The 279,465-nt window shown below is 35.6% G+C and overlaps 3 protein-coding genes and 1 non-coding gene across 13 annotated transcripts; 2 read left to right on the forward strand and 2 right to left on the reverse strand.

The window, feature by feature from the left end:
- The first annotated feature begins 23,353 nt into the window (after window positions 1–23,353).
- Window positions 23,354–184,764, forward strand: LOC145684198 (dynein assembly factor with WD repeat domains 1-like). 7 transcript variants are annotated; one of them, XM_081756239.1, is made up of 11 exons: window positions 23,354–23,437; window positions 151,043–151,272; window positions 155,719–155,760; window positions 160,954–161,026; window positions 165,478–165,681; window positions 168,610–168,732; window positions 169,456–169,640; window positions 170,338–170,467; window positions 172,200–172,359; window positions 178,225–178,359; window positions 184,322–184,764. In XM_081756239.1, exons 3-11 carry the CDS (start codon window positions 155,721–155,723, stop codon window positions 184,517–184,519), a joined length of 1,248 nt encoding a protein of 415 aa, XP_081612365.1. In that variant the 5' UTR covers window positions 23,354–23,437; window positions 151,043–151,272; window positions 155,719–155,720; the 3' UTR covers window positions 184,520–184,764. The 7 variants fall into 7 exon arrangements, with proteins under 7 accessions (XP_081612365.1, XP_081612367.1, XP_081612363.1 ...); XM_081756237.1 differs by lacking the exon at window positions 23,354–23,437 and adding an exon at window positions 140,730–141,077; XM_081756238.1 differs by lacking the exon at window positions 23,354–23,437 and adding an exon at window positions 144,573–144,697.
- Window positions 106,810–144,557, reverse strand: PIG-Z (phosphatidylinositol glycan anchor biosynthesis class Z). 4 transcript variants are annotated; one of them, XM_081756234.1, is made up of 3 exons: window positions 144,464–144,557; window positions 120,082–120,299; window positions 106,810–112,723 (listed from the first exon to the last, which is right to left on the reverse strand). In XM_081756234.1, exons 2-3 carry the CDS (start codon window positions 120,269–120,271, stop codon window positions 111,000–111,002), a joined length of 1,914 nt encoding a protein of 637 aa, XP_081612360.1. In that variant the 5' UTR covers window positions 120,272–120,299; window positions 144,464–144,557; the 3' UTR covers window positions 106,810–110,999. The 4 variants fall into 4 exon arrangements, with proteins under 4 accessions (XP_081612360.1, XP_081612358.1, XP_081612359.1 ...); XM_081756232.1 differs by lacking the exon at window positions 144,464–144,557 and adding an exon at window positions 140,368–140,518; XM_081756233.1 differs by lacking the exon at window positions 144,464–144,557 and adding an exon at window positions 140,262–140,388.
- LOC145683175 (uncharacterized) lies at window positions 130,989–131,603 on the forward strand. Its single transcript, XM_081754539.1, has one exon. It carries the CDS (start codon window positions 130,989–130,991, stop codon window positions 131,601–131,603), a length of 615 nt encoding a protein of 204 aa, XP_081610665.1.
- Window positions 184,765–194,322: 9,558 nt separating the features above from the next.
- LOC145684495 (small nucleolar RNA U3) lies at window positions 194,323–194,527 on the reverse strand. The gene has a single exon (XR_014131319.1). It is a non-coding gene; the product is annotated as a small nucleolar RNA U3 (small nucleolar RNA).
- Between the last annotated feature and the right edge of the window lie 84,938 nt (window positions 194,528–279,465).

Raw genomic sequence — 279,465 nt, forward strand, 5'->3', positions numbered from 1 at the left:
CGTTTGCAAAGCTTCGTATTGTGAATTCTGTAAAAAGAACGAGGAAAAAGTTGATTAGTATAGAAATAGATGATGATAAAACAAATACATTTGCAATGATAAATATGATAAAATTACCTGGAAGGTATATTGCAACAGTCTACGATCATTAACCGTGGGTACTGTTGTGAACAAATATTGAATTTCACGCAGAGATTTTCCTTGGGCTTTACAGCACAAATAAAAATAAGCATAATAGCCACATACGGATGAACCAAGACTTTGCATTTGGCTATTATTATATTTATAGTATATACAATGAAGTTTTAAGAATGCAACATGTTGTGGTACATAAGGAGGAAGGCCATAGCTGTCAAAATATTCTCCAACACCGCGATGATCAATATAAATTGCAATCCAATGACTTCCTAGTTTTGTGGATGGATCTGTATTTACAATGATTGCCAGAGGAAGAGAAATCCGTGAGGGCAACTCATCGCTTGCAAATACCCCGGTAAAATGATTTCTGAACAATGGACTACCGTGTAAAGCACTAGCTAATTGTAATGTATTCAACATCGTGAATGGAAATGATACATAACGTATACGTACCTTGTAATTTAAAAGTCCAGGATAATGTTGCGCTGGTGGTCTATCTCTAGGAGTGAGGAAAACTCTCCATACACAATACAGTTTGCAGGTGCTGCTAATTTCTCTTGGAAATGAACTTCCAATCGGATGGCTCCATGTCGTTGTAAATTCCAATAGTGACAATCTCCAGCAGAAGAATCGGGAGTTAGGTCAAATACAAACAGTGTATATCCATTCTTGTAGTCGGCTCTTGAAATTGTATTTCCAGTATTGGTAAAATGTATGCCAGAGCCTGAGAACAATGTGTGGTACGATGAAATGTAGAGATTTTCTTCAAAGTTGGGTTGCAATGGTTTTGAAGGTACAGCTTTTCCATCCACGTACAATGTAAAGAAATTAATGTTTAGATGTTGAAATTCAAATGGATTGGTGGTAATAGTTCCACTGGATGCTTCATTCGATGTAAATCCTACAATAATACGATTTGGCAATGTTCCCATAAACAGGTTATCAATAGTTTTGGATTGTATATCCTTCGGGATGGTAAATGATTTCATTTGAACCCTTGTCAGAGGATACTTTGCCGGTGTAGATTGTAAAATTTTATTGTGTGCCAATTTGACACTAGGGCTGATGCTGACTTTTTTCACCTGCAACGATGCATCTAGAATATTGATTTTTGCATTGACACCACTTTCACCGGCCATGAGACAAAAGTTTGGCTTTGCAGGAATAAGTTTCACACGTAATTCCACTCCATGAATTAAAAATTTATCTTGATTAAAAATGTCACAATGAAGATGTCCAATCATATCGAATTTCATACTTTGTTTTGTCAGTTCATAGCGTTGTTGAAATCCTTTGTTCTCACTTGTGGTTGCGTTCATATGACCAGCCGTATCTTGAAACCACATTGCTGTTTGTAAATGTGTATTTTTAGCTCCATCACTATAATTGAGTAGTTTTTCCATGTACGAACGATATGGATGATTATGTGACGGAAATGAAATCAGTTTATTGTTCAAGTAGATTTGTACTTCACTAAACATAGCATTTAGAAAATCATTGACAGGTGCAATTGCTTTATCCGTATTGATGAAGGAGGAACCATCTGGTTTCACAATTTGTGCTTGGATGTATAATAAGGTTTGTGGTAAATCAATGTATTCATCACTGCTACCACTCACTACAAATTCTATTGGTGAATTTTCAGCTATTGAACTAATTGGTTTGTAGCCTATAATACGATTGTCCAGAACACTGGTTTGCGTGGGCAACGTTGAAAAAATGTCCAATTCACTTTTTACACATTCACAGGATTGATGATGTAAGAAAGCCATCGTTGAATTAATCAAAAATATCTGGTGACGATGCCAATGATCTCTTCTTCTTCTTATGTGATAATTTACGTCTCTTTGTAGGATTGATGGTGTTGTTGATCGTTGGAAGGTCAACCTCAAACTGAGAGCAGTCATCCCATTTTCGTTTATGATATCCACTTCCCAGCATAGTTTTCAACTTATTTTTAGCTTTTTCTTGTAAATTCGATTTTGCCTCTTGCATACGTTGATGAAACGATTCTTCCAGCGGTTGATTCGAGATCACAACATCATTAATCATATTGGCACCTGATTTTAATAATTCTTTTCCCACAGTTTTAGCGCCTTGCTTCACAAGTGGTAACACTGAACGAAATAAGCCACCAAGGAAACTTCCAATGCCATGTCCTGCTTGATAGGGACTTCCCACATAGACGTTGCCGATACCGGATAACGCTTGTTTTTGGTAGTATTGCAAATACGGATCAGTCATGACGACGACGACGGAAATGTAGTTTTGTACACACCGTTCCAAAGGTGAATGGCATAGGATGACCTGTGCTATCCCTTATATCGATTTGTATTTGCTCAAAATTCATTTTTTCCACCGGAACATAATGTGCAGGATTAAAGATTTGTACTGCATGACTTCCAAAAGTATGATTCACAGGATCCATGTTGACAATTCGTAGCAAGGGTACCATTGTATCTCCAACAATGACAGATTCAATAATGTCACAATAGACGTACATTTGTGATGGTAAGCCTAATCGTACATCCGGTGTATATTGTCCCTTTTCCATATCTTTTAAATCACTTTTCGGGTCAAATCCAAGCATTAAACTAACACTTGGTGACATTTGTACAGAAGTATGGATTTCCTTTTTGGGATGTCTTATGAGGCATATATTATTAGTTGCGTCATGAGATATAAATAAATTGGTTTCTTTATGATGTATATTAATTGCATGAATAAGATCCCGTATATTGTTATAATAGCGTACAGGGATCGTTACAACCTTCCACGGTTCCTGATCATTACTACTTGATGATTTGTAATATATTTTATTGTTTTTACTGTTAATGTTCAGCAAAGAATGTGGATAATGAATCTCTACAATTGCCACATCCCATTTCTGGCGAAACTCTACACGTCGTTGTAATTTCGTAATATATGAAGTCAATGTATTTTCTGGAAAATAATCCATGGAACTATTACTGGGAAGTGTAACGTAAAAATCTTGATCAGGTTCCATTCTTCTTCTTCTTCTTCAATGAAGTTGCAGGGATCCACGAATTGAATGAGGAAGGATATCCTTTCCACTGGACGAGATACTCCTTTCTGCGACCTTTTGTTCTTGTACGTAATATTTTATCGATGAGGAACGTCGAAGGGAGCGGTACTGGTTGTAATTCTTCTCTGTAGAAAACACCATCGATAAGTTGATGATTTAAATCCTCTAGTCGATACACTGGTGGGTTTCTTGGTACAATGGCTTTTACTCTGAATATTTCCCAAGTCCAGTTCTCGAGGTAACCCTTGTCAAAGATACGTTTTGTTTTACTTATACGAACAGTATCACCAACAGATAAATCCGTATCTTGTTTTGAACGTTGTAGCTTTTTGTCGTATAAGTTATGCCACACCTCCAGTAAATTGTCCTGAGAAACGTTTGCAGGTGCCATTTTAATACTGGAATGCCGACTTTCATTGTATGCTTTTACAAGTAAAGGCAATACTTTGATGTAATTGTATGTTTGATATTTGGTAAAGTATTTCCACATACGATGTTTCAATGTCTGATTAAATCTTTCTGCGATGCTGGCTTTAATATCTGGATCCTTTGTTGTAACATGTTGCACGTTGTGTTTTCTGAGAAACTTTTGTACTGTCTTGTTGGTAAATTCAGTTCCTTGATCACTACGTAGTACAATTGGTTTCCTCTCCTGGAAAATCATTTCAAATGCATTCACTATATCCTCGGCACTTTTTGATTTTAGTGGTACAGCCCACCCGTACCGACTAAACACATCAATCACTGTAAGAATATAGCGGTAATTGTCATTATAGTTTTGAAGGGATTGTAAATCATTTAAATCACATTCCCATTGATCATCAATATTGTTGACAAGATAAAAATCTCTACGGAAACGACGACGTACAGGACGATGTAACGTGTAGGTAGGTTGTTTGTTTAACCAAAGTTTTATTTTGGTTAGAGGTATAGATTTTCCTGTGGCTTGCCATAATTTCTTTGCAGTAGAAAACGATGCAGGATGTGCTGAATTGTAATAAATGGATTTCAACTTTTTGTTCATGGTTTGTACGTTGACCATTGTGGAATGATACGTTTTCTTTTTGGTCGGACTTCTAAAACATCATCATCGTCTTCTTCTTCTTCTTCTTCTCCGGAAGAAAATAATTCAGGTGCCGGTTTTGGTGGTGCAGATCCTTCAGATGCTGTTGTACTATTATGCTTGACAATATAGTTTAATCTTCGTGGATTACCAATCAATTCTTGAGGTGTGTTTGACGATGCAAGGTAGTTGCAAAACAATTCCCAGCCTTGAGGATTAGAATGTTTCCTCGGTCGAGTCACATCGCACATTAAATCTACAATATTGGATCCATGTAGTTTATTATCGTTGATGTACACTGTTCCTTTATGATCCCACGTAATTGCGTCATCTTGTTTTAAACGACGGAATAGTAGTTCGGCTTTCTTACGATACATTTGTGGTATTGCGGCTAAAATTTCTTGTTTCGTGCTATCGTCAACATTCGGGACGTCACCATTAGGTTTCATTGATGTAATTGTAAGTGGTATTGGTTCTTCTTGTTTACGTATCACATAAAGATATTTCTGTAATATTCTATTGTACTGATTCCATTTTTCTTCATCACTTGGATACGATGTATTCAATATAGATTGCATTTCACGATCGAGATTAGATTCTCGATTTTCACTCGCACGGGATGATGATGCATGCATTCGTTGAAGCATTTCTGGTGGCACTAAAACCATCTTCTTGCTATGTTCCATGAAGTTTATTGTTTAAACAAAATACTGGATAACACACTTCCTACAATAGGTGCAAGTAATGCAGGTAAGAATCCTCCTTGTTGTACGGCTAAATGTTTCTTCTTTTTATCCAATGATTTTGTATTGTCTACGAGATAGCGGAGCGTGTTCTTGTAACGCTTTAATCTTGACTTCTGCGCACTTGTCAGTGGAACATTGCCTTTTAAGACATTATAACAACATTCACAAATACTATGAATTAATGAAGCGTCTGCATTGGCAATAATAGCTTTACGCAATCTTGGTTTAGCTTTGTGCAGAGCACGTAGCAGATCAGCGTGTTTCACTGTAGGAGACATCGTGACAGACTAAGTCATTCTTTTCACATGCACAATAATTTAAACATGTTTTGTTGGTACGTAAACATAATGATGCAAATCGTCGGGAAAAATATTTGTACGAAATCGCATTTCATCGGGTGTATCTTGTTTAAGATCCATCAGTAAATAACCATGTGGATTTCTTGTTGCGTCTGCATAACTTTCTTGTAGAAACAGTGGATGCTCAGGCATGATTTGATAACTCATATGCTTGATTTGTGACTTGTCACGTGGATTTTTAAACAACACCAAATACGAACAATTTAAACTCATATTTCTATTTGCTTTACTTTGATGAAATACATTTTGTGTTATAAAAATCACACTAATATTTCGATGATGTGATCCTTTTGTGAACATATCAACAATATCACTATTCACTTCTCGCATATGGTCATCAATAATAATCAAATGTGGTCCATCTTGAGGCTGAAAATCTTTCATTCGTGGAAGTCCTTCGTGAAATTCTACTGGAACCGGCATTGTTGCATACACGTCTTGCCATTCTGCATAATACCAGTATATCTTACGAAATTTTGCATTGATCATGGTTGGGAGATGTGACAGTAATCGCTTCACAAAATACGTTTTTCCACACCCACTAGGCCCTGCGAGAATACAGGTAAATGGATGTTTCCACTGTGTATCCATGATGAACACTAACACCTTGTTTCAAAAATGATGCGTATTTAAAGCGAGTACAAAAATTCTTGCACTCACTGGTGTGAAAAGGAAAGAAACAGTTCATCTGTTTATCGAATAGTTGAAAACCGTTTATTTGTTAATCGAATAATTGAAAACCGTTTATTTGTTAATCGAATAGTTAAAAACCGGATAAAGTTTAACGGTTAACCGTGAAAGCTGATCACTGTTTGATTTAAATTCTAATTGAAAATTTTTCGTTTGAAATTTGTTTTGAAAATTATTTCAAAAATTTTTGTTTGAAAATTTTTTGTTTCAAATTTTTTCGTTTGAAATTTTTTTTGTTTGTAAATTTGTTTCAAAATTTTTTGTTTGAAAATTTTTCGTTTCAAATTTTTTGTTGAAAATTTTTCGTTTCAAAATTTTGTTTCAAATGTTTTCGTTTCAAAAATTTTTTCGTTTCAAATTTTTGTTTTGAAATTTTTTTTAGTTTCAAGATTTTTGTTTAAAAGTTCTCGTTTTCAATTTTTTTGTTTTGATTTTTTTTAGTTTGAAAAGTTTTCGTTTTCAATTTTTTGTTTTCATTTTTTTTTTAGTTTGAAAAGTTGAAAAAAAAGTTTTAAATGCCAAGAATCTTGTTCAAAGTTTCCACCTAATTCCTAGAGAACATTGACCAGGGACCTCGTCGCGCATTAAAACCAAATCATTGATCACGTGACTGTACTACACCCGAAGGGTCCTACCAAATTGAAAGGGGATACCCATCCATACCTTATAACCTTAATTGAGTCAGTAACCGAACACGTGGTTGTACTAAACAAATTTGGTAATAGGACCACCGAAACATATTGAGGTCCTGTACTATGCTTCAATTGGACAATTTCAGTGGACCCCCATTGCTAAAATTTAAGAAGGGTGCCCATGTCTTATGATAGGAAATAGATCCCTGTAATCATAGAATCTCATCCAAGGGGATAAAATGGACCAAAAACAAACACGTGGTACAACGTTTATATTTTGGCAATTTTTGTACCCCTAAAAGGGAACGAGGTGGACCATCCAAATTTATCATGATACATATTGAGGTCCTGTACTATAATACCAAATGTTGAAATTGGGCAATTTCCAAAATTTAAGGGGTGGGCCAAGGTACCCCTCCCGGGGTGCACCAATGTACCCATGTCTTATAATAGATAATGGACCCCTATACATGACCATATAATCATATAAGGTAATAGGACCTCATCCAAGGGAATAAAATGAGCCAAAAAACCAAACATGTGGTTGTACTAAAATTTGGCAATTTTGTACCCCTAAAAGGGAACGAGGTGCACCATCCAAATTTATCATGATACATATTGAGGTCCTGTACTATAATACCAAATGTTGAAATTGGGCAATTTCCAAAATTTAAGGGGTGGGCCAAGGTACCCCTCCCGGGGTGCACCAATGTACCCATGTCTTATAATAGATAATGGACCCCTATACATGACCATATAATCATATAAGGTAATAGGACCTCATCCAAGGGAATAAAATGAGCCAAAAAACCAAACATGTGGTTGTACTAAAATTTGGCAATTTTGTACCCCTAAAAGGGAACGAGGTGGACCACCCAAATTTAGCATAATACATGTTAGGGTCCAATACTATAATACCCAATGTTGAAATTGGGCAATTTTCAAAATTTAAGGGGTGGGCCATGGTACCCCTCCCGGGGTGCATTAATATACCCATGTCTTATGAAAGGTAATGGACCCCTATACATGACCATATAACCATATAAGGTAATAACATCTCATCAAAGGGGATAAATTGAGCCAAAAACCAAACACGTGGTACAACGTATTGCTTACGTTTATATTTTGGCAATTTGGTACCCCTAAAAGGAAACGAGGTGGACCATCCAAATTTATCATAATACATATTAGGGTCCTATACTATAATACCAAATGTTGAAATTGGGCAATTTCCAAAATTGAAGGGGTGGGCCAAGGTACCCCTCCCAAATTTTTCAATGGGTGCATTAATATACCCATGTCTTATGAAAGGTAATGGACCCCTATACATGACCATATAACCGTATAAGGTAATAACATCTCATCCAAGGGGATAAATTGAGCCAAAAAACCAAACACGTGGTACAACGTATTGCTTACGTTTATATTTTGGCAATTTGGTACCCCTAAAAGGGAACGAGGTGGACCACCCAAATTTATCATAATACATATTAGGGTCCGGTACTATAATACCAAATGTTGAAATTGGGCAATTTCCAAAATTGAAGGGGTGGGCCAAGGTACCCCTCCCAAATTTCTCAATGGGTGCATTAATATACCCATGTCTTATGAAAGGGAATGGACCCCTGTATACGTCCATATAACCATATAAGGTAATAACACCTCATCAAAGGGGATAAATTAGGTCAAAAACCTCCGAAATTTGAATTTTTGGCAATTTTTTACCCATGAAAGGGAACGACATAGACACCCAATACTAATAGAGGTACATACTATGGTCCTAGGCTACCATACCAAATTTTTAGATTTGGCAATTTCCAAAATTTAAGGGGGGTGGTCCTATGTACCCCTGCCAAAATTTAGGGGGTGGGCCATGGTACCCCTGCCAAAATTTAGAGGGGGTGGTCCTAAGTACCCCTAGGTCATTGACCCGGGCCCTGGTCGTAAAAGAGAGTGAGGATGAGTCATTCGCGCATACGGGGGCCACTACTACTTCAATCATCAGTGGGTATATCATATCTGGGATAAAATTCCAATAGTAACCCACATTTCACTTTCAGCAAAAGACTTTCTTATATGGCCTCAGTACTGCCTATACAATTAAACTCTATTAAATTAACTTCAGTACTATACAGTAGTTTATTTCCATTGAGATAATATATAGACCTAGAGGTGCCCTTCCCTATGTCGCAGTGTTGATTCGAGCGAACTCTCGATTGTAGCGTTCGATTCGAGATATCCCTTCCCAAGATGGCGTATTCCGCAATTTACAGTCAGCTGATATATGTAAACAAAGAAAACGAACATATCGAACTCTATTTGTATACAATGTACAAGGATTAGATAGGTCAAGGTATCGACCAACTTTAAGCCTTCCTTGAGTTTATAGTTATTCGTTTTCTGGCATGGATTTTGTTGAATGTGGAAGAACAATATTAAAAAAAATATATTACTTTGCGATGACTAATGATGCGTCAAGACATACGAGGCACATGGAAAACGATAAGTCCACTGGAACTGTATAACGATAATCAATTCTTTGAGAGATACAGGTAAGTCAACTATGCGTCTTGATTTTAACTTTTATGCTAATTTAATAACAGTAACATAGTGACAAAAATAACAAATATTCATTCTACAGACTAAGTATGAGTAGTTTCATTCATTTCCCTTTACTTTTCTGGCAATTTTTACAGTTGTATTCTCTATGGATCGTAGAACTTATTCTCGTACTTCTCTCTTTGGACTTTTCGTTTTAACTTTTTCGTCACAGTTTTTGAACCAAGAGACGTTCCCTTCATGGCGTTGTATACTATATTTAAATTGCTCTAATCATAATTTTCATTTAGCCTATGTGTAAAAAAAATCCCAAGTATAATTTATAGTTTCAAGTTTACAGCAAACTTCTTAACACAATAACTACATATTATTTTAAAAATTAACTGCAGTAACAAAATAGGTCAGGGTGGTTTAGGTTAGGATAACTTAATTTTCACAGCAGTCCCTTGTAATACATCTAGTGCAAGATACAATAACATAAGAAACATACTTATGGGTGCTGCATAAGGTTAAGTCAGAAAATCATTCAACTCAGGAACATGAAAAGAAAGGGAAGTAGGACCTTATATATAGTCTATTACCAAAATTCATTACTTGTGTAAACAATCTTATACTTGATACTGGTATGTGTTTGTGTAAAATTAAATTGGCAGAAGGAAATTATTTACGTGCTCAACTTCTATCCCAATATATCGGCACGTTCGTATCATTAGATTAAGAAGGTAGTGTTTTGTTGCCTTTAGCCAAAAAGTATAATGCAATTCGGAAGCAGACACTAATTACATAAAATGTAAAATGTTTACGATTTGCTACCGAAGTAGACACAAGATTAGGTTAGGCAGGCACTAATTGTACACAATGTAAAATTTTCACAATTTGGTACTATTCCAGATTAAGTATAAATGTTTGAATTCATTAATTATGACTTCTTTTGGTCCGGAAATGGATCTTGTAAATTGTTTCGGCCTATGTTTAGCAGAACGGGTCCAGCTCTTTTCTCTAAAAAATGTTACAATTTTTGTAATTTCTGTTCACATTCAGTTAGTATAGGATAGGTTAGTTTAGTTTAGTTTGTGTTATATTAGTGTAGAGGTCCTGTAAAATTTTCCAAAAAATGATAGAATTTCGCTTATTTCTACTAATATTAGGTAAGTTTATGTTAGGTTAGGTTTGGTTACGTTATGTTACATCTGAGTACTTGCATCATTCATTTCTCCTGTAAATTTTGTGTCTTTACGTGCTTCTGGACCCCTTGTACTAAACATACTCTATTGTTTCTTATGGAGAGAATTACATTCATATGTATAGATTAACTTTTGGGAGACTTAAAAATTATGTGACATATCTTGTGCAGACATGCCGTAAAAACGACAGTTCAAAAATCAGAAATCAATTTGTGTTAGATAGCCTTTAAAAAGCACCGCTCTGTAGCACGGGGCTACGTCGGAAGGGAGCAGGCGCGTCAGTGACGGTTGGTAGTTTTTGACGCCTTGCTTTGCTCCATTCTCTTGTATGTCACATATACGCTGCTCGTCTTGAGTGTCATTTACCATTGTGATATTCCTAGTTTTTCATGAAATTTTCAGCAGAGATACACGGACCTTCACAGAATACACCTGTGTAGGAGTAATGTTCCGGAAATTATATGGGACGGACATAAAGGCCTATTCGGTTGTCCATATCTTCGCACCTGGTTATTTCCGCAGCATGTCTCCTGCACATGTGTATTGTACAAAGGTTCATGTACTCAAAAACCGATCTCGCTTCCATTGTTCATATGATTCGCCCTGGTCATTTCTGTAGCATGACTTCTACGCAGAAGTAGAATTTCATTTTGAAGTATGAAATAAAACGACAGTAACCTAACCTAACTACTTACATCACACTTATTTTCCTTCTCCAAACTGGTCATGGCCTTTCTTCCACCTTTAAAATCCGCTAACACGCTCATTTGATTTTCAAGTATTAACTAGAAATGTTTAGGTTAGGTTTTATTTCTGTTGTTAATAAGTTTATTACACAAAGTGTGTCGATTTTGGTTTTAGTTTCAAACTATTCTTTTCTCGTTTCAGGTTTTCGAAAGTAATATTTCTGAGACAAATTTTTCCATTACTGGGAGACGATTTAGAAAATATTATTTTGCGGAAACGTTCACTACCAGCAATTCTGAAAGTACTCACGATTTTAAGATTCTATGTGAATGGGAACTATCAGGTAGGCGCTATTTTCTGTGAAGCACATAATATATGGATTTAAAAATGTAGTTTGCCATTTTCACTATGTTTTCAATATTGAGTAATATTTTATTGCTCAATATTACCAGTAGTAAAATCATGTTTCTCTTTCATTATTTTCAGACCATATTATTATACAGGGTGTATAAAAAAGATTCATCCAATTTGGCAAGTCTGTATTTCTGAAACTAATAAACGTAAACAAATAGTTTTTATTTTGCATAACAGTGAAACTCAAAAAGTTTTTATTGCACCTGTTCATAGGTGTTCAATGTGCCCCCATGAGATGCACGGCATATGAACATGCAGTATTCAAATTCGTCCCAAACTGCAGCTAGCATGTCTTCAGTTACAGCTTCCACAGCTGCCGTTATGCGATGTCGCAGTTCATTCAATGTGCTTGATAACGGAGGCACATAAACGGAGTCTTTTATAAACCCCCACAAGAAATAATCACATCCAGTAAGGTCAGGTGACCTTGGAGGCCAGTAATGTAACGCTGCATCATTTGGTCCAGTGCGACCGATCCATCGTTGTGGAATCGTTCGTTTCAAAAATCCCCGCACTTTCCCATGCCAGTATGGCGGTGCCCCATCCTGTTGGTAGATGAAATCATCCGAATAAGTCTCAAACTGTGGCAAAAGATAGTACTCAAGCATACAAATGCAGGTTATCCCCGTCACAGTGTTCTCGGCAAAGAAAAATGGACCGTACACCTTTTTGTCGGGAAACTGCACAAAACACAGTAACTTTTGGCGAGTCCCTCTCATGTTTTACAACTTCATGTGGGTGTTCCATTCCCTATATTCGCACATTATGGCGGTCCATATTTCCATTCAAATGGCATGTTGCCTCGTCACTAAACACTAAGCGTTGAACAAAACTGTCGTCTTCTGCAATCTTGCCAAGAATGAAATTACAAAACTCCATACGTCGTTCTTTTGTCACCTTTACAAAAAGCTTGCAGTAGCTGAATTCTGTATGGTTTCATGTGTAAACGACGACAACGAGCACACGCCAGACGGGTGTTGAAGGCATGTTGAGCTGTCCTGCTTCACGACGAACGGAGTTCTGCGGACTGCGTGTAAAACATTGACGGACGCGCTCCACGTCTGTGTCGGACACTCGAGGACTTCCGATGATTTTCGCTTACACAAACAACCTGTTGTTCGGAATTGTTCATGCCATCATCTAATGCTCTGTGCAGTAGGACGATCCACACCATAATTAGCACGAAAGTCACGCTGAACAGTTTATCACTGACTTGCACTCCGCAAAACGTAGTACACAAAACGCTTTCTGTTGTCCAGATGCCATTTTAACCAGAACCGTAGTGAGCGTTCACTCAAGCACACTGCTACTACCTAGCGGAAACCATATACAACTAGTGATGTTCCTCTTTCCAACCAGTACGTTGTTCACTCACATCTCTGAAAAGACAGAATATATATTATTGTTTAAAACCGGATGATTCTTTTTGATACACGCTGTATACTGGGTTACACTTCGTATAATAGAAAATATAAAGCTTTGTAGTCCCCAATAAAATGTTACACCACCAAACACACGATGCAATTTCGATTATTTAATGGTGTTGAACATTTCACAGCAAAATTTTGTCACATAAACAGTAGGTACCAGCGATTATGTGATTATATTTTAATGGCGAATTATACAAAAAGGGTTTATGTTGTTATCTTTGTCTTATCTTTTCTAATAATCAATATTTTAATCTTTTCCACAATTGCTCTTTTCCTTTCTTTAAAGTTTTGCAGCTGGAAACCACGATTCAGTGATAGATATCAAAGTTTATCTCTGATGAATCAACCGCAAATAATTCGCAATACTGTTTGTTAATATGAAAGTCACTTTCGTCATTAATTTATATCATACTTTTAGAACATAGCTCAGAATAAAAATAACAAATTAAATCAATTTATTCAGGGTTCAATGATTTTCAACAAGATAAAGAACTATACAAGTTGTTAAACAAAAGAATATACAGGTAGGTATTTCTTCCTACTCTCCCATTGTATTTTCATAATTGATAATTGATAAAATTATGTAGGTGAGTCTTAGCTACAGCATTTGATGCAAAATAACAATCTAAGAAACTTAGTTATAATTTTCATTTTCTGATTAATTTAATTTATTTTACAGATAATAAACAAAAAACTGTAAATTAGAGTTGTTAAACTTAACGGCAATGAGGCTACTCCAAAAGGGATTTTATTATAAATTTCTTTTACCATTTTCCATCTATTCGTCCCTACAATCCCTAATTATAGGTAGCGTTGTTTCTCATGGGAAAGGTGCATCTGAATCATCTTCAGTTTTATCATCTGAATAAATTTTGAAGTTGCTAAATTAGCAAAGAAGATTCCAAAAAGAATATTCTTGAATTTTTTTTAATATAACGTATTTCTGTGCTTGTTTTACAGATACACATTGAAGATAACCAATTTCATGAGCCACCCAACAATTTGCCAGCTTGTGAGGAAAGTATCATCAGTCTTTGCTCGTCGCCTGATGTATGTGATTGATTCCCTATTCCTGATTGTTTGAGGACAGTTCATGATCAATTTCATCAAATGGCTAGTTTTCCTAGAGTTGTAGGATATGTTGACTGTACCTATATTCCAAAAAGAAATCCTCGCAGGAAAAGCAGTGAAACATTTAGAATCAGGAAATGCATCTTTAGTGTTAATGTACAAGTGGTGAGTGGCCCAAATAAAATGGACAACAGAAAATATTACTTAAGAAATATTGGAAATGGTTAGCTGTTCTTGCACAGAGACCAACACGTTTAGAACAGAGGAGTGTCCATGTGTATGTGTCACACAAAGGCTTCAATATATTGATGCTTGTGCGTGCGTATTATGTGAAAAGCAGGAACGTTCTCTGTCACCGGATCCACCTCGTGACAATGATTGTTCTAATGACTGATCAGTTTGTATTGCTAATTTGACTGTAGTCTTTATTCCAACTTTATCCCTGTGCATTCATACTATGATAACTATTTTGAAAGTAAGCATAGCGCAAATATTTGTGATATTGCAGCGCCAAATATTCTAACAAACAATGTGAAGTTTTAATATCGGTTATTGATTACTATATTCTTAAGAAATTTACCACATCAAATAAACTTCTTTCAGTACATTTGTAACTATTTGTTGTTCGAAATTTTATAACTTCACGCAGAGCAAACATTATCGTACAAATCATTGCTACTCACAATGTCCATGTTTGGCTATTCGGCGTCCATATCGTTTTTTTTTTTTTTTAGTGATTGTCAGACGTTTTCATAGGACGGTAATATATATGTTCAATACCTTTTCAATATTGTTTTCACTGCAATCAATTGTAAAATCTATTCTTTTAAAAAAATGCAAAGTAGGCTTCATTGTAACTAAACGTCACAAACTTTAACATCTTGTTCTACTGTATGCGGCAAAACAAACAGTACTGAAATCTCATCGTTGAAATTTATTTATTTATTGTACAACATAATGAAACATAAGAAAGGTTGGCAAATGGATGTCAACTAAAGGTTACTCAATACATATTGTAAATTTACAAGGAATCGTTCCTGTATATCATGTGTTCAAAATTTTGGACATTATGTCGGACATTTTCTTCATAGAGGTCCTGTAGATCGATGAACATGTTAGTGAACACGGTTTGCTAGAATGACAAAAAAAAAAAAAAAAAAAAAAAGACGAATCTTTTCTCTTAACTCAGGTATAGTGGTAGGAAGTTATCTGTTAGGAAAATTGCTTCCTTCAGCATGCCCGTATGTAGGCATCTCGAGTCATGAGGTGAGGGGAGTGGGAAGGATATGGAAAATCAGTTCCACAGGAAATCAAGCGATGTCCAAACTCTTTGTGAGCAGAAGGGTAAGTGACTCACTTGCAGTGTGAACCTTCCTTTAAATCTAAGAAACTAAATAAGGCAGGAGTGTCTCGGTGCAGTAATTCCTCTCCTAAGTAGTTCATACCAAAAAAAAAAAAAAAAAAAAGGAACATCTCGGATAGGGGGTATATTATTGCATGTTTCTGCATTTAATGCTCAAAACTTTCCTTTTCTTTTCAAAGCAAATTCACAGCGTTTAATATTGTGTACAGTAGCTCCTTAATGTGTTTTTAATTCAGTCCTCTGATTTTGTGTTCGAATCGTTAATTTATGAAACAAAAACTACAGAGACAAGGCGTTTTCAAGAGAGAAAAATAATTTTACAAATAATTTTAAAAAGAATCATTTTTTTTTTTTTTTTACCAGGATAATGATCTGAAACTCATAACTAACTTTCTGACAAAAATGTAGTTACGTTCTTTCATAAATAAAAGATAGGTTTCTATATGAACGTGCCTAAATATTCTCCCGAAGACGGTTAATTCCATTTAATGGAAAAATCACCTAAATGTGGTCTCTAAAGTTAACGTTGTTCCATAAATAAACGATTCAAATGCTGAATTAATAAAACATTTCACGTAGAGGGCTATTGTACACCACATTAAACGCTATAAAATCTGCCCTAATACGTAGTAAATTTTGAACATTAAATGCATAACAGCCAGTAATATGCGCCCCCATGCTAAATATTGAAAGTTTTGAGGACTGAATCCATGGACTACTTACTGGAAGAATTACTGTACCGACAGGCGCGTAATATGGTAAGGCCATCTCACTTCAAACAGAGAAAATCATGGACATTCGGATTCAGTGCGAAAAAAAGAAATAGAGTATCCTGAGTCTGTATGCGAAGCGAGCAAAGGTCGTTATTTTCCGATCCGGGATATATATAAAAACTAAGAAATGAGAAATAATCGCACTTTTACATCCGTCGCAGGTACCCTTTATCTGAATTCGTTGCTATTTTAAGAATTTCGTAGGCAAAAGTCATACTATCGCTATGAGGTAATACCCTCCTTCCTTTATTGAAATTTCCTACTTTGTATTAGATTGTCATAGAACAGGAACTCACGGAGACAACTTCAGCCTTTTTAACTTTATAAACACTACGAAGCCCAATCCCAACATAATGACGTAATAATTAAGTGAAGACAGGAATTAGGTCCCTAGTAACCATGAGGATTACTCTTAGAAAACTGAATGTTTCTTTCACATATTTGAATAACGAACCCAGGATTTACCCGTTGGCAATCAATGCTTATTTTCACACACAATGCAGTAATCTGAATTGAGTACCATACATGATTCTGCAATATCTGTATACTATTACAATACGTTATGCATTCCATAGCATTTTCATGAGCGGCGCAGATTTTTCGTTCATTTCAGTTACTACACTCACTACTGACTAAATACTGTCATAGCAATTCATTCATTGTAATTACATTTTTTTTGTTTCTATCAAAGCGACTAGAATGAAGCCAAATTGGCAAATGTATTTCCATGAACTTGGTTCATAGAAGTAATTCATATGCGTCAATAAACGAATACATCATTTACTTTTCATAATAGTTATATTCATTATTAAGTTATTCATTTAGGTTTGAGTACATTTATATATACAATGCTTCAAAAATACAAGAAATACAGAAATGTCGTCGCTCTGAGAGCAGAATATAATGTCTTATACTTGTCATATATTCTCCACATTAAATGAGGAGATTGGCCTTTTTCGCCTATTAAAGTCATTATTAATGAGCGTTCATGAAAGCAAGCAAATGTCATAAATGCGAAAGAAAGTCACAGAAAGAACCCCACAAATAAAGCATTTTTACATTCTTTCGTCAATTTAGACGTTTTCTAATGCTTTACACCAATTCTTGTATGAAGCGTTCAATAAACCATCTACATCTAAACATATAAAAGCGAAATACAGATTCACAGATTCGTTCACACATTCACTCAATGATCAACCCCCAGCAAAAAGCACTTAAGCTAGAATCATGAAATGTAAACAGTATGTTCATTTTATAATGTAGAGGCGTACTGAAAATGGATTTTGCAAAAATCGAACTCTTAGGAGGTAAATAAGGAGGGGTGGACAGAATTTACACACTGATCAACAAGCAGAGAAAACCACTGATGCTAGAACCATGAAATTTGGGCATTAGGTTCCTTTCATAATGTACAGACGTATTAAGAACAGATTTTACAAAGCCTCAAAGGGTACCTGGGGGATTTACGCACTGATCAACGAGCAGCGAAAACCACCGTAGCTAGAATCATTACGTTTGGTCAGTAGGTACATTTTGTGATGCAGATGCGTACTATGAACAGATTTTACAAAATTCGAGCCTTAAGAAGTTACATAGGTTCACCCTTTAATACTCGAACTTTGAATTTATACGACATATTTGCTTCCATGAACACTTTCGGTTTTCATGACAGTCAATAGGCTTTAAAAATCTTTACCCACTTCCTTTCTATGAGATTTGATTTTTTGTTTTTACATAAGATTGACCTACACTTCATAAGATCTATCAATTTAAAGAAAAAAAAACCTGAAAATAGCTTAATAATAAGTATACAAATAGTTAGTCCTTGTAATATTAACAATCCAGAATAAATTCTTGATTAACCTTTCTTGAATTCTACATGTCAAGGTCACCAGTTAATGAAAAATTTACACTAGCAATATCATTTCGAAAAGCATAAGAAATTGAATCAGATCATTCAATAAACAATGCATTCTTATATCAGCAAAAAATAAGGAATATACAATGCATAGCTATCATCATTGGTATATATGCTGGTACCAGCACTTCTATTAGTATATACGTGAAGGAAAAGCTCTTGTTTCTGTTATTTCGTGAGTACCACAAACATCCTATAATATATTATATCAACAAGAAAATAAAGGACTTACAATGCATAGCTATCGTTACTTCTATCAGTACATACATGAGAAGGATAAACAGCTAGTGCTTCATTACTTTCATGAACACCACTGAAATTTGATGAAGCTCCATAAAATGTTAATGCTTGAACTTCAACTTCTATTTCATACAATCTGTTGACGCATTTACGCGTAATATTTGCACGTTCACTTTTATTCAAAGAATCTATGAAGTAATATGCACAAGGAATTTTCCACGAATCGTTCAAAGCCACAACCATATAGACCGCAGCGTTCTTTCTTCTGGCAATCTACGTAACCCAACGATTCTTCTCCAGTAAATTCGACATGTTGTTTTATTGCCATATCATCTACAACCAGTGGCGTATTTACGATTTTGTTTCGGGAGGGGCTTTGCTAACTTTCGGGGGGTGCTTTGCCTGGAAATGTGAAAATTCTGCAAGATATTTATTTTACTATACTAAGTAAGATTTCGGGGGGGGGGCTTAAGCCCGGAAGCCACCCCCCTAAATACGCCACTGTCTACAACTAATGACACTTGAATGCATTTGTTCTGTTGTTTCGCTATTTGCACCTTTTCTTTCATTGCATTGAAGGCATTCATTGCATTGCATCACATAATCCAGGATTTCCACTCACTGAAGAGTACCATTTTTTAAAAGTCCGTGGATGCGGTAACACACAGTTAAATGTTTTACGAACATATGCATATGAAGCTGGAGAATAGAAATCAAGTGTTAACGCAAAACTTCGGAGAGCCGGATCAAATTTTTTGCTACCCGACGGACGCATGAGCGACTTCACCACTGCATTACCTTCAACACTGAGGGGTACTGGTTTTAACAACATTTCTAAACTACCTTCTGTTATCATACACTTCTCTCTAAGATTTTGCACAATATCCTGAATACTTGCACATTTTTCTCTAAGACGTTTCTTCTTCAAGTACAATGCTTTCATCTTTCTGGATTCCATACATTTGGTTTCTGTTTCAAACAACTTCCTTTTCAAAAGTTTTTTTCGTGGTGTTAACTCCGTTCCACTGCAAGAGGATCAAGTGACTGCGTATCAACATTAGAAACACCATGGGAAGGCTGCTTTAAGGTAGGTAAAGTTGTGTTACACGACTCCAACACCATATTACGATTGTCGACTTGTCTGGGAATTAACTTGCTTGATTGAATAATCTCACGCTGAATGCTCTAATATTTAAAATCTACACATCGGACGTTTGGAGATTTCCACTTTTTTGTTGCCTGAAACAATGTAACAAAAATCAATGAGTGTTGATATTTTTAAAAAAACAATAAATCAATACATAAAAATTATAATTACGTCTATATAGGTGCCATGAGATTTTGCGAAATTTCCAAATTAAATTTATGTTTCGTAAAATAAATGGTTTTATTGTTGGCTGAAAGTTCACTTCCGATACTTTATGCGTTTAATTAGAATATTTTACGAGCATTTTTTTTTTCGAAAATGCAGCTTTATTTACTCATGTATTTCTCCAAAATCTAGTAAAAATTACTTTCAATGAGATCAGCTTAGTTGTATTAATAATATACTAACCAAAATATCAAAAATCCAGGTGGGTTTTAAGGAGTCCAACCCGGAAAAGCCTGGTGTTTTTTTTCTGAGGATGTGAATGAGAATGATGAAAGAATTGGTGAAATGAGAATGTGGGAGGAAACTGGAGAACCCGAGGAAAGCTAAGAGCACGTTGTTGTTCACTAAAAGCTCAAGTTTGAATTGGACGTGGTTTGAACTTTGGACCCTACCTTTAAGAGTACTCTACCACTGAGCTACGATGCCCTACTGTTTCGCTTTATAGCCAGTAGTGGCGTTAAGATCGACTAGTGTTGCCAGTGTTCTTCAAGAAAAAATATTCCAACACAGTTTAAAAACTGCTACATTATTATGATTTACACTGTCAACTCTGTCGAAGTGTGAAGGACCTCAAATGTCTTATAAGCGTGTAGTGGGTGAGAGTAGTCGGAGTAAGACGTGTTTAAGAGCGTGTTTAACCCCCACTATTGTTTATGCGTATAAATAATGCTGCGGACCCTCCAGTTGGGAGCTCTCTAATTTGTAATACCAAACCATAGGTAATGCTATATGTGAGAAGTGCGTTAACTTCACAACAACCCTGCGAAACTTGCCAATAAGTAACATTTTGGTCCTTTACCTTTTAGAAAATACTACACTTACTAATGGTACACATATGAAGGGATAGTTATCTACGCCTCTGCCATATACTGTATTACTTGTCATATTTTTTTTCAGCGCTCTGCTCTTGAGGTATTTAACTCAGTTTAATCCCTCAAATGGTGCAGATGAAAGAAAAGTGGTTCATATCAAGAAAATCTGTGGAAGGGAAACTTGGAAAAATTGCCTAAAAATTACCGTAATTTTGAACAATACTAAATGCAACAACCCTTTACGTTATCCGTTCTACGCTTTACAACACTAAATCAGAAATTATTATTTTTGAAGGTAATCGTAACGCCTGTGATTTTTAACTAACAAATACCACCAATACAAATATATATATAATACTGTACATGAAATATAAAGGGTTTATTCAAGCAGACGGTTCTACCAAATAGAAAATTGAGAGGTGAAACCTTTTTCGTGAGGGAATGAAAGTGTAAATATAAGTAATTACTAGCAGTGCACAGCATATTGAAATGAATTTTTAGTTATAGTGAAAGTATTGTATGTGTAAGTGTCCTCTTCCATTGTCTTCGTTTATGCGTATACCCTCTGTCGCTGACGCGCCTGCATCCTACGGAAGCTGCCTCTCGGGCCCCCTTGCTGCGCTCCTACTCAGACTCGGTTGCATAGCGGCAAGGTTCTATAATACAGGTCCCCCTTCCATTTAGCTGTAATAAAGACAGAAAACAACGTGCCGGGCGGGGTTCTAGCCCGCTGGCCCTCGCTCGGCAACACTCTGTGAATTAAAATTTAAACTTTGGTACAGAAAGGAACCAACCTAGGTAAGTTTACTAATTTTTATGGGGGAACCTGTGTTCTAGAACATTTCCTAAAAACTGCAGTGCATAAAACACGAACCTGGGTAAATGTTTAGTATTGGGGGGGGGGGGCATAATAACAAAATACAACAGACCTCTATAATTTACAGGAGACATGAGTTGATAGTGGTGTTCAAGTAGTCAAGACAGTATCGTATAGAATTTTATGTAGGCAGTATGGGACCTGTTCCAACTATAAAGGTAAGTGGTAGTGATTGCCCATTTCATATCGAGAACAGATCCTAACGAACCCCTGCGGGCCGTCTCACCTTTTACTACTACTACTACATATGCTATGGATCCTAATTTAAGGTATGAAACCATACAACGACCGGAATGAAACCGAATCGGAATAAAATATCGCAAAATAGTTGGTGAAAAAGCTGCTCCGCCCAAGTCTAAACAATAGCCCTAACTTGTGCTAGGTGGCGATTAAAAGGCACAAATGCTATGCAAGGAAGGGTTATAGAACACAGGTCCCCATATAGGTTAGTAGCAAGGTTGATTCCTTTCTGTACCACTCTAAATTTTAATTCACAGAGTATTCCTGAGCGAGCGCCAGAGAGTGGAGGCGGGTTAGAGCCCCGCAGAGCACGTTGATTTGTCTTTATTACAGCTAAATGAGAGGGGGACCTGTATTCTACAACCTTGCCCAGTTTTTATGCCATACGTCCACACTGTACTTATACAGAGCCCTCTTGAAGTCAATCTACAATTAGTAATGGAGCTCCTAATTCAGTGCATGCTCCGCTAAAAGAAATACAAAGCTCTAATCTACCCTCAAAATGTAAGAAATGTGCAAAAATTTGGTAGAACCGTCTGCTAAAGTGAACGTGATCCCATTTACAAATAACTTTTTTGGTAATAGTATACATGAGACCGCCCTTGTTTCCGGTGCTCCAGGATACTTCTTACTCTTGCATTACGTAGGGAAATGATGTTATTTCATGTGCAAGTGGTAACAGAACACATAGGAAGCCCAGATCATCTTGTATTCCCACTCCAATATAAAGTGTGAATACACCCTGATCTGCGTTTCTTCTGTGTTCTATTACCACTTCCACATGAAATACCATTTCCCTACGTAATGCAAGAGTAAGAAGTATCCTGCAGCACACGACATGCGATATGCGTGAAATCCCCCCCCCCCACACTCATATATAAAGTACAAGGGCACTACACATGCACATATAAAGTACAAGGGCAATAATGTGAGGAATAAAAGTAAAAGGAAAATAAGGAGCAGAAGGAGCGCAAAGCATGCGATATGCGTTAAATCCCCCCCCCCCACACGCTCATACATAAAGTACAAGGGCACTTCACATGCACATATCAAGTGAAGGGCAAATGTGAGGAATGAAAGTAAAAAGACATAAGGAGCAGAAAGCATCATATCGAATCAATCAAATACTAGGAGGATATATTCGAGCTACTTCCAAGAGAAAGTTATGAAACCGCGTTTGTAGGGGATACTTTTTCTTCAAAAGAAAGAAGGCCACATGTCCTCCAAAATTCTCTTTTATTCCCAAAAACCGCATCCCTAGCACATACATAACACTTACACGTCCAAAAAGAACTATTCACTATTTTTTTAATTTTCTACTTACTTTTAATAGATCATTGAACTAAAAGAAAGATTTTTAAAACAAGAAAATTACATACCTTTTTTCCCTCATCGTCTTCTGTCTTGTTCTACCGGAAACACCTACCGTCAATGTGTGCAGACCCAAAACCAGGAAAACTAGGAACTAGAACCCAGACGGAAACACCTATATTTAGAGTTCCAAGATGTAATACGATCACCGAGGAATTTTACTCAATTTATGCACGTAATTCTAAGCATTATACTTTGTAGATTACCAAAAACAAAGTAAACATGAAAAAGCAAAATTCGCGTTGCATTCCTTTCACGAAAACCTCTACACAATGACGCAAACCTGTACGGAATAAACCCCACCTTCCGTACGGAATAAACTCCACCTTCCGTTCTTTGCACAAAAACCACCAAAGCAATCACGCTAGACCTGCTACTACTGCATACATCTCTCAAACATTTGCACATCACTGAACGCCTGATGTAAATATAGGCAGAAGAACAACAAACAGGTACGTTCTTTTTTATTTTCGTATCACTCGCGAAGTAAATGTAAGTGGGTTTGTTACCCCCTTTTTAAGTTCGTAGATACTCAATAAATAATCCCTGAAAGTATGAGCGTCCAGCTCCTTCTGGAACTACTGCGGACGCACGTCACCTATTTCCACTTTTTTTTGTACAGAATATCGATAAATAACCTGAGACTTGTATAAGAGATATTGCTGCTTTTAACACTGAGTGACGATTATTTTATCCAGTAATTGACATCATTAGCAATTTTTAACAGACAAAGTAGACCCACTCCCTCTACAACCATACAATTTCCTTGCCAAGGTGTCACAGAACACTTGTAGGTTCTATAATTTGGCAAAATTACCAACAACTCATAAACATACAATTTAATAAGTAAGCAAACTTAATATCAGTTATGACAATTCTCTAGGTAGTACTCTTTACGAGCTTTTTGACAGTCTAAATGCAATGCATATGCCTATTCACCCAATATACCACCCACAAGTACCTACACAATCACTTTTTATTATTTATTTAAACCTTAAAGGAAAGAAAATAACTTACCTTTGAAATATTATGAAATTCCAAAGAAAGTTTATTCATTCTTCATAAATTTCTCTTCATAACACAGATAATCAACACATAATACAAACATAACTTATCATTATCTATTTTTCCCTGCACAATATGGCGGATCGATTCGATTTTTGCGAGTTCGATACCATCAAAGATCTCGCATTAAGGCACCTCTAGGTCTATATATTATCTCAATGTTTATTTCCTTCCTTAGAATAAGAATTGTTCAATACATTCTAACGGATAACGCAACACAGCAGCATGAATGTATTTAATCGTACCGAAATTGAAATTTTACAATTTCTCATTTATTATCCAATACATTCTGTTTTGGCTGTCATTTTAAAAACATATATAAAACATTTATAACGTTCATTATCTGAACAAATAGGGTAAATTATTACTACAATATATTTTGTTTAAAATTGATCAAATGCTTTATTACCGTTTCACATCTACGTGTGTAATTGACACCTTATAACACGAAATTCCTGAACTTTGTGGTGGGAGCTACGGCACTCATCTTTGTTATGTGTGGCCTCGGGTTGCATCACGAAACAAGTTAGATTCAAAGTCAGATGTTTCGCATAGTTCGCGTCTAAATTTAAGTACATTCTGTTTCTTATACAAGTTCCTAAAGTTGTAATGCATTACATACGCGTACGTATATCCACTGCCGTAACATAGATTAAGCTTATTCCTGAGCTCTTAGCGGTGCATGTGATCTTTATTCGAGAAAACCAATCCAGCGTTCATTACGTTGAAATTTTATATTGATTGAAAATTACTTGCGAAACATGAACATTCATATTATATAAATATATAGGTAATTCGAGCTAGCTGTATCTATTTTCTCTCTCTCGCCAAAACAAGTGATTCTTAACATTCTAGTTTTCTTTTGTATTCATTTTCGTAGTTTTGCAGCAACATGAAGTATTAAATAGTCAAAAATATATTTTTTTTCGCTGTATGACTTTCGTTAAATTTTGGATTCAATTTTACCCTAACTTACCTAGTAAATTTATACAGTATATATATACATATATAAACATTAGTGGTAGACTATGTTAAGTCACTTTTTGATCAAATTGAGTTAGAATACTTTTTTTAATAGACTATGTTCTTTCTAGTGGTGTAATAATGTAAGTCTAAAGCCATCTTACTACTTTGTAACTACTTAGTATAGTTTGAAAAACAGTATTATAGATCTTAGTTAAGGAACCGGTTTTTCGCTTCTCCTGTAAAATTACGAAATTATGACGGTTTAGTTTACCTCTGAGATCTCGATATAAAATTATTACCATCATCATAATCAAGTATTATCAATCCACTGCTGGATGAAGTCTTCCCAAGTTTTCTCTACAACTATCTATCTTGGGTAATTCTTTTCCAGGTTACTCCCCAGTGGTTTCTGATTTTGTCACAATTTCTTGTATGCGGACATTTCCTAGGCTGTTTTTGTCACGTGGTATCCAATCTAAAATTGTTTTCGTCTATCGATCATAATTTTGTCTTGTGATATGTCCATCACATTTTTCGGTCTATTTTAAACATTATTTCATTAGTACCAGTCATTAGTTGCCAAACAGTGACGACGCCAGAGGGGGGGCAAGGGGGCGAGCGCCCCCCTAATAGCTACATCTGCCCCCCTGACTGCCACCTAGACTGCCCCCCCAGACTCCTACAATCTTTAAACATTCTATATGTAGTATTTTATATCAGTATCATAACCAATATCATTGTCAAATTGTAGTCTACTTTCCATGCATTTACTATGTGGCAGATTAGTCCGCAAGCTTTCTTTTTTGAGCGTCTGGGTATGCACGCATATTTCTGTTTTCTAAATTAGCGCCTTTTGAGGTAAAATTTTAGTTATACTTCTTTCTTATGATTTTTAATTATTGTGCCTAGCGAACAATAGTAGATTTGGTCGACTTGTTTTCCCATTGGATCAACTCCGATTGGAAACAAAAGAGAGGTAAAACCAGTTATGTAACTTGTTTGTGTTTATCCAGGTTTGAAGTTTTCAGTTTCATATTTTGTTTTATTTAAAGGTTCTATACTTCTTTTTTCTGAAACATTATTCTCGGCTTTCAATATTCAGACGATGTGCTTATAACAGCTTAGTTTGCAACTACCAGGGCTTAATTTTTTGAATGGAATAAAAAGAGTTGTGTTTTACCTTCCTGCAAATGATAATAAATTTATGGAATTAAATTGATTCCCAATAAAACGTATTGTCAGAGTGCTAATCTTTAGTTAGTAATTGGTATACACTAGTGCTCCCTTACTTATTTTGTTTCAAAGTACTGACGTGACGTCTACCGTATTGACTAGGAACTGCTGAAAAAATTCGTAGCCCACCCCAGAAAGGGTGCACGTGAAATGGTGAAGTTTTACGTCTTCTACACTTCCCCCGAGAGTCAATATAGTACCTTGTACACTGCTCCAGTTTTTGCAGAAAAGTTAAAAAATTGAAGATTTCCTCGGACCACTGTTCGTAGTACTACCCCTATCAGATCTAAAATGGCGTTCTTTCAAGTGTTATTTAAGTTTGAGAAATAAGTACACGTAGTAGTTACACGGAGCTAAATCTGCGGAATAAGAATGATTATCTAGATATTGCAATCCTAGATTATGCAATATCAGTTGTGTTCGCAGAGGCTCTATGGACAGGTGTATTCTCCTGAAGGAACATAATTACTTTCTTTTCATTTTCCGCAGCGATGAACTTTGAATTTTTCTTTCAGTTTTGTAAGTAATGTAGAGATTCTGGATTAAATATCTGATAGATTGCGGAGGTAGTCTATGAGTACCACTCCATACTTATCCCAGAAGAATGTTGCAAAAAGTTTCTCAACCTTCTTCTGTGTTTTGAACTTCTTGGGGCGATGGAGAAATGAGTGCTACTACTCCGTTGACTTTTGTTTCGACGCTTCGACTCAGGATCACAGTAGTACAACCATATTTAATCTATGGTTACTATTCGTGAGCGAAATTGATCAGCATTATGGTGAAATTGGAAGATTTCTCTTAATGCCGTCACTCTTTTATTCTCCTGACAGATTTTTTGGGAACCCATTATGTCGAGAACTTGAGCATACCCAAGTCATTCTGAACTGTGCTACCGACGAGTTACAAAGAAATTCTCAGAATCTCTGACACAAGTTTTGCTGAGAAGGTAAAAACTGAGAAAGCGGGGTGCAGCCAGACCTCAGACTATAATAAGTATATCGTGAGTTTATTATACACTTTAAAAACTATATAAATAATAGCTTAAATTATTTTTGTCACTCAAAAACTGGGGTGGCCTAGGCCCTCCGGCCCCGGGCTATATCCACCACTGGCTGAAATACTGAAATTTTCAAGAATGTCACAAATTGCATCTATGATTTCGGGAAGAATCATTGCTTTTAATCATCCTGGATGTAAAGCATAATTTGTTGAGAAATCGCCATGTTTATACTAAGCCACTTCCTTCTCCACCACTGTATGTAACGGAGGAGAGTCCCGTGGTGTTTCACTGATTTCCTAATTAATTTACTTTGGTGACTTTCCTTGGTGGAACAAAAATGTTACAACAGTTAGGATCTGGATGTTCGTGAAATTATCTGTTTGGGCACACATAATTACTTCAGAGACCTGATAAACAATAAGAATTTCATTATTAATATGAAAATTTGTATTTGTACATACAGAGATATGTTTTTTCTAAACTACGGTTTCATTTTTCTACCTAGTACCTACACTCCTTCTGAATTGGACTGCGACATTTTCAGCAGCTCCTCGTAAATTCTCTCTCTCTCTCTCTCGCTACATATATATATATATATATATATATATATATATATATATATATATATATATATATATATATAGAGAGAGAGAGAGAGAGAGAGAGATGTAGTATATAGTTACTAGACGAATGTGTTACTTATAGTATACGCGAAAGTAATTCAATTTATGTTTAGGCTTCAAAAGTTTCATTGAAAAATATTTCATGTGCAGACGTTACTTATTTGTTAGTTACAAATTTTACTTGAAATAAGTTTAATTTATAATCATATAGGTCTAATATGAAAACAGCAACGAAATGCACAATGTAATGTAAAATAAGTCAAACGTAATAAATATGTCATTTTTGGTATCGCAAATAGCCGCCCCCCTGAAAATGTATCTGCCCCTCCTTTGCCCCCCTAAGAACTTAAAGCTGGCGTCGTCACTGTTGCCAAATAATTCATTTCTATATATTTGGGCAACAAATAGTTCATATCCTCTACTTTTGGAGCACAGACCCGCTACTTTTTGATCTTCGGATCTGGCAACACTGACTCAATTATTTAAATCAACACAATGTAAGAACCCCCATTTGCTGTAATGGCTAGTAAGCTTGATTTTGGTTCGCATGGTCCCGAGTTCGATTCCCGGTGGCGGTAATGTTCAACGACCGAAGTTTGTCGGATTCCACTATGATTAGTCACACCACGTCTCCTTTAGCCGCCTTAGCATAATCGTGAGACGTTAAACTAAAACAAAACAAACCAGAAATCAACACAATGTGTATTACTAACTGTAAGTCTTTGAATAATTGCATATGGCTATATGGTATGGATCGAGTTTGAGGTGGTCGGTGGTCAAACTATAACAAATGAAATGCAGTTAGGGTGTAATTAAAATTTTAATAAAGCAGTGTTATAATCTAAAAAATACACCAGGCCTAAGGCTTAGGAAGAACAACTAGTGCTACTGAAAAGTTATCAATTGCATTTAATTTCAAATACAATTTGCTTTTACATGTATTGCTGGAACGAAAACTTTGACATTAACATTATAAGTAGCCCAAAGACTATGAAAAACATCGTATTTTGAAAACATTCTTGCACCATAAAACAAATTACGAGTAATTTTAAAACATTTTGCACTTTAGCTACGTTATTTGCACTATATTTATAATAATATTTAGCAATTTATTTAAGTTCGCAACACTGCTTAAAATAATGTAACTGAGACTTGTTGTAATTAAAACTACTGAACACTAATGTTATAATGTTCCTGCCATTTGAGTTATTAGAGATCTCCAAAATGTTGATGTTAGTGATATGTATTGTACTTTGTTAGACTGAATAATGTATGTGGTATTATGGTTTTATTTAATAAATTAGAAATATGTAGAGCTCTTTCGTGGCTAAGCAGTTAGCCTATGGCGTGAGAGATCCGGTTTAGATTCCCGGCGGGAGCTCATGTGGTTTAGATTCAACGTTAATCAGTAGGTTCAGTCTCATATAACCTCGCTGCTGAATGAGGCGTTAAACTCAATTAAAAAATGAAATGAAATTTTTGAGTTTTACGTCCCACGGTTATGCCGCTTAGGCTAAAGGAGACTGTGATGATGAGAGATGAATGAAATGGTGGAATGAAGAAAGTGGGAGGAAACGGGAGAATCCCGAGAAAGCCCACGCACTAAACTAAATTAACTGAACAGAAATATGTAATATCAAACGTAGTTCAATTTGAGAAATTATAACTTTATGTTGCGTTGGCAACATTGCTTGTTTATCTAGTGGTGTTGCAGAGTATCTAAAAGAATTTCCCCTTCCATATTTCACACAGCATGTTAAAAAAGAATCAGCATTTTTAATATATATGACTATTATATATAACTTGATGAAATACCCATTTTTCGCATGGGACCAGTATTTGGAAGTCAAGGCCTGCGGGAGTATCACTATCTCAGCAACCGCGAAAACTATGTATTTGACACTAATATCGGTCATTTTGTATTATTTTTACATGAATCAGTACCCTCTCCCCAGCAGGTGAACCCCAGCCCGCATGCACTGGCAACTGAATTTGAAAGTCATCGCTAATGGAAGTGACACCATTGATCTCAGCGACCGCAAAAACTATACATAATAGAGTCTATAGGCCATTTTGGATTACTTTTACATGTCTCGGTATCCCTCCTGTGAACTCCGGCCCGCAGCTGAATGGGGGTGAATTTGGAGGTTAATGCGATCGGAGTTTCACCATTGATCTCAGAAAACGCGAAAACTGTTTGACACTAATATCGGTCATTTTGTATTATTTTTACGTCTCGGTACTCCCCTCCCCCGCAAATGAACCACGGCCCGCACGCACTGGTAGCTGACTTTGAAAGTCATCGCTAATGGAAGTATCATCACTGATCTCAGCGACTGCGAAAACTATGTATTCGACACTAATATCAGTCATTTTCTACTACTTTTACATGTCCCGGTAAACGCCCCTCCTGATTCAAAATTTAAAAAAACGCTTCTTCTTGGTCTGAGGCCTGGGACATGATACTTGTCACCCAAATTCCGTAACTCTTGGACTCTCGTCTGGTCCCTAGGCCGCACACAGGCAATCAGAAAGACAGGCACGCAGACAATATATATATATATATATATATATATATATATATATATATCTTGAGAGAGGGAGAGAGAGACAGAGATGACTATACACATCAGCAGTAGATTTTGTTTCGGGAGAGGCTTGAGAACGAGTAAGAAATATTTGTGTTGTACGTACAATGCGAAAAAATGATCACAAATCTATTTCGGGAGGGGCTTCAGTCCGATAGCCATTCCCTAAATACGCCACTGAACATTAGTCAACTGTTCCCATATTACCTAATACAGCAACGAAAGAAATTCTGAGTAAAGGTTAATCTTAATAGTTGTCTATATCAACATTCGAGACGAGACCGAGACTTTCGAGACTGACCTAAGCCTCGTCTCCGTCTCGTCTCGATTTATAGAGCTCCGTCTCGGTCTCGTCTCGGTAAATAAAAGGCCGTCTCGGTCTTGGTCTCGTCTCGGTATATAAAAGGCCGTCTCGAGTAGTATAGCACGTAGATCTCACGAACTTGTTCCGAATTTCTCACGAAAATGGCCCTAAAATCCGCAATTTGGTACCAAAATTTACCCATGTTCCCAAAATCTCACGAAAATGGCCCTAAAATCCGCCATTTTCTACCAAAATTTATCCATGTTCCCAAAATCTCACGAAAATGAGGCTAAAATCCGCCATTTTGTACCAAAAATTTACCCATGTTCCCAAAATCTCACGAAAATGAATGCAAATTTCCTCTTGAATGTTTTATTATATATTTTAATACAATTTTATGTTAATTTATACAATTTATGCTGATTACTTACCGTTTTCCCCAAGCCTTTAAGAAACTTGTTTCTTGCTTCCTTACTCCTCGCTCAAGAGGTGTAAAATAACCAAAGGAGCTTCAGAACATGTCCACACAAGTTTTTTGTTAATCTTGAACGCAGTTGGTCTTGGTATTCAAGAAACTAATTCTAAAGAAAGAAGACACCTATAATAAAATAATGGCATGTTGTAAGGTGATGTAACTAAAGGAGAAAGGCGGAAAACAAAGGATAAAAAAGTAGTCGTATTGCTATATGTAAACATTCCTAAGCTGCGTGATACCTTTGTTTAATGAATAGGAAGCTTTTGTAAACGTAAGAGATGCTTCTTATGGAGCTGTCACGTAATTTCATCATTCTGTCAATTAAAGAAAGAAGAAAATTGTCACTTAAACTTGACATATAGATGTTGGACAATACTTTAACTGTTGGAAGCCAGAAAAGAGTGTTTTAAACTTGTCAAATAATTTAGTTTAATGTATTTAGAAAACATGGGAAAATCTCGATAAAGAACAAATGTTAAAAGACATTGAATGTTAGGTAAGGATGGCGCGGGAGGGAGAAAACCCTTTGATGGAGAAGAGTAAAGAAAGAAACATAGACACCTGCTTGTATATGTGTGTGTGTTTCAGGGTTATGGATGGGCGAAGTGTACTGTCCTTTGGAGTAAAAGACATTGACTGTTTAAGATGAATGTTGGGAGGGAGAGAGCCCTTTGATGGGGAAGAGTAACGAAAGAAACATAGACACCTGTTTGTATGTGTGTGTGTTCCAGGGTGATGGAAGGGGGACGAAGTGTGCTGTCCATGAAGTAAAAGACCTTGTTTAAATCGTGCTGTGACTTCTACCGCATGCAGACTGAAAATATGTGAAAAAAGAAATAACACTCATTATACTGAAGGACAGAAATTTTAAGAAAGAGATAGTTAAATGTGACATGTTAGTAGTAGGGGTCCCGTTATGCGCGAATGACTCATCCTTACTCTCTTTTATGACCGGGATTTTTGAAATTCGTTCCCTTTTACGGCTAAGATGAGTGCTTTGGTACCTCGATTCTGATTGGCTGATAGAGGTCACGTGACTTTAGGCCCCGCCCACGCGGGAAATTCAAATTTCCAGGTCACGTGGTATGACGTCATGAGTTACCCCGCGGGGAAATCCCTCATTCTCTTTTACGACCAAGATTTTTGAAATTTGTTCCCTTTTACGGGTAAGATGAGTGTTTATGATTGGTTGACAGCTGTCACGTGATCTTAGACCCTGGGATATTTGAAAATTCGTTCCCTTTTACGGGTAAGATGAATGCTTTGGTACCACAATGTTGATTGGTTGATAGAGGTCACATGATCTTAAGCCCTGGGACTTTTGAAATTTGTTCCCTTTTTACGGGTAAGATGAGTGCTTTGGTACCTCGATTCTGATTGGCTGATAGAGGTCACGTGATCTTAGGTCCTAGGATTTTTGAAAATCGTTCCCTTTTACGGATATTTTCTTTGATGAGTACTTTGGTACTATGATATTGATTGGAGGATAGAAGTCACATGATTTTAGACCCACCACACGGTGAACAGATTACATGGAAATCCCTCACTCATTTGTTTCCGTTTACAGGTAAGATCAATGTTTTGGTACCTCGATTTTGATTGGAGGATAGAAGTCACATGATCTTAGCCACAGCTTATGCGAGAAATTCAGAGTGCTATGACGGCGATCCATCCTAGACCAGGATTTTAGAATTTTGTTCCCTTTTTTGGTATCTTAAAGTTCCCATGGAGGATTCAACCCCCTCCTTAAATAACTTTTTTTTTGTATCATGATATTGTACTGAAGTTTACATTAAATATTATCGTTCTCTTTGATAGATAAGATGATTACCAGCTTTCTTACTTTTTTAAACAATGGTGAAAGAGGGGTCCATCCTTGTCGCTTGTAGATTTCTTATAACACATTGTTGTGAGTTTAAGCGATTTTTTAAACGCTCAGTAAGCGATTCATTAATGGAAACAGTGTTGCCAGATTTTTCTTACCTAAACTGCTCCGATTCTTTTCGAAACGGTTCCGCAGAGTGCAAGAAATTTTAAACTAAAATTTTTTCGAACTAAAAAAATTGTAACTAAAAAATTTTAAACAAAAATTTTCAAACAAAAAATTTTCGAACTAAAAATTTTGAAACAAAAATTTCAAAAAAATTTCGAACTAAAAAATTGAAACAAAAATTTTTCTAACAAAAAAAATTTAAACTAAAAACTTTCGAACTAAATTTTCAAATCAAAAATTTTCGAACTAAAAAAATTTAAAAATTTTCGAACCCCAAAAAATTTTGAACTAAAAAAAATTAAAAATTTTTCGAATGAAAAAAATAATTTAAACTAAAAACTTTCGAACTAAATTTTCAAATCAAAATTTTTCGAACAAAAAATTTGAAAAAAAATTTTCGAACCCCCCCCCAAAAAATTTTTAAAAACAAGTTTCGAACTAAAGCTGTAAACCACATCTAAAAATTTTCAAATCAATTTTTTTTCGAACTAAATTAAAAATCAAATTTTGGACACTAAAAATTCTTTAATTTTTCGAACAAAATCATGTAAACCAAATTTTGGATATATTTTCCACCTTAAATTTTCAAGATTACCATGATTTGAAAACAGGTGTTCAAGGTTTCAAGAAATAATAAAACATATTTTTTTCAACTTGTTGTATTTTAACGAAAGGTATGTGCTCTTCTCATACAAGTTGATTAACATAATAAATACAGAATCTAGTTAATGAATATTTTGGACGTATCATCATCTTCGAATCCTGTAGACGTATCCTGTAAAGAAAAAGAAGAAACGACGGATTACTTTATGAATTTCTTTTTTTCTGAAACAATAAAAACGAGTCAATATTGATAAGAGAGAAATAAAACTTACTCGTAAATGATGGATGTGTTTTGTTCCATCTTCCTCCTCGGGTACAAGATGACACCATTTCATCCACTGATGGTGGTTTATGAACTCTTCTGGGTACTGCATTTTTCTTGGTGTTGCTGCTTTATGGTCAAGGTTCCCCCTTGGATACGAGATGACTACATTTCTTCCACAGATGGAGGTGTTGGTGGTTTATGAACTCTTCTGGGTACTTCATTATTATTTCTTGGTGTTGCTGCTTTGTGGGCAAGAAGGGAAAAAAGGAAAAAAGAAATGGCGGCCTCATTGGGTGTTTACAGTTTTTTCTTCATCTTCTTCTTTTTCCAGTTCCAACTTCTGTTTTTTAACGTCCCGTACGGAACCGTATCATAGGAATTGAGTTCTTTAAATCGGCGTTTTGTGTACTGGATGCTGTACATTTTTTCTTCTTTGCGTGTGACGATGGTATGGTCTTTGGTCCTGCATATTTTATGGGGGATGGTAATAGTGACTTGTCCACGGCATTGATTTGTTATCATTTCTTTTAGAGTGTTGAAATTTAATTGCTGTCCTGCATTGTAGTTTAATGTAAATCCTCTAATTTTACATATGTAGCTGGTGACGTTGGTATCTGGATTGTATATTTCTAAGCTGTAATTTTTCGGTCCTCCACTAACAAATGTCTTCATGTACGCTCTTTGTCCATAAGACTCCATCTCATCCGATAAGCATCCCAAGTACGTAGAAGGTTCAATGGTTGGCTCTCCGGGCTTTTCTGTAAAAATCACAGAATCCGTGTCGAAATATAAAACACGTTCCTGCAACATTTCCAGGTACTTGTACAGTTCCAGACGTGCCTGACTTGTTGTAAATGCACCTAACACGACATTGGTGTTTCGGTTTTGAACAGGCACATGTTCATTGTACTCCCAGAACGCATATAACATCGTATCATTGATGGGTACAATTTGATGGAGTTTAATGTCGGGGAAAGTGAGTTTTTCATAAAATTCTTCCGGCCGATCAATAATTGTGGTCTGGCTAAAGTTTGTACGCTGGCAAAGCTTTCCCCATAGAGAATTAACACAAAGCTTAGATAAACTTCTTCGTGCAGGATTATTTTCAATTTTGGTCGGATCCAATGCAATACCTTCACGCTCCAGGACGGTTTGTATAAATTTTGTTTTGTCTTCTTCGGTCACACAGGAACTGGGCCAGCCAGAAGCTTCCATTTTCGATTTCAAAAGCGTATTGATGTATTCCGTGAACAAGCCACCTGTTTTCGTGATGGGATCATATTGTTCAATGTCATAATCCCAAATTTCAAAGATTTCCACCGGTTGATATCCTAATTCTATTGCCTTCTGTATTTCATATGATACCCATGTTCCAGTGAGGCACCGCTCCTGATCGTTGTGCGTACACGTTCATTTCTTCGGCACACGCAGCACACAGTGGAAACAGTAGTTTCTTGTTGCATCGGTAAGGCAGGAGACCATGATAAAGATGTTGACTTGGTAATATCGTCATTTTGATCAGACCATTGACTTTATTTATTGGTGGTATATTTTCATCACCCTGTAGATAAATTCTAGGATGGCCTACAGGGTATTTAGCACACTTATTTATGTAAGGATAAAGCGAAACAATATCGAAATATTTTATTCAGGGTGCGAATTACCAGGGGGATGAGGGGGATTTTCCCCCTCAATCACATTTTGTTCCCCCCCAAAGAAGTCAGCTGAAGTATCCCCACCGGGGATGCTCGCTTTTCCCCTCAAACTATGCTTAGTATAACTCCAAATTTCACTGATTTTTGTTATTTCTTGTAAATTTAATCTTCTAGCTGTATTTCGAAATGATCGATGTAAACTGTTCAGTTTTGGTCATTTCTACTTACCACCTAATTACCCACTATTTTCAACGTTGTTTAGTAGAACTATATTATTATGACTACCGTTGTTACTTGCAACTGTACTTTCGTACCCTTCAGTTCGTCATCGTTTGTGAATTTGAATGTACTAATTGCGTATAACAAAGCCACATATAGATTTATAAATGTTCTTAGCGGTTGGCCAAGAAGAAGTAAACAAATAGCTTCTACTACCATACTTGGTGAAGTTCGGATATGTCATATTCATCTTCTATATTTGTATCGATTATCATCTTATTTTAATTTTTGTTATAACATGTTATTTCATTTTCCAGTGTACTCTTTGTTAGCACATGGTCTTCATTCCCTAGTAGGTTGTGTGTATGCAACTCAAAAGTTGCATTTAATTTGTGATAATTAGCATAGTAATCACTGCTTTTACAGTTTACGGAAATGAACTTTTGAAACTGTACTCAAAATCTGAGATATAGGTATTCTCTCATAAGTATATGTTAAAGTACACGCTGGGGGATACGCTCCTAGTGAGCAGACTTGTTAATGAAGGTGATTTTTAGGTGAATAAGCGAATAATTCAAGATTTGTTTCAGCATTTGTTAATACGACTGGTTCTCCGTGTCTGTATAAGCACTTCAACTGGAGCGGGTTTTTTTAAAGTTAACCCTTCATTTTTCCATCTTTTCGATGTACAGTTTGCTGTCCACGCAATTAATGTTGTCTGAAGAACTTCAGTGTAATGTTTTACTTTATTTAAATAACGTAGCCCATAGTGAATCAACTCATCTTCAACCTAACAGTAAAGTAATTTTTAAGTGTTGACTTTCTGTGCACATCACGGAATCGATATTTGTAGAAAAAAAGTCGTGATGAGCACAGCTTTAGCGCGAAGTAGAAGCACAAGCTCGAAATTTGAATTGAGAGATTTTAAATATTTGGCCTTCGATTTGACCTTGATGTGAGAAATCGGGACTAGCAACAATCCATTTCTTATTTGATAGGCTAATATCTAGATTTTCTTTATATATATATATATATATATATATATTTGGTATAGGAATTAATTCGTGCGGTTGGTACGCACACATTGAAGCTGTAGTACAAACACAAAATACATAAATACCTTAAGAAAAATATTGTCCATCGCTAGCCACCACTTTCGCCCATCTGTCAGGCAATGTACGGATTCCGTGGCGAAAGAAGTCCTCATCCTTGGAAGCGATCCAGTCAGAGACCCATGTTTCGATATCTTCTGAAGAAGTAAACTGCTATCCAATCAAATCGTTGTTCATGTAATCGAACAAGTAGTAGTCCGAAGGAGCAACGTCTGGTGAATACGGCGGGTGGGGTAAAACTTCCCATCCGACATTTTCTAAATAGGTTTTGACCGGTTTTGCGACATGTGGGCGAGCGTTATCATGTTGAACAATCAGTTTATCATGTCTGTTCTCCCATTCTGGTCGTGTTCTGCCCAGAGCTTGCTTCAAACTCATTAATTGTCGTCGATAACGTTCTCCATTCATAGTTTCACCCGGTTGCGGCAGCTCATAGTACACCACACCTTTCATATCCCACCATATGCACAGCATAACCTTTGCACAGTGAATATCTCGTTTTGGTTGTGATGGACCTGGTTCACCTGGTTTCACCCAGGCCTTTTTTCGTTTAGGGTTCTCGTAATGGATCCACTTCTCATCACCCGTAATAATTCGATGCAGAAACCCCTTTCTGCTCTGTCGTTGAAGCAGCAATTCGCAAATGGTTTTTCGTCTTTCAACGTCTCTGTCTTTCAATTCATGTGGAACCCAATGTGACATCTTTTGAATCATTCCCATGGCTTTCAAGCGTTTGGAGACTGTTGTTTGATCAACGCCTAATGCTGCTGCAAGTTGTTCCTGCGTTTGACACGAATCCTGCTCGAGCAATGCTGTCAATTCTTCGTCTTGAAATTTTTTTGGTTGTCCAGCTCGCTCTTGGTCTGCCAAGCCGAAATCACCACTTCTAAACCGTGCAAACCACTTCTGACACGTTCGCTCAGCTAGAGCATGGTCACCATACACTTCCACCAAAATACGATGACTTTCAGTCGCACTTTTCTGCATGTTAAAGTAATGCAGCAGGACACCCCGCAAAAACACTTTATCAGGCACAAATTGCGCCATGTTCACTTAACTACAAACTGGTGTTGTTGACGCTTTAATCCACTGCCCTATACTACGAACGATACGCGATGACAGGGGTTTGCAACACATGTGTGGATACACGGAACTGTGGGACGCTCCGTTCGTTGCGCCATCTCTTGTCCACCCGCACGAATTAATTCCTAGACCAAACATATATATAAAAGATATGTCCGGTTTAACTGATAATTTTAGTGGTTTTCACAAGACTGAAGTAGGTTTCTTTTCGCAACCTGTATGTATTAATGCAAAGTGGAAGCTTTCAATATGAGTGGAAAAATTAACATATGCTTGTGATCATGGCTATCGCTCGGGCCGAATTATTAACTAAATAAACCTTAGAGAGCTACGGGGACAAGAGTGAGTACAACATTAAAACACGTTCAGAAAGGTTTAGTGGGGTGTGTGTATATATCGCATATATGTGTATAGTTATTGTCGGTAGATTTATTAAATTAATAAATCTCTTATTTATTACAGATGTCACACACACACACACACACACACATATATATATATATATATATATATATATATATATATATATATATATATATATATATATATGGGGGTAAGGCATTTATTGTCTCATTTTGAAATTTGAACCTTCAGACTATGTCCTTTGGTCTAATTTTATCCCCCCCAATATAGATTATATAATTCGCACACTGATTTTATTACTTCTCCTGCTTTTTCGTCGACTTGGTGGTACAATTTCACGCAATTCGTCCTTCCTCCAAAAAAGCTATCTCTTGGATTTAAGGGTCTACGGTTCATGTACGGGTGATTTTTCAGATACGTCGCCATTGTTGGATTTTGTTTTAAGAACTGTTTAAATTCGCACTCCCACATTTCATGTACAATGTACCCCAATTCACGCAGTCTTGCATTTTTGCGTTGCGTTCGTTCATAACGGAATTCCATGGCGTCTTCTGGATTGCCATAGATGGGCTGATTACGGCCTGTAGTAATACATACTTTACACCCGTGATAAAAGCAGCCGGCATGCTCGTAGATGTGCTCCTCTAACGTCTCAGGATCTTGGTAGTAGCCATCAACATGGAATCCCGCAATAAACACTTCTTTTTGTCGGGCCGCATGTAAGATTTGTTTTCCTTCGCTTTTTTCAATGTAGGCCAGCCATTGCATTGCAGCGATCGATTGCGTACTTCTCCATCGATAGCCATGTGCCGGTAGAATTCCAATGGTGTTGGGTTTGAGGAAATTCCGGCGGAATACTAAATTGGAAGCACTGGCAATCGTGATCGTCTCCAAGAAGGGATTTACTTTGGTTTCTGCTTCAAATGACGTCATAAACGAAACGCATGCTTGTCGCAGTACATTGACATCTTGAATACAATACTTGAGAATTTCCTTCTGGAAATCAAACGTGTCATTACGATGATCGGTGTACCACTGCATGAACTTGTTCCTGTCTTCGACGGCCATTTCATTTGCACCATAATACTTCGTTTCTGGAAGTGGTCCAATATATGATTGATTTTCTTTGGTGTTGAAGAAATGCGGGAAGTAGCCTTTGGTTGCGGGTAAATTGAACGCTTTTGACAATTTGCTTAATGCCATAGGCAGGAAGTTCAAAGAGTCAATGAACGTCAGATTATTCAACGTTAAACTCAATATCTTGGTCCCATTTAATATGACGTCAGGTCTCCATTGGCATTGTTCTACCATGGTCTTTAGAATAAAATGTCCATCGTAGCCCTTCGAGTTGTGAGCGAGACAGAAAATCCTATTTATATTGGGACGACGTTCCCGCAAGTATTGAAGGAAATCATAAACTGGATCCTCTCCTTGGAAAATATGCTGGCGCTGACCACACGTACTGCAAGACTGCTGGATATTATTGTTTTCAATACACGCATAACAAACTTGTTGTGCAACCAATAAATTTGGAACGTGTACATACATATTATCATCAATATTCTTGTCCTGCATAGATTCTATATCGTAGAATATCAATATGGCTTTCTTTGCGTGCATGAGTGAAGCAACACCAGGTTTAAAGCATTGTCGATCGGGAAGCATAAAACATTGATGGGATCCTGGAACAATCTTCTTACAAACATTGCAAAAGATCTCATTACAATCATGAATGCGTTGTCCACTTCGTACAAAAGAATATACTCTGTAGCATTTAGTACATTGCTTCACCATTTTGCATACAGGTTCCCCTTGATGATATATTGCATTCCGATGATTGTTAAAACATTCTTCGCCGTAAAATTGACGATTGCAGTCGTTGCACAGAACCAGCGTTTGATTCTTGTCGCATAGAGGTCTCTGTAAGCATTTGGAGCATGTTACAGGACAATTTTTCACGTGTCTGTTACGTTCACTGTATTTTTTATGGCACGCTTCACAGTAGAACTTGGTTGCAAAACAAGCCGTTAAAGATTGGATGATGTGAAAGTGTCCAGCCAAACAAATCAAATTTATGGGAGTGCGATTTTCGTAGTTGGGCCCCTCGTACATGATATCATGACCTGTGAAACTAGTATACACTGTAATTTTATATTCTTTGAGGTATGACTGGAATTGCCGAATTTCATTTACACTGGCACCATGATCCAAATTCACTCCTGCATTTGCACATAGCGCATCGACTTCTTGGTCCACAACATATTTCGATTGACGTTGATATTGCCAATATCGTTGCACATCTACATTCTTGTATGCCTTCAGGCCAATAGCAATAACAAGGGCGTACGCCAAACACCTTGAATCTTGATTTCTTACACGTACAATCCCTCGCTTGCTTCGTAACAATTCTTCGTTTTGTAGTATTCCTTGGGCTAAACGATCTCCATATCCGTATCCTCTTGGAATATCCACACGATGGAAATGAACGGTGAATGGCTCGTGCAGGAGAAATGAATTGTTACTTTGTAAAACTCTTTCGAACGAGGCCCACATTGTTTCCAGTGTCAGGTTTCGTGCTTGGCGAAAACTCACCCAAAATGGTTTATTGGTATTGCGTGGTGATATTACCGATAAACCAACCATCGCCTCATCGTCGACATTGGCTAGTAAATGGTCCAGCATTGCTTGGAAACTATTATGCACATATTGGATAATATCGGTTCCTACGGGTGGTGCGTTGAATTGAATTTCGAGCATTCTGCCCTCAATGTTAAATCGTCTATAATGACGAGTGATTTCATTGCGAACAGTAAAACCCGATTCGGCCATGGTTAAAATGAAAACAAACAAACAGGTACGGTAAAACAAATATGTAATGGGAAAAAAGGAATTGAGCAGCGTGAATTTACTACAAAAGAAAAGAAGAAAAAAAATCTTAATCACTTGATAAACAGGAAATCATAACATTCATGATAAATTCTTAACTAAGCAATTCATGTAAAGGTCCTGAGTTTGATTCCTGGCGGTGACGTTCAGAATCTCATTATGAAAACACGTGTACTAGAAATTAAAGTTTTTAAAAATAATTATGTTACTGAAATGTGTGTTTTATTGCTATCATACTGGAAACCAAACTCGAGACCATTGCATCAGCATGTAACTGACCTACCATTCTATAGTGATAAAAAGAATGCATGAAATGAATGAATGTTTCAACAGTACTGAGATGTGATAAAGCACGCGTAAGCATTTTTTCTACTCACAACGACCTTTAAATGATGTGTTTGCAAGTTGAAGAGATTCACCAACCACATTACACATACGTAATTGTCAAAACAAAATCTGTATAGCGTAAATCTTTTAACCACATATTCATGCACTCTTTTTTATTTAAGCGGTTAGCGTACATGCTTCTAACGTGGAAGGCCCTGCTTCAATCCTCGGTGGGGTTTGCTTTTCACATCGGATCGCTGTCAAGCCTTTTCTGAAATGTAATATTCTCCCGCGTTATCATACATTCTTTTCAAAACTAAGCTAAGTAGTTGACGTACACACCTCTGGCCCAGTACGGAATCCCGGGTGGTTGTTCGAATATCACGTTAAGCTGAAGGAACGCTAAACTAAAACAATGGTTTCAAAGGGTATGGAACAATATTATTCTCAGGCATAGGTTTTAAAATTTTGTAATGCATTCTTTTCAAAACTAAGCGCACACATCTTTGACCATGGTTCAATTCCCGACGGGAGTTCACATTCAACATTAAGCTGAAGGGACGCTAAACCAAAATAAACAAACCATATCATTTATCGTGCTTAGTTTTAATGTGTGGGGGTTCGATCCCGTGAGTTTATTCGGATACTCCCACTTTCCCATTCCACTAATTCCTTCATAGTCTAAATATTTCGTACTAAAAGTAAAACAGTGTATTAGTGATCCGCCCACAAATATGAAATAAAAATGATTTTCGAATCTTGTGTGAAAATAAAATCTCACTGAACTTACCTCAAATTCAATGAATAAAAAGTAGGTGCCGTAAAGCTTAAATGAAGACACTTTTAAAAGCAGATCTTCTTCACTTCACAGTTGAGAGCGGTGTAGGATTTGAAAAATGAAATTTAGATTTTATTTAGGTCGCTGCGAAAATGTCGTCATCATCAACCAATCAGAAACGAGGAAATTCATAAAATGATGTCACAACGAACCAATCAAAACGCTGCTTTTGTCCTGAATCACGAACCAAAACGATGTGTAACAATCGATCGTGACGTCATTCAAGTTTCTCAATAGTTACAACATCTAGTATCGCAGTTCTGATCATGACATCATCCCAAAATGCTTTCTGTCAGGATCATGTCACTACCTGTCGTAAATTGTGACGACATTTCATTTTCCTCATATTCCATACGAGAATGTCAATGTTTGCTTTTATTATGAATCATGCTGACACGTTCGTAGTAAAACTAAAGTAATACGATACAACATCCGCTGACGTTTGCATTTTCAATCATATGTGCTTCTATGTCAACACACAAAGAAGTCTATCAGCATTTTATTTTAATCCACGAACGGAAGCATTACATGGCCAGATTTATTATCTTAAAGTATAAGTGTATCATTTTCAAGAACCATGGTTCGAAACCCACCAAGCACGATTAAAACCGAATTCATTCATAGCTAAGCGGTTAGGATACACGTCTTTGGTTTGAAAGACCTGAGTTTGATTCCTGGAACAACATTTCTTAGGATTTTTCTTTTTAGTTTTCTAAAACTTGGTTTAAATTTCTAGTTCGAAAATTTTAAAAGTTTAGTTCGAAAATTTTAAAAGTTTAGTTCGATAAAAAGTTTGATTTGAAAATTTTTAGATGTGATTTACATCTTTAGTTCGAAACTTTTGTTTTTAAAAAATGTTTTAGTTCGACAAAAATTTTGCTTCAATCTTTTTAGTTCGAAATTTTTTTTGAAATTTTTTAGTTTCAAATTTTTAGTTCGAAATTTTTTTGAAATTTTTGTTTCAAAATTTTTAGTTCGAAAATTTTTTGTTTGAAACTTTTTGTTTAAAATTTTTTAGTTACAATTTTTTTTAGTTCGAAAAAATTTTAGTTTAAAATTTCTTGCACTCTGCGGAACCGTTTCGAAAAGAATCGGAGCAGTTTAGGTAAGAAAAATCTGGCAACACTGTTTCCATTAATGAAGCGCTTACTGAGCGTTTAAAAAAGAAATCGCTTAAACTCACAACAATGTGTTATAAGGAATCTACAAGCGACCAGGATGGACCCCTCTTTCACCACTGTTCCTTTCAGAGACATAGGCTACTAATTCAAGGACATGATTTCCACCAACACTGTTTCCATTAATGAAGCGCTTTCTGAGCGTTTAAAAAAAACCGCTTAAACTCACAACAATGTGTTATAAGAAATCTACAAACGACAAGGATGGACCCCTCTTTCATCATTGTTACTTTCAGAGACATAGGCTACTAATTCAAGGACAGGATCTCCATACGCAAACATATAAGTCTCTTCATCAAGGTAAGAAAGCTGGTAATCATCTTATCTATCAAAGAGAACGATAATATTTAATGTAAACTTCAGTACAATTTCATGATACAAAAAAAAGTTATTTAAGGAGGGGGTTGAATCCTCCATGGGAACTTTAAGATACCAAAAAAGGGAACAAAATTCTAAAATCCTGGTCTAGGATGGATCGCCATCATAGCACTCTGAATTTCTTTCATAAGCTGTGGCTAAGATCATGTGACTTCTATCCTCCAATCAAAATCGAGGTACCAAAACATTGATCTTACCTGTAAACGGAAACAAATGAGTGAGGGATTTCCATGTAATCTGTTCACCGTGTGGTGGGTCTAAAATCATGTGACTTCTATCCTCCAATCAATATCATAGTACCAAAGTACTCATCAAAGAAAATATCCGTAAAAGGGAACGATTTTCAAAAATCCTAGGACCTAAGATCACGTGACCTCTATCAGCCAATCAGAATCGAGGTACCAAAGCACTCATCTTACCCGTAAAAAGGGAACAAATTTCAAAAGTCCCAGGGCTTAAGATCATGTGACCTCTATCAACCAATCAACATTGTGGTACCAAAGCATTCATCTTACCCGTAAAAGGGAACGAATTTTCAAATATCCCAGGGTCTAAGATCACGTGACAGCTGTCAACCAATCATAAACACTCATCCTACCCGTAAAAGGGAACAAATTTCAAAAATCTTGGTCGTAAAAGAGAATGAGGGATTTCCCCGCGGGGTAACTCATGACGTCATACCACGTGACCTGGAAATTTGAATTTCCCGCGTGGGCGGGGGCTAAAGTCACGTGACCTCTATCAGCCAATCAGAATCGAGGTACCAAAGCACTCATCTTAGCCGTAAAAGGGAACGAATTTCAAAAATCCCGGTCATAAAAGAGAGTAAGGATGAGTCATTCGCGCATAACGGGACCCCTACTACTATGTTACTTTTAAAAGTTAATGTATTGCTCCCCATACTGAGAGACCGCACGTAGGATTGCATGAGGGAACTGTGTTGTTATTTTGAGCAAAGGACCAGTTTAAATTAGCGTTGAACTTGTTACGCATTTTGTTAAGACCTTGCCACATACGTAGAGGGGAGAGAAAGAGTGGCCCTTCCTACCTGAGTTCCAAAGAGGAAAAAGACTGAATGAATTGTGTACGTAAGGGAACTTTCACTTTTGTGCTTTTTGGAAGAAGTCTTCAAACAAGATTTCTTTAAGGTATTTCCGCATAAATGATTTTATCCTTTTAAAAACTAGGTTATTGAATTAATTATTTATGAATATTAATGAAATGATAATGAATATTAATGAGATGGTAATGAATATTAATGAGGGGGGTATTTTATGTATTGATATTGTATTTTCAGTAGCTGAAATGTGATTTTAACATAGAATATCATCTTTTGGATACTGTATGTGTCTAATGGTGTACGAAGCTTAGACGAATAAGAAATTGCATGTATATATGATTAGTTTGTAAGTGGGTACATGTATGTGTAGCTGATATGTGATTTTAACATAGAATATCATCTTTTGGATACTGTATGGGTCTAATGGTGTACGAAGCTTAGACGAATAAGAAATTGCATGTATATATGAATAGTTTGTAAGTGGGTATATGTATGTGTAGCTGATATGAAATTTTAGCATAGAATATCATCTTTTGGATACTGTATGGGTCTAATGGTGTACGAAGCTTAGACGAATGACAAATTGCATGTATATGTGATTAGTTTGTAAGTGGGTACATGTATGTATGTATGTATATTGGTTTTGATATCGGGATAGGAATATATGTATCATATTGTAGACATATTATCTTTCGTTTTCATGTAAGTGTTTTAAACATGTGTTGTTGGTTGCGTAGCTTTAGGGGCTATACTATGAGGGGGATGCAAACACGTGAACTGTTTCTATTGTATTAATATTGGATTGTAGCCTTATTTTATTGTATTGTAGAGTTGTATATCTTGTTTTGGTGATATGCTAGATGAATGCAGATGCCTGAACTAATTGTATTATATTAATATTGGATTATAATGTAGGCTTATATTCTGATTCCTTATGTATATAAGTGTTTTAGATTACCTTGAATACCATGTTAGGATGTATATATTGTGATTTTTACGTACGTAGATGCTTTTTAGACATGACCTAGTGGTATTTTAACCACAAAGGATATCACTGTGCCATAACCCATTTACTTATAGATATCTTTTCACTACAGTATTCTAATGTCTTATATTGATACCTTTACGTACTTCTAAGATGTTTGTTCACCTTGTAGAAGACATTATGCCATCATTATGGTTTCCAACTTGGGATAATTTATTGTAGGAACATAAAATATGATATATACGTATAAATAACCTTATATGAAGCATACGTATTCTTCCTTTATCTTATATAGAATACAGATACTTCGTATTATATGAATATTTGTTTGGAGGAATAAAACATAATATCGTAAATTGTAACGCTTTATTGTATTTATATAGTCTACAATATTGTATTTTCCAATATTGGCATATTAATATACATATATAGATATATTTAGATAAGATATTTACTATACTTAGAATATTCTTAATAACTTATTGACATATTTACATTATATATACGTAGAAGTACCAACTGATAGGTCTTGTGAAAAAACTTATGGACATATTTGATGATATTATGACTATGTTATGACAGCTTGATTCCTTTAGACAGTCTACTATTTACATATACACAGAATACCAATCACTTAACACACTTAATACTTTGATAACCATATGGCAATGTTCTATAGTCAGTAATACTGTTATGATTTAATCGTCGTCTTTTATTTTGAACTTTCTGATGTGTTTTAGTTTCAGACTTGGATACGATGGCAAACCCAGGCTTACGAACATTTCTTCCTGGATTGTGTAACTGTTTTTTGTCAGCTTTATCCCGAACTAGTTGATTAAAATGATCAAAGTTAATTTCTTGTCGTGTACGATGATTTAAAGTTATTCCTCTAATTTTAAATACATAATCTACTTTCCCTGTTTGAAATTCTTTCATTCTATAGGCATAATTTTTTGGTCCTAAGCCTATAAATGCATCAATTTCCCAGCCATCAGGAACTTCATTAGTTAACTGACCCAAATAGGAACCCAAACAAAGTGGAGCTTTTCATTACGTGGTTGTACAAACATAATACTATCAGTGTCACAGTACAATACACGATCAGGATCTATAGCTGTTACTAACTCGTAATGAGGCCAACAGGTAATGAAGCCTGCAAGGACAACATTGGAAAATTTCCATGGCATGTTTTTGTTTTCAATGTTTTTATATGATACAATGAGATGCTGCTCTCCAATAGGCAATACAGTTTGTACCTCATATTGTGGTGCCCATAGATAACTTAAATTTTTTTCTGGAGTATCTACAATTACAGATTGAGATAAATCTGTTCTTTGTCCCCATTTCCCATACAAGGAATTGAGAAATATTTTGGAAATATATCTTAGACCAGGATTTGATTCAATGTTATTTTCCGTTAACTGAATACATTCATGTTCATAATAGTCTGCAATATATTTTTCTTGATCTTGTTTAGTTTTGCACCAGCTAGGAAATCCTGAAGACTCCTGTTTCATTTTTAAGAAGGAATTGACATAATCTTTAAACAGATTATTTTCTGATTCGGATAATTTGAATTCCCAAATCTCGATAATTTGTAGAATTTTGTATCCGAGATCTAAAGCTACATGAAGTTCAGGAGTACAGTATGTACCAGTAAGGACACGCTCGGCATCATTATGGATGCAATTGTTGGCACTTTGTTCCATACACGTACGACATAACCCAAACAAAAGGCGATCATTACATGTATATGGTAAAATTGGAAAATATAAGTCTTTGGGAGGTAAGATACTACATTTAACTAATCCATGAATACTTTGCACTTGTGGAAAGTCAGGCCCCTTGTATATTATAGGTTTACCTATAGGCAATGGCTTACGTGCCATTATCCAGGGGTAAAGACTGGTAACATCATAATATGACACAAACTCTTCGCTGGTACATTCATACAAGGCATTAAAACATTATGTACGTCCCCCATGAAAACTATCTTTAGGTACCAGATGGTCGACAAGATCATGACACTGTGTTTGAATAAACTGTTGTAATTTTTTATCATTTTTTACCATGAGGTCCCATTCACATTCCCACATTTCAATGACATTAAGATTTAATTTTTTAAGAAATGCTATTTTTGTGGTGGTGTTTTCATACCGATCTTGTAGTGATGTACCTTGCTTAGAGGTAGAATCTAGGGACACATGTCGTAGTGTAGGATAACAGTTTAAACATCCGTGATAGTAACATCCATGAAATTCGTAAACTGTATTTGTTTTACTTTGAAATCCATCAACCTTATACCTCCCGAATCGTTTTTCCAAGCCATTTCCAGAATGAAGAATTTTATTGCCAGTAGTATGTTCTAAGTATCGTAGCCAATACATTGCCTTCAGACTTTGACGATCACGATGGTCAAACCCATAAGGTGGAATAATTGGAATAATTTCTTTGGGTAAATATAAGGTACGATATGTTAGTATTGCCAAACTAGCAATAGTTGGTGCAGCGATAAAACATTGGATACCATTTGTTTTGTCTTCAATTAAGTTTGAAAATTTAATGACAGCCTCTGCTAAAATTTTAACATCATTCCGACAATATTCAATCATTTCCTTTTGGAGATTATACTCCTCATTACTTGCAACACGTTCTTTGTGCCATATGATAAGTTGCTCTCGATCTTCAGTGCTCCTTGAATTAGGATCAAAATATTTTAGATCAGGAATTTTGCCTATGTAATTTTGGTTTTCTAATGTATTAAACAAGTACGGGAAATCTCCCTTTCGTAAATTTGCAGAAAGACCTAATGCCTTAGGTAATTTAGATAATTTAACTCCCATATACAAATATGTGTCACGAAAGTAAATCTTTTGTCCTAAACGCATTTCAATAATTTTTTGCCCTGACATTATTACTTCAGGTGTAAAATGATGGTTTATGATCAAAGTTTTAGCACAGAATTGCATATCATAATTACTGCCATTATGGGAAAGCACAATGATTTTTTTAAACATTGGTCGAGTTATTAATACATGAGTAACAAATTCTTCAATGTTGTTGAAATCAAACGAACGGATTCCATTTTTATCGCCGCATACAAAGCATGTATCATGAAGTTTCATGTCCTTACACTTGTAACAGGCATGAATACAATTTACAAAATTTACGTGATGTTCTTGTTCTCCTTGTTCATTTTTAGGAAGTAACATTGTTTCTACATCAAAGCTAATGTACAAAAAGGTATCTACATGCTGCATCGTAGCCGTTTGAACAAAACAAATATGGTCAACGCTTACATATGTATAACATGTTTTACAATAACGTTCACCACATTCATGTTGAGACCTGCGTGAACGCATGTCAATCATATCACCACATTGGACACAAATTTTCTTTGTTTCGCATAAACTTTTTCCGGGAACATTTATTGTTTTATGATTGTCAAAACATTCTTCTGAAGAAAACAGTCTATGACAATCAATGCATTCGAGTTTAATATTATTATCATTATTACAAACATTGTGATACTTTTCACACATTGGACATTTGAAGTTACACTTGTGATTTTCTGTACGATGATATCCTTCCAAACAATACTGACAATAATTTTTCTTGTTTAATAGTGTTGTAATACTAGTAATTAATTCATAGTGTCCCTCAGTATACAAAATTAAAATTTTCTTTGATGCATATATTCCAGGATAAATTACATTGTAGTTTCGAGTTAAACAATTTTTTTCGTAAACAACAATTTGATAATGAGGTGCTAGCTTATTTTGAAACTTTTTTACATCATCAATAGTACATCCATCATGGATTTCAATGTCAACTTTAGCACTGACACACAAATCCTTTGCTTGTTTCATCAATCGTTCAGAATGATTTTTCAATTCATATACGTAATTATAACGATGATCAGCCCTACCCATTCCAAGAATAATACTCTTGGGAAGACAATACACATCCTTTTGTACAGGAATAGTACATTGATGCATGTGTGTTACAAGATCAACATATTTTGCTGAACCCATAGTTCGTCCCCTACCTTTACGTGAATCAACAATATGAATTTTGAAATTTACTTTATCACCTAATAAATAATTTTCATTACTATTTAAAACATTTTCAATATGACGAAATAAAATGTCGGAGCTTAAATCCGACTTTTGACGCCACGAAATGTATATCTGTTTATTAATCGTAGAAGCAGAACTTTCTGTTGTTATACCAACATACATATCATCATCGGCATCATTTAACACATGATCTTTTACAAATTCAAATAATAACTGAATATATTTTTCAGGATCATCTATTCCACTAATTTGCATACGTTCAATTGTAACTTCCTTTCCTGTAAGGCCAAAATAAGTATATTGTTTGGTTGTACTATTAACAATACGAAAATATTCATTTGTTTTACCACTCCCATACATGCTAGGTTGTGATACAGTATTAGTATTAGGACTTGGAAAGTTTATAAAATTTTGCATGAACACGCTAAAGTCATCTGTAGTTAAACTATTAGCTTTTCCTTCAGACACAAGTTCCATAAACTTCTCACGAGCTAAATTCTTTATATTATCTTGACGAAAGAAGCCTACATGATATAAATTAATAATATCTTTTGCAGACTTACATTTTTTCAAAACAACATGAGGATTACAACCAAAATGCATAAACAACGCCTGCAATAACTTGAAATAAGCTTCATTGCTTACCCTTGCACCCGTAGCATGACATTGTGTTATCACTTCCCATGTAAATAATACTTCGTTTGGATTTTCATATCCACGTGCTTCTTGTGCTGATAACATGGTACAGATGACAGACTGTCCTTCCATTGTATTATTGACACACTAAATATGTAATTGCAATTTGAATTATTCTGTCTTATACAGTAAATATTTTATACAATGATGTACACATAACTTTGATATTTGTTTTCGCAGTTTTTTAAATGACAAGGTTTCGTAAGTAGACTTTTATGATATGATTCACAATGTGTTGACCAAAGATACACTTTTTAAGAATTTTTACACTTACCAGTAAATATAATAATAAAACTTTTCCCGAACTTAATTCAGTTCACAACAAATTTAGTTGCAAGTTTACCGACACTACACTTGAAAGCTTGTCGGGAATTGCACTAACACTTGTCGTTAACTACAATGATAAAACTTCACGTAACTTTTTTTTCAGTTTAGTATCGATGCACTACCACTTGCCACTCACTAACTATATTTTAGTTCACCGAAGATATACTTTTAAGTTTATCGGATAATCCTTTAGCACTTTCCGATAATTGTAATTTACAAATTGCCGTAATGAAATTGTTTTAGACTAATTACAGCACGCAGAGTACAAACAGGAAGTGTGTTTACTTTTTATTGATTCTTTATTATCAACACTAATAAATGGAAATTCCAAGAACTCCACACGAACATTCTCGAAGATTGCCGAAGTTTCCCGAAGTTTCACGAAGTTTTCCGAACATTGCCGAAGATGAACATAAGAGTTTATTCACATTTTCTGTACATGTTGGTTAATGTACTACACGAATGGTTCCGAAAATTGCCGAACTTAACCGAAGATGGACATAAGAATGTATCAACAATTTCTGTACACGTTTAGTAAATGTAACTTGTAAAAGTCTTGTAACTTTAAAGATCACCAAAGATATATTTCAAAGTTTATTATTAGATGTAACTTTGTAACAAAATTGGTATTTTAAAATAAATGATTTAACAACAGAAAGTATACCAATGATTGGCTTTACTTTAACAGTAGTAATTCTATAGTGCGCGGCGCGGCTTGCTGCGCTGGATTTATACTTTTAAAATTTAATCTTGTACCCAAACGCACTTAGTTTTGTAATCTCGTACCCCAAGCCATTTAGTTTTGTAATCTCGTACCCAAACGCATTTGGTTTTGTAATCTCGTACGCAGGTGCTTTAACATATTTAAATTAGTAGCAGTAATATTACATAATGTGATATAATTTGTAATTGTAGTATTAAAGTTTGTAACACTTCAAACAAATATAGCTACTTGTTTTTTGTATGCTGTTTTACTATGTTATCGGTTTAAAAAATTGCTTTTTAGTAATGCTAAAAATTTGTTTTGTTTGCCTTGCTACAGGTGTTTAAACTGGTTTAAACCGGTTTAAACTAGTTATTGTTTTTGTTATGCAATTATTCAGTTCTGCAAGAACTTCGTTGTTAAAATAGAGTGCGATCGTATTTAAATTCCTGTGCAAACTCCTTATTTATTTAGCCTTTCGTAATAAATTACTCGAACACTTTGTATGAGCATACCAAAGATAATTTGAAAATATTAAAAATGAAGTGAACTTACAATTAATTTTGATAGAAACTGAAAGTAACATAGTTACAATTATTTCATTTGTTCGCTTCATTAGAAGCTCAACTTATTTTTTGTTAACATTGTTTAATGTCATGATATTAAAATTGTTGTGAAGTTATAAATAATTTTTAACAGAACACTCATAGAGTGTGATCTATTTAAATTGTCGTGCAAACTTCTTATTTATTTAACCTTTTGTAATAAATTACTCGAACACTTTGTGTGAGCATACCAAAGATAATTTGAAAATATTAAAAATGATGTGAACTTACAATTAATTCCGATAGAAACACAAAGTAACATACTTACAATTATTTCATTCATTCGCTTCATTAGAAGCTCAGAGGAATTACATTCCGAAAATATTAAAATTAACAAAACAAACTTGAACATAAGAAAGTTATTTTTAACAACACACGTCGGTTAAACTTAAAATTTATTACATGAAACTCTTTGATTATTAAATGGAGAAGTAAAATTTAAGTCAGTGTTGCAATTGACTACACAAACTAACAGTAAAAGAACAAGTTCTGAAAAAAAGTGCAGAAACAAAACTTAAAACACAATGTTGCAATCTAAATTGGAAAGAAAATTAAAAAATACAACGTACAAACAAAATGTACAAACCGAAAATAAAATTGCAGAAGCAAAATTAATACTACAAGTTTAAAAAATTGAAACTGACATGAAAATACAGAAAACAAAATTAAACAACGCTACAATCTAAATTAAAAGTACAAGTTTCAAAAAGTAAAGTGCAGAAACAAAACTTAAAGCACAATGTTGCAATCCAAAATACATAAAGTAAAAAAAATAAAAGTACAAGTTTAAAAAATTGAAACATGCAAACTAAAAAATAAAAAATACAGAAAGAAAACTTAAAACACAATGTTGCAATCCAAATTGCAAAGGAAAATTAAAAGTACAACTTTAAAACACAATGTTACATTACAAATTCCGAAACAAAATAAAAATTACAACTGAAGAAATAAAAATGCAAAACTGAAAACAAAAATACAAAATAAGATTAAAACAATGTTGCAATCAAAAATACACAAAGGGAAATAAAAATACAAACATAAAACATATAAGAAACATGATGTAGTAGTATAGCGCGTTGTTATTTTAATAACATGAGTTTGCACCAACTTTGGTGAGATTTCCGGACAAAGTTGGTGAGATCTACGTGCTATACTACTACATCATGTTTCTTATATGTTTTATGTTTGTATTTTTATTTCCCTTTGTGTATTTTTGATTGCAACATTGTTTTAATCTTATTTTGTATTTTTGTTTTCAGTTTTGCATTTTTATTTCTTCAGTTGTAATTTTTATTTTGTTTCGGAATTTGTAATGTAACATTGTGTTTTAAAGTTGTACTTTTAATTTTCCTTTGCAATTTGGATTGCAACATTGTGTTTTAAGTTTTCTTTCTGTATTTTTTATTTTTTAGTTTGCATGTTTCAATTTTTTAAACTTGTACTTTTATTTTTTTTACTTTATGTATTTTGGATTGCAACATTGTGCTTTAAGTTTTGTTTCTGCACTTTACTTTTTGAAACTTGTACTTTTAATTTAGATTGTAGCGTTGTTTAATTTTGTTTTCTGTATTTTCATGTCAGTTTCAATTTTTTAAACTTGTAGTATTAATTTTGCTTCTGCAATTTTATTTTCGGTTTGTACATTTTGTTTGTACGTTGTATTTTTTAATTTTCTTTCCAATTTAGATTGCAACATTGTGTTTTAAGTTTTGTTTCTGCACTTTTTTTCAGAACTTGTTCTTTTACTGTTAGTTTGTGTAGTCAATTGCAACACTGACTTAAATTTTACTTCTCCATTTAATAATCAAAGAGTTTCATGTAATAAATTTTAAGTTTAACCGACGTGTGTTGTTAAAAATAACTTTCTTATGTTCAAGTTTGTTTTGTTAATTTTAATATTTTCGGAATGTAATTCCTCTGAGCTTCTAATGAAGCGAATGAATGAAATAATTGTAAGTATGTTACTTTGTGTTTCTATCGGAATTAATTGTAAGTTCACATCATTTTTAATATTTTCAAATTATCTTTGGTATGCTCACACAAAGTGTTCGAGTAATTTATTACAAAAGGTTAAATAAATAAGAAGTTTGCACGACAATTTAAATAGATCACACTCTATGAGTGTTCTGTTAAAAATTATTTATAACTTCACAACAATTTTAATATCATGACATTAAACAATGTTAACAAAAAATAAGTTGAGCTTCTAATGAAGCGAACAAATGAAATAATTGTAACTATGTTACTTTCAGTTTCTATCAAAATTAATTGTAAGTTCACTTCATTTTTAATATTTTCAAATTATCTTTGGTATGCTCATACAAAGTGTTCGAGTAATTTATTACGAAAGGCTAAATAAATAAGGAGTTTGCACAGGAATTTAAATACGATCGCACTCTATTTTAACAACGAAGTTCTTGCAGAACTGAATAATTGCATAACAAAAACAATAACTAGTTTAAACCGGTTTAAACCAGTTTAAACACCTTTAGCAAGGCAAACAAAACAAATTTTTAGCATTACTAAAAAGCAATTTTTTAAACCGATAACATAGTAAAACAGCATACAAAAAACAAGTAGCTATATTTGTTTGAAGTGTTACAAACTTTAATACTACAATTACAAATTATATCACATTATGTAATATTACTGCTACTAATTTAAATATGTTAAAGCACCTGCGTACGAGATTACAAAACCAAATGCGTTTGGGTACGAGATTACAAAACTAAATGGCTTGGGGTACGAGATTACAAAACTAAGTGCGTTTGGGTACAAGATTAAATTTTAAAAGTATAAATCCAGCGCAGCAAGCCGCGCCGCGCACTATAGAATTACTACTGTTAAAGTAAAGCCAATCATTGGTATACTTTCTGTTGTTAAATCATTTATTTTAAAATACCAATTTTGTTACAAAGTTACATCTAATAATAAACTTTGAAATATATCTTTGGTGATCTTTAAAGTTACAAGACTTTTACAAGTTACATTTACTAAACGTGTACAGAAATTGTTGATACATTCTTATGTCCATCTTCGGTTAAGTTCGGCAATTTTCGGAACCATTCGTGTAGTACATTAACCAACATGTACAGAAAATGTGAATAAACTCTTATGTTCATCTTCGGCAATGTTCGGAAAACTTCGTGAAACTTCGGGAAACTTCGGCAATCTTCGAGAATGTTCGTGTGGAGTTCTTGGAATTTCCATTTATTAGTGTTGTTAATAAACAATCAATAAGAAGTAAACACACTTCCTGTTTGTACTCTGCGTGCTGTAATTAGTCTAAAACAATTTCATTACGGCAATTTGTAAATTACAATTATCGGAAAGTGCTAAAGGATTATCCGATAAACTTAAAAGTATATCTTCGGTGAACTAAAATATAGTTAGTGAGTGGCAAGTGGTAGTGCATCGATACTAAACTGAAAAAAAGTTACGTGAAGTTTTATCATTGTAGTTAACGACAAGTGTTAGTGCAATTCCCGACAAGCTTTCAAGTGTAGTGTCGGTAAACTTGCAACTAAATTTGTTGTGAACTGAATTAAGTTCGGGAAAAGTTTTATTATTATATTTACTGGTAAGTGTAAAAATTCTTAAAAAGTGTATCTTTGGTCAACACATTGTGAATCATATCATAAAAGTCTACTTACGAAACCTTGTCATTTAAAAAACTGCGAAAACAAATATCAAAGTTATGTGTACATCATTGTATAAAATATTTACTGTATAAGACAGAATAATTCAAATTGCAATTACATATTTAGTGTGTCAATAATACAATGGAAGGACAGTCTGTCATCTGTACCATGTTATCAGCACAAGAAGCACGTGGATATGAAAATCCAAACGAAGTATTATTTACATGGGAAGTGATAACACAATGTCATGCTACGGGTGCAAGGGTAAGCAATGAAGCTTATTTCAAGTTATTGCAGGCGTTGTTTATGCATTTTGGTTGTAATCCTCATGTTGTTTTGAAAAAATGTAAGTCTGCAAAAGATATTATTAATTTATATCATGTAGGCTTCTTTCGTCAAGATAATATAAAGAATTTAGCTCGTGAGAAGTTTATGGAACTTGTGTCTGAAGGAAAAGCTAATAGTTTAACTACAGATGACTTTAGCGTGTTCATGCAAAATTTTATAAACTTTCCAAGTCCTAATACTAATACTGTATCACAACCTAGCATGTATGGGAGTGGTAAAACAAATGAATATTTTCGTATTGTTAATAGTACAACCAAACAATATACTTATTTTGGCCTTACAGGAAAGGAAGTTACAATTGAACGTATGCAAATTAGTGGAATAGATGATCCTGAAAAATATATTCAGTTATTATTTGAATTTGTAAAAGATCATGTGTTAAATGATGCCGATGATGATATGTATGTTGGTATAACAACAGAAAGTTCTGCTTCTACGATTAATAAACAGATATACATTTCGTGGCGTCAAAAGTCGGATTTAAGCTCCGACATTTTATTTCGTCATATTGAAAATGTTTTAAATAGTAATGAAAATTATTTATTAGGTGATAAAGTAAATTTCAAAATTCATATTGTTGATTCACGTAAAGGTAGGGGACGAACTATGGGTTCAGCAAAATATGTTGATCTTGTAACACACATGCATCAATGTACTATTCCTGTACAAAAGGATGTGTATTGTCTTCCCAAGAGTATTATTCTTGGAATGGGTAGGGCTGATCATCGTTATAATTACGTATATGAATTGAAAAATCATTCTGAACGATTGATGAAACAAGCAAAGGATTTGTGTGTCAGTGCTAAAGTTGACATTGAAATCCATGATGGATGTACTATTGATGATGTAAAAAAGTTTCAAAATAAGCTAGCACCTCATTATCAAATTGTTGTTTACGAAAAAAATTGTTTAACTCGAAACTACAATGTAATTTATCCTGGAATATATGCATCAAAGAAAATTTTAATTTTGTATACTGAGGGACACTATGAATTAATTACTAGTATTACAACACTATTAAACAAGAAAAATTATTGTCAGTATTGTTTGGAAGGATATCATCGTACAGAAAATCACAAGTGTAACTTCAAATGTCCAATGTGTGAAAAGTATCACAATGTTTGTAATAATGATAATAATATTAAACTCGAATGCATTGATTGTCATAGACTGTTTTCTTCAGAAGAATGTTTTGACAATCATAAAACAATAAATGTTCCCGGAAAAAGTTTATGCGAAACAAAGAAAATTTGTGTCCAACGTGGTGATATGATTGACATGCGTTCACGCAGGTCTCAACATGAATGTGGTGAACGTTATTGTAAAACATGTTATACATATGTAAGCGTTGACCATATTTGTTTTGTTCAAACGGCTACGATGCAGCATGTAGATACCTTTTTGTACATTAGCTTTGATGTAGAAACAATGTTACTTCCTAAAAATGAACAAGGAGAACAAGAACATCACGTAAATTTTGTAAATTGTATTCATGCCTGTTACAAGTGTAAGGACATGAAACTTCATGATACATGCTTTGTATGCGGCGATAAAAATGGAATCCGTTCGTTTGATTTCAACAACATTGAAGAATTTGTTAATCATGTACTAATAACTCGACCAATGTTTAAAAAATCATTGTGCTTTCCCATAATGGCAGTAATTATGATATGCAATTCTGTGCTAAAACTTTGATCATAAACCATCATTTTACACCTGAAGTAATAATGTCAGGGCAAAAAATTATTGAAATGCGTTTAGGACAAAAGATTTACTTTCGTGACACATATTTGTATATGGGAGTTAAAATATCTAAATTACCTAAGGCATTAGGTCTTTCTGCAAATTTACGAAAGGGAGATTTCCCGTACTTGTTTAATACATTAGAAAACCAAAATTACATAGGCAAAATTCCTGATCTAAAATATTTTGATCCTGATTCAAGGAGCACTGAACATCGAGAGCAACTTATCATATGGCACAAAGAACGTGTTGCAAGTAATGAGGAGTATAATCTCCAAAAGGAAATGATTGAATATTGTCGGAATGATGTTAAAATTTTAGCAGAGGCTGTCATTAAATTTTCAAACTTAATTGAAGACAAAACAAATGGTATCCAATGTTTTATCGCTGCACCAACTATTGCTAGTTTGGCAATACTAACATATCGTACCTTATATTTACCCAAAGAAATTATTCCAATTATTCCACCTTATGGGTTTGACCATCGTGATCGTCAAAGTCTGAAGGCAATGTATTGGCTACGATACTTAGAACATACTACTGGCAATAAAATTCTTCATTCTGGAAATGGCTTGGAAAAACGATTCGGGAGGTATAAGGTTGATGGATTTCAAAGTAAAACAAATACAGTTTACGAATTTCATGGATGTTACTATCACGGATGTTTAAACTGTTATCCTACACTACGACATGTGTCCCTAGATTCTACCTCTAAGCAAGGTACATCACTACAAGATCGGTATGAAAACACCACCACAAAAATAGCATTTCTTAAAAAATTAAATCTTAATGTCATTGAAATGTGGGAATGTGAATGGGACCTCATGGTAAAAAATGATAAAAAATTACAACAGTTTATTCAAACACAGTGTCATGATCTTGTCGACCATCTGGTACCTAAAGATAGTTTTCATGGGGGACGTACAGAATGTTTTAATGCCTTGTATGAATGTACCAGCGAAGAGTTTGTGTCATAGTATGATGTTACCAGTCTTTACCCCTGGATAATGGCACGTAAGCCATTGCCTATAGGTAAACCTATAATATACAAGGGGCCTGACTTTCCACAAGTGCAAAGTATTCATGGATTAGTTAAATGTAGTATCTTACCTCCCAAAGACTTATATTTTCCAATTTTACCATATACATGTAATGATCGCCTTTTGTTTGGGTTATGTCGTACGTGTATGGAACAAAGTGCCAACAATTGCATCCATAATGATGCCGAGCGTGTCCTTACTGGTACATACTGTACTCCTGAACTTCATGTAGCTTTAGATCTCGGATACAAAATTCTACAAATTATCGAGATTTGGGAATTCAAATTATCCGAATCAGAAAATAATCTGTTTAAAGATTATGTCAATTCCTTCTTAAAAATGAAACAGGAGTCTTCAGGATTTCCTAGCTGGTGCAAAACTAAACAAGATCAAGAAAAATATATTGCAGACTATTATGAACATGAATGTATTCAGTTAACGGAAAATAACATTGAATCAAATCCTGGTCTAAGATATATTTCCAAAATATTTCTCAATTCCTTGTATGGGAAATGGGGACAAAGAACAGATTTATCTCAATCTGTAATTGTAGATACTCCAGAAAAAAATTTAAGTTATCTATGGGCACCACAATATGAGGTACAAACTGTATTGCCTATTGGAGAGCAGCATCTCATTGTATCATATAAAAACATTGAAAACAAAAACATGCCTTGGAAATTTTCCAATGTTGTCCTTGCAGGCTTCATTACCTGTTGGCCTCATTACGAGTTAGTAACAGCTATAGATCCTGATCGTGTATTGTACTGTGACACTGATAGTATTATGTTTGTACAACCACGTAATGAAAAGCTCCATTTTCTTTGGGTTCCTATTTGGGTCAGTTAACTAATGAAGTTCCTGATGGCTGGGAAATTGATGCATTTATAGGCTTAGGACCAAAAAATTATGCCTATAGAATGAAAGAAGTTCAAACAGGGAAAGTAGATTATGTATTTAAAATTAGAGGAATAACTTTAAATCATCGTACACGACAAGAAATTAACTTTGATCATTTTTATCAACTAGTTCGGGATAAAGCTGACAAAAAACAGTTACACAATCCAGGAAGAAATGTTCGTAAGCCTGGGTTTGTCATCGTATCCAAGTCTGAAACTAAAACACATCAGAAAGTTCAAAATAAAAGACGACGATTAAATCATAACAGTATTACTGACTATAGAACATTGCCATATGGTTATCAAAGTATTAAGTGTGTTAAGTGATTGGTATTCTGTGTATATGTAAATAGTAGACTGTCTAAAGGTATCAAGCTGTCATAACATAGTCATAATATCATCAAATATGTCCATAAGTTTTTTCACAAGACCTATCAGTTGGTACTTCTACGTATATATAATGTAAATATGTCAATAAGTTATTAAGAATATTCTAAGTATAGTAAATATCTTATCTAAATATATCTATATATGTATATTAATATGCCAATATTGGAAAATACAATATTGTAGACTATATAAATACAATAAAGCGTTACAATTTACGATATTATGTTTTATTCCTCCAAACAAATATTCATATAATACGAAGTATCTGTATTCTATATAAGATAAAGGAAGAATACGTATGCTTCATATAAGGTTATTTATACGTATATATCATATTTTATGTTCCTACAATAAATTATCCCAAGTTGGAAACCATAATGATGGCATAATGTCTTCTACAAGGTGAACAAACATCTTAGAAGTACGTAAAGGTATCAATATAAGACATTAGAATACTGTAGTGAAAAGATATCTATAAGTAAATGGGTTATAGCACAGTGATATCCTTTGTGGTTAAAATACCACTAGGTCATGTCTAAAAAGCATCTACGTACGTAAAAATCACAATATATACATCCTAACATGGTATTCAAGGTAATCTAAAACACTTATATACATAAGGAATCAGAATATAAGCCTACATTATAATCCAATATTAATATAATACAATTAGTTCAGGCATCTGCATTCATCTAGCATATCACCAAAACAAGATATACAACTCTACAATACAATAAAATAAGGCTACAATCCAATATTAATACAATAGAAACACTTCACGTGTTTGCATCCCCCCTCATAGTATAGCCCCTAAAGCTACGCAACCAACAACACATGTTTAAAACACATGCAAACGAAAGATAATATGTCTACAACATGATACATATATTCCTATCCCGATATCAAAACCAATATACATACATACATACATGTACCCACTTACAAACTAATCACATATACATGCAATTTGTCATTCGTCTAAGCTTCGTACACCATTAGACCCATACAGTATCCAAAAGATGATATTCTATGCTAAAATTTCATATCAGCTACACATACATGTACCCACTTACAAACTATTCATATATACATGCAATTTCTTATTCGTCTAAGCTTCGTACACCATTAGACCCATACAGTATCCAAAAGATGATATTCTATGTTAAAATCAAATATCAGCTACACATACATGTACCCACTTACAAACTAATCATATATACATGCAATTTCTTATTCGTCTAAGCTTCGTACACCATTAGACACATACAGTATCCAAAAGATGATATTCTATGTTAAAATCACATTTCAGCTACTGAAAATACAATATCAATACATAAAATACCCCCCTCATTAATATTCATTACCATCTCATTAATATTCATTATCATTTCATTAATATTCATAAATAATTAATTCAATAACCTAGTTTTTAAAAGGATAAAATCATTTATGCGGAAATACCTTAAAGAAATCTTGTTTGAAGACTTCTTCCAAAAAGCACAAAAGTGAAAGTTCCCTTACGTACACAATTCATTCAGTCTTTTTCCTCTTTGGAACTCAGGTAGGAAGGGCCGCTCTTTCTCTCTCCTCTACGTATGTGGCAAGGTCTTAACAAAATGCGTAACAAGTTCAACGCTAATTTAAACTGGTCCTTTGCTCAAAATAACAACACAGTTCCCTCATGCAATCCTACGTGCGGTCTCTCAGTATGGGGAGCAATACATTAACTTTTAAAAGTAACATGTCACATTTAACTATCTCTTTCTTAAAATTTCTGTCCTTCAGTATAATGAGTGTTATTTCTTTTTTCACATATTTTCAGTCTGCATGCGGTAGAAGTCACAGCACGATTTAAACAAGGTCTTTTACTTCATGGACAGCACACTTCGTCCCCCTTCCATCACCCTGGAACACACACACATACAAACAGGTGTCTATGTTTCTTTCGTTACTCTTCCCCATCAAAGGGCTCTCTCCCTCCCAACATTCATCTTAAACAGTCAATGTCTTTTACTCCAAAGGACAGTACACTTCGCCCATCCATAACCCTGAAACACACACACATATACAAGCAGGTGTCTATGTTTCTTTCTTTACTCTTCTCCATCAAAGGGTTTTCTCCCTCCCGCGCCATCCTTACCTAACATTCAATGTCTTTTAACATTTGTTCTTTATCGAGATTTTCCCATGTTTTCTAAATACATTAAACTAAATTATTTGACAAGTTTAAAACACTCTTTTCTGGCTTCCAACAGTTAAAGTATTGTCCAACATCTATATGTCAAGTTTAAGTGACAATTTTCTTCTTTCTTTAATTGACAGAATGATGAAATTACGTGACAGCTCCATAAGAAGCATCTCTTACGTTTACAAAAGCTTCCTATTCATTAAACAAAGGTATCACGCAGCTTAGGAATGTTTACATATAGCAATACGACTACCTTTTTATCCTTTGCTTTCCGCCTTTCTCCTTTAGTTACATCACCTTACAACATGCCATTATTTTATTATAGGTGTCTTCTTTCTTTAGAATTAGTTTCTTGAATACCAAGACCAACTGCATTCAAGATTAACAAAAAACTTGTGTGGACATGTTCTGAAGCTCCTTTGGTTATTTTACACCTCTTGAGCGAGGAGTAAGAAAGCAAGAAACAAGTTTCTTAAAGGCTTGGGGAAAACGGTAAGTAATCAGCATAAATTGTATAAATTAACATAAAATTGTATTAAAATATATAATAATACATTCAAGAGGAAATTTGCATTCATTTTCGTGAGATTTTGGGAACATGGGTAAATTTTTGGTACAAAATGGCGGATTTTAGCCTCATTTTCGTGAGATTTTGGGAACATGGATAAATTTTGGTAGAAAATGGCGGATTTTAGGGCCATTTTCGTGAGATTTTGGGAACATGGGTAAATTTTGGTACAAAATGGCGGATTTTAGGGCCATTTTCGTGAGAAATTCGGAACAAGTTCGTGAGATCTACGTGCTATACTACTGTCTCGGTCTCGGTACCATCCCTACATGAACCACCTGCTCAGCTCAAGCTCCGGCTTGACTCGATTGGAATGAGCAATTGGCTCGGTTCGGGTCAGCTCAGGTGAGCTATTGGTTCGAGCCGGCTCGATTGTGATGAGCCATCAGCTCTGTTAGGCTCGGCTCAGGTAAACCGTAGGCTTGAGCCGGCTTGGTTGGTTAAGCTGTAGGTTCGGCTCACTCCTCGGTTCGGCTCAGTGGTGACTGAGCCGTGAGCTGAGCCGCAAGAGCGGTTGACAACACTATGTGAATAAACTCAAGTGCAAGCATCGACGAGTTGGACAAGTACACAGCATTTGGCCAAATCTTCAGAACCACACTTTGATTTTGTTACCCCTTGCCTTCTAATTGAGACGAATTCCAAATTTTTCATTTAGAGGAACCAATTATAGAATATTAGCCTACCAGTAGCTAGCTGATTATCTGTAAAAGCATAGTAAAAGTGAGTGTGAGTTTTTTTTTTATTTGTAGTCTTTTGTGGGCTTTTCTATATATAACTAAACGCGAAATTATTATTAAAGTACTGTAATATAAATGACATATCATTGTTTCTTACATATCATTTGAGGACGTAATAAGGGCCCATAACAGAAAACCATGTTTTGAGAAAATTGCGTGTAAGCATTTCAAACATAGATATATTTTTTTAATTTAACGTTTGTATATTCATGTGCATCCTACAAGAGAAAACTCGATTTATTGTTTTTCTTCTACAAAATACAAAGAAACCAACCGTTTGTTTCACTATAACATAATATGAGTGTTATTAAAAAAGTCTTGTATGCTGGTAAAATCTCCTCATGAAGATCATCCTCTGCATCCCCGATGTCTGCTTTGACGGAACACTTTCTCGTACTAAGCAACAGCACCTGGGTCCAGAAAACGAACAAACTCCGTACGTAGGACTAGCTCGGGAGAGTAATGCTCCCGGAAGTAGAAACGAGAAACACATTTCTGATTGGTTGGCGTTATCCACTTCTTGCCACGTTTGCAGTCAAATAGCAGACAACAAACGCTTACTGCCGTCGGCCTCACTGGCTGAGTGGGCTAGGGCTATATGCTAGTAATAAAATCCTCTTTTGGCGCGAGTTCAAACCCCGCCCGAGGAAAGTTCTTTTTTATTTTTACATTTTTATAACACTTATTAAATTAAAATAATATGAAAAGAATACTTAAAAAAGTGATTTATTTATTTTTATGCAGATAAGTAGTTGTAGTACTTATGCCCTTGTACTCCATGATATACGGTCGTTTTGTTCCCCTTGTACTTCATGATATAAATTTTGTGACCAACTTAAAACAATTGGCTAGGATAGCGCATAAAACAACTGTCTAGAGTAGCGCGCGGAAAAACGTACTTCCGGGAGTATTACTCTCCCGAGCGGGTCGTCCGTGCGTCTCGTTCTTGAGTTGGGTTCAGCTGTAGTGGTTGACTTACTAACAATGTATTTGCAAGAGTTACGTCACAGTCTGATCGAGCGAAGTAGTTAATCGGCATGTACGCACCAGTATATGCATCAGCATCTAGAATACTACTTGATGGTTTGAAAGAAAGTCCTACACAGGACTGAATCTTGAAAGAATGTCGAGCTGTTGATAGTTTACTTTTCATTATAGTTCTGAATCCAACCTTTCACTGTTTGGTAACACGTGTTCTATGTTTTACCATAAGAGGATAGGTGTGTTTTCGACTTGCTTCCAGCACTTCCACGTACTTGTCAAGGGTAAGCATTTTTCATCCTTGGTCACTTTCAGGCAGCACGAACCAACAACATTCCTATTGCACTGGTTGCAAGAATGATCTCTGACAAGAAATACATACGTGTTTCACTGTAACACCAAATTTCATGGTAATCCAGGAGTAAAATGTTACCATGTGCATATTTGACTGTCTCTTCTGTTTTTTGGGGGTTATACTCGAATTCGTGCTAGCACACTGCTACATGTTCAACGTAGTTCAAGAAACTACCTCACCAACATAACTGCAGCAGATACTTGCTTTCGTCTCACGACGACCTCTATTTCTTCACTGTACCAACATCAAGACTTACGATATCGGAATGAAATTTTGCAGATGTATAGAATTAATACTAAAGAATTTAAAAATGAAATCTCCCTAAAAAGGGCCTATGCCGGTATGGGGCCCCTATTATATAGAAATCCTTATTTATTCAATTACATTTTTACTTATATGTTTTTTTTTTTAGAGTAGATATACTATGAATTGAACTGAACATATACCTACTATTATATATACAGAGAGAATAATACGAAATTCCACGAATAATTTATAATTTTTAGCGACTTTTTACGCAAATTAAAGTTATTTCATCTCGCATTAGTGATTTTTAGGTCATGTTTTTAGCAACATTTCCACTTTGATTAAAGGGTGTATCCTAAAGAAGTATGGGGGTTCAAAGTTAATGTGGAAAGTAATCTGATAACTCTGTTGAAGTTAGGAAGATTAAACTCTGTATATAAACTCCACATTGCAAATAAGTGGAAAGGTTACCTAGTTCAGCAAAATCTAAGGTGTACCTTGCGTAGAGGTATGCTCAGTTTTTTTTTTTTTTTTTTTTTTTTTTTAACGGAATTTGAAAGATCTTAATCCATAGAATAGAAAACCGAATAATCCATAGAACAGAAGCTCGGTATATTTGGGCATTTTGATATACGAGCCCCTTTCAATATGGAGCCCTGCGCATTAATGGCTTCTTTTCTGGAGATACAAATTTGCTTCTTAAATCAGCAAGACCTTCAGTAATTACTTTAAAATTTTGCAGAGCAGAAAACCTTTCTCAAGAGAAATTTTGTGCTATAGAACAAACTTCGTGTTCACGTTGTTTAACAGTGGTGCCAACTCAAATTTATTACTAGTGTAAACATTTTTGTTCATAGAGATCGTCCACATATATCTAACGCGGCAAAGCGGGGAGAGGGTTCGGCTTTGCGTTATGAACTGTGACAAGCGGGAGGAGGGAGTTTACGTCTTCGTTACGTAACGCATGTTTTTGGCTGTATATTTTAAAATTAGATTTATATGCAATGTTTTAAACAAATAATTTTATTCAATTCTTTTCTTTTTTATAAACTAGTAGAATATCCGTTCTTCGGACGGGGAGAATACGTTTCATTTTGGACATAATGGGCACCAAAACTGTCACCAATCAACTTAGGGACCTCAGAAACTGTGAATTCGACACTTACATCGGTCAATTATTTTTACATGTTACCATCCCCTGTTAGGAATATTAATGGGGGGAGCTGAATTGGGATTTAAACGGCATCGAAAGTGCAATTGTTCATCTCAGCGACTCTAAGAATTATTGATACGACACTCTTATCAGTCATTTTCGACCATATATCTATATCTATCTATCTATATATATCTATATCTATATATATCTATATCTATATCTATCTATCTATATCTATATCTATCTATCTATCTATATATATATATATATATATATATATATATATATATATATATATATAGTGTTTCAAAACAACACCGAAAACGTTTGAGAGGTGATTCCTGACAACAAAATAAGACGAAAAGTATAGACCAACCTGGGTGCACAAATACTTCCTTTTGGAGTTATAGGCTGCCGAAAACATAAAAAAATGAACTTAAAAGATCCATAGCTTCAAAAGCATGGGACCTGCCGTAGTCGGTTCAAGACTTCAGTTAGGAACTAGTATGTGCCCTATCCAAATATCTATGTTTCAGAATTCTGCAATACCTCTACAACAATTTTTACAAAGGTAGTTGGTGAATACACAACGATATTGTATATCTGTGCATTATTTTCATGTGAATTACTTCCATTTTTAACAAATAAAACAGAGTTCTGACCAGAGCAGAATGAAATATATTAAAAACTATACTTACAATGTGTTACAGTTTCAAGGACCTAACGTCCTCTTCATCAGACACAAACACTGAGAAAAGACAGGTGACAGATCTTATATACATGAGAAAGTGAAAGGCCACGCCCCTTCTTCTCTCTCATTGGTCGGAGGGAACCAATGAGGATAGAGAAGCAAGGTGAGAAAGTGACTACTAGTTGGTATCAGAAACCGTGTTGGGCAGGTATTTATTGCCACTGGAGAAGTGATGTAGACAAAGCAACTAAGAAGAATTTCATTAGGAACATGGAAAGGAAGATAGAAAACATCAACAGCGAGGAAGAAGGAAAGAAAAAAGATTTGGAAAAATTCTACAAACAATTGAACAATAATGGATATAGAATAGAGCAGTTTAGGAGAAAGAGAAAAGAAGATAATATGGATAGGAAAGAAGAGGAAGAAAAGAAGTGGTATGGCATTCAGAGCATAGGCGAAAAGACCGAAGTGCTGAAGAAGTTATTAAGAAAAGGTGGTGTGAAGACTTATAGAAAAGGAGGAGAAACTTTGTTGAAGTGCATAAGGAAGAAAAGGAAACGGAAGGAAAATCATATAGAGGAGCAGGAAGAAGGAGTGATATATGAAGTGAAGTGTAGTGAGTGTGACATGAAATACATAGGGGAGACGGGGAAAAGGCTTATGGACAGATTAAAACAACATAAGGATGATGTTAGACTGAAAAGAGATAATAACGCTATATACAAACATGTGAAGGAAACGGGACATAAAATAGACTGGGAGGGAGCTAGGGGTTTAGAGAGAGAGAAGAGGAAGATTATTAGAAAGTGGAAAGAGGCTAGAAGAATAAAGAGAGAACAAGAGGAGAACCTAATGAATTGGACAAGCGGTATGAATATACACGAGCAATGGGAGAAATTGTTGGATGTGATAGAAAAGGAACAAGAAAAGTGCATATAGGCTATTAATATTTATTTATTTAAATTTATATATTTATATATATATATAGTTAATTTTTTTCTTATTTAATATTTTCTATTTGTTATTTACTTTCTTTGTATGTCATCTCATTAAAGAACTGTTAGAAAAGTGAAAGGGCTCATTATATTTTTCTGTTTGCGCAGAATTGACTTCATCCTCATTGGTTCCCTCCGACCAATGAGAGAGAAGAAGGGGCGTGGCCTTTCACTTTCTCATGTATATAAGATCTGCTGTCACCTGTCTTTTCTCAGTGTTTGTGTCTGATGAAGAGGACGTTAGGTCCTTGAAACTGTAACACATTGTAAGTATAGTTTTTAATATATTTCATTCTGCTCTGGTCAGAACTGTGTTTTATTTGTTACTCTACTTATCCAGAGCCATGGAGTTTGTTCATTACTTCCATTTTTCTCGTAGCTATTGAGGGCAAAGGTGTTTAGTAGTGCACAATCTGTTCTTAAGAAGAAGAAGAAGAAGAAGAAGAAGAATAGATAATATGTTGTTGATTTTACACACACACACACACACACACACACACACACACATATATATATATATATATATATATATATATATATATATATATATATATATATATATATATATATATATATATATATATATATATATAAATAATCATAGGAGCAATAATTACGAATAACTGTTTGTTTCGAGTTACTATGACAACTGAAAATAAATTAATGGAGATTTTGAAAAATAAAAAGGTAATTGTGATGTGATTGTGATGATTTTAATTTTATGTTTGTGCAATCACTACTTCTTAGTGGTGACTGATATCTAATATTCGAACTGTGGGCTGTAAATGAAACTAAAGAAGTACGTAAAAAGAAGTAAAACGTTACATAAGAAATTCGTTGCAAGTACTTCAAATTATATGCACGTAGCCAACAGCCTCTACAAAAATATATATCAGGTGTTCCAAAAATGGCCCGCACGGACTACAGAGAACTATTCTATAGGGCAAAATAAAGCGAAAATATTATATGATGGAATGCTCTTCGGGGCCTCCTTCAGCCGCTATGGAGAATCAAAATTTCACAGTGGCAACGTCGCAGATTAATTTGGAGCCATTAGCAGTACTCTAACAATACAAGAAGCAGTTGAAACGATTGCTATACTAAGAAGTGATGCTAGTGTCAATCAATATCAACTTTAGCTGCCATCTGGAAAGAATCGATATAACTATATGATAGATTGGTAGATCTAATCTATGGTTCTTTATTTGGGACGTTGTCACATAGTGCAATTTGTGCCTCCAGACGAGGACTCGAAAGGTTTATATATATATATATATATATATATATATATATATATATATATATATATATATATATGTAGGGTGTTATTGAACAATACCGACAAACTTTAAGAAGTAATTCCTCACATCAAAATAAGAGAAAAGGTTTATATGGACCTAAGGCGAAAAGTGCATAGTTTCAGAGCTAGAGCTGTCCAAAATCGCAAAAATGCCAACTTTCAAGAATCCCTATTTTGAATTCCAGAGACTGTGGATGGTAGTCCTTATCAGCGTAAAGGAAGTTACGCATACGCAATCGAAAAATGCATATTTCTTTGATGTTCAATAGGTGTACAGATTATCTCGCTAGCAACAACTCCGAGTATGGAGGCTATTGCACACTCATTTCTCGAGAAAAAGGAATTTTATACAAATCAGTAACAAAAGAAGTATATACAATACCCAGGTACAGTGTTATCTACAATGATGGAAGCCAAACGCCTTACAAACAACGCTGGTCAGGATTTTGTTGTTTTCATTGTAGATCAACAGTTGTATAAAGTAGCAGTTAACTTGTCATGGACTGATAAATCTATATATGATAGTTTGGTTGTACGCTTAGGGAGCATGCATATTTTAATGAATTTGAATTTTGTTGGTTTTATCGGAACTCTTACGGCTAATACTGGTCTAGAAGAAATTATGACATCTGCCTTCAGTGGAGTATCACATATGTTATCTGGCAAAAAGTTCCCCCAAAACGTTAGAGCCCTGAGAATTGTTGCAGAAACGGTGTTTGAAAGTATGCTACAAGACTCGAACGTTCTTAAGGTCGATTTGATGGAAATTTTGGAAGCATTTGCTGTAAAAAGTAAAACGTGTAAATGATGGTTGGATTGTTTAATAAAACTCGTTTTCATAATAATGATTTATATGAGAGCAGAGCGTGAAGGTGATTTCCCACTGCATTTGTGGGCTACCCAACAAATGTTGCCTTTTTTTTTTCCTACTAATCACTTTAACTACGCAAAATATTGTCTGCGCTATCTAAGATCCATGGAAAACTTCCAGTTCACATTATGGAGAAATTTCTGAAAGCAGAACATGTAATGTTACATATACTAGTAGAATGGAGTGGAATTTGGAGTGCCATGTACATAGAAAACATATTTATGTGATATGGTCATGGTTCAGAGAGTATAATCGGTCTTACTTTAAAACCTAATGCAATGAAGAAATGTGCATTCAGTCTACACATTTTCAACCAAATACAAAAGGACATAAGAGAGAACTGCGACTCACAAAAGATTGTAATGAATCACAAAGAGGAATTTGTAGTAAGAATTATTCTGGATAACACTGATTGAGAAAAAGTACGTCTTAAGCTTGCACAGTTCATAGATCCTCTACAACCAGAACAACATCCATCATAAATTATAAATACACCTATCTGAAGTAACCTCATCAAAAGACATTAACGTGAATAATGCTGTTGCAATTGGAGAAGCTCAGATAAAAAGTTTTGAGAGATCATGGCCAGAAGGTTTCCACAATAGAATAGAAAAGATAATAGTCACTATAGCTATAGAAAGGAGAGTAGTCACTATGGCTAAGTTGAAGAAAAATTATAAAAATTTCAAGTGAGTGTATAGTCGATTCTAATCTTGTGTACACCCGAGTACTCGGCATGTTGATAAATCGAAAGTTCGATGTCAGAAGATTATTTCAGCATAAGCTTTCACCTGTCTCAACCGGTTTATTTAAAGGCAATGGAAAAATGAGAAGTACCAGCAAGTCAAAGACGAAAGCCATTTTGGCTGTAGAAGATTCACAAAGGTTTTACTCTGCAGCGATTAAGTATTCCTTGATGGTTGTGCTATATTGTGGATAGTTGCATGGCCAGCAAATAAAACAGTTAGAGATTATGTTGTTAAATTTTCTGGGTATCTGGAGAAGCACCTTAGGCACTCAAGAGTTTGTCTCATATTTGATCGATATGTCGAAGGTAGCATTAAAAGTATGACGAAGTCCAAAAGAGTTTTAGAGAAAGGGTCCAAAAAGTATCGTCTCAATTGGTGGCTCAATTCCCATCACAACTTATGTTAATTCTCATCCCGATTTTGTTTGTTTTGTTTTAGAATTGAGTTGAGAAATTCCTCTTCTCGTCACGTTTCTGCTTGTAATGGTATGACCCGAGCGACAATAAGTTCCTAATTTTTAGTTTTCTACGAGATAATAGTAATTATTATCAATTTATTATTATTACTATTATTATTCCTGAAGATTTGATAGTTCAAGTATTGAAACATCCGAGTATTCAAATATCTGAACGTGTGTCATTGTCGATCAATCGCCATAAAAAATCCTAAAGTAAAAAAAACGATGTAAATTCGATCCAAGAACCTCCAGATTACTGGTCGAGCGCCTTGATCATCGAACCACGAGCACTGCGCAGTAAATTACTCATCTTTAGTCTGGTTACGTTAGGTTTCTTTCCTTCCGCTTGCAAAGTTGTATGTTATATTTCTTCGTTTCAAAACGTCTTTCGCATGGGCGGCGATTAGGGGGGGAAGGGGGTCAGTTGCCCCCTCACTTTTTTGAAATAACCCATTAATGTATATAGTTTCATTTGGAAATTTAGTTTTTGTATGTATTACTGGTTCATAGAAAAAAATGACGCCATATAATATTTGCCGTTGCGTGAGTACTTATTGATTATTTGTCTTCCATGGAGTTAATAAAGCTAGAGGAATTGCGTTTCAATTGCAATTTAAAGCAATTAATATTCCAATTGCATATTTTTTAAATGTCGTACCATATGCGAGACATTTCAGGGACGAGACATTTCACGAGACGTCCCGTCTCGTCTCGTGTCTCGTCTCGTTTTCGAGACGGGACAAGTAGTCTGTCCCGTCTCGTGTCTCGTCTAAAAAGGTTCCGTCTCGTCTCGTGTCTCGTCTCGTAGCAACACTACTCATAGTACACCACACCTTTCATATCCCACCATATGCACAGCATAACCTTTGCACAGTGAATATCTCGTTTTGGTTGTGATGGACCTGGTTCACCTGGTTTCACCCAGGCCTTTTTTCGTTTAGGGTTCTCGTAATGGATCCACTTCTCATCACCCGTAATAATTCGATGCAGAAACCCCTTTCTGCTCTGTCGTTGAAGCAGCAATTCGCAAATGGTTTTTCGTCTTTCAACGTCTCTGTCTTTCAATTCATGTGGAACCCAATGTGACATCTTTTGAATCATTCCCATGGCTTTCAAGCGTTTGGAGACTGTTGTTTGATCAACGCCTAATGCTGCTGCAAGTTGTTCCTGCGTTTGACACGAATCCTGCTCGAGCAATGCTGTCAATTCTTCGTCTTGAAATTTTTTTGGCTGTCCAGCTCGCTCTTGGTCTGCCAAGCCGAAATCACCACTTCTAAACCGTGCAAACCACTTCTGACACGTTCGCTCAGCTAGAGCATGGTCACCATACACTTCCACCAAAATACGATGACTTTCAGTCGCACTTTTCTGCATGTTAAAGTAATGCAGCAGGACACCCCGCAAAAACACTTTATTAGGCACAAATTGCGCCATGTTCACTTAACTACAAACTGGTGTTGTTGACGCTTTAATCCATTGCCCTATACTACGAACGATACGCGATGACAGGGGTTTGCAACACATGTGTGGATACACGGAACTGTGGGACGCTCCGTTCGTTGCGCCATCTCTTGTCCACCCGCACGAATTAATTCCTAGACCAAATAGCAACCGCAAATCCTTAAGTAATTCAGAAGGAGGTTCAAACTTTCTTCCATACTGTTTTCTGCTAAATTGAAGATCTCATAATAATGTTCCACTTTAGAGAGATCTGAGGAGCTTAATATACAACTATAAGACTGCCTTGCTCATCAGATGACTTTTCATCCGCCACTCTTTTCTTCTTCGATAGCCGACGAACAGGAAAATCTTCAATCTGAATATCAGTATAATATTCCTTTAATTGCAGATTCGGTGCTTTGCAAAAGTCTTTCGCTTTGTCCATATACTTTAGTAAATTCTTCATCTTACATGTTAGTGTTGAAGTTTCTCGCGTAAGTGTTCACGTAATTTTGCTACTAAATTCCAAGCATTAGTGTAATTCAGAGCTTGCGAATGTACATATTTTAAGACAGGTTGTTAACGCGAATAGGTCATCGTGTACAGCACACATCACAATGGTTTGGAATTCACACCATGTATCCAACAAGATCTGTTCTTGAAACTTTATTTTGCATCGAACTGTCTGCTGGTTGTAATGTCGTTCAGGCACAGTAGAAAAGCCAGAAATCGGTTGCTTTGGAAGCCTGTTGCATCTTGGTCTTTCCCTTGATAAATATAGGAATCAATGATCGCATTTACAGCTCTGTGTTTACTCTACAAACGAGTAGCTTCAATTTTTTGAAGCCTTCGAAGTTTGTCACTTCCAGTATAATTCTGCTATATTTGTTCCGTCCACACATCTGTGCACTTATGTGATTCAGACTAAAACATGCGCTCGTCTGAATGAAACCAAATAGATTTATGGCTGCTTCATCTTGCTCTGTGGAATCTACCTTACCAAATTAAGGACATGAGCCATATAATGTGTACACATTTTCAAGAGTGTCCGACTGACAAGGGCCCCCAGCAGGACTTTATAAAAGTCAGTCTCGTTTCGGCATTCATGGGACTCGAATACACATTTAGACAATATGAAGCTGGGGTTTCATTCTTCATATTGTTGAAATATATTCTTACTAGGTCACAACAGGACTTTATAACATTGTTAGTTTCATTCCAATTCCAAGTATATTCTATATATATATATATATATATATATATATATATATATATATATATATATATATATATATATATATATATATATATATATATATATATATATATATATATATATATTAGGGTGGTCTTTAATTTTCGATTTCCGAAGTTCTTTGCTCCCAACCCCTAAATTGGTTCCATGTCGGACCAAATTAAAATGAAAAAAATGGGCTCAATCGAAGAATATTTAACCGACCTCCAAGCGACCTAAACATCTGAATGCATTTCCAATGTATAGTATAAGGCAAAAGTTTGTAATGAACTCTTGTAACTTAAAAATGGCTGAGGGCAGGGACGGCGTTAAGGGTGGGCGGGGGTGGGCGACCGCCCACCCGATGGATGGCCTCGCCCACCATCCGCCCACTTCAACAGAAGTAGAATAACGAAGGTGACATCCTGTACTTCAAAAGCAATAGGTATTACTTTGGATTATAATCTAATAGGTTCTAGGACTCTGTTTAACTCTGCAATGAACAATGATTTTAAGACAGAAACTTGTAGTAATTAGGGTTGCCAGACGTCCGGCTTTTGGACATGAAAATTGATGTCCGGCTTTGTACCCAAGCCGGACGCGGTTTTGTCCTCCTTTTCGAGTTTGTAGACTAATTAATGAAACAGGTTTTCAAGATGCTTAAAATATTGCCAGAATGGAGAAAAGATAAATAAGTTGTAAGTACCATGACTTTATTAAATGCCACGACTTAAAGTATTGCTGCCTGCTAGTGAGTCATCATTTTGTAGTTGTACTTTTTGTATTAGTTTACTTTAATAATGTATTAATTTCTATAATATTTTTTTTCTTTTTCTTTAAAATATGCTGTTTGATATAATCTGGAAGCAAACTTAAGTTTCAATAAAAGCAATTTTTAAAGCTTTTTTTTCTTAAGTCCAAGTGTCCTTTTTGATTTTACAAATCTGGCAACCCTAGTAGTAATATAATGATGCCAAAAAGTCGTGATTAATGAATTAAAGTTTAACACACACACACAATCGTGCTATTGAAACGCCAGTGTTTGTATGTGCTTCACTGATAAAAAAAAAAAAAAAAAGAAAAGCACTGCTTTTTAAAAAGTCGACTAAATAATGGACAGGACTGGCCAGTATTGTCTGTTGCCTCATTTCAGAGAGAGAGGGAGGGGAGTAGTGCTTTGTGTCGGCGCGATAGCTTCTTAAAAAAGGGTTGCAACTTGCAATTGTTTACAGCAATGCAACACATGTTTACTCGTGTGGCATTAGACACATTTGTAAAGCCCTTATTGTAGCATTGTTGAGTTGATATCTGTTGCATTAGACAAGGGCGCCGGTCCTGGGGGGGGCGGGGGCCCGGGCCCCCCAAAGCTCATTTGGGCCCCCTATTGTATTTATGTGTATACAATATTTGGCATAATTTGTCTTAATATATATATATATATATACCAGAGTTGTCCAAATGGCGGCCCGCCAAACCATTTTCTGCAGCCCACAAAGCTCTCACAACATACGATTGTTATTACTGATAATATTTTCATTTATGTTCATTCTTTTAATGTTTCCACTCTTCTTTCGAAATAAGGCATCCATTTAGCGCTTCTGTACAACAAAAAGGCCTGGACATCCAAGGCAACACTGGAGTCAGTAATGTAGCTATAGGCAAGGCATCGTTGCTGAAAGAACGATTACTTCAATTAACCAAACCAAACCAACCATACCAATTCACCATGAAAATTGTGAAGAACCGCTTCAGAAGCTGCCTTGAAGATTCTTCTCTTTTACATCTTCTGCGGCTCGCAACAACAAGATTGGATGTAGATATCCCAGCCCTTGTAAACTCTCCTAGTCATCCTCATTTATCACATTGAATGTAATATTTCAAATACATTTTTATATTTTTCTTTTGTAGTATAATAATAATAATAATAATAATAATAATAATAATAATAATTATTATTATTATTATTATTATTATTATTATTATTATTATTATTATTATTAGCTGCGGCCCTTCACCTTGTTAGCAAAGACGGTTATGGCCCTCAGGCTCATTATAATTGGACACCACTGATATATACCTTTTCCATCTGAATGAGCTTCCCCCCCTCCAAATTTACAGAGAAATCGGCGCCCTTGCGTTCAGAAGTCTCGGCGGTCGGTGCTTGTTCAGCTAATATGTCGAAAAACTTCTCAGCGATTTCTTCTTAGGCTCAGTGTCTTCCTTTTGTTCAAAGAAGCGCGATTTTCAATCCGTTGACGTTCTGATAATTCTTCTTCAATAGGGAAAAAGAAAAAAAAATACATGTGACAACCAGGATTCGCAATTTGAAGTGTTCTATTTCGAGAGAGCGAAGATGACAGCATTGCTTCTGAAGATACTGATTTATATTTTTTGTCTCTTGCTTTCTTGTAACAAATCCTTCAAAGATAAAAATGTTTGCAGTAGCCTATTTTATCCTTGTTTTACTTTACCTACTTATTGTGTATTTTATGTTATTAACGAAAGGTAGAGTATTATCTGTTAGTCTGTATTGTTTGAACCTTCTTTTATTTCTATGCATTCATGTGCATTCTTGGAGGGAGAGGAGGTAAAGCTGTCTTGAACTTCATCGACTACACAGTACACACCGTTATTACTGTTAAAAAAAAAAAAAAAAAAATGGAAGTAGAGGTATTGTGTCTGCCACGCGGAATTCTGTAGGTCAAGCATATACGAACTTCTGCAGCCCATCGTAAGTCCTACATTTCTTCAGTCCTACCAGGCGAATGCCGGAATTGTACCTTCTATAAGGCCAAGACAGATGTTTTCCACATCCTTCCTCCCCTATTTCGGTCCGAGCCTTAGCTAACTAAAGAGTATAAAAATTTAAAAACTTAATTATTGTCAAAAAATGTGTACATTGCCCAGTTCTCATTTCCATTGTCCGTCCACCCAGCAATTAGGTCCGCCTCTTTCCGCCCACCCCATGAAGCGTTTCTGGCGCCGTTCCTGGCTGAGGGAAAGGAATCATGTCTTGGATAGAGGTTGTAGAAGTAGATCCATACCTGATACTGAGTAGTGACCGAGATGAGGATTATCTTTACGTCCACCATCTTGGATTCGGGCACAAAATTTTAAATAGAAATGATCTCGTATGATATATCATTTTGAGGTAGCGACGACAAACAGACGTCTGCCTTTATTTTCCACTTATCTCTGAACATGTAGTAATTATCAACTATGGAAAATAAAAGCTCCGAAGTAATAAAACTTACTATTGTGTGAGTTTATATCTCTGTACGGGCTGCAGATTTATAAGATTGTTGAATAGTTTCCCTTATTTGAATGAAACCATAAAGTAAAGAAAGAAATGCGCATTTGTTTCTCTGCAGTGCAAGAAAAAGTAAATAGTATATGATTCTTTCCTAATCAATAATTTAAACAATATGTTCCAATTTATCACTGAAAAAAAAATATTGAGAATGGTTATTTATCTCTTAGAAAGGGGACTAGTAAAATGCATACCTGGCAACACTGAAATGATAACAGCAATGCTCAGCTCAGTCAGTTTATTTGAAGGCTTCGAGAAAGTACTATGGTTTTCCTATGCGATTGTTTGTTTTAGTTTGAATTTGTAGTTTTTTTACGAAGTGTAAACAATTTATGCAATGCAATGGCATTATCCCCGAAGTCAGCTTTACGCTGTTTATGTGAAGACTACGAATGCGCCCTCATTGGACCTATTAGGAACCAAATTGTAGGAACAAAACTGCCTTCAAAACGACAAGTACTTAGTGTTTTATTTTTCAATGTGCGTGTAGTTGACCATAAAAGAAAGTGTGACTTTAATTGTGAAGGAAGTTCTTGTGTTTTGGGAAAAGGCACGAATTCCTTGATGTGGAAGAGACTAAAAGAGTGATATTTATTTCCCAACTAGATGACTTGTTTGATATTGCCCACGAGAATAGGTTAGATATGATCAAGAAGGAAGTGGATAAGCAATTTTTAGTAATGAAAGGACGACAAGGTTATATGGGTGGTTTGACCGCAAACTAATAAAACTGAAGAAAGAATAAAGGAACGTAGGAAAAAGGAAGAAGAAAAGGAACTTACGAAGGAATGGAACGAAAAGCCACAGTTTCGTCAGCAACATTGTCTGGCAGTGATAGTGAAGACACAGATTCCAATTCCCATGATTTCGATTCCACTCCACCTACCCAATCATGTTTAGGAGATCCAATGTTGGTGAGTGAACCAAGTACCTCGGGTACAAGAGGTACTCAGGATATTTTAACGCCACGTCTGTGCAAAGTGCTGGACAGATGCAAAATCAGTGACCGCAATGCAGTTCATCTTTTAGTGGCAGCAGCAGAAGCTTTTCATTGTAATATTGAAAGTTTAATTATTAATCGCTCTTCCATTCGACTTCGCAGGGAAGAAATGCGGGAGAAAAGGCAAGTAGAAATTAAAGGGAGATTTGATGTCACCGATTCTCATGCTTTGATGCTTCACTGGGATGACAAGCTAGTCCCAGCTACAAGTAATATAGAGAAAGTTGACAGACTTGCGATATTTGTAACTTTTAACGGCAAAGAACAATTATTAGGCATCCCAGAAATACCGTCATCTACAGGAGAAGCACAAGCCAAAAAGTAGTACAAAAAAGTATCCAGATGCTACAAGAATTGGCATAACGATGCAGTAGAATTTGGCTAGTTATCCAGAGCCTTCAGCTTTCCTTTATTATCATTTTAAACATTCATTATATTATTTATGTAATTTCATTTCATATAAATAATTTCAATATAGGCTGGTGTGTATTTCGACGGGATGTAATTATATAACAACATATATAATTATTTCCTTGTTACATGTATGTAATAGTTTATTAATATTTCAGTAACCTATAAAGAAAAAAAAAACAATATTGAAAGATAAACTATTTCAAAGCTAAAAAGAATTAAATGACCAGAGATAAGTTGAAAATATAGGAAGATATGTTTTTATAATGAAAGGTTGCCCAAAAACGATGTCACAAAACATCATTTCCATTTAAAATTTTGGGTCCGAATACAAAATTGCGGACTTCAAAATGGCCGCCATCATGCTATTTTTCAGGGTCAGATGTGGATTACTTCCAATCCCTGTATCCAAGATTTGGTCCCTTTCCCCTTCACCCGCTTTAAAGTAAGAAGGGTTTATTCCAGACTTTTCCTATATATTAACATATTGGATATGCATTCAGACTTTAGGTCACTTGGGGGTCGGTTAAATATTCTTCGATTCAGCCCATTTTTTTCATGGATAAATTGGGTCCGACATGGAACCAATTTAGGGGTTGGGAGCAAAGAAATTCGGGAAAAAATTTCGCCATGTAATTAAGGATCACCCTAATATAGATAGATAGATAGATAGATAGATATACAGAGAGAGAGAAAGAGGACCCCGGAAGGGATCCCTGCCCTCCTGTCCTGGCCAGTCCGAGCCTGGTTGCATTATTATTAATAAGTGAGTTTCGTTTCACAGTATAAAACTACGGTATACCTCCAAACTAAGCGAATTGAATACTCAAACTTGAAGTAGTAGATCTATAGCCCCTAACTACTTGAAAAGAGGAATACGATCAAAGATAAAACCTGCTCTTCGGTTACTGAGTCCATATCTAAAATCCATTACTCAAAATATCTTACTGTTTTTGCTCTGTGAAAATAAGTATTGAAACCGGAAGTACTAGTAAATTTCGACCACTTCCGGTTTCGGAAGATTTTGCAGCTGGTTGTTGTATGCTTTTTTGAGACGCTCAATCGATTAAAAAACGCTTCACTCTATCTATTGCTGTTTTTATTCTATGGCAACCAATATTGAAACCGAAAACGGTTGATTTCTACCACTTCCGGTTTGAATAGAGGGTTTTCGGAGTAAACGAAATCTATTTTTAGAACGATGAATCAATTATAAAAACTGTATCTCGATATCTTTTGTCGTTCTTGCTCTATGGAAATCAGTATTGAAACCGGAAGTGCTAGTAAATTTAACCCGTTTTCGGTTTTGGTAGAGCATTGCTCGTGGTAATGATGTGTTTTCTTGAGACACTGAATCGATTGCAGTAAAACGCTTTCTGGTTACTTGTTATCGCTTTTATTTATGGCGATAAATGTTAAAGAAACCGTTAATTTCTATCACTTCCGGTTTGAATTAAGGGGTAACAAAGAAAATGAAGTCTACTCTTAATATGCTGAATTGATTGCAAAAAAAAAAAAAAAAAACGCTTGTCGATATCTTCTACTATTTTTGCTCAATGGAAATCACTATTAAAATCGGAAGTAATAGTAAATTTGAACCACTTCCGGTTTCAGAAAAGTGTTGCAGGTATTCATGATATGTTGTCTTGATACGCTGAATCATTTGCAAAAAATCTTCTTTTCTCTAACTGTTACTGTTTGCGTTCGACAGTAAAATATATTGGAATCGGAAAAATTGATTTCTATCACTTTCAATTTGAATAGAAGGTTAACAGAGATTGAATCTATTCTTGGGACGCTGAATCGACTGCAAACAATAGCTTCTCGACATCTCTTACCATTTTTGCTCTGATACCTGTCAACAGACCGACGGACTAGCTATTCTAATAAGACTTCTGACACTTATGCATAGCTTAGTTTTGAAGATTGATGGTGTGCCTTTGTGCGTTTATTTTTTGGAAGTCAAAATTCAATACCGTACAAATCGCTAAATACTTCATAGAAGCGTTTCTTGAACAACTATTTTGTAGACGTTTTACCTACGCGTATGAAAATCACCATGATCTAATTATCCTATTTAAGAGACTTATATCATATGCAAGAGTACGATTATGATAAGGGAAGTCATGGTTTAAATTCAAAGTAAAACTGACTTATGTACAACGACATCTCAAAATTTATTGAAATTCAAACACTTAATCTTAGAAGAGTGGCGTACGAAAAGAGAAGTTACCACGTTTTAACTTCGTTGTTTCTACAAGATTGTGGGGAAATATAAATTTACTATATATGAATTTTTAAAAAATGAACATAACCATATGTGTTACGAATTTGGGTGCTTCAACCGACCTCTCGATAAAAATCTGTGTACGCCGTTAATTAGGAAATAATAATTGGTTCGTTTGAAGGAACTGTTTTAGAAGGATTTAGAGATAATGTAAGCAGTGGCAAAATAAAATTCTGTGAAGGATAGTAGAATAGAGGTCACTTCTCAGACCTGGTGACCAGGACAGACTGGGAACACCTGAAACATTAGAGCTCTACAGTGTTACTACAGAATTGTATAATGAATTAATGATGTTCACTACTCGAGAATAAATATTTATGTGCGTGATTCTCTGTGTGATAGCCTATTTCTTAATATTTAAATAGAATTGTATAGTTGATTAATAATGTCCACAACTCGAGCTTAAATATTCACGTGCTTGATTCTCGGTGTGATGTTCCTTAACATTTTAATAGAATTTTATAGTGGATTAATGATGTCCATAACTCGAGCTTAAATTTTCATGTGCTTGATTCTCGGTGTGATAGCCTATTTCTTAATGTTTTAATAGAATTTTATAGTATATTAATGATGTCCACAACTCGAGCTTAAATATTCACGTGCTTGATTCTCGGTGTGATAGCCTATTTCTTAATATTTTAATAGAATTTTATAGCATATTAATGATGTCCACGACCCGAGCTTAAATATTCCGTGCTTGATTCTCGGTGTGATGTTCCTTAACATTTTAATAGAATTTTATAGTGGATTAACGATGCCCACTTCTCGAACTCAGATATTTAAGTTTGATTCCCGGCAAGAAATTTTTTAACCAAGGTTACAGGCAGGGATGATTTCAGATTTCACAAGGGGTACCTTCAATACACGGAATTTAAAAGTGGTACTGCAAAAATTGCGCACATTGAAAATGATGGGAGATTTGCCTCAAAGAGGTAGAATTCCTTCCTGGGTCACTCCTGAAACTATCTCTGCTTACAGCTACATAGTATATCAAGGTACACCATGTCTTGACTATTTCAAACATTACTTTATTCATTTAGCCATACTGAAAAACTACACAAAATTTCGTAGACATCAGGCGAGAAACTTCCAAAACTTTTAGAACAATGAAACGCGATTTTTTGAAAGCTAAAATTAAGGAACTTAAAGATAATAGTAAAAAATAAAAACATTCGTGACATGTACAAGGGAATCACGAATTTAAGAAAGGCTATCAACCTCGTGCTTATATATTAAAGAAATCTGACGGAACAGTTCTCACTGGTACGAATAGCATCTTAAATAGATGCAAAGACTTCTTTGACGATTTTCTGAACATGCAGCCAAAAACTAATATGTGTGAAGAAAAGGAGATACACACCGCAGAACCGTATATTCCAGAACCCAACCGAATAGAAGTAGAAACAGCTATAAAGAAATTAAAGAAAGACAAATTTCCGGGTGTAGATGAAATTCCGGCTGAGTTAATTTCAGCTGGAGGCGAAAAATTGTGGAACAAGATACACAAACCCATTCTCCTTATCTGGAACAAGGAAGAATTGCCACAAGAGTGGAAAGAATCAATCATTGTTCCAATTCATAAGAAAAGCGACAAAGCGAATTGTAATAATTATCGAGCCATTTCTCATCTGTCAACATGCTATAAAATCCTTTCACACATTCTATTAGCAAGATTGACCTCATACGCAAATGAAATTATTGGAGATTATTAGTGCGGATTTAGACGAAATCGACCAAATATTTGCCATTCGCCAACTACTCGAAAAGAAGTGGGAATACAATACCCCGGTACATCAACTATTTATTGATTTTAGAAAGGCTTACGACTCGGTTAGGAGAGAAACACTATACAACGTTCTTACAAAACTTGGAATACCGAGAGAGCTAATTAGATTAATTAAAATGTTTAAATAAATCCCAAAGTAAAGTCCGGGTAGGCAAAATTTTTCATAGGCCATAGAGTTAGTTAGTAGTTAGTTAGCCGTACTGAAAAATAATGCAGTCGTTTTGAAGACACACTATACAGAAAGATTTCACAAAACACTGTTTGGCTTATGTCATGTCATATTTTACATGAGGCTCGCTCAAAATTTGACGATCCCTTACAAGGCATTTCTTTTTCGTAATTATTTCCCACGCGTGAATGCTCTGATAATCTTTTATAGTTATCTTTCAGTACAATATTTTGATACACAAATAAACTAGAAGAAAGAAAGAAATCTATAGATTTACTGAGGAGAGAGAAAGAGAGAGAGAACGTATTGCTAGAATTACATTACAAGCCTCATACATACATACGTATCACGATATTTTGCCGTCTCCGGGTCAGACCGGATCTTGGATCACTGATGAAGAAATGGATCAGTAACGTAGCCAGGGTGTGTGTTTTTTGGGCGGGGGGGGGGAAGTGCTGTTATAGGTACATATATAAAAATTACAAACACCAAAGTACATTGTCGGACCTCTTTAGGGGGCCGGCCCCTCTGCCCCCCTTCCCTACGCCACTGAAATGGATAGTGTCAATATTGTCTTCCGGAAGATCAATTTGTTCTGGACTCTAACCAGAGACTTCTCACACTAAAGTCGTTGTGGCTCCATCTCATAATGCTGAGGGAGACCCGGGTTCGATTCCCGGCGGGAGCTCATGTGGTTCGGATTCCACGTTATTCAGTAGGTCCACGTCTCATATAGCCTCGCTGCTGAACGAGACGCTAAACTAAAATCACCTCACCTCACCTCATAATGCTGAATCAGAACCGAAAATGTTGCACTCACATTACGAAATGAACTCAGGGCTATTGGAACCAGCATTTCAAATAAATATAATTAAAAATAATTTTAACTGCTTGAAATAAACAGTTGAATTCGTAAGTGGATATCCTGCCTTTGTTCTCATTATTTACAATATTAATTATTGATAACAAAGGAAGAAGATACACTACAGATAACACTAATGATTAAATATTAATTAACAAACAAGAACAAAAACAAAAACAATCTTGTTAGTCGGATTTACCTCAAGAGGATTACATTAATCAATACAGCTCTGACTGCCCGATTAAAATAAATTATGCAAACATACACGGAATAAAATCAATTCTATTGTTTTTTAATATATAAAAAACAGATCATTTTGATATTCAGAAAACGAGCAATTATGGTAATAATTAATGATCTTGAATGTAAAATACTATTTCACAAAGTACTACAGACATTTTCAACATCAAGGCCAAAGTTTAAGAAGTGTTTCTTAGCGAAGAACAAAAATACTGTACACATCATTGATAACGCAACTCATGACCTACGTGCAGAAAAGACAAAACAATGTTCATGTTATCGTACACCAACTTAAGATTATGATTTTGTATTATAAATAGTAGTTGTAAGTACTTGTCATTGTCGGGTTTTAATCTATATAAGATACAAGGAAGTAAATGTCCTGAAAGGAATGTCCCCTACAACTATTCCATTGCCCGGGAACTTATCCTCTGCTGTTATGAAAGACTGCATAACAAATATGTACTGTTTGTTGAATACAATCAGGTGTTCTTAGAAAAAAAAAAAAGTGCATATATCAGAGCTGTCCAAATGGCGGCCCGCCAAACCATTTTCTGCTTCCCACAAAGCTCTCACGACATACGATTGTTATTACTGATAATATTTTCATTTATGTTCATTTTTTTAATATTTCCACTCTTCTTTCGAAATAAGACATCCATTTAGCGCTTCTGTACAACAAAAAGGCCTGGACATTTCATTTAGCGCTTCTGTACAACAAAAAGGCATGGACATCCAAGGGCATCACTGAAGTCAGTAATGTAGCTATAGGCAAGTCATCGTTGCTGAAAGGAACGATTACTTCAATTAGCCAAACCAAACCAACCATACCAATTCACCTGGAAAATTGTGAAGAATCGCTTCAGAAGCTGTCTTGAAGGTTCTTCTCTTTTACATCTTCTGCGGCTCGCAACAGCAAGATTGGATGTAGATATCCCAGCCCTTGTAAACTCTCCTAATCACCCTCATTTATCACATTGAATGTAATATTTCAAATACGTTTTTATATTTTTCTTTTGTAGTATAATAATAATAATAATAATAATAATAATAATAATAATAATAATAATAATAATAATAATAATAATAATAATAATAATAAATTTCAACCATAATAATTTATTATTATTATTATTATTATTATTATTATTATTATTAGCTGCGGCCCTCCACCTTGCTAGCAAAGACGGTTATGGCCCTCAGGCTCATTATAATTGGACACCACTGGCATATATTTTGACCCTGCTCCCATAAGTCCTACAGAGCCGAAAATCGAGAGAAACGGCTTCGTACGCAATTAGAATGTTGGCTGAGTGGTAGAGGGCCTAGTTCTGCTGCTTGGGGTCACTGGTTCGATTCCAGGCCAAATAAATCTGTGGTGGATAACATCTCTTTTTTTTTCATTTTTACGACAAATTTTCAGCTGGTCATAGCGTTGAAATTAAGCATTTGTGCACCCAGATTGGTTTATACTGTCTTGTTTTACCTTGGTGTCACGAATCACCTCCTAAACGTGTATATATATATAATTGCCACAAATAACCGGAAAACTCATAGAAGATACATAGACTCGTTCAGACGTCACCGAACACATTGCGTGTGGTGATAGGAGGAAAGTACGGCGAGTAGTAGTTCGAAATGAGCGTACAGCGAGAGTTAAGTGCAGATGAAAGAAGAATGATCATTGGAGCCCATTCAATCGGTCATTCCATACACATACGAGCTTTTCACAAATTTCAGATATCAGGTATTAGGCCTATATGTAGAGGTGAAATGGGAACAAGAGGAGTGATAAAACCGCAATTTCAACCAAAGAAACCATGCAAGTTGCCCCATAGTGACAGGTCATGTTTCAGACGAGTAGTGAAAATACACGGAGAAAATTTTTGAAAGTCTTACCAGTAGCCACAGGATTCTGGTCAGCATCTGAGAGTGTTGACAGTGTATAGGCTATACTATCTTCGCGAAGTGCTAAAACGAGTTCATAGGCAAGCTGCAGCCCACGTACCAAGGATCACAAGTGAACGAGTGCCGCCGGTTACAGTGGTGCACGGAGCGAATGGACACTGGGGCAGTGGAAGAGAATCACGTGAAGTGGCGAATCACACTACATGTTGTAACAATCCAACGGATATGTATGGGTAAACTCAAATAGTTTGTTCATACTGTTAAATTTGGTAGTACAGTATAAAGATCATAGTGTGAGCCTATTAATCATGACTTAGATTTGCAATCTTAGGGTTGTGCTTGCATCAATGAATGCCAAAGCCTATACAATTCTGCGCTACACGTACACTTTGGAAGCAGTTTAGTAGTGTGCTGTTTGTCTCAACATGCATATGCCAGCATTCATAGAGCAGAGTGATTTGAAGATATGAAGAAGCAAGTATTTGACTAGTCGGTCCAAAACCCAAACCTCAACCTTACTTAACACTTTTGGGATTAGGGAGGATCCAACGACAACCACACTGTCATTTTTCAGGAAGAATGGAGGACAATAAGTGTGGAACCCTACCGCAACCTTCTGGAGTCTTCCTAGAAGAGTCAAGGTTGTCACTACGGAAAAATGGTGGACATACGACACACACTAACTCCTTATCAGCGCAAGATGAACAAGTGATTAATGGTGTCTGGCCATTAATGATAACGCAGTAATCTTCATATGATTAATTTATATCTTCTTCATAGTATGTTTTTGAGGCAGGGTCAAAACCCGGAACCTCCAGTGTACGCCACTGTATATCAGATTATTAGCTACAAATTCTTTGGGTGATATTTTGTGCATGAACTAAAGTTGGTAAAACTTCTAAAGAAAAATTATATTGCCAACAGCAATGTTATACCCAGAAGCAGTGGCGGATCCAAGGAGGGCTATAGCCCCCCCTTGACGATCAGGTTTACACAGGATAAAATGGGCTTCAATCCTGCTTTACACTGAATAAAACGGCAAACTATGGTTTAGCCCCTCCCTTGATCATATCCTGGATCCGCCACTGTCCAGAAGTATCAGTGTTTGAAATAACATAAACTGTTGTTATGCGTTAATTGTAGTACGACTAGAGATGTGCACGAGACAAGATTTGTGGCTGTCTCGTCTCGAAAATGTGCTGTAAAAGTGATGTCTCGACTCGAAAAATGTGTATTTTTCTATTGGAAGAGCCGTGTTTGGACTCGAATTTTGTCAAGAAAGTCCTGTCTCGACTCGTCTCGTGCGCATCCCTAAATACGATTTAAGAGTTGACTAAACAAAAGTCGGTTCAAACATTCTAAAAATTATGGATATAAAAGGATTAACCTTTAAACACCGAAGGATGCAACTGCTGCTTCAAGGTTTTAAACCTTGATAGCTTAACCCCTAATTAAGTTAGGAAGATAACTTTGGTTTCAGTGTGTTCCTGAAGGATGAAGCTTGCATTGCGATATACATTTTATGCATGTGGCGGTACCATGGTAGAGAGGGGGAGGATAAAATTCGTAGACCCCTATTATTTTGCATCAAGTTTTTTGGAGGCCATCTCCCCCCCCCCCCCTTGGGGATGCAGTCAAAAATTGGTATATGAAGCAATGAAGTAGTCCACTACGTGCTAATAACCTGCAAAAGTAGTTGTTGCTTATATGGGGGAGTAGGGGAGGGGCAAAGTTGGTCTTTTTTTTTTTTTTTTAACGTAAATTACATTTACTTTCTGGACGGTTTCATACAAGACGTCTTTTCATTCAATTGGTCTAGAAGCATAATTCTGGTTTTTGTATTTTCTGCGGACAATAATGAAAAAATAGTGTGCATATAACATGGTATTATTGTGGATGAGGGGGTAGGGCGAATGTCAGACTCAATGAATTGTTCTTCTTTGCATGAATATATTTTTAAAGTATTTCCAACATAAAATGAATTCATTATGCTTTTCTTTTCAGCGAAACGGAATAATTTTGTTCTTTTTATATTATTGTCACAAGTGTGTTGTCTACACATTAGCTTCATTCTGTCAGCGTAGAGCAGGGAACGGGAAGAAAAAATCGGAACGGGACAATCGGCGTTGGATCCCCCTTCCCCCCGGGATTTTTGATGTGGATGGTTCATTATTGATGTCTTCAATATCATCCATCATTGTATTCTACGTAAAAAAAAAAAAAAAAAAAAAAAAAAATGCAACTTAATGTCGAAGAACATAATAATATTGCACAGCACAGGTTAATGTAAACAATGCAATTGCGCGCCAAACCAAAAGTGAAGCAGAAGACACCGACACTGGTGGCAGATCTGGCAGACGGCCGGTACCCAGTATAGCTAGCGTGGCGGTCACCCGCCGGTGAGCGCTAATGTTGCTGCCACTACGGTAGCAGTCACTTTTGAGTTGATTTTGAGTTTAACGTCCCTTTCACCAGCGAGGCTATATGAGACGTGGACCTACTGATTAACGCGAAATCCGAACTACATGAGCTCCCGCCGGGAATCGAACCCGGGTCTCCCACGGCAAAGGCGTGTGCACTAACCGCTTAGCCATGGAGGAGCCCAGCATGTCACTTTCATGTAGAGGTTGCAAAAGCAATATTTTTAGTGCTGCCTGCAATATATTATCACCATCATCGGCTGGATTATCAACTAAAAACAATTGAGGAATAACTAGACATTAAAGACGAACTGCTATTTTTTTCATGAATCAAATTAAAACACAAATTTGTTAAATTGATTCTATACATAAAACTGCTGCAAAAGAATAAGTTATTCCTTGGTAAAAATGGCCGAGTAAAATATTAATTAACATTGAAAATCAAGACAATATTCGTCCCGACGAGTGACCGGTCGGGAAGTGGGACAAATGTCAGAAATCGGCACAGTCCCGACATAATCGGGGCGGTTGGCAACCCTGGCGTAGGGACTGTAAGCGTTGCCAGGGCCCCCAAATTCTGTTTCATATTTTTTTAAGGATTTTTTGTTTCTTCGTTCCTTGTTGAAATCTGTGATCCACAATTTTCCAATGATAATAATCATGTCTTTGTGATAATTAGGGAGGTCACCAGGCCGACAATGTGAAGATCTACAACTCTTCGAAACTGATATACACGGTTCTTATAGGAATTTTGTTCTGAATTTTTCTCTCTCTTTGTATTGCAGCAATGGCTAATATTATAGATAATGACTACATATTAGCTTCATTTTGTCAGCGTAGAGTAACTGTAAGGATTGCCAGGGCTCCCAAATTCCATTTTTTTCATATATTTTCAGGATTTTTGTTTTTCTACGAAGAGCGGGAATTGCACATGTGTTACCTCAGTGAAAACAGTGTTCCATATGCTTTCCAACGAGATATCCATCATTATCCTAATTAGGAGATCACCAGGGCCCTGAACGTGGGAGTCTACGATTTCGTTCAAATCTCTGCCCGGTGTACAAAGGTTAACAATTTTCAAGGAAAGCCATGAAAACGATTTGAAAGGAATTTGAACAGAAATGAAATTCTTTTAATTGACCTTCTTTGTAGAATTGCATTGCTTTCACACAACAATCATCACAAATAACACTAGTTAACAAAGGTTTTGTTACATAAAAGGAAATACCTGTTCTTAAAGGAACTTTTTGCGCTGAATTCGAATATGCACTCGGTTTTTCTCCATCACGTACGGTTTTCCCGTAACAGAGGGATTTTCGGGAAAATCCCTCAAAAATTTCCCTTTTCGTTTATTTTACACCCCAAGATCTTGTCCCCTTGCATATACTAACATAGAAATTATACCTAAGTATACTTTCATTCATATTTAACAAACCCTCCAAGTTTCGTAATAATCGCTTTATTCTTTCTAGAGAAATAAATATGTTTGTATGTATACTGTGTGTACTGTTTATTGCACCTTATAGTAATGCTTTCAGATCTCTTAAGTTGAGGTAAAACGTTTTGCTTTATTACCACAAACACATATATAAAATATAATACAATATAATTTACAAGTGTGACAATTTACAATAAACAATAATACAAATGTACCAAAAGGTCATGAAAAGACAATCAAAACTATCACAATATTGGGTTCCAAAACAATACAAATATTGGGTTACAGACAATCAAAACTATCACAACTTCCATTGGGTTACAAAAACGTACACTACTTCCTTCTTTTGTAAGAAATGTTGCATTCTCTAACAAGGCCCCAACAATAGTCCCCCATCATTGAAGGATCCCATCGTTCCTGGTACCTTTTCTCCATTGCCATTATATCTTGGTGGAATCTTTCCCCCTGTTCGTCGCTGAGAGCACCTAGGTTAGCAGGAAAGAAGCTGAGGTGGAAGTGCAAAAAGTGGATTTTTAAAGACATCCTACAACCCAACTCTTTGTATTTCTGTATCATGTCCTGTACGATTTCTGTGTAACTCTCAGCTTTGTTATTGCCCAGAAAGTTGCGCACAACACACTTAAATTCTGTCCAGGCAGCTAGCTCAGCACTGTTTAACTTGCTGTCAAAGCTATCATCAAGCATTAATTTCCTAATTTGGGGACCAATAAACACTCCCGCTGAAATCTTAGCATCACTCAGGTTAGGGAACTTATCTCGCAAATACTTGAAACTTTCACCAGATGTGTCCATGGCTTTGACAAAGTTTTTCATAAGTCCTAACTTGATATGAAGTGGCGGTAGTAATATCTTATTAGGATCTACCAAAGGAGCGTATTTGACGTTGCATTCTCCAGGTACGTAATTCACTCTAGGTTCCCATTCCTTCACTTCATAATGTTTGTCATCAGCTCGGCTATCCCATAAACATAAAAAACATTGGTACTTCGTGTAACCGCACTGCAGTCCTAATAAAATACCAACTACCTTAAGATCACAACATATTTGCCAACAATGGTCCTTGTAATTTATAAGATTTAGCAAAGTTGACATGGTGTCATAGGATTCCTTAATCTTCACTGAGTGCGCAAGTGGTATAGAAGGTTTTTTATTTCCATTATGTAAAAGGACAGCTTTAAGGCTGACCTTTGACGCGTCGATAAATAACCTCCATTCTTCTGGAACGTAAGGAATTCCTAGCTCCGCCATCAACCCATTTATATCCGTACATACGCACACATTACCTTGCATTGAGAAATAGCTTGAAAATTGAACATGCCTTTTCCTGTACACTGATATGTTCGTTTCTGCATCCAATAAGTTCCACTGCTGGAGCCTTGATCCCAGAAGTTCCGTCTCTTGTTTTGTCAGGTGCAAATCACGGACTAGGTCATTAAGTTCACATTGCCGGATGAAATGTGGCTCGCAAACACAGTCAGGGATGAACGTTGGATCCTTGGATGTACATGTTGATGTCGATGGTTCATCAAGCTCATGATCATCAGAGTCTTTTGGCCATATCTCTTTCCAGTTGGTAGGGGGCTCGGGAAGTGGAAGTTCTTTTGCATTCTGTTACATTTGATAACAAATATAGATAACCATTTCATGAACAAAACGAAAAAACTTGGAGAATTGTATATATATGTACTAAGATATACATATACTGTACGTTTTAAAAAAATATACGTTGGAAGTACATTCTATTTTTATACACGTTTCTAATTTACAGAGAGCAATACAAGTGTGTTGTTGACTATTGTAAATATTCATTTTTATGTCTGTGTTTGTAGTAATAAAGCAAATCGTTTTTACCCCAACTCAGGAGATCTGAAAGCATTACTATCAGGTGCAATAAACAGTGCACACAGTATACATACAAATATATTTATTTCTCTAGAAAGAACAAAGAGATTTTTACGAAACTTTTAGGGTTTATTAAATATAAATCAAGGTATACTTAGGTATAACTTCTATGTTACTATATGTAAGGAGACAGAAGCTAGGGGAATAAAATATCTGAAAAAGGGAAATTTTTGAGGGAATTTCCCGAAAATCCCTCTGTTACGGGAAAACTGTACGTGATGGAGAGAAACCGAGTGCATATTCGAATTCAGCGCAAAAAGTTCCTTTAAGATCAGGTGATTTTTCTCATGTAACAAACAAAAAGTTTAAATTTGTTAACTAGTGTAATGCAACAATCTATAGTCTAAAGCCCTATAGAAATGATACAATATATATTTAATTATTTTATACAATTTCGGAGGTAAGTAAACTTTATATATATATATATATATATATATATATATATATATATATATATATATATATATATATATATATATATATATATATATAAAGTTTACTTACCTCGGAAATTGTATAAAATAAATAAATGTTGTTTTACTTTTCTAAATGCAAACAGGAACTGGATCATTTTGGATAATTAAAACAATCCTGAAACACCATGGATGATTTACTTGTCCTTCTGTGCTCTACCTTCCGTGATAATTTAATTGAGTATGTACATATTTTGCTATACAATAGGGGGTTTACAAACTTTTTGCAGTTGAGGCTCCCCTGTCAAAAATGAAATGTGTCAAAAAGATAAATACATGTGTCCCTAAAACCAAGACTATCACTATGATAAACTATGTTTTATTTATTAATAACTAATGGAAATATCTCATTAACACAGGTGATCTACATTGTACACATTGCCCACACTTGTTAATGTTATTAGCCGGTGTTAATAATTATAAATTGTGATAAGTCAGATATTTATATTAAAATTGAAAACTACGAGCAGAGAGGGAATTTAAATAATAAAACCCGGCACATTTAAATGTTGAGCAAAGTCAAAGACATACTATTCTACAAAAAGTAGAAGATCGTTAGTGGTCATCTAACAAGGATTATATATGTTTAAGCCAAAGCTGAAAGGGTAATTCCTGATCGTATATGGAACAGGTGATACAAAGGATTAGTCCACTATGTATTACTAAAGAAGAAGGGTGCAGAACTAAGTATGCATGTTGGATTATTAATATGTTCCTTTGTAGGGTAAAGAGTCCTCGCGCCTCCCCAGGGAGGCGTGCCGCGCAGTTTGAAAACCCCTTACTTTATAATTATTAGGCATCATTGTAGCTATTCAGTTATTGCAAGTGCAATGTTTATTAAGATATTTTTCTATGTATGTTCAATGTGTAATGAAAAAGAATACTAATTTTAAAGTCTTTCGTAAGCGTCAATGAACATGACAAGTTCTATCATGTGTATGCTATGTGACCCTGACGGTTATATTTTTTTCTGTCAGAGAGTAAGTATAAATTACAGACCACATTTATTTATTAGTAACGTGTTGATTATAGTACAAACAACTCTGAACAAAGGCAGGTATTGAAAATCCGACACACTGGCTCGAAAAATGTGTAAAACAAAAGAAGAAATGCACACGCGTAGCAGAGATCTAACTAAGATGTTACGAGTTTGGTGGTTAAAAAGTAAACATGTTTTGATAATAGAAGTAGTGGTAATATTATTGTTATCACATCAGAGGTCTGTGTCTCAGCACGACAAGAATTCTGTAACTGATAAGGGAATATAAAGCGATGAAGTGTGGCGAATGGTAACAACTGTGCGTTATTCAGTCAAAAGCAGCAGAGCTGTAAAGTAGAAGACAAGGTGCCATAACAATGTTTCGGAAAGATGAACAACGTGCGCACGGAAGTGCACAACAATGTTTTCATGCACTTCGTGACGACTATTTCAGCAAAATGAAGGAACCACTTCGGGGTAAGCACTACGGCAAAAATGAAGCAATCATCCGTCTATATGGCGGTCCCTGCATTATATCAACAAATAGTGAGCCGCTGACGATGTACGACCCTTCCACACGTGTGGTAGGAGGTGACAAAGAAGCGAGGTGATTATATTGAAGGAATGTAACAGTATTCTTCTGTCCAGTGGCGGCGATTGGACGTTAAAAGTGGGGGGAAGACTTGACGAGAGGTTGTATAACTAATAGGATACTATCTTTTTTTTTTGTTAAAATACCGTATATCGTATTTCACATTTTATTAAGTAAATTGACAAGATCAACGCAAGTATGTACTAGCCCTTTGTACCCTTAAACAGAGATTTGATTCCTTGCTCTTGAACATCTTAAAATTCAAAGCGGCTAATTAATATATTGAACCCATATAAGAAGTGAAAGTGTGTTGAAATTGTTCTGTTGCGATAGGTTAATTTTTGGGTTATTTTCCGTGGCAATTAAAACGCAATTTCTGCAGCTTTCTTAACTCCACGGGAGGATAACCATCACGTACTCACGCAACGGCGAATATTATGGCACAATTTTTTTTCTATAAACATACATACATACAAAAACTTTACATTTCCAAATTAAACTATATACACAAATGGGTTACACCAAAAAAATGGGGGGCAACTGCCCTCCTAATCCCCGCTCATGCTTCTGTCCATACATCTAGATACGGATTATAACGGTTTCCATTATTTTTAGTCCAGTCCTTATGTGTTTGGACTTTTTCACTCTTTTGAAAGCTGTTAGAATAACAATACGTTTAACCAAATTTGGTTAGATTCTTGTCAGTAAAACACGATGATTCCTGGAATAGAATCATCCACAAACATGTCTTAGTAGTCAAAAAGAGACTGTTACAGAGACAAATAAATTACTTTCAAATAACTAACAGGATAATACTTGAATGAAACTACTAAGTTGAAAAACTCATACAGCTCCGTCATAGACATATAGTTAGCACATGCGTCTTTGGCGTGGAAGACCCACGGTCGATTCCCGATGGCTCATGTATTTCGAATTCCATGTTAGGCTTCAGCTCTACGTCTAATACACCCTTGGCACTGAAAAACGACGTGAAATTTGAAACCAATCTATCGAGAAACAAACACACTGGGTTTCTCCCAGCAAAGTGCCGATAGAATTACCAAGGTTAGAACTCACAACTTATACAGTAAATCAACGATTATCCGAGCCTGAGAGATTAAATGTACTGTACAGCAACTAATGTAGATCTACTTAGATATTATATTGTACTTCATGTCTTTACTACTAAACGTGTAGTACTAACCATAATTTTGCAGATCTGTATTATCCGAACCGCGATTACCTGGGGTTAAATTAGGTCCACATAAGCTCAGATCATCGAAACTTATTGTACTTTAGAACTAAGCACCCAAGTACTGTGGCTTATTGTGGTGACATTATCAGAGAAACATATTGCAAATTATTTTATTTATCAGCAGGTAGTAGCTTACTTGCTACGAGAGAAAATAGTCGTCAAATGAAGAAGTTTCTGCATATATTACATCAGAAGAAAGGACAAAGATGCTAAAATTAGTTTACAGTTTTTCGTTACTCTTAACTATTAGATATAGTGCTCTTCAATAATATATATGATTTTGCCCTCCTGGATTATCATTAGCATATCATCATTATGTATTGACCAGAAACATGATTTCATGTACCTGGAGCACGAAAGATTTACTTTTAATTACAGAAAACGTTGTTTAAATCATGTACTACTAAACAATATCAAAACAGAATTGAGACGAAAATGTAGAGAAAATATACAGGGGCAACTAATATATATTAATAGTCGTACACAGTATATAGTATGCACGCAAAACAACATTATTTGCTACGTACTATCATACATACAAATGGAATATAATCTCATTTACATTTCTTTATGGGAATATTGATTGTACGTAACCACATGACAAAATGTATATACGCTACAGTCTAGGCGGACATAAGACTTATTTTCATAATACAAAACAAGCTAATTCTTAATTTAAAAAACGCGCAAAATTTTATTAATTCAATGACCCTAAAAGCACATCTGAAAGTTTTTTGACTTTGCGTTTAGAATTGTATTTATTTATTTATTTTTAAAGAAGTTCTAACTTCTTAGCAGTACCAATTGCAGGTATTGTAGAATACCTGATTGGGTAGCAAGTGTACAAGCAAATGCGGAATGAATGGAAATGCTTTCAGCGTAAACAGCACAAAATGATAATGTTTATACAACTCAATTAACACATGAAAGTGGTACCACCAAAGGTCCGAAGTTATCGGTTTGACACAGAGCCGGTACTGAACCAAGAATGCGGAAACAGACACCAACGTCATAGTGTTTTTTTTAATATTTACCTTGTGTTATGTGTTATTAATAATACCCAAGTTTGTATGGTGAAGTGAAGGCAAGCCGCTGAAGTACTAACACTGGTAACTGTATTCAGGCTTTCCAATGCAAATGACACACACACACACACACACACATATATATATATATATATATATATATATATATATATATATATATATATATATATATATGCAATCACGATGAAAAAATATAGGTGGTTTCGAGAAGCTGTGAAAAAGGAACATTTCTATTATCTAATAGACAGAAATAAAAATTAAAAAAGTCACATGGAAATTACACAATTGTTATATGAACATACATTCTATTCTAAATATAACTAAATGAGTAATTATCTCGTTGCAAAATTTTGTACGAGTTTCGTAGTGTTTTCGTAAGTAGCTCACCAGTACGAAGCAACGACTACAAGGAAAGTGTAAAAAGGATCTGCATCAGGAAATCAGTGTTGGTAAGTATACGTCTCTCAGAAATTGTTTAATCCTTCTGTAACGATTATCTTCATGGCATGCTTTATCTTGTGCTGGCAGATTCTCCAGAAAGTACTTACGTAGCCCTGGAAGTTGTTCCGCGATGCGTTTGCACACAGGAGACAAAGTCATCCATTGGCTCGGAACATGACGCAGAAAGAAAAGGCTATCTAAATCCAATACTTACTGGACAAGATCAGTCCTCTTGTCGAGCCGCAGACATTCTGAACAACTGAAATACATCCACACAAAAATCTTCAATATCCCACGACAATGATTTTACTCCATCATGAAACGCACTATGGTGCTGCCAAAATGTCTTGAACCGTGGCAAAAATGCGAACTAAAGCTCACACCCTCACACACCCACACGTTGAGCCAATAAGGGTACAGCTGTTGCTAAGCGAGAGAAAGGGAGTGGAATTCCTTCAGCCGATAGCAGCGCTTGCAACGGAAGACTAGGGACTGTGTGCAAAGTACAAGAACCAATATCCAGAAGCTTTGGTACCCCTTGATCAATCTTTGGCACCAATCATTTAACATTCGCCGAAGAGACAAGTTCACATGAGGTCCATCACTTTCCAGCATGAGAAACTTGTCATGAGGCAGTTTAGATGTGTTAATAGTTTTCGCAATAGCCTGACAAAGATCTGAAGATCTGAAAATGTCCAGGTAATGAGTAACACAATTGGTCGAAGAAATATATCGAATGTGAATATCAAACTGTTTATCAGTTGCTGTGTTTGTTGTTTCAACTACAGCAAGATTAAAGTTAACAGAAGTTTTAACATCGTACAATAATTTTTCACGTAAATAGGGCCAAGTCCATGCGATATTGAGTATGACAACTTAGTTTTATGAAGCTGAAAATCCTTATTTTCACAAGTGGAAGTAGCAATGCTACAAAAATATAGGAGGTTTCGTTAAAATATAGGAAATATAGGAGTTTATACGAAGAGACGCAAATATATAGGAAAAATAGGAAATATAGGAGCATTGGAAAGCCTGCTGTATTATTCGTCAGTAATCATCCAAGGAAAGGTACCACAGTCACCTCAAAACTTTATGTATTAGATACAACTATACTAAAGGATATGGTAAGAGCTAGAGAGAAAATAGAGCTCTCTAAGACAGAATGTAGAGATTGGCTCAGGAAAGTAAGTACTGAGTTTTAGACGGCGTATTCCGGCGTCGGAGAGACTTTGGGCGGCGAACAGGTATATGTTCTGTAGACAAATAATGAAAATTATAAACAAAATTCTCTCTCTCACACACACATACACACACAGAGCAAGCGAGCGAGCGAGAGAGAGAGAGATATTGTGCGAAAGAAAGTTGGATAATTTGAGGTTCTGCTGGTTATTATTTTGTAGGTCTACTTGTCTGTTTAGTTTGTTACTATGCTCCTTGTTAATAGTACAATTGTTGTTGTTAGTAGACTACCTAAAAAAGATACATATATATGTCAAGAATCGAACTATATCACCCCAGAGTCTCGGTACAATCACCGTAAATACTCCTACTTATTCATTCGATAAAGAACGATTCAGACTGAACCTAGAACTTTCGTTAAGAACATGTGGATTAGTCTAGGCCAAGCTCGTAACGTCTATAACCTCCCAGTTACACGTACGACTTAGCAGATCCTAATCGCCTGCTACTCAGCCATGTCCGGAAGTAGTCTAGCTACGTTATATAAAGGAATCAGATCTTGGCATGTTGGACAGCTTCTGGCGTTGAAAATCGGCCAGGTAAAGTAGATAATTAGGTAGAGTGCGTTGAGCTAAAGGAGGTATTTCTGATTTTATAACAGTATTACAGCATGGTATCCAAATGGAAAGAAAAATATCACTTAGCATTATTCAACTCAGTCGGTCACAGCTCTTTGGTCTCAGTCGGTAAGCTCGAGCGTCAATGTTTATAAATAAAATAACAAACAACAAAACAAAAATGATGAGAACAGGTTAAATCATCATCATAGTATTAACGGTTTTAATCAATAAGCACTCAATAATTGGTTATTAACTATTCACAAATAATGCATACAGAAAGACTAAAGAAAACAAACATAAATACTTTTCTCATACAGTTCGCTGATTATTGAGTATCGGTTCGTATTGACATTGAAAAAGCATACAACAATTTGGCTCACAGAATGATGAAAAAGACAGAAAATGAAACTTTATTTGAACTCATGTATCACAAATATTGTTAGCAAACTGCTGCATTATTTTTAATGTCAGAATAACACGTTAGCCGCCAAGCCATTTTTCGGAGTATTTTGTACCCCAATAAGACTGAATATTTTTTCAGCTTATGAGACGCATGACCATATGTATAAAAATTAATATAAGTACTGCATACGCATGGTAGAAAGTACACTTTGGTATCTGTAGACGTATCCCTATTTAAAGATCAAGAATCCCATGAAATTAGTCCCGCTATCCACTGAGTATTGACCCGATGATGTGCAACTTTATCAGCAACTTTCGTACACTCATAAACACTTCCGACATAAACTTCTTTGGAAATTAAAACACAATAAAACACAGAAGCTCAAATGCGAGAAACCGTATTCCAAAATCTCTTTACCGTAATCCAAAATCTGTGTGATAAGCTACTTTTACTTAATGAAGAACAGGAAACTTCGATAAAATCGAAACTAGTGGGAACAAAAAAGGAAAAAAAAAAAAAGGTAGGAATTATGCGTGCGTCGGAAGTGAATTTACTATTGCATCGTTAATCCAACTGCATTTTGTGAATGACTCACCAATATGATATTTCACTGCACATGCGAAAAGCAAAACATAATGCGCACAGCTGCAGAACGTATGTTTGTTACACATCATTAGTGGAAAACACAAATAAGTTTCTAAGTTTAAAGTTGCTAATTAAAAAACAAACACTGAATCACATACGAAATGGACTTCAAGCTTTTATTTTTATTTATTTATTTTTTAGAATTTCATTCTTAGCTAGAGATGCAAGGGCTCGGAAAAAAAACCCGGCTTTTTTGGAAAAAAACTCGTTTTTTTCTGCTTCGCTTTTTTGCTTGGGAAATTTTGGGCTTTTTTCAAAATACTGATTTAAATTGATAAAACAGACTTTGTATCGCTTCTCTATAACACAAAAAATCATTTAATTAGTGGTTGATGCTGATAATAATATAAAACATCGAAAATAAACTATGAATTTCGAAAAGATATTTCAAACAATTTTTCTTCAACATATTTACATTATGAATTCCACAGGATTAACCAATGTATATAATAAGAATTTTTTAACCTCCTATATACAAAAGTAAGCAGAGTTGGCAAGAACCGTGGTTGTTTTTGAAAATGCCAAAAACCCGTTTTTTGGGGGATGTTTAAACCAGGCTTTTTTGATTTAGATTTTTTGCTTTATGTATTTATATTACATATTCACAGAAATAAGTTTGTTTCGCCTTGGTGTTATTATGCAACAGCGGGGTTATGCCGGAAGAACTCCCATAAGCTTAAAGAAGTCCGGTCAGTAAATTTCTTAAATTGAGAATCTCCCGCACTAGCCATTGGGAAAATCCCATCATTACTTCAATGTAAGACAATAACGGGAAAATCCTCTTATTGCTTTCCATGTAAAATTTAAAGGTCAACGTACATAATCAGTACGCTAAAACTGAGGTATTAAATCACAAATTTAGTACGTAGATATCATTGAAAGTTCAATCCAAGCTAATGTTGGAAGCTACATAGGCAATCGATAAATTTTGCCAATTTCTATCAACATATTTAAGCAATCTTGGCTTTTTTATAAAACAACACGCATTTAGGCATGCAGAAATATACAATTTGGTTTGTTTCGTATATTTAGGCTTAACATCCTTACGAAATACCGAGGTTATCAAGGAGAAGACTTTCGCTTAAACTGACATCCGAACCGCTACTTAGGTTACGCATGAAAGAAGGTTTGTGGTTCGACCGAGAATTGAACATGGGACACCTTGATTAAAAGGTGAAAGGGAAATAAAACTATTGCAGGTGGTTTGATATCTGGAAACGTCACCATGAAGTTCACACGATTCGCATTTTTCATTCTTTTTATTTTTGTGGTTTAAACCAGTTATTAAAAAAAAAAAAAAATTGGTGTAAACCAGCCAACCCTGAAAAACACTTCTTTTAAAAGAATACACAAATAACTAGCAAAATAGTATGTAGTATTTTTACTTCAAAATATTCCATACCCTCTTTTTGAAACAAAATAAAATTAAAATAAAACATAAGAGAAATACTTAGATTTATATGATACACTTAAAGACTGCACATCTAGAGCTTTTGGTTCTGTATATTCTTGAAATTCTATAGTTAAGTTTTATAGAACCACCATCACAGTTTACCCAATCCTCAAGTTTTCTGAATTTTTAACAAGAGGGATTCAACATATCATTACGGAACTCTCCCCCCCCCCAAAAAAAAAAAAAAAAGACTACGAAATATATTTAAGTTAAGCTAAATACAACTGCACAACAAACATGACTGAGTGATTAGCTTTTGCGCTTCTATCGGGAAGTCCGGGATTCAACCAGCATTCGACCATTCTGACAAAGCTTTTCTTCATTCCATCTGTGAATGTAGAAATAGTGCGTGTACTGTGAGTTGGGGCGACTTCCTTTCTTATTGTTTTTAAATCGTTATTATTACTAATTACCAGCAGTGACGGTTTTGCGAAGGTTAGGGGGGGGGGGGCGGTCTTTCGGACTGAAGCCCGTTCCTTAAAGTTACGGAATGTCTGCAACAAACGAAATATCTATTATTTATGCCTTTACTCATAAACTTTAAGCTCCCGTCAAATAAAAATTACAAATGTTTAAAAAAACTAAACATTAGCAAGAAAAACCCTTCCCAAAATACTTTTCTAAATCCGCCACTGATTCTCAGTATAAAATGATTTTTAAAGTTGTATCCGGAAGATTATTGCTAAACATATAAACGAAACGAAATATTAGTTATGCCTGTACTTATAAACTTCAAGCACCTCCCAAATAAAACTAGGACTTGTTAGGAAACGAAACAATCAGAAAAACCCCTCCTAAAGTACTTTTCTAAATCCGCTACTGATTATTTGTATAAAGTGGTATTCAAGATTGTGTCCGGAAAATTATTGCTAAATCACTTCACAGCTACAGTATAACAGAAATGTGGAAGTACGGTTTGACGGATATATTGAAAAACGTATGCTTTGACGGATAAATAGAAAAACGGGCAAGTTTAACTTTTGCGCTAGAAGCTAGAGTACTAAAAGCTCTTAGGAATGAAACACGGATGACAAACTAGAGAAGAAAAAAGATGTCGATAACTCAAAAGTTAAAATAAAGTTAAATAGCCTCTAAAATTACCCTCAAATACTACATTCTTCATGTTAGCTTGAATTCGTAAAACATGTGCTCCATCCATCTTGATGGTGAATTTCAGAGCGAAATATCACATTCAGGTCATGGAATTCTTATCTAACTATAGAATATACTATAAGAAAGCTATTTAGATAGAAAAATCATGAAGTTGAAAAAAGCCAAAATTTCCAAAATTCTTGTTTTTTTTCCAAAAAAGCCGGCTTTTTATGTGAAAAAAACCATCGATTCAAAAAAGCCGGCTTTTTTGCATCTCTATTCTTAGCACACAGAAATTCCCTGACTCTTAGCAATATTTCTTGAGTTTCCTCTGACTTTTATCTGATTTCTCAAATTCTCTGACATTTCCTAGTTTTCCAGTTTGTCGTCACCCTATGTCACACCTCATGATAATAGAAATTCATTTTGGTAATTTTGTCGACATGACGTATGTTTTAACTTCCCATTCTATATCAAATCACAACAATAGTAAATTTCTTGAAATATGAACTTAGGCTTTTCTGGTCTCGTGATGAATATAGTTGTTCTCGGGCAATCAGCCAGGTGAATTCCACATCGTCCAACGTTTCGATAACAATGTTGTCGGTTCTCGAAGCGTTGGACGACGTAGAATTCACCTGGTTGATTACCCGATTCATTAATAAATTCCTTACCAAGATTTTCCGTACATTCACTGTACTATCTTTAAAGGCCATTAACACCACGTTCCCTGTAGAAAATTGTACGAGTATATTTGCCGTGTACATATTGTTGCAGCCATTTTGAGGTACACATACGCTTCGTCCAATGTGATGATATATTTACTCCTGTTGTCCGCTAGGTGATATTCGTACAGCCGTCAATTAGTGCGACGTCCTGCGATTTGTTTTGGCAATAGTTTCTCAACACGCTTCTGTCGAAGCTTTTCCAACCCCAAATTACGACGAATTATAGTGTGAATTATCTTGGGGGATGTTCCAACGCGGCTTGAAATACCTCTCTGTGTACCTGGGTTCGTCCATGTGACAACAAACTCTAAACACTTCGCATAGTAACTGGTGTACGGCTCGTAATAGGGCAGGGGTAAGCTCGTTTCTGCCCTATAGAAAATTTCAGTTTTTAACGTCCCGCGCTTATACCCTTTAGGCTAAAGGAAGTGATGATTAAGACAAATGATTAATGATGGAAAAATTGGTGGAAAGAGAAAGTGGGAGGAAACGGGAGTATCCGGAGAAAAGCCACGGACACGCTGTTGTCTTCCACAAACTTACTTCGCTAGGAATCGAACCAGGGACCCCACACACCAGAGGTAAACGTTCTACCACTGATCTGCCATATAGAAATCAGCCAACTCCTTACCCTTCTTGCTGCTTTCAACATAAGTGCTATTCCATTCCTCAACACGGCAAATCTATGTATGTCTAACTTGATTATAACACTATAACTGTATTTAACATCGGAATGCGCGGTTATGTAGCCTTCTCAGTAGCAGTAGATCTTCGGTTGTATTCTTCAATATGAACTCCCATCACAATGCTACAGATAAACTGAGATCCAATATCGGAAACAACATCTGCACTAATTAAATAACTAAAATGTAACTAACGTTTTCATGTTCATATGTAATTTCAAAACCCAATTGTAAGTCTTCACGACTGTTTCCGAAAGTACTTTCAAGTTTATTTTTCTCAATTAATATATTACATCTAGCGCATCCATCAATGTTCACTCTTCTAGTCTTGTCACGGTATATATAATTATGAAGTCCAAAGACTGAAAAAATAGTAAACTAAGTACAGAAGTCACTTGAGTTGAAGAAGCCAGAAAGATACAAGCGCAAAAATACAATATTTGTTTCTGATATTAGATGTTCGCATATAAGACCTTCCCACGCTTTTCAAGTTATAATAAATAAAAATAAATAATTGTCCATGTTAGTTTCGTTCGCCAACAATTATTTTATACCATACAACTACAGAAAACGATAATATTGAACATACAGTGATGTATTTCAGGAAATTTTTTTTGGATCCTTGGTAATGTACTCGTACATAATACAGAGTCCGCCAGAAAAATGTATATAATACTTAAGAAAAAAAACTATATATCATATTTCTTAGTTACATTTAATTATTTTTCAAACATGTGTTACAAACCTTCAAGTAAGCATATGTTTACATTAGATGTTCAAAATGTTGGCCGTTGGCGGCCACTTTACAGAACGACGAGCGGTCGCTGCAACTACAGCGGTCAATGTATCATGGAGACTGATGCACATGTCTCTGAAATCTGGCGAAAGCTCTCGAGCGTGCGCGGTTTACTTAGATAGACTTCATCTTTCAAAGTTCCCTACAAGAAGAAGTCCATGGGGAGTACGAATGTACTTCGATGGCATTCTCAAAACTGATAAAACACTTCAAAACATACTTAAGCTGCTCGAACATCAAGCATGCTCCTCCCCCCCTTTTTTTTTCTTATCTCACTAACCGTGCTGACAGTAGCGACATCTGTTGGACGAAAAATGATACTACAACATACTTAAATTTCAGAACAATTGTCCATGATAGTTGCCTGATACACGATGACAAAGAGTGTATACATTAATTCTGGCGGACTCTACTAATTTAGCAATTTTCAAGTATACACTCCATATGCCTTGAATATGTAGTAATTAAAGCAATACTGAAAACGAATTTTTGGGTACGGCGCTATGTGTACGCAAATGCAAAGAAGAATATGTAAGACTAAAAATTTTCGATATAAGATAATCAATTCAACATACTGCTCACCAGGCCCGCAACCAGAGGGGGGCTCGAGGGGCCTGGTCCCCCTAAACTTTTCGTGGCCCCTCCACACCTCAACACAAAAAACACAATTTAGATATGTGTAAGAGAAGTTTTAATGACCTCTGTGGCTGGTTGCGGGCCTGCTGCTCACCAAAATATAAGGGTAAAGTGCGAAATCGAATTTTACTTTAGTAGGTGTTTACAATGAAAGTCTCTTTGATATTTCAATGCTGAAATATTAGTAGAAGTTTAAGGATGAGAATTATCTACATAGAAATTCAACACATATATGTTCTTAATCACTAACGCACGTGGTATTTAATTCAAAACTGACTGTGAATCTATTGTAAGTGACTAAATGCTGTACTAACTAATTACGGGCACTAAACTGAAAAACGTACCGTCATAAGTCTTTTTTCCAATGACAAACGTAAAAAATATTGTTTTTATAATATCTTTACTGTAATCATGACTACACGAGCTATCTTTGGTTGGAATAATATACTATACTTATTAATTCGAGATCAACGTAACACAGATGTTGGGAGAACAAATCGAATCTTCAGAGCACAAATGTCATATGTCCAGTTTTCTAAATTTTTCAGGAGACTGTTTTCAAGCGATTAGTGTGCCCTAGCAAAGCAGAAAGTTGGAGTTTTTCGACAATTATTTACTGTGTATTACCGAGGACCTATTTACGTGGACATTTCATATTTGTGCATCTGACATAGAAATATCAAACTATCGAAATAGATGACAAAGTCAATATTGAGAAAAATTGAACATATGACATTTGTGTTCTCAAGACTTGAAATATTAACAACATAAAAAATAAAAAAATGCTAGGAGGTGAGTTTCCCACTTCTTTTCTTCCGCTTTAACTACCGTAATAAAAGAGATTTCTGGGAGTACATAGGCATTTCTCAAACACAATTTGTTAAGCTTATATTGTATATGAAGCTTTGAATCTTACGTAGATAATATTGCATATAAATACATACTTGATGTGCAAAAATTGAATTTTATAAAGCGTCAGATTCATTGCCACAAAGCAAGCGTGATTTAGCGTATCCTACCTTGTATTAAACCAATCTAAATATTTGAAATAAGTATATACTACTGTAATGAAACTTTTTTTTTTAATGCAAAGAATGAAGGAACTCACTCCCAACAAAAGTACTCACTATTTTCTTCAACAACAAATTCAAGTAAATAAAAGTCTTACAAATCATTGGTACCAAACACAATACTGGTAATTGTAAAACAACACTTAAATCTAACACACAATATTGTCACATACTGAATTGAATGTACATTTGCGATTAACATGGGATAGGTCACAACACTTTTTTTTTTTTTTTCAATTAAGTTGATACGGAAATGTACAACCGTGTTTTAAAAAATGTCTGAACACCCACCTCAAGGTTTAACGCTACTACTATCCATAGACGAGCATTACGATTAATTAAAAAAAAAGTCCTTTGGAACATTTAGTTGGCTTAGTTCAACAGTAGAACTTTAAAACAAAATTTTAAAAAATGATTAAAAAATCAAAATATTGCGATCTTGGCCAATAATTAGTTTTTGGATCAGGGCCACAAAATTTTTAAACGGAACCTAAATCGATTTTTCGTATTCTTTACGGAATAAGCACACTATACTGAGCTAAGTGATTGTTTGGGTTTGGCTACACTGTATGTAGTTCTCCAGATATAAGGCCTACAAAAAAATTTTTGATTGAAATATATTTGATCTTTTGATGCATTTTTGAATAAGGGGTCACAAAATTTTTGAATGGTCCCTAAATTGAGTTTTTGTATTTTTGATGGAATTAGTACATCACATTGAGTTAAGTGATAGTTTGGGTTTTGCTACACTATATGTAGTTCTCCAGATATAAAGCCTACGAGAAAATTTTTGCCTGAAATATATTGGATCTTTCGATCCAAAAAATGTATTTTGGGATATTCCCAATGACATTGATACCTTGCGAAGAACACCTGTAATATTTCGTGTTTCTTTCCATTTTTAACGCAATTTCTACCGGGTCAAGATTACAAATACAATAAAACATGTATATAATTCACGGAAGGAAGCTAAATTAATCAGCTACAAGGCCGGAAAGCGTGAGTTCAATTAACAATATGCACGTAGAAGAGAAAAAGGAAATTCTTGATTTTGTTTGTAATATAAAACAGATGAGTTACGATTAATTATAATATTAACTTGGTGATTTGGACTATATCCATTGTTTATTGAAGTCATTGGATAACCTGAGAGCCTCGCATATTACCAGGTATTGGATTTGTAAAGAAGGGCTATAGAAAAGGACACATATATATTACTCGTCTGATTTTTCTCTGCATACGGCAGAGTTGGAACTACCTTCCTTGTTTACATGTGGTGGCAGCAACATGGCAGGGTCGCCAGAGGTACTAGTTTCTTGAGACTTCTAGAAACTAGACAATACGATTTTGCATGTGATACCGTTATCACAACTCATCTATCTGCTTTCGATTTGCAACTGTAGATAGATTTAGCATTTTTTGCGGGTTCTGTAAATAGCGGCATGCCAAAAGCATATAGGTGAATTGTGGTAAAGGTATCACATGCAAAATTGTATTGTCTAGTTCAGTATGTTTCTGCTTTTCGAATATTTTTATTTGTTTTGAAGATATTACAGAAAAACTCTAAAATTAGCGGTAGTTTAATTTCGTTGTAGTGAAGACCCTTAAGCTATGTACGATCATATTTATTTAGTTACAACTCTTTAATCTCTATTTTCCAGATTTTAAGCATTTATTCTCAACAATTTTAGTGCTTATTTTTTGAGATTTTAGTACTTAAATATAGGGCGCCGAATAGATTCCATATTCAAATAGATTTCAAGTTTTCCACATACTGAAAATTAAGTTTAGAAACTGCAAACTAAAACGTAACGCCAAACTTAGTTCCAGTGCATAATACATCATTAGAATAAGCACAACATAACTCCGACAATAAGGGATTTAACAAAATAAAATATTTGAATTAGATGCGTAAGACATTCAAAACTCAATCTCCCCCCCCCCCCAAAAAAAAAAAAAAGAGTAACATCAGAAATACGAAGGCACGAACAACTTTTCCAGAACCATTTTTTAAAAATAACATAATACAGAACTAACAAAGCGATTTTATTGTAAGGCAAGATGTGGTATCGTATCAGCCCGCTGTATACAAGAAACTAAAAGCGCTCGAAAAGTGAAATGAGGGTTCAGAGTTTTTATTGTTTTTAACACGATTGTACAAAACAAAGTATCTGCAAATATAATGAAATACTAGCCTTTAACTTCATTTAAGCACCTGTTTTAGTAACTTTATTGCACGTTTCGATAACTCCTTGTCATCTTCATCGGTACGTGATTGTTTTGGAATTTTTATTTGTTGGTTCTTGGATTCACATAATGCTAATTTTTCACTTTTTAGAAAGAAAATAATAATTAAAAAAACATCACTCTATTTCGTTAACAACAAAAACACAACTGTAAATTGTCATTCCAAGGAATCACCTGAAGGGTTGATGAGCTTCAGCATTACACAAGGCTTGCCCTCCTATTTATACACCGTGTTTCAAAAAGAATGACCTGATTTTGGACGGTAATAATTATAGGGTCTGGTCTCTTGTAAATAGTTGAAAAGTGACCAAAAGCACACGAAAAAGTAACCAAAAAATGACCAAAATCTCATCGCGTCTTTTTTCCTTTGTCAATTTCTCCATCACTTCTCTCTTTGTTGTTTTGTTTTATTTTTTCTTCTTTACTTCTTCTTTTTGAGCTTCCTCCTTTCTTACGTTTTCTAAGTATGTTTTGTAGTTACGGTAAGCATACTTAGCAAATGTAAGAAGCTTCTGAGTAAATGGAACCAGTTCCGGCCTATTTCCAAATTTCTTCATCCCAGACATTATATTTAACTTAGCATTGAGAGTTCTCAAAGCCATGAAATATTCAAATTCATCACCTACTCTTAAGAACATACAAGAAGCATAACACAAGACGAACATGATAAACCACACACATACAACGTTGAGCAGAGCGTTAACTATTACGAGAGAAAACTAAAAGATTATTATGATAGAAGAAAGAATAGACACAGAAGGGTTCTCAACCCCACCTTGAGAGCTTAAGCATCCACCAACCATTTATTGTGCTTTAGAAAGAATAAAAGCTGAAGTAAGAATAAAGCTGACTGTTTCACATGTAACAGCAAGTACTGAAGCTTTCAGAAGAGTAATGAGTAACGAAGTTTCGGCCTTTTTCCATTTATTTTTATAATATTTTTCTTAGAAAACTGTCAATGCAAAACATAAATCACACGAAAAAGTCACTTTACCTCCCAAAAAAAGTACCTTTTAGTGACAAATTTGAAAAAAAGTAACTTTTAGTGATCAACTTGAAAAAAAAGTAACTCTTAGTTTAAAAAAAAAAAAAAAAGTGACTCGCTATGAGCCCTGTAATTACGGAATATGAGACGTGCCAGCAAGGAAATGAGTGTTGTTTAAATGAGGGTGATATACAATTTCAGTAAATCGCCGTTAGATGTCAGTCAATGCGTCTTCTCACTTTGTAGTCAGTCGGAAGTAAGATGGCGTCCGTTCAACAGAAGGCGTTTTGTGTGCTGCAGTTTGCAAAGACTTGAGTCAGTGATTTCGGTCCAGCGTGCTTTTCGTCGGCGTTTTGGCATTGATCCGCCAGCACCTAAAATCATTCGTTGTTGGTATCGCCAATTTGATGGGAGAGAATGCTTGTGTAAAGGTAAGAGTCCAGGCTGGCCTCGCACTTCTGATGAAAGGATGGAAATAATGGTGCTGCTGTTGTGGACACATAGGGCATTTGTAATAGCATATCTAAAACCTGGAAGATTTTGTAAGTTTGCAATTTATCCCATTTTTGCAGTATGTTTTTATCAATATATATGGACTTTTAAAATTGGATCATTCTTTTTGAAACATCCTGTATTTTTGGTAAAAGTAATTGGTGGATGAAGCACCATCTTATTTTAATCCTATGTACCATAATTGAAATGTTACCTGGGCTCGAATTACCGAAATTACCCAATATGAGACATTACTTTCTGTTTTAAGTTCTGCAATCTTCGATGTTTGTTATTCGATAAAATTACAACTTAAAACAAAACAAACAAACAAACAAACAAAAAAACAAGCTTACTTCAACATCAAACCAACTGTTAAACCTAACACTATAAGAATTTTACACTATACAAACGTTTAACACTATAAATTTTTTACATGAAAAACAAAAACTGCACAGCGTATGTAAGTCCATAAGCCAATGTAAAACCCCTTACTAGTCACGTACCAATGACGATGACAAACAGCCATAAAAACGAATACGATTAAAGTAATGAAACGGGTTCTTAAATGAAGTTCAAGGTTAGTATTTCACTATTAATTATACATGTTATCAGTTCATTTAGTAAATTATCTATACATATATTTGATCACAAAATCACATGGCACTCAATACATATAAAACATGTAACACAACCTGAGCTATAAACGTAAAGTTATATAACAGAAATAAAAAGTAAAAAAAAAAAAAAAAAAATCACAGCCATATTTTTTTTTTTTTTTTTTTTTTTTAAGTTCGTGTCGTATGTTCACCTGTTAATTCTAATTAGAAACAATCCTAACTCCAACACTTTTTTCAACCAACTAGAATGTGACGTGTCACAAAATATTTCCTGGTTTTTGTTTACTCTACAATCATCATCGAACAGAGACAACGCTTCTGTGCTAACATGCGGATAGACACTGTGTGTGACACTGATATTTATATCATGTGCAATAGCTTCAAACTTCGAGTACAATGTACCTGGAAGCACTAAATATAAAATATAATTTAAACGCTTTTCCTTTTTCTGTGCTTCAAAGTTATCTAACATGTTGTTGAGTTTGGAATGAACCTCATAGAGGGACTTGCTTCCCAGCTCATAAAAGTGCACCTCTCGAACAGCCCGGTAGCGCTTTCCTGCAAGCGAAAGCCGCGAGCGTTTAGTACTTTTCAACTGGAGCAAAAACCAGGGCATAGAATACGTATGACTTGTTACAATATGCATATTAGTCAGTTTAGGTTTTACTTGTATCTCAGAGTGCAATTCTTGGACAATTGGATAAACACCTGCTTGATGGATAAAACCGTAGAATATGCACAGAACAATATTTAGAAGATACCATAGTGCAAGGGCGTATCTAGCAAATCGTTCACCAGTCCTGATTTTTGGTGAGTGAAGAAACAGCAGTGGAAGCGTGACAGGGATCAAAAAGCGCGGTTCTTGGTGCTGGAAAAATGACAATGCAAAGACAGGTACAATAAAGGACGCTGTCATTAATACATAGATACTCTGACTGCGCGGCAAGCTAGACCACTTTCGGAAGAAAACTGAATGTACCATACTACAAAATGAATACAATCCCACGAGGCCTACTACATTATAAAGGAGAGGTATATTGACCAGGAAGTGTAAATACCGAGGATGCAAACCATGCTTGGCCAGATTAACGGATTTCATGTTGTAAAGAATAAAATTCACCGGAGTGACGACAAAACTATCGTAATCAACTTTCAGACGCTGAATATCATACAAGGTAAGGTAGCCAAAGTAGAACGAATCAATGAAAATAAAAAAGGATGTTATCATTAAACACCACATCATAAAGAGCGCCATTCGCAAATGAAAATGTGCCATTCCAATCGATTTGGAACCCAGTCCTCGTTGCAGCCAAAAAAATATCGGCGAGAACGCAAAAGCCAAAAAGGTTGGACGATTAAATATGCCAGCAACTGTAACTAACGCAATTTGAAAACACGATCTCAATGAATGGCTGGGTAATGAACTTCGTATTTTGTACCATTTCACCTTGTCCACTGTTGAACTCGCCGATTCGTATTTGTCCTTGAGGGCTTCATCTTGGTAGATGATTTGATCAGAACAACGCATTGAGTCAGCCACGTAATATAATAACAACGAGAATAAAACCATCTCCAGAGAATTCGAGAAAGTTCTTGTTCCATACACTAATACTACATAGGAACTTGCTAACATGACAAGTCTTGACTTGTAATTTTGTCCATAAGCGTAGCTTATTTTGTACAAACTATAATCACAAATAAACGACAAAAGACAACTAACTATTCGAGGTACTACCAACAGTGTATAGGGCGAGACGAAGGTAAAATCAAACCAGAGTTTCGTAAAAGGCTCCACATGCTTCATTATCAGGTATGGCACTCCAACTGTTATAAAAGGAGGAACTATACTTCGAACAGGAAACGTAGAGTTAAATTCCCAAGCTAGATCCACTTCATAGTTGAATACATCACCTGCAACGGATCAATAACAAATTCATAATATCGGTGTGTATGGAACAACGGTGAAATGCTTTAAAATAAATCTACTCAGCAATTAAAAGATCTTACCTTGTATCTGAGGAGACTTTTCATTGTTTTAAATTTTAGCAAGATTGCTTTGGCTTGCAACTATTGTGAATGTTTGCTCATAGTAGCTATACGATATACGAGGGGCTGTCAAAAAGTTCACGGAATTCTGTTGTAGTTCTTTATTACCACAATATAAGTACACATTTACATAATTGCCTTCAAAGCTGGCACCTTTGGAACACTTGTTCCACCGCTGCTGCGATTGGTGGAAACACTGACGAAAGGCCTCTATTGCTATTTTCCGAAGTTAAGTATTCGCGTTAGTATTGATCTCTTCTACATTGGCGAAACGGAAAAGGCCTATTTTTAGGTTTGGAAAGAGACAAACATCCGATGGTACTTAACTATTTTTAAGACTATAAAACTCTCCGAATCAGATTTTCTCCAATTTGCACATATGTTTGTGCGTTGCTCGATCTGTGAAATTGCGCCGACTGATCACTAAACACTCCCCCGTTCAGCTACATTACTCGTACACTGCCTGTTATGACCTGTTCACACTTGTTAATTTCATAATTAGACAACCTAACGACTGTACTGTATAAGATACATTGTGATTGCATTACAAATGTCGAAACCACAACAGTATTCCGAGAACTTTTCGACTGCCCCTCGTATATTAAAGAGATAAAGGTCGTTTTTATCTCCTCGTATCCTATAACTACGAAAAGTGTTCAATAAAGGCTGACCTTAAGCCTGCCATTCCAAAACTACACATTTTTATTCGGTAGCACTCGAACGCGTGTTCAATATAGTCACCATGCAAAGCAATGCATATGGACAAGGACTGTTGTCACTCAGTAAACATCTGTTCTAACCTACTGTTGGACACATGTTTCAAAACCGCCTCTAAAGCCTTCACAGCTGCAGTAGAGTTTGGAAAACGGTCCTTTGAAATCCTGTTTGGCCTGCACAGAAAGCACTAAGAATCAGATCTGGACTATATGGAGGATGCGTGGCGTGCCCATCTCGATGTTCTTGGAGAAAAATGCCATTACTTTGTTTGCCTCATAAACACGCATTTTTTTCATTATTACGATATTGTGTACTACCACACGGTTAACGACAGGCCAGACATTGAATGCAAACTACTACACCTCTGTTTTGAAGCAGTTAATGAAAGATCACATTCCTGAGAAGAGAAGAGATCTCATGGAGCAGTGGAAACTGCATCACGACAATGTGCTATTCATGTTGCGAACAAGGTAGTGGTATTTCTCTATAAGAAGAACATCCAAAGAGTCTTACATTCTCCTACATAGTCCAGATCTGTTCCTAGTGACTTTTTTGCACACTCACAGGCAAAAAAGGATCTCAAAGGATGTCGTTTTCAAACTCTACGCTAACTATGAAGGCTTTAGAGGAAATTCTGAAGCGTGTATCTAAAAATGGATGCGAACAGGTATCTTCTGAGTGGCAACGGGGTTGGTCCAAGTGCATTGTTTTGCATGTGACTACGATGACTACGGCTATATTGAAAGTGATTCGAGAGCTACCGAATGAAAGTGTGTAATTTTGAAATGAGAGCTTTCGTGTGTCTTTATCGAACAACCCTCGTACTACTGACAAAGATTCAAATTGGTTGCAAACAAGGCAATCTAGCTAAAATCTGAAACACTAGAAAGTCTCCTTCAATATAAGATAAGGACTTTTTATCTTTATTTAATATATATCCTTAGAGTCCCGACTGAACATATAAAGTATTTTACGTTTCATTATTTTTAATGTGGCTTGCAAGATTATGTAGCTTTTTGGCTAGTCATAGAAAATACAAATAGGACAAAAAGCAATAAAATTATCAATAAAAAAAAAGAAAAAGAAAAGCCTCACTGGACAAGAGTGGTACAGGGAAAACTGCACTGTCAGCTTGCTGAAGTTCCATTTATCAAGCAGTTACAGTATCATTTTAGAAATTTAAAATTGATACCTTTAATTTGTATTGAGTTTATTATTATTTTACCGAATTTTCGACCACTATTTACTTCTTGTGGTCTTCACCAAGGTGTACACTTCTTCCAAGGTAGTGCAAATCCTTCAGACATTCATAGTTCCTCTGCGCATAACATCAAAAGAACTAATAACCACTTTCTTTAATCGTGCTGGTCCATTTTGTTCACTTGCCAGATACCAAACCTTGTCTGCTGCCAAAAGTTTGTACACAAAATCGTCAAAAATTTTTTATATACTTGGACAAAATCTCAGATTAATACTTCTGCTATTTTCCTTATAAAGTTTCACGCTTGCAGTTTGAAAAGTGTTAAGAATTTCTTACATTTTTTCTTTAGGTGACAATATAAATATGACCGTTTATTATTTATTAATTTTAAGAAGGACTTCAAGCCCGAGCCCTATATAGCGACCTACTTTTTCATCTGAGGCTATGTAGTTATGACGTAATTATATGATCCCAATGTTTATCAAGATAAATAACTGTAACGTATCTCTTTCAGGGTCACATTTGTTATATTAGTACAGACACTTTTGTACTGTCAAAATGAAATGAAAATTATGTCCTTCAATTATGTAAGATAGAACCAGAATTCATCTAACGCATATCAGATACCCAGGTTCATATACAGTTGGTGCAGGTAAAGTAAACAGGCGATGATTAACGCAGAAAAATAGTAGATATGGAATTAAAATATCAAGCAAGCAAGCTGCTCACCAATTAAATATAGAATATGAATTTTAATAATTCAACAGACAATTTTAACCAAATTCCGTACGCATTCGATTTTAGGCTAGATCATATTATACCTAATATGTACAGAATACTTACAGCATCATTCCCATGGCATTTATGATATTTTTGTAAGCACATTTTAATTCAGCACAAGAACAGACCACTAATTTACAACATACCACAGCAGAGTGCAATTCTAAAATAATCGGGTAATCATCGGCCTTCATACGCTACTATTATGAAAATTTTTGAGAAAACATGCAATGTTTTGTACATGGAACTGCCTGTAAAAGCCTGTCAGATTTTGACAGGCATTATACATGCGCCTATTCCGGCGAAAACACATGTAAAGAAAATATTACAGGCACATTGTCTTCAGGTGATATACATATCGAAAAAGTATTAAACTTCTGTTGGAAATTCTGCACGGAAACACGGAGCTTGTACATTACAATGAGAACATACAATGTACACGTAGTTACTCACATGCAAGTAAATGGTGGGAATATATGCATGTAAAGCACCTTGAATGGATTGCTGATAACATTCGCAATACAGTAAGCATGAAAAGTACAAGGAATGTGCCTGTTTATCAACATGTAATATACATGTGTGACATTCGCATTATATGTAAATACCATGTATTAGCGTATAGCATGGAAAACGCATAATGTAGAATATGTTATTTCACATTTATCATTTTCGTGTACATGCGAAGTGAGTAACTCCCGTACGTGCAGTGTACAGGCAATGTGCAGGTGAACGAGAACATGCAATGATCATGATTGCCAATAAATGGACTAAACAGATACGTGTGCTGAACAAGGTGGATTGGAGCTAAACATTCACGTTATAGGCATAGGAGACATGCAATATTCAGGCACAAGTCTCAAATTCGCTATGCAAGGTCCTTATGCCTTGCAAGGTCCAAAGGCGCGAAATCAAAATTATTGTTAACTCATTTAATATTCACATTCGAATTTCTCTTTAGTCATTAAAAGTTTATTTACGTTATCAAATTCCTAACTGTTGGCATTTATGTAAAATAACTTGTAACTTCATTACCTTTGCTAACTGAGTAATCCTTTAATTATTTTTGTTTTGACTCGATAGTATTAGTGTTTTTGGAGACAGTTGAGCTTATTATCACTAACGCCATTTACCCAAATCACTCATTTAAATACTAGGTTTTATTTTCATTTTTTAAAACACTTTTAGCAAAGCTTAAAATTGGATCAAGCAGCAACTTAATTCTTAAATCTCTAAGAATTCACTTGCTTCTTGACAGATGGTCAGCTAGGCTATCCCAATCGAATTGCATTAGCGTGATTATATTTCAGTCTTGCAGCATGTGAAAGAAGATGGAGCAAAACATTTTATTTAGCGTTTATAACATTTTCTTTAAATTCCACTTTTAAGACTCGCCTTTCTCCAAAGCCCTGGAAACCGTTGGGAGAGGGGTTGGTCTAGGAGTGACGTAGGAGGGGGAGTAATATTCAGACGGCCCAGCGGACGAATCCTCGCATCTGTAGCGTTTTCAGCTGAACCGAGTTTCGACTCCAGTCGGACTCAAACCCCGGTAAAGCTAAGCATGAAAGTCTCTATCAGACTTTAACTCCTTTGTAAAATTATATATTATATATATATATATATAAAGTGATTATATTTATATTGTCATCTAAAGAAAAAATTAAGAGATTTTCAACACTTTTCAAGCTGCAAGTGTGAAACTTCAAAGGAAAAATAGCCGAAGTATTAACTTGAGACTTTGTCCAAGTGTACATATATACATTTTTGGTAACGCAGTGTACAAATTTATGGCAAGAGACGAGAATTGGTACCTGGCAACAGTGAACGAAATGGACAAGCCTGTTTAAAGTAAATCGTCATTAGGTCTTTTGATGTCATGCACATACAGGTAAATAAATATCTATTAGTCATACAACAAAGAAGAGAAACTATGAATATCTTAAGGATCCATACTCCCTTGAAAGAAGTTAAAATCCTGATGAAGGTCACAGGGAAGAAATTGAGATCGAAAATCGATAAAAAAATAAATTCAACGCTAATTAAAGATAGCAATTTTAATTTCACTTGTATAGGATAATTTGTGTAACATAAAATCTGTTTCAGTGAACTTCAGGAACGTTATATGAGAAAGTGTTTCTTCGCTGCTCTTCCCCGGGAAATCCGGTCTGTTTTATTTCTTCGATTTTTGTTTCCTTTCTATATTTATTCACCATGACCAAGGGTCTAGGAAAGGGTCAAAACCTTCGAAGTGGAAAGTTTATTTAAAAATTAAAGTTAACAGTGATGATTGAACTGAAATTCCACTGGACACTAATTGCAAGAAACATAGTAACTTTACCTTGTATTCTTCTCACTCGCATCGAGTTCATATAATCCGAACTTTCGAACTGATATAGCACATCAACCCGATGGCAGAACTTTCTTTGTGTTTCTGCGATGAGCTATTGTAAGTCAAAAATTTTCTGCAGGAACTCTGCAAAAATTTTCTGCACAAGAAACACTTGTGATTGTTAAAAATAATAATAATAATAATAAACAGTTCAAACTATATTTATGCGAGTGGTCCGTGCATTTAAGACATCTACACATAGCAGGCATTTTTTTGCACTTTTCTGTTGGCTATATTTTTTTTCCTCTGGTAATTTTTCTACACAGGCGCGAAACATTTTCTGCGATCACATTGCAGATCGCGGCATGTTCTGCTATGGGGCGCATCAAAAAGAAAAAGAAAATGATACACAATGATCTAAAGAATTTTTGCAAACAAAAATTTCCGTGGATCGATGATATGAATCTAGTTACTACCCGAAGTATCTCGATCCGTAGTTATAAGGAAAGTTCGGAAGAAAACACTCGCCTGCAGAGAAACTAAGGGCCAATTCATGCTGATTACAAGCTAATAAAATTCCTGTACGGTTGAGAACTGTTCTAGATATTCAACTTGGAAATTTATATGAAAAATGATTATATGCGCATTTAAACCCGTTAAGTACAACATTATTAGCAACGAATATTGACATACGAATTAAAATTTATCGGAGGTAACAGAAACTACTGTTTTGCAATAACTAACGGGTTTGTTAGTTAAAATTAGTCATTATACTGTTCAAAATAATGATAGGTTGGAAATGAAAATTGATCACTGTTGTTCTTCTGTTCTATGAAGAAATGACACAGGCAAAAGACTTCTTTGCACCATGAACATTTTATATGTGCAATTCTTGCATCCGTCAAGGAACAGATCCCATAACCAAAGCGAAAAGTAAATATGACGGGGACAGTAGGTGATTGAAAAGGTATATAATTTGTTCCGTAACCTGCCTAGTGGAACGCAAACTGAAACAATCCAATGTATCGCGGTGATCGGAACTGACTCATTAACATGGACACGAACTTTATTTGATTGTTTCATTGGTACATCATAACGTCCGGATGAAGAAGTTTCATACTACGTGCACATCTCCTGCCATAACCTTTGATTGGTCGGAATGAAAACACATCAAATGGTTGTAAAAATCGTGTGCAGTTCTTTGCTATATTCTCAACCATCACGTCTTTGCCATCCGTCATCCAACTAGCAATGGACAATTTGTCAGTGAATGGATCCCAGTGATCCAGCAATATCAAGTTCAAACGATCAGGCTTTGCCACGGAGAGATTTTAATTTGTATGTAAATATTCGTTGCTATTCATGTACTGAACGCACTTAAATGCGTAAATACTCATTTTTTCATATAAACTTCCAAACTGAATCTCTCGAACAATTCTCAACAGTTTAGGAATTGGTCCTTAAAATGGGATGCTTAGTTTCTCTGTAAGAGAGTGCTTTCTCCCGAACTTCCCTGGTTAATGACGATTTTGTGGTTTTAATAAGGAAAGTTTCAAATATCAGTCCTTCTGTTGAAAAATTATCTTGCTTGAGTGAGTGAGCGAGTGAGTGAGTGAGTGAGAGTGAGAGTGAGAGAGATTGACAAGCACGAGAAAATATATTTCCAAATAAATGAGTTACTGTGTGTTGAGTTATTGATTTTGAGTTTAACGTCCCAGTCAGCAGTGAGGCTATATGAGACGTGGACCTACTGATTAACGTGGAATCCGAACCATATGAGCTCCCGCCGGGAATCGACCCCGGGTCTCCCACGCCATAGAGAGTTACTGTGTGATTAGGAAAAAATGTATCTGAAATCTTCTTGCAAATTTTATGTTTTATTTGGTTGCGGATAATTTTACTTCTGTTTCTTGTTTGTTACATGAGTTACTTTATGGAAATCGAAAATCTACTTTCATAGTAGCCACCGTTCTTCATGACCTCGCTGTTGCATAAGAACATACAGCAAAAATCGCAATCACCATCTTATTGCGAAGGATTTGAATTCAATAGCCGGTAAGAACTCGTACGATCCAGGTTAAATTTTAAGTCTACCTCAAGCATCATACGGAAAAGAAATCTCATAAAATAGGAAAACAACTACACAACTCAAGAGGTAAAAAGTAACAACAAGATGGAAGAAATATTTTGTTTTGTTACCTGCAAATACTTCCATGGATTGGAAGAACTCATCAGGATGGATGTAACCATTTTGAGGCAACAGTGTGAGCACTACCCGTAAAACAACTAGAACCCAATACGAATGGAGTTTCAGATTGTCCCGTTTGCAGGTGGAAGTGGATGCCTCTGTCTTAGCATCTCGGGTTCTTCTCTCAATAGTTCGCTTCATTGCCGCTTATCTTCAATAAGGAATTTACCTAGATATATATATGGGAAATATGATACATCAATAAGTAAAAATAAATTAATAATTTCGAGAGGTGATCAGAAAGTAAAGTTACAAAGCCTACAGTGAAACGTATATATATTACTTCATATAACCAATACAGGCACCAGATAGTATATATATATAATACACAATAACACACTGAGCAATGCTATGTGATAATATGTAAAAAACAGTATCACGTAACAGTTTCAACACAATAACTGTGTCTTCATCAGACTTCCACTCCTTCTCCAGCAGAAGGAGTGGAAGTCTGATGAAGACACAGTTATTGTGTTGAAACTGTTACGTGATACTGTTTTTTACATATTATCACATAGCATTGCTCAGTGTGTTATTGTGTATTAGTACGAAATGGAAACAAGGTCTAACAGAATAGTTATACAGGGTATCTACTAAAATTCCAAAATGAAATTTCGTGACTTTTTCGTGACCTTTTCTTTACCAAATCATAAAATTTCCCTAACATTTTCAAGAGCGAATTTGGGTACGAATTAGGCCGAATTTTCATCCATGCGACAGAAACGTACTTTGCTTGCGATTTGGTAGCATCTAAAGCCGACTATAGACATTTTTGGTGGTGAATTTTGACGTTTTAAAGAACAAAATTTTCCAATCTGTACTTACATTTGTACAATTTTAAAAAATCGTGACCCAAAAGCTAAATTTTCGTGACTTTCATGACCGTTTTCTGATTTCGTGACTTTTTCGTGACATTCGTGACTTTCGTGACCGATAGACACCCTGTTATAGTATATATATATATATATATATATATATATATATATATATATATATATATATATATATATAGGTTTATTTTTCGACATATATCAGGGTGGATTGATTTAAATCGAATTCCTAAATAAATTAATTTAAAATGAAAATAAGTAAAATCCCGTTTCTGTTCTGTTATTTCGATTATGGAAGTTAATAATCATAATACAATGAGACTCAAATGTAGAGTATAGTATGAAAACAAGTGTCATGCAGAGGATGATTAGGGAAAATCCCGTTTTGAACAGGTAACGGAGCAATCCTTCATTCTTCTTTTCGTAACGTTGGGTTCGGGTTTTAAAATCATTAACTATTCCAACGGGGAAATCACCATTGACATTTAAGACGAAAATTCTTTTTTGTGCGTGTCTGTTTGTTTGTCCTCAGATAATAGGGTGTATTTAGAGGGGTCCTATCCCCCCTTTTTATGTTAATTTTATAACTTTAGGCGAAATTTATGTATTTCATACCGCAAGCTGGTTCTGAGTTTTTAAAAATAGGCCCCTGCCAGATATCAGTAACTTTTGTGAAAAAAAAGTGTCTTTTTGATAAACGTTGCTGTACTTTTTCTTTAATGCTTGACCTTTTAAATTATATCACATATTTTTAGGTGATATGGTAGAATCTTCATTATTCAATTTAAAAAGTACCAATAAGGCTTTTTACTTCGTTTTCTGTAAGGCTGGAGACATTTTAGAAAACGTTACATATACTTTCACGCAGGGTTGGCTAGTTTAAACCATGCAAAAAACGAAAAATGTTTGTAAAAGTGTAAGTTTTCGTAAAATCTTCAACACACACATTAGTGGGTTATCGCATGTCACTCCCGCATATTATTCCTTTTATATTCAAATTTAAATTCCCCATTCATTACTCAAAGAAATTAGCCCTATTCTACAAAGGCAACTTTTTTGTAAGGTTATGAATGTTTCTTTTGTGATTTTTTTTAATAGTTTGTTATTATTGTTATACAATTGCAATCAAAAGAAAATTCTAAATATTGTATCGTTTTAGTAATGTTTACTATTGATAATATACATCAAAATATCGTACTTTGGGGAAGGGGGGTCATACAAACCCCCCGAGAGGCATTTACTGAAATCAGAAATATCTTTGGTATCTATTTATGTATAAATGGGTCAGAGCCAAAGTCGACTCAAATAATTCTTATTTTTATTCACTTTTCTTACTGGTATGCAAATTAAGTCGTATTTCTTTAACTTGGACTAATCAAAGTCGTAGTGAACTAATTTGGACTAAATTAGTTCTGTACTCTGCAGTATTTTGAAACTGTCCATATGTAATTCTGTATAATGGTTTCAATTGTGCAGCTGTTTATCTTTTTGTCCTTCTGAAATGACTCTTGACAATTAGACAATTATATTAAAAGTATGTAAAGATCAGTACAACGTATCAGGAGTCCTTCGTGAGTGAGTCGGCAGACGTATCGCATTTGTGGCCAATTAGTCCAGTTTTCAAGTTCAAATGGAGGACAATTTGTTTCGGATGTAAGAGACGAGAAACGGTTTGGACTCCGCTTTAAGCTTATGTGATCCGTTCCAGCACAACCCGGTTGTTGCATAATAACACCAAAGTGAAACAAACTTATTTCTGTTCATATGTGATATAAATACATAGAGTAAATTATTTAATTTAAAAAAAAAAAACTGGTTTAAACCAAAAAAACAGGTTTAAACAAAAAAAACTGATTTTTTGTTTTTTTTTTCAATAAAAATCATGGTTTTGCCAACCCTGCCACGTCTTTCTGCGTTCAGGCATAGTGTGTGATGACGTCATAAATTTAAAAAGATATTTTTGTTATGGGTATTATTATTATTATTATTATTTGGCGGGTTACATTTTGCATTCAGAAGACTGAAATTTTGCACACTCGTTCAGTGCACCCCTTAATAATTTTCAGATGTTTTCAGATCTCTGCGTGGAAACAGCGGGGTCCAGAGGGGCAAAAATGTTTAAAAAAGGGTATTTTTAACAAAAAATAGCTTTTTTCGTGATTTTCCCGTCTCAGATGACATATGAATGGTACCGTTTGAAAGGCTGTTCTATTCTGAAGAAAATAATGTTCGTACTATGCTCCTAGGATAAATAGGGATGTCTGAGGAAACTGTTACCTGAGATCCTGTTTTATACTGGAATCTGGGGTATTTGGGGAATATTATTTTTCACGGGCTTACTTTTGCACCTACAAGATTGAAATTTTGCACATTTACTCAGTGCACCCCTCAGTATTTTTCAGATTTGTTTCAGATCTCTGCCTTAAAACAGGGGAAGGGGTCCACAGAGGGTTTAAAAAAAAAAAAAAAAGAAGAAAGACATTTTTAACAGAAAATTTCTTTTTTCGTGATTTACCCGCCCGATACATGATGGAGACATTTGAAGGGTACTGTTTGAAAATTTGTTTTATTCTGAAGAGAATAATGTACAAATCATGATCTTAGAATAAATAGGGATGTCTGAAGAAATTTTTATATTAAATCCGGGTCATCTGGGGCATTGTGCGAATGTTCTTAGCTCATTGTTAAATCGTTTCCTCACTCTTACTACTCAAAAGAGAAGCTTGAAATTTTGTACACACATTTAGTACACCTCTTAGAATTACCCAGTTGAGTTTGAGATCCGTGCTGTAACACAGGAGTATCCAGAGGGGACCAAATTTTTTAAAAAAAAAGTTTAAAAAAATGCCGATTACTCTCAAAATTTCCCGCTTCAGGGACATGATGAGGAAATGTGAATGTTGCCGTTTCAAAAGCTGTTCTATTCTAAAGAGAGTGATGCATGTGCCATGGTCCCAGGATAAATAGGGATGGTGATGTAGCTGCTTGAGTGAAAGTCTATATAATTTACTTTTAAAAAGAGCCACAATTTAAAAGGGTTAAGAAACATTGTTTGGGATTGATATAGGTTGAAGATTGGGGAGAATTCAAAATTCAACCCCAATACTTTCACTTAAATGGCATAATTAGCATTTAATACTAATTCCTAATGCTTTATCTTCAATTCGCGACTTGTATTATACCAGGAGAAAGATTTGATTTAAATCAAAAAAATCGATTTAAATCAAAAAAATCAACAAAAATGATTTTTATTAAAAAAATCATGATTTTTTTCCACCCTGTATTATATATAGTTATAGTATATATATATATATATATATATATATATATATATATATATATATATATATATATATATATATACAGGGTGGTTCAGTAATGTTGGACAGCCCTGAATAAATCGGAAACCAGCAGAGATATTAGCAAGAGTGTGGTGGATCCAGATACTTGTGGAAGGGGGACGTCTTTTGAGGTACAACACAATGTTACCAGGTCAACAGTGTTGCCAGCTCAGTACAAAGTTGTATTTTTTTAAATGGAACATATAGAAGTTTATGCCATCAAAAGAATTAGTACAGAATGTGAATACGAACAAGCGAAACCGCACCTGTCAGTGTTGCCAAATATGGAAGTTATAAAGCTTCAAAGATCAAGAAATTAGTGTGTCCGTAGAGCAAAACTAGCAAAAAGGCAAGAAAAATAATACTACGGAATGAAAAGGAGGAACCAAAAGAGTAAACCAAAGAACGCACAGCATCCAGTGAGTAACATGGTTGCCACAGCAAAGGGGGGAAAAAATTGAAAATTTTGCAGTTGCCATAGAAGGAAAAGTGCCCATATGACATAATGCTGGAAACACCATAGAAAGTCCATGTAAGATTCAGGAATCCTAATGGCGTTTGTTCGAAAGCGATATCTCTAACCGTTCCCGAGATACACCAAAGGTGTGCGGGGTCTGCAACACTGCATAATAATTCCCTCGCCCTCCAAACTATTTTACGATTAGACTCGTGTAGTTCTTACATTTTGTTGAGCGGATCATTTTCATTACTCGTTGCCGTAGTTTGGAGGGCGAGGGAATTATTATGCAGTGTTGCAAACCCCGCATACCTTTGGTGTATCTCGGGAACGGTTAGAGATATCGCTTTCGAACAAACGCTATTAGAATTCCTGAATCTTACATGGACTTTCTATGGTGTTTCCAGCATTATGTCATATGGGCACTTTTCCTCCTATGGCAACTGCAAAATTTTCAATTTTTTCCCCCTTTGCTGTGGCAACCATGTTATTCACTGGATGCTGTGCGTTCTTTGGTTTACTCTTTTGGTTCCTCCTTTTCATTCCGTAGTATTATTTTTCTTGCCTTTTTGCTAGTTTTGCTCTACGGACACTCTAATTTCTTGATCTTTGAAGCTTTATAACTTCCATATTTGGCAACACTGACAGGTGCGGTTTCGCTTGTTCGTATTCACATTCTGTACTAATTCTTTTGATGGCATAAATTTCTATATGTTCCATTTAAAAAAATACAACTTTGTACTGAGCTGGCAACACTGTTGACCTGGTAACATTGTGTTGTACCTCAAAAGACGTCCCCCTTCCACAAGTATCTGGATCCACCACACTCTTGCTAATATCTCTGCTGGTTTCCGATTTATTCAGGGCTGTCCAACATTACTGAACCACCCTGTATATATATAGGTTTATTTTTCGACATATTCTACATATCGGTTGAGGCACTTGTCTCATCGTGGGATGAGTTAGGAGATTCCCTCCTGGTAAAAACCCTGCTCTTGCGTGTTCAGCCATGTAGTCCCGAAGTGTTGCACCTCCTCGTCTGAAGCGAAGGGACGGCCTCCTAATTTCTTCTTCAAGTGTAGGAATGATTGAAAGTCGCTTGCAGTGTGCTCCGGAGTGTAGGGAGGGTGGTCGATGTCCCAACGAAACTGTTTCAAAAGCGTGGTGATGTTCTAGGCTCTTCACCGGTGACGTTTTCTCCACCAGCCGCAAACTTTCGACACCATTCTGCGGCATACTGACTAGATATTACAGTCTCTCCATAAACCTCTTACCAGCCACGGTTACATGTTTCGTCCACAGGAATCGAATAGCTGAGCGAACTTCTTCGCGAGACCACTTTTCTAAATGAGTCGCCATTTGTGTGCATCTACAACTAGCGCCATAGCTTGCGGGTGGCTGAAACTCTACACACTTGCCAACTCCATGTAGTAAAATTACCATACACTTCTCATTCCTCTGTAACAAACGATACTCCAGAAACATCGGCCTTGTAATTTTAATTTCTGATCCTCCCTTGTATGTGTTCCTCAAGATAAATTGAGCTAATATTTTTATAATGACTAGTACAGCGAATATAATACATATTATCAATAAAATAAGTATAGTGAATGAATAATAAAGCGAATACATATTACCAATAAAATAGGCATAGTGAATGACTAATACAGTGAATAAAATATATATTATCAATAAAATAAGTATAATGAAATTCCCCAATTTGGACACTTTTTCTCGGAATCAGAAAAACACCTATTGATTTCTACTTACTGGAATCCCTTATAACCTGGACACCCCTCTATCTTACATCTTCGATACACAAATTTGAAACAAAGTTGGATATCTAAAAGAGACACAACAAAGGGAAAGGAGAAATAATCAACCATTGATAGCAAGTTAAGATTTGATGATTCCGAAATGAGGGAGCAGAACAATTTTCGTACGAAAACAACGATGAAAACCCGAAAATAGGTGGGGCGGGCGTCGACAGAATGGCCAGCTGTATTTGATGTGAGAATTTTTTTTTAAAAAATGTGTGGATGAAGAATAAGTTACAGAAGAGGAAACGAAATCTTGTAACTGACTTCTCTGCGAATAATTCCGAATTCTGGAAAACAGTCATATACTGCAGAGCAAAAATTTTCCTCTATTTTGCATGCCTGAATGTTGGTTTCGTACGCCTGTTTATTACTGTGTGTACTACTGTTCAAGTGTTAAAATGTTCAATGAACTGCTACGATTCATACGTACACTCATGTCCAAAATTATTGTCGCATGTCTATAAATATGTTGTTCAAGGAATATAATTTGATAACGAATTCGCTCGGTATTTCTTACAATGTTAGTATGTGTATAATTGGCAAAGGCATGTATGTGGCAAATTTCATGTCAAAAGAGCAGTAAATAAGAACAATAAAACGAAAATAAAACTTTATTGTCCATTTAGCAACATTTGGTTTTACCCATTCTAATTTTCGTATTTATAATTCTTTTCCTATGAAATTTACCACAAATATATATTTCCCGATTATACACATAATATCAGTATTTAAAGTACCCTGCAAAATCATTATCAAATTATATTTTTACAAGAGGACAGTGATAGATATGCGACAATCATTTTGGACATGACTGTACATTATACACTGCATTACACAACTCAATTGAAATTATATGTTCCCACATGAACATAATATAAAAGTATTTAAGAACAGCAAGAGGACATGTAAGTACTGTTCTGCAAACAATTGATAAATGTAGTAATGTAATATTGTTTATTACGTAACATGGCCATGATACAAATATCTACCTCTTTACCTTGGACATCCCTCTAACACGGACAGTTTTTAACGGAATCTCAAATGCCCAGAGGGGTTTCACTGTAAAAACCTTTTTAGATTCCTAGAGAAACAATGGCCAATATTTCGGATAATTAATCGAATATCAAGAACTGTAGATGCTTAAAACATATTCATCAGCAAAATCTTATATGCTTAAAGATTTGATTTTAGTGGATATCTTCAACTAATTTAAAAAATAAAAAGTAACGTACAACACGTTATTACGTTAAGACACATTACTTTATTTTTTCAATTAAAATTTCCATTGAAATCGAAGCCTTAAGAGTGTAAAGATTTTAGTGCTAAATACATGCCTAAATCTTTACAGCCCTTGCTAATGGATACTCGATAATCCATCCGAAATATTGGACATTATCTTCTTAGGAATGAAGGAATTTTATTATTAATATTTCAAAAGTTTTAATTTACTGCTCTGCTCAAAGCTTAACTATGATAGAATGGGGATTAGGTTGAATATTTCAGAAATTAAAAGATGTGTATTCAATATGGACAGTAATATTTATTATGAACTATAATTTTGACCACTTGGCTGCGATATTTTGCGGCTCCATTCTCCTTAAAAGATGCTGATTTTGGTAAGTACGTATACAGCTTAGTGATGTGCATAATACGAAGCTTAACTTACTATGAATATTTTAGGTTAAATTAAGATGTTGTTTAATCTATTTTTATCTATTAACTCTTACTAACTCAAAGACTTCGAAGTAGCCACTTACAGTAAATATTAAACAATCGTAGTTTTTAGTATGTTTAGTTTAATATTTGGATGAAAATATCAAAGGACTAACACGTAAATTATCAAGTTGACCAATACTAGTCCAAGATGATGTTTGCCTCGACAAAAATACTAGCAGACTGCGTAGGCATCCAAGTCATCAGCTTGTAAATAAAAGTACCAAAATACGCAAAGTTGCGTTTACTGTATTTACATTTTTTATTACATATAATTGTACTTATTAAAACACACTACTTAATAGCACGAAAGAAATAAACTTGTTCAGGCATATCTAGCAAATTACGTACAGATTAAGAATACGTAATCAAATTAATATAATAGTTGAATTCTCATTTCACGGTGAAAATAATATCTAATGCCTTCTGCACTCTCTTTACTGCAGAGGCATGTACAAATGCCACATTTAGAATGCGTAAAGTTGAGGGCACTTTCAACAAAATGGCTGCTTAAAGATTAATTATTTCACTGATTATTTATATAATATTATTATTTATATGATATTAATGATTATAAATTAATGATAAAAGGCCGCCGAAACATAGTATCCGTGTCAGAGAAAAGGTTTAGTACCCGTAGTATGAAAGCGATTCGAGATAAATCAACAGAAGAAAAACTGGAGTAGGTAACTGACGTAAGGCGCATCGAGAGGTTCGTCGGGGTGACTCCAAGGGCAAACTGAAGGGTATCCCGGGCCAACTTGAAAATTTCAAATAGCAACTTGAAGCAAGTAACATCGCGTTAGATAGACAAAGGAATATTAAACAGCTTCTGTAAGAATGTTTTCGACATGAGACACCGTTTTCAAACTGATCGCCAAGTCATGGCGACTGTGTCTAAGAAAACGTCTAGTGCTCATAGTATGAATACGGTTAGAGATATATGAAAACAACTAAAAATAAATAGGAAAACCACGGACGGCATTCCATGGCCCGAGAATGATATAACAGAGATGAAAATGTTAGAGTAAAATTTCCATAATGTATAGAGAGAAATCCAAGTCCTGCAAAATAATCTCTCCCTGCGCTCTGTGTGAGTGGGGTGGAAAGTAACTGTGAAAGTTCAAATGAGAACTCTACTTTAATTCGCAAATTAAGGTTACGCTACAAATAGGTATGGTGTGGTTGAAATATTTGTTTGTAAGGATGATGCTGTAGTGACTAAAAAAAGGTGAAATTTTATTTGAATGGTAACGCATATCTGTATGGCTGAGTATGATTTGATGCGAAAACAGAAGGAACATTATACGAAAGAAGTTCTCGAATAATGCAGTTGCTGGAACTTACAAACGTGTGAATTTTGCCAATCTCCGTCGCCACAGAAACTTTAATGCAATGCGTGCTGGTTATTCGGAAAGCATTTCGGGGATATACGTACGCACCGTTTCATCCCTGAAGCTCACAACATGACATGAGTGCTAATAGTTAATCAAAATGTAACTGTGGCCATCCGCATTAACTCAGTGCACCAATTCTCTATCCTTGAAGTCTGACTTTCAAACAGCATTGGGTAGGTCAAGCGTACGCCCGAACCGTTGTCCGGTCGGACATTCTGAGTGTGAGTACCTTTTCTTTTTAGTTCCACTAAACGAATGTCAGGATGGAACCGTCTGTTAAAGGTCACAGGCGCTGACTTTCCTCATCCGTGCTTCTCTAATCCAGCCTGGGCTTTAGATGACTAAACGTGATAAACTAAATTCAAGTCTCTTGCTACAGCACATTGCACATGAGCTCTAAAGCTCCAAGCAAAACTCTCAAACCCATCTGAAAAATATAGGTTTCAGAAATCAAAATAACTAAAGCAATGTTTGACTTATGAAATAACGAAGTACCAGTACTTTGTACACAAAACCGTTCGTAGTAATTGCGGTTATTAGCGTTGTTCCTGAATACTCGTGTAGAACGCCGTCATAGAGCAGACGCACCTCCGTTGCCTCATGCACATTGGTTCAACAAACACTTGTGCCCAATACACACACCGGTACAGTACATGCTGCCCCCAAGCTTCGAACCAAGATTCTACAGACGAAGCCTGTTAAATGAATGAAATGAGAGAGACAGTGTTAGTAGCAGATCTGCCAAAAGCAAAGGTTTAGAGTAACTACTTGTGTAACAGTCGGACAAACACTTTTTTGTACGTATTCTTATTATCTATACGAATTAGTATTAGTAGTTGTTGTACTTCTTACTTTCTTTTTATTGACTATCTGAAATATTGTCGTTCATAAGAATATGGCTGATTATACTCCCAACGAAATTGTTGACATGCTACTTATTTTGGGTGAATGTCGGAAAAATTATCGTCAAGCTGCTGCTTTATATCAAACCCGTTATTCAGATCAACGGCCACCAAACCATACAGTGATCCGACATATTGAAGTAAGAGCCCGTGAGGGTCGCCTGATGCGTGTAAGGTCAGCTCGCAACTACGATGATGATGCACGAATGATAACTATTTTAGCAACAATTCACATCAATCACTCTCCATTTCCCTTAGGCTCTTGAAAAAGGTAAAATATCGTGCCTATCACATAACTCTAACTCAAGCCCTTACTGCAAACGAAAAGTTACACCGTATGGAGTTTTGTCAGTGGCCACGGGAAACATGTAGATTTTTTTTTTTATAAAAGATATGTCATGTTTTCGGACGCAGCTACATTTCGCAGTATTGATGAACTCAATAGGGATAACTGTCACTACTGGTCAGACGTCAATCCTCGTTGGCATAGGGCAGTAGATGCTCAACACCGTTGGACTATTAATGTCTGGTGCGGCATTGTCAATGGATATCTAATTAGTCCACACTTCTTCGATCGAAACGTAACTGGTGACATTTTTCTGGACTTCCTCAGACACGATTTGCCATTTTTTCTTGCGGATGTGGACTTAGAGACACGACAAAGAATGTGGCTGCAGTTAGATGGAGCGCCACCCCATTCTGCGCGGAGAGTGGTGCAGTATTTGAACACGCGTTTCAATGGGAAATGGATTGAGAGGAGCGGACCAGTACTATGGCCTGCACGATCCCCAGATTTAACCTCACCAGACTCTTATCTGTGGGGACATTTGAAGAACGTTGTGTCTGAACGCCAACCAACAACCAGAGAAGATATGATAGAGCGAATTCGATTAGATTGTGCACAAATCCCACGTAACGTTTTATTGAGTACTGTAATACATTTTCGCAGAAGGATTACTTTATGTATTCAAGCACATGGAGATGTCGTTGAACACAATTTAGTTCGTGCGTGAATGGTGTGTGGACTGACGAAGAAAACTACGCTGGATGTGAGAGGCGAGGGGATTCACGAAGAAAAAGCACCCAGGACGTAAGAGGCGTGGGAACTCACGAGGTGGGTCCCGAACTGATCACCCTTGCTACGTGACTCAAGTGCGAAGTTGATCAATCGGTGAGTAGTGGTGCCCTGACATTAGCGAACAGAGCTATATCCAACCACATATCAGTGAATATCTGCTATGCCGATAGGGCTATCCGCTACAGGTGTAGTCAAGAGGTGCTCCCAGCTTGGATTCAAAGTTAGTGTGTCACGACTTGTGGACTCTTGGTGAAATCAGGGGCGGATCATCCTCTCAGAGGGCTTGAGAGTCCAAATTAGATTTCCCGGTTTTTTCCGTCAAGGTGGTCAGTGCTCTTACCGCCTCGTGGTTGGAACTATCCACCATCCAAGGCAATAATTCCTTGTGGATCCCAGGGACCACCGTGTAATCAGTTAGGCTGATCCCACTGTGGTCTCGGGTGACGCTAAAGGTATAAGCTCCTTGGAGGACTAAAAGAGGAATACATACCCCATACATCTTTTCCTTGTATCCTATCTCTTTGTCCTTCCTTGTACCTTCCTGTAACCCTTTAACATCATATTCTCTCCATAATGAAATTGCCGAAGGACAGCAAAGTACAGTGCGTGACTACACTTCTTGTGCTTTGTGCTGGTTGAAATGTAGAATGCACAGTTGGTGATTCACACATACTTTGGTTTTAAGTTCGTTATCGGGATCGATGATTACTTACCGGACTCATGAGGTTGTTGGCCCCTCTAACCGTATTCATACTACGAACATTAGGCGCTTTCTTAGACACAGTCACTATCTTGGCGGTCATTTTGAAAACGGTGTTCCATGGCAAAAACAATCCTACGAAAGCTGTTTAATATTCAGTTTTTAACTAACGTGGAATTACTCGCTCAAATTTGCTATTTAAAATTTTCATTTTCGCTCCGGATACCCTTCAGTTGGCCCTTGGAGTAACCCCGACAACACCTCTCGACGTGCCTTACGTCAGTTACCTGCTCCAGTTTCTCTTCTGTTGATTTATCTCCAATCGCTTTCATACTACGGGTACTAAACCTTTTCTCTGACACGGATACTATGTTTCGGCGGCCTTTTGAGAACAGTGCCATTTCACCTCAGTCGTTTTCTCCTGCAAGATGTTTGATTTTGTAAGATTTATTGAACGAGGAAGTACCACTCGACTTATGTTACTATTTGAAATTTTGAAGGTAGCCCCCAAGACCCCTTCAGGGAGGCCACTGGAATCACAGGGACCACACTATTCGCTATGCCCTATGATATTTACGTATTTCAATTTTGTTCCATTCATTTACCTTCCATGGTTTTCATATTACGGGGTACTGGAGTTTCCGAACCATATTATGGCGGCCATTTTGAAACTGGTGCTCCATATGGAACATCTTTTGGTACAGCGTTACTTATTTTTCCAAGATCTTTCGAACAAGGTATTACTCGACCCATGTTCCCATTTGACATTTCAAAGTTACCTCCTGTTACCCCCATTTACGGGAGACGGGGTGAGGTACTTTTGGCGGAATTGGTTTTCCCCCTCAGCAATATATAACGTGTTCTATGTTCTATCATTTTTCAGATATTTCCGTGGATTGATTAAAATGACCCACCCTGTATATAAGTTAAAAATATAGAACTATTTGGCAAGCGGAGGAGACTACTTAGCGCAAGGACACCGCACGGTAAATACATGAATGAAAGTCGAACCTACTATGCAACAGATTCGTCTATAATATAGCTAGCAACCACAGTATACAAAGTTAAGTGAAGCATCTGAATCAATATGTAACTCTTGACGCGCATGTATAGAAGTATCCAAAAGTATGAATCCACACAACTGCGAAATTGATACAAAAAGTGCTGGTGTACACTTGGGGCACCACTTTTTGGAAAATTTACAGCAGGGTTTGAAAAAACACGGGTATTTTTGAAAAAACCCAACCCACCTGGGCCCATGTGGGTTTTTTCGGGTTTTATTGGGTTTTTTCGGGTTTAATTGGGTTTTTTTTCGAAATATTTCAATCTCTTTGGGGTAAAAATGTTAAAATATGATTTACATTTCATGAGTGTCATTGTCACAACTTGCAACAACTTTCTATTCACTGCTGTTTTGAAAACAATGCCGCCATTTTGAAATTTTATATTGGATCGCCGAAAAAATATATACAGCAAATTTAGAATGTCTTGTGCTTCTACCCTCAAAATATCAGCTTAAAAAGTCCGAAAATTGCACCTTGTAGCATGGATACCCGCTATTTTGAAAAATGGACGCCATTTTGAAATTTTATGCCGCCAAAATATATAAAGCTAATTTAGTCTCTCGTGCTTCTACTTTGAAAATTTCAACTTGAAAGACCTAAAATTGCGCTTTGTAGCGTGGATATCAGCAGCGGCACAAATATGTCTTCAACATTGGGGGGACGGGTAATATGGTATATATATACAGGGTGCGAATTACCGGGGGGATGAGGGGGATTTTCCCCCTCAATCACATTTTGTTCCCCCCCAAAGAAGTCAGCTGAAGTATCCCCATCGGGGATGCTCGCTTTCCCCCTCAAACTATGCTTAGTATAACTCCAAATTTCACTGATTTTTGTTATTTGTTGTAAATTTAATCTTCTAGCTGTATTTCGAAATGATCGATGTAAACTGTTCAGTTTTGGTCATTTCTACTTACTACCTAATTACCCACTATTTTCAACGTTGTTTAGTAGAACTATATTATTATGACTACGGTTGTTATTTGCAACTGTACCTTCGTACCCTTAAGTTCGTCATCGTTTGTGAATTTGAATGTACTAATTGCGTATAACAAAGCCACATATAGATTTATAAATTTTCTTAGCGGTTGGCCAAGAAGAAGTAAACAAATAGCTTCTTCTACCATACTTGGCGAAGTTCGGATATGTCATATTCATCCTCTATATTTGTATCGATTATCATCTTATTTTAATTTTTGTTATAACATGTTATTTCAATTTCCAGTGTACTCTTTGTTAGCACATGGTCTTCATTCCCTAGTAGGTTGTGTGTATGCAACTCAAAAGTTGCATTTAATTTGTGATAATTAGCATAGTAATCACTGCTTTTACAGTTTACGGAAATGAACTTTTGAAACTGTACTCAAAATCTGAGATATAGGTATTCTCTCGTAAGTATATGTTAACGTACACGCTGAAGGATACGCTCCTAGTGAGCAGACATGTTAATGAAAGTGATTTTTAGGTGAATAAGCGAATAATTCAAGATTTGTTTCAGCATTTGTTAATACGACTGGTTCTCCGTGTCATTGTCCGTGTCTGTATAAGCATTTCAACTGGAGCGGGTTTTTTTTAAAGTTAACCCTTCATTTTTCCATCTTTTCGCTGTACAGTTTGCTGTCCACGCAATTAATGTTGTCTGAAAAACTTCAGTGTAATGTTTTACTTTATTTGAATAACGTAGCCCATAGTGAATCAACTCATCTTCAACCTAACAGTAAAGTCATTTTTAAGTGTTGACTTTCCGTGCCCATCACGGAATCGATATTTGGAGAAAAAAAAGTCGTGATAAGCACAGCTTTAGCGGGAAGTAGAAGCACAAGCTCGAAATTTGAATTGAGAGATTTTAAATATTTGGCCTTCGATTTGACCTTGATGTGAGAAATCGGGACCAACAATCCATTTCTTATTGATAGGCTAATATCTAGATTTTATTAAAAAAAAAAAAAAAAAATGTCCGGTTTAACTGATAATTTTAGTAGTTTTCACAAGACTAAAGTAGGTTTCTTTTCGCAACCTGTATGTATTAATGCAAAGTGGAAGCTTTCAATATGAGTGGAAAAATTAACATATGCTTGTGATCATGGCTATCGCTCAAGCCGAATTATTAACTAAATAAACCTTAGAGAGCTACAGGGACAAGAGTGAGTACAACATTAAAACACGTTCAGAAAGGTTTAGTTGGGTGTGTGTATGTCAGACAATATATATATGCATAGTTATTGTCGGTAGATTTATTAAATGAATAAATCTCTTATTTATTACAGATGTCACACACACATACACACACACACATATATATATATATATGGGGGGTAAGGCATTTATTGTCTCATTTTGAAATTTGAACCTTCAGACTATGTCCTTTGGCCTAATGTTACCCCCCCAATATAGATTATCTAATTCGCACACTGTATATATATATATATATAGATATAGATAGATAGATAGATATATGCGATGTATAAAATATTTATGAAGGCGAAAAATATGTCGGTCCCGGCGTCCTCCACAGGGAACATAAAATATGACGACATTATTATTGCTTTATAACTTTAAAATCCGACCGGCAACATTGAAAACTGTTTACAAGGGATGATCCAAATATGATCATTCCCTGTAAACAGTTTTCAATGTTGCCAGTCTGATTTTAAAGTTGTAAAGCAATAATAATATCGTCACATTTTATGTCCCCTGTGTGGGACTCCGGGACAACATGGGTAGGGGAGCAGAGTTGTGTTCAACATTGGGAGGCGGTCAGATTTGAGGCTTATTCTGGGAGGTATCAATTTCATCTCACTTTTCTTTGTGACAGTTGGACACAAATCATCACATTTCTTCCTAAAAGACACATTTCCAATCGGATTATTGAGGAGGGCAGTTCCAAGATTGTAGGTGATATGCCCCCATCATCCCCCCGGGGTTTTCGCCAGCGGATATCAGCCATATTTTTTTTTAAAGCGCGTCATTTTGTAATTTTACGTTGGTATGCTGCCAAAATCTAAACAGAAAATATAGTGTCTCTGGTTTGTATCCTGAAAATTTAAAAGACCGAAAGTTGAACACTGTGTGGTAAAGGCAGACAAATTAACGAATATAGATCGAGTCATCCTAAGAGCCTCAGTGACGTTCGCCAAATATGAATACCAAATAGCTATATTAATTTAAAACAGACATAATTCATCAAAATGTCTTAAATAATTTTCAACGTAAAATAAATGGTCTTATTGTTGAATTTCACTTTCGATGCTTTGTGCATTCAATTACGGGAATTACCCGAGCACTTGTTGCAAGACCGTTCTTTTCCGAAAATTAATTTAAAACATTAACAAGGATAGGCCTATAATTCATATTTTATAAAGTAAATGTTTCAAAATGTCTAAAATGAAATGAAATATCCTCCAGCGTAAAATAAATAGTTTTATTGTTGAAGTATTCACTTTCGATGCTTTATGGGTTCAATTGCGGGAATTTCCCGTACACTTCTTTCACGACAGGTTTTCCCTGAAAATGCAGCTTGCTTTACTGTCATAGCCTTCTCTGTGTTTACTGTACATCGAAACTGCCATTAATACTGAAGTTTGAATGCAGCACTTGAAATAGTAAGCGTTACGTAGTCTTCGGAGCTCCGATGATAAGCATTAAGCTTCTTAATTTTGACAAGAATTTTTACGTTATTGCTAGTGTTGATTCTACAGAATGCTTATTTGAAGGCTAGCAACAAATGACTGAACTTAATTGTTGTTGGAAAACCAAATTTTTTAATGTTACCATCAAAGGTTAGAAATAATACTAATAGTTTTACTAATGTATTTACATATTTACTGTTAGTACCGGCACCTATGACCTTAAACCCATCAACGTATGAGGGATAACGTCCCTCTGCGGCGCCGAGTTAGGTAACACACTATTCACGGAAAGTATTTTCTATAATACAATCGCTTATTTTACTTCAAATAGGCTATAAGCATAATCCGCACATTAATTTGTTCTACAATAATCTCAAGCTAAGGTGAGGTTTTTAATTTATTTATTCATTCATTCAGTGCATTTCGAGCTTTATAAAGGTCTTATGTTGAATATTGTTGTCTATCTTAACATCTTAACATGAAAGCATATAATTCGCCCAAATAAAGTTTAAAATCTGATGATAAAATAACTTTCAATGTGATCACCTTAGTTGTACCAATAATACGCTAGCAAAAAAGTCAAAAACCCACGTGGGTTTTAAGATGGTTTTTTTCAGGTGGGTCCAACCCGAAAAAACCCGGTGGGTTTTTTCGGGCTGGGCCCACTTGGGGAAACCCTGATTTACAGGTAAAATTCAATACTTTGCACGAACAACTTTCTGCAGGTGACAGAATTAAATACAAAGTCGTATAGTGGTATTTTAGGTTTACAAGTGTAAGAGTACTATTGTAAAATCATTCCCAATGCTTTACGATTGATAAAATAAGTGAATGTATATGGAAAATGAGTCTATTAGGTGCTATTTTCAACCAACGGTATATCTCGAACAGCGTACAGAACCTGTATTTTATGTTTACAAGTGAAGTGTTACTGCTATAAAACCATGACAAGTGCTGTTGAACATTCTCAAAACCCACTTCTCACTTTCCTCGCTTACGCGCATATTCACCAGCGCTGACGTGCTTGCTGCCTTCGGGAGCACCTCCGCGTTACTGCGCGGGTTCACTAGCTTCATTCTGCCCTGACTCGTTTTGATAGCATTTGTGCTCTTTAATGGACTCTTAGCACAGGTTATTTGTGCGCTTTTGCACTGCAGTTTTATGCCACACATCTGGAACTCAACAATTGTAAATTTTCAGCAATTACTTCTGGCGGCACCCCCGAATTTAACCTGTGCGAAGTGAGATATTTTCATGTTGCGCAGTGGAAACCTTTTAGAGAACAATAAGAAGGAAATCAGAGAAAGTATTGTAATTTTTTAACAATTCTTCCTAGTGGTGCACCAAAAGGTAACCAGTACGGCGAAATTTACGTTAATAATGTGTCACTTTGGAATACAAATATGCAAGGAATGAAAACATATCGGGATAGTTTTGGGCAACGTTCTAGAACATAGATCCCCCTTCCCATTGAGCTGTAGTAAACAGAGAAAACAACGTGTCCTGCGGGGCATTAACCCTCCTACACTCGCTGATGCTCGCTCGGCAATAATATCGGAGTTAAATAATAAACTTTGGTGCAAAAAGGAACCAGCCTAGCTACTAACCTGCATGGGGGGACCTGTGTTCTAGAACCTTCTCATAGTTTTGGAACTGCGTGGCCAATACAAAGTTAACTTAATCTAACCGAACCTAGCCTAACTTAATCTAATAGAACCTAACCTAACCTGGACCATCAAAAAATACAGAAATATACCAAGAAGGTATGAAATTACTACTCAAAAGAATTTTGGCTCTCAAGTCCAAAAATACTCCTCGGGATAATACCCATAACGTCTTTCGTAATACATAAATATATAATTCAACACATAAGGTAAATAATTTCACGTCATGGACAGTATTTTGCACTATCTTCATTTACATGTATGCCCACCTTTGCAAACGTACCTGCTCCAGACGCAACCCTCATTATTGCTCGGGGGGTAGGTTCTAGATTACAGGCCCCCCGTGTAGGTTAGTAGCTGGGTTGATTTCTTTCTATACTAAAGTTTATACATTTAATTTTCACAGTATTGCCGAGCGAGCGTTAGCGAGTGAAGGCGGGTTAGAGCCCCGCAGAGCACGTTGTTTCCTGTCTTTACTACTGCTCAATGGGAAGGGGGACCAGTAATCTGAAACCTTGCCTTGCTCGGGGCCTCTGCTCCGCTTCTGACCTAAATCGGTTATATAGCATTTGTGCTTTTTAGCGGCTGCCTCGTTTCTGCACAATACGTATCGTTTACGTACACTGAAGCCTCTGAAAGTAAATCTGTACATAACCTAACATAATATTAACATAAAGTTTTGAGGTTGTAACATTTTTTTTTTTTTTAAGAAACAAAAAGAAAAGGCTTTCGACCGAAAACTAGACGGATAAGCAACTTCGGAATAAATGCCCGTAATTGTTTAGCATTGGGGGGCCAAAACTAGCAAAAACAGGATGATTTACAGGAGAAATGATATGATTATGGTGTTCAAGTAGTCAAGAAAGTATCGAACACAATTTTTTGAAGGCAGTAGGGGACCTGTACAAACCATAAAGGGAAGTAGAAGTGATTTATGAGAGAGAGGAAAGCGAATTTTCGGTAACGAAGACAGAAAACAACGTGCGGGGCTCTAATCCGCCTTTACTCGCTAACGCTCGCTCGGCAATAGTTTTGACTGTAATGTTGGTAATAGTTAAGAACAGCTACTTCTCATCTCCCGTGCACAAGGATACATCTCTGTTGCACTACCTAAACACCCTATGTACAAGGGCAAGAACTCAGTCTATTACCTACTTTTTAACATCCTAGATAGTCAATGAATAATTCCTGAAAGTATGGCGTTTCTCGTCCTTCCCTAAATGGGAAGTACGGCTCCTTAACTATAACCACCTAATTTAGCATACGAAACCATAAAACAAGCGAATTGGAATATCGCAGAAAAGTAGGTGAAAAAGTTGGCTCCCAAAGCTAAATAGCGTACATGCCCTGCCCTCAACTAAGATATATACAATTTCTTTGGTAATGACAAAGTAGCGCAAGAAAAAGAATTTTAAAAAAGAAAATTTGTCCTCATATTCCTAGTCTGTTAGGTAGTTATTATTAATATGTGAGAGAGTCAAATAAATAAAAAAAAAATCCCTTATTTATTTATAATTATAAAAGTGGCATACCTACATATATGCAATTCACTCCTGCACGTTATACATAAATATTGTAAATTTCTTCTTGATGTAATATGAATAAAGTAAATAAAACAATACTTCACATTGCCTATACCTACTCTTTGTTTTGAAGCTTTTCCATTCGGGCCGTGCCGCTCGGTATTTCTTCTGCTTCTTTCAAGCGTTACAATTGCGAATCTGACTGAAACATGAACTTTTATAACTAAAGAAAACTATGATTCACTTGTTAAATTTGTTGTCAGGATTTTAGTGTATAAAGTGTGAACAAAAAGTATGTTTTACACGTACATAATTTTCAAAATATTTTTAAGACTATCAAGTAATCAGTAGAAATCTGAAACTAAGAAATGGATAGTGAAACAAAATCCTTGAGTCATTGGTTGAAAACGTGAATCAAAACTAGAATTTCCGATTCAGTATGCGATTTTTAAAGTCACAGAATGTGTAATTTGTTTCTTCTGCTACGGTTATTTGTCGACTGTTTTGTAGTTTAAAGTTCGAAATATCATCGTCAATAATGAAAACGTCATTGCGATTGATATTTAGTTCCGGATAAATTCAGCTCTTAAAAAATTGGTGCACGTACTAAGGATATAGCATAACATTAGTGACATAATTCCTATTTCTGAAATTTGCTACATCTGTTGCTAAGCAACCATAGTTTATTTACCAGCTGTGAACAGAACGAGTGTTCGTGTTTCAAACATCATTAGAATGTGCCAATAACATTACGTGATACATTCCAAGAAAATATTTGTTAAGGCTAAAAGATTTAATTAATTTTAATTAAGCAAGTATATACCTATATGTACGTAAATAATATCATAAGAAAGAAATTTATTATTTGATTTTCAAATGCTAGTTTAAGTTTGCTATAGGGTATGTCCATGTTAACTCACGTTACGTAATAACGTATATTTTGAAGGATACTAACCACAGTAAACTTAAAATCTCTGATTTTTTAAAAGAGGAAAGCTGTCATATTTATACAGATAATTACCAAATATCGTCATTTTATATGATACAGCAAACCTAGGAGAAAAGAAAATACTATAGTAACTCACAAATTTTTTTTCCTACATTCAGAACCTGTGAATTTTTAGTACATTTTCTTTCGTCCTGGCATAGCTATGTGCATGAAATTACTATATACGATAGGGACACACACAATTTAATTATGACAAGAATATTAATTTTTTATTTAATTTTATGACTACTTATTTTAGTGGAATATGCACAGAGTCGGGTAACTCACGTTACATTTGTCAACGGTCTTTTATTATTAAGTATAAGCAACATACATTTATAATAATTTGAAATAAGCACAGTTTAATTAAGTTGAACTTTGAACTTTACTTTAAGAAAAGGTTTCATCAGTTATATGAAATTTTACTTGGGATACCGACAGAAAAAAGTAAGACCTATGTAATAATAAACAAGGATTGTATAATATACCGGTAATCAAGATTAAAACTTAGTAGATGAAAGGTAACCTACGGGAAATATAAGAAAATGGTAATTCTCTGAAAAAAAAAATTAATGATGCCAGCTACGTACTACTATATTTTTTTTTTTTATCAAAAGAACAACTTGACTAAAAAATTATAACTATCGGTATATTTCTTTCATGAATTTTTGTCCCTATTTCCGTGGGCATACCCTATAGATGACCGTATCTAAATTTTATATCCGATTGTATAGAAACATCATATATGTAGATAATTATTTTGTCATTATACAAAATTACATTATTTAGTAACAGACTAATGAAACACCTATAACACTCGGTAATAAAACTGCAATAATGATAATATAGACAGTACAAATAAACAAACAAGCAAGAGGTGACCTTAAATATATTGAATTAGGAGAATAAATATAGAAAAATTATACTGAGGACAGCACAGTCTTGATAACGAACATATTAGCTGGTTTAAATTGAATCTCGGCTTCCTTTCTGCAGTAATATAGTAAGTTTTATATCCAGTGTTCGAAGTGGGAAAAAAACAGGTGGTATGTTTTATTACGATTTTGACTCGACATACTGGCTATTTAGATGTTGAAATACAGTGAGGGTACGTTGCCTAAAGAAAAATAATCGCATTTCTATTCACACAATGACTCAAAATCATGGGAGAACTTTTCTGTACTCACGGGCGGGGGAGCATGGAGAGGCTTTCTCCCCACCGCAACTTTCTTAGAAATATAAAGTAGGCCCTATTCCTTTATATTGTATAATAGAGAAGTATACACGAAAATGCTCGAAGATCGAATTTTTACTGGTATATTAACAATTTGTAAATGGTTTCCTGTGACAATATTGGCTTTCTGAGTATCTATCCACGAAGGCAAATCTGAAAAGGTCTATCTATGTACTTTGACTAAATCATGTACTGTTCTAAAATCCCTACACGTGATTTCTTCATATACAGTCTTTTGCGTAGCAGCTGCATGCAACAACCAACACGATTCCTTGTGTAGAAGCAAGACGTAAATTTCTTTGTAGACACCATTTTAAAAACAAAAAGTAGGGAAAAGAAAACAAAATGTTGGTATTGCCAACTTAGAAATTATTTCTACACAATAAATAAAATCTTTGACGTGTAAAGCTATTCGTTAATTACTGTATATAAAAATGGATTTATTAAAGGTATATTAGCATCCACTTTCCAGTGACGGTATGTCTTGATCACTGAAAAACCAGAGGCGGTACGACATACCACCGCATACGGCCTCACTTCGATCACTGTTTATATCACTTTAGATTTTCTCATCTTGGATATAAGAGCATAATAGCTAACTTTAAATGAATAATTACCCTTCGGATTCGTGATAAGGTTAAGAGATATAACAACAGATGTTTTTTTTTTTTTTTAACTTAAGTAGTAGCCTACCATATTTTTCTACTAGGGTACTCACTTACCCCCAGGATGCAACCATAACTGCAGAACGCCCATTGGACTGTCTATTATTGAGGTGCATATATTTTCCCTCCTGAAATTTCTTCTCATAATAACATAGACCCAAAATTCGAAATACAGAAGGGTCTCTGTGTTTATGACATCATCAAAAATATAATTCATATCTCGCTTACTATGTTAGATATTGAATTGGAGTTTTGACTGTGTTACCTAACTCCATGTATTTTTTAAACTGCCTGGAAAAACTTTCGATTATTTGTAGAAACTAAACTGGGGCACTCACTTAACCCTTTTAAATTATGATGACACAACACCTGTGCCATGGCGTCGATCTTCGTAATTTCCTTTATAAGTCTCTAGTAAAGCTTTTTAGACTTTTTTTTTTTTTTTTTGCATTCATTCAAATATAGAAGCATCATAAAACATATTTTATGGGCATTTTGCAGCCTCGCGTGCTCTGTCTGGGGGCTGTGACGTCATAAACATGGACGATGGGTTTTAAAAAAGGATATATTTGAGAAGTTTTTTTCAGAAAATCCCTGATACATTACTATTTATCCTAGAATCATGGTTTGTACCTCGTTAATTTCGTTATCAGACAGGCTTTCGAAATGTACCACTCAAATTTCCCTATCGTGTACCAGAAGTGGGAAAATCTCGTCCAAAATGGAAAAAGAGGATTTTTAAAGAAAAAAATCCCTTTTCCCCATTTTTATCTTCACAGGTACACGATAGCGAAATTTGAGTGGTACCATTTGAAAGGCTGTCTTACGCTGAAGAAAATGAGGTATGACTCATGTTGCTTGAGTCAACAGACGTGTGTCAAAAAAATCTCGATTCCTTTATTTTTTTTTTCATTTTTTACACATTTTTAGTCAATTAGTTTAGTAAAGTATCTACAGTATTATTGTAACAGACCGATTGATGGTCGTTACATTCTATTTGAATTGGCTCCCGGATTGTAATGTTTACCCGTGTTGAAATGTTTACCGGTTGCTTATACAGCGTTAAAGTTGGTTCATGTATTTTAATACTGCACCCGAGTGCCTCCAAAGTTTCGTTTTGATGTTAATTTGTACAAAAGGGTTATTAGTTTTATATGCTATTCGCAAAACACACGTAAACACACCAATAGTTTATCACAAAATTTCGAATTATTTTCTTTCTACAATGTCTTCGCGTTACTGTAATAATTCCATTGAGGTTATAGTTAGATATATTGAAAATTTGATTTATATTTTACTCTACTTCAATTTGCCTTAACTTACTTTACCTCATAATAATATCAATCCGAAACTTCGATCATAAGACAATTTTACTGATCAGGTCATTTTCCGCTGTTGCTCTTTGTCATTCTTTTGTCAAGAGCATAGCGATCATTTCGATTGCGGCCACAAGAGGGCGTTCGAATCACTATTAGAGAAAACGAAATGCTAATAATGGCGGATTGAAACGCAGTTAAAATTCTTAGTTACCGGGGCGACTGGTAAATAATGAGCAGGAAGAAGTAAGTGCTTATTTTTAAAATTAATAAATATAGTTTCCAGTAAGTTAGAAATTAGAAATATATATAAATATTCGTGATCTTTAAGGTTAGATTCCTGTATCGATATATAATTATGGTAAAACTGTGTTAATTACAGTTGAACATATAATATTGAAAACCGCGTTTATTAAGGTCTGGTAAAGCGAAGGTGATGACGCAGTAAAACGCCGTTCTTACAATAAGAAGGATGATGGCTTAAGTCGGTTCCTCAAAAACAGAAATTTTGTGATCAAAAGTGTAGAAATTTGGACGTTAACCTATTACAAATTATTTATTGGAAAACCTAACTTAGTTTGGGAGGTAAAGAAACGCTGAGGAACCGACAGAAATGAAAATTCTATAAAACGATTTTGGTTAAAGCCATCGAGTGTTACTTCCGCCATTACGAGTGATAGCGTAATGTGTAGGAAGTAAATAGTTGGAGATCATCTCGTCAAATACAGGGACCAAATCCCATATTCAATAGGACTTGGAACCAATATCCGAGGAGATAACCTGCAACGTGTAGCTAAATAGGTTTGCTAACCTATTCTGGTGAAGCCAGGAATCCAGGTGACAAGGACTGAGAGGACTGTCTTATAGGAACCCCATCAATTTGGTAATCTTTATCCAATTTATCTTATTTCCTTCTTGTTCCGAGCATAAACAGACTCACTAATTCACCAAATGGAGTGCTTTGACATAAATATGTGTAATTAAAGTAAAAGGCGTTACGCGTTTAGACAGCTCATCTCGTTACCACTCAATAGAATGATATTATAAGAATATGTGATCAACATCGAAAATTGTTGGTGAACTTTACTTTAAGCGCACCGCTCGATATTAATATTTTCCATGTGAGAATTGATACGGTTTTCCTTTATTGTTAGATTAAGTAATATTTCCGCCCTGAAATGTTATTTTAATGTGTACCTTATCAAATAATGTGCTTAGGTTAGGTAAAATTCAGATTTTACGTGTCCGATAATATACATTTATTTTGACTGTTAGGTTAGGAAATCAGATTGTGTGCTTACTGCCAGATAATGTATTTTTGTGGGGTCTTGTGATATATTTCGGGAAAAATTATATTTCAATTGCTTGTTTAGGTTAGTTAGGTTAGTTAGATTGAACTTGTGTGCTGATGATTAAATAATGTGCTATTGTCCTGCCTTGTGATATATTTCGGGAAAAATTATATTTCAATTGCTTGTTTAGGTTAGTTAGGTTAGTTAGATTGAACTTGTGTGCTGATGATTAAATAATGTGCTATTGTCTTGCCTTGTGGTATATTTCGGGAAAAATTATATTTCAATTGCTTGTTTAGGTTAGTTAGGTTAGTTAGATTGAACTTGTGTGCTGATGATTAAATAATGTGCTATTGTCCTGCCTTGTGATATCTTTCGGGAAAATTTATATTTCAATTGCTTGTTTAGGTTAGTTAGATTGAACTTGTGTGCTGACTGTTAAATAATGTGCTATTAATTTTGTCTTGCGATATTGCGGGAAATACATGTTTTTGATCGTTTGCTTAGGTTATGTAAATTGAATTTATGTGCTCACCGTGAATAATGTCCTATTATTTTGTTTCGCGATATATTTTTTTTTTTCTTTCCTCTCATGTATTTCAAATTGCGTAGGTTAGGGTTTTATGTAAGTTAAGGAATTATATTTTGAAATGGTTTCGTCCATCGTTGTTTCGTGCTATGAAAGTGCATACTTGATCTATGCAGATTTCAGATATATTTAAAATTCTGTTCGAATATGCGTCCGTGCAAGACTCTGTCTTGGGCATATATTCAGTTTAATGGTGCCAGTCACACGTTACGGGATTTCTTACATATTTGCCTCATCGAAAGTCGACGTGGTTAGCTGATGTTCAACGTTACTGACAAGTAAATACGTATTTTAAATTTATACAATTTGTCGATCTTAAACACAATTCTGAATTATGTTATGTGTCCATGGCTCTTGAAAATTAATGACATGATATTGTGAACTTAAGAGTGATAATAATGTTGATAATGACGTTCAACTTTAAATATTACGTAAACCCTGGCGTAGAGAAGTAGAAGTAGAGCATTTTTTTTTTCCTCATTTGTAAATATATCATTTCATCAATAGTAGAAGTTTTTTTTTGTAGATATATTATGTACGATTGATACATGCTACTTACCTGTGCTAGAGTGCAATGATAATGTAGTAGCAGTCGTGTAGGCTTATGTTGTTGCCTAATTTCAGTTTCAGTAATATGGACAGGGTTATGAATAATGAACGTCTATTTAGTAATAATTTCAGTAATGATAATGTCATTTCGTTGAGTGAATACTTAGAGCATATGGACTGTTATATTTTTTTAAATGATCACGAACTGAATATATATACATTGTATAAATATGGAAATGTGAAAATCGATACAAGGTTGAAGTTAATCCAATGTAATAACATAATATCGTAATTGTTTGAATGCACTGCGATGTAGGCAAATATTTAACAGATTACAATGTAACTGTTGATTGATTGGCACAAATAAACAATCACGACCAAATCTCAATTTTATAATTTCGAATACTGCTCATAGAGTCAAGCATATGTAAGATTTATTTTTTTTTTCATTTAATGTAAGTTAATAACGTCGAGTCGTCTTTCGTTTCGATTGGCCACTTAACAAGAATTTGGAATCTTTTGATAAAATTTGTTGCGCATGCTTGAATTGAAATTTTTTTTTTTAGCTAACATAACCAAAGAAAACGGTTTGTTATAAATTATTTTATTTTGACTTTTGTGACCGTAAAACGGGATGTTTCATTATCACTATTTATTCTAAAGTCATGATACGTACCTCATTTTCTTTGGCATGGACCAATCTTTCAAACGGAACTACTCGCATGTCTCTAGCATGTACCATAGTGGAGGAAATTCGCAAAAAAGAGAGATTTTTGTCAAAAAATCCCTTTTTCCCCGATTCGCGAATTTTCTCCACTATGGTCCATGCTAGAGACATGCGAGTAGTACCGTTTAAAAGACTGGTTTTGGCCAAACAAAACTGTGTATCAATCATGTCTCTACGATAATTAGGAATGAGTCAGGAAATCTTTATATAAAAATGGGTTATCCATTGCTTACATAGGGGAAAGCTGATACTGTTTGCACATGGGGCAATATTTTTTCCTTTCTTATTTTTCAAGATAAAACATTGAAACTTCGTACAGATATTACACATAGTATGTAGTATGTTTGGGATTTTTTTAAGGGCTCTGTGGGTTGACACAGTGGCTGGCCAGAGGGGCCCAAAATCGGGGGAAAAGGGATTTTTGACAAAAATTTCCCTTTTTCGCGAATTTTCTCCACTATGGTACATGCTAGAGACATGCGAGTGGCACCGTTTGAAAGACTGGTTCATGGCAAAGAAAACGAAATAAATGAAAGGAAATCTTTAAGTTTTACGTCCCACGGTTATGCCGGTTAGACTAAAGGAGACGATGATGATGAGAAATTAGTGAAATGGTGGAATGAATGTGGGAGGAAACGGGAGAACCCGAGAAAACCCACAAGCACGGTGTTTGTCCACCACAAAGTCCACACGGTGCGAGCTGGGATCGAACCAGGGACCCCAAGCACCAGAGGTGAATGCTCTACCACTGAGCCACCGCGCCCCCAGGCAAAGAAAACGAGGTACAATTCATGTTCCCACAATGAACATTCTTGATGATGATGATGATAGTATAGAAATTCACTAAAAAGGTATTAGCAAAAGCAAATATGTAAATCGGCTGTAGCATCAAAACTATTCATCCCAGGGCCACTCTTTGTATCTCATTCTCTTCATCATAAAGCAAAGTTTTTTTAGTAGTATTCGCATGATCGTATCCTATACCAAAGGGTAGATATTCGCGATAAAAAAGGGATTTTTGAAAAAGAAAATCCCTTTGTCCCACTTTGAGCGGAAATTTCTCGCATTTGGTACACTTTAGGGAAATTTTACGGACGCAGTTGGAAACTGCGTTACTAGAAACAAAACGGGGTATGAACCATGATCCTACGATAAATAGTCTTGACGCAATAGATGATTGAGTGAAAGTTACAAAATACCTCGCGACCATACTTAACTGCAGAACACCTGCTAGATTACCTATTAAGGTTACATGGTTAGTTTTCTGAAGTTTCACCTCTTTTAGCAAAGATCCAAAAGTCCCAATCCATAAAGATCTCTATATTTATACAGAAATGCAATGGCTTATAGGCCTATCGCTATTGTTATGAAGTTTCCATTCTTTTACACGGTTTCATGTACTCTTTAAGATGCATCGTTAGTTTTCTGAAATTTCTCCTCTTTACATCAGACCCAAAATTCCAAATCCATAAGGGTCTCTATATTTATGATGTCAAAAATGTAATGTATTATATCTCTATTGATACCGTATATCAGATATTGATATGAAATTTTTACTCTTTTATCCGGTACCCTTTAACTGACAGAAGAAACTTAACCAGTCTTTCGATAGAAATTGTAGTGAGATACTTACTTCATCTATAAGGGTATCCCGATATTTAATTTTTGTTGGGCATCAGTAATTGCTTCCGAAGTTCTATATTATGCTTTCATTTCACGGCGTTTCTTTAGCCGCTAGCCGTACCGATTGGAAGTTTTGAGCAAATACATATTTCCAACACTCTAAAAATGTTGACAAACCCCATAGACATACCTAATTACTTTAGGATAAAATTGCTTCTGAAGTGTTAATTAGCCTTCAATTACCGTTTTCGGAATTTTCACCATCTAACACGAAAATCTCGTTATTCAGTGTTGCCTCTCTCTCTCTCTCTCTCTCTCTCTCTCTCTCTCTCTCTCTCTCTCTGATAATATCTTGATTGTCGTTAGACATAACCGAGTTCTAGTTTTAGTTGGACATATTTCTGCAACGTTCTTTAAAAATTTGTTAAGACCAAGGTTAAAAGTGAGGGGAGCGGGGGACGCGGGAGGATGTCGTGCTCTCATTTACAAAAAATATCTATAGTGTCCCCCCACTTCCTAATAAATTACAATTCGCAAAGATAGGCATGGGAGACGGCGTGACGTCATCCGTCCCCCTACCTTTTCAGACCCACTTTTACACCTGGTTAATACATTTTGGAAAAATGTATTAAGGTATTAAGTATAGTGGTCGAAGTGAGACGGTATGTGGTGGTATGCCATACCGCCTCTGGTTTCTCATTGATGAAGGCATACCGCCGCTAATTTTTTAGTGATCAAGACATACCGTCACAGGATATTAGATGCTCATTAGCTTTAATGAATCCATTTTTATACACGGTAATCGAGAAATAACTTTGCATGTAAAACGATTTTATTTGTTATGTAGAAAATTTCCGAATTGACAACACCGACATTTTTATCTGTTTCCTATCTTTTGTTTTTAAAATGAGATGTCTTCAAATAAGTTTATCTAATTTATATATTGATGTGCCATATCTTTTCCTGTCTTAATTCATATAAATGTCGTGTTCTGAGCATGATCGGATTTAGTGATTGTCTGCTATGGGTGCGATTTTTCCGGGGATTTGGAATACTCCTCAGTCGAGTGGGGGTCCGGGCGCTTTCTCGTAGGAAATTGTTAATATAAAAACTCTGTTTTTGAGCATTTTCGTGTATAATTCTCTATAATACATCCTATGGGAATATTTTTTTTTCAGAAAGTTGTTGGCGAGGGATCAAAGTCTCTCCATGACCCCCACCTTAACTAAAGAGAAGTTCTCCAGTGATTTTCAATTATTATGTAAATAGAAATGCAATCTTTTAGGAAACATACTCTAACTGTATTTCAACATTTAGATAGCCAGTATGTCGAGTTGAAGTCGTAATAAAAACATACCCCGACTTATGCTAAGTCGTTTTGATGCATGATTAGCGTCATTCTAAAGGCCTGACTACTGCAGGAAATATGTTAGTCGAACTCTTTAGTATCGTACTAATCACGCGTCAGAACGACTCTGCATAAGACCCACCGCCTTTTTTTTCCACTTCGAATACTGATTAAGTCAAATTAAGTACACATATTTGTGAAAGTTTTAAGTCAATTAAACAATGAAAACTGAGTTAGAAACCTAATCATGAGATTTGACTCTCTCGCACAGACATGTACTGTTAATGAAAAATTATTGTTGAAACAAATAGTAGTTGTAAGGAATGTAGTTTAATAAATAAAATATACATTTAAGAAACTATATGTTGTAATTAAATAAAACTGAACAGATGAATTAAATGTATTTTACTTGTCTAATGATTACATAAACTTACATTATGTTTAAACACTTATTATTTCACAGATTATGATGCAAAATCAAAAGTCCAATAATTTGTCTTGGTATTATATTTTTACTTGGTGGGAATCAAGTTGCTGTGATGGAAGCCTTCATAAATACAAAACGACAGAAGATAAATTAGGATTATTGAGGTCATTATTCCGTTAGATATTATTTGACCTATAAGATTGCGTTAATCGGCAATAGGGAAAAGAAGTTCTATTAAGAAGAATTTTATCCACTATGCTTGGAAGGTGAGGTATCTGTTTTTATAATCTACTTGTTGTGGTCAGCTTAAGCCCTTTGGCGTTTTGTACTACGGAGGTTTAGGCTAGTTTAATTGTACAGATTTGATCTCAGACGCAGAATACATACAGACAAGCATCTTCCTATATGCACTGTGGAAATCCGTTTTTCATTGTTCGCGTGCTGTACCAATTAAGAGCCTGACGTACTAAAAAATAATACAAAATTTACCATTCTTCGTTTGTTTGTTTTTCATAAGTAAAAGAAGAAAAGGAAATGCAACTTATCACAATCATAGATAATGTTATTCTACAATGAAAAATATGAACCTGAAGCATTTTCAGTGTTGTTAGAATAACATTTTCCCCAAAATCTAAATTAAGGCAGCGACTATAGGAACGAATTCAATTGCATTTGATTACGTATCGTGTTGTTTCGGAATCCTGTGAACTACTTTTTAAATAACATTATTATTTAATTTTAATAACTGTATGTTGAAACTATTTTGTTTATTACAAACTAAATACAACTATTATTTGAAAAGTAGTTGACAGGATTCCAAGATAATATGATACATAATCAAATGCATTTGAGTTCTTTCCTCTGCCTTAACTTAGATTTTGGGGGAAATGTTATTCTGGCAACACTGTATTTTCTATGGGCGGCAAAAGTGAAAATTCTTCAGGTTCATATTTTCTGTTGTAGAATAACATTATCTATGATTGTGGTAAGTTGCATTTCATTATTTCCTTTCACTTATGAAAAACAAACAAAAGAAAAATGGCAAATTTTGTATTATTTTTAGTTCTTTTTATCTTAACATTCGATTTCGTTGTAAGACCTTGGCACTGTTGTTCTTTCCACACCTGACGTCGTGAATTGTAATAGTAATCAGCATATTTTTATCTACTTCGATTGTCTTGGAATAGTGGATCGAATTCAGAAAAATCAGATAGAAAGTTAACTCTACTGCATATCGGTTTGTTACTCATTTGTTTCTCTTATTTTTTGTAGCCATTAGTAACTTAAATAAAGACAGACATATATTTATTTCATGTCAGTTTCTTGTACTATAGCATCTAGGTCTGGACATTAATTTTCATGCTTAATTATTTTGTCTATGCATAATGTCGACTTCTTCACCACATGTTAATCGATGATTAGATTAAAAATTTCCAAACAGCTAACTTCAGATTAGAAGGCCGTACTCATCATGTGATCGGTCACGTGAGATTTCAAGTTTTTCACCGGGTTTATTGTCTGTATGTTTTTTCTCTGTGGATTTAGTAATATGTCAAAATAGATTTGGCAAGCTACAAATGAATTAGAGTATCATATAAATTATGAGTAAATTTGTACGATATTTATTTAATACTTAGCTAAAAAAATAGTAATTTATTATTTTAATCAGCTTGTTATCGTCTTTTAGAACATTTATCATTATTAAAGGTGTACTTTTCATGTAATAAGTTGGTTGATATTCGGCAATTGTTCTACAAAGATTTTTTTCCCAATTGTCCATAATTTGTTACATCCTTAAGGAAGTATTACTTATCTTCATCTGCTATGATTGACAAATTATGGCTGCACGCTAGACACGCCCCCCCACCTCAAAATTCTATCCAGCCCGCGACATGATCCCTAATATGACGAATGAAGGCACTAGTTGCCATTGTTGTCCTTAATAAATTATATTTGCCCACCTAAAGTATTTTCTTTCTTCTCTTGCTCCTTCCTAAGAAAAAGTGTGTCCATCACTAGTATATTGCACGATTTTATATTTCAGATTCAATGTTTCAGGCATACTTCCTATGGGCTTATCTTGTTGGGGTTTGCCCATCACTCCGTCAGAGGTAGGACAAATTAAATTCCGATCAGGCTCTGCATGTCGCTCTTGTGCAGACAGGGCCGGCCCTAGGCAATTTACCGCCCCGTGCAAGGCATCATTTGCAGCCTCCTTTCTCCAGAAAGAACAAATCTTAAAAGTCACGATATTAAATATGCTACCACATCATGAAAAACCAAGGGGAAGGAAAATACACTCGCACTCAGAAAGGCCTAAACACTACAAATACAATCTCATTGTGTCTGTATTTCTTTAAATGATAATCTACTATGTTATTGAAAGATAAAACAAACACATCTGCAGAAAGAAGATGGTAATCCTTTTTATAGAATTCAATATCGAGCTTCAATCTTAGTATATCAGTTTGCAATTCCAGTGCAACTAGCTCTTTTATCTTTATTTCTTGATTTTCTTTCTACATCTTAAAAAATTAAAAAAAAAAAAAAAACTTGTTTCCACCTTGAATGATAAGGAACTTGTTTGTGACAAAGACAAGACTAGTTTTCAAATCAAAACTGTGATAACTAACTAAATACCGAGGGAAGTAGCTCAAGTGGTAGAGCGTTGGCTTCGCATTCGGGAGGTTGTGGGTTCGATTCCCACTGCTGACCATCCTGACCGATTTTCCAGGGTTTTCTCAGTCCTACCAGGCAAATGCCGGGATGCTACCTACTAAACAGCCCCTGGCCGATACCTTCCCAAATCCTTTCCATTGTTATTGCTGTTGTTAAATATACAGTATAAAATGACCTCTGAGCTGTATCTGGTTAAAGTTAAATAAATAAATGGAACAGGTGTTTGCTACTGTTCGAGTATTGAGTTCTTGTATTTGACAACAATCAAGCAATTTATGTTGGGGTTTATTTGGCCATTTGCTTTAGCACTGTCCATGTGACTAATTCGACTTCAACATGATTTATAAATGTAGTATTCAAATTGGTCAACTTAGTAAATTTAACAACCATCATCATGAAGTCTGTTTCCATCAAGAAATATTTTAATTAGTATACCGCCAGCCCTGTGTGCAGAGCATATCTTCTAGCACAGAGTTTCTCAACCAGGGGATCGCGAGAGGGTTTCATGGGGTCGCGAAGATAAGCGGTAGAAATAAATATAATTAGAAACTAATACCGAAAAATATTTTTAAAAACTATTTTGAATTTTGTACTGACAGGCATATTTTTATTTTATATATATACTTTTAAGAACAACATAAAATAAGTCTACTAAACATTTTCAACAGGTGCAGAGTTATTTAAAAATCAATTTAAATGAAAGATGAAACTAATGAGAACTGCATATTGAAATACCAGAATAATATAAATGCAACAAAACCTGCATATTGAAATACAATTAAAATTGAAGTCTATTTTTTAATGTATAAATGTGTGTGAGCAAATAGTCATTTTCCCAGCAATAAAGGTAGATTTTTAGTGTGAGGTTTTATTTGTTTCCTAAATTTTAAATGTAAACAACTTGCTTTTAACAGATTTTGGTGATGCTGAATACATGCAACAAACCAAATAACAATATACCAAACAATATACTACCTAATATACAACAATATGAGGTAACTCAAAGTGGTGGCCTCTCGACAACTTTTCAAACAACTGTCCAAGTTTTTTAAAACCAAAATTAACAATCACTTTATTTTTTTTAACATATGACCCAAAATTAAGGGAGATATCAAATTTTAAAATTTTCAAACGGCCTCCATTTTGAAACAGTGCGACGGATCGGATTCGATATTGGTAATATGAATGAACTGACCAAATTCGGTTTTAATCCACTCGCTTTTAGGGAAGTTACTGTATCCACTATATACAAGAAATTGATTTTACTATTATAGAAATAGATGGATATCGTGAGATCTCAGCAAAAGGTACATTAAAAATCCCACAGAAGCCTATTACAGACCATACATTATAAGAGTTCGCTAGAAAGAGGATATGATAAAATAGAAGTCATGATAGGATTTAAATTGAGAACCACTGCTCTAGCAAATAGTGTATCAGTGAAGCCCCCTCACATACTTATTTTGCTCCTCTAAAAAAAAAAAATAAATAAATAAATAAAATAAAATCGGGAAGAAAGCCTGTATACATTCTCAGCTTCAAGCAAGGGGAATAAAATTTTTCGTCCCATATACCACGATTATGCCTTGTAGGAGACGATCATTAACGAAAGTGAAGAGTATGATACAATTGGTGTAATGAGAATGTGGAAGGAAAATAGAAAAATCCCAGCTTGAAAATTCCTGAGGGGAAAAAAAGAAAATACGATATAAGAAACTGAACTTGACAAATCAATATATAAATTGCGAGATAAGAACCTTGTAGTAAAATTTACATTATTAATTTCGAGTTTAACATCCCCTTCAGCACCGACGGTATGAGACGTGGAGTTACGTCTTAATGTGAAATTCGAATCACTTGAGATCTCACTTGGAAACAAACTCGAGTCTCTGCCGTCGAAGGCGCGTATACTTATACAATCACGGGGATAGTTATATAACAGAGAATATAGAAATAAACTGCAATAGATATTTGTCATTACTTTTGCTACATGCTACTAAGAAACTTATTTTTTATTCGATTTTTCTTTACAGTGATGCAGCTGAAGAGATTTTTACTAAGATACTATCCACCAGGTAAGTGTTATGAAATAGGCTACAAAGAGAATAGCGATGCCCCGATTATCAGCTAGTTAAGAAGTTCCCAACCTATTTTATATCACAACCCCTTCCTTATCATGTCTTGCCAGCCACTACCATAAGTAATTTCCGGTTGTAATAAGCCTTTTGATTATTAGTGATTAGCGTTTGTGAAGCCCAACGAAATCACACCAGGCTCAGGTTTCACACTAGCATTCATTTTGAGCTGCATTTTAATAAGTAAAAATACGAACATATATTTGAAAAGAAGCTGTGAATAAATTTAGATTTCAAAATACGAAAAATTAATTTGTGTACAAAATGATTAATTTATTTTTCCTTATCGCCCAGTTATATAAAAATAAACTATTAATTGAAGCATAGTGCTGCGCAAGGGTGCCTATCAGGTGGGGCAAGGGGACGCTTGCCTCCCTAGAGAAAATTATACTTCGGAAGATCGAAAACCTATTAGAATTTTTAGAAGTTACAGCAAAATTTGCAACTATATTTGAAATGTCTCTTATACTTGCCCTCCTCTGGAAACCACAACATGGGCGCCCTTGCTGCTGCATGTAGCTTATCTGACCGTTTATGCACTAGTAATAAATTCCCGTAAAGTGAACGTAAGTAAATCATTTTTTTTTTTTTGAGTAATAAAAAAAGTGTTATGAAGATTTTAAAAAATCTTTGGACTGGGTTTGAACCCACGCCGAAGGCGATTATTATTACTAGCCTGTTGCGCTAGCACGCTCGGCCCCGCGTATCGACAGCAAGAGGCGTTTGATTTCTGCTATATCTATGCAACGTGGGAAGAAACGGATAACTTCAACCAATCAGAACCGCGAATTTAGCTCCTATGGCTAGGGTCGAGCGTGATTTTAAAATATGCGTTCTATAGATCGTGTATGATATGTTCTGCTATTATGACTTTTTTATTAAAAAAATGAAAGAGAAGCAATTAACGTTAAAATGTAGCATGTCTTAAATTAACGTTCAATTTTCGAACTAACCGTGCATATTTGGTGTAACCCCTTATTCAATTGAAATAATTATTTTCATACATTTCACTTCCGTATTACTGGATATATACCTATATGCAAATATACAAGGTGAGATCAAAATGTACGTTGAATGTAGTTGGACAGTGCCATCTATCGATGTTGTATCCATTTCAAACAGTAAGCACGGTATCTTTAACCTTTGGTACGGTCAGTGTCGAGTTTGGAAGAGTTGTGGTATGTTAATTGGCTTCCAGAGACAGAAAAATGAGGACTTGTTAAAAGTGTCTGTCGTGCGCCAACAGTAGACGTTCTAAGTTTTGTTCTAAGCTGCAAAGAAAAAAAAAAGCCAAAGAAGCTCACGAAATATCAAAATTAGTGTATGGCGATGAAGGGTTGCGTTGAAGACTGTTTACAAGTGATAGGAGCGATTCGAAAGCGGCAAGAATGGGTTGAAAACGAGCGAGACGTCCTTCGACGTCAAAAAACATGTAAACGTGCTAAAAGTGGCACAAACGATTTGTTCAATCAGGTGAATGAGTATTCGAAAGCTTTCCGAAGAACTAAACATCTCGTATGGGTCTGTGAAAAGCATTTTGCCGATTAAATAGATAAATGGCTTCCTTCTTCACCACAAAAACGCCCCGTGGCACACTTTGTTTTTGATCCACTAGTTTTTGGTCGAAAAAAAAATATTCCTGTCTCCAGATTCTCTGTGCTCTCCAGATATATCACCAAGCGACTTCTATCTCTTTCCAAAAATTAAAACCGTGCTTGAAGAAAAACATAACACCATTCTTGACATTGAGAGGGCCTCGTCAGAGCCAAAAGAAGCCTTCCACAAATGCTTCCAGTCATGGATTCAACATTGGTATAAGTGTATTACTAGCCAAGGACAGTATTTTGAAGAAGATTAAATCAAATTCCATGTAAGCTTATTACTATGTTTCTAATAAAATTGTTCACAGCATTTTTTGATTACACCTAGTATATTTCATTTGTGGGACCCAGATTTATATGCACTAAAAAACTTGAGAATATGCACTAAAAAGTTAGAAAATATGCTCATAATATATAGCTCATTCATTTGAGATTCACTTATTAACAGAATTTAGTACGCGCAGAATGAACTTTCACAGTACACTATTAGGAGTAAGGTTTTCTGGGACCAAACTGTACATCTACTGCCTACTAAAATAAATTAATAACAAAAGAAAATAAATTCCCAATACCACCTGCCATGATTGACGACCCGTTCGGGAGAGATACTCCCGGAAGTAAATTTTTCGCGCGCTACCTTAGCCAGCTGTCAGTTGATCACAAAATTTATGGGTGTCAAGGTTGAACAAACCGAGCCCGTTCCTACTACTACTACTACTACTACTAGTCTGCACAAAAGTAAGTAAATCACTTTTTTGAGTATTGTTTTCACCTTATTTTAATGAAAAAAGTGTTAAGAAAATTTTGAAAAAAAATTTCCTTGGGTCAGGTCAGGACCCACGCCATGAGCGATTTCCATTACTAGTCCGAAGCGCTAGCACGCTCGGCTAGGAGGACCAACAGCAGCAAGCGTTTGATTTCTGACAAGAAAGGGATAACGCAACCTATCAGAACCGTGTATTCAGTTCCTACTTCCGGGAGTATTACTCTCCCGAGCTAGTCCTCATGATTGTACAACATTTGTTCCATGATACAGAAAGTTCGGAACATTCATCTGACAAAGATTTACTGCTCCCATACATGAACTGCTTAATTTATTAGATCTTTTGTTTCAGCCGATCGCCTTATCCAACCTATTTTAATTTATTTTTTTACAGTTTTGTCTGTCGAAAAACAGAAGTTATTTTCTTACCAAGTTCAAGTCAGTGTTTCTTTCATCAACAATGTTCCGGGAGGGCACAATTAGTATTTCAGGGGGGGCATTGCACGTACTATTCTATTTATTATTATAGACGTATTATTTTGGGCTTCTCTGGGAGTGCACACTCAGAGTTCCAGGGGAAGCAGTGCCCCCAAAAACATGTCTGGAAGGAACACTGGTTCAGGTAACTCATGGAGTTCATTTACCTTTATTTTCCAGATGTTTAATTGTTCAACCAGTGATGCCAACCTGAAAAGTTATAAAATCCTATATGGACGGTCAGAAAATCCTATTTTGCTTTTGAATTTTCAACGTGGTACTAATTACAATAAATAATAATAATAATAATAATAATAATAATAATAATAATAATAATAATAATAATAGTCTAATAATAATAATAATAATAATAATAATAATAATAATAATACAATCATGCGTTGGTGTGGAATATTTTGGAAGTTGATTGTTTATTGTTTGATATTTTCTTTTCTTTTTTTCATTCACTTGTTCATTATTTTACCTTCTTTCTTAAAACACTGGAGTATAATTTTCGTTCTTTGGCGGTTGGTTTTTGAGTATCAGACACTCCATAAACCACTTCCTCAGTAGCATAAACTTTCCTGATTAAAAAAAAATATCAGTTAATATTTAACAACATTGATTTCACGCCTATTAACTGACTCATAATGTCTACTTTTTGGCAATTATGATGGACAAAATGATGTTGGACTGAATTTAATATATGTTACCAATTTCGATTTTAAAAAATCCCTTTTTCTAGAAATTGATATTAAAATCTCACGAAATGGGATTTTCCCGACGAGCTGGGATCACTAGTTTCACAACAAGTGTCGAAAGAGCTACATAAATGAATAATTAATAGTAATGATGCTAGAAATTATTCTCATTACTCAGAGTAAAGAAAATATTTTCTTAATGAATGTTCAATAAACATGAAGCTACCAGATCTAAAAGTTATAACAATATCGTTTAAATCGTTTAAATCGATTCCTAACTTTAAATATATACATACAGAAATATGCGTAAAACTTTAGAATTTGCACTAAGATTCTAAATGTGTATTTGCATATATGCAGGCATGTAGCTAAGGGGTTTGTTCGGAGTAGAGATGGCCACGAAGTTCCGGTTCCGGCGGAACCGGTTCTCGGAGATTCGGTTTTCAGAACCGGTTCCGGGCCTGGATACGAAAACCCAGTTTCAGAATCGGATCTTAGGAACCGGTTCCAGATCTGGTTCCGAAAACCCGGTTCCAGAACCGGATCTTAGGAACCGGTTCCAGATCTGGATCTGAAAACCCGGTTCCAGAACCGGATCTTATTGTTAGAAACTGGTTCCAGATTTGAAAATGAAATGAAATCTTTGTTTTACGTCCCACGATTATGCCGGTTAGGCTAAAGGAGACGGTGATATTGAGAGATGAGTGAAATGGTGGAATGAAGAAAGTGGGAGGAAACGGGAGAACCCCGAGAAAACCCACGAGCACGGTGTTTGTCCACCACAAAGTCCACACGGCGCGAGCTAGGATCGAACCAGGGACCCCAAGCACCGGAGGTGAACGCTCTACCACTGAGCCACCACGCCCCCTGGGTTCCAGATTTGGATCCGAAAGCCCCCAAAGACCCGTAAAGGAGGCACAAAGTTCATCTTCAAAAAATGCAAAGAGCACCATGCGCTTGTGCCCTCCCCGCCCAGACCCGCTTGTGCCCCCAGAAAAAAAAAATTGGTCCACCAGTGGGTGTTTAGCCAAATGAGTTGGCCAGTTTGCCTGTTTAGCGAATGAGTTTGCCAGCTACCCAGTTTATTTAGCCAAATGAGACAAGCGGCCGCCGCCTGGGCGCCTACCTGTCGTTTCCACCATTTCATCTAGCATACTGTTCACAGCCTGCCAGCAACTCGAGTTTAGCGTAGGGATGATCACAAAGTTTCGGTTCCAGCGGAACCGGTTCCGTGAAAACCCGGTACCAGAACCGGATCCAAACCTAGATCCGAAGAACCGGTTCCGAAACCGGATCTTCTAGAACCGGATCTGTTCAGACCCGAAAACCGGTTCCAGTAGGAACCGGTTCTGGCCATCCCTAGTTCGGAGGTCTTTAATGTATTAGCTATGTGGCGCTTATAGCGTTGTTCATCCACAAGTAGGTATTTGCTTCTAATTATTGAGGAGAAAATAGAATTTTCCATCTTAATTTTATAAATCATATAGGTAGGAAAGTACATTACTCTAGATTCTTGATGTCATGTAATCTAATATTATTTGAAATTTAAACCAGTACGTTATTGATGACCTTGTTTCCTTTTGTTTTCTAGGAATTGCCTTGGAATACATTCAAGGTGGAGTTACAAAAAGGAAAATGATAGACCTCTTGAAACTTGGACCATGGTAAGTGAAAGAATTTTATGATCGAATAATAATCTCCTTCAAGTGTTAAACTGTAACTACCATTTGATGTTCCTATAGTCATAACTAGATGCCCAGAATCTACTTACCGTCAATGTGAAATTATGAAAAGCTTTCCAGTCCCGAACCTCATCTACGTTGAAAATTGAGATTGGTCGTGTGGTTCAAGAGTTATTAAGTTTTATTTATTTTTTTATATCTAACTCCCCTCCCCTCCACTAAGTTCTACCATCAAAATGAATAGCTTAAAAAAAAAAAAAAAAAAAACAGGCCAGAACCACATCTACGTCCAAAATTTGAAAGAGATCGGTTGGGTGGTTCAAGAGATTAAGAGTAACTAATATAGTTACTTTCAATTTTATAATATAGATTGGGAGGCATGTCCTGAACGAAGGTTATAATGGCTAATATTCATTTAAAAACCTTTTATTTGACAAGATGTCTACTACAAGAAATATTTTTCGATGTAATTGCCGCCAATGTCCAAACATTTGTCAAAATCAGGCTACTAGCTTCTTTATCTCACACTTACAAAATTCTAGCGCCTGTTCGTGGAAATACGTTTCAACCTTTTTCCTAATCTCTTCATAATCGTGGAAGCGTTGTTCAGCAAAGTGTTACTTCAGGTGTTTCTATAAACGGGAACAAGTGCTTTGTGAATCTCTGCTAGACGCTTACCTTGTGTTTTAAGAAAACGAAGCCAGATAGTGTTTTCAAAATTCTATTAAATAAACTAATAAGAGTTTTGAAACCTTGTCTTATAGGCTAAAAATTTGAATGCATGTTTGGTACCGAAATTTCTACATTGTACGAAAGATGTTGAAAAGACTTGTTTACGTAATAGCATTTTGCAGATACTATCTTGCTGAGTTTCCAAATCTTTGATGTCCTTCATTCTTAAATTATTCACTAAAACTGAAACAGTGAGAGTGAGTTTAGCTAGGAGTCTTAAGAAAACCATACTATTTTTAAAAACTAATTTAGAACATACTAGAACATAATAATATATATACGAGAGCTGTCCATAAAGTAAAGAACGATAGCTTATCGCGCGCGGCGCCGACCTCCATTACAGCGATCGCGTACGCAGCAGTTAGCTCCTTCACTCACCTTAGTGTGAGCCGAGTCTCAATACTGTGAGGTTACGCTACTTGTTTTTGCAGCAATTCAAAATGGCGGTGCCAATCGAAGATCCCGCCACATATGACGTACGAAGTGTCATTCGTTTTCTGAATACGTAAAAAATTAAGCCTACTGAAATTTATAGGCAAATAAAGAACATTTATGGTGATAGTGCGATGAACGAGTCATGATTGAGGAAATGGTGCATTATGTTTAATCAAGGAAGGACCAGCATGTATGATGAAGATCGTAGTGAGAGGTCATCACTTATTACGGAAAAACTGAAAGATAAAGTTGAAGAAAAACTTCAGGAATACCGACGTTTCACTTTGAACACGTTACACGAATCTTTGGGTGGAAAACAGTTGTAAACGATGAGGAACTCAAGCAAGCAGTGACAGCCTGATTCAAGTCTTTGGTGGCAGATTATTAACATCAACATTGAAAAACTGGTTCCATGTTATAACAATTATCTTGACAACTATGGCGATTACATAGAAAAGTAGAGTAAGATCCTGTGCCTTTGTAAATAAAGTTTTGTGCTGATATCTTTTATTTTTAACCATGCCAATTCGTTATTTACTTTCTGGACGACCCTCATATATATATATATATATATATATATATATATATATATATATATATATATATATATATATATATATATATCTTGAATAATCTTTATATTTCTTTCCCTGTTTATAGGGGGTTAAATTTGGTAATATCGACATCTTATTCACATTCTAAAGGTTTGATCAAATGTCTTTTATTAAAAATTAAAGTTTCTAAGTCCAAAGATTTTCGAAATTTGTGAAGGATGAGAAAATTTTAGAGCAAACTTTTCACCGTTTTGTCTACAAAATAGGATAGAATGTTTGTACACAATTTCAAATTTCTTAGGTTTTAACGATTTCGAAGATCTGATATTAAATGAGTTCGTGAGTTTGCTATTTTATACTGATATATTAATAATACTGATATGGTAATACTGACTAAAGCTAATTTATTAATCCAATCTTTATTCTTTGCATATCTGTGTGAGTGGGTTTCTTCGAGATTCTCCCGTTTTCTCTCACTTTCTTCATTCCACCATTTCATTCATTTCTCATCATCACCGTCTCTTTTAGCCTAGGTGGGTTAAACACGGGACGTGAAACTCAAAGATTTTTACTTCGCATATCTCCTAATAATATACATATTATATATGGCGTCTGAAGATGACGATACAGGCAGCCTTCGAGTTGCGTAAATTCGACACACGTAAATTCATATTTGTGTAAGAAATTTCTGATAGAAATAAAACTTACAAGTGATATTTTCGTCTAAAGTAAGAAATTTTGAATTTCTAAATTCTATTTTGAGGATAATTTAGTGAGTGAGACATAAATAAATTACGAGAATAATTATATTGGAATTTTGTTGAGTTGTTTTACCTTCTGAGCGGTAAGAATATAAGGATCTGTACTTCATATATAAAACACGTTATGCAAGTGAGCTTTTGTTTCACTGTGTTATTAGGCAGTATTTTTGTAATGTTTGCGATAAATCTTAGGTTATAGTAAAAACCCGAGCTACATAAATTTTAACTTGCGTAAAAGAATCTCGAACAATCTACCTAACTCGAGACTGTTTGTATACGAGATTTCAGTTATTCGCGACAAGTCTTGAAGTGTATCCACTACGAATACGAATATCCTATCCTAGGGCACATAGTCGTAGTATTTAAGTCTTATTTTTGCATTTTATAAAGGTAACCAAGAAAGTTCTGTCGCTTTTTCACCCACCACCGTGGAACATCGATATGTCATCTAAGACTACCTGGAAGATCAAAACTAGTCCCCATCAGCATCGACGATCTGCGAACGTTCTGGAAGGACATTGGATTCCATTATGGTAGGGGGATGCGGTGGCTCAGTAGTAGAGCGTTCACCTCTAGTGCTTGGGGTCCCGGGTTCGATCCCAGCCCCTGCCAAGTGAACTTCGTGGTGGACAAACGCCGTGTGCATGGGTTTTCTCGGGGTTCTCCCGTTTCCTCCCACTTTCTTCATTCCACCATTTCATTCATTATTCATCATCACCGTCTCCTTTAGCCTAACCGGCATAACCGTGGGACGTAAAACTCAAAGATTTCATTTCATTTCATTTTTCCATTGTGGTAGAATTTGGTGAGCCGTGAAGCAATTAAGGTATCAAGTGCATTTTGCACCTCAAGTAGGGATTTGAACTGGCGTCCTCTAAGGTGATTGTACAAGGAATGGAGCAGGTGATAATCAGATGATGCAATGTCCGGGGAGTATGGCGGATGCTATAGTGTTTCCCATCCAAGGCGTAGAATGGTGCCTCGGGTCATCCTAGCCACGTGGGGCTTAGCGTTGTGCTGTAACAGGAAGACCCTTTTGCGATTCAGAAGTGCTGGCTCCAGAGTTTTGAGTTTTTCATTAACATGGCTCAACTGCTGATAGTACACAGTTGCATTGATGCTCTGACCAGATGGTAGCAGTTCCCTATGCACTATGCCGCGAGGAGTCCACCAAACACACAGGAGGACTTTCTTCTGGTGCAGTGCTGGTTTCGGCTGTTTTAGAACCGGTTCATGGGATGCTAACTAATGACGACAATGCCTGGAGCTTCGTACAGATCCACTTCTCATTACATGTCAATATCCTGTCCAGAAATCGTTCCTTGCTCAGACGAGACAGCAAAGAAACACAGGTGTCTGCTTGTGTTGCCTTCTGGCCCGGAGTCACAGTGCTTCCCAAGTTGATGAGGTGTTGCCAAATGGTTTCTTCACTCACACTGAATTGTAGTCCCAGTTCCTCACATGTCTAGCCACTGTTCGCCTCAATTGCTGCCTGAAGATCTTCATTTTGTACATGTGTTGGTCTTCCGGCATGTGATGTGTCTTCGAGTGTTTCATCACCTTCCTTACACTTATTAAACCACCACTTCACTGTCCGCATAGTTACGAGACCCTCACGAAAGGCCTGACATGTCTCCCCCCCCCCCCCCCGTTGCAGCGGCGTTTGACTCCAGTTTGAACTCGTGCAGCTTACAACGTCCTTATGACACTCTGTGGAGGCCCCATGTTCACTGTATACTTACCTAAGTTCACAGTGTAAGTGAACTGGCACAATCAGATAGTATGTTGGATATACTCACACCGACAACTGACCTTAGCCTTATCTCCATTCACATTCAACTCCCAGTGTGAGGGCCAATTGAACACAGACCTCCACAAAAAGCGACATAACTTTCTTGGTTAGCTTTATAAATAACGTTAAACAATTGAATTGTTGATATTGTCGTTTCAGGACTGATATTGCTGAGCTGGCAAAACAAATAGCTAAAGATGAGCCTCTTGTAACTGATCAAACTTCCAAATATTTATTAGACTCCTTGAAACGATTACAGAAAAAGGTTAACGAAACTAGTAGTCGCAACTTTTATAAATACAAAACTTTGAGAACGCATTTGCTTCCATTGACGAATGTTGCATTTGATAGGACGGGGAAAAAGTAAGTATATGAATACTTATTCTGTTAGTGTGTAATTCAAGTTTCAAATACCATAAAAAGCAGTTACATTCTTGGCCTATTTTTTTTCCTAACATTATACGATGCGTACATGTATTATCTGAAAGTAAAATTATTTAAAATTTTGTAACAAATAATTTTGCGGAAGTACTGTTCCTTGTGTTTTGAATTTTCATGATAACAGACCTTCACGGACTTAGTAAGCATGTGACATATTTTGAGTGAAAATCTTTGATTTTCAAGGTACTGGTCATCAAATTGGTTATTTGGAGTTCGTTCTTTTTATTAAGTTTAACTTCCAAATTTAGTGACCAATAATTCGGGAGCAGAAAAATCTGACCAATACAGGGTGTGTCAAAAAGGACATTACAACTTTAAAAACTCAAATTGATTTATTCATTTATCTTACAAACATAGTTTTGGTGTCATTTTGTAGCAAAATACATCAAGTTTTGACTCACGTAGTACACTAGTTCAGAAACAAGCCATCGCAAGCGCTAGCGGTAGTTGCAGCAAAGAAGGCTGCGTTTACTGGTCCCGAGAGTGGTAACTGTATGTTTCGGTTTGAAGAGTCCAAGTCTGCGACAACTGTGCAACGTAATTTTCGCACAAAGTATGGTAAAGATCCTCCCAGTAGGCCTACTATTTATTCTATCAGTGGCATAAGTGTTTTATTGAAACTAGATGTTCGGTAAGACACAACCGGCCTTATGCAGAATCGTTCTGAGGCGTGATTAGTGCCATACTAAAGAATTAAACTAACATATGTTTCCTGCAGTAGTCAGGCCTCTAGTATGACACTAACCATACGTCAAAACGACTCTGAATAAGGCCCAACAAATCTTCAGGTCGTCCCCTTACGTCTGAAGACGTTGTAGAGCAAGTGAGACAAAGCTTTGTGAACAGTCCTAGAAAATCAACCCGGTGTGCTTCTCGACAGCTGGGCGTCCCACACATGGCAGTTTGGCGTGTGTTGAGAAAACGTTTGCATCTCAAACCATACAAATTACAAATGGTGCCAGAATTAAAAGACACTGATAGAATTGCTCGTAAGGAATTTTTGGCAAGAAATCAACTTCAGATGGGATATGTGCCGCATCACCAGTGGAAGCCACATTAAACCTCTTTAGGTACAAAGTAAAAAAGTTTATGTATTTTGCTACAAAATGACACCAAAATCATATCTGTAAGCTAAATATTGGGTTGGCAACTAAGTTCCCGCCGTTTTTGGTGTGAGGCACCCATGCTCCACACTTCTGAAGTTTGCTCATCGAGTGAAGATGCTTCTCTACAGTAGTGTGGGAGCAATCCCTTGTCTCTGCCAGTTCTCCTGTTGTTTGACATGGATTTTCATGCAAAAGGTGGTTCAATCACTTTTCATCGAACTCAACTGGACGGCCAGAACGAGGTGCATCTTTGAGGTCAAATTTTCCTTTTTTGAGCTTTGCATACCAATCACGGGCGGCTCTTTCAGCTATAGCACCCACTCCATTCACAGCACAAATATTGCGAGCACTTTCTGCGGCCTTAGAACCTTGATTAAAGGCAAAAAGAAGGAGGTGTCGAAAATGCTCATTCTTCTCAACTTGACATTTGATGTTAATGATATGTAAATATTAAGAAAATGTATCTTAGTAAGAACGAAACATATATTTAGTTAGAACAATATATTCTCTTTCGAATGATGTACAACTTCGTGCCAAAAGTATTTAATGTCATGCAGATATTTCCAATTTAAAAACCGGCGGGAACTTAGTTGCCAACCCAATAAATAAATGAATATGAGTGTTTTTAAGTTGTAAAGTTCTTTCTGATATACCATGCATCATTCATATACGTTGTGAGCTCCTGAACTTCTAGAATCTCTCAAATATTGTCATGTCAAAACAATTGGTTAAATAGTTACAGGCAATCAAAGTTGGTGTATTTTCTTCGTCCGAAAAAGAAGTAATTGTTATTTAGACACGGAAACACATAATTCATCCAATCTTTAAATTTGATCTTAGTAACCATATGAAACATTATCATGTGCAGGTCTTCGGTTCTCTAGTTATTGACAATCGAAGTTGAAATTTGGATTTTTTTTTTTTTTTTTTTTACTATTACTCGTTCTTCTTAAGCTGATAAACAATCAAAACATACTCCCATAACCCCTTTCTTTGCCACTGCAAAAAGGGAGAACAAGTTGATTGTCTTATTGAGGAGGGAAATTTCGTAAAGACAAAAACGCGTAAAATGTAGCTTTTCACTTCCTCGTTGCTGCTCTACCTTAGCTATTATTAGTAATTGTAACCAATAATAACTATATTTAACTTTTCATCTTTTAAAAAAGTCTGGGTTATTACTTATGTATTAAAGATATGATTTCAGACATATTTTTGAACAGAACTACTTAAAATTAAAATAAAAATTCACAAAGTTAATTCCAGTCATTCTTTTCTTTAAAAATTGAGGACGTTGTGAGTTAAACCAATCATGTCGAAATTCTACCTTTATTTCAAATTTCAAAGAAGATAGTCTTCTACATATGGATAATCAAATATATAGAGTAGTGACATGTGCAAAATATACATAGTAATAAATTATGAATTTAAAAAGTACGAATATTATATGGTATAGTGTCGTGTACAATTAACATGTATAACAAAATGTAGTGTTTACTTATTTTGTGCAATATTTCGCATTTAGTATTCGGCAAAAGTAGTTTTTCGAGAGAAGTATATTTTAATAGCAAAAATGCACTTACGATGGCGGGGAAATTGTTTGAACTCTCTGTTTTTAATTAGATGCTTCAGGTCAGTGACAGATCTAACTTAAACTTCTTTATAAACTTGTAATTTCGCCTTTCTTGTAAGTAGTTTCTCATACGTTAAAATAATGATGACTATATCTTTTTCTTTTTTAAAATAGATGCATCACTGGAAGTTATGATCGAACGTGTAAAGTCTGGGACGTAGATTCAGGAAGTGAGATTCACACACTCGAAGGACATAAGAACGTAGTTTATGCTCTCGCCTTCAATAATCCGTTTGGGTAAGTTTGGGTCTTGTAACTCACTCTTTCCAAGCATAAGTTGAAATAATACTTCTGTTTAGATCATTATTAACATCTATTTACCATTTGTATTATACTGGGAATAATCGTTGGATGTTAAGCTCAAGATTTTATTTCATTTTAGTTTTCATAATCCGACACACACAAAAGACACCTACAATGATGTACAATGAAAATGATCTTCCTCATTTTGTTTGCATTTTGTGTTGAAGTATAAGGCGTAGACGTTTAAGCCATACACATTTGTAGCATGAAAAGGAAACTCGCCACGTTTTAGGTACAAAAGATACAAATGTTCGATAGTCTACAGATAGTCCCAACCCAACTCCATCCACACACGTTGGGTCAACCCTACCGACAGCTGCTCTGATCCGATTCTTCAGATTGTCAGGAGTGGTTTCCGCAGCATTTCCACACACTGTGCTATAGTTTTCCAAGCTCTGTATCTGCGTTTACAGTAGATTTACTTGGGCTTTGCACATGAGCTCCTCTTATGCGTACCTAGCCGCCAAACCGGTGTATCAAGATCTCTCATAATACGTGAAACGAAACTTTGTGAGCTTTTCTTTTCATGCTGTAAGTTTAAATATGCCATACCTTACATTTTTGCCACAAGATGTGAATGAAATCACGGAGATTATTAGTAGCACTGTATAATTATATTCTTGTAACGATTGCTTTTTTTTAAATTTTTTATTTTAGGGATAAGATTTTAACAGGTTCATTCGATAAAACTGCTAAGCTGTGGTCTGTACAGAGTGGCGAGTGTTATCATACGTTATGGGGTCATACCGCTGAAGTTGTTACAGTGAAATTCAATCCTCAAGGTACTTTGGCGGCCACTGGTTCCATGGATACCACTGCTAGAATATACAACGTTCTTACAGGTAATTATGAAGATGAAACATTCCTTTTGTATATTTATTGTAGCAAGGTTTTGTACAGGAATAATTATTTATATAGTTGTGTTAGGAATAGCTTAATTTCGTACGAGATTTGCGTTAATCTTAATCTGCTACTCCACTAAAAGAAGTAGCCTCTACATGTTCGACTTAATTCACAAGGAATATATCAGGCGATAGTACAAGATCATCTGATAATTATGAAAAAGAATCGACAGTAAAACCCTTAATATTTCTTCAAGTATGCTAAGGAAGAATTTTGTGAATTGTTTTTAACGCGTATTTTGGCTCGCTAATGGAAAAAAAAGCAAGGAGAGAACAGAGTACGAAATTCTATAAATCGACTGGAGAGACAGAATGGGACAAGGGGGAAACAGAATAGTAAAAATAAATAAAATCGCCCTGAAACTGGAACATTTCGAAATCAAGAGCTCACTCACGTATTTGAACACCCAAACTATATAAGACCAGCTGTAAGTAATCGTTGTTGCAGACTCTTAATTCAGAACCATGACTAAATGAAAGAAAAAAATACCCTCATTCAATTTTTCGTAATTTATTTAATGCTGTTATGTAGTGGATTTTCAACTAACAGGTAATCGAAACAGGTAGTAGCAATTTGTTCTATTGCAGTTGTCAATTGTCCGTTTAATTTTTGAAAGAATATTTCTTTTTATTCCAGGCCAAGAATTGGCTAATTTGACAGGCCATACAGGTGAAGTGATAGCTTTAGATTTCAATAACGATGGCCAATTGATAATTTTGGGTTCATTTGATGGAACGGTATCTCTTTGGGATGCCAGAACACCAAGGTAAGCATTCATTAGTTCGTTTCTCTTCCTTATATGGTAAACGTAAATTATAATGGAAATTGCGCAAAATGAAATAGGCATACTAAGTGAAATGCAGTAATTTCTACTAACATAATTAAGGAAATTACAATTGATGCGTACCATAAATAAACAGTAAGTTTGGGACTGTCTGATATCATAGAAAAATGCTACTGATGTTTAGCATATGACCGATCGATTTTTGTAAAATACTGTAGTAAAGAGAAAGCTAATAGTTCTGTAACGTATAGAAATATATTGGACCTTATAATACACGGAGAGAAAAATGCCCTAATCTGAAAGGAACGTACGTAAATCTGGTAACTTTCGGAGAAAGCTGTCACCAATAGGAAACAACATGCAGCGAACTTAGAGAAGTGTCTGTAGGAAAAATACATACTTAAGGCTGTAGGGAATATCCTGCAATCTGTATTGTGCTTATACTGCAATACGTATAAAATATACGGCAAGCAGGACTCTACGTACACTATAAGCACAAAATATGGAACCAAGTCCAAAGATCTGTTAGGTAAATTTTAAGGAGGGCGACTACGAACGCTGGGGTATGTAACCTCTTGCTTGTATATACATATGATCATCCGTATATAAGGATACAGTGTTCCGTATATAGGAATCATCATGTCTGTAAGTATGTGATATGCGTAAATTCTGTTGCATACTGGAAGTCTGATGTGTCATACATGTCTGACGTGTGAAATAGGCGGCATTTAATCATTGCATGCTGAAATTCTGTATGAAGTATATGTATTGGACGCAGGAAAGGAGCAGAAAGCAGTATAAATAGATACGGAAATTCTGTGGTTGCATACTGCAATTCTGTATATGACTCAATAAAAAAAATATTTGAAAGTGATAAGACACTAGGTAGTTAAACCGTCTTGTACATCTATTAAACGCGTCAACATTTTGTTTAATCCAACAAATGTTCCTTTACATTTAATGAACTCTTATATTGAATAAAATAGGTTCGCAGTTAACTAGTTACATGGATTCTTTTTATAACCCTCTAACGGGAGCTGCTATACGGAAGCCATTAAATCCAAATTAAACTACTCGCTGAGGAAAATAATACGTTTATTGTAAAAATTATTGACGTGTAACAGTTTCGCCAACTCTCCACTTGACTCCATCAAACACTATCAAAGAGTGACTGATAAGCTAAGTAGATAGTTGGCGAAACTGTTACACGTCAATAATTTTTACAATAAACGTATTATTTTCCTCAACGAGTAGTTTAATTTGGATTTAAATACACTAAAGCAAAATTTGTGCAATGGAAAATATTACAGAAGGCGATTAACTTATCAAACACCTTCAATGTAAAACAAATTAATATTTTTAAAATAACGAAGATTCAAAACCCTACGTGGAGTTGTAGATTGAAAAAGAATTATAGGGCCTAAATCCTAAGTAATGTAAACGTTAAAGTTCACTATCACATTTCTTAATGATACATTATAACGTTCTTACGTATTTTCCCTTCATTTAATTACTTCTTATTAATAGAGTTTTGTAGAATTATTGCTATGATAGATTTCATTTTGTTCTGTAAGACTAAAAGTCACCACCTTCGTAAAGTATTCGTAAAGTATTTAATTCCAACTATATTTCCAAATCGTCACTATTAGTTCGAAATAGATTATTCTTGACTATATATTTAGATTGTTTTTAATGCTTCTCTTTTTTTATATAGGAGAATTGGCGTTCTTGAGGGCCACTCAGCAGAGATTAGTAACTGTATGTTCAATTTCAATTCTACTCTTGTAGCAACGAGTTCAATGGATAAAACGGCTCGGTTATGGGATATGAGGACACTTACAGCTCAGGCAGTTCTCGATGACCATGGCGATGAGGTAAGAACTGTGTATCACTTCAAAGATACCAATAAGAATTGCCGATTGCCAAGATGTATTAAAAGTAAAATCGCATCTAGGTAAAGAACTTATCCCTCATATGAACTATTAAATAAAAATATACGACTAGGGTTGCCATATCTTATGTTTTTCCCGTATGTTTTACGTTTTTTCTGGTACGATTTACGTTATACCGTTTTATTTTGCTCGTAAAATGATTTCTTCCGTTTTTCAGAATAAATAAATAAAATACTCCTGGACATCTTAAAATATTTTTATAAGATATTTCTTAATTAGAGGATTTGATATGTCACACACTGTTAACATCAGACTTAGTATTCACAGAGAAATTCAACAAGTTACGTCTTCATCTTCTATCTAATCGGTGCTCCGTACCTTTATGCAGGGGTAAAAGTGGATCTGAAAAGGTAGGGGGACGGTAGGTAGCGGCATGACGTCACACCGTCCCCCTGCCTATCTTTGCTCATTGTATTTTTTTTTTAGGAACTGGGGGGACGCCGTACATATTTTTGAAGGTGGCGGACGGCGTCTCCCCGCGTTCCTCCGCACTTTTACCCCTGCCTTTATGTTTAAAAATACTTTGCGTTTAACATCTTAGCTTTCGTCTGTCAACAGCGTCTCGATCATATTGCAGTTTTGATCGATTGTGATCGATTGCACTTTGACAGAAACAGAAGCTACTGTGAAATGATAAAAGCCGGACTCCAAGTGATTGTGAATTTCGATGTTTTGCAAAAATTGTTTTGGAAGGTACGAGGTGCATTCAAATTATAACACTTCCATTTTTTTTTATCAGGGCTGATAACAGATAGAAACGTGCTGTCTATTTTAAAATACGCGAGTATTCGTTGTCAAAGCCTGACAGATGCCACACCGTATGGCACACAGAACTCTAGCAGTAGCCGTGAGATTGATAATTGTTTTTGATACTTACGATACTTTTCGTTTTCTCCTTTTACGTGGTGTGTGTCACACCGCTTGAAATTCATCACCAGTTGAATGAGACATGTGATGTGGTGTCATGGCTGTATCTAATGTGCGTTCGTGGGTGTGATAGTTCAAAAAGGCAGACAAGAAACCAATACAATCTTGGCCTCACACAAATCGGTCTGACATATTCGAACGAGTGGAGAAAGTTGTTTTGGTAGACCACCGAATGAATGTGGAACATACCATCTCCGAAGTTGGCATTTCCTTGGGATCGGTGCACACTGTCGTGAGACCGGCTTGTGCGAGGCCGAGATTGTCTTGGTTTGTTGTCACACGGTGTTCTGCCTTCGTTGAACTATCGCACCCACGAACGCACATTATATACATCCATGACACCATCATCACATGTCTCATTCAACTGGCGATGAATTTCAAACGGTGTTACACCACTCAAATGGAGAAAACGAATGATTACACCAAGAATGTTATAAAATAGAGGATCTGCCCATACAACAAAATCGTGAAGACATACGTCACAGCTTCGCCACACCTACTCTGCCCACTCCGAGCCACTAAGATCACAATGTTTCGAGCAAACAGTCATGGCGGAAACGAGAGTAGCCAATCAAACGTGCCAGCTCGGACTATGCTCGTTTTTTTTTTTTTTTTTTTTTTTTTTTTTTTTTTTTTTTTTTTTTTTTTGCTTCATTGAGTTCATATGATGAAGCTACGTATAGGCAGATCCTCTATTTTATAACATCCTTGGATTACACACTGTTCTTGTAATGAAGTCACCGTTTTACTTATACCGTAAGTATAAAAAACAGTTATCATATCACCGCTGCCACTAGAGTTCTGTATGCTGTACAATCTTACCATCTATGTCCCCATTGACAACGAATGCTAGAGTATTTTAAAACAAACAGCACGTTTCTATCTGTTACTAGTTTTGAGAAAAACTGTTGGAGGTGTTAATTTGAATGTATCTCGTAGATTATGAAAGAATGTTGGACTGTTAAGAGATGTAAAGTCTTGATTAAACTGCAATTAAAGGGCAACAAAGATTTGTGTAATGGAGGCTACTTCGTTTGTTAGATTTGGTTTTTTGTCCCTTTCAGCATCAAGGCTATATGAGAACAGAATATACAGCTTAACGTGAGATCCGAACTTCATGAGATCCCTCAGGAATTATGTTTTACCGCGTTGCAATTATTTTTAGTGAAACTACTCTAGATTCTAATTAAAATTATTCTACGATACTATGTGAAGCCATAGAACATAACACATGCCTATATGATTGTAATATGTAAATTTTGAACATCACCGGCCTTATGCAGAGTCGTTCTCACACGTTATTAGCACCATACTAAAGAGTTCGACTAACATATTTCCTGCAGTCGTCAGGCCTTTAGTAGGACGCTAATCATACGTCAAAACGATTCTGCATAAGGCCCCACATGTCTTCCTTATTTTCTCTAAATATTGTAAAATCTCCCTTTTTCTGTCTGAAAAAGCTTGTAATTCACTACAGAACCATTATTCAACCTATTACTAGTGGTTAAAGTCTATGAATAAACAATTTACTAGGCAAAACCTATCCGCCTTATGCAGAGTCGTTTCGAAGTATGATTAGGGTCATACTAAAACACTGACTACTGCAGGAGACTTATGTTAGTCGAACCCTTTACTATGGCACTAATCGCACTTCAAAACGACTCTGCATAAGGCCCTATATGTTTTATATGGAGAAAACATGTAAGAAATCTTAAAACATTACGAACTATATTCAGAAACAATTTTAGTTGTAATTAGTTTTGTGCTAAAAGTTTAGATAACACGTAATTATAATTTCCGTATTCAAAAGCACACGTTTGTGATATTATCCATAATTTTTATCGGAAGATGCAAGCCACGACTTTTCCACATGGTTGTCCAAATACATTATGAGAAAAAAGTATTTAAAATTCTCTCTTAATTTGTTTTCTGTTATTTTGTTTAGAGAGCCCTGGTGGAAGGTCGTCAGTCAGTCCTATATAACATAGTGAAAATGTTCTTCGATATGGGAAATACACGTGCATATTCAGTAGTCAACTTCTTAAACGACGCAAATCACACGTAAGACCATTCCTAAATATGTCCCTTCTTTTCTCCTTGTACTTAAAAGATTCTAAGAATTTATCTCAAAATGACCACAGTCAGTTCCCTTGTAATATTGGCTCAAATGATTATTTGATTTTGTGAATTTAACCTTATCGTTGCGAGCAATTCGATGATTATGGAACTCGGTCTGATGATTTTATTGATTATATATTCAATAAAGCTACTGAATTATGTAATGTAAAGTCCCTGCTGCTGCGGTTACGTGCTGTTGGTGGGTGAAGGGAATGTTCACAGAAGAGACGAGTGAATTCGTTTACAGTTTTGGCAGCACATAAAATCAGAAAAAGTTAGTAGATATAGTCCATTTATTTTTTGTTTTATTATTGTATTGGGTTTCGCAAATGAAATGTCTGCTCTCGTGTGTCATTTCCAAAGGCCAAATAAATAAATAAATAAAAATAAAAAAAAATAAAAAGTACAACACAGCTGATTAATCCAAATAGTCGCTGTCTGCAACCACACACTTTTGTCATCGATCAGGGAACAAATGGATTCCGTGGTGCAGTTCGGGGTCTGCAATGCGAGGGAGTCCTCAACTGTACATTGCACTGCCCAGTCATCAGAGAAGTTCTTCCCTGCTATTAGAAGAAAGGATGGCGGGAAAGATGATCAGAGGTGTGAGAGTCAGCAGAATTTTGTAGTTGAGGAAGGATTTCATACTATAACACATGAATATTTTGCATCGCCCTTTGAGCGACAGGTACGCATGAATTGTCATGAGGACGTTGGTCATTGATGAGTGTTTGCGATCAAGTTTGGGCTGCATTTTTTAGTATTCAGAACTAGAACGATCCATAATGATGGTTTCTCCTGAACGGAAAGAAAAACGATAGATCACACTCTCCGCAACAGCAGCAGCGCCTTCTGACGGTGGGGAGGGATGGTTTGGGACACTGTTCTGGTCGTTGATCACCATCCAAGCAAGTAGATAGTATACTGAAAATCGTAGAAAGAATGTTCAATATGTTCTACTGACATTCTCTTCGACCACCTTTGGCAGGAGTGCTGTAGTGCCACCATTTTAAAATCCCTGCCTTTTCCTTTGTTTTAAAAGAATCACTTTTGCCAAAATGTTGACGCAAAACACCGCTAAATGAAAGATGAAATCACTCAAATTTGGGGTAAAAAGACGCTAAAAATTGTAGCATAATATTTTGACACAATTAACACTATAATATAGTGATATCGATTTTTTAAAAGTGCATGTAAATTAAGTCAACATAGATTAAAAAGAATCTAACAGACTCTTTAACTCACACTTCTAAAGCTAGTCCTTACTATCTGTTTTACTTGTGACTTACAATGGAAGTTCTGCAAACTAGAAATTGAAAGTTGGAATTGAGGCATCTGAGTAGAAAGGGCGAACTCAACAAAGACTTGTTCTGGAAGAAATGCGTTTTAAACTTGCTTCATAACGGTAAAATCAACAAAACCTTCCTCTATCAATTAGTTATTATTGTTATTATTGCTAATGTTGACATTTCTGTTATCATTACTTTGGGTATATAATAACAAAATACCCAATGTTGAATTCACTCTTACAACCCAGAACGCCTCAATTGTTTTCTGTTAGAAGGCAAACGGTCCCAAAGAACAAAGTGAAATTGTCGGCTCGGCTATAGTTAAAGAATTCGTTATTGCTTACGCTGATCAAAACAAAGAAAGAAAGAAAAAATGTATCAAAACCACTACGATGTAAGAATGCTTTATCACAGAAGGAGAAATTAGTCACAACAGAAAAAGCACTAGATTTGTAAATAAGTCGCTAAATCGTCATTTAAAATCCCCCCCCCAAAAAAAGTCGCCAATCGGAAAAATTATTTTTGTCGCTATCTTCGAAGTTGAATTCCCTATATTTAGCGACTTTTCCCATTAATTGGCAACACTGAAAATGGTTAGGTTTACCGCGATACGCCATCTTCCGAATAGATAGAAACAAATTCCCGTGATGTGTCTGATTCTCGTTTTAAAATCGTATTTTTATGTCTTTTATTGTTGAGAATTATTAATTTCTAATTAAATAATATATTTTAGCAATTTCATTTATTGTCAAGATTTATTCTAGTATTGTTGCAAACTGTATCTAGGAAACAAACATTAATATGATATCACTTTTCAAGGAAACAATTCGCAAATGATAAAAACTTTCCGTATTCATATCCCTAAATGTGTTTCTTAGTAATTTTGGAGCTGATCAAGGTTAGGATATAAATGAACATTAATTAATTTTTATATATTAATTTTTCCTATAATATTACTTTGGTTTTAGCTCATTTTTCATGTCTCATTACAATTTCTAGAAACTTTCTTTTCATAATTCATTGCAATATTGAACGATTTCAATTATACGTTTCCATTACGATCTCGAGCAACTTAAATTTCATCGTTGAATTGCACTTTTTTTTGTGTGTTTTCCGTCGCCAATACATTCTCAATCAACTTTTACCCTATTACCCAACGTTCCACTACATTTGCAATCGACTTAACGTCTAACTACGTACTCATTCAACGTAATGGTTAACTCTCATTACCTTCTCGAATAAATTTTATTCAAATTTATCAGTTGACTCTCAAGATCTTGCTTCAATTCGGTATAATTTTCCTGTGTTAAAGGTAAGTCTCTAAAGTTAAGAACTTTTTAAAAATGTGTTCTCATTTCGAGAGGCATGAATGCTAATTGTAAACATAACCTGAATAGCAAGGAATAAAATTGAATAAATAAATATGTCATTAATGACAGCCATGATATTTCAGGTTCTGGATATTGCATTCGACGTGCGTGGTCAAAGATTGGCAACAGCGAGTAGTGATTGCACAGCAAAAATTTGGGATGTTCAACAATTCAATTTATTAGTAACAATGAAAGGTCACTTAGAAGAAGTGTCGAAAGTAAGTTACGCATTTCTACACAATTTGCTTACTATATCATTTTTATTACTAAGTTTATTATAGTCAATCATATGAATTAACTATCATACGAGGCGCATCCAGACAGTAACATCCTCACGTGTCCTATAGCTAGGAAACCATACGTTGCGCGAAGCAACTGCGTACACCTGAGAGAGTAAGGTCCTAGCATGGCGCATGCGCCATTGGAACGTCCCTAGTGCTCTCACTAGCGTCGTGGTAATGGTTGAGGATGGACGTTCGTATTCCATCTCTCCCCGCGTGTGAAGTGCGAGCTGTGATAAATGGGCATAGTTTCGATTGAAATTCATCGTCAGCTGTGCCAGGTCTATAGACCTAACCTCATGAGCAAGCAGGTGGTGCGTTGCTGGTGTAGACAATTTACATCAGGATACCAAAATGTGCATGAGAGCAGTGGGAGCCAACCGTCATTACAGACGACCTTGTGGACCTTGTTCGGAACGCATCGTGCAGAATCGTCGCTTCACAATAACAGAAATCAGCGGTCAATTCCCGTAGATTCTCCGTTCCTTATTATTGCACACCATTGGCACGGAGCACCTGCTATTCAAGAAGTTGTGTGCCAGGTAGGTGCCGAAGCAACTGATTCCAGAACACAAAGCAGGGTGCATGGGGTCAGAATTGACATTTTTGCAACGATACAGCTGATGATAGATTTCAATCGGCGCTATACCATGTGCATTCAAAAACTTTATCACAGCTCGCATTTCACACGCGGCGGGAGCTGGAATAGGAACGTCCATCTTCAACCAGTGCCACGACGCTACTGAGAGCACACTAGGGAAGTTCCGCTAGTGCATGTACCAGGCTAGGACCTTACTCTCTCACGTGCAGGCAGTCGCTTCGCGCAACATACGGTTTCCTAGCTATGGGATGCGTGGGAAAGTTACTTTCTGGATGCACCTCGTATGTTAATGTGATAATGTAAACTAGGCTGCGAAATCCTGGAGGTTAGTGGAGAATTCCCCCTTTTAATATTTTTGGAAGAAAATTTCTTTTTCTAACAATTCGAACTGGGGTTAATATAATGACTTTATTGTCAGAAGTGGGCAAATTAATTACAGAAATTCAAGTGTAATTAACACATATTTAATATTTAATTAATATGTGAACTAGTGGTTAGTATATATGCCTAATCTTACATAGTTTAATAATCAGAGATATTCAAATATGTGGATTGACTATCTCCAATACGAAGAGGATTTTTGTTTACACTCCTGTTTCTCTTCAATCCCCCCCCCCATTCACTTTGACTATTGTGATTTCTCACTCTAATATAAAAGATAACTATATATGATGGTCGTATCATAAAGAATATACAATTAGCAGCACTCGGAAATATATGTAGTTGTATTAGCCATATTTGAGCCAAATGTCATGTGGCACATGGCTGTAGTAATCCAGTAGTTCGTTGTAATTATGAGCTACTATAACCATATACGTAAATTAATGATTGGGACATTCCATGTAAAAACAACAAGTCGTCAAACTTGACCATCTCAGATTTTTGTAAAAAAAAAAAAAAAAAAAAAAAAGAAAAAAAAAAGCACAGCTTTATTACAATGGGAGGTGGAAAAAATCCCAAATATCACCTCTCTCCTCCTGAAAGTGTCTCCATACAGGGTGTTCAAAAACGTCAAAAAAGGCAATTTTATCAGTTACAGTGATTATTAAAAATTGTAATAAAATGGTTAATATGTGCACTAGAGATATAAAACAAACATCATTGGAAAGCTTAAAAATTGCTCTACAAGTTGTACTACATTAAAAAACCTGTAAAATAAAAAATACTTCAAAAATTCAAACTAAAATTTGAGTTTTGAATTCCGCATAGAAATGTCCTGAATTTGTTCAAAATCGTTCAGATTCTAGCCTCATAATGCTAAAACATCACAAAGTTTCGTCTTGGGCACTCAATGGGATCCGATTCAAAATTCAACATAAACCAAGCATTGCACGATATTGACCATGTGAATATCTGGGTTCAGATCGATAACCATTTGTCTGTAGCTATTTACCTGCAGCATCAAAGGAATTTATATTCAATTCCATTTATTTCTTGATGTATTCATTTGAATTTACACAATTATCCACTTTTCGAGTTATTTAAAGAGGTATTACGCTTCCGAACAGTACTCAATACAGGTCATTATTCTTGTTAGTCAGTATGGATGTTTCGAAATTTATATTGGCTACATTGATACATGTTATTTTCATTCCTTTGTTTCAGGATTGCTGTCACAGACATGTGGAAGTGTATAATTGAAATAGGAAAAGGAATTTAATGACTAATAGTTTGTGCTGAAAGTGTATGATGTGATTGTGAACAGTGTCACTGTGTTTCATAACGTATTTGATACAAATATTGTGAAAGGGAGGGACTGTCTCAGATTTAGTTTATTTTTTAAAATAAGAAACTACATACAAAATTATTAGATCCATATTTTTCCTTTTTGCTGAAAAAAAATTCTTCAATATACAGCCTTCCAAAATGGCTGCTTTCCTCTCGGATTGCTCGAAAAACTGAAAAACATGTCAAACTAAAAGAATTATTGTAGAGAAACGAGTGTACTTAGTAACATAATCGCAATAGCAGGAAGAGTATAAAGTTGTATGTTTCGGTGGAGGACCAAAATTCGGAGGAGGAATCGCGCAATTCACTCGCAATGTTGTCAACTTTGGTGAAATTTTTGCTAACTTCAAACATTTATTTTTCTGTCCTCACGAGCAATACCAACCATCTGAGCAATACTTTAACACATAGTTCTAATTTAACGCGAAATTTAGATTTTATTTTCCACTGTTGCGAGCCAATTTTGGGTCCCGAGTTGGAAACCCTGTAACTCGAAAACGAAGCGGAATTCGACTTATGTTTATAGGAACTTTTCTACTGGATTTGATGTCAGGATTCATCCCTCAAAATTTCCACATTCCCTTTCAAATCGCCTTGTGTATAGAACCTAAACACCCATAGGAAATATTTACATTTCAAGTACAAAAATCGATATTTCAATAATTAATTGCGAATGTTAGAGGCTACAGCCGCATGAACGGTCAACGGATATTAAATACTTAGGTACTTCTCCAATAGTTGTAAAAAATTCAGATTTTTAAAAGGTGGGGTTTTTGAGAAAATGGCGTCCAAACATGGCGTCTTAATGAAATTTTCAGCTTTTCATCATGCTATAACGTGGAATGTAATAATCAGAAACATAAGTCCTTTACACTTTTAAGAGACCTTATGGAGTAGATTTCGATGCTAGAAGCAGATGGTTGATATTGCTCGTGAGGACAGAAAAATAAATGTTTGAAGTTAGCAAAAATTTCACCAAAGTTGGCAACATTGCGAGTGCAACTAACTGAAACAAGATTTTGTGAATATGAGTGAGAAATATTAATTAAAAATCCAATAGATATTTAAAAATGTCAATGTTTAACGAAGTAAACGTTTAAGAAAACGCAAGTGTTAAGGTCAATTTTTGTGATTTTTAGGGTCATTTTACAGGAATTTTAGTGTCATTTTATAGGTCACTTTTTAGAAAATTTTAGGTCAACAAGATCTGGGCCCTGATAATCACTGTAACTAAAAAATGCCCTTTTTGACATTTTTGAACACCTTGTATGGGGACACTTTCAGGAGGAGAGAGGTAATATTTGAGATTTTTTCATCTCCCATTGTAGTAAAGCTGTGCACCAATTTTTACAAAAATCTAAGATCGTCAGGTCAGATTTTTTCATTTCGTTGTTTGATTTCACATGGAATGTCCCGATTATTAGGAATGACCATAATTAATTTGAGGACGAAATGGCTCATCCACCACTCGGGTTAAGCTTAAGGAACAACAACAATTACCTATGATCAGTATCATAAATATTCTGCCAATATTGGCAGGTCAATTCCCACAACAGAAAGGCTTCCATGCTCCACAGTTTTCCGTTAACCTCTTCATCTTCACGTACGATTTTTCTGTTTCAATATCTTCCATTAATTGTAGTCTCCTTCGCCCCCTCCCTCTCTTTCCTTCTACCATATCCTCTAGCACGTCCCTCATGACACAGTTCCTTCTTATTCTCTTTCTCTTCTCAATAATTTCTAAAATTGTTCTTTTCTCCCCTACCATTTCTAAACCCTCTCATTCGTTTTCCGTTCGACCCAGCTAATTGTCTCCATTCTTCCCCACGCCCACATTTCAATAGCATCCAATCGTTTTTCATCATATTTGCGTAATGCTCATGTTTCTGCCCCATATAGTGCAATACTCCGTATGAAACATTTTATCAATTTAGTTGATTTTGATTTTAAAGTCCCGTTCAGCAGCGAGGCTATATGAGACGTGGATCTACTGATTAACGTGAAATCCGAACCACATAAGCTCCCGCCAGAAATATTTTATGAGTCTTTTACTCAACTCTTTATTCAAGGTCCAACAAAATAGTCTTTTCAGCCTCCTGAAGGCTTCTTTCCCCGCTCCTATACTTGCTTTTATTTCAAGTTCGCTCTTCATATCATCACTAATAATTCTATCCACGTACCGAAAACTATTCATCTGTTCTATTTTCTTTCCTCCTACTTCTATATTTGACAGCGACTGCTTCGTTCCAATCAGCATGGCTTTTGTCTTTCTAACATTTATTTTCATCCATATTCTTCTCAACCCCTTTCCCAAGTTTTCTAACAAATTATTGATTTTCTTTTCAGGTTTCATTTCCCATGAAGTTTGAGAAAAATTTTCGTACATAAAAATTTGAAATATTTAGTAATGACTAGTCTTTGGATAGCTGGGAACTTGGCTCCCAGATCGCCGCATTTGCTCGGCCTGCAGCCTCGCGCGTCATATTTCAGCGTTTACTTCCGTCTTTCGTACGGCAGAAATACGTTTATGGCATTGTTCTTTCCGAAAAATTAAAATCCCTTCCCCCTCCCCTTAGAGTATGAACATCAAATCTAATCCAAACTGTAGGAATTAATAACTCAAAACTTACGAGGTAATTTTATCAATTCCTGTGTACATTATGAATATTGTCCTGACCCACTCTCTTCAAAATACAGACAAATCAAACGAGAACCAAGATTGGTTCTTGTGAAACATCTTTTCTCCTTTTTCTTTTTTCTAAGGCGAACAAAAATGTATTAAAATTCACTATTTCCAAAGCAATCGAGATCAGATCGGACAATTTCTTTTTGGATGGGTTAAGTGCGTATACAGAATGTTTCAAAACAACAACAACGTTTAGGACGTAATTCCTAACAGCAACATAAGACAAAAAGCATAAACCAACCTGGGTGGAGAAATCCGTCATTTCGGTGTTATAGGCTGCTGAAAACATGAAAATATGAATTTTAAAGGTCCGTAGCTCCAATACTATGGGACCTACCGTAGTCGGGTCAATACTTCACTTATGAACTGATATGTACTTTATCAAAATATCCATGTTTCAAAATCCTATGATACTTTTGCAAGAATTTTTATAGAGGTAGTTAATGAATACTTCAAATTATATGCCCGTAGCCAAAGTCTTTCCATAAAAATTGTGTGAGAAGAGCAGGATTTTAAAACTTTTTTTTTTTTTTTAAATAGTGGACATATTACTTCCTCAGTCTTGACCCGACTACGGTAGATCCCATAGTATTGGAGCTATGGACCTTTAAAGGTTTTTTTTTTTTTTTTTTTTTTTTTGTTTTTGTTTTTGGGCAGCCTATAGCCTAACTCCGAAAGGAAGCATTTGTGCATCAAGGGCCGTCTATACTTTTTGTTCTACGATAGGACTCCTATCTTGATGTCAGGAATCACCTTCCAAACGTTATCAGTGTTGTTTTGGAACAATCTGAATAAAATTTTTGAGTGCATGTTTTAAACTAAGTAATGCTTTGTTCTTGTACGTATTATTACTATTGTTGCCACTTATCTGTTTGAGTTTTTAGGTCTGCTTTAGCCCGTCTGGATTCCAACTGTTAACAGCCAGCTCTGACCATACAGCTCGATTGTGGAACACACAGACAGGAAATTGCATTCAAGTGCTGGAAGGTCATACAGACGATGTGTTTTCGTGTGCTTTTAATTACCAAGGAAACGCTATTTTAACTGCATCGAAAGACAATACATGTCGTATATGGCGATAGCATTTTTTTTTTTTTTTTTTTTTTTTTTTTACTGTATTAAGTGATAACATTTAAGACATTTTTAGGGAGTATAAATAGCATTATTATGATGATTATTATTATTTGTAAGTGAGCTTTATTAGCTGAGAACAAAAGCAGTAATTAATTCGTACAGATAATTGTAAATTTATGCTTACTTTTTATTTGATTTTCATATGAACATTTAAATAAATGTTTAATAATTTAATAAAATGCGAACAGTGATATATATTTTTTTTTTACTCCACCTAGTTTATAATTGAGTGTTGTATAATGTTAAGATTGTTCGACGTAGATTTACTAAGATTTTCCTTAAAACTTTATATCTACTGTGTAGTGTCAGTGGCGTAAACTGTATTTCATCAAGTGATGGTTGAAACACTGAATCTCATACTCTTCCAGAACAAGCGTGCTTTGATTTTCAACGAACTTAAAATGTTCGTTACTAAATTCGTTATTTTTTGTTGTGCGTGTGTGTTTGTCTGTCTGTCTGTCTGTTATTTGCGAATTTTTCGATTTTGACTCATCCATTTTGAGCATGTATCTTCGTAAAACAACATATCCTACAATATTTTAGCAGAACTCTTAAACAAAACACGTGGAAAAAATGTAGTACTCAAGAAAATTATAAATGGATAGGTATATTACAAAAGAATTATTTAATGAGTATAATAATAAAGTACATAGAACAATTAGTATAAAGCCTGTAGAAGTTAATAAGAAAAAATAATTGTTTTTAAGTTCATTCTGGCAATGCTCTTGGAACGTTCTGATTGTATATAAATTGGGTGTCAAAAAATAGTAATATACCGTAGTAAATGATTATTTATCCAGAATATCTTTAAGCCCCAAATTTCCCTTGTGTACGCCACTGATTTAACAAGCTTTGAACAACTGACTATCTGAACCTGCGCTGTCTACTCAGCGCATCGTTCTGTTATTACCATGAATCTCCTTCCCACTGTGCACATCTCCTTACACAAGTAAAGGATAGGAGACTCACAAAGGAAGTGAATTGCTATGTATAGATGTTGGAGTGAGTTTGTAGCAAATTTGTAGAAGTAACACGATGTCAAGGGGAAGTATTTTTTTCTAATAAATCCATATCCGTCCGAGTACGCCCCATTGCGTCCGATTTAAGCAATGCGCCTGGAATGTCCATCAACCCGCCATACGTAACTTCTCTACTGGTTGCCTAACACCATAGTTTCGGCCTGTAACAATGTTAATCTTATGGGCACAAAACGGTCCCTAAAATGTTGAATAGAACAATAACGACACGATTTTTGAAAATTTGAATGAAAACTGAACAAGCTACAGAAAATTTTCAATCGACCAGTGAAAACGGCACGTTTCTAGCACTTGTGGTTTTTAAGATATTGTCGAAAGTATTGGGGACAAACATACAAACCTAACATTTGATATATAGATAGAGGATTTTAGTCCAGATCAAATTTCTCCTCCCTCGAAACAGTGACTCAAAAAGGACTGACAGAGTGATATAAAGTACTCAGTCCTAATTAGTAGGTAGTACTTATTTCTAAGTGTTCATAGGATAAGTAACATTTTCCGATATACTATATAGAAAGATCAAATTATAAGCTATTATTGGTTTGATTATCTGCGCTGCATACAGCAAAGTTGCGTACTAATTTTCTTGTTTACCAATGACGTCAGCCACATGGCAGAATTGCCAGATGTACTGGTTTTACTTGGAATTCTTTTCATACACAGTTTTTCAAGAAAATGAAAGGGATATGTTAACTGAAGCAAATTTAACGATATCAGTCGTGTATATATTTTAAATCGTTGTAAGCTGAACAGATGAAACTATTTAACATGGAATCAAACACTAAACCGTATAAACATAGGCGGTTACTAACTTAATTTCCTTATATGAAGATAGAACTTAAAGAATATTTTTTAAAAAAATATTTAGAAACACATTAATTTTTTATAATATATCTACAGCAGCGGTGGAGCCAGGAAATCATCATGGGACTAATAAACTGCCATGCCGAAGAAGCCCATAGACAACCATGTTACATATATATAGAAGCTGATGCACTGGCCAAGTGTCACCGACTGAAATTTTCGCCTCATGGCCTGTTAGATTTTCATGTACTATTGTGACCACGTTATGTAGTGTATTTGAGTACACAGAATTGAGCCGAATTATGGAGACACAAGATAACAAACAAGTTACATTCTTATCAGTTTTCTTTAACAATACTGGTTTAAAATACTGATATGCCGCTATATCCATGAAGCGCTATGGCTTGCCAGCTGTAACACATTCAACTGGTTGATGCGTGGTCAGCGCATTAGCTCTCAGGTGTCATTATTTCTGACTTTCTGGACTTGAGTTCACTACTTCTTAATTCACGTAGTTCTCCAATTCCCACATAATTATGAAAAAGTAAAGTATGTTAGTTTTACGTCCCAGTGGCGTAACTAAAGGCTTGGGGGCCACCCCGAAGATAGCGTGTAGAGGGGCTTCTTCCCTACTTCCCACTTTACGAGTTGGGGCCCCCTTATAGCTTGGACCCCCCATAATGCGGGGTCTGCGGGCCCCTTATTTACGCCTGTTACGTCCCATGATTATGCTTTGGGAACTAAGGAAGACGATGATTATGATGATGACGAACGAAATGGTAGAATAAAGAAATTGGGAGAAAACGGAAGTACTGGAGAAAACCGACACAATGGTAGTTGTGCACCACCGAGCGGAAATGGAATCAGGGACACAGCCACTATAGGTGAGCGCTCTATCACTGAGCCACCTTCGGCCTTACATGATTATGATCAACACCGGAAATGTTAGTAATCAAATCGGCAGTAGAATCAGAGATCACACACACTATGAAGTCACGTGCGATAACAATTTTTGCTAAGTATGAGCTCAATAAAATTAAAACAAAACTGGAGCATCCTGGTTCTTTTTAATGCTCTCTACTCGCACCCGTAAACCGTAAATTTTGATGCATATTCTGACGAAAAACAGTCGCTCTTGCAAACAACGAATATAATACATAACTTGTTTTTAAAAAATTTCATGTAGGGTAAAAGAGAGCTTCTGGGTAATAAGTTTTTTTAATATGACTGTACAACACTTCTGATTTATAAGAAAGATCACATTATCGGGGATCACAAATGCAATATACTACATTTAGAATCAATTTTTGATATTGCTATACTGAGGGGGAGGCAGTTTGAGTATGTTAGCCTCTTGCCTACACCACTGGTCTACTTTCGTTGTCCACGAGACAAGAAATATAGTTTTATTCTCTCGACTATTTTTTTTTAAATCTCGTTTCGTCTCAATTCTCAGCAAGCTTCTCATCTCGATTCAAAAGTGTCTCGTCTCATCATGTAAATGAATATACATAGTAGATTCCCGCCTATCCCCAGATAGCAAAAGTGACTTGCAACAAACTGGAAAGCAGATTTGCAATTCAAGTCTGGCAAACTTGCAGCAGACTTGTGATGCAAGTTTAATTCAAACTTCCTAGTTGATGCTCTTCGAACTTGCAGCGCAAGTGTATGGTAAGTTTGCAAAGCAAGTTTCTGCAAGGGGTTTACTTGCATAGCAAGCCTACTGGGTGTTCCCACTTGCATTGTAAGTGCTCAGCAAGTCGGCAGCAAGTTAGTGCAGGTCAAACATTTATCTTTCTTTATAACAAAACGATGTAAATATTCCTTCGCTATAATAAGTAAAGTCCCGTTATGTTGATATCCGTGCAAATTGGTATGAAACATAAGTTTCGCTTATCAGCTACTCTTAGTTTTGGTGTTACTGATGACGGCCGACTTGAATTCCAACTAACAACGATCGAAAATATGATATGAGAAAAGAAAGACTGTAACAACTAAGAAAAAGAAACAGAAGAACGCAATGGACGAAAGAAAGAAAAGGAAAAGAACACAATTCTTACATGGAATGAAATTTGACAAATACAATATTATTTCTGGAACAAAGAGCATAAGTCATTGGAAAGCCAATGAAATTCTTAGAAATGGTAATAAAGATTATTGCTGTACATGGAATGCGAAAAACGTAACAAATTTATTTCGGGGGAAGGGGGCTTGAGCCCAAGGAAAAGATAATCATATAGGGTGTGCACTGGTAAATCCAACATAGGACTATACTTCTGTCTCTTGGATTTTGTCCGTCTCGTCAGAATTTTCCTTGGATTTTGACCACTTGGATTTTGCCCCCGCTCTCGTTATTACAGTCATTATATACATGAGTTTTGATTTACATAAAAACATGATAGGAGTCAAGCATTTTGGTGCTGTATTTCCCTTAAAAAAAACTCCCCGCATAAAATTCCCTGTGTGCAAGGATTAGGCAGAACGGGAATTCCCGTTTTGGCTAAAGATAAGTCCTGGAGTGCTTTAGTTAGAACGGGAATTAGGCAGAATGGAAATGAATCGACTTAAAAATATCTTATTCCAACCAATATTTCTTTAAGAAATGATTTCATTCAGCCACACAAAAAATATTCAGACGCCGAAAGGAGTACAGCGACACATTCAGGAGAAAATTCTAATTCTGAGCATAAAAACACCACAAGAACGGCACCAGTTTCACGTCAACTAACGGAGGTAAGTGTATTTGTAAGGGCCCTCCAGTCAAAGATCATTGGCACTTGCTACTAATGCAATAAACTGAATTCATGCAAGACAAAGTGAAGATAATTCTACAAGGAAAAAAAATGTGGTTGATTTCCGTGATTTCCTGAGGAATTGTTACCGAAAGAGAACAGGGTAACATATGACAGTGTTTCGATAACTGTAATTAACTTTTACAAACTTACAACCCTGACTGTGGGGTTTTGTTATGTTGTTCTGTACGATAACATTTCAAAAACTGACTGTTTACAAAAATGTAGTCATAATAGTTAAAGATATCTTTGAACTTCATGTTTTGTTAGCTTACGAAATAATATCTGTAAATAATTTCCTAGTATGTCAGCTTAACCCTTTCACTGTGGAAGGCGACGGAAAAAATTTCCCTAACCTGCGAATGTCGATTATAGTCGACGTGTTAAAATTTGTCTGTATCTTGGTTTTGTCGAATGTAGTCGCCAAAGGTTTTCTGTGTGATTTCTATTGTTTATCGAAAACAATAGAACACATAAAAAAAAAATGAACGGTACAACTTTGGCGACTACTCTCGACAAAGCCAAGATACGGACAAACAAATTTTAACACCTCGACTATAGTCGACATTCGCATGTTAAGGAAATTTTGTTTCTGTCGACAAAAGTCGACTTCCTCTGTGAAAGGGTTAAGGGATTGATTCACACTGAATATCGTTTCTTTTAATCACATAGATGCTCTTCAATTAAAAATAACTTTTCATATAACTTCTTGAAAATCTACAATATACACAATAAATTTTGATTTCGTTGTCTAATTGTTTCTAGTTTTTTTAAAGTTTGGGCCCCACTTACCTGTTATTAAGCCAGTGTTGGGTAAGTTACTTGTAAAAATGTAACGCGTTCAAGTTATTTTACTTTCCTTTAAAATTTAACGCGTTACTTGCCCCCTCCCCAAAATTACTGTTATCCTACTTCGAAAGTAACGCGTTACTTTTAAGTCCGTAACTTTGAATATGTAAAAAAAGAAAATATTATTACAACTTTCCATACTACTACTACTACTACCACTATTATTATTATTATTATTATTATTATTATTATTATTATTATTATTATTATTATTATTATTATTATTATTATTATTATTATTATTATTGCACAGTCTTATTTCCCCCAATCATGGTAAATGTTTAGAACTGTAGGTTGATAATAGTGGCGCTGCTATATTATTTCACAAGAAAATTTGGAAATTTGATGACTTTATAAATGCAACTAGCCTTTGGCTAGCTTTGGATTACTCTCTCAGATGCCCGCGTTTGCTGAGCCTACGGCCTCCTGTCTCTTATGTATCAGCCTTTGCATCAAAAGTGAATTTCGTTCATTTGCTTTTAACATTTCCCAACTTTGGCTCAGCTGGGACTTCGCATCCTGATCCTCGCGTTTACTTGGCCTACAGACTCGCACCTCTTAAACACGACCCGCTCGGGAGAGTAATACTCCCGGAAGTACGTTTTTTCGCGCGCTACTCTAGCCAGCTGTTTTACGCGCTATCCTAGCCAGTTGTTTTAAGTTGGTCACAAAAGTTTGTATCATGAAGTACAAGGGGAACAAAACGAGCCCTATATCATGGAGTACAAGGGCATAAGTACTACAACTACTTATCTGCTCAAAAATAAATAAATCACTTTTTAAAGTATTATTTTCATATTATTTTAATTTAATAAGTGTTATAAAAATGTTTAAAAATGTAAAAAAAACTTTCCTCAGGCCGGGTTTGAACTCGCGCCAAAAGAGACTTTTATTACCAGCATATAGCGCTAGCCCACTCGGCCACGAAGGCCGACAGCAACAAGCGTTTGCTTTCTGCTATTTTAACGCAACGTGGCAAGAAGTGGATAACGCCAACCAATCAGAATTGTGTTTCTCGTTTCTACTTCCAGGAGCATTACTCTCCCGAGCTAGTCCTTCTTAAACCCACAATTCTATCAAATTTCACGTTTCTTTTCGTATTTCAACTATTTACAAGATAAAATTTTGTACCGCAAGAAAACTTCCATTTCAATAACAAGGGAATTTCTTCATTTCCCCTTTAGACTCCTTAAAAACTAAAAATATTCACTTTTGGCAATTTTTCTGTGTTAGTTCCAGAAGGCTACAATCATGCAAAATTTCATCATTCTAATCCTGCCGGAAGTGCCTAAACATTTTGGGGTGTAGAAGACGTCCCATATAAATAACACGGGAAATATTTTTCATAAAACCACTCTATGGTTGGAAATTTTTATTTCTGATGATTCAGTTAGGTAACGCTAACGAAAACGTACAAGCATACCGAATTTTCAAGTTTTTATTCCAATTCTAAGTACCTAAAACATGAGATTATAGGTTTAAAAAAGCCCATTTAAATAACATGGGGAAATTCTTCATCCCCTCTTTGGAACTCCTAAAAATTAAAGATATTCACTTTTGGCAATTTTTCTGTGGATAGTTCCGGAGAACCACTAAACACTTGTTGGTTGGAGAACGGTGAAAAAGAAACAGGTGCAAGGTGAAACAATATAGTGTATTGAAATAGGAAAAGTTTGTTTTGACGTACGTGTGCTAATTGTTTCCGATTTAAACGCTGAATGTTTATTGGAAAAAAAAATGAAATCTTTAAGTTTTACGTCCAATGGTTATGCCGGTCAGGCTAAAGGAGACGGTGATGATGAGTAATGAATGAAATGGTGGAATGAAGAAAGTGGGAGGAAACGGGAGAACCCCGAGAAAACCCACGCACACGGTGTTTGTCCACCACAAAGTTCACTTGGCGGGGGCTGGGAAAAGAATGTTTATTGGGTAGAAATTTCCTTACTCAATTCAAGGCGAAAATAGATTTTGGTAGCAATTCTGTTACGGTTGCGAAAGAAGGGGAAGTCGTTAACGTACCTATGCTAAATGGTCAAGTTACTAAAATTTTAACTCAAGGTGATATACAGCAAAAGGTAAACTTTGTGTCTCAAGCTGATAATGAAACTAATGCAAATGTTGTTAGTGATAGTGGTGAATCGGAATGTTTATTTGAGATTGGAAAGGTAAATGTAGAATGCCTCATAGTAAATAATTTGGTAAGTGAAAAGCGTAAATTAGAAAAAGAATGGGTTAATTATGTTGTTCTTTCTAACCAAGCTTACGATAAAATTCGAAATTCTTGTAGTGATAAAAAAGAAATGAAAGTTTTAAATTTAGAAATTGCCAATGAAGATAAATTTTTGTTCGATTATTATTCACAACAAATTTCAGAGATTGATAGTGAGATCGAAAAATCGCATTGTAAGTCGTTAGATAGAGTTGCAGTTTATAATACGAATGATAGTCAAACAGAAAGTGAATTTGTTTCAATTTCAGAAATACGGGAAAAGGTTATGGAAGCAAAACTGTCTGATTTTGAGAAGGAAAAATTGTTCAAGTTGTTGCTGAAACAGGAAAATTTTTAAAAATATTCCAGGACGCTGTAATAAATTTGAGTATGCTATTGAGGTAGATACTGATCAACCTTTAGTTAAAAGGCAATATGCATTACCATACAAATTCAAAGAACATATTGATTCACAAATTGATGAGTGGTTACGATGTGGAGTAATAGAACCTTGTGTATCAATTCATTTTCATCCAATTTTCTGCGTCCCAAAGAGAAACACTAGTAAGATGCCTGTAGTAGTGGATTTAACGGTTTTGAATTCCCATGTAAAAATAAAACAATTGAAAGTAAACAAAATAGATCACTTGTTAAAGTTTCAGGGTGCAAAGTATGTAACAAATATTGATCTAGTAGGAAGTTACATGCAAGTTCTAATTTCTAAAAAGTGTATCGAATTGTTAGATCCTTTAACTGGTAAATCGATTGGCTCGCATTCTGTAGACCGACTTAAAGTATGGAAACCTACGAAACCAACTCGAAAGATTTGGTTAGATTTAGCTGTTAAACACAGTTCTGAAAAGTATCACAATGTAATTTCAAGTGAGTTTAAAAATTCAGATTTAGAAAGTAGTGTTGAAACTGTTCTTTGTAATGCCCTGACCATAGTACCTGTATGTTTGTCTCAAAAGGTTAAGTCAAGAAGTAATAACAAACGGATAAACGAAATTCTAGAAAAACTGTTGGATGTTGAAAAATATTTGAATTTTTTGTATTGTAAAAATCTATGTTCATCCGATGTATTGGAATTTACCGTTGGTAAATTTACAAAATCCTTACGTGTCATTGAATGAGCGAGTTGAAGAAGTACATAAGTAAAAAAAAAATTGGTACAGTCCCATTCTTTAATATTTTAAATTTTAACCTTATGTTCTATCTTCCGGCCTCACTCGGGATAGGGAAACAAATGATTTATTGTGGGTAGGTATCTTCAAAACTTAGCAAGGCAGACCCTGTCGAGTGGTCAGAGAGAAGCACAACTGAATTATTGCCCGCTGCAGCGGCGTTTGACCCCAGTTTGAACTCGTACAGCATATACGCCCTTATGACGCTCTGTGGAGGTCCCATGTTCACTCTGTTCTTACGCAAGAACATAGTGTAACTGAACTGCCACAACCAGGTAGTGTGTTTGATATACCCACACCAACAACTGACCTTCGCCTTATCTCCTTTCGCATTCAACTCAAGTTGTGAGGGCCAATTCAACACATACCTCCACAAAATGCGACAGGACTTTCTTGGTTACCTTATAATATGTAGGACAATAAGACGTCAAAAATAAATAGTTATAACTGCTAGTATCACGTGAAAACTTGATAGAGTATGCTTCAGCAAAGTATTCCCGCGAAAACAGAAGTTGGCAAAAAAGAAGAAGAAGAAGAAAGTGAAGATTGCTACAATTTGAGTTCATGTCTGAAGTCCTAGCATTATAGCAGGATGCAAAAAAAGCAACGGTGAGAATAGAGCAACAGCATCGAAACTTGTAATCCGCAGTAAAGCTACAACGAATTTCCGAACCACTGAGTCACCCCAATGCAACACTGTCCGTGTCATATGGCAAAGATGATACACGAGATTGCATTTGTCACAACAAATTCACGTAATCGAACTTCTCATTCAATGAGCGAATCACTTACAAACAACACAGGAACAGTTCTCTAGGTTAACAAATGTGAATTGGTATTCTTGAACGTACTTTTGTTTTCCTACATATAATTTAAACCACTCAGAAAGTTGCTTTTCCCTCCACTCTTCATAAAGAAGTGGGTGCGATCATCAATGACCAAACAATCCAGGAGGATTGCAGATCGGCTTCACGCTCAGGAAAAGCAACTGTAACACATCATCGTGGTTTAAGTGACTTCATCTTTCGATAAAGACACATGCCAATCATACTACAGAAATGATCCTGTGAAGTATGATCTTAACTTCCATGACGCAAAATTTTATTATATATCTATCATTAATATTGATAAAACACAAGAAGAAAAGTATAGTCTAAGAAATATTATAAATAATACCATATTCAAGTAATCACTTTTAGTTATTCAAGAGTATTTATTTTAAAATAATATATTTAGCTGGAAATATTTATTTATATCTTTTACTGACGAGAGTAATGTGCAGATACAAGATGGGGAACTGTGCTGCCATCTGTGGAGCATATAGTTTACTTGTAAACAAATCAGGCAAGTTAACATGTTTCGTGTTACAAGTCAACTTCTGACATCCGTAGGTGGTTTTCCTTTTTGCTTTTTTTTTTACTAATGCTATATGTTATGTAACAAAAGATACGTTTCATTTTTCAGTGGGTTTATATTAAGCGAGGAATCCATAATAAGGTGAAGAAATGGAAAATTGCCATTAATGTTAATCCAATATTCTCGGAATTGCTGCCTGGGGGCGCGGTGGCTCAGTGGTAGAGCGTTCACCTCCGGTGCTTGGGGTCCCTGGTTCGATCCCAGCTCGCGCCGTGTGGACTTTGTGGTGGACAAACACCGTGCTCGTGGGTTTTCTCGGGGTTCTCCCGTTTCCTCCCACTTTCTTCATTCCACCATTTCCCTCATTTCTCATTATCACCGTCTCCTTTAGTCTAACTGGCATAACCGTGGGACGTTAAACTTAAAGATTTCATTTCATTTCATTTCGGAATTGCTGCCAGAGTGAGTGTTGCTGTGCTGAGCTTTCGTTACCATACAGCGGCAACATCTTCAGAGCTTGGCAGGTTGTGGCAGTTCAGTTACACTATGTTCTTAATAGTAGACGCCAGCAAAGCTTCAAGATCATATTGCCATTAATGTTGCCCTGGGGTGTCGGAACCGGGGGGGGGGCAGCAGCCGCCCCGTGAAATTTTCATGGGGGAAAGATACTCGTTTTATCCCTTAACTTTCAGATTGTAAAAACATGACACAAGAGTGATTATATGAACTAAAGTTTGTGTGTGTGTGTGTGTGTTTTTTTATTTTTTTATTATGATAATGTGAAGAAAATTTTCTTTACCAGATTCATCTTTCTCTTTGAAACAAGGGACCAGGCGTTTTTTCTGACCTCCTGTTAGACAGAAATATTTAGGAGAAAGAATTCATGGGTCTTATGCATAGTCGTTCTGAAGCATGATTAGTGCCACACTAAAGAGTTCGACTAACATATGTTTCCTACAGTAGTCAGGACTTTAGTATGACGCTAATCATACGTCAAAACGGCTCTGCATAAGGCGTCAAAAGTCTATGTCCATTGGTGTACATTCTCCAACCACTGCAAATTCTTTAGGAATTGTTATTTAAGTAGTCACAGGTCTGCAATATGAAACGAGTCGTAGTAGTAATTAGTTACAAACAACCTTTTCTTGTAAGTAGTACAATGTTTACTGTTTTGTTTTTAACTGTGATTTAAGTTGTGGAAAGTTTCTGCACCACACCAAAATCCAGCAAGAATCTCGCAGTGGATTAATTAATCTTAAAGATATAAACCAAGATCAGGGTGTCTATATCGGTCACGAAAGTCATGAAAAAGTCAGGAACAGAGCTGAATTTAGGTTTGGTGGGGCCCTGAGCTACTGAAGATAATGAGTCCCTTTATGTGTCCAGATGAACGTAGGACCCTATATACAGAAATGAAGAAACCAATGATATTTTACGAAGCGGACTAGCAGATGAGGCCCCATTGCTTACATCATAGGGGCCTGCAAAAACGAAGCACTATTGCTGTATGTAGATGTTACTTTATTTCTTGTTTTTCTTTTATTTTGGAAATGTATATTCAATTTTTTTCCTTGAATTTTTGGGGCCCCCAAGAGTATGGGGCCCTAAGCTATAGCTTGTTTAAGTTATACGTAAATCCGGCACTGATCAGGAAATCAGAAAACGGTCATGAAGGTGAAGAAAAAGTCACGAAAGTTAGCTATTGGGTCACGATTTTTTTTTATCTATACAAATATAAGTATATACTGGAAAATTTTGTTCTATTAAACGTCAAAATTCATCACCAAAAATGTTTATGGTCGGCTGTAGACGCTACCAAATCGCAATCAAAGCACGCTTCTATCGCATGCATGAAAATTAGGCCCAATTGGCACCCAAGTTCGCTCTTGAAAATGTTACTAAATTTTATGGTTTGGTAAAGAAAAGGTTACGAAAAAGTCACGAAATTTCATTTTGGAATTTTAGTAAACACCCTGAAGAAGCTTCTCGTAGATGAACATTTTACGCTCACGAAACTGTTTACAGCTGCATTATATTATTATTATTGTTCAACCAAATCCAATTATTGTTACATTAAAAACAGTATATTAATATTATCTTACCCATCGTGCCGGTACGCTGGACCTAAAGTTCATAATGGTTAAAATGTTGCGTATCTTTCAAGGTATTATTATTATTATTATTGTTATTATTATTATTATTAGTAGTAGTAGTAGTTGTTGTTGTAGAAGTAGTAGTAGTAGTTGTAGTAGTAGTAGTAGTAGTAGTAGTAGTAGTAGTAGTAGTAGTAGTAGTAGTAGTAGTAGTAGTAGTAGTAGTAGCAGTAATAGTAATAGTAGTACTACTGCTGCTACTACTACTACTATTACTGCTATTGCTGCTGCTACTACTACTACTACTAATAATAATAATAATAATAATAGGTCTAATAATAACTTACGCACATACATGTAAAGATGCTTTTAAAATGTCTGAGTCTTACATCTTAATTTTATAATGCAATAAACGTAATGATAATTAATATATTTTAGTGATTTGTTTCTTGCTTTTTTCCTCTTTCTGTAAACGGGCGAAAGTAAAGCTGTTATTGTTTGTTTTCAAAAGACATCAAGAGTTTCACAAATATTGAATTTCAATAACAAGACATACCTTGTTCACATAATGTTCTTCAGAATACTAATCATGCTACCAAAATGTTTGCAAAAAAAAAAAAAAAGCAAGAATTATATTGTCATTTAATCCTCTTAGTGATAATGAATAAAAACAATTAATTGGATACATTAAAATAGGAACTTAGCAAAGTCTCCTCTACGGAGAAAGTACAGAGGTGGAGTCCCAACATAATTTTTATACTGGTTTTCAGTTGAGTCGTACTTCAGCGACAGACAAATTTGTTGGGATTATTTCGTTTTGGAAGGTCAGCCTTTTCCGAAAAAAAAAAAAAAAAACACTCGTCAGTTCGGAACATTTAAGGTTTATATTGCCGTGCGAAAAAGGAATGAAAGAAAAAAACGGTGATGCGAGGAAGTGTCAGCGAGCGAAAGACAGAAGGGTTCAAATATTTCTATTGTGCTCCCAAAATGTCTTGAGCCGTGGCAAAAATGCGAACTAAACCTCACCCTCACCCACCCACGCGTTGAGCCAATAAGGGTTCAGCTGTTGCTAAGCGAGTGGAATTCCTTCAGCCGATACCAGCGCTTGCAACGCAAGACTAGGGATCAAGTGAATGTGGTATATCTTTAGTCACTGATTACAATTAACTAACTTCAAGAAGGAACAAAGATTTTCAACTCTTTCTCCAGAAAGGAAAAAAGGGAAAACAATAAAAACTCTCATTTTCAATAAAAGTGAATATTTACTATTTGGTATTTTCGAAGTTTTTCATCATCTCCTTGTTAAGACAGAAGAGGATATATTCTGTTCTCATTGAAAAGGTCTCGGTACGTCGTAGCTTTGCGTACCGCCAGAAAAATCACTGATCTTACCTATGTTACATTACCGCATCTATTTTCAAGACAGTAGTTCAAAATCAGTTTGCTTCTCCCCAACTGAAAAATACTTCCGGCACCACTGATGTTGCCCACGAAATGAACCTTCATTTGGAATAACAATAAACACAGTAACTTAATTTCCAAAAGTGTAAGTTACCTAATTTAGTTAAATGTTACCCGGACACAGTTCATTTTTCCGGTTGTTCTTCAAGGTATAAGCCGAACACTAGGACCTTATGCCAGGAGCGGATTAAGGGAGGAGCCAATGGAGCCAAGGCTCCGGGACCCCCAGGCTCAGGGCTCCCCCAAGAATCCCTCTCTTTAATACTAAAATACAGCAATCAACTTATTTTATTATAGACTTCAGACCCACGGCATTTTTTTTCCCGCTTGCTAGGCTCGTGGTATCTCTCGAGTTAAGTCTTGTTCAGTGTTGGGAAGTAACGTAGCGCAAGTAACGCGTTACTTATAACGCGTTACTTTTAAGTAACGTTTCCTAGTAACGCGTTACATTTTTTCCAAAGTAACTGTAACGGTAACGCGTTACAAATTTTAAAGTAACGTACCTAGTTTGCGTTACTTTTTCGCGTTACATTTCGGATCAGTAACTACAATATATGTATATTTTTTTCGGAAACAAATGTTCCTTTCCTGTAAGTAAATTTCTCAGAATGAAACAATCGAGCATGAACTATGTATGTCAGTGACCGACAGTCACAGACACACAGACACACAGAGAAACAGATAAGTTCGTAGTGCCCTTGCTGTTTTTTGAAGATGAGGACAGCCTTAGGGAAATCACGTGTACTGATTGCAAGCACCTGGAAGATTTTGTCGTAGATTTTGACAGCTCCAAATCAATATATTCAGTGAGTGAACTAGGAGTGCAATGATACCGGTAGTCTATTTTACTTTGATTGGTGTGGTTTTTATAAAGATGGAGAACGAAAATATTTTACCCTTCGAAAATTTGAAAGAATACTTTTTTCTTAAGAGTTGAGGATGATGGTGGACAGAATTTAAAAGTAAAGTGTCTGAAGTACCCCGGCGCAAAATATTTATCAACAACTATGGTGCCATAATTAACGATTTACAATAAGGGGTTAATATGAATAAACTGTGTTTTGATGAGCAGGCCTACTTTATTACTAGAAAATAGTTTGCTGATGGTATGTAATATTGGAGTTCTTTCAGATCAGTTTGCTTATCCTAGAGTCCCGTTGATTATAGAGTAGTGTAATGTTTCTCTATATTCTTTATTTTTAATTTTACATAACAACATTGTTATTATTATATAATTAGTTTAGCAGAATAATAATAAGCAACCATTTTTTCTAACGCATAGGAATGAACACGAGTCAAGCTAAAACTCGACTCGACTCGAATTCAAGTCTAGTTTCGAGTCAAGTTAAGGGTAATATCCTCGAGTTGAGTTCCGAGCCGATTCAGGTTTTCGCATCGGGTTTCGATTCAAGTTCAGTCGAGTTTGATAAATGGCTCGTTCGTTTTAAGTCGTCTTGAAATCATGGCCTGATTACACTGGAAAACGAAAGCCATGGAATACTTTTAGTGTTGCTCACGAGAGGGGACACTACTCGCATCTCGTCTCGTCTCGATAACGAGACCACAAGAGATTTTTTATAACGAGCTCAGCTCGGCTCGGCTCAACTGAGAAGATGGCTCGAGCCGGCTCACTTGAGGTGAACCATCGGCTCGAGCTGGCTTGGTAGGGATGAGCCATTTGCTCGGTTCAGCTCAACTCAGCCGAGGACTCTAGCCGAGTCGCTTAATATTCGGCTTTAAAATAACTATAAAAGAAGCCTACACTACCGTACCTATATAAGCGAATAATCAACTTATAAATACGTGTTTACTTTGATTTGCTAGGGAAATAGGAAAAAAAAAAAGACCGTAATGCAAGCAAAATATGCGTTAAGAACAGAGTTGCCAACTTTTCTGAAGAAAAATCGGGAGGGACAATCGGTGTTGGAGCCTTTCTTTTCTTAAGAAAAAATCGGAACGGGGTTGGAGCCTTCTTTCCCTCCCCCCCAAAGAGACGACTACACATATGGCGAGTTGTTGAAAACAATGTAAATAATCAGCTGAATAACACAAATATGAATGAATGCAGCACTTTATTTATTTTTATTTTCCCATCCATTGCTCGTCGCTACGTATAAGCAATATATGCAACAAAGTCAAACCAAAACAATTGCAATTTATTTTATATAAACAAAGTTTAGAAAGAAAATTATATAGAATTGATTCCATACGTGTAAAATAATAAGTTATTCCTTTGTAAAAATGGCCCAGTAGATCTCTGATTAACTTTGAAAATCGATAAATCGGGACAATATGCGTCCCGGCGAGTGTTCGGTCGGGACGCGGGACAAATCCGTCAGAAAACGGTACAGTCCCGACAGAATCAGGACGGTTGGCAACCCTGGTTAAGAACTTTAGTTGTTGAGCCTGTGAAAGAAAAAAGTGTCTAGGATAGATAATTTCTAGTACTGCTCATGAGTCGAGACAAGATGAGAAATAGAGGTTTCTCGTCTGGAGTTTCGAAAGGATTTTCTCATTTCGCTTCACAAATTTATGTATATACAAACTTTATGCATTATTATCTTTGTTAATTTCACCTAAAAGTCACCTGAATCGTTCACAAAAGGTCCACGTAGACTGGGACTGTGATATAACATTTAAACCACATTTATTATTGGAGCGGGGGTAAAAGTTCATCTGAAAAGGTAGTTGGACGCTAGGTGGCGGCATGACATCTGGGGGGATGTCGTACAAAAAATCTGTCGCAGAAATGCAAAAAACAGCCATAACTCGAGAATAAAATGTCGGATTGAAGTCGGGGAAAAGGGAATGTCTTATTATTTTTTGTCGTAGCTACCATTAATCCTTTTAGCATTATTAGTCGTATTATGGTCAAGAAATAGTTCAGACAATTTTCTATTGATAAAGGAACACGGAAAATAGTTCTACAGTGACTGAGTAAAGTGGCTCATAACCAGGTGGAAAAAAAAACCTAGTGGCAGGATAATGTATCGAAAAATAGCACAGGTTACTTCAATTCATATTTGATAAGGTCTAGACATTAATATGTAAGGATAAGTATTGAGATCCTTCATATTAGGATATCTCACATTACGAATAAATAGACATTTCAAGGTCATTTCTAGAAAACCTACGTAGTCAAAAATAGTGAACTAAATTGTATCGATTGCTTCATTGAGTCCGTAACTATATCTTAACCTATAAAATATTTCGTGGAAACTATTTTAAATACGGATGAAATTGATAAAAGTGACGAGGCCAGTTTTAGTTAATTGGCGAGATGGCAGGACATCCAATTTTCACGCGCCAACGATGTATGAATGATGAGTTACGTCTTACAGGTACTGTGCTACATTAGCTCGAAAGAACTGTTATTCGGCCTAACTTAAACATAGACAAGCAAGCCAAGATTAAAATATGATGTAACATAAAAATTCAAGTCAGTGACGTAACAATGGAGTTTGTCGCCCTAGGCAAAATCGGTAGTGGCGCCCTCCTAATGTGCCCAAGCGCACTGCGCCCCTAAGCAATGCCTACCCTGCCTTTCTATTGCTATGCCACTGTTTCAATTCCTAATGATATTGTAGTAATAGAGACCCACACTACATTAATAACCCGTATACACATCCTTCTCACAACGACGCTAACAGAAAATGCGATACTGTGCGAGAGAAGTTAAGTAAAACAAATGAAAAGTTACATTGTTGATTATTTCTGATGAATCAGAAAGGAAGCCTATTTGACAAATGAGTATTCAAAAGCTTATAGGCTATTTAAAGACATCACAAGAAGGAACCTATTGAAGCATTAGCCTATTCCGATACAACATCGAAAAGGAGTGATCCGCAGCCAGCTACAAACGTTTCTGAGAGTGTATAAAAAAGCTAGGGGAGGCTCCATAATGAAATATGGAGTGAAAGTCTTTTCTTTCCCTATAATAACCATAATGATATACACTAAGGCCACCAAGGATTTTTTGGGAGGTCCGTTCGCCCCATACGTACTTGTGATCCCCTGAAAGCATACTTAATACAGTCATACTGACGTATTACTAGGTGTTGTTAATTACATCATTTGCACATTGTTTTATTAATTACATCAATTGTATTATCTTCGGTCATATCTAGTTTATTTTCATAATAGTTCAGTACAACTTTTTCTGGGACATTTGTAACTTGTTACAATCGTCCCCGATTGCCCTGTTACATTTGTACCCGTTCAACGGTCAGTGATAAATGCCATGATTTCTCATAATTACATAGAGTCAAAACATCAAACACAATATCTACGTTGTCAAGGAAAGAACGTAGTTTACACACGCACAGAGTTTTGTTTACAGTAAACGCACATCTATCAAGAAAAAATAAAAACAGGTCAGTTAAAAAATTACTTACCTTTGTGAAAGTCACGTTTCTTGTCCAGTCTTCCACACTTTACTAACGACACTCTTTTTTTTTTCACATACACCTTGCATGAGCTACTCCAATGACATGTACTGTATAAACGATATTTCGAAACTCACTTCTACAAGTAATGGCCAATGTTACAATTGACCCGTGTTACAATTGTCCCCGGTCTCCCCTACTCCTATACAGTGGGTAAAAGTGCGGGGGAACGCGGGGGATGCCGTCCCCCACACCCAAAAATATGTACGGCATCCCCCAGTTCCTAAAAAAAATACAATGGGCAGAGATAGGCAGGGGGACGGCATGATGTCATGCCGCCACCTACCGTCCCCCTACCTTTTCAGATGTACTTTTACCCCCGCTCCAATAATAAATGTGGTTTAAATGTTATATCACAATCCCAGTCTACGTGGACCTTTTGTGAACGATTCAGGTGACTTTTAGGTGAAATTAACAAAGATAATAATGCATAAAGTTTGTATATACATAAATTTATGAAGCGAAATGAGAAAATCTTTTCGAAACTCCAGACGAGAAACCTTTATTTCTCATCTTGTCTCGACTCATGAGCAGTACTAGAAATTATCTATCCTAGACACTTTTTTCTTTCACAGGCTCAACAACTAAAGTTCTTAACCAGGGTTGCCAACCGTTCCGATTCTCTCGGGACTGTACCGTTTTCTGACTTATTTGTCCCGCGTCCCGACCGAACACTCGTCGGGACGCATATTGTCCCGATTTATTGATTTTCAAAGTTAATCAGTATTCTATTGGGCCATTTTTACAAAGGAATAACTTATTATTTTACACGTATGGAATCAATTCTATAAAATTTTCTTCCTAAACTTTCTTTATATAAAACAAATTGCAATTGTTTTGGTTTGACTTTGTTGCATATATTGCTCATACGTAGTGACGAACAATGGGTGGGAAAATAAATATAAATAAAGTGTTGCATTCATTCATATGTGTGTTATTCAGCTGATTATTTACATTGTTTTCAACAACTCGCCATATGTGTAGTCGTCTCTTGGGGGGGGGGGCAAGAAGGGCTCCAACCCCGTTCCGATTTTTTCTTAAGAAAAGAAGGGCTCCAACACCGATTGTCCCGTACCGAATTTTCTTAAGAAAAGTTGGCAACTCTGTTCTTAACGCATATTTTGCTTGCATTACGGTCTTTTTTTTCCTATTTCCCTAGCAAATCAAAGTAAACAGGTATTTATAAGTTGATTAATCGCTTATATAGATACGGTACTGTATGCTTCTTTTATAGTCATTTTAAAGCCGAATATTAATAAGTCAGTATTTATAATCATATTACAAGAACTACTAATATGCTTTCTTAATTATGCATCTATCTTATAACAAAGTAATGCAACTTGTGGACATGTGTTTGGGCAGTTTCAAGAGGGTGAGAGATTGAACTTTCTTCTGTACAACAAGCCATTTTAAACTTCGAAAAGAACGTTAATGTGATAAAGAGGTCAAATTGATTTTCACAAGACCAATGAAATCTATTCTAGAAGGAGAGAATCAAGAAATAGCGGAAATGAGAACACAGATTGAAACAAAGAAGCAAGACAAGTGTTCTATGTGATGTTATAATTTGCGAAGTTAAACTTTATTTTAAGTTCAAAAGAACAACTCACAGCAGCAATATTGTTTTCATCACCTTATATGTTTGGATGTTTCCACAGGATACCTCAAATTTCTCTAGAAAAGTCGTGAATAAAGTATGTTTTCTTCCTTTTTCTCTTTTTTAAATGCAAAATTTTATTTGTTTTCGTATGCTACGTAGTGTTTGTGCCACATGTATGTTAGTTAGTCACTATGTTTAATTTCTACCTTCTGTCTCCAGTTTTTCCCTACTGCAGCACCCTGAATCACAATTTACCATCTGCCACTGGCATAACATAGTTTGGAAGCGGCGTTTTATTTAAGTTGGTATCGCATCGCAGTTTGCTACACAAATTATATCTCAAAATCAAGGGCACTGATTTCTCTGTAAATTTTGGGCATTTAGATCCAGAAAGCACATATGATTAGTGTTGCGACGAGACGAAACGAGACTTCAGGCTGTCTCGTATCGTCTCGTTCAAAGCATGTCTCGTCTCGTAAAAATATGCTCGTCCCGTCTCGTGTCTCGTCTCGAGAGGTTCTGTCCCGTATCGTCTCGTTTGTCTCATTTTGTCTCGTCTTGTCTCGTAAAAAATATAGCAGCATATCATGGGAACGAAAGTAAAATGTAGCAGACTGCACCATGCTAATCAAGATACAACTAAGTTACAAGTATTACCCAGAACACACAAGACAAGAAATGTCACGGTAGCTACACCGTGAAGCATTCACTTCTGGTGTATGTGGTAGTCGGTTCGATCTCGGTTAGTGCTATGTGAGCTTTGCGGTGACAAACATCGAATGTGTGTGTTTTCTCGAAGTTGTCTTGTATCCTACCACTTTCTTCATTCCACTAATTTTCCCATCATCATCCATTCGGAGTGAGCCAAAGTTGCCTAAAAGTCTTAAAAATAAATTCAAATAAGCTCAGAAGGCAAGGACAAATAGTTTACAAGATAATATATCTCCAGGGTTGAATTCAGGGGGTAGCCCGGTGGGGAATCTCCCCCCGAAGAAAATTCATTCCCCCCCGGAGAAACTCAAAGAATTTCAGTCACAAAATGTAGAAATTACTTCACATAATTATTTGCTTTCTTTCCGTGCACGTGCAGACGAAATCCAATCTCTCAATATACACATAAATGACGCAGATCCATTCTATATAAATATTAAACATGTAACATTTAAGATAGAATACCAAATAGTCAATAAAACTTGTATTCCTTAACGCTATGACTGAGTTTGGCAGAACATGAAATTGTCAACTGTTGAAGAAAGGTTTGTATTTTAGTAGGTACTATACTCTCGCCCTATATTGTATATTTGTAGGTAGCACTAGCACAGGTTGAGATAGGAAAGGAAAAATAGGGAAGATCTTTCGATCATTCCATATGATCTCTGATGTCAACAGATTTCAGTTCTTGAAAATGTACAGTTCTTGCATTATTTGAAATAGGGCACCTAAATCCCATTTCTCGCATCGGAAGTAACAGACGTAAATGTGTTTTACGATTGTTAAAGTAAACACACCTTTCTTTAATTAAAAATAATTAAGTTAAAGGGAGAGATTCAGAGGACGTCATTTAGAGGGATCAGGGAGGAACAGTTATCCCTCCTGGATTAGAGACTTATATAGAATTTATCAATATGATAGTAGTATATAAGTGAAAGATCGCTATTGAAGGTGATGAAGATCCTGCTCAGAGCCGTGTCATGGGGGAGGGGCAAGCGGGGTGACGGCCCCGGGCGCAGAAGTAAGAGGTGCAAAATTCGGGAGGAAAAAAGAAAAGAAAAGAGGGAAAGAAAAACAGAGGAATAAAACACATGTGCACATATTATATAAAATAAAAGAAAAAAGTAATGAAAAGTGCTCAAAATCAAGGAAAAGCATGGTTTACTTTTTAAAATTTTCTCACCTTTGCGGCTGGTCTGTCGACCTCACTCATATGTACGGGGGTGCCGTCGTATACTCTCGCGCCAAGCGCTGACTTTCCACGACACGGCACTAATCCTACTGAAGATTTCGTAAACTAAACTATTGATGTGTATGCAGTGAAGAAACCAAGGCTAATATGCTTGATTTAGAATCAGAAGTGTGAGAAAGAATGATAACTTTTTGTTAAGATATTTCTGTGTGTGTTTGTTTTAGGACAAAAAATACTTGAGTTAATTTAAATCTTTTTTAAAAACTTCTAGAGTAGTAACAAACAATAACTACAGAATATAGGAAATAATAACAAAAATAGCTACTGTAAATAGCAGTTAAAGTTTAGTCTAAAATATTTTTGCCAGTCTTTATTTAACGCTTTAGACGAAATCAAACGATTGTTTTTTTTTTAAATTATAATTTCACATTGAATATTTATCAGCAATATTTATCAATTCTTATCTCAATATTAGGTAAGTTGTGTATGTGAATGGAATTGTTAAATATGCTGGTGCTTTCTTGCAAAAATACAGAAAAACAACCGTCCCTCCCGAGGAGTTGACATTCCCCCCCGGGTGAAAATGTCTGAATTCAACCCTGTATATCTCTGCTGTTAGTTGTCTTAGGCTTCTCGACCCTGGCTTCTTTTTTTCACATTCTGAAACATTGACATTTGTTTCACCAATTTCAATGCACGAATATACAGTAAATTGCTCATAGGTACGTCGAAGATGAAGACACTAATGTCAAATAATGTTCACACGACAAGCAAAGTTCGATGTAAAGGTGTCACCATCCATCAGACTATCGTATACTATCAGCCCACTTGCTTTATAGTGTCGGTATATATATGTGTGTACTCGTATATTCCAGCCTTTTAGCATGTTTAGATTTGTTGCAATTATTTTTTTTAAATAAAAGCCTGGAACCAAATAATTTTATTGAGTAATGGAAAGTATTAAATTGAAATTTTATACGTTACTGCACAGTAAGCTCTACTTACAGTGCCATAGTAATGGGAGCTGAACGACACATCGGAGGAAAGAATGCTTGGAGCCAGTCTTCCTCCATGGTACAAATCGGTTCCCATAACCGCGGGGTGTGTGCCCCTATATGGTAGTTGCCTCGTTTGTGTAACAAACTCATGACAGTACACCCAGATTAGCTAGTGGTCTAAAAAATTAATTTTGGGTGGCTATTTTGGATTAAAGTTTCTTATATTGTCGTAATCTATTCGCAATCATACAACGTATATCTTCATACCAAGCCGAGCTTCTGCGGCGATAGAGCATCGGCTTGAAGGCCCCGGGTTGAGTCCCGGAAGGATTCTAACAGAATTTTAACAGCATTTGTTTTTTCGTATTGTGTCAGAGGGCGGAATCGTACGGGATAAAAGGATTTCAGTCTGAACAAATTGGAGAGAATATCCTCCCCAGGTTACTTTCATGAGAGTAAGGAATTAGTAAAAATATAGGATATACATTTTATACGAGGGCTATCCAGAAAGTAGATTACGTTTTGGAATAAAAAATCAACAAAGTATAGGAAACAAATTTTATTATATACAGATGAAAGCCACACACAAATACTACTTTTCGACATAGTCACCATTCAAATTAAGGCATTTATCGTAGCGATGTACGAGCTTGGAAATTCCTTCGTCGAAAAATTCGGCCGCCTGCGACTTCAACCACTTCGTTACCTCTTCTTGCAGCTGTTCGTCGTCATCAAAACGCTGCATAGCCAGCCACTTCTTCATTGCTGGGAATAGGTGGAAGTCGCTCGGTGCCAGGTCGGGACTGTACGGCGGATGAGGAAACAACTCCCACTGAAAAGATTCAAGAACTTCACGCGTGACATTTGCCGTGTGGGGCCGGGCGTTGTCGTGAATCAACAAGATCTTAGAGCTCAACATTCCTCTGCGCTTGTTTTGAATTGCTCTTCTGAGGTTTTGCAGAGTTTGGCAATACCTTTGAGCGTTTATTGTAGTGCCTCTTTCCAGGAAGTCCACCAAAATCACACCTTTTCTGTCCCAAAAAACAGTCGCCATCATCTTCCTTGCCGACATTGTTTGCATGCATTTCTTGGGTTTTTGGGGAGAACCTGTGTGCCCCCACTGCATTGATTGCAATTTCGTTTCACAGTTCACGTGTTTCACCCATGTTTCGTCACCAGTAACGATGCGATCGAGTAAAGAGTCACCATCCTTATTGTAGGCGTCCAAAAAGTGCAACGCTGCAGCCATTCGCTGATTTTTGTGGTCCTCTGTCAAGATTTTTGGAATCCATCTTGCACAAAACTTGTGGTAACCAAGCTTTTTGCTGATGATTTCGTGCAACAAACTTCGCGAAATTTGTGGAAAACTCAAAGAAAGTTCCGTTATTGTGAACTTTCGATTTTCACGGACTTTAACATCGACTTTTTCGACAAGTTCGGCAGTCACTTTGCTGGGTCTCCCACTTCGATCTTCGTCGTGAACATTGGTTCGGCCATTTTTAAATCTTATGACCCACTGTCGCACTCCACCTTCAGTGATAATGTTGTCCCCATACACTTCACACAGCTGCCGATAGATTTCTATCGGTTTACAGTTTTTTGCTGTCAGAAACCTTATTACTGCACGCACCTCGCAGCTCGCGGGATTTTCAATTAACGCAGACATTTCAAACCGTCACAGTATCTTAACGGAGCACAGCACGAACCTCTCACTATCACGGCTAGATGCCGACTGAGCTGCGCAACGCTCTGACCCCAAGATGGCCGCGCTAGCCCCGCCCCTAGCGGACACAGACGAAAACGTAATCTACTTTCTGGATAGCCCTCGTAGCAAGTTTAAAAATATGGTTTGGGCATCCTATTTCTTTTCTGTTAATTATATTCTTCAATGTTCGAATTTTGATCATTCTCATGATATGTTCTGCTTTCAACGGAGTTCCATGAATATTGTACCAAATGTTCTTTACACTTATCAAGTTCGAGAGGTTTTATGCGCCTGTAAGAAACCATTTCTGAAGATAATTCAGGTCCTAATGAATATTATTCACTAGGAAAGGGAAGTATTCCCCTCTTCTCAACATGGAAGCAGAGGGCAATTTCGCACTCTGGTCAGATCAAACATTTCCGCGTAACAAAACGAAGGTCCCCTACAAAACCTCTTCACCTCCAGTGTTATTGTTAGTATCATAAATTTGCTGAAAGCAAACAATTTGAAGGGTTCGTCGATAATATCTTTGCTTTCTTTTTCCTTCGCCCGCCTTCTAAACGAAGAGGTGAATTTTACAACATGACTTTGTAAGCGAGCGATTGGTAAAATGGTAAAAGTGTGTTTTTATGTGTATGTGTGTGTGTGTGTGAGAGAGAGAGAGAGAAGACAAAATTTTAGTTGCAAGATGTCGTACTTCAATTGCCGTTTTCGGTTCATTTCGATTCATATAGCAAAAACAATACCGCCACCAGAGAATAAAGACAAGTGTAGTCTGTTCTGTTCTCTTCCACCACCTGAGCCAGAACTTTCAACTACAGCCTGTAATGAGTGTAGACCTTACCCAGTTTTCAAATTGAATAGATGCTGGTGGTAGTTCGGTTACTTGACCTTGTAAAAATCTTCCGTGTCTTTGATTTTGTTTGTCATCATTCCAGCCAGAAATGAAAAAAAAAAAAAAGAGAATTCCTCAGTTTACGGCAAGGGGAATTGGGGACAAGACATTAAGGATGATATTCCTGGAAGCTCATGTATCACGATTGTTTCATTCAATAGACAGAGGAAACTTTTCTATGCAGGCTTTTCCACATGTTTTCTCACAAAGGGAATTTTCCTTTTGCAATCTATATGACCACTGGCAATTTCAATCTTGGCCATTCCCGCCAGCGTTTTCATTTTCGAGACACGAGGCGAGACGAGACATTTCACGAGACGTCCCGTCTTGTTTCGTGTCTCGTCTAAAAGGATTCTGTCTCGTCCCGTGTCTCGTCCGTGGCAACACTGCATATGATGATTTTGAGACAAATTGCATTCAAATTATGCCACATATTGTAAATGTACAAATACAATGAGGGGTCCTACATGAGCTTTTAGGGGGTCCGGGCCCCCCAACCTCCCAGGATCGGCGCCCTTGCTCAAAGTACGTTGCAGCTATGATCACGATTTTTTTTAAGAAATTTGCTAGTTTTGCTGTAAAACCTGCATAACAGAGTCTTTCCTTCGTGATAGAAGAATTCTCTTTTGATCTTACATATAGTTGTGGTAATTCTTTCCCCGAAAAATCCAATGTTTTGTTTTAGTTTCGTTCCGTCATTTCTTTAGTATTTCAATAACACGTACCAATTCACTATCATCTACACACCATATTACAGGAGATTGGCTATAAAATTGACAGCAATGAAACTGAACACTTCGACATTTTATAGCATAAAAAAATAAAGCGCTTCAATAGGCTTTCGAAATGCAATATCTCGACTTATTCGTCGGAAATTAGATAAGTAGCGAATATGTGAAACCAGTAGCGTAGCCAGGATGTGTGTTTGGGGGGGGGGGAAGCAAGTGCTGTTATAGGTACATATAGAGTAATTACAAACAAAAAAATATATAAACATAAAAATATATAAAAAATTACAAACATCAAAGTACCAAAGTACATTGTAGGACCTCTTTGGGGGGAGGCTTCTCTGCCCCCCTTCCCTACGCCACTGTGTGGAACTATACCAGTTCTCCCTTTTCTGTCCGTCTGTTGTTTGAAGTTTTGGCAAGTACTTCATAAATGACACATCTACATATATTTATTTCTTAGTATTGACAAAGAAAATTTTATTTTTTTATGATCTGGCAGAAAAGAATTAAACCCTTATGCGGAGTCGTTTTTAGCGTTGCGTTAAGAGTTTGACTAACGCGTGTGCGAAATTTATTTAGTAACAATCAATGGCGTAGAATTTCATTAACTTTCCATTTTCTTATGCTTTTTGTTCAGAAATGATACTATATTTGTCAAATTTCATTCCATGTAAGAATTTCGTTCTTCTTTTCTTTCTTTCGTCCATTCTACTTTTCTGTTTCTTATTTTTAGTTGTTACTTTCTTTCGTTTCTCCTATCATACCTTCAACCGTTGTTAGTTGTGATTCAAGTCGGCCGTCGTCAGTAACACCAAAACTAAGAAGAGCTGGTAAACGAAACTGGTGTTCCACACCAACTTCCACGTATATCAACATAACGGAACTTTAGTTATTGTAACAAAGGAATATTTACATGGTTTAGATATAAAGAAAGGTAAATGTTTGAATTTAAAAAAAAAATCAAGAGGGGGAATAAGTAGCCCGGTACAAATTTCTGCTTTAGTCAGTTAATGCAAGATATATAAAGTAACAAGTAGCCCCAGTTTGCGTTTATCGTTCTGATTGGCTCCCTGCCCATGGCGTCTTGTGGAAGAACTTTTGCGTATGCAGTATTTCACGTGTTCTCTTGAACGATACCTCGCGATACCCAAGGACGTTGTAAAATAGAGAATCTGCCCATATGTATCTTCATCCTATTAGTAACTGAATGACCGACATATATGTTGGCTCAAAACATTGCGATTTTCATATGTAGACATGTAGTGTGTCTGTCGTTCTTTATTTAAGTCGTTGCTTCAGATTTGCTGCACGCATGGGTGTACAAGCAGGAGTGAGAAGAAATTACGCGAAATAACCTTTCACAGGTAAGAAAATGACCAATCATAGGGTACTTAATGGCTATGACGTATTACTTCACGATTTCACGACATAGGCAGATCCTCTATTTTATAACATCCTTGCGATACCTCCACGTGACGTCACCGACCGCAAAATATCCTGGAAAAAATGAGAGCAGAAAGGCTGAATCGAGAGTTCCTTGAGTTAATGGAAAATGCTCATACAATCTTCTTGCTGTTAATAACCCAATTTCTGCCACATCTATAGATATGGTTTTCTGCCTTTGTATGCTAGTAGGTATTGCCAGACCAAAACACAAAATGATCATTCATATAACTTTCTTCAAACAATTTTTTCTATTGTTTAGAAATCTCACTTCCCTAAATTGGTTACTTCCTGTTTTGCAGAATGTCTTATTAGTGTACAACATTGCCAAGTTTACCCATTCGTGTTTCGCAGAATCACATGAAAAGTTTTGATAGCACCTCAATATTAAAAGTATTTGGCGAAAGGAACAAAACACCAACATAAATCCGAAGAGGTACAACTCGCAATAGAGCCTTGTCGCACAAGTGCAATCGTAATTTACTAATTACCAACACACACATATATAAAAATACTTTCAAAGTATCATTTGCAATGAACAATAATGGCACGAAGCTTAAAAAATGTAGTATACAGGTGCGACTCTTAATATCACATTGTCTTCATCGGATTATAATTATTTCAACTATCCAAATGAATGCAATGAGATACTGCATTAAAGTACGGAATAAGCCCAAACTCGCCATACCTAAACCTACTCTTAAGAACAGAGTACAACTGTATAAACGTCTCCACAATCTTCTGCGCAAAGTTAAATTGCCTGCTTGTAGCAGTGGCATTCTCGGACTGTTCTTACTTCATAAGGACGATTTATGTCTACTTCCTGTTAAACTTGAAATTTTAAACCTTGTCAATGTTTGTGTATTTCTTTTGCTGTTCTTAACGAGTTTTTTTTCTTATTGCCCTGGAACATTAATTAAAAAATATATATATAGAAATTAGTACAACTAAGGGGTCAAATAACAAACCAATAAAAAATAAACTTTCAAATATTGCTGTATTTACGGGTGGAAGGTTGTATTCAGTTCGTCAACATAGGTCTCCACCAAGTAGTCTAGGAAAACCTGTGCTTCCGGGATGTCGGGTGCATCGTCTTATATATATGGAAATGCATGATGAATGTCTTCAAGAGGAACGAGTGACAGTGCATCTGTTCTCCTAACCAATTTCCTCATATCATTATCAACCTTGTAAAGTGGAGCAACCCAATATGTTGTACCTTTCTCCATATAAATTGGGTAAAATGAAACAAATACATGTGTAATGTCACGCTTCTCTTGTAGCGGTTATTGCCATGTGTTCAAAGTCAATCATAAATTCTTGTACACGAAACTGAAAGCAACAATCTTCAACTTTTTTCTCGATTTGCTGAAGCATGGGGTGTGTACAATGACTTTTGCTTTGCAATAAGCAGAAGAGGAGTGGAAAATGTTCAAAATTCTTTCCGTGTAATGTATAAAACTATGAAAATAGACGTGGATAATTTTAAATGTTCCATCCATCACTATATTTTCGTTTCTCTCACTTTACAGAAATTTCCTTTCATTTTACAGTGTACTGATATACCAGCCATGTTCACTTACTCAATAATTTGTGAATAATTTGTTTGTTACTTACAATTTGTATAGGCAATTACAATATTACGATGAAATCAATTTCTCAACATGTAATACAAATAGAGGCGTACTTCTGGTGCAGTATAAGTTTTCCACAAACTTATGTATAAAAAAATAAAATCTCATTCTGCGAAACAGGAACACATACATTGAGTTGTTTTGCTGTTCTTCGAAACATGACAACGCTGAACGTGCAAAACCAGTTTAAACCTCTTTGTGCGGAACAGGATTCTGGAAAACAGGAGCACACGCCAAAATTAGGCAACCTCCCGTATAAGACAACTTTCTTCTATGTCTGAATATTAGTTATCTTTATTACTATCATGCTTCAAGCTCTGGTGTCTTAAGTTTTTGCTCCGTAAACACGGTCCGGCAGTCAGCTTCTTTCTGGTTTCTGGTCGTGATGTGGATGTCAGGTGTAGTTTCTCTCAGTGCATGCTGTCTTACGACGGTGTGATAACGTTCGATGACTATAACTTTTAAAACCAGGACTTCGTCTAATATCGCAGGATTCAGATGGGACGATACAAGTCAGCGATGATTTGCCCAAGATTACATCAATATACTAATGCCAACACCTTCCTATGAAGTAAATGCACTATTCTAAGTCATCAGGTATGCACCTAGATCTTCCTTCAGTAATAAAATTTCAGCACAGTAATCACAACTTCATAGGATGGGGAGAATTGAAGTACCCCGCCGAACCACGATACATGAGACACCTTGGACCATTTTGAGTTATCAGTGGAATTATGCTCTACGAAATTAGCCAATCACTGTTAAATCAAACTATCCATTAAGAAGGCTCACCCTTCTATACAACAGCTCAAACCGCGTATTATTCACCGTCATGATAAAGAAGACTGGTCTCAATTCCGGCAGTTCGTACATAACCAAGTCTCCACTCTTCATCCACCAATTTCTGAACAAGAATTGTATTCCACAGTCAATCACATCACAAACATCTTACATACCAGTGCTCAACAAACCACTCCTGAGGAATAAGTTTATCCTGCTGAACTTAAATTGTTTCCACAATATCTTCCTTTAATGCAAAAATCACGGCAACATTTTCGGGAATACAAACAGACCGGAAACGTGGAGTGTCTTCATCATCACACACTAACTACTTATGTCATAGCCTAAAAATCTTTAGAACTTTACATCCAAAATCATTTCTTACGTAGTTTTACTTAAAACCAAAGAGTGTTTTTGTTTTAAATTGGTTCTGACCCCAGAATTTAAACTACGTATTGTCCTGCAATATTGTTCTCGTTTGTTGATACGTGCATCGAGATATGTCGTAACATTTGGTTTTGAATGATATGAAGAGTTTTCAACAGTACTATTTGATAGAACATGTATTATCTGGTGTTCTTTTGGAGACATTGCCAAATATAAAACTGTTGTTCTGTAGTTGTAATTCTACAAAAAGTAACACACGTCGGTGCCAAACCGTAGAATTTAACGAAAAATGTTTCCTGTAAAAGTTGTTTCTATTTCAAAAGTGCTTCCAAAGCAATCGAAATTGATACGACTTTCGATGTGAAATTTTGGAGTTGATACCCCATAGTAGTATTCCCACTAAGCCATTGGATGTGGAAGCATCATCATTTGATTCTTCACATACGATTTGGTAATTCTTTTTTTTTTTTTTGTTTGTTTGTTTGAAATGTCTACGTGTATTACGAGCTGAGAAATATGCGTGGGACGGGTGGTCTGATAATAGCAATTCTACAACAAATAACAGACGTAGATGCCAAACCGTAGAATTTAACGAAAAATGTTTCCTGTAAAAGTCGTTTCTTTTTCAATAGTGCTTCCAAAGAGATCGAAATTGATACGACTTTCCACTTGAAATTTTGGAGTTGACTCCCCGTAGTAGTATTCCCGCTACGCCACTGGATATGGAAGTATCACCATTTGATTCTTCACATACGATTTGGTTATTCAATTGTTTGTTTGAAATATCTACGTGCACTACGAGCCGAGAAAAATGCCTAGCACGGGTGGTCTGATACACCCTATATATATATATATATATATATATATATATATATATATATATATATATATATATATATATATATATATATATATATATACAGGGTGTTTCAAAACAACACCGACAACATTTGGGAGGTGATTCCTGACACCAAGATAAGACAAAAAGTATCGACCAACCTGGCTGCACATATGCTTCCTTTCGGAGTTATAGGCTACCGAAAATATGAAAAAATGAACTTCAAAGTAGGGATGGTCAGACGGATCCAGATCTCGGATATCCGGATCCTATAAATTCCGGATCTTTGATCCAGATCCGGATATTCGGTTCCTGGATTTAGATTCGAAATTTCGGATCTTGGGTCAGGATCCGAAAATCTGGATCTTGGATCCGGATATCCGGTTCCTAGATCCGTATCCGAAATTTCGGATCTTGGATCCGGATCTGAAAATCCGGATGTTTTGGATTCGGATCCAGATCTGGATATACGGTTCCTGGATTCATATCCGAAATTTTTAAAGTTCTGATTCGGACGACTGTTTTGAATATTTTAGGCCTTAGATTCAGATCCAGAAGTAAAATATCCATATGTATAAAATAGACTATTGCAGATCTGTCAATTTACATAAAAACAATGTTTATTAGATCGCATTGTTCTGTATTCGTTATTCATGGTGATTATCAGTTGTTTCTGTAGTATGTCTCCTTTTAACTCACAATAACTTAATGAAACGTACGCGCCTGTGGAGAGAAGTGCATTAAAATCTTCGAACAATACTACATCCTTTAAAAAAAATAAAAAAAATAAAATAAGCCTATACAGTATAAGTAACGAACTAACGTGAATGACAATATTTAAGCGAACATCCTACAATCTCTTCTGGAAAGTACTAATTAAAATCATTAAAGAAGAAACTATTCTTGAACGTGGGTCCATGAGAAAATAATATCACGTTTATTTATTTATTTTTTTTAAAATACTGAGTAGATTCTAAATTAAAATTTGAAAGTTGTATTAAATTGCATCATTTCGTGGATGACTCATCTCGTTTCGGGTGCAACCTATTCGTTGACAGTTTTTGCATTTTTTTATATGTATTAAATTACATAAGAGTTTTCCGGAACCGTGAGTAATCATTAAATTTTTGTTTGTCGGCTTTGTGCGCTCCTTGGGTTGGCCACCCTTGTTTGCTAACGTATTGCTTTGTGACTGCGACTTACGTCGTCAAAAGAATATTTACTAACCTTAGAAGAAACACACAGTAGGTACTTTCCCGTTTTTATAAAACTATGTGGGTCGTACGTAACCGAAATTTGAACTTTGTATTGGTAATAATGGTAATGCAAAGCAGATCAGTACTTAATCGTCATTTGCTTATCTTGTACTACCATATGGTTTTTCATTTAGCTGTCTGGATTAACAACGGCGACGCTAAACTGAACTGCATTCGAGGGCATCTTCTTTTACATCCTGGTGCTGTGTTGTTGTATTCTACGATAGAGGTAATCCAGGATGGCCAAGAGTGCTATTTGAAAACACTTTCAAAGTGGAAAATCAAGAGGAACTGCCATCTACAAATATTGCAGAATTAAAATATGAAATAAAGGAAGTACCAGCGCGTTGTGGAAACACATAAAAGCACTACATGCAACAATAATAATGGAGTCTGAAGTGTTACTCTCCGTAGATGAGCATGAGGTGCAGATTGAAGAAATGACAGAGGTGCGTGGCCGCAGGCCGATCAAGTGAGATACAGGGTGTCCAATATACAATGCAACCCGGAGTTTGGGATAGTAGAACTTTTTAACCTAAAGTGATACACAAATAATGGTTATTCCAAAATGAAGCCTTGTTCATGCATATATTTTTAAACTAGGAAGCAATGATGGAAGTATACTAGGGACCACACAGTGTTGCCAGATGTAACCGAAAGTGTAAATAATAATAATAATAATAATAATAATAATAATAATAATAATAATAATAATAATAATAATTATTATTATTATTATTATTATTATTATTATTATTATTATTATTATTATTATTATTATTATTATTATTATTATTGCAAAACATGTAAATTGACTCATAACTCATACGTATAGATGTTATGTCGTTAATGTTCAGTTTGTTTAGTTGGAGTAGCTTGGAAACTATGCAGCAGAAAAAAGAATTTTCATTTCCACCGATAACTAATCGGGTGAGACCTCTGTAAGGGGGAACTTGGGAAATCGTAGTTTTCATAAATTAACACTCTGAATTGGCAACTTTGCTGATGTTTCAGTGCATCAAAAGACGTGTTAAGGATCTGTCTACATTATGCAATTCCTGAAAACAATGAAAAACAAGCTTTGAAATTATCATGATAAAACGTTTACTTACATGCACCCGGCAACACTACTACCTACCTGTGGACAAAATTGCATAAGTAGCCACGAGAAATGACAACCCTTTAAAATAAAAATTTTTTAAAAAGCCAACAAAAGGTACTCTTGGATGAGTTGTATATTATGTTTGCGCAAGAGCGGATCCAGGACGGACTCCTGGAGGAAGCAGATGGACTCTTAGGGGGGCGGTTGGGAATGCTAGCAGTAAGAAATTACTTAGATGATTTGAAATTGCGACAAATTACTACTAAAGTTCACTGTTAATGGTGCAGCTGGTGTAGGAGCGAACGACCCTTCGCCTCCCGCCTGGATCCGCCTATGCGTTTGCGTGAATGATAAAACTCCTTATCAAGGGCGCCGATTTCCCTGTAACTTTGGGGGGGGGGGCTTCAGATGCAGAAAATATATATGAGAATTTTAAAACAAATTGCATTCAAATCATGAAAAATATTGTACATTTACAAATACAGTAAGGGGACCCAGATAAGCTTTTGGGTGGACCAGGCCTCCTCCCCCCCCCCGGGATCGGCACCCTTGCTCCTTATACAACCTATTCAGACTTAATAGTGGTGGATTACTAATTAAAACTGTTACTGCTCAAGACTGCATATGGTATTTTGTATACACGTACAGCTACATTAATACATTAATTTTGATACATTAATTGACACTTAGAACTTTGTCTCTACTACAATTCTTAATACCAATTGAGGTGGTACGGTAACAGAAAAACGTATTTTTAATGAAAGAAAGAAAAAAAGTTCATCAAGAGCAAGAAAAGGAAGTTGCTCCTTAATTTGATTTGATCTATGTTTTATAGGCTGTTCTATTAGCTCTGGCCTAGCCCATCACGACTAGGAAATGGCGTCATTCAGTGACAACAATAACTCCTAAAGGATTAGGAAAGGAAGCAACCTGAGCTTAATGAAGAAGCCTGGGCTTGCGACTAAGGTTTCATCCCAGCATTCGACTAGTGTTACAGAAAATGAAGGACAAACTTCTATCAAGACGACTGCTTTAAAAAAGATTTACTACCTTCTCGTTCGAGTGTTTCCACTAGAATCGAATCTGACAGTGAGATTACTCTCACCAAAGTCGACAGTGTTAGTCAATCAAATTTGGAGTAACTATGACATATTAAGACACGAAAATCAAATATCGACAGGATGAAGAGAACGCAAGGCCGTCACACGATCACATGCCACAAGTACCTTAAAATCTTATTTAAGCATAGGACTGAAAATCACTTTGTCAATGATTTCGAAAACTTTGATGATTCGGAACACCCGAATTTTCTGACATGGAATTTCAGATCAGGATCCAAGATCTGGATTTACGGATGCGGATCCAAGATCCGAGTTTTCCGATCAGGATCTGATAGGTCTATCCGAAATTTCGTATCCGGATTTTTCGGATCCGGATCTAATATCCAAAATTTCGGAACCAAGATCTGGATTTTCGGATCCGGATCCAGTGTCCGGATATGCGGATACCGGATATCCGGACCCAAGTGCATCTGGATATCCGGATCCAAAAAGATCTGGATCTGGCCATCCCTGGTGTTAGCCTATATGTTTTCAGGGGTCTCGATATTTGATTGATTTATTTTTAATTAAAATCTTTAAGAACATTGTCATAAAGGGCGGTGCTATGTTAAAGTAAAATATGCCAGTACTCTAAGGATAAGTTGGGGTTGCCCTAACTCAGCCGGTAACACGGCTGACTTAAACGCATGAGAAACAGGTTCAAACCCGGGCACAAACCAAACCACTTCTGGGTGCGCCGCACCCACAAGATAATTTATGAGGGTGCTGGAGCCCCGGAGCACCTACGTAGCCGGCGCGCATGTATCTATCCATAACACGTCCGAGAAGTTGCCCCCCCCCCATTGAAGCACTAATGATCTCTTCTAGTGCAATCGTTAGTGCTTCGTTAGTGCTTCTTAGAACATCAACTCCCAACATTAGTGCTTCAATAGTTTGAACGCTAGAAGAAAAAAACTTTGGGGGGCCAACTTCACGTTAGCCCTCCCAGAAAGCACTAACGATTAAACATAGTGTAATTGTTAGTGCATCGTCAGTGCTTCCAGAAAATACTAATAGTTTCGTTAGCGCTTCAAAATTAGTGTGGCTATGGCCAGTTATATGTCACGAAATTCCCATAAGGAATACATGGGGAATTTTTAATTGGCTCAAATTCCCGCCAAATTCAAAAGCGCTAATGACCTCTTCTAGTGCAATCGTTAGTGCTTCTGAGAACACCAACCCCAACATTAGTGCTTCAATAGTTTGGACGCTAGAAGCAAAAAACTTGGGGGGGGGGGCAACTTCACGTTAGCCCCCCCCCCAGAAAGCACTAACGATTAAACCTATTGCAATCGTTAGTGCTTCCAAAAAACACGAATAGTTTCGTTAGTGCTTCACAACTAGTGTGGTTATGGCCAGTTATATGTCACGAAATTCCCATAAGGAATACATGGGGAATTATTAATTGGCTCAAATTCCCGCCAAATTCAAAAGCGCTAATGATCTCTTCTAGTGCAATCGTTAGTGCTTCGTTAGTGCTTCTTAGAACAAAAACTCCCAACATTAGTGCTTCAAAAGTTTGGACGCTAGAAGCAAAAAAACTTTGGGGGGGCAACTTCAGGTTAGCCCCCCCAGAAAGCACTAACGATTAAACTTATTGCAATCGTTAGTGCTTCCAGAAAACACGAATAGTTTCGTTAGTGCTTCACAACTAGTGTGGTTATGGCCAGTTATATGTCACGAAATTCCCATAAGGAATACATGGGGAATTTTTAATTGGCTCAAATTCCCGCCAAATTCAAAAGCGCTAATGACCTCTTCCAGTGCAATCGTTAGTGCTTCTTAGAACATCAACTCCCAACATTAGTGCTTCAATAGTTTGGACGCTAGAAGCAAAAAACTTTGGGGGGGCAACTTCACGTTAGCCCCCCTCCAGAAAGCACTAACGATTAAGCCTATTGCAATCGTTAGTGCATCGTTAGTGCTTCCAGAAAACACTAATATAGTTTCATTAGTGCTTCACAATTAGTGTGGCTATGGCCAGTTATATGTCACGAAATTCTTATAAGGAATACATGGGGAATTTTTAATTGGCTCAAATTCCCGCCAAATTCAAAAGCGCTAATGACCTCTTCCAGTGCAATCGTTAGTGTTTCTTAGAACACAAACTCCCAACATTAGTGCTTCAATAGTTTGGACGCTTGAAGCAAAAAACTTTGGGGGTGCAACTTCACGTTAGCCCCCCTCCAGAAAGCACTAACGATTAAGCCTATTGCAATCGTTAGTGCATCGTTAGTGCTTCCAGAAAACACTAATAGTTTCGTTAGTGCTTCACAATTAGTGTGGCTATGGCCAGTTATATGTCACGAAATTCCCATAAGGAATACATGGGGAATTTTTAATTGGCTCAAATTCCCGCCAAATTCAAAAGCGCTAATGACCTCTTCTAGTGCAATCGTTAGTGCTTCTTAGAACACCAACTCCCAACATTAGTGCTTCAATAGTTTGGACGCTAGAAGAAAAAAACTTTTGGGGGATAACTTCATGTTAGCCACCCTCCAGAAAGCACTAACGATTAAGCCTATTGCAATCGTTAGTGTATCGTTAGTGCATCGTTAGTGCTTCCAGAAAACACTAATATAGTTTCATTAGTGCTTCACAATTAGTGTGGCTATGGTCAGTTATATGTCACGAAATTCCCATAAGGAATACATGGGGAATTTTTAATTGGCTCAAATTCCCGCCAAATTCAAAAGCGCTAATGACCTCTTCTAGTGCAATCGTTAGTGCTTTGTTAGTGCTTCTTGGAATACCAAGTCGAAACATTAGTGCTGCAATAGTTTGGACGCTAGAAGCAAAGAACTTTTGGGGTGCAACTTCTCGTTAGCTCCCCAGGAAACACTAACGATTAAACCTGGTGCAATCGTTAGTGCTTCCAGGAAACCCTAATGGTTTTGTTTTGCTTTACTATTATTGTAGATCTGCGCTCTTATATGTCACAAAGATGTCCAAACTCACGAGATCGGCGCTCACGAGTTCGAAACTTACGCTCACTCGACCTCAACCTCACGAAGTGAGCGTGAGATAAGGCTGGTGATGTGAGCGTGAGGTTGAGTGAACTGTAGGTGAGACTGGTTATTTGAGCGTGAGGTCAGACTGGTGATGTGAGCGTGAGGTTGAGTGAGCGGGAGGTCAGGCTGGTGATGCGAACATGAGGTTGAGTGAGCGTGTGGTCAGGCTGGTTATTTGAGCGTGAGGTCAGACTGGTGATGTGAGCGTGAGGTTGTGTGAGCGTGAGGTCGAAATGAGTTCGTGAGTTCAGGTCGAAATTAGTTTTTGAGCGTGAAGTTGAGTGAGGTTAGGTCAAATGGGTCACCTCTGGTTACGAAATTCCCATAAAAACATAGAGAATATTTCACTGGGACAAATTCCCGACAAATTCAAAACAGCTAATGATCGTTAGTGCTTCGTTAGTGCTTCCTAGAGCAGTGACTCTTAACACTAGTGCTGCAATAGTTTGGACACTAGAAGCAAAAAACTTTGAAGTACAAACGTGAAGTTAGCCCCCCGGAAGCACTAACAATCAAACCTAGTGCAATTGATAGTACATTGTTGGTGGTCCTAGAAAACACTAATAGTTTCATTAGTGCTTCATTATTAGTGACGAAACTCACGTAAGAAAAACATTCGGAATTTTTCGTTGAGTTAAACTTCCGACAAATTGAAAAGCACTAATGATCTCTTCCAGTGCAATCGTTAATACTTCTTAGAGCACCAAATCCGAACATTAATGCTTCATTAGTTTGGATGCTAGGAGCAAAAAGAAAAAAAAAGAGCTAACTTCACGTTAGTTCCCCAGAAAGCACTAACGACAAAATCTAGTGCAATCCATAGTGCATCGTTAGGACTTTTAGAAAACAGTAATAGTTTTGTTTGTTTCTCTATTAGTTCTGTTTTGGGAGATGAATTTCATTATGTTTCTAATTTTTTCGTATGAAAATGTAATCTTTTTTCCTTGGTTCATATATAAACAGTCATTTTATTATTTGTTCTTCTGCATTGTTTTACGATACGATAAAAATTAACTACAATCCTTTGCTAATTTTAGCATACCTTGAATTTTAGTATGTTTAATTCTGTTTGTTGAGTATGTAAAATGGTGTTTACAGGTTTTGGAACAACGTTAATTGATCTTTTACAATAGTATTATTTATTTGTGAACTTTAGGCTTCATGATTCAAAGTTGTATACGAAGATGAAAATGCTAAGAAGACTGTAATTAAAACAATGTAAGTGTCTTTACAGTTAATTAATGTGGAGTAATTAAATAATGTGAAGTAACTGTTATTGATTAGCCTTTCTCTTGAACAATTCTTCTAACGATATTCATGTTGTCACCCCGGTTACCCTAGCAGACATCTCCTACGTTAAATACAAATTGTTAACAGGGTTACCAGCAACATACGAAATTTAATGCCATACAGTGTTCTACTAATTATTCAATATACACAAACCAAATAAAAACAAAGAAGGCATACTTCAATAATTATAAATGTATCAACTCAACGGTGATATGTATACACGACCCCAAAAGTGCATTACCACCTGCAATTCTCCTTTTCATAAAATAGCAGGCAACCCAAACAACTCGGCGGTTGGGTTGGTTGCAACTTCGAAAGGCGTTGGACTAAACCTCAATTTTGTCAGAAATATATCAGTGTGGCAAACTGCAAATAAGAGAGAAATAAAAAAAATTCTTATGGTAAATTCTAGTTCAAAGTTCGAAGCACTTGCTTTTGGACGTGATTTTTTGTTTCTTTTTTTCAGGGAACAGAAACGTTCTGGCATCTAAGAAATTATATAATATAATATTGCAAATTTGCAAGTGGATGTATTTACATTGCAATTTGTGGTAATAAAGATATAATGATTGTAAAAAGTAACTTTAATGTCTTCATCCTTAGGGGCTCCTTCATCAAGTCTTAGGGGCTCCTTATATCTCGTCGCCCCCCCCCCCCCGAATATCGATATCGAAAATTTAGAATGATATATTCATGTCCATATATTTGCGATATCGAATGTTGATATATGATAATGTAGATATCGACGATAGCGTTATCGACATAACACAGGCCTAGGTCCGAGAAGTGATGCTTGAAATATACTGGAATCAACAATCAAATTCTAAATAAGTTCTCCATTTCCGTATTCAATGTTGAGAGGGAAGGGCGTGAACCCGAATAGAAATTTTAATAAAGAAAATGTTAAGATAAAAGTAGGTTTTCCGTTTCCCCTGAAATACAAAACTATTAAGAGAAAACTATTACTGTAATTTACCTTTTACTTCTGTTTCTGATTGTTATCACAAATCAGCGACAGTACACATACTTTCTACAAAATAGTCATAATTCATTGGCCATATTTCTATCAGTACTTTCATACGGACTAAGAGCTACAAGACTAAAAGACTTCTGCATTTTCCTGAGATTTTCATTTTCTTAATATAAGTTCCCTATCCTGGGCTAATTCTGGCTACCGCGGTTTCGAGGTAATCGGTAAACGAGAGAGTAAGGTCTGTCGACTCTCAACCCTCGACAGTTTGTTGAAAGATACTTCACAGTTCATGTTATTTCTTCGTTACAAAAACACTTCTAGTTGACTCTATTCATGGTGAATTACTGAACTTAAACATTTACAATTATTGAAAAATGAATAATTATTTTTAAACATAAAAAGTCGTTACAGTTCAGTAGAATGCAGTAGTAGATGGAAGTGAATGAAAATATTGTTTGTTTGTTGAGATGTGCAAACTGAATGTGAATACTAAGTGTTTATTCACGCATACTCTTCTCGAGAGGCGGATCTACGATGGACTTCTGGGGGCTCGGTGGTTTGTAATACTCCTACTTAGAGCTACTTTTAAGAGCTCCAAAGTCCGAAATGGGTTTTGGAGAAGAGTGGAAGAGAGAGTATGTGTGAACAAACACTCATTATTCACATTCTCTTCCACTCTTAGTGTTTTCTAGGACCACCAACAATGCACTATCAATTCCACTAAGTTTGATTGTTAATGCTTCCTGGGGGGCTAACTTCACGTTTGTCCTTCAAAGTTTTTTGCTTCTAGTGTCCAAACTATTGCAGCACTAGTGTTAAGAGTCACTGCTCTAGGAAGCACTAACGAAGCACTAACGATTGTATTAAAGATATCATTAGCTGTTTTGAATTTGTCGGGAATTTGTCCCAGTGAAATATTCTCCATGTATTTATGGGAGTTTCGTAACCAGAGGTGACCACTTTGACCTAACCTCACTCAACCTCACGCTCAAAAACTAATTTGAACTCGGCCTGAACTCACGAACTCATTTCGACCTCACGCTCACACAACTTCACGCTCACATCACCAGTCTGACCTCACGCTCAAATAACCAGCCTGACCTCACGCTCACCTCACCAGTCTCATCTACAGCTCACTCAACCTCACGCTCACATCACCAGCCTTATCTCACGCTCACTTCGTGAGGCTGAGGTCGAGTGTGCTGAGGTCGAGTTTTGTTTCGAACTCGTGAGCGCCGATCTCGTGAGTTTGGACATCTTTGTGACATACAAGTGCGCAGATCTACAATAATAGTAAAGCAAAACAAACCCAATAGTGTTTCCTGGAAGCACTAACGATTGCACCAGGTTTAATCGTTAGTGTTTCCTGGGGGTCTAACGTAAAGTAGCACTCCAAAAGTTTTTTGCTTCTAGTATCCAAACTATTGCAGCACTAATGTTTCTACTTGGTATTCTAAGAAGCACTAACAAAGCACAAAAGATTGCACTAGAAAAGATCATTAGCGCTTTTGAATTTGGCGGGAATTTGAGCCAATTAAAAATTCCCCATGTATTCCTTATGGGAATTTCGTGACATAACTGGCCATAGCCACACTAAATTTGAAGCACTAACGAAACTATTAGTGTTTTCTGGAAGCACTAACGATGCACTAACGATTGCACTATGTTTAATCGTTAGTGCTTTCTGGGGGGGCTAACGTGAAGTTGCCCCCCAAAAGTTTTTTGCTTCTAGCGTCCAAACTATTGAAGCACTAATGTTGGGGTTGGTGCTCTCAGAAGCACTAACGAAGCACTAACGATTGCACTAGAAAAGATCATTAGCGCTTTTGAATTTGGCGGGAATTTGAGCCAATTAAAAATTCCCCATGTATTCCTTATGGGAATTTCGTGACATAACTGGCAATAGCCACACTAAATTTGAAGCACTAACGAAACTATTAGTGTTTTCTGGAAGCACTAACGATGCACTAACGATTGCACTATGTTTAATCGTTAGTGCTTTTTGGGGGGGCTAACGTGAAGTTGCCCCCCCAAACTATTGAAGCACTAATGTTGGGGTTGATATTCTAAGAAGCACTAACAAAGCACTAACGATTGCACTAGAAGATATCATTAGTGCTTCAATGGGGGGGGCAACTTCTCGGACGTACCCAAAACCGAGGGAGGAGGCCTACTCAAAATTACAATCCTAAGGCCGCCCCTGCTCACATCCCCTAGTCCTAAGTTATTTCGTCAAAATGAAATGATAAAAATAAAAGACAGAAAAAATTCCACATTCAAACCTCATCTATGTTGAAAATTTGATTGAGATCGGTCGGGTGGTTCAAGAGTTACGAGCATAGTCAATTTTATTTTTATAAATATTGATTTTTTATATATCTTCCCCTCTACCTCCAAACCCCTTCGTTGCTCCATCAAAGTGATATATATATAACATCACAGGCCCGAAACTCATGAACAGGGACGTACGCAGGGGGTGGGTCCTGGGGGTCCGGACCTCCCCCGAAATTTTAACTTTTGTGTAAATTTAGCCTAATTTTAGGGACAAGTTTAGGAATTTCAATATAAAATACCCTGATATTGAGTTTGGACCCCTCCCGAAATAAATTCCTGCGTACGCTACTGCACACACACGCTCATACACACACACACACACACACACAAATGAGCACCTCTTGAAAATTGTCTCGTCGGCAGCGTACATAGTTATAATATATAAGATACGTGGAAAAGTGCCCCTTTCGATTTAATAGTTTTAGTTGCGGATCCGGTTGCAATGAAATGCCGTGTATAATAGAGTCAAGCTTATTTTCAATCACCTATGCTATAAAAATAAACTTTCAAAGAAAGAAAAAGTGACAGAAAAACTTATTGGGAATCGAACCCAGGTCTCCTGCCTAGTAGGCTCACGTCGTTCCCCTACACTACTCAATTCCTTAGATTTTGGACTTCCTACTTACTGCTCACATAGTACTGGTACGTAGCGAGCCCGCGTCTGTGGAAATATATATACCTCTAAAGTCGGAAACACACTTAATTGTTTGCATACTTCCACAAAACATACAAACACCAAATTTTGCATACTTGTTCGTCATGTGATGTGAGTAATGGGAAAATTCCGATATCATGAAAAAGGCGTCATTTTCCATGTAAATGAAGTGTCGAAATTTTTCGTCGTTTCGAAATGCTGGGTTTTAGAGTAGTTCCACACATCATAGAAACGTCATACTTTGTCAGACTGTGAAGAGAGGAACATAGTTTATGCTAGAAAAAAGAGCATTAAAATTCGTTTTGGTTTGGCGGCGCAAATCGAAAAAATGTGAAATTTGTAATGGCTGTGTCTAGGACGTTGAAATTCCGATGCGATGTTTATTCTGATGCGTAGTTTGCGAATCCGCTCTTATACTTGAAAAAAAATAGTCATTTTCGGTGTAAGAAAGTGCTAGGAATGTAATAAGGGGGCGTCTAATTCTAGACAACTTGTAGATATGGTGGAATCACGAAATTGCGTTCAAGTGCGCAGCTTACACCCTAAGTTAGGGGAAAAATCGGACATGTTGGAAAAGTCGTCATCTTCGATTCAAGATGGCGGTTCAAAAGTTTGTAACCATGAAAATTGTAAGTTGCTCTGACGATAGGACAGTCATGTTTTGCTATACTCTTAAGGATGAAGGGTAGTTTCAACGGAGATTCAAATCATTGGAGAAGTCGCCATCTTGAATGCAAAGTTGCCATGTTGTTGAATTGGCTTGATCTGCCTTGTTATGAGCTATGTTAAGCATAATAGAACAAACTTAAATAAACATATGAGCATGGCTCAGAGGTAACGTGTGAGCTTTCTAATTAGCAGGTCTGGGTTCTATTCCTGACTAAACGGTTTTCTATTTTTCTTATCTCCATTTCCTCTTTTTAGCAAAGTACTTTCTGTTCGTTTTGCGGGAACAAAATATTTTCATTATTACATACGTAGAGGAAAAAGATATTTACACGGCAACTTTTGAGATGGTCCCGAAACGAGGCAGTATGTTCGTGTAAAGTTTCGAGACGATACTCAAGTATTTAAAATCAAACATATGTAGCTTTGGAAATGGAGAATCACCAGTGTCTCTTTCGGAAGCAATGTTCGGGGGGATATTAGCCCGGGGGCACTGCTGATAACATTCTATTTGTTACTGTATTATAAACGTATTATTTTGATCTCGCCAGGGGCGCTCTGAGGAGGCAGTGTCCCCGAAAAAGAGTCTAAAAGAAACATTGGGCATCATTTTCACGATATAGTGTCCATACAAGACAACAATACATTTTGTCTCGCGACAACAGTGTCTGCTTGAAACCGGAAATGATTGCAAAATATCTCTCTCCTCTTTTATGTCCCTCGTTAACATACATCGTATACCAAATTTGAAGTGAATACCACAAGTGGAAAATATAAAATATTAATTTTAAGGAAATACACACACACACACAGGGACGTACGCAGGGGGTGGGTCCTGGGGGTCCGGACCTCCCCCGAAATTCCAACTTTTGTGTAAATTTAGCCTAATTTTAGGGACAAGTTTAGGAATTTCAATATAAAATACCCTGATATTGAGTTTGGACCCCTCCCGAAATAAATTTCTGCGTACGCTACTGCTCATGAATGTTGAAAATTTGACAAAGATTGGTATGGTAGAGTGGTTGAAGTAAGGGCATTTATTCCAAAGTTGGGCGTCCGCTTTCGCCACGTTATTTCGCTGTTATCTCCTTTCCACACTTTCTGCAATTTGTTATTAGGTTCATTAATCCGTGCTCTTCACAAACTTTTAAAAGATTTTGCTCGTTATCAGCGTATTGCTTCACAAATATTAAAACTGTTAGTTCATTGCCCTTGTACATTCGCCATGTTGATAACATAAATGTTCGTTTCTTTCCCACAATACAACTGTTCGGTTACCTTACGCCAAGTAGTTCCCTCCGCTCGCCGTATAGTCCCATGTTTATAACCGCTTATATATAACAAATAAACAGATTTTTCGAGACTTTTATACATTATCAAGCACACAAACGATCAAATTATCCACATCTTTCCTGTAAATTTTAAAAATTTTGCTGTAAACGGACGCCCAACTTTGGAATTTAACCCGAAGTAAGAGTTCAATGTTTTTTTTCACTATTTCATTGATCACTAAAGATTATGAAAATGTTTTGAAAATCATTTCCCTCACATATTTAAAAAAGTAAATGTATATTCTGGTCACAATTGTAGTTGTCTCAAGGAGGTAGTACAAAGAAGCTCGGTAGATGTCAGCATGTCTCATTCCTTATAATGAAGGATGATTAGTAAGGGCAACAACACTTACAAATAAGTGTGTAATTTCGAGACCATTATGTGAGTATAATTATATTTGATACTTCATATCTGAACGTTAAATCATTACATATCTTTTATAAATAACATTAAAAATTTCAACAAACAACGATAAAACAATTTCGTAGACCTTATATAAACAGCACACTCTAAGTGCAACAATTAATCGAAATATTGGATCCGGATCTCGTGACCACGAGTATTTTTTTTGGAGAGGTATTAGTTGTAGTTGCCTGAGTAGCTCCTAATACTTTCAGAATATGTGTGGTTATAGATTGGAAAATCGTGAACTACAATGACAAATGCACAGATTTGAGAAAAGGTGTTGGTGCAGTGATGCCAGTTTTGTAACAGCGAGATTCCCGTCCGAAATCATAAATTTCCCGATTAGATACAAAATTTCCCGTCTACTTCAGTAGATATAATTTACAATATCTATAGCAGGCCAAACTTTTTTAAAAAAAGAATGTACACCTTTCTTTTTACGAACAATATGGTGTTTTTTGTGGTTTGGAAGTGATGTTATGTTCAGCAAAGCAACACTTAATTAAATTGTATTAGCCTTAACACGGTTCTGGTGTTGCTTGCACACCGCTTGTTCCTTGCCACAAAAATAAATAAAATTTAAAATGTTTAAAAATGCAGCGATAACTAGGGTCTTTTCCAATAGTTTACATTAGATTGATGTTTCAAGTCTTTTGTGTGTTTGTAATGTTCACTTTTACCCAGGGATAAAGTAGATCTCAGAAGGTAGGGGAACGCATTACGTAAGGCCATGTCCTGTACCTATCTTTTCCCGTTGTAATTTTTAGAAACGGGTAATGCCACAGATATTTTCTGCAAGTGAGGAGACGACATCCACCTGCGTTCCCCCTCACTTTTAGCCCTGCTTTTACCCAGGGGTAAAAGTTTCTCTGAAAAGGGGGGACGGTAGGTAGCGGCATGACGTCACACCGTTCCCCCTGCCTATTGTAAATTTTTTAGGAATTGGGGGGACGCCGTTCATGTTTTTTGAGGTGGGGGGACGGCGTCCACCCGCATTCCCCGCACTTTTATCCCTGCTTTTACCAGGAAAGAGCTCAATGTTGCAGGCTAGGTTGTTGTACGCCTAGAAAAGTTGAGAATGACAGAATTTCCCGTTTTCAGCCTATTTTAAAGAAAAATTTTCGCATTCCCGTCAGTGCTCAGAATTTCCCGTTTTACGGGAAATTTCCCGCCAACTGGTATCACTGTTTTGGTGTTCATGTAATAAATTTAGAAAACATGAGCCATGGCAACAATTGCAAAGTGCCAGTTGGAATCTTAAAACATGCGGTGAAAATTAGGAGTGTTGCCAATTTGAAAGATCGAATAATGGAGTTTAGTGCACATTAGAAGCAGTCCTAAATTCATACTGGTTAACTATAGAATAAAAATAAGCATACCATTGGCTTTTTGGGAAAATTTGCTATTAAAATGAGGTGTCACATGCTATGGTTTTCATTTTTCAAACTTCACTTTAATTCAAAATGGCGGATTTCGAGATGGCTGCCGTCAAGGTTACCCTTACCGTATCACTTGCCTCTAGGCATAATATGTATTACCAAAGCTTTTATCCACTTATTATTAATAATACGCGGGTTAGAAGCGGAGGTAAGGGACTTTCGCACGTAGTAAGTTAAAGGAGCAGTTCGACTTAGAAATGCATTTTTTACAATTTATTTCCATTTGTAGAGTTGATAATTCTAGAAGGAATTGTGTTTGTTTGATCGCGATACGTTCAGTCGTTAGCGAGTAACAGAGGAAGAAAGATTTTGTGATGACGTCATAGGTGGTCAAGGAGCGAGAGCAGGCTTACATACTACACAGTGCCAAGCATTTTGTTTGTGAGAGGTGCGCTGGCACGTTTTAAGTACGATTTCCTTTTCGAGAACTGATTACAAAGACTTACAAATATCATCTGCATGTAGAAAATGATATCTGATGGTGGGCTGTACAAACGTTTTTATAATATTATAAAACGTATCCTATAAAGCATAAGTTCAGCGTTTAAAAAAAAATATTCGAAACCAATATCCAATATCATGTAAATAGATGGCGGACGAGATTGCTGCAACACCTAAGTACCTTTTCTTTGGATAATCATTCTTCCGATTCCCAAACAGAAGTATGTTCATTTTCACGTTTTGTTGCAATTTTTAACTCTGACCCTATAATTTTGTCTTCAAGGTATGTACAGGAGCGCAACATATGAGGCAAAAATGAAATAACATCTGTAAAGTTTGCCAGAATACGAAAAACACTTCACCGGTTAAATTTCTTTTATTCGCATAGCTGTCCGTGGAACGCGTCCTTCTACAACTCTCATTACCCGTTTCATCATTATTGTCACATGATACAGAGAAATTAAACGTTGAATCAATGTCTTGAGGAACAGTCATCGTCACTGATTCCTTCTACAAGCCGGTATATTGCACTCCCTAATTCACATTGTATAGCTTATTTCTAAAGCAGTATCTTCAGAATCATGAGTGACATCGTCTCTATTACCCTCTAATGCCTCGTCTTGACTACAACCGTCAATTGCGTCTTGTACGGTATTTGTACGTTGGTAACTGAACATAGATCGGTGCTTGTTCAATGGCTCGGATTTTAAACCTTTCAATAATATACTTGGAACTGCATTCTTTCTCAGTTTGCGTGTAAATAATTATCCTGGCATTAGCCAGAAGTGGATCTAGACGCTAAAAACTCGGGAGGGGGAGTCAGAACCCAGACTATGATAGGTATATCATGTTTACTAAAAACGCATTACGGTACAGCGTTGCGCTGTCCGGTACGCACCATCCTTAACCGGCCACCGCGGAGAACTCTCTACTCTTGGCCCCCGAATAATATAGCTTTGCACTATTTTATTTAAGGGGTCAGAAAGTTTGTCCCCGCGACAGTCGTTTAAGGAAGGCACGATACATCTTACCGTAATGGTCCAGATTCGGACGGAATCACCTGGGAGGAGTCCTAAGGCGCGTTATAGAAAATAGATGAGAGCATCACCTATTTTCATGGATTAAACATAAGTAATTCAACAACCACGTTCTCGTCTCGTCATGCAATCTGTGAAAAGAAAGAACTGACAGAACTACATATTATAGTGCCATTTATTGGTAATGAATAAACGTACCTGAGACAAATAAGTTTTTCTTTACATTGTTGCCCCGATTACGTAGTGAATTCGTAAATACGCTTTTTAGTTACTCACTAGAACAGTTTTAGTCCACCATGGCTCGCCAATAGTTGTGATCACGTTTTAAGTAGAAACACAATATATCCGACGAATCCACTCGCAGAAATCGTCCTTTCTTCCAATTCAAAGAATTTAATAAACAGTCATTCCAGGCAAACGTGATGACAGCATTATGTTACGATTTCGGTTGAAGAATTGACTTGTTTCGACATTTTTCGTGTTAGTCGCTGATCATGAGTCCGTTGCCTTCGAGTGCACCTTGCCAAGTGCTTTGTTTCACTCGTAATCTCGATCACGCCCCCTTGTCATTATAAAGTATTACTTGGGGCTGATTTACTTTAATAACGACTTACGTAAAAATCACCAGAATATTCATAATAGCAATACTATTTTTACTGATTGTTTATGCATATTCGAAGATAACGATGGATTTTCCAAATCACAGGACAACTTATACTCTTTTTAAATAATGTCTGGTATCAAGATCAAAACATGATCAGTAAAAAAAAAATAGCTGAATCATGCTTCACACACACACTAACACACTGAAATCCAACTATTACGCTATAAAAACGCATTCTTTCCTTTTCCTTTTCTTCTACTCTGTCTTTTAGCACCACCTGGCGGCAGCACAATCAATGAGAAGCATATACCACACAAAACGTACAAATTCAGATGAACGTCACATAATGCACTAACGCAGAATTTGCGTTTAAGCGAAAAATATATTAAGCAAAATTTTGGTACAGTTACAAACGTTCAAAAATATTTAAATAATAGCTTAAATCAATTTTGTCACTCAAAAACTGAGGGCCTAGGCTCCCGGCCCTAGCCTAGATCCGCCACTGGCATTAACTTTTCTTTCAGTAAACTTGACTTCTCGAAGGCAGGCTCTTCAAGATGTTTGGAACATGAGTGATTTTATTTGGTACATTTTTTTCCCATTGATTTTCTATAGCCATAATTTATATCGATCTGGTGATTTCTCACGACTTGGAAATGTAAAAAAAAAAAAAAAAAAAAAAAAAAAAACATTATGTCCTCAGCTTTAATTGCACAAGAATTACAACCGAAAACACAGCAGGTGTTAGGCATTTCTACTTCACTTCACAGACACAACACGCGCTGTACTAACACGTGTTTTCTACTTCACACTAGCGTTTCTTTCAGAAAAAAATCCGGGGGGGGGGGAGACACTTAATATTCGGAGAGGCACATTATTTTTACACAGTACTATTATATTTATTATATTATAGACGTACTATTTTGGTTTCCTCCAGGGGAATCTCTCAGAGCTCCGGGAGATAGTGCCCTTTGTTACTCTTTCTATTGCACCAAACTTATTTTTAACTCGAACTGCTCCTTGAACAATTAAATGCCTGTAACTTTTCCCCAAATGGGTGTATCTCAAAACTAGTTTCACCATTGTCTTCCTGATTAAATTCTAGCACGAAATTATGTATCATATTACCCTATTCCCATTTAAAAAACTTTACCTTAATTCAAAATGGCGGATTTCAAGATGGCTGCCATCAAGGTCATACCTACCATACAACTTCCCCCTAGGCCTTGTATGTATCTACATGGTTGTTGTTTCATTAACGCTCCGTTTAAAAAGGTTAGTAAGGGACTTCTGCAGTAATCTCTAATAACCACATCACAACTCTTAAAAATTATATATATATATATATATATATATATATATATATATATATATATATATATATATATATAGATAGATAGATAGATAGATAGATAGATAGATAGATATATAGATATAGATAGATAGATAGATAGATAGATAAATAGATATAATAGATAGATAGATAGATAGATAGATAGATAGATAGATAGATAGATAGATAGATAGATAGATAGATAGATAGATAGATAGATAGATAGATAGATATAGATATAGATATAGATATAGATATATAAATAGAAAATATGCACCATGGCAAAAATTTCTGTCATCACAAATAATATATGTCCTCTGGCAGCTAGAAAAATTTCATTGAAATCCGAGCCGGACAATTGGGTGATGTCCCTTGTAAGTATAAAAAGTTTCACGAAGCAGCAGAATATCATATGAAATCTGAACGACATAAAGAGTCAGTTCAAAAGGCCAGATGCTTTTTAAATACGACGGACGATAAGATAAAGCAATGAATGTTGTAGAATAGATGGATTCCGGACTCAGAAAGCAAATTGAAAGTAACAGAAAAATGCTAGTTTCTATATTATCTTCCATCTTTTTCTGCACAACACATAATTTACCTCTTCGAGGTGACAAATCAGACTCGGTAGTGTTCCATAATCTTAGGGTGGCGAGCACCAACCAAGAGTAAGTGAAACTAAAGTAGTAAGTTGCTAAGAGAGAAGGAAATCGAGTCGAGAGAACTGAACTGAAGGAGTATTATTTACTCCATAACTGCTGGAGAGCACCATCAAAGAGTACGCTACTACATTAGTAACTTAAGGAGGAAATAAGGCAAAAATTTACTCCTAAGCAGTAGTAGGAGTAAAGTTAGAGAGTAAGATGAGTTCTTTGGTTTCTACGTGTTAAATATCGAATTCTATGGATTATCTGGACTAGGAAGAATATATGAAGATGTAGGAAAAAGTAGGCAACCCAAGAATGAGGGTTTTAATGGATAGAAGAAACCCATTTGCGATGTATAGCGACCATGATTTCAAAGAGCGGTTTGGTTTCGTAAGCAATCTTTTGAGTCGCTGCTTGGTATGCTGGAGCCATTACTGCATCATAATTCTGAAAGGAACCGTGCTTTGTCTCCTAGGCTCCAACTTCTTTGTGGATTGCGAATCTTTCGCACTGGTACTTATCAAATCGTAGCAGGGGATCTCATTAACATCCATCGTACTACTGCTGGAAAAGCTTTTAATGGTGTGATAAAAATTTTAATTGCCTTAAAGCCACTGTATGTGTCCATGCCACAGAACAAAGAAAATATATATCAAGGAACAAAAGGAAATTTAAGGAATTGGTGGATTCCCGAATATCATAGGGCCATAGATTATGTACACTCATGTCCAAAATTATTGTCGCTTGTCTATAAATATGTTATTCTAAAATATAATTTGATAACGAATTCAGGTATTTCTTATGATGTTCGTATGTGTATAATCGTAAATAAGAACAATAAAACGCAAATAAAATTTTCTTGTCCACTTACCAACATTTTATTTTACTCATTATAATTTTCGTATTTCCCGATTATACACGTACTATCAGTATTAAAAGTACCCTGCAAAATCATTATCAAATTATATTCTTACAAGAATATAGTTATAGATATGCGACAATAATTTTGGACATGAGTGTACAGTACATATACCCATACTTTGTCCTTCTGGAGCAAGTAGAGCTATACAGAAAATCAAGAATTTCTTTTCTAGTAATACACAAATCATTTCTGATGCCAATATGAAGATTTTGAACTTGGTAAGCTGTGGCTGGGTTTCACGTATGATGCATGCATTTGGGACATTGGTAATCTTATAGTTCTGTAGAATTTGGAAATGGACAGTATGATGGGTTGCTTGTTGGAGATAGCGGATATGCTCTCTCCAAACATCTTATGTCTCCTGAGTTTCGACCTCAGACAGGAGCCGAAGAGCGTTACAATAGAGCCCATATTGCTACAAGATGTATAATAGAACTTTCATTCGGTGTTTGCAAGAAACATTTCCAAATTTTCACTGAAACAATGCGATATGAAAAAAAAAACTAATGTGGAAATGTTATTGTGGCTGCTCCAGATCTGCACAACTCTGGAATAGAAGTTGGATATGTGTTTCGCGCACCCTGATGCTGTGCATGTGAATGACATCGACCAATATGCATTTCAGCCAGAAGCAGATGCTGCAGGGCAAGCTGTCAGGTCTGTGGTACCTAATTTGCTAGAAGAATAAGAAGTTATTGTAAAGACTTTTCCCTCTTAAATGAATATAAGACACTGGATCGTCACTACTGCAGTGAAATGTGACCCATTTTATTTATGTATAATTATATAGTTATGGTTCTCTGTTTTCTTTTTCTTTTTTCTTTTCTTTTCTTTTTTCCTTTTTTCTTTCTTTCTTTTTTTTTTTTTTGCAAATAGGGGATTAACATTTTCATATTTTTCTTACTTCAGCACGCAAAGTTATACAATAAAGATGTTTTGATTATTTCTAAGAAAAACAAGATGTCTACTCTTATAATTTTGTTAATACAAATAAATATTAGTACGTGGTAATTTGAAAAATTAAATGTACTGATGCTGAAATAATAAACACAAACATTACGTCATATGAAAAACAAGACCATATTGGAAAAAAATATCAATCAAATAAAATATATTTTGTACATATAAAACATATTCATATTCATTTACAAAAACATAAATTTCTCGAGCACATTGCCTGAAGAACCGGAACCTAAAATTTGCTCCATTTCGTTGTTGAACTTATTCATAACTTCCATTTTAAGGTTGTTTTCTATGATTTCTCTCTGTCTTTTTAATTAACAACATTTTTGCATTATATTCCTCTCGTATTAAACGCATTTTCAACGAAAGAAGCTCGTCTGCTTTTCCCAACAACTTCCTGTTCTTCACTACAAGAACATGTTCTCTGCTTTTTTTCATGGGCGCATCTTTTAATAAGCTTCAGCTCCCGTTAGGAAACGAAATACACGTACCAGTAGTGTGTAGAAATGGCTTACTTCTTTAGTAAAAAGGCGTTACTACTTTAGTTACAACTAAAGAAGTAAACTTAAATAGAAATTGATCTCTCCAACAGTTACTAAAAGAGTATATTACTACGGAAGTAATTTACTAAAGTAGTCCAGACTAAAGAAGTAAGGGTTACTATAAGAGTAATTTATACTAGTTTGGTGCTCGCCACCCTTAGCCTTTCGTGTCGAGGCTGGAGACAGTGTTCAAAGAACATCAGGCAGTGTGAAATATACTTCATATTGAATTCAAAATGAATTGATTTTGGTTTCTGAAAAGGAATTAAAAATTACTTTAGTTAATGAAGCAAATAAAGAAACTCATCCTCAGTAATTGGTGATGAAAGTGTGGACATTTCTGGCGTAGAGCAGTTGTTAGTAAGCATTTGATAATTAGACTCAACTGTAAATCAACTCAAAATAGAAGAATTCCCTACTTTTGTGGCTCTACAGGAACTTAATGCAAAGGCAATTGCAACTGAAGTTTTATCCTTTTTGTCATAATGTGACCTTGATATTTCGAAATTATGTGGACAGGGTTGTGACGGGTGCCCCAGAATGGCAGGAGCGGAAGGTGATGCGAATAAAATAATACAAGAGCAATATTTTAAGGGATTATTTCTTCACTGTGCTGGCCATAATTTAAATTTACTTATTAATGACACTAATGAAGTTAAACAATTCGAAATTCAGTTGCAACTATGCAAGATATAATCAATCTTTTTTATTATATCTTGCGTCCTCTGATGGAAACGGAAGCGCGCGACAACGTGCTCATTATTTAATTCTTGAGCGTCATTTATAATATCAATGCACACCATGGTCAAACACAGTGCTATTTTAGAGTCAATTAGATATGCTCTACAGGGAGAGACAATCGATCTTTCCACGGTATAAGAACACATTGAAGTTATTTTGAACAAGGGACCATGGTGGCTCAGTTGTAGAGCGTTCACCTCTGGTGATGGGGTCCTTGGTGGGATCCCAGCTCACGCCAAGTGAGCTTTGAGGTGGACAAACACTGTGCGCGTGGGTTTTTTCGAGGTTCTCCCGTTTCCTCCCACTTTATTCATTCCACCTTCATTTCTCATCATCACCGTCTCCTTTGGCCTAGCTGGCATAACCGTGAGACGTAAAACTTAAAAAAATCATTTCATTTCATTATTTTGGACATGTTTAAAAATCATCGCTGAGATGCCATCAACTGCTTTCACCAACTATACACAGTTGCCGAAGCCTCGGCTGTCGCTGTTGGTAGTGTAACAGAAAAATATCTTCCAGCGACTACTTGCACAGTAGAACGTTTATTTAATACTTTAATGAGAGTTAAAACTTGGTTACGCTCAAGAATGGACGAGGAAAGACTCAGTGGACTGTGTCCATCGAAAACGTGAGATTGTATTCATAGAGCAAGCAATTACAAGATTTGCTAAGGAAGGTCCTCGTTCGTTGTAATTTCTGTTCGCCGAACACCAATGAATGAAATGCAGGCTAGGTAGATTATTTGTACTGTATCTTTTTTCCTGTCAATGCTTTCCTAATATCTAATCTATTGATTATTTTTATGTTTACTATAGAGTTAATGAAGTTATACTATGTGATAAAATAGTTGATCAGTTTGACACCAAGAATATATATATATATATATATATATATATATATATATATATATATATATATATATATATATATATATATATATATATAAGTAGTATAGATTTAGTATCGTGACCATGAAAGGATACCGCGCCTTGATAAGAGATAGTTTATCAATTGTTTAATTAAGGATAAGGGCAGATAGGATAAGGGCAGATAGGATAAGGGAGCGAGGTTGGCAATGCTGCAAGTTGTTTAGTGTGGTGAAAGTAAGCCCTCTCAATATCAGGCTAATTTGTGTGGAATTAAGGACATATGGAGTTATAAAATATGATAAAACACATCTGTAAGTACAAGTGATTAGTTAAAATTAATTCGTTTGTTGTGATATAATGCGGATGTAAGTGGGATTGTTAAAATAACTAAAGCAACAAGATTCCTCAATGTAAACAAAACGAAGACAGAATTGCAACCTCTGCAAGGGATATTTTTGTGTGAAAAATTCCCTTGTTAAAAATTCGTAAGGGATTTTAATAACGCCACGTGATGTTTTAATAACAAATAACATTCAGTTTGGTACTATATGTCATAGATAGTGCAGAACAGAAAGTAGTCCAATTACGTATATTTATATTGAGGGCTTGCTTATAACGCTTTTATCCTTTATTCAGAAACGATGGGGATTTGTAGTAAGTGCTCAAAAGCCGTAGCTAGACAAGACAATCAAAAAATCCAGTGTAGGGAATGTAATAATTTATTTCATGGTGCGTGTGTCCAGTTAAAAGAGGAAGATATCAAATTTCTACGTACTACGGAACAAGTGTGGCGATGCGATAGTTGTGAGAAATCGCGTAGAAGAAGTATGAGTGGTGATACCTCCATAGAAGTTACAAGTAAGTGTCCTACCCTTAGTGAAGTGTATCAATTATTATTATCAATTAGGGAGGAGATTAATAATTTGAAAAAATCAAACAAGCAAACAGAAGACGATTTAGGAAGATCTTTGAATCTAGCACACGAGAAACTTGATGAGAACTCGAAGCTACTAAAAAGTCAGGGTGAAACACTGAAAAAATGTTCCGAACTCATTGATGATCTAAAAAATGAAAACTTAAGGTTACAGAAGGAAATTGATAAGCTAAATTTAAAAATAGATGATCTAGATCAATATGGTAGAAGGAATACCGTAGAATTGTATGGTATCCCAGAATCACCTAATGAAAATGTTGTTTCTGTTGTGAAGAATGTAGGTCGCGCTTTGGATATATCAATTAATGATGACATGATAGACGTATGTCATAGGTTAAAGAAGTCTCCTAATCAGATTAATCCTGGCATAATTGTTAAATTTGTAAGAAGGTTTGATAAAGACAGGTTTCTTCAGAGAAGAAAGGTAAAACGAAATTTAAACTGTGGAGACCTAGGATACACTAATGGGGGACCTATTTATATAAATCAGAGTTTATCTTCAAATAGAAGAATTATATTTAGCGAAGCTAAGAAAATAAAAAGAGATAAAAATTTCGCTTTTCTGTGGGTAGATTGGTCGGGATATATTAAGCTTAAGAAGAATGCTGAAGATACAATTGTATATTCACTTAGAACACTGGAAGACGTTAGGAAGCTAAACTAAGCAATATGAGTGTTAAGGATAAATGTTTTTCATGTTACTATCAAAATACAAGAGGATTGAATACAAAATTAAGTGAATTGTACACAAGTGTTCTAGCTGCTAACTTTGATATCATAGTTATTACTGAGACTTGGTTAAAGCCAAGTGTGTATTATAATGAAATTTTAGATGATAGATATAGTATATTTAGACAAGACAGAAATAGTAAAAAAGGAGGTGGCGTCTTTATAGCAGTATTAAACCACTTTCATACATATAGAATCGACATAAACATAGAAAATATTGAAGCAGTTTGTGTTAAAATTATAGTAGAAAATCGCTCGTACCTAGTAATTGCTGTTTATTTTCCGCCCAATTCTAGAGCGGAAACTTATTATAATTTCTTATCAAGGGTGGAGGAAATCATTAAATCACATCATTTTAATGTAATTCTGATTGGTGACTTTAACTTATCTTTGGTAACAGACTCAGATTTTGATTTATTACAAGGTGGAACGATATATTCTTCTCTTGCTAATTTTATGTCATTGAACAACGTTAAATCTATAAATAACATAAAGAATCGATTTGGGAAAACATTAGATTTAGTAATAACAAACCTTAGTCAAAATATGAATGTATATAGAATGTCAGAACCTTTTGTAGCTGAAGATTTATATCACCCAGCTCTGTCAATTCAAGAATCGATAATTGTTAGACCATCTCATGCTAGATGTAACTCGATTACAGTTTATAACTATTCTAAAGCAGATTTTTTGAGTTTGTATCATGATTTACGGGAAGTTAGTTGGGATGGAATATATAATTCGAAAGACCCGAATGAAGCATTGGATCACTTTTATAGGGTCTTTAACAGCATTATTGAGAAAAATACCCCTAAAAGAAAATTATATAAGAAAAGATCATTTCCCAATTGGTTTTCCTCAGACATAATTAAGACTTTGAAACAAAAGGAATATTATAGAAAGAGAAAACAACATTCTGAGTTTAATGAAACTATGTTTATTGAATTGCGTAAGAAGTTGAAGAAAATGATAAAAATGGAATATAATCTGTATTTACACAATCTTGAAAATAATCTTGATAACAACCCTAGTTATTTTTGGAATTACATTAAAAGTAAAAAACTTAACAATCGAAACATCAACACTATGACATATCATGGTACGCTTTTACTGTCTACACGGGAAATAGCAGATAGTTTTGCACAATACTTTAAAACTGTGTATGCTGCAGAACTCCATCATACGAAATTCCAAGCACACATCAGTTGACAGTACCTAATTGCTTAAATATTGATATCATACATGAAGATGAATGCAAGGAATCAATAAAGAAATTAAAATCAAGTAAATCTAGTGGACCTGGCCAAATACCTCAGTATATATATAAAGGATGTCGCGATCTAATAGTGAAGCCTCTGTGTTATATATATAATATCATTCTGAAAACTCAAATATTTCCTGATAAGTGGAAACTTAGTAAAGTTTGTCCCATTCACAAATCGGGTAATCCTGATGTAATTGAGAACTATAGGCCAATATCATTAATTTCAACACCCTCTAAAATATTTGAACAGATTTTGTACAAAAGAATATATAATCATGTAAAATCATATATTTCTGAATTCCAGCATGGCTTTTGTCCTAAAAGATCTACAGTGACAAATTTAGTAACGTTTACTCAATTTATATCTAATGCAATTAACAATGGTAACTCAGTTGATGTAATTTATACAGATTTTGCTAAAGCGTTTGACAAACTAACTCACTCTATCTTGATCAAAAAATTGGCTATGTATGGTTTCTCCAATAGTTTGTTGAAATTGATCATATCCTATGTATCAAGTCGAAAACAGTACGTTTCCTATTATCAAACTAATTCAGTACAGTATGAAGTTCTATCAGGTGTCCCACAAGGTTCCAACTTAGGACCATTATTTTTTATGTTATTTATAAATGATCTACCGCAAACAATTAAGTCATCTCATTGTTTGCTGTTTGCAAATGACCTTAAAATATATAAAGTAGTTAATAAAATAAATGACGCTTTAGATTTGCAGGCTGACTTAAATAAATGTTACAAATGGAGCATAGAAAACAGATTGTTTTTTAATGTAAGAAAATGTCTAGTTATATCATTTTCTAGAAAGTTAGTAACATATAAATATGAGTATAAGATGAATGACGAAATACTACGAAGAGAGAATAAAGTGAAAGATTTAGGTGTGACAATTAATTGCCGTCTTACATATGAAAACCATATTGAATCTGTTATTAATGATGCATACAGAACATTGGGTTTTATAAACAGAAATACTGTTGATTTCAGAAATATAAATGCAATTTGCAGACTATACAATAGCTTTGTAAGAACTAAATTAGAATATGGATGTATAATTTGGGCTCCCTGCTATCAATATTATATAAAAAGGATTGAACGGGTACAAAATAAATTTTTAAGATGTCTCTTTTATAAAAAACATAGGTCATCGTATCAAGAGAGAATATCGTATAAAACCCTTTTAACAGAATTTCATTATGATAGCTTGTGTGATAGGAGGGAATTAATTGATCAAATGTTCTTGTACAAAATAGTTAATGGTTTGGTCGATAGTCAGGAACTATTACATTCATTAAATTTTAATATTAGGAAGCACAGTCTACGATTTCGATTACCTTTTCACTGTTGTAAGTCTAATACACTCGTACATCAAAACTCGCCAATAGCAAGGATAACTAGAAAGCATAATCTATTAGTGAAAAAATGTTGTGATGTCGACTTTGCAATGAATATTGAATATTATATTAGCATAATAAAAGAATACATTGATAAGTAAAACAGTACTTTTGTAGCTAATGAGGATCTACTGATTTGCAATGCGATTTGGACCATGTGTATTTAGAAACTACAAAACAAATATCAAATACATATGAAATTATATATAGGAATATCTACGGTTTGCACTTTGTTCATGTATTCATTTATTACACATTTATAACAAAAAATGTATTTACTCTTTTACTATGTAATGTATTGAATGTATATACTATTTTCTTTCATTATTCTGTATACGTTTGTTACTTTTCTTTTCACTTTGTTTATTCTTTTCTTTTCTCTTTTTTTTCTTTTTGTAATGTCCGTCTTTATCAGCTTTACTGTATAATTTTATAAGAAAAATACCTGTAATACCTATTGTAAAGGGAGCAATAGCTCTGTAATAGGTAATAACGATAAATAAATAAATAAATAGTGAGTATAGAAGGAGGTGATGAAATTGGGTCAGGTTTTTTTTCCTGGAGATAGATGACGAAATAATGTTAGGAAAGGTTGAATGACCACTACGAAGGTCACAGTGGATGCTCCCTACCGCATGGTTCCTGGAAATGGCCCCTATGCAGAGCCACACCACATGGCCCCTGGAAATGACCCCCAGGACCCATGGCCCCTACGCTTCATTAGAAGCTACCTGTTAAAAAGATGTGATGATATATAATTGATTACAAGCTACCTATTAAAAAAGGTGGGAGCAGATAAAAGGGAATGGTCCCTGGTTCCCAGGACCGCAGTGGATGACCCCTGGAAATGACCCCCAGGACCCATGGCCCCCCTATGCAGGAACCATACGAACAGTATGTGAGAATTGAAAAATATAGCAAGCTATACTCATACACTATGTGTGTGAGCAGATAAAAGGAAATGGTTCCTGGTTCCCAGGACCACAGTGGATGACCCCTGGAAATGACCCCAGAACCCAAGGCCCCTGTGCAGGACCACATTATTTATTACTGCGCTTTAATAAAAGCTTGTTGGTAAAAAATAGGACCCATACAAACAGCATGTGAGCATATTTTAATCCCTCGACTCGAACAACGTGAAAAGTAAAAAATAAGCCCCTCCCCCTCCTACCCCCTACTACAAGTATTCTATGAAAAGGGTAATATTTATTAAAAACATTTTTCTTACTTGTGAGCTGAAGACTAAATGGCACAGACATCCTTCCTTGAGAACCGTTGAAATTGAAATGAACGAGAGAAAAGCCGTTTGGCTTGGCTTTAGTGACGTCAAGATTAACTTTGTACCGTATCAGAATGATAAAACTGATTAACCTAGACTTTACTTATTTACAAGAAACACAGATTACTTGCAATCATTTACAAACATTTGTATGATTTGAACTTAATGAGAACTTTGAATAACAATCACGTGCGAGGTTAAAAACCTTTACTATTGACAAGCATGAGTGATATCTAACAGAGTTAATCACAGATGGATCACGAGTTTATGTGTCCAAGTTTAATTGATACTAATGATAGAGAAAAAATAAACCGATAATCACGAGAACTAATGGGTTATTGAACGCTTCCCTATCACAACTGACGTATATAGTTTGAATTATAAGAAAATCATTTGATTACATGCAACTTAATTGGAAAATGAAGAAAGAAAAAAGCCAGTATTTAGCTGAAATATACATGTACTTTTCCGCCATTTTTACCCTAAGGTTAACGAAATTTTGTATTTTATATGTAGATTAATTGCTTGATTTCACCGTTAGCATCGAAGCTATTTGAAACGTGGACCTACGTGGAATTAAACCCGGACCTTTTATGCCAAAAGGTGTGTGCGCTATTCACTTAACCACAGAGGAGCTTTTATATGTAAAACAATGAGGAATTATGCGCTTAACAGAATATTTCCTAAGCACTTTAACTGTAATAAACTAGTTAAAAATATTTGATTATTTTATACATGTCTACATATTTCACTGTATAATAAACGTTTTATTATTTTTAGTACCATTATACTGTATTGCAGGACTTGCAAGTTGAAAAAAAACGACAGTTATGGAACTAAATGCATGGCATATTCATTAATTTTTAAATTGGACTGTTTTTTATTGTATATGTTTCTAATACATTAGTCGGAGCAAGTTATTTTACGAATTGATTGCTAAGCAAGCTCAGAACACTTACTGTGTGAACCTACAAATATTTAAAAAATTGCGATATTGTTAAAAAAATGTTCCAATGTTGTCAAAATTGCATAGACTTGTTGAAGAATTGTAATGATAAAACAGGAACCTCCTGTGGTATAGTTTCTATGTAAGATCCGAATATATCCTATAGTAAAGTCCGTTTGCATGACCCACACGAACAGTATGTGAGCATATTTTAATGTTTCGTATAGCAAGCTATACTCATACACTATGTGTGTGAGCAAATAAAAGGAAATGGTTCCCTTCCCTGCGTGCAGGGACAGTGAATGACCCCAACCCATGGCCCCTGGAATTGACCCCAGGACCCATGGCCACCGTGTAGGACCCATATTATTTAGTCCTACGCTTCATTAGAAGCTACCTGTTAAAAAGCATATATAACTGATTACAAGCTACCTATTAAAAAGGTGTAAGCAGATAAAAGGAAATGGTTCCCAGGACCAAAGTGGATGACCCCCTAGCCCCAGGACCCATTGCCCCCATGCAGGACCCATACGAACAGTATGTGAGAACAATAGAAGCTACCTGTTAAAAAGATGTGAGCATATTTTAATACCATGACTCGAACAAGGTGTGAGAAGCCTTACGAATAAAATATTTATGATTATATTAAAATTTTGCTTGAATGAAATTATATTTATATGAAACCTTTAATAGGAAACAACTTTATTTTAAAGCTGAAACGTTGTTTGGAGCACTGGCTGTAGTGATCTTTTCTCGACATGCTTTGAAACGAGACTGACTTTTGCGATAGAGATGCTGGCTGGCGATATTATGACGTCATATGAACATTGTTTTACCCGATTGCCACGACAGAGTTAATCATAGAATGATCACGAGGTGTACGTACATGAACCAAAGTTTTAGAGATTATTTAGACAGATAAGCTAATGTTTTATAGTGAACGAACTCATGTGCTGTTACCCCCTACCCTGTGATATTAGCTTAACTTATGATGACCTTGTTTACGCTTTAGCAACAAGAATTTTTATTGGCGTATATAGCTTGACTTATGAGAAACTTATTTGATTCCATACAACTTAACTGGCAAAATGAAAAAGAAAAAATTCAATATTTACCCACAATATACATGGACTTTTCCGGCTTCCCCTATGTTTGAGAAATTGTGCTTAATGACTTTATTTGTAATAAACTATTGTACAAACTATCCAAAGTTAAAATTTGAACAGACTATCTGTATTTAAATGCTCCCCATACGCCATTGATTTAATGTGATATTTTCTAACTAATTGAAGCTCAATAAACTTTTAAACTCAACCCAAAGTTATAATTGTCCTATAATGTATGTATAAAGTAACGCCCCCCTTCATTAATCAAATGCTTATATATAATTCTTTGTACAACATTTGCTCTATTATTTTTACTTTTAGCATCATTATACGGATTTGTGTGCTACGTCCATTGTGATTGCTGATTGACCTGGGTTTTTGGGGAAAAAAACGTAAGTTTTCCAACTAATTGCTTAGTTAATTTAACGGGTTTTACACATTAAAAATGTATAATAATATATTTACTGTGTTTTGAACAGTAAGGCTATGTGAGACGTGAACCTACAGCTTAACGTTGAATGTAAATTTTACGCCACTGCACAAGAAAGATTTGTATAATAATATTAATAATACCATATTTACAGCTTCTTTTAACAGTAAGGCTATGTGAAACGTAAACTTATAGTTGGTGGTTGGGATTTAATTCACACGAGTTTATTAGGGGAACGGAAACTAACTTTTAACAGTAAAAACTATAATAAATTTATGAGGCACGTTAACATAGGTTGAACATTTTATACTTTTTTAATAAATTATTCGGAGCAACTTACGCGGAAATAATTTTTGTTTTGTTTTGCAAAAGACCCGTGTACCCTTAGTTACTGACGCGCCCAGTTAACATAGGTTGTTTATGATTGAATATTTTTTACGTTATTAATAAATTAGTCGGAGCAACTTACGCGGAAATAATTTTTTGTTTTGTTTTGCAAAAGACCCGTGTACACTTAGTTACTGACGCACCCAGTTAACATAGGTTGTTTACGGTTGAATATTTTATACCCTTATAATAAATTATTCGGAGCAACTTACGCGGAAATAATTTTTTGTTTTGTTTTGCAAAAGACTGGTGTACCCTTAGTTACTGACGCGCCCAGTTAACATAGGTTGTTTATAATTAAACATTTTATACTTTTTTAATAAATTAGTGGGAGCAACTTATTTTACGGATTGATTGCTAAGCAAGCACAGAACACTTAGTGTGAACCTACATGAGTTTTCCGCTTAGAATTGAGCCCTAACGTTAAAGCTGTGTACGTTATTTGCTTAGCCATAAATGAACTGTAACTATTTTTGATTAACGTGGATTTACATTGATTTTTTAGTATTATGAGTGTTATATCTTTGAAAAGCTTTTTTTGTAATATAGAAATGAATATTCCAATTATATGAATTGTCGTTAAAAGAAAATTACTGTAAGAAAGAAACATGTTAGTTACCCCTAGATTTGCATTAGTAATGATTTTTCCCTAGATAATTTACGCAAAGCGAACGGTTTCACTAACATATGAAATCTTTATTAGTATTTTTAGGTAGTACACGTATACTTTTTCCATTAATGAAGATTATTTTAGATGTTTCTTTTAATTCAAAGCAGTTATTTAACCCATACTTGTTTTACTTGAATTATAGAACTTCCAATGGTTGAAATAATTTTTAGAACATACGGGCCTATTAAAATGTTTTAATATTATAGGAACAACAGAGAAAATTTGACATGTGTATCCCTTTAATTATTAACTAATGGTTAAGAAAAGAAATATAACATTTATTGAAATAAATAATAGTATACATTACCTTAAAATTAAAGAGAGATTGTTGTATACTAAATCCTATTTCAGAATTTTTACCCAAAGGTCTCACGACTAGCACCAATTTATTATAGTAATAGTATTAAAATAATAACTATTTCTTGAAAGAAATAGATGCATGTATTATTATTATTGCATTTAATATATATATATATATATTGTGTTTGTTCAGTTGAGGGTGGAAATAAAATTAAAGTATAGAGCGTAAACATGTGAAGCGAATGCGTTTTTTAATAATTGATTTTGTGTGAATAGTGTTAGGAAAATAATTTGAGTTGTTTGACTTTTGGAATAGTATTGAAAATTGTTTAACGTATTATTTTTGAGGGGTGAGAAGGAGTGGTTGTATCCTATAGTATTTTATAAGAAAAAAAACAATTATACTGTGAATTTTAGTTTATTTACACGGACGTTAAATAGTAAAACACGTAAGGTGACATCCTAGTTTTACCTGGAGTGTTTATTTATACTAAGCTTTAGCTATTATTAAAAGCGATGTGAGCGCTAGTTTATGTATTGCAAATTGAATTTGCGCGTGCTTGCACCGGCTTTAATGAATACGTTGTATGTAAGCAATTGGGAATTGAAGTATAATACCGTTTACAGCAAATGAAAAAAAAACATGACATACGAGCTGTGGGCAATAAATAATTGTTGTTGTATTACACTATACACCACTATTGGTTGGAAAATAAAATAATGTTTTACTTACTAGGAATTAAATTAATATTTTTAATGTACTTTTTTGAACGTAAATGCATGCGTTAGGAATTAGACTCGCGTTTGCTGCTACCGGGAAATAAATTTGTGCACGGCTGCGCTGGGAATTAAACCCGTGGGCGTTAGGAATTAGATTCGCGTTTGCTGCTACCGGAAATTAAATTTGCGCACGGCTGCGCTGGAAATTAAACCCGTGGGCGTTAGGAATTAGATTCGCGTTTGCTGCTACCGGGAATTAAATTTGCGCTCGGCTGCGCTGAGAATTAAACCCGCGGGCGTTTGATTGTATTAGTTTGCGTTTGGAAAGCGTGAATTAAACCTGCAAGTGTTTGAATTAACATACCATTTATTAGCGTGGTTATTATTTTAAAATAGTCAATAATGCATAATTGATATAAATAAATAAATACAGTGTATATATATATATATGTGTGTGTGTGTGTGCTCAAAAGAATTTGAGATAAAAGAAAGAAAGAAAAAAACTACATGACAATTTAGAATTTTCCGCTAAATAGGAACGTTTGTTTGTTTGGAGGTTATTTTACCATACTTTTTTGGAGGTAGTAAAGTTTAACATAGTCCTCATACTGATTTTGATTAGTTATAATTAATTTTTATTGACCATAAGAAGATATATGCCTATATAGATTTTTTGGTTAAGGATTTTCAAAGACGGATTTACTTTTGAGTTTTAGGAGTGTTTTAAAATCTTGAAATTGAGCTTAAGCAAGTTTTTTAGTGTTAATTATCCGTATTTTCTTAAGTTTGTGTTGTTGGACTTTGTTTTTTAAAATATTTCTAAAACCGAATTGGAACCGTTGCACTAAAGGCGTGTATGTTAGGTAAAAGCATTAGAAATTGAGCCCAAAAGGCGGGACTTACCGCGATTTAATTTTGGATATGTTTGGAAAAAAAGGCAGGGTACGTTAGGAGAATTTTCTAGGAATTTAACAAAAGTTGAGAGCCTTAATGACTATTCTAGGGGAACAAATTCAGTACAGGGATTGCTTGCATTAATTATGGAAATATTATTGATTGAGTATTATACGTGAGAATAAATAATAGATTTTTTATTTAAAAGCATGGAAGCTTAATTTAAGCATGCGTTTAGAATATTTATTTATTTTTGTGAGAAATTACATGTATGCTTATTGGCAAGTGATTTCCCAGGTGTTTTACGGAAAGGAAAAAAAACAAAAGAATTTTTGTACAATGTTAGCTTTGTTCAGCACCGTGGCTATACGTAGCTATTAGTTTACCACAACCGGAAATTGAACATGGGGTTGCTAGCACCAAACATTAAAATATTAGCGCCTGAATCTTTTTACATGCTAGATGTTATTTACGAACATATTACTGACAGCTTAATTTCAGTTAACCAACCGTTTAGTAGCAATCCTATATGAGACATGAACCGGCACAAAGTTTAACTTTATGAGAGTTTAGATAGACATATGAAAAATTTTGAGGTACAATAAATTAACTTAGATTTGATAGTACAAGCTAGAAATATATATTCTGTATATTAAGAAAAAAAGAATAATTATAATTGATACTAATTACAGTTTTTATTTTTATTTTAGAAAAATGGAAGCACAGCCGTCCACATCATTAACCCCCACTACATCATTGAGCCACGCCCAAGGGCTGCACAAAATGGACAAATTTAAATTTGAAGCATACACGGCAAATGAGTACTGTAGTACAAAAATAAAAAACCGTGGCAGTCGTAAAGCATATTTCTTGTCATATGCTTGTCCGGAAAATAAAATAAAAACTAAAAAATGGCATACATGCGATATGTGTATAAATGTGTACTTGTTGGAAATTATGCTAAATAAACCTAAAAAAGAAGTAAATCCAGAAATCATATTAGGACTACCGTGAAAGTTGGCCGAGCGGGCAAAAGAAATTAGAAAAAACAGCAGGAAGAAGAAGAAATTAGGAAAAAACATCAAGAAGAAAAATGCCAAAAGAAGACAAAGAAATGTGGGAGGAAGGGGAAGTAATTTTGGGTGTATAGTTTTTGCAAGTAATTGTAAATATTGTGAAATAAATGTGTATTTTGGGTAAAATGGGAAAATTTGAGTTTTCTTTCCTTTGAATTTTTTAAACCTACCTAACAAAGGTTATAAATGTCTAATTTTTTGTTTCCTGGTTATATTGAACTTACATTGCAATATATTGTCTAATGATCCATATAAATATCTTATTAACAGCAACGTTTAAAAAAAACGCTTTTGAATGTTCATGGTTTTCAGCACGAGGCACTATTTAGTTAACACCCACCAATAAAAAGTTTTTTTTAAAATTTTGATGCAATGTCTACCATAACTAATTTGGTTTCCCTCTAGGTTTTAAATTACACTTGAGTTTTGATGATATCTACTTTGTTTTCTTTTTATTTTTGACCAATATACATAGTTGTAGGGTGAGACAAACTCATTGAGATAATTGCTTGTTCGCATAGGTAAGAATTAAAACAAGGTTGTCGTTTACTATTTAGTCTGTTCTTAAAAATGACCGAACCTATTTGAAAACTTTTTTTTCTGTTAATAGTAAAATTTACTTGGTGGTAGGGAACACGCATTGAATGCCTTGCATAATTAACTAGGTATTTCTTTTTGGGCCAAGCTATTTTATATGAAATCTTGTGCAAAAAAACACGAAATTATCCAGCTATTTAAGGTAAAATATTCATGAAGGGTTTCAGTGTAAAATGACAAAGTATAACCTGTATATTAATTTAGATACCACTTACCCACTTTGGATTTAAAAAAATGAAATGGAGATCCCCTACAGTTAGGCTATGATAAATTGCTGTATAGCTTTTATAAAAGCTCTTTAAAATTTATAGAAAGCAACCGTGAAAAAAACAGTCATACAGTGTTTTCCCACCACAAAATCCAAAACTTAATGATTGTCATAAAATGTTCAAATAATTAGAGTAATTCCAAGCAACAAAGGTGCCAAGGTATAATTGCCAAAGAAAACTTCAGTTCACTTGAAATACTTATTGCTGCCACACCAGTTTTTAAAAAATCAGAATATTTGAATTAAACTTTGAATATTTGTGAAAAATAAATAGAATAATATTTTTAGCATTAATGCCGCGCCTTTGTTCGAAATGCCATTAATGTTGCGCGCTTACACAAAGATTTATTTTTAATTATAGCAAGCATTTACGGAAATAATTTTAAAATCCCATTTTCATTTAACACATATTGGTTGTACTTTTTCAAATTGCACGTACGCGAAAGCGAAATAAAAATTACTGTGTGCAGCTAACACATGTTGGTTGCACTTTTTAAAATTGCACGTACGCGAAAGCGAAATAAAATTTACTGTGTTTACCTAGCACATATTGGTTGTACTTTTTACAATTGCATCTACGCGAACACGAAATAAAAAATTACTGTGTGCACCTAGCACATATTGGTTGCACTTTTTAAAATTGTACGTACGCTAATACGAATATTTAACCCACCAACTTACATTTGAGAACGCGTTATAAAATAGTTCGTGTTATATAACTTCCGCGAACAAATTAGTTGCCTAGCAAAAAAAATTGAATTGCCTATCTATCATAATATTTATCCGAACACTTTGTTATTAAGTTAACCTAAGATGCCTATAGTCGCTAACGCGCCTTTACTTGAAAAACACATGGTTTTTTACTAAGCTAACCTAAGATGTTTATATTTGCTAATGCGCCTTTACTGGAAAACCATATTGTTCCTTAATAAACTAACCTAAGATGCATATAGTCGCTAACGCGCCTTTACTGGAGAACCATATGGTTCCTTAATAAACTAACCTAAAATGGTTATAATTGCTAATGCTCCCCCTATTGTAACGTGACCATCGCTAACGCGCCTTTATTTTAACGCAGCATTATTCACCTTTGATAATAATGTATAAATTAATTATTATTAGTATTTTGTTTTAACTTGTTGCTACGCGTTTGCTAATACTGAATAATTGCTTGGGAACAACTTAAATGCATACCTGCTTTGCCCTGCCCTGATCTGCTTAAATGTTGGCATGTATGTTTTTTATATAGATAAAGCGACACTGCTATGTATATACCCAAACTTATTTGTGGAAATAACTTAAATGTATACTTCCTTTGCACTGCCCCGCCCACATGATGGCACGCATGGTTTTTATACACCAAGCCCTAAATTTAATTTGCACATGGACACCGACTGCCACGCTTTTAAATGTATTTAATGTAATTATTGTACACATGCTTCCGTATAAATGCACGTACGTTTTTTTCACGAATGGACTTGCACTGCTACGCTTTAAACTATTTATTGTACGCATGCTTCCGTATAAATGCACGCACGTTTTTTCACATGGACACCATTTGCTAAACACGAATTTAATTTTTAATTACTGCCATATTTTTATGCACATACATTAACAAATACGAAATATAATTTGATTTTAAAACAAGAAGAAAATCAACTTGCATGTATTTATCCACTAATATTCACATGGCGGAAACACCGTTCTCGTTACTGTAACCTAACATCATTTGTTTAATGTATATAAAAAAATTACGTTTATATTTTAATAATAATAAATTAAGCAATAACAAAACATAAACATATGTACAAAAAATAGGTTTACCTTTAATCTAAAAAAATAGTTTAATATAACGACGTGGAACTTGAAGTCACATGCAACATCATGACTCACAGAACAGAATAATTACTTACGATTACACCCACTAGGAGGCACCACTAATGAGGCGTTGCGATACCGTATCTAACTTTTTGCGATTTGCAAGTGTCCTTAGTATTTGAAATAACTTATTAATAATTGAAATAACTTATTTATAATTGTGTTTTTACTAAGAAATGGTAATTTTTATATTATAGTTTTAGTACGTGTAGGAAAAAAGTATATGTCTTGCTTAGTTTCTAAAATAAAAATAACTGAAAATATTGCGTTAACGCAAACCAAGATGGAAAGTGCAATACTGCATTGTGAATAATTATTGCGTTTAAAATTGCGAATGGACCCTTTCAGTTAACTTTATAGATTATTGCAATACTTATTTTATATACAAAATAGAAGACCACGGCTGTTATTATGGACCATTTGCATTTGTGTCTACCATTTTATGGAATGATGCCCCACTTATGATTTTTTGTACAATGTATTGCAATCCTTATAATATTTATTCAAACAGTATGTAAGGCACATTGTGTTAGAAACAGACAACTTAGTAAGAAACATTGTGTTAATGAAAGACTATTTAGAGGATATTCAAGAACTATTTAGGGCAAACTAAAAATAGTCAAGGGGTTATACTAAAAATGGTTAAGGACTATTTAGGAGGTAATCAGGGTTTAGTTACAGAATACTAAAGATGGTCAGGGACTATTTAGGGGATAATCAAAGGGTAATTAGGGCAAACTAAAGATAGTCAAGGGGTAGTTACGGGATACAAAAGATAGGCAGGGACTAATTAGGGTATACTAAAGATAGTCAAGGGGTAGTTACGGAATACTAAAGATGGTCAGGGTCTATTTAGGGGATAATCAAAGGGTAATTAGGGGATACTAAAGATAGTCAAGGGGGCATACTAGGGATATTTAAAGACTAGTTAGCCTAAACTAAGGATATTCAAGGACTATTTAGGGGGAAGCTTAATTATAGAGTGCAGAATGAGGGCCTTTCTTTTGGTATATTTAGTTTGAGAATAAATATTGCGGTGGGGTGCAGTACAGAATGAGTGTCTTTTCTTTTGCTATACTTAGTTTGAGAATAAATATTGCGGTGGGCCGCAGTAGAGAATGAGGGCTTTTTTTGGTATATTTAGTTTAAAAATGAATATTGCAATGGACAGAATGTACCTTAGAATATTTTACAATTGGAATAAGGCTACATACAGGTGTACTGTTAACGCAAATGTGTATAAAATGGGCTTTAGGATATTTTAGAATAGGAAATAGGCTACATAGATCTGTACTGTTAACGCAAATGTGTATAAAATGGGCTTTAGGATATTTTAGAATTGGAATAAGGCTACATAGATCTGTACTGTTAACGCAAATGTGTATAGAACGGGTTTTAGGGTATTTTTCAATTGGAATAAGGCTACATACAGGTGTACTGTTAACGCAAATGTGTATAAAATGGGCTTTAGGATATTTTAGAATTGGAATAAGGCTACATAGATCTGTACTGTTAACGCAAATGCGTGTAAAATGGGTCTTAGGCTATTTTAAAATTGGAATAAGGATACATACTGTTATTGGACTGTTATTGGAAACGCGTATAAAATGGAAATTGGAAAAAATGCGCAGACATGTTTTTTTATGAACCCGTTTGCAGACGACTTAATACTATACTGAATGCTTTTGAATAAGACCGCTAAGTGGCAATACTTAACATATGATTGCAAGAAAACATGGGTGAACTTGTTGAATATAATGATATATATAATAATATATATTCCGTTTTAATATCATTTTATTGTACTCGTCCGTGACATATTTTAAAATAAATATTACTAGTGCTAGTAGTAGTTGTAGTACTGAATTGAAAATATAACATTTAGTGAAAAATATTATTCCAGTTTACAGTGTGTGAATCCTGCAGTTGCAGAATAAACATTACCGAGGGCATCTTTACCAAGAACAATTACGAATTAGAAGGTGAGTGTATTTCATAATAATAATTAATATATTTATTGAACATTTCTTTAGCTGTGGTTGTTTTAACCATTAATTATTTAACCGACACTTAGTAAACAAGACTTTTTAAAACCAAGTTCTTGATCATTTTTAACTGAGCTTGTTTTTTTAACCAGTGATTAATAAGCAAGTTTTTTTCAAAGCAAGTTATTGATTATTCCCTGTTTTGCTAGATTTATGTTAGAACTCAAAAATTTTTTCTTTTCTTTTCTTTTGGATGGATTTCCTGTGTTCAACTGGTGAGTTCAATATGATTGGTCAACTTTTCCTTCATGAAGTTTTGTGCGCTCTTCAGTACGTGGAAGGCAATATTAAAGTCACAAAGAATAAGTTGAGCCAGTTAGTAATAGTAATAGTGTAAACTTAAAAACTACATAAAATAAAGTTTTTGTAAACTGATACTGCAGAAAGCATAAACGAGAATGAAAACGATTGGTTGCTTAAATTTAAGTGGGCGTTTCCACTAAGATTGCTCAATGACATTACAGCAATATATATAAATACAGCGTTAAAATGAAGAGATCAACTCAATACCTTAGTTTTGGGTATATATGTAAAAGACTTATTTGAAAAGTTTGTTTCTACGTACTGCTAAATCATGGCGGATACCATGTGCCAATGCATAAATAATAAAGTTAACATTTAATGTTTAATAAAAACCTTTTAATTGTGGGAGCCCAAGAGAAGATCTTTGTTAGTGTGTGTTCTGTGTTCAGACAAATATAAGCAAAGTATTAACCGTGAATGTCTGGTCATACACAAAGATATTTTAAAAACAAGTGTCTTATGTTTAATTACTAATATGGACACCAAGATGAGATTTTACTACAGTTTCAGAAATCCCATGGAAAAACATTTACAACATTACAACAATTTTTAATATATATGAAAAGGCAATTGAAAATGAGGAATTTATTAATGAACTAATAAAAATATTCCTAGAAAAGGACTTTAAAAGGCATATACTTGAAAATGTTGTATGTGTGTAATTAAAACTTGAAATAATGTGAAACTGTTATCAATGAATCACAAAAAATGTAATGAGCACTGCTGTGAACTATTATTAAACAATTTTTTTCAGTATGCATACGTTTCGAAGAAGTGACTTTTTTATATATTGCTAATAATAACAAATAATTCTCTGCAAATGTTAACAGTTTTCTTAAAATACAATATAATGGGAAAAGTATATTCTTCCAACTATTTTACATGACATTAACTTTGTATAAGAAATATATAAAAGATAGTAATCATTGTCATGTGTTACTTAAACTATGTATGAATAAATAGTATAATTATACTAAGCAGTAAGCGTTAATAGATAGACTTGTTTATAATAAAAATTATTATTATTATTTTTGACATCCGAAAAATAGTGTTCCACGGTGTTGTTTACCCAGTTTTGGTACTACATCAATGGTATAATCATTACTAATAATATAATTTCGTGACGAATACGTTTGAGTTTAATCCTTAAATAAGAATTGAATCTTTAAATATTGCTGTGTTTATGCTTTTAATAGTAGTAGTAGTAGTAGTCACCATGTACATATTTAAACTTGTACATGATATTTATGCACTAGTGTCTTACAAAAACATACTTATATAAATTTTATAATTTAACTAATACTTTCGCTAAAACTTTTATCATATAATTCAATTGTTTGTCATACTTATACTTTTTTACAACTATATGTCTTTATTCTTTTACTTTATAAAATGTTTTTTTCTTTTGTCTCACTCCTTCACATGTACTACATTATAAAAAAATGTTCAAAATTAATTTTTCTCAAGTTTCCCCTGATTTTGTATACATAATCTAGTTTTCATCCTTCCAAAACTTTATTGGTTAGCTCTCCCAGGTAGGAACCCATCGTAAGCTTAGGTTATTCATTGTGCCGCTAAATAAACGTAATACTATCGGTGTCACAATATAATGTGTCTTTTGGTCCAACAGTTGTCAACGAATCGTAAAGCTTTAGCCGCGCCCATAATGTAATGAACGCAGCAAGTACAACGTTTGAAAACTTTAACGGCTTATTTTCATTTTCAACGTTTTTATATGTAATAACAGCATGTTTTTCCCCAATGAATAGTACGCTTTGTACTTTGTACTGCGGTGCCCATAGGTAGCCGTAAAGCTTTTCTGGCGTGCCAACAACCACTGATTGTAACAAAACCGTTCTTTGTCCCCATTTGCCGTAGAGCAAATTGAAGAATAGCTTGGCTATGTACCTCAAGCCAGGGTTTAATCCAATATTTTTCTCATCTAACTGTATGCCTTCGTGGACATAACATTCTGCAATATATTTATTTTCATCTCCTTTGCTTGCACATAAAATAAAAATGTTTCATTTAAAGAAATCTGCAATAAACTATTTAATCCTTTTACACTTCTTTTATTTTAATTATATATAATGTATAGCCTTATGCACTGCAAAACGCTCAATATTAGTTTTAACCTTTAAATGTATGAACATATTCATATACATTGTATTTTTTACCTTGTCTTTAAAAGTTCAATAATATATGGTTTAATGTTTTATAAGTACAATATTTATATATCATGTAATTTATTATAAAATGTCTATTTTCACACTTAAAACAAAATCCAATGTATGTAAAAATTAAATCTGTTAATGCGCAATCTTCTGCGCAGGTTTGTGATTATAAATCAGGTCATGGTTCATACTGATATAAAGCGGGTTCTACCGTGATAAGATGTACAGTCAAAGACCGTCTGTTTCCGCTAGTGCCAAACGAAAAAGAAATACACCACTACATATAAAACCATTTTCAACTTCTCATAATAAAAAACAAAAAGGTGAAATTAAAACTAATCGTTTATTATCCAAAAGTAATACTGTTGACTCTAAGTATATTTCACCACGTGAAAAACAGTTTCAACTTGAAAAGCAAAAGAAAATTATACTTGTCAATCCAAATGATCCTGAAATTCCTGAAGAAGATGATACATGTCGCATAATATTTCCAACACAGGAGCCAATACCCGAACAAGTGTATAGAAGAAGTTTCAAAGATTCAAATGAAATACCATTTGAAGAGAAAGTAACAAGTGAAAATACAATTTTTAATGACAATCTTATATTCAACGAAGTAAAGTGTAATTGTACTCCTAATAACGTAACTGAAATTTGTGTAAAACAATTACTAGAAAATTATAAACTTTCTGAACCTTTACTTTGTGAAGGTTGTGCAAATCGTAGTGAAAATAAAACTGTACATAAATGTTTAACTGAAACCGATGAGGAATTAAATACTGTTGTGTGGAATTTCCTAATTAAAAAATCAACACGTGATCAAATATTAAAACAATATTTGAAAATTCATGTAAAATATATAAATACCAACATTATTCAAAATCTTATAAACAAATTTAACTATACATATCAGGAAATTACATTTAATTATTATCATATTTTTGATTTAAGAGAAGCATATCTGGAAAAGGATAAAAATGTGTTTCAAAAATCGTTATTGTAAACAACGGTGTATTTTCCTAAATAAATACGACAAATGTGAATATCATTGTTCTTCTTTTTCTATAAAAGAACACTGTGTGTTAATGTGTATTGCCCGTTGGAAACCACCGCGAGAACTTTTGTGTTACGGATGTTTTCAAAACAGAAGCAAAATAGAAGAACACGATTGTATTACTTCGGACTATAATATGTTATGCTATAATGCATGGCGTACAATGGTAAGCGCACAAACTTTTGATGATTTATATAAACAATTTGCAGCAGTGCATTCTGATACTGAAATTGATGATTGGGAATTTACATGGATATTATATAACATTTTATTAAACAAAGACAACATTGAATTAATTACCAAATTATTTTTACAAAAAGATTTACTATATAATCCGTATTTTAAAAAGTTGTAATGGAAACTCTTCTGTTAATCAATTACAAATAATAAAACAATGTGTATAAATTAGTGGAAAACTGTTCAATATGTAATTGTGCATATACTAATATAAATCTTGAATGTATTAAACAATATATCAAAGAATGTTAACATTATTAAAAATACAAATGTATCTGTGTGTGTATCTTATTGTGAATAAAATTTTATCAGTGTATATTACTTGTTTTCATTTTTTTATTATTATTTCCTTAAATGTGTTTTTGTTTTGTGTAAATGCGTTTTACAATATTATTATACTTAAAGTATTCTGTGAAAATTAATTCATGCAAATAAAAAAAACTTTAACATGTGCATATAACAAGACAAAATTCACATGTCATAAAATTTACTTGTGCATTTTATAATGCATGCATGTAAGAAAACTTTTTTAGTTTGCGTTTTTGCATTTTGTTTTTAAACTTGTATTTTTATTTTCATTTTGCATTTTGTTTCTAACTTGTATTTTCATTTTCATTTTGTTTTAAACTTGTTTTGAAATTTTTATACCATATGTATACGAAAAAGTTTTTAGTTTTCATATTGCGTGAATAAAATTCTGCATTTCTAATTAACGTATAACTTTTTATAATTTACAATTTGTGTATTTAAAAAAAAGTTTCTTCGGATTAAAGCTCATTGTAAATACCAATTTTTATACCCAATAAAAGTATATTACCTATTATTATTATTCAGGAAAAGTTTTTTAATAATAAATAAAAATCAAAAATAAAATTTTGGTTAAATATTTATTTCGCTAACAGAAAAATATATACAAGCAAAATAATAATACAAAGAAATAATATATGTACAAAACAAAATATATACAAAGATTATGCTTTAAATGTTACATTTCTGTCTTTCTCCAAAAGTATAATTGGTAAATCCTCAATATATTTCGGATTTTGTAATAATTCATTATAATGTTTGTTAAACAATTGTTCATTAACATACATATTAGCATGTGAAATCAAATAAATAAGATAAACATCATTTCTTACATTTTCACTTGATATAATAAGCCAAGTTTCTGCCTCCAATGATAGTTGGTTTGCCAGCAAACAATGATGTCCAAGCTGATTGTAATAATTAAAGGCGCAGCCTTGACACAATAATACACTTTCCGGTTTCCAATTTAAAATACTTTTATGTACAAAGTTTTTGTCAACAATATCAAAACCGCACTCACACTTTTCTTTTCGTCGCACTGATAAATCCATTGGTTCCTTTTGTGGTGATGGTGTAACACTTGCATTTGGTGTATCAGGTTTAAAATCGTCCAACTCCTGAAATAAACGAAGAATTTCTTCTTCCTCCACTTCACTAAATAAGTCTGGCGATGGGGGCCTTACTTCTTCTCCCTCCTCCACATATATCAATGGTTGTTGTGGTGGTGTTCCTTCTCCCTCCTCCAGATATATCAATGGTGGCTGTGCTGGTGGTGTTGCTTCTCCCTCCTTCACATATATCAATGGTAGTTGTGGTGGTGTTCTTCCTTCTTTTTCCTCCTCCACATATATCAATGGTGGTTGTTGTGGTGGTGTTGCTTCTTCCTCCTTCACATATATCAATGGTAGTTGTGGTGGTGTTCTTCCTTCTAATTCCTCCTCCACAAATATCAATGGTGGTTGTGCTGGTGTTCTTCCCTCTTCCTCCTCTTCAATAAATAAATCTGGCGATGGGGGTCTTGCTTCCTCCTCCTTCACATATATCGATGGTGGTGGTCTAGATTCATCTTCTTCCTCAGCATCCGGTGTTAAGGTCCATCTCAATGCTGGTACTTTTAATGTTGTACCAAACAATGGTCCAGTATTTGATGCTCTCAATATTGAAGGTGATCCCACTGGAGATGTTGGAATTAAAACCGGTTCATCCCTAAGATCAATCATCTCCTCCTCAATAATTATTTCTGGAGATTGCGGAGCGTCTATGGAAATTTCAGAAAAATAGTCTAACGAGTTAAACTTTTTCTTTGCCGGTTCAATATTAAAATCCATCTCAAATTTGCCTCTCTACTTAATTCTTAAACAACTCTACAGCGTTGATGACTCTATGAACAACTTCTCTTCAAACCCCAGTATATAAGGAAACATTTTATCACCAACGTCATATCACATGATCATTATATTTTTTCAAATCTATTTTCAAAAACAACCCGTAATCATAAGCACATGATATACGGAAAACATGTAAACAATATGTTATCATGTTGTAGTCAAACCACATGATATTTTAAACCGACCTATTAAAACAAATATTATTTCGAAAACAATAAGTTTTCAAAGTTCAAAACATCTATAATGTTAAATTCGGTTTTATTTATCATTGGTAATCTCTCGCTTGTGTATTTAACGCTCTGCCAATCTTAATTAGTGACAAGGTTCTTTAATCATATAAGTTCAATACCCTATCTATCTTATTTCGTAGTACGTTAACAGTTTCTTTTATAATATCTTATCATAGCGTTCCCATCACATGTTCACAATATGTAAAATCAACATTACTTGTGGCAATGTCATATAATGCTTATTCATCTGTTGGTGAACATCCCATCACGTGTTCACGTTATGCATAATCAAACGTGGTTAATTATCAATCACATGTTACTTATTCATACGGTTGTAGCTACAATTGCTTGTCACATAATGTTTAGTCATACGTCAATGACCCCGATTACTTATCACATGATGTTTAATCATGTATCAAGGGTCAAAATTACTCATAGTCACATGGTGTTTAGTCATGTATCAATGTTCAAAATTACTCATAGTCACATGGTGTTTAGTCATGTATCAATGTTCAAAATTACACATCGTCACATGATGTTTCGTCGTTCAACAAGTTTATCTAATCGTACAAAGGTCAATTCATCCGAATTTCCAAAGCGCGCAAAACCTCAGTTCATGTCTTAAGTTCTTCGGTAATGGATGTGCTGCAAACATGTTCCCCGTCTTTAGTACGGGCCAAGTATGGTTAAATAATGCAATAAAATAAAATAATTTCCTATTAAAGGGGTTCCCGAGTTCAATTCCTGTGTCCACATAAATATAATTTCATATTTTTTTAAAATTCATTAAACAGGGGCAGGGTGTACCTATACAGGGGTCAATCTTGGGTTCTGGGGGCCATTTCCAGGGACCATGCGGTAGGGAGCATCCACTGTGACCTTCGTAGTGGTCATTCAACCTTTTCTAACATTATTTCGTCATCTATCATTGTAAAACACATCACGTGTTCTTTATCAATCAATTGACCTTTCCCCTTTCCTGACCCAATTTCATCACCTCCTTCTATACTCACTATCTGCCCTTATCCTTAATTAAACAATTGATAAACTATCTCTTATCAAGGCGCGGTATCCTTTCATGGTCACGATACTAAATCTATACTACTTATATATATATATATATATATATATATATATATATATATATATATATATATATATATATATATATATATATAGTAAAACCTGCCTTCAACGGACCCTTTATTAAACGGAAAACTCTTAAAAGGAAATATTTCATGGTCTCATGGATTTTGGAGTAAAAGACATGTAAAAGTCCCTTCATTAAGCGGAAACTGTGTTATGCGGACAATGGGAAGCAAAATAAACCTTTAACGGAAAATTCTGAGTTTCAGACTACATCGTTTAGAAAATTTTTAAACATCCTGTGAGAGGATAAACATATACTGTCTGCGATAAATACTTCGTTCTTTTGTTAAATCTTTATTGGCAGTGTTGACTTTCGTCAATCACTACTCATATTCAGCTCCCAAAATTTTTCGCTAGTCCTACGTAGCATGTCAGCTGTCAGTCTTCTTTGTAGGCGTACTTCTGTTACGCTTGTGTAGCAACTAGCGACAGCCAACAAAAATGAGAAGAAAACTGACAAAACAAAGTTCTGAAAAAAAGGAATTGAGGAATTGAGGCAGAAGTTATATATCTCCATCACGTGTCGTGAAAACAAGGAGGAAAGAGTTCAGAGGACTTTCAAAATTCCAGAGAAAGTTTTTCTGTGTCCTGAAGTATACCGCAGCCAAGTAGTAGCAATGCATGCAAAAAATCCTGCTTGACTATTGGGAAAAATAAAGGAAAGTGTGCACAGCATATTTTGTGTTTATTTTAAGTTTTTTTTTGTATTAATCCGTAGAAGGAAAAAGTACTGTAATTGAACAAGTTGCGTACATCAATATATTTTCCCATTATGTCCGTTATAAGCATATACCGGTATATTTTTTTAACGGAAAGGTCTATCTCCATTAAGCGGAAACCTGTCTTTAACGGAAATTTTTGCGAGTCCCGCTCGATTCCGCTGAAGACAAGTTTCACTGTGTATATATATATATATATATATATATATATAGAGAGAGAGAGAGAGAGAGAGAGAGAGAGAGTCTTGCCTACGGGCGCCCATGGTACCATGCTTATAAAATTGTCATTACAAATGATTAAACCAGCGATAAATCCAGGGAGAAGTTTATTGAACCAACTTCTGTTTCCTGATTTGTTTATAAATCAACATAACTAATTACATTATTAGTACATGCCGGATTTTAGGTCAAGAGATACTTTTTCCGTTGCATACGGTATATATCAGGAAGAAAAGTTACGTTCACATTTCATTAGCAATATAGCCATTGGTCAAATTGAATAATGCCAAACATAGCATACTTTGCTTGCTAGAACCTATTTTTCCTTGAGGCTCCTACGTCAAGTTTTCTTTCTTAAAGGTTTTACGAGGGTCATTCGGAAAGTAAAGAAAGTTTTTGTATAAACACTTTAATAACTGATATACAAAGGCGAAATTTGTGTTACATACTATGTGATACTTAAGTTACTTTTCGATATAGTCGCCGTGTAAATTTAAACACTTGTCATATCGTGGTACAAGTTTCTCTATGCCTTCGGCATACACAGTTGCCGCCAAACTGTTGAACCAATCACTAACAGCTTCCTTAAGTTCATCATCACTGCCGTAGTGGCTTCCACCCAAAAAGTCTTTTAACTTGAAATTTCAGGAAAGAATTCGTGCAGCCCATCAATAGTGAATCGCCTATCCTCTTGAATTTTCCGCTCAATTCTTCCTTTGAGTTCGTCAGTCACAACAGAAGGCCGGCCCGAGCGTTCCTCATCGTGCACATTCGTCCGTCCGTCATTAAACATAATGCACCACTTACGAACTGATGCTTCATTCATTATATTTCCATACACCTTAGTGATTTGTCTATAAATTTCTATCGGACGCACTTTTCTTGCATTCAAAAATCTTATCACACTACGAACCTCACATTTGGCGGGATCAGTAATTGTATCGCACATTTTACAGTCGCACAGCGAAGCAATAACGGACCGTAGCGGATCGCAGCTGGTGCCAGACTGAGGCTAAAGCATGCCCAGGTCAATAACCCAGCGGCAGCGGGGGTGGGGGAACACGCGCACGCGCTAGCGCAAAACGTTCTTTACTTTCCGAATGACCCTCGTACAATACTTCTGAAAGTTTTACAGAATGTTTACTCTCTTGTTATATGTACACGTTTGTTGTGTTTGATATGAATATAAGTTTATTATCAAGAAACTGGTCTCCAGAGCCCCTTCTAAAATATATGTTATTAGTTGTAGTAGTTGATTTGTGTTTAGCGTTCCGTTTAGCAAGGATGCCATATGAGACCTGGACCTACGGCTTAACGTGGGATCCGAACCACATGAGCTTCCTGTGGAAATTGTACTCCGTTTTTAGAAAAGAGTAACAGACCACAGTCAGTCAGTCAGTTTATAGTCTCAAATCTGGGTATCAGAGCCTAATATCTTAGAATGTAATGTGGAAAAATGACCAACGTTACCACCCATTGTGCGCAACAATACATATCACGCAAACAGCGAAAATTGTATTGTAATACATTAAATTTAAGAACTATCAACATACGATGAAAATGCCATTTGTGATTTTATATTGATTTGGAATATCTATTACAGGTCACAAGCTGTAAAGAGTGCTATCCAGAAAATAGATCATATACGCAATATATATATATATATACAGTGGCGTATTTAGGGGGGGCTTCCGGGCTTAAGCCCCCCCCCCCGAAATCTTACTTACTATAGTAAAGTATATGAAATATCTTGCAGAATTTTCACATTTTCAGGCAAACCCCCCCCCCCGAAAGTTAGCAAAGCCCCTCCCAAAACAAAATCGTAAATACGCCACTGTATATATATATATATATATATATATATATATATATATATATATATATATATATATATCGACAGCATAAACCGTTTGAATTCTATTTTGTATTGTAAAAAGTTATTGTACTAAAAGAAATCCTGCCATATATAAAAGTAAAAATGCAGCCAACAAATTCTTGGGAATGGTAAAAAAAAAGTCAAACAAATATAAACTATATAATAAGATAATAATTAATTACTTTTAACACAAAATCAAAAGAAACAGTTCAATAAATCTATATGTTGTTCTTATTGTAATAAAGAATATATTTAAAAACCATGAAGTTCAACATCATCATCATTCATATTTAAAAGTTAGAGTTCCAAAATTTGTGTACCAGTCATAATACATTACTTTTATAGATAACTCATACCTGTCTATAAAAAAAACTTAGATGTCACAGAGAAATAACAGATCTAATACATAATAGTAAAGAACGATATATATCATTCAGTAAAAATATAGGAATTATCAAATTAAGATTTATAGATTCATTTAGATTTGTGGCTTCCAGATTAGATAAATTATCATCAAACTTAACCACAAAGCAAATGGTTTATACACAACACATCTATCCTGATAAAAAAAAACCATTTAAACTCGTAACAAGAAAAGGTGTTTAACCATTCGATAACGTTGATAATTGGGGTAAGTTTAGAAGAAAATAATTACCACCAAAAAAAAGCATTTTTCAATAAGCTTAATAACAAAAAAAAACTGATAAAGACTATGAACATGTAAAGACAATTTGGGATAAATTTAAGACCATAAATCTTAGACTATATCATTACGTGTATTTAAAAACAGATGTGCTATTATTAGAGCCCTTATTTTTATGAAACTTTGAAATACAGTATATACATAAATATGCAACAGATATGTGTGAAACATGCAAATTCATTTTGAAATATGTACTATAAATATTTATTTTAACATTAATTCTTAATTACTTTTAATTTCTTTCGTCACAAAGGGATACGGTTATTTTCAGAGGACCTACAAGGTTCAATTTACAATATTAAAATACTTACATCAAATGCTCTTTATCTTCTGCAATCTACATTCAGATATTAACCACAGTTTGAATATATTTAATTATTTAATTTACAATATGTTATCACCAGGTACATTTCAAAATATTAGGAAGTAAATTTAGTTAACTCCACTTTTTCACTCAAAAATCACTTACAAAAATTCAAATTACCTTTAATCTAGTGGCAGGGACTGTTTTAATAGATTAAACTTACAGTATGTCACTCTGTACATTTCTAAATGTTCTGAAGTCAATCTTCATCACTGACCAGACAGTATCTTTTTGTACGTAGAGAAACTTCTTCATACGTCGCAAGAAGTAACCAGATCATATTTCAGGAGGTGAATCTAGTTAGGAGAAATATCATAGAAGGTTTAACAGTTTTATCATTTAGAATGCGGCTCACTATCAATAAGCTGTTGTAACCTGGGATCATTTCATTCACTGCGTCAAATTCTCTTCCAACTGTCTCTCAACATTTCCTCCGACAGTAGGCAGTCTTCTTCCTCCATTATCATATATATCCATGGCTTCCAGGAGAGAAAACTCAACAGTTTCAAGTTCGTTGATGTTCATGTATTTCGTAAGTTTGGAGTCCTTAAAGAGATTTTGAACAGTGCTTGCCGATACAGCTGAGTTCACCGAAAATCACGCAAGCACAGATTTGACTTCTTCCGAATGATCTTTGTAAAAATGACTTTCCCATATCCAAGTGCGCCATCTAGTAATATAGGTTCCGCGGGAAGTGGTACGCCTGGCAATTGTTTCTTGTAAAGTTGCACATGTTATGGCACTTTAAAACACACATTTTTTGTGGATGAAATAAGTTGGTTGACTTCAGAAAGTTTAGCTCTCACCTCCTCAGAAACGTGTTGGAGGACATGTGCCATGCAAGTAAAGTGGATCAAGTTAGGGTAAAACCTTAAGTGCGTAGCGGATTTTATCATGTATGACGCACTGTCTATGTACACTCATATCCAAAATTATTGTCGCATGTCTATAAATATGTTGTTGTAAGAATATAATTTGTTAACGGATTCGCCCGGTATTTCTTATGTTAGTATGTGTATAATCGGTAAACACATGTCTGTGGAAAATTTCATGTCAAAAGAGCAGTAAATAAGAACAATAAAACGAAAATAAAACTTTCTTGTCCATTTAGCAACATTTTGTTTTACTGATTCTAATTTCCGTATTTATAATTCATTTCCTATGAAATTTACTACAAATATACATTTCCTGATTATACACATTGTATCAGTATTAAAAGTACCCTGCAAAATCATAATCAAATTATATTCTTGTTAGAAGACAGTTATAGATATGCAACAATCATTTTGGACATGAGTGTACATAAGAAAAACTATCTCTTCTTGTACGCCATCCGGATATAACACTTTAAGAATATATCATTCATACACTATCGTGCTGTGATGGAATAATTTATACGCTCCAGAACTTTGCACGCAATAAGATGTGGTGTAGATGGAAAATCGGCAGTTAGCTTTGCAACTAGGAAGTTAGCTACCTCCTGTCCCAAAGTATCAATTGTCACGTCAACGGAAATGCGTACATAGGAACTGCCTACTTCTGCCCTAATTGATTCTAAAGCTTCTTTGCAGGAAACTGGAAGATATCCCTTTCGAAGTGTTGACTCGTGAGGAACTTTAAGGCCACAATATTTCCGAAGGAAATCCCAGAACTTCCATACTTGAATTTTGTTCCAAGCTATGTTTGCTGCAATCATTGCTTCGCATATTTCCTTGTAAAACGCACTGAATGAAAAATCCTCTTGTATCTGGGTCAATAGAACTTGCTTCTTCCAGACATATTTTTTGGAGGGCACTGCCCCTCGGAGGAGACCAAAGTAATACGTCTATAATACGAAATATAGAATAGTACCGTGTGAAAATAATATTTGTCTCTCCAAATACTAAGTGTGAGCCACCCAGAACATTTTTTTTTTTTGAAAGAAACACTGTTAGTAGTGGTTTGTTTTTCACACGAAGTAAGTCTGAATATGCTACGCTGACTAAGACTTCATACTCCATCTACCTTTTTATAGCATACTTGACATAAAACTACTTTGCCATCGGTGGTAAATGCATAATCGACTCCTATCCAAGACCGCAACTTCTGAGATGACGAGGAGGTAGGCGGAGTCATTCCTGCTTTGTATACCCGAAACACGGATTAAATACCGAGTCTAGCTCTTCTTAAAATAATTAAAATAAAAAGTCGACAAATTATATATACCTATAGTTCAATTAACAATATTTCAATCGTGATTCATTGTCGCCGACTGCAAAGATAAATATACTTACAACACGAAAGTGGGGTAAAAAGTAAGTACCACTCAGCTTCTTACAGCTGTACCACTCAGCTTTGTACTTGCCGCCTTCCATTAGTGTTTTTTCTTCGTTCCCTGTGTGTTAATTGCCGCTGGAAACTAAAAAACGTCGACTTGTTATGTAAGTGATGCTATGTGAACTACATAAAAAAATCTGGGCGCTAGTAATTAGTAGCGGATGTAATTGAAAATTTTCGAGAAGTATGTATAAAAGCTTATAGACTTGATCCTGTTTGGTATGTGACCACTGCAGGTTTAGCTTGGAATGCAACATTAAAACAACATAGAATTAGAACTGTTAAATGATAAAGTGTGGTAAAAAAATCACAGTCGAAAAAAAAGTGATATATTTTAAATATTTTTCATACAGGTGGAAAAACCAGAGATTGATTTATTTCTTTATGCTCATTGAGTTAGAAGAGACCAGAAGTCTTCACCTAACAGTAAAATTCTAAATATTGTTCTATGCTACGTGACTTCTGTAGGTGAGTGGGTCACAACAGAAATAGGTTAAGAGGAATTTAACCACACTTACACGATTCATATAAAAGACTGCCGTAAATTTGCTTCGGGGTTCAGTTGGTACAGTGGAGAAGCAAGGCAGTTGTTTTGAAAAAGTCTCCATCGTTCGGAACATAGAGATGGATCTCTCCTGCCCATCAAAGGTTGGATCTTCTGGTCTCTTCTGCCGAATAATGTTGTAAGTGACTATCCTTCTACTTATCCCATAATTTGGATAAATGTTGAATTGTAATTTTCAATAGGAAATGTTCAAAATTCTTATCATGTAATAGGAAATGTCTCCCATCTAATTCATAAATATTCAATTAAATAGCTTTCACTTTTTAATTAGTTATTAATTTTATAACTACATTTAATTTGTCATTATATTTCAATAAATCATTTTGAATGTACTAGCAACCCTTTTAACATAATTTAAATTTGTTTCCATTATAATTAAAAGTGTATCTTATTTAGCAGTGACAGGCATTTTGGTTAGCCAATGCTCTTAACAAGATATTTCAATTACATTTGCTAATGACGTTATGGCTAACAAAGTTAAATATCTCACCGCAAAAGAAAAGTACACCACATGGCTCCCCGGCGGGGAATCGAACCCCGGTCTCCCGCTTGACAGGCGGGGTTCGTATACCTTTCAGTGATTATTTATCGTACTTACAGACGTGTTATACGCGAACCCCCTGTTCCCTTAACACCTATACAAAATTCCGAAATCTTAACAATTTCACAGATGACAAACCTTCCGCGCCAACCCACACCCCCTTGTTCACCGAAGTATTTACCTATAGCCCACCCACTCTTCAAGCAATCTTCTACCTCCGCATATTGATAACTGTGATCTGTAAGAAAGCGAATTATTCATTGTTGAGAAATATATGTAAAGGTTAATAATAAATATGAGGATGATTATAAGGGATATGATAAGGATTCTTACCTATTGTACGAATATGCTAATAATTAATATGGATGGGCGATGAATCAATATCTACCGTACAAAGGATTTAAATAGATAAGGAAGAAATAAGTACAATAAATTTCATAAATATGCCTCACAATTATGAAACTGGGTAAATATTATGTCGTGGCCGGTGGCAGGGTGCGATAAAAACTTTTGCGGCCAGTTAGGAGGGAGACCTACCACATATCGCGAACATAAAAAAGATTACTAACCACGCTATCTCTACCGTAGGTTGTCTGAATCAAACAGAAAGTGTTATTAATAAATGACCATTCTTTCGAATATCATTTACTTTAAGATTCGCCTGACGGTTAAAATGCAATGGACTGAGCAGTCTCTCGGCTCAATAATTAAATCCTTAAAATAAAGAGGAGGTCCATCCTGTTCGAATAACTGCCGCCCAATTATGTTGTCGGTGGAGTGATCTAATCGAGAGAGGGAACAGGAACTAATCCCAAAGGTTATAGCACGAGTTTAATGAGATTATTATGGAGCCTGATTTACGAGAATTCCGCAGATATATGCCAGCACAGTGGGATAGTGGTGGCTCCGAGGGTTCACTAGTTAACGTGAAGCCCACAAAAGGAGATGAATTTGAACACTAAAGCAATTGACAACTAGGACTCGTGCAAAGAGATAAATATTTGTAGCGGGACGACAATTCAACAATTAGGCATTTGTTACACAACAAGGAATCATGTCAAAGCTAATACAATGTAATACAAAATTCTTACCACAATTAATGGACCTCGAATATGTAAGTTCACAAGATAGGGTCAGGCTTAGTTATACTTACTCAATCAAAAGAAATATTCGTTTCATTAGCGGCTTAGAAAATTTAGCCTAGTAACAATTTAATAAATAATACAATAAAACGGAAGAGATAGTTATCGCTAACAACCTTAGTTGTGGAATCACTTTATGAAAAGAACAAACATTGAAATCAGATATTGGGTGCACAGAAGTATATGTGATTCTGAGTCGGTGCTAGGAATCAAGACACTCAAGTAGTCACAAAAAAATTTAAATCACTCACCTCGCAATCAAACACCTACGGAGATTGAAGAGTTCCAAGTGCCCTCTTGAGGTATCGTCGAGCCGGATAGAAGTCCAAGTCGAGCGTGGCATGGCAAAAGAGATCTTTCACTGCAACCAAGAATTCCCAGGATGCGTCTGGATTGGTTCGAGCGGTAAAAACCAACAGGACGCTATCACCTTCTTCGGAAATAGAGATCCTTTCTGCAACCGGAATTTCCACGGGCGAATGCCGTGATGGAATTGGAGTCGCAGGGTACACAGGATGGTAATGATCCACTCAATTTCTCGAGTAATAAGATGGTGAAGCACTCAGTTCTTGACAGGCGTGACAGGAGTAATGGTTCACGTGGAAACCAAAAGAACAAGATAGATCTTCGTAACAAATCGACGTCGACGAACGTCTTCTTTGAAGGTACTTTATGATATAATATCATAGTAAGTGAGGTAGTAATTAGAGAGCTTTAGTCAGGCGTTAGAAATGGCTGGAACGCCGAATTAGAAATAGTATGAGTTTTATTAAATGTTGCTTGTGTACAGCACAGAGAAGTTGATAAGTAATAAGATGTTTTATACAACAGCAAAGGTAAAGTTATATGACGCCTAAGTTTGCAGTGGCGTATGCGTGAAATTGGAGGGGTCAGAATGTGACCACTCTTAAAAGAGAAATAAGGGCAGTTCAATGAAGAGATAGAAATGTAAGGGCCTGCATGTTGTAGCAGCAATCTTACTAGAATCAAAGTTCAGCGCAGTATAAGAGTTCTTGATTGCACACACACGACGAATGATGAGATAGTCTCTAGAAGGAGAACGGAGATGACGGAGTTCTTCACAGACACAGTGTAATGACACTAGATCGTGGGCCCTAAGCTATACGCTGCTGAAGTCGTCTGCTGTGAATTTTACTGGGCACGCCCATATTGGTTACAAACAAACTGTTGTTAGGGTGGTTGCTAAGGCAGTTTCCATGGCATTGTATGTTGCACCTATGAGTCTTGTGAAAGACGAACTTAAAATTATGAAAAAGGCAACATTTTCACAAATAGCAGTGAATATATTTACTCTATGAGTATAGGAAGCCCATATTTATCATAATGTGAAATAAAATTACTCTACATCTTAAGTCCTGCAATCGTCAATAACTTGCAGGACAACAAGTGAGTGAGAATCCCAAGCATATATACGAGCGCCCCTTATTAATAATTTTAAATTGAGTTTAATTAAAATTATTGAAAATTGTTACCGATATGCTTTTGTCATGTTTTAAACCTCAGTGAAAATGTTTATTATGGAAGACACTTGATTTTTAAAAAAATTAGTGATCAGATATTTGGAGCAAAGGAGTGCAGCGCGAAAGTAACGAATACATTTTAGAACATACAATTACGAATACTTGAGCTCAGAAACTTAGCATCCCTACGTGGAAATAATTCCCTAATTTATTCTTCATTCTTTTGTTAGCGGGTGTCCATTCCATGCTTGACACTTGAAATGCGCCACCAGAAATAATTGTTTAAAAGGCATTTATTCTCTAACTATCGTATCTAATGTCCAGGGGTGGATCTAGGACGGACTTCTGGGGGGGGGGTTGTAATACTGCTACTTAGAGCTATTTTTAAGAGCTCTGAACTCAGAGATGGGTTTTATTTATATATATAAAATAATAAAGTTTCCTCTTCTGGGGGGCGATGCCCCCCTGGATCCGCCACTGCTAATGTCCTAATGTTATATGAATTACTTTCTTTAAGTCTGACACAAACGGCGTACAGATTTGTATCATGCCAGCATATACATGTATTAAAACTCATAAGCAGAACACGTACCAACTTACGCTGGGTGGCAGGGGTGTAGCCAGCAGGTTTGTGTAGGGGGGCCCGTCGTTTTTGAGGGGGGGCCAGCTACAATGTACAAAGCCGAAAAAAGTGTTGCTGCTAGTGTTTTTGAGGCCTGAAAGAAAGGAAAATTTTGGTTTTCTTCTGGAAAACTAAAAACACTATTTTAGATTATTATTATTATTATTATTATTATTATTATTATTATTATTATTATTATTATTATTATTATTATCCTGGTGATGTAAATTTAATAGGGGATGATAGGAGAACAATAGAAAGAAATGCAGAGATTTTATTAAACGCTTGCAGGGACATGGATTTAGAAGTAAATGCAGAGAAAACTAAATACATGGAAGTGCATCGGGACCGGAATACAGCAAATTATGGATGCGTTAAAATATTAAATAATACTTTTGATAAATTGCATAGTTTCAAATATCTAGGATCAATATTAACAGAGGAAAATCATATTCACGAAGAAATTAAATGTCGACTAAAAGCAGGGAATTCGTGTTACTATTTCGGTTCAAAATCTCTTGTCGTCGCGAATTCTGTCGAGGAATTTGAAGCTTAAAATATACAAAACGATAATTATGCCTGTTGTTCTGTATGGCTGCGAAACATGGTCACTTACTCTGAGGGAAGAACATAGACTGAAAGTATTTGAGAACAAGATCCTGAGACGAATATTCGGACCCAAGAGGAACGGGAATGGTTAATGGCGGAAACTTCATAATGAGGAACTACATAAGTTATATGGTTTACCCAACATTGTTAGGGTCGTCAAGTCTAGAAGGCTTAGGTGGGCGGGTCATGTAGCTTGAATGGAAGAAAGTAGAAACGCTTTCAAAGTCTTGACTGGAAGACCAATCGGAAAACGACCATTAGGAAGACCTAGGCGTAGATGGGAGGACAATATTAAGATGGATCTCGCAGAGATTGGAATACAAAGTAGAAACTGGATCCAATTGGCTAAGGATAGAAGTCAGTGGAGAGCTTTTGTGAACGCGGCATTGAACCTCCGGGTTCCATAGGCCATAGAGTTAGTTAGTTAGTTAGTTATTATTATTATCCATAAATTATATTCAAGATAGTTTTTATTATGCTTAATCAAGAGCTACTGCCCGGGACCAAATGCTATACCTTCGTGCATAACTATAAAGGTAACCAAGAAAGTTCTGTCCCTTTTCGTGGAAGTTTGTGTTCAATTGGACCTCACACCGTGAGTTGAATGCGAGTGGAGATAAGGCGAACGTCAGTTGTTGGTGTGGGTATATCCAACATACTACCTGGTTGTGGTAATTCAGACACACCGTGAACTTGCGTAAAGACAGAGGGAACATGGTACATCCACAGAGTGTCATAAGAGCATGTATCCTGAACGAGTTCAAATGGAGGTCAAACGCCGCTGTAGCGGGACAGAAGATATGCCAGGCCTTTGGTGAGGGTGTCGTGACGACGCGAACATGCAGCGATGGTTTAACAAGTTTAAGGACGATGACGAAACACCCGAAAACATCACGTGCCGGAAGACCAACACATGTACAAAGAGGAACTGGGACTACAATTCACTGTGTGGAGAAACCATTCGGCAGCACATCCATCAACTTGTGAAGCACTACAAGTTGGGTCAATGGGTCTCACATATTTTGACTCCGGGCCAGAAGGAAACGCGGCAGTCGCCTGTGTTTATTTACTGTTTCGGAGCCATTTCTGGACAGGGCGTTGACATGTGATAAAAAGTGTGTCCTATACGAAGCTCCACGGCGCCGTCATCATTGGTTAGCATCCCATGAACCGATTTCAAAACAGCAGAAACCAGCACTGTACCAGAATAAGGTCCTTCTGTATGTTTGGTGCATCGTGCATCGGGAACTGCTACCAGCTGGTCAGAATATTAATGCAACTGTGTAGTGTCAGCAGTTGAGCTGTGCTCAACAAAAACTCAGAACTCTGGAGCCATCACTTCTGAATTGCAAATGGGTCCTCGTTTACGGGACAACGCTAAGTCCCACGTGGTTAAGATGACTCAGGACACCATTTTCCGCCTTGGATGGGAAACAATATTGCAACCACTTTATTCCCCGGGTATTGCACCGTCCGATTATCACCTGTTCCATTCTTTGAACAATCACCTTAGAGGACGCCAGTTCAAATCCCTAGTGAAAGTCCAAAATACACCTGATACTTTCTTCGTTTCACGGCCCACCAAGTTCTACCGCGATTGATTCCATGGCCTTCCAGAACGTTTTGAGAAGGTCGTCGATGCAGATGGGGACTATTTTTGATCTTCCGGGTTAGGTGACATATCAATGTTCGAAGGTGGTGGGTGAAAAAGCAACAAAACTTTTCTTGGTTACCTTTAAATTTAAGACCTTGTATACAGAACCTATCTACACAAGATTGATTTTCTTTGAAATTTCACTTAATTTCTTTACGGTTTCCTGACAAAAATATTTATTATTCGTGACAAAAAAAAATAAATTATTTTATTACACTGAGTAGAAATAAAAGAGAGCGAATGAAATCCAAATTGAATAAAAGCATTGTTTCTCACCAAATTTTCCATCCTCTATGTCTTTTAAAACACTTGTTAAAGCATATAAAAATATACTTGTTACAGCATAGAAATCGCAGTAAATTGTGTAATCTGCTCTCACAAAAAAGTATCCTATTTTTCGATCGGTATAAGGAAGAGATACTATACTATTTTTCGATCGGTATGGAAAAAACAATATTTCTCCTTACTATTTTACCATAAATTATTAATTGTCAATAAAATTTGTTACTTTTAAATGAATGAAGCGAGATAATTTTACTATGATGTTTTAAAAGCTGGTCATTTGGGGGGGCCAGGAAACCATTTGGGGGGCCCGGCCCCGCTGGGCCCCCCTTGGCTACACCCCTGCTGGGTGGTCACTTCACGTAACACTGCATTTATGATGATTAAGAGCAGCTTGAAGCTTGAGCACATGTAAGGAGCCATCTGTAGGGAGCAGGCGGATCAGTGAATTTGGGTATGCGTAAAAGAAAGACAGGTACTAAAAGCGTGTACTAGTCTGGGCTAGTAATCACTACAAGTGGATTTGCATTTCAATTTCTTGGAAACAATGAGACATTTTTAACACTGTTTCCATGTTCCCTATCTATGTAAGTAATTTACTTGCACAGAACTATTTTCATAGATTAGAAATGAATGTTTAGAAAATGGTCCCGTATTTTTAATGCGTACTTAAAATAGATCGATAGGATGGAGCAATCATAGTTTATGTCAAACGAGATGAGACAAATTAACAAGTCCGGTTTAAACTTTATATATTGCTTGAACTATACTCTTACCAACATTCATATGCGGTAAGGTACGGTTAGGTTAGCTTGTGCTTACTTAAATGGGGTTGTCTTACATATATGAGTAACACCGATTTACCAATTTTAAAATCATCCATTGCCTGCACATCTAAATTGTATCAAGAGTTTCAAACTTTTACACATATATGTTACCACAAGGGTAAAATTATTATCGAACTTGTGCTGGTGAGGCTCGGAAAAAGCGGAGGCAGGCAAGTATCACACTCTATGCTGGAACGGGCACTGTTCGAAGATTACAGTATGTCTTTAAACGCGTGATTCAGTTAACAGTTTACTAACAAGTAAACCTTACGTTTGGGTGAATCGAGTTGCTGACTGAGGCACATATGAGAAAGTAGTACTAAATGTGGTCAGTATTTCAGTGAAGTTGTAGGTGCGAAGCTCCAGGGGTTTAGGAGATACAGCTACCAGAACATCACATGGAAGTACAGAATAGTCTTCATACAGTTGGAGGTAAAAGCTCTGTAAGACCTCTTGTAACGACAAAAGGTGAATAACAAATATATGGGTACATATCAGGACTAGGGGGAAGTCATATAGTAAGGGTATACCTGACGGTGGCCATCTTGAAATCCGCCATTTTGAATTAAGGTTAAGTTTTTAAAATAGGAATAGGGTCATGTGATACATGATTTAAGGCCCAAATTTAATCAGAGAAACAATGGTGACGTTAATTTTGATTTACGCGCAATTAGTAAAAAGTTACAGGGAAATTAAATATTGTTGCAGCATATGTATTAGTCCTTTACCCCACCTTGTAAAGTTTGTGTTAATGATAATAATTAAATAAAAAAAAGCAGGTGGATAAATATTAGGTCTATGGTAAGAGTTGCTTGATGGCGGCCATGTTCAAATCCGCCATTTTGAATCAGACAAAAGTTTTAAACAAAACGCATAACATTGACACCTTATTAATAGCAAATTTTACCATAAATCCAACGGTATAACCATTTTTGGTTTATCATTAGCCAGCACAAAATTAAATGGGAATAGAGTAATGCAATAGATGACTTCGGGCTAGAATGCTGGTAAATAATAAAGCAAAAATTGTTATACCGTTGGATTTATGGTAAAATTTGCTATTAATAAGGTGTCAATTGTTATGCGTTTTGTTTAAAACTTTTGTCTGATTCAAAATGGCGGATTTGAACATGGCCGCCATCAAGACAACTCTTACCATAGACCTAATATTTATCCACCTGCTTTTTTTATTTAATTATTATCATTAACACAAACTTTACAAGGTGGGGTAAAGGACTAATACATATGCTGCAACAATATTTAATTTCCCTGTAACTTTTTACTAATTGCGCGTAAATCAAAATTAACGTCACCATTGTTCCTCTGATTAAATTTGGGCCTTAAATCATGTATCACATGACCCTATTCCTATTTTAAAAACTTAACCTTAATTCAAAATGGCGGATTTCAAGATGGCCACCGTGAGGTATACCCTTACTATATGACTTCCCCCTAGTCCTAATATGTACCCATATATTTGTTATTCACCTTTTGTCGTTACAAGAGGTCTTACAGGGCTTTTACCTCCAACTGTATGAAGACTATTCTGTACTTCCATGTGATGTTCTGGTAGCTGTATCTCCTAAACCCCTGGAGCTTCGCACCTACAACTTCACTGAAATACTGACCACATTTAGTACTACTTTCTCATATGTGTCTCAGTCAGCAACTCGATTCACCCAAACGTAAGGTTTACTTGTAAGAAACGATATTACAGTGTTCTGAGTATTTCATTTCATTTTATTTTATTTTCATCCACAAGTCATACATGAAGCTCGAAGGAAGAGGAGCGTATGAATCGGGCAAGTCAATAAATAGATACAAAGATATAATGTTAACCTCTTCGGTCCTGGCTTCTGGAAATCGCAACAAGAATTTTTCATTGCACTAT

The sequence above is a fragment of the Thermobia domestica genome, chromosome 4 (genome assembly GCF_964235325.1).
Source record: "Thermobia domestica chromosome 4, izTheDome1.hap1.1, whole genome shotgun sequence".
NCBI lineage: Eukaryota > Metazoa > Arthropoda > Insecta > Zygentoma > Lepismatidae > Thermobia > Thermobia domestica.

Coding starts and splice junctions, on each gene's coding strand:
- PIG-Z (XM_081756234.1), bottom strand. CDS start 120,271: ATGAAGCGAACTATTGAGAGAAGAACCCGAGATGCTAAGACAGAGGCA. Junction 112,724..120,081: donor ATCCATGGAAGTATTTGCAG/GTAACAAAACAA, acceptor GATCCGTTGCAG/GTGATGTATTCAACTATGAA.
- LOC145683175 (XM_081754539.1), top strand. CDS start 130,989: ATGTTTTCGGACGCAGCTACATTTCGCAGTATTGATGAACTCAATAGG.
- LOC145684198 (XM_081756236.1), top strand. Junction 155,761..160,953: donor ACTAAGATACTATCCACCAG/GTAAGTGTTATG, acceptor TTTGTTTTCTAG/GAATTGCCTTGGAATACATT. Junction 170,468..172,199: donor TGGGATGCCAGAACACCAAG/GTAAGCATTCAT, acceptor TTTTTTATATAG/GAGAATTGGCGTTCTTGAGG.